This window comes from Emydura macquarii, unplaced genomic scaffold (assembly GCF_026122565.2).
Source record: "Emydura macquarii macquarii isolate MOO-44397 ecotype Brisbane River unplaced genomic scaffold, CSIRO-AGI_Emac_v2 contig_1483, whole genome shotgun sequence".
NCBI classification, from domain to species: Eukaryota; Metazoa; Chordata; order Testudines; family Chelidae; genus Emydura; species Emydura macquarii.
Window position 1 is genome coordinate 21,167,616 of NW_027131620.1, and position 214,659 is coordinate 21,382,274.

Here is a 214,659-nt window from a genome sequence, read left to right on the forward strand (position 1 = left end):
ATGGTCCTACTGTACTAACCATACCAGAAACTACCATAATAAACAGATCTAGATAGACATTAAGTAACTATTTCATCTCCGTAGTATCCAAACACCTATTTTACCACATGTATATCGAGACACACGGCTGTATCACTCTTTTGGGATCAACATATTCGTGTCTCTTTGAGAAGTGGGATCTCTGCATCGTTCTACGCTTTACTAGCGCCAGTGTGCCTGGTTGTTTCCTTGCCCACCATTCTGAATTGCCTGCACGCTGTCTGTGTTTGTGTGTGAAGCCCTGAGATCCACAAGGTAATGGGATTGTGCAGCGCACTATTTATGTCACGGGAGGCAGAACACATTTTTGTTTTATCTCTTTCCAGACAGTTGGCTTGGTTTAATGGACTGTCTTTCAGCCTGTGCATAATTCTTCTCCAAATTAAATTCTCTTAGAAGCCCAACATAATGCACACAGGATTGTCAGCTCATTACTTTTACATCCTTTCTTGTTCTGTTTATGTGAGCAGAGGTTTAATTAACTATAATCTACTGTGTAGGCAACAGGAAAAAAACCTACCTGCAGGTGTGTACTTATGTCCTGTTATAATTTGGAGCTCTTTTTGGGGGAGGTATTTTTTTTCCTGTAGCCAGGCCAGTGTTCATGTGTTTCTATCCAAACAGAGCCAAGGAAGCCTCAGGTGACTTCTTTCTAAGAGTACTCTGTGGGTTAATGTGCTAAAGTCTTAACTCTGCAGGTGATCTGGGTTTAAATCTCCCAGGAGCGAAATGAGTGGATTGACCTCAATCTATGCTTAGGTTGCCTCACCACGCTGCCCTGAAATTTGTCATAATTGATTGGTGCATAAAGTCCTAAAACTGGGGCCCCATGGGCAGAGACAAAGAACAGACTGCTTAGTTAACAAAATGATTTCAGAATAAGCCTTTTGAATATCTCATTCATCAAACTACGGAACAAAAATGTTAAAGATGTCTCACCAATATATACTTGCAAAATCCATACTGTTGCATTTACCCAAGACAAGTCACATGCACAAATGGGCACATATATGCACAAAATAGATAACTGGAGGTGTAAGTGCTCATATATGCCAAATACCAGTTTATATGCATAAATGTGGGAGGCTTCATGTGCAAATGGATGCACAAAGATAGTGGGTGCAAGTGGCCCGGAGTTCTTTTTAAAAGGGACAAAAGCAATTGGACAGTGGTTCACTCCAGTGGCAGCGATCTGCTTGATGAAAAGGGAAACTTGATATAGGCTAACGTGATTAATCGGCTTACACTGGCTGCCATTACACCTTCAGCGATATGTCAGTACAGCTCTGTTGATTTCAAGGGATCTATTGAGTGCTAATTTATACCTGCTGAGGCGGTGGCCCACTGATCCCTTGCACATTCTGCAGTTACTTCCTATGGCAAGTTGAGGATAATGACTGCATGCTTTCAGACACCACTATGTAGTAACTGGGATAAACATTCGCTTTTTATTGCTTACCACTGTTGTTTTCCATCTGGTAAAAAGATTCTGAGTTGGGATCTGGCTCCTTTGCGTCCACATGGTGGCACAAAGGGGCTGGTCAACTCTGGTCTCTTCCACACTGGGGATTCTGCTGCAGCCGAGCAGCCCCCCAGTTGTCATAAATCCGATATAGAGCTGTAAGAAATGGCTCCTTCACCATCCCCCACAAAAAGTGCTTAGTGTTTGGGTTCTCATTTTTGCAGATTGATTCAACCAGCAAAACAGCTTCAATATTGAATAACTAGTTGTGACTAGTCACATGGTACTGGTTTCTGGTCCCTGATTGGGGGAGAGTAATTGTAGTGGGCATTTCCAAGGCAACTATTCACCCATGGAGGTTTCAAGTTTGTTTCAGTGTTCGCACAATCCAGTTTGAAATGTGCTTTCTGTGAACATTTTACTAGAAAACATGATTGCTTTCCAACTCACCAGGCCCATTCCTACTCCCTCTGAAGTGCAAACACCCACTGATGTCAGTGGGTGCACAACTGGAACCAAAAGGAGCAGGAGAGAGTTTGGCTGTCACCAAGTTATTTTTAATAGTCATGCAAATTTGTTTGTGGCATTCCCTCCACTCTACCATTAATAAAGGACTCATCCTTTCAAAGCTTACTTTCTATTTCAGTTTGTTTCTGCAGAGCATCAAGATAGCTAGGCTTGATTCTTCACTCACTCTCACCCATGTAAACTCTGACTTCAGTGGACTTATTCCTGATTTACACCCAGTAAGCCAGAGAGGACTCAGACCCATTGTGTTTGTGGTTAAAACAGGAACATGGCAGTGTGATAGTGTCCACTCACCATTTGGGGCACCTCCTCCTAGCAGCTCTCGGGAGTAGCTCTTTCCAGATGCTGTGGTCTCCTCTGGTTGTTTCTCCACCCATCACCCTCTCTCACGCAGTGGCCCCTTTTCCTCCAGGGGCTGTGGTTTTCTCTTTGTGACTTAGCCCCCCAGCCCAGTCACCATAGTCCTCCCCTTCCAACATATCCAAGTCTTTTGAAGGAAACTGTCCTAGACAGTCCACTCGCCACTCTGTGCCATTTCCCCAGTGGCTGGTAGGGGAACCCCCAACCCACCCTCTAACCTGGGTCCCAGCTCAGGTACCCTCTGATCAGCTACCAAGGGCTGTTTCCTGCTGGACCCTACTGCCTTTTTCCTGAGCCCCTTCCTTACCTTCTGGCTCTCCTCCCCTTTTTGGGTTTGCCAGTCTTACAGCTCCCTCCTCCCAGGAGTAATTGTAGGCTACTCAAGCTCTGTAGCTTCCAAAAAACACCCTCTGTTCTCCCAGAGAGCAACTGCAACCAACTTCCCCACAGCCTTCCTCTGCTCTCAGCTCCCTGGCTTTATAGAAGCCCCATCTGTTCTGGCACAGCTTCCCCTAATTAAGGCTTTCCTCTCAGCCTCCCCATTTGCAGCCTAATAGATTAATTGGCCCATCTGGCCACCATTAACCCCTTTGGGGCAAGTGTGGGTGAATACCCCATCACAGGCAGCCAGAAGCTGAATTCTATTTCCCACTCTGCACCAGCCATCCTGTGTGACCTTGGGTAAGTCACATAATCTCTCTGTTTTCAGTTTCTCCACCTATAAAAGGTTAGAAGAGCATTCCCTTGCGTCACAAAAGGTTTGTATGGTTTAATACATTAATGTTTGTAAAGCAGCTAGGCTGAGATTTCCTAAGAGAGTTAAGTGCCCAAATCCCAATGGGGGAACCTAACTTCCTGAGTAGCTTTGAAAATCCCAGTTTTAGAGATTATTAGGAAGTGGCTGCAGAATCAGAATCAAGCCAAAATGGCCTCTGCAGTTAATGAGAGCAGCACAGAAAAAATCATAGGGAATGTAAATTGCTTTTTGTTAGTATAGGAGGTTTTCAAATTTCCCCTCAAGAGTCCCTATTAAAGGCTTCCCATATCTGTGCACAGCTAGGATTTATTTTCTCGGCACTGAAAGACAAGGTTTAATGTAAAATGCATCAGCATCTGTAGGCAGAACCTGTTCCTGGCTAGCCCCTGAGAGGGTTAGCCGTGTTGCCTCAGTCAGATTTTCAAGGACAATATGACTTACCAGCAACAGACATGCCACAAGTGAAAGTGTCAGGCATTGCCTCCTCTGTACGTCACTACTGCATTACACAAATACAGGGAAAATACCTTCATCTGGCATTAAAAATTAACTGAAGAGGAAATATTCATTTTTCTTTTGTGCCCTTTATTTCCCTGTTACAATATATAAATACAGCATGATGTTGGCAAGCCAGATGCCAGCTCCTGCCCAGGCTTCAGGCATTAGCTAAGAACTGACTGACTCATAGTGGGAGAGCAGACCAGTTCAGCTGTATGTTAAGCTTTGCTCAAAATGGGTATTTGTCTTAAAAGAATGTATTTAGTATTCAGCCTCTATGAAATACTCATAAGTTGCTGCATACATTAATCTCATTTGTAATGGTGGTATTCCATGCTATAAGAAAATATGTAAGTTTTGTTTTATGACGAAAATGTTTGCTCTGAACTTGTGAATCCAGGCATGGGAATCATCTCTCCCATTCCCCTGCCCATCCAGAAGGACTATCAAAGTCAGCTGGGCCATCAAGGAACATTGCAATACAAATGATTGGTTAACAGCCCTATTGCACCTTGGGAATGCTACATGCAAGGAAGCTCATCCTGTGACCTTGGAATCTGAATAAAGGAAATAAAACAAAGTCACAGGAAAATTTTCTGTCTCTTTTGCTGTTTGAACCCTGACAGGGCCAGAGAAATCAAACAAACCAGAGATCCCCTGGGGTTATTTCCTGGGTCTGCCCTGAAAGACACTTGGAATTGATGGATCACTACAACTCTGTCACTCTTAGGATCTAGAATAACTCATTTGTGTGTATATGTTTGCTTGCTTTAACCCATAAATAACATTTTTTTCCTAGTTAATAAACCTTTAGATAGCTTCTTACAGGATTGGCTACAGGTGTTGTCTCCGGTGTAAGATCTAGGGTATCAATTGATCTGGGGTAAGTGACTGGTCTCTTGAGACTGGAAGCAACCTGAATATTGTGTGATTTTTGGTGTATGACCATTTATCACAAAGCCCAGAGTGACTGGGTGGCAAGATAGACTGGAGAACCTGAGGGAATCTGTGATGCCATGATAAGACTGTTACAGTGATCCAGGAGTTCACATTTGTGAAGTCTATTCACACCACCAGGCTGGGGTGTCAGCCCTGAGGCAGGCATTCATAGTCATGAGCCACTCCAGACAGTGTGACAACAGCATCTCTAAGTTTGTCTGGGGCATTAATAAAGTCCTTTGTCTGATTGATTTTACCTTAGAACATTGGAAATGCGAAGCCTTGTCTCATCTTGATGGAGGACCCACTGGTAAACTGGGGCAGGTAAGTAAGAAAGGGTAAGGGGTGGGATTTTTCACAGAGAGAGAACTTGTCTCCCACGTTTGTCAGGAGCAAGAGTTAAATAGGAGTTGAGAGAAACTCAGAAAGCAGAGAGATGAACCCCTGCTTACCCTCTCAACTGTTCAGGTTTTGGTGTCTCATCTCTAACGATGGTAATCCTGCTAGTTCTTGAGCCTTCCAGAGGATCTTTGTGCCAAAATCTTGCAAGAACAGCAATTTTCATGAGATTTCCATTATTTTGGGGGATACAATTTCATGAGACAACACTGTGAGTTTTGGGTGCAATTGAATCCAAATCCCTACCTAAACACAAGAATCAGTAGATCCCAAAGTGCTTTACAAAGGTGGTCAGTATCACTTTCCCCATTATACAGATGGGGAAACTGAGGCACAGAGCGGGGAGGGGACTTGTCCAAAGTCACCCAGCAGGCCAACGGCAGAGCTGAGAATAGAACCCAGCTCTCACGTTTCACTCCAGTGCTCTATCCCCTAGGCAATCCTGCCTCCTTTAATCTGGATCTGAACACTCTTTCCTCAACCTATCTCTAGTTATGATGGGTATTGATGTTTCATATATACCTTGAGTGAAGTCAGAACTTAATTCTTGGATGGCTACCATACGTAGTGTCTCCAGTGCTAATGGTTTTGTGTGCAATGGCTCTAACAATGACAGCTTCAAACTGATGTAAATCTCAGTGGAGCTCCAAATTTGTCATCTCTCCCTGGCTCCCTATAAAATCAGTTTAGAAGTAACTTTTTTTGGGGGGGCATTACCAGCGCTGACAATTTTCTTTCTGACTGGGGAGTCAGATGGGGAGCTTTCCTTTTCAATCACAGTCGCCAGTAATAAAGCTTCTGTGGGCCAATGCATATCACCAGTGACACCAAACAGCACCTTGCCATCTGTGGGTTTGCACAGGCTGACACTGACTGGAACACAGTAAACAAGTCTGTTGGTGCGACACGAGAAGGAATAGAATCCCACTGAGTCCCTTCGCTATATTGGCTCTGCAGGATTAACATCGGGCAAAGAAAAACAAACAGGTGTTTTGTCGTCAGAGTACACAGAGAGAAGCTGAATACACAGACGGAGCAGAGCTCGAGTCAGACAGCGCCATTTTTAACATGGTCACTTTTCAGAGCAGCACATTAAGATATGAAGGCTGTCAGGAGCTATATATAGTGTGAGGATGTAGGGGTAGATCCTGACACCTTTACTCCATGAATAGTCCTAGTGAAGTCAGGAGTAAGAGTGTCAGATATTAATTACGGATTGTTACTGCTGGGCTAAAATACTGCAGCCCATGCTCACAGGGAGTGGAGACTGAGCAGAGTGCAGGACCTGTCTCTTTATTGCCTCTGCAGCACCTTCAGAGCCCTGGCATGGAAAGCAGCACAAAGTGGATCATCTTTGACTGTCACCTCATGAGCCACAGTCACAGGATTTGCAAAGCACTTGTAACCTTGGACCATTTTGAGTTGTACTCTACCGTTCACAGAAATGGGCAGCAGTATTCAAGAAGGCTGTGGTCGGGTATTCAGAATCCTCACTGAAGTCACTGGAAGTTTTGTGCCCTCCCCCCCTTGCAGAAGGTGCTCAAAATCCTGCAGTATCAGGCCATAACTTCCCAGCCAAGGTGAGGGGGAGGGAGCTTATCAGCAAGACCAAATGGAACACAGATTACTGAGCCCCTTCATGAGTTATTAAGTGGAAGGCCAAAGACTGAAAGTACTCTCAACAGAACAAGGCTTGAGGAGTTAATAAACCATAATTCAGGCACTGGAGTGTCTGACTGAAACAGCATTAGGAAGTGTCATATTTAAAAAAAAAAAAAAAGTCATATGTTAATTAAATGAGGATGTTCGTCCGTTCTGAGCAGTAAATTATCTTGTGTTACATTCACTGCCTCTGGTTCTTATTAGGCAATCTGATCACTTGATTTCTCCTGCCCACCGCAGGTGTCGGCACAGCCTGGAATAGAGCACAGTGCTATGCAATTTATTTATGTATTGCACTTGCCACACAGAGCCTCAGAAAGGCTCTTGTAGAGCAAGTCAATCAAACAGAAAAAGGAAGGTTGCAAACAAAGTTTAAAGTGGGGAAGTGATTCAGGACCAGTTTTTCATCCAGCCTCAATTAACCTTCTCTGAGTTTGCTCACCTATTTTTATTCTTCCACCCCTTTTACAACCATATCTTTGTGATTCAAAGAGATAGCAACAGGAAGACACAGATTATATCTATGGTTATATAGGCAAAGAAGGCATGCAGCATACACATGGAGTTATGCAAGCTAATGATGCAATGAGCTAGTAGCACAGGCATATTAACTGTCCAAACGGCTGTGCCACAGAATCAGGCTTGCACTGATTTGCAGGCACAGCTCCCCATATTTGCATACTTAAAACTAGCAGCTGAGTGTCAAACTACCCAATTCACCAGCACAAATGGCTGTGTGCATCGCAGATGTGGTACACCCTCACTTCCTCAAGTGCAATAAACTTTGTGGGCATACACAAAATTGGAGTGCAGGGCTAACTTCTTGTTCCTTATTTTGTTACAGGCAGAGAGCCCCAGACTGATGGGCTGGCACAGGTGAGTGCCGGAGAGAGCGGGGGCAGAGAGGAGGAGGAGACCAAAACTCCAAGATCAGAAGAGCAAGGTGGAGAGAAGACAAGCATGAAGTTGGAGAAGCAGAGCTGAGTAAGTACAAGAAGTGTGTGTGTCTGCTCTTGCCAGGAGTTGTGTGATGACTCTTATTGTCACTAGCTGAGAATATACAGATGTGTAAAGGGGAGAATATACCTCAAAATATTTTCCCTTGCCCTCACTGCACTGGCAGCAAGACTGCCAAACTTGCTAACTTAATGTCGATCCTGAACAAGCACCCTAACTGTTCCTGTCACATTTTCTGCATTTAGTGTAGCTGAAATCACCCAGCCTCTTACCTCACACGATACATGCCCTGCATATTGGCCATAGCGAGAGCAGTTGTGATTTTTCCCCATCTCACCTGAGAGAGTAATCCAATATTGCTTGATATTTTGTAACCGGGATTTGCTTCTTCTTGAACCTACACAAGCATGGTTTTAATGCATTGTTGATGTTCTCGAACACTTTGAAAAGAGATTCCCCAACATGCTGAGAGTTTTAAAAAACATTCTCATTCACTGTCTGTCGCAAGGGCTTTGAAGTTTTCATGCTTATGCAGAAATCTAATTACGCAATTAGAGATAAGTTCAGATTTTCTCCAGCCTAAAGATTTTTAGGGCCCAATCCTAGGAGGGACTGAGGTTCTTCAAACTTTCACTGTCAGCAGTGGGACTTTAGGGCATACCCAGAACAGCATAGGAGTAGGCCCTAAATTGGAACAAATCAACTTTATTATCCCATGTTTTGAATGGGATCATAAATAGCAGGTACAGACTACATATATATTTGTCCTTATGTCCTGACTTACAGTGATAAATTTATATTGTCTACATCTTTTTTGTCTGGAGGTAAGTCTATGAATAAGTGATTCAGGAGCTTAAATGCCTTTGAGAATCTAGGCTTCAATCACAGATTGTGAGCTCTCTGCAGCACGGAACGTCTCTGGGTTGTTTTTGCAGTGCCGAAGCCTGATTGGGCTTCTTTAGGTGCCACTGCAAGAGAGATAATAGATTGAGTTCTTCAAAGATAGAAACCATATTTTTTCTGCACTGTAACATGCCACATGCATTTATGATATGATGTTATATACTAATATACAATAATATTATATTGTATTATATTATAGTAGATAATTATATATATAACACACGTGTTTTATGCATATATAACCACACATACACAGATATAAATAAAATGATGTGTGCAAAGCTATACTATGAAAAGAGAGAGTGCAGCAGTTCTCATGAATTCAATTATAATTCCAGGCAATTCTAAAATGAAATTAGCACAAAATAATGACAGACAAAATATGGTAATTGATGTCACTTACTCTGGTTGCTATAGAAATATGACCAAAAACAAGCAGAAGTTACAGACAAGTTCAAGGTGAATCAGAAACATAAGTGGTTGGGTTTTATTTCTCTAGCTGATTAGGAGTTTAGCCCTTCTGTCTGGCAACCAGTTATCAATAGGACTTAATCCATTTAATAATCCAGTAATCGCTTTAATCCAGTGGCTCAAAAACATCGTGCAACCGGTTGCGCTGTTTATTAACAACCGTCTTTAAGAAAAACTAGAAGTTATCTGTTCACTGCATATGCTGCAGAATTTAGGAAAGAATTGGTTTCTGCTGTAGGAAATTGAAGGTGTTACAAATCCATGTATATTACAAACGCATAACCTCAGTGCACAAACTAATGCATTCTTTTACGATCATTTTCCTTCTTCAATAGGTACCAGTATTCCTTTAACTATTGCTGAACACACCTGATTAAATGAGAAGAAATGCACATCAGATGCTACCTGTGTCTACCAGGTATGTCACTTCAAGACATTAATGTGCCCATATGATATCAGAAGGCCAGCAATACGGAAGAATGACTGATTGAGCAATAACAAGATGCTGTGTGGTCTACTGGGTAGAGCACTGTACTAGGACTCAGTAAATCTGGATTCTAGTCCCAGTTCTGCCACTGGCCTTCTGGGTGAGTTTAGGAAAGTCACTTCAAAATTCTGTGCCTCAATTTCTCATCTTTAAAATGGGGATTATGATACTAACCTGCTTTGTGAGCTGATTTGACATTTAATAATGAAAAGTGCTAGGTGCTGTTAATTATTATGTTGATGAAGAGGGTGTTGGGTTAAACCAAAAAGGGCTCTCTTATTGAAGTACAATGTCCATATGGAGACACATCTGTATAATTAGCCATATCTGTATAACTGATCAAAACTCAGAATTTCCATTTCACAGGAATTTCGACATATTGAAATTCATGTTCATTTCAAACAACAAAAAATAGTTCCATATTTCCCTCTGAAAAAGAATTGTTTGGTTTTTTTATTCAAAATTTAACTTATTTTGGGTTTTTATTATTTTTTACATTATTTCATGACTTTGGTAGCAGTGGTGCATAATGTGATATGTCTGTTTTGTCAATACAGCATTTTCTCACAGAAAACTGCTTTGATTAAAGTTTTCTCACTATCTCTAATAATAATAATACTTTATGAAATGCTTTGATATCTACTTATGAAAATCACTATCTAAGAGCTTGTGTCAAATTGTTTCATTACAATATGAACAGGAGACACTTTGATCTAGAAAATAATTTAATTTGTTTCAATCAGTACTAAGTAGCAGCTGCCCTTAATGATTTTTAAAATAAAATATTAAAATCATTTATAGAATATGAGCTGTCAGTAGTAATGCATACAGTGACTGTTATGTCATAATGACATGATTTGATATGACATATATTATGCACTACTACCAATGTCATTAAATAATATAGTATAATAAAAGCAATATGAAAATAAAAAAAACAATTTTTTACACAGAATTCATTTTGAAATGAAATTTCAACTCTTTTCTGAAACCATTTTCTGAGACAAATTATTCAGAATTTCTATTTCATGGGAAATTTCTAAAATCTTTGCTTTTATTCTGTATTGGAACAAAAATGAATTTTGAAATGTCAAAATCTCCCATGAAGTGGAAGTTCCGGATTTTTGCAAGCTCTATGGATAAAATAAGAACTGACCAAAATGTTCATCCAGAACCTGAACTACACACAAAGCAAACCGTCTTTGATGTTCAAAAAGCTTTTCCTTGTTGTATATCTGTGCTCTTCCTGGCTGCACTGGAAATGGAATTCACTGGCTCCCACAAGAATGGTTGTTTGCCTGGTATTTCCCAGCTTAATTGAAATCCATAAGTTCTGGAAGTCTTATGTGAGGGCCTATTCTGTCAAGATTTCTAGTCCACTTCCGCAGACTCACAAAGTTTGCAAAGTTTAGATGTGCTATCATCACTATGCATCCAAAGTGATGAATCATTATCCATGCTAAGCCAAACCTCTGTGCCTTATCAGGTTTACACATCACTATTTTTTCCTTTCATTAACAATACAGATCCATAAAGCTATGTTTTCCCTTATATCTGAATCAGCCCATACTAAGAGCATTTCACTGGCCATATGGTGCTCCAAACTGGATCTAAAGATGTGGTGTTAGTGGGAACTGACCTATGAATAATACACACCTAATTGAGTCCCCTTCCCAGTACTGGAAGAGCACAGGAAGAAAGAATTCACTATTGTCTTCCTTGCCTTGCTAGTGTAAATCTACTAGCCTAGTCTTTCACTTCCCATTTCTTTACTGGCACAGATTAAAGTCCAGGATAGCTGTGGGAAACCCAAACTTTTAGAAAGCTTTAAAGCAAGATCAAGTCAAGTCAGATTATTCTTTTTCTCCTCTGTGGTCTCATTAGCCACAATGCCCATATACAGTCCATCCAAAACACAATCACTAAGGTTATTTTACTAACCTGATGATCTGACCATATCCTCCCTCATTTGAATCGCTCCATTGGCTTCCCCCTTTCCATCACATCAAGTACAAACGTCTTTTCCTCCACACTCCCTTTTTATCCAATCTAAACTCTTATTCTGCCACTCTTTTGTCCCTTCAGTTCTGCAAATGAGGCTTTGGAGGCCACCCTTTGTCCATTTCTCTCATAATCATCTCCACAGGTATTATCGTACCTCCCACTATTCATGGAGCTTCCTCCCCTGCTTGGTCAAACCACCACCTCCTCTTGATTTAAATCACCCCGAAGAAACTCATCTTTCTTAATAATGCCCATAATAAGTCAGTCAAGAATATTCACTGTCTTACAATTTTATTTTCCAAATCTTGTAAACGTTTAAAAGAAAAATAACTGAATAAACGTGATGTGCACATGATTAAAGAGAGTGACCACATGGCAGTACTGCGCTAACCTTCAGCTTTCCTCTCTGTCACCCCACCTATTATGCCATGTCTAAAGTTTTGATTGTAAGCTCCTTGAGATCAGAGCCATGGGTTTTTTTTTGTTTTTTGATGGGCTTATAAAATAAGGAATAATAGTAAAGGTACAAGTGACCCATTTAAAAAATATACTCAAAGGAAAACAGTCTTAAGTTTACTGCCTTATGCTCACATTAACTCTGCTATATAAGTCCCCCTAGGTCTAGGAGAAACAAACTATTCATTCCAACTAGAACAGTGAAAAATTGGGCCCTTTTGGTTTGCAGGAGTTTATGCAAACTATAGATGGGCTTGAGCCACTGAGTTCAGATCCAGATGTAGATCCAAACTTCGCCAAAGTTCATGGAGGCTCAACTCCATCTTGTAAGGATGAACCTGGTCCATGAAACACAGGTATGGAGCTGAACTTTACCAAAAACTAAAGAGCTTTGGATCTATTTATTCCAGTTCAGGCACATCTCAAGTGTGAATAATTTTTTTTAAAAACCTGGTTTGGGGCCATTTCTTACAACCCATACAGTTACGCTTGGCCCAAACTGTCACCTTTTGCAAAGATTGAGGTGAAACCATGCAACACCTCACAGTTTTACATGGTTTCCATTTGAAACTATAAATCAGCTCTGATGTACTTCAGCTGTGGGCCAAGGATCACTTGAAACTGATGTACAGACTTGAATTTGGATTCCAGGCTCATTTGAAACTTGAACCCAAGCTTGATTCACTCAAATCATAGGCTTGACTCATCCCCAAACTCCAGCCCTACTTACTCAAAACTTAATGAAATATGAAAATTCTCACAGCTCTAAACAAGCCAGTCGTCAATTTGCTTTCTCCTTACTGATTTCTGTTTGTTCCAACCTGCGAGATCCAACATACGAAGAGGAAGTCTAGGGAAGACTCTTCTGGCAAATCACAAGGAACTGTCACAAAAGTGAAATGCCTGCAAGCTGCTTGGAAACTTTTTTTTTTTAACCCATAGAGGCTCAAGCTATATGTATTCCTCAAATAATAATATAAAAAATCAGTCAGAGGACCACAACAAAAATGGCACCGTGGCTAAACAAAGTAAAAGAGGCAACTACAGATATAAAGAAATCTTTTAAAAACTGGAAGGCAAATCTTACTGGGGAAAATAGAAAAGAACAAACTGGCAAGTCAAGTATAAAAGTATAATGAGGCAGGCAAAAAACGAATTTGAAGAGCAACTAGCTCTTCACAAAAACTAATAGCAATTGATTAAGTACATCAGAAGCAGGAAGTCTTCCAAACAGTCAGTGGGGCCACTGGGCAATCAAGGCATGAACAGAGCGCTCAAGGAAGATAAGGCCATTGTGGAGAAGCTAAATGAATTCTTTGCTTCAGTCTTCACTGAAGAGGATGTGAGGGAGATTCCCATACTTGAGCCATTCTTTTTAGGTGACAAATCTGAGGCACTGTCCCAGATTGAGGTGTCAGTAGAGGTGATTTTGGAACAAAATTATAAATTAATCAGTAATAAGTCACTGGAAACAGATGGTATCCGCCCAAGAGCTCTGAAGGAACTCAAGTATGAAATTGCAGATCTACGAACTATGGTATGTAACCAATCATCTAAATTGGCCTCTATACCACATGACTAGCTGATAGCTAATATAATGCCAATTTTTAAACTACTTTCCAGAGGTGATCCCAGCAATTACAGGCCAATGAGCATAACATCAGTACCAGGCACACTAGTTGAAACTATAGTAAAGAACAGAATTATTAGATGCATAACTGAACACAGTATGTTGGGGAAAGAGTCAACATGGCTTTTCTAAAGGGAAATCATGCCTACCAATCTATCAGAATTCTTTGAAGGGGTCAACAAACATGTGAACAAGGGTGATTCAGTGGATATAGTGTACGTGGACTTTCAGAAAGCCTTTGACAAGATCCATCACCAAAGGCTCTTAAGCAAAGTATGCAGTCATGGGCTAAGAGGGAAGGTCCTCTCATAAATCAGTACCTGATTAAAAGATATAAAACAAAGGATAGGAGTAAACAGTCATTTTTCACAGTGGAATCCCCCAAGGATCTGTACTGGGACCAGGGCTGTTCAAAATAGTCATAAATGATCTGGAAAAAGGGGTAAACAGTGAGGTGGGAAAATCTGCAGTTTATACAAAATTACTCAAGATAATTAAGTCCAAAGATGACTGTGAGGAGTTACAAAAAGATCTCACAAAGCTGGTTGGGCAAGAAAATGGCAGATGAAATTCAATGCACGTTGAAAAACATAATCCCAACTATACATACAAAATGATGGGTCCTAAATTAGCTATTACCACTCAAGAATGAGATCTTGGAGTAATCTGTTCAGTGTGTGGTTGCAGTCAAAAAAGCTAACAATGTTAGGAACCATAAGAAAAGAGATAACACAGTAAATATCATAATGCCATGATATAAATCCTTGGTATGCCTCATCCTAAATACTGCATGCAGTTCTGGTTGCCCCATCTCATAAAAGATATAGTAGAATTGGAAAAAGTACAGAGAAGGGCAACAAAATGATTAGTGGTATGAAATGCTTCCATACGAGGAGAATTTAAAAAGACTGGGACTGTTCATTTTAGAAGAAAGACAACTAAGGGTGGGGGGTGGAGATATGATAGCGGTCTATTAAATCAATAATGGTGTGGAGAAAGTAAATATGCTATTTAACCCTTCACATAACACAAGAACTACAGTCACCCAAGGAAATTACTAGGCAGCAGGCAACGTAAGTACTTCTCCAGACAATGCACAGTCAATCTGTGGAACTCATTGCCTGGGGATATTGTGAAGTCCAAAAGTATAACTGGGTTCAAAAAGGAATTAGATAAGTTTATGGAGGATAGATCCATCAATGGCTATTAGCCAAGATGGTCAGGAACAAATACCATGCTCTGGGTGTCCTTAAACCCCTGAATGCCAGAAGCTGAGAGTCAGTGGCTCACTTGATACATTGCTCTGTTCTGTTCATTCCCTCTTAAGCATCTGGCACCAGCCACTACCAGAAGAGAGGATACTAGGCTAGATGGACCATTGGTCTGCCCAGCATGCGCGTTCTTATGTTCGCAGGTGGAAATACCTTGATTCCCGAGACAAAAGACCAGAGACTCTGGAGATGTCTCTTCTGGCAAATCAAGCCAGACATCTTTCTGTGTTGCCTTTCATGCCAGACATACCAGGGCAATTCATGCAATTAGGAAAATGTCAACTCCAGTAAATATATTTGGAGTCTTTTATTTAAAAACTTTAAAAATATCATCACAAATCACCAGAGGCCAGTGTGTCCAACTCTAAGGTGCACTGCACCTGATAGATCCCAAGCGTTTCTCTGATACATAAGAATACATACATCAGCTAAAGTGGTGTTATTGAACCTGAGGTTTGCAAACCAGATCACATGGATCCTTGACCTGATGGTCCTCTCTTATTCATCATGCCCTGGGGATGAGCTATCAAATATTAATAATACAAGTAAAGTTAAGTTCTAATTTTTTTCATGGGAAACGTAATCAAACAATTAAAATTGATAAAATGTTGCTTTTTTTGTTTTTGTTTGTGTCCAATGGAAAACTATTTCAAAGAAATTTTTCTGACTTGCTCTCTTCATCTGTCCCTAGCAATCATGACATCCCTCGGAAGAAAGGATGGGCATAATTATTATCCAGTGTTTGTGTTTCTAAATTTGCTACATCATGACTTTGTGATATGATTATTCCCATACCAACTCCCCACTCTGCTTCTGCCACATAGGATTTATGCAAAGATTTGGGAGCAAAGTTTTCTAACAGAAGATGACCTGAGGTCATTCCACATGAAAGCGTGCACACGGATGCTACATTAGCCCATGAAATTATTGTGATTGCCTACACAAAATCAAGTTGTTAGGTATGCAAATGGTGTGTAACATCTAACCACTGACTTACCTTTGCAAATACTATAATTTAATTTTTCAATCAGTAACAGTGTATACAAAGATATGTAAAAATGCATATGCATATTATTGACTGACAGCCTTAGACCTCATTTTCAAATAATTTTTGGCTCATGTCTATTAAAAACTATGTGGGTACCATATCCAACTGCTTAAAAGTGAATAATGGCTCATCTAAAACCAATGATTGCTGTGAACGCCCAATCAGTGTAATGCTTCCAGATATGGTAGGAGGCTTAGACCCAATAATTAGTAATTAGCAGTAACTGTTTTATGGAGCAGAAAAGAGTTGATTACAGTTGTTCAATCAGCTGGCATAACAACATGAAAGTGCTGGTTTCACAAAGGGGAGACAGAGGGATGTTTTCGGGAGATTGGCTCTCACTTGCTAATGGTCCATCATCGGAAGAGCAGCTTCAGGGACCAGAAGTGATTGATTTCAAGAGGATTAACTCTCAGCTACAAATAGTTCAGTTCTGGGGCATCATTTTTAATGGCATCTGAAATCATAAGCGGTCCAGCACTGGCGGCCTGAACCAAAATCCATTGAAGGAAATGGCAGCTGTTGGAAGGCAATTTCAGGGAGTTCCCTTGGTTAATGAGAGTCCACCCCCCTGGACAACAGTTTCAGAGTGATTTCAATTTGCAGAGACTCTAGCACAAGCGAGATTCTCAGCTACAATCTGTCTAAGACACAAGAAAAGTGGTTTCAAGAATCACGAAAGGATTTCTCCCAAGAAAGCGAGCTATGTGGATTGCATCTAGCATATACTAATTCCATCATAGCCTTCTCCTCCTTTCAAGTTAGCAGAGAAAATGTAAATAGGTAAACAGTCTCTGCTGACACCAAATTCCACCTTCTAATATTCACAAAGTTAATTAATTTTTGCTCAGTTTGATTTGACATTCAGACCTGTGAATTTGTTTATCCTCCTAATGGGCACTTCTCCCTTTTTCTGGGTTCCTTTGAAGGTTTAGTAAATGACAGTGACTTTTTGAAGAGGCTAATGAGCCTTTAATTTTGTACTTGCTTATTTAGTCATTTAGCTTCAGTGGTATCTCAAAAACAACAAATCCAAAGGTCATGTCTGTGCTCTGAGTTTATGTTCTTTGTGAAAAAAGACCCATATTTGTGGCCAATGTGAGGTCTTAGACAAAGGTCCATAAGGTACCTCTGCATAGAACTAGGCCAGAGCTCTCATAAAAACTATATCTCACTCTGTAACCAAAACCTACATCATCAGTACCTAGATACTCAGAGAAACAGATGAGCCATACAGTTATGGACAACTCTGTGGCCAATTCCATCCTTGATCTTGTTGGTAGGACTGCCATCAAGAGTGGCCAGTAGGGCTAATTGTGATGATTACTTTTGTGATATGGACATTTGCTTGCTAGGAAGTGGACTGAGCCCTCCCTCCCCCCCCCAGCTCCTTATTTTCTATAGGCCACAAAAAGCTGCAAGATGGTGACTTGGAACGTGTGCTAAATAGAGGACCTGCAGGTTCAGGGTCCACATCTCATTACCTAACCCCATGAACCATCCAGCATTATCAGAGGTGATTTTTTAAAGGACTCCTCATGTATGTCAATAGTGCTGGTTAAAGAGATGGAAAGGAGCTGACTTGGAACATGTGAGGAGGGGAATGGAGGGAGATGATAAAAGTGACAGCACAGTAGGAAACAGACAGCGAGGCAGAAGGGCAATTGAACAGGTAGGTGGGAAAGCAAATGAGGAGGGGTAAACAAGACAGTTGAAGGAAAGAAGGAAAAACAGACAAGTGCCAGACCTATGAAGTCTTTCCCTAGCCATTGTCAAAGATGGGCTCCTGGACTCAATGGATCATAGGTCTGATCTGGGCTGGCAATTTCTTTGAAGTGAAGGCAGGCCTCTAAACACAATGGCTACCCAGGCGCTGCTAGTATAACCCCACATGCATTTGACTTTATTTCTCCAGGGGTGCGGGAGGAGGCGCGGATCTTAGCTGGATACTCTGTGTCTCTGCACACGTTCAGAGAGCAAGGTAGGGCAACTCAGCTGGAAGGATCCAGATACTTCTAGACCAGGGCGTGACTGTTTCCTGACATGCTCTGTCCCCATTCTGAAACTGTATGAGATGGTCTCATTGTAGACAACCCACCTGGCAGGTCATGCCCTAGTCATCCTCAGAGCTGAGTCAGAGTGCAAGGGGGCAGGGGAGGTTATAGATATAGGAGTTACAAGCTGATAGAGCCCTGTGGATTCAGCAACTGAGCAAAGCAGGACCAAGAGATGTGTCTGCTGTGAGGACTGGCTCCTGATCCCTGTACCACTCTGGATACAAAGTGCTGCTGTTCTAACTTCACTTACTAGGGAAGTCTTCCATTAGGATAACATGTGGTCCATTGTAGTGTGTTTTATGGACCTAGAGAGCGAGCTGAGAGAAGCATTTGTCACCTCTACAGGCTATAGAGCCTGAGGAACGTACATTGAGTTATCGGCCAACTGCTCCGAACTGGAATTCTGGCTCAGTTAAAGAAAGCGAGAATGGGGCAGCACTTTGAAAGGGGAGGGTTTGTGAATTCTTGCCTGATTTGGCTGGGCTTATAGGGAAGATGGTGCCCTGCAGAGTGAAAGCCTTATAGAGATCCAGAGAGTGGATATTTTATATACTGATTCCAGGCCCTAATCTATTTTGGATACAGTTTACGGCTTTCTGAGAAGACCAGCCAGCTATTGTCTCAAGGGCTGGAATGCTGCTCGCTGTAATGATTCCCAGACTGTTTGTTTGCTGACAGGGTTCTGAAGTGCTTGAAAGGACTGAGATGCTGCCATTTCTCAAGCTTTGAAGAGTGTAGGTGACACACACTGCATACTACAGTTGTGCCATAAAGGCTGAGACATCATCTCAGAGAAAATCAGAGGGGGTTGCGTTTTGATGTGTGTACTAAAACACAGAAAATGTTATGTTGAAACCTTATAATTGAATGTAACAGCAACAAAGGGGGTGAAGTCTGTAAAAGGAACACCAATAAATATACTGTTTAATAGCTTTGTTTAAAATTATTCCTAGTTTTCCAAATGTTATTTACAATATTTTATACTATTTACAGAGTGTTTTGTGTGCATTAAATGCTTGTTTTACTAAGAAATTGTATCCTGTTCTCTCTCTAAAAATTGACTAGGAATTTTTACCAAGGTTTTATATACGATAGCCCTGAGGCTTAAATGCTTTCTGAAAAGACTAAACTCTGGCCTGTGCTTCAGCAAACGGTTCAGCTGAAATGCAGGAGGAAAGGGAGTGTATAATACAGAACATTGCCTGAGCGTTCCCTCCTGTCAGATTATAAAGCGCAGACATCCTGCTACAAATACAGACAAGCCACGGTTCAATGAAACAGGGAGAGACATACAAAGATACCCCTTATTAGAGCTAGTTGGGAAATTAATCTGGGGTGGGGCAGTGAGAGAGCGAGAAAATATATTTAAATGAAAAGACATTTTTGAAAATTTTCATTTTCAAAAGAAAATAGAATTTGGGGGAGAAAAATTCCATTTCCACCTGTAGCTATGTAAAAAAAAAAAAAAAGTTTGGAATGTTTTTAACCAGATTTAGCCCTGAGCACTGATTATATTTCTGCTAGCCCAGAAGGCTAACAAGCTCTGTGTACTTTTCAGGAACCCTGAGGTCACAAACCCTCATTCCTATCAGATACCAAATCCTCCTGGCAATCTTTGGAAACCTACTCAGGTAACACTGCTAAGGAGTTGTGTTCTGACACCTTCTGAACAACTGGCATCTGGCCACGTCCCTGTGGCTTTGCTTTTCCTTTTGGTGGAAGAAAGTCTGCACATTTTTGTGCGCATCTTCAAATAGCTGACATAGTAGCTGCTGGTGTCAAGCACTGCAACCTGAAAAGCATGTGCTTTGATGAAGAAGCCTGCTGCCATTGGCAATTTTTTATCTCCCTCCACCAGAGATTCATTAGGTGTTTTCCACCTGCACAACTAAACAATACAATATAAGAGTGCAGGAAAAAATCAGTCACCTTTAAGGAATTTTCTCCCCGTTCCCCCCAAAATTGACTTAATAGCCTAGTGATTGTGCAGAAAACTATCACCTACAGTTGATTCCATGGGACTTCGGCTTCTAGGCCACTTAAACATTTTTTAAAATATTACCCAGTATGCTCAGCTTCTGAAGAGGCAAGGTTAGGGTTCTGGAAGAACCTTAAGCCAGAAAAGAACAAAAATTTGCAATGGGGAATACTGTGTCCAGAGTGAAAGGTAAAGTGTTGCTGATTCAAATGGCTACATAAGCCTTAGCAAACAGATGATGTCCTTCTTCGCCCTGTGTGTTGCATGTGGGTTTACATGCAGACTGATAGTCTGTATCACATGAGCCCCACTGCTCTGATACATTCAGGGGACAAACACTGGTCCTGAAAAGTAAATAGGAGCTTTTCTATTAATTAACACAGAACCAAGATGTTTTTGAAGTAATGTACTGGGGGGGTTGGAAGGTGAAGAAGGGCAAAGGAGAAGGGAGACAGCGGGGAATTACAAGGGCTAGAGTCTGATTCCTACAAAATCCTCTTTGCTCTGCTTGAGCAGCACAAAGCAGACTGAAGCGGCCAAATGAGGAGTCCACTTACCCAGGGAAATTTCCGCACCATGCCTTGTAGTCCCTGGTGTAGGAGGTCATGGCTGATTGGACGACTGTATGGCAGACGTGCTGCTGCAGTTCAGTGATACAGGGCTGCTGGAATGGCCCCGAAGGGCCATTATAACTGGAATAACTGAGTAGTTTTAATGCTATTCTAAGTAGCTCAAGGGAATGACACAAGTACCTTTAGCTCCACATCAGGTGCTGGGTTGAGCAGATCATGGTCAGAACAGAGGGTCTAGCCCCATATGTTCGGACAGTGTTGCGAAAGTACGTGAGCAGAAGGGTCTTGCACAGCAGGAAAGAATGTTCAACCAAATGGTTCTATGCTTTCCTGCGAGCACCCGCACCTGGTCATGCTCTGCAGCAGGATACGAGAAGAGTAACATTAAGGTGGTGATCTGCTGTTTATCCGGTACCCAGTGTTGTACAAAGGCCTTTAGTGATATATTATAAGACAGGCCCCGAGGAGAACGGTGCAATGTAATTTCTGACAATGAAGGTCCTAGAACAGTCCCTTGGCACTTGAGGCATTAAACTAAACCTCTGCCCTCAGAAGAACATGCCTTCAGACAACCTGACGCGAACATTACGCTGCTCCCCTTGAGAGGTGCCTGCCATCCACCAACATACTATGTCCAGTTAAAACTCATAACCTCAAAGTTTTTGCCTGAAGAGTCATGCAGGCCTCATTGCCTGACCCATTGACTGTGTGGGTAAAGGTAACCACCATCCACTCAACCAATTCCCTGCCTTGACGTCAGGCCTGTGGATGGTAGGAGAGGATGGATCACTCTGTGACTCCATCAGGGAAAGGTCAAGGATGGAGGAGTAGGTGCCCAGCCCAACTCTCTGGATGAAGTCCAAGAAGCAGCATTGGAGCCATATAAGCACACCTTCTGATCCATGCCATATCTGAGATAGGACTGACATAGGGTCAATAGGTGACCTTACCAAATGCTGCAGAGGTCCTGTAACACAAATGTGGATGTGTGGTCCTTGTCTATGGCCAGGAGGAGGCCAAGCATCAGTGCCTTCTCTGCTCTGTGTCCTAGCTGTGAAGCAACTAGGATAGCTGCAGTACTTGAGCAGAGGTGGAAGTGAATCTTTGTGAAGGTCTCAATGAGTTCGCACAGGAATGCAAGTTAGCTATTGGAAGGCAAAGGTAGAGGAGGGGTGCACTGAGCGATGGTTTCTTAAGAGCCGGATGGATTATGGTGTGCATTGTGGGGGGTGGTAGATTTCCCTCTGCAAAGGAAGTCTTGATGATCTCAATTAGCAGGGGGTCTTTTTTCACTAGCTAAAAAAAGGCCATTGATCAGAGGGGCAACTGGTGGCTCAATTTCCCTGCAGTGCTTCCTTGGGCCTGAATAGGCTGAATTCACAGAGGGAAAGTATTGTGGTATCCTCTATCCAGAGTATGGTTCCTGGCACCCCACAAGGCCATGTAGGATGGGGGTGGCTTTCTCTAAGACGCAGGCAGTAGTTCTTTGCAGCAGAACATGTTGGGTCCTGGTGGTTGAGTAGAAGCATTCAGGGTTAACAAAGCAATTGAGGACTGCACTAGTTCACTAGGATGTGGACTAACGGCTGCTAAGGTGGAGAGGAGTTGGTATTTCTTTGCTTTTCCCACAGTCAGAGGCTGCCTGGCAGGAATCCTTCATGAAAGACCCTCTGAGTGTCTACCTTTGTCTTCCGCCATTGACACGAAGCATAAACTACATGAGGCAGTGGATGAAGTTCTGTGCTTATTAGCACGCACAAGATCGTCTCACCAGTAAGTCCATTTCAGCTAACTGCTATGTTGAAAGCCATCAAATTGCTCAGGAACAATTCTGAGATTCCAGCAGGACTCTATTTTAAAACCTGAAATTGGACCATAATGGTGCTGTATCTTGCTTGAATGGAAAATAAAGCTTTGCTGAATTACAGTGTTACAAAGGGCTCAGAGGAGTGGCAGAGTGAGAAAAAGGCTTAGTAAAGGTCATTGATACAAGATTCCAACCCCTCACGCACATACACACATTCTCCATCCCTCTTTTTTGGAACTGCAATAATTCCATTAGCCTGAGTGTTATCAAGTAGCATTTGCGAGGTTTGTTCTCCCTGGGGATTGATAACAACATATGATATGTGCCCTGTTATAGTATGAACTCTAACAGACTGGATAATTGGTTCAGATGAGTGTCAGGGCTGGGCTGGTTTTCACTTTGCATTGATAATTTTGTTAGACTTGAATCTGGAGGCACAGTGGGACTTTTGAGGTGTATCTGAATATCGGGACACTCCAACCCACAGCTTAGTCACATGCCGGGGTAGCTGGGTGCCTGCTCATAACTGATTTACAGTGATGCTGAATCCTGCTCTCCATTACTCCCCATTAGACATCCTTCCTCCCCTTCCAGTCTCTTTTTATATTGCTCTCTCCAACTCTCTCTCTCTTTGGAACACATGCACACTAAAAGTGACAGGGTGCAAGGGGGGGAGTGGAGAGGTGGCAATAAGGAACATGAGGATAGGAATGAATAAAGCAGACAAGGGAATGAATGAATCAAAGGGTGGAAAGAGTGAGGGAAAGGAGCGAATAAAAGAGGGAGGGAATAGGAGTGGGAAATGTACCTGAGAGACTAGGATTTTCAGAGTCTTGAGGGAAATGGGCACCAAATCCTGTTAAAATTCAATGGAAGTGAGGTACCTAACTCCTTTAGGCATCTTTGCAAACCCCAGGAATGTGCTTGAGTTTGGGCATAGAAAAGCCAAATTAAAGGGCTGCACCATTTGCTCCCTCTCTGCTCTCCATCACCCCTTTCCGATTCTCCCACCCTTTGCTATTTTCCTCCCTTTTCTGCTTCGTTCGGCTCCATCTGAAATGTGTACTTTCCTGTTGTACAGCAAAACACTTGGGGGGTATTCAGCTCATCGACTGATACACATTCCTGATCCTAACACTATAATTTCATGGAGTGAGTGTCTCAGGCATGGCTGACAGCAATGGGAAGAAACAATGTTATGATTGCTAATTGTTTCCTGGAATGTTGCATTTTACAGTTAAATCTGGATCTGCCAGTACATTTTGTGTCTGATTTGTGTTGTCTGCTTACTAGAGCAAAAACTTAACCCATGAATTAAGGGGTTTTGCTGTTCACGAGACATCTGTGAAGCAACCCTGATTCCTCTGGCTGTATTTGTTATTTGGATCCCCCAAATAATTTATGGGATCAGCTCATTTTGAATAGTCACTTTCCGTTATACAATGTCTGACTGGTCAGTCAAGTGACATAGAATTAGTGCATCTCCCTGATTGGATGACTCAAACTTTTAAAAACAGGAGGGCAACAAATGACATAATAACTAATCAGTAGGGAATACTCTGGTTTGCAGAGAAATAGCTTGGCTGGCAAATGGCAATTAGGGGTATTCCTGCAAAGAACAGCTCTTCCCCAGACATTTGTGCAAATGTCCATGAAGAGCAAATAATAAGGGGCAAGAACACAATGTAACCAATCAGTCCTTTGGGATTTGAATAGTTTCTCACAAACACTTTGAGTCAGTCCCTGCCCCAGATTGTGCAGCTGTGCCGGCGCAAAAATGAGTTAGAACCTTCCACATCCCTGCACAGAATCCCTGAACCTCAAGTCCAAGTGCAGAGGGTTAAACAGATACTATGTGCCTGCAGATCTCTCCAGGAGCAGGTGAGCAAAGAAGAGTTGTAATCTTGATACCATCCCCCATCATCCCAGCCAGCATAGCTGAGCCAATGAGGGGATAGTAATCTGCTACATGTCAGGTCTACTGTATGGTGGCACTGTGCCTTTAAGGGCTGAGCTTCCCAGACAGAGTCTGGGCAGGCACTGTAATGCTCTGGTAGTTCTGCACAGCCAGCTGGAATCAGACATAGACTAGAGCAAAGCTCTAGCAAGCACCTTAAGCACTGAGTGATCACTGAACACCACAAATGCCAAGAGCAGATTATTACCTGCTAGGAGCAAGGGAGAAGCACATTTCTTCCTCTGGGGTGTTCCTGGGATGGCACAGCTATGCCTCCCCTTACAGAAAGCAGAGCGCAGAGACATACTCCAGCCCCGTGTTTCCAGCAGTCAACCAGCCCACTCATTATTTCCAGCCCAATCCTTCCATCCCACTCAGGCTGGGAGGTTCCTTGCTTTACGAGCAATCCCACCAACATCAACATGGGCAACAAGGTACTTCCCAGCATGAGTGGGGGGCACACAGGGTCTCTTGTAAGCACTGTGGGGCTGTGTGTGGAGCTGCCACATGAAGAATGCAAGGCTGCATCATAGAAGGAGAAGCAGAGACTGCTCAGAAGACTCGTGACATTCAGAGGTGAGTTCAAAGAAGTCTAGCGGGGTCTAAGTTGGTGTCTTACACTTGCCCCCAGTGCCCTCGGTGTGTATGTTACAGCAACTTCGAGTGGCTTAGACCTTATCCCACTTACCAAACCACTTACCAAACATGCTGTAGGCCTGGCTTGACATGAGTAATTGGATATGGGTGAGGTCTGGTTTCTTGGGAGATAGTATTAGGGAGATAAATGGATCAGCAGGCTGGAAACAGAATGTCTGTACTAGCTAAGATAAGGGGGAACACCTAGTGAGCCACTGTCAATGGACAACATAACAATGGCTCACATAAGCCTGAAACGTAGGATGAGGTCAAGAAAAAGTTGTGTATGGACAATGCATGCTGTACAGGGATTGGTTCCTGAAAAGTGACCATGCCAATCCCAAAATGTGCGATGCAATGTACAGTAAATGCAGCGTAATGTGTAAATGTACAAAGGCAGAGGTTTGCTGTGTGACTTTGGATGTGTGGTAGGCTCTATACCCACCCCCAACACCTCAGTCTGATCAACTGAGCGAAACTTTGCTGTATGCCACCCCCCCAAAAAGGAAACCTGAGTGACGAGACTGAACTTGAACTGAGTTCTTGGGGAACCCCAACACATACAAGCCCCTCCCCCACACATCACCTCCAAATTTGGCCTACTGGGCCTAACTGTGCATTAAGGAGACTAAGCTGGGGTAATGCACACTTCTGAATTTGGCTTCTAGAACCTAGAGATGGAAAACACGCAGCAGGTCCCCATTTCCCCCTCTAGTAAAGGTTAGGAATTGCTTTTCCTGTACATTTGCAAACTTTCTTTGTCCAGTCTAGACTATATCATCCCTGGTTTATGCTCAGAGTGATGTTTACAGGTTCTGAAGGGAGGCATGTCAACCTCTGTCTTATAGGGCCCCCATCACCGTAGTGTCTGAGTGCCTCATAATCAACCTATTTACCCACCAAATGCTATGAAAGGCAGAGCAGCACTGTTATCCCCACGGGATAGCTGGAGAACTGAGATATGGGGCCAACTTTTCAAATACCTGAAGGTGCAGATATGCAACGAATGGGCTTTTCACAAACACCTAAGCCCCTATATGCATCTTCAATCACCTAAATACCTTTCAAAAGCTGGCTCAGTGAGACTTGCGCAGAGTCACCTAAGAAGTCACTCTCAGTGGATCCTCCCTCCAAATTCTTCCCAAAAGTCCTGGGCTGGGATTTTCACATGAGTGCCAATTCCTACTGAAATTCGATGGGATTGTCACCGAACTCTCACAGGCTCCTTTGAGGGTCATGGCATGACTTAATTGGAAGAGGCATTTCTGTAAGTTCAAGCAGCACCAGACTGTTATTGTTGGACTACCTCAAAAAGTTACTGCTAGGAGGGAGATCTCACTAGCACCAGCCCCCTTGCATTATTTCTACCATTATGAATTTCCAGCCCATCCAGACATACCACAAGGACTAGCTTTCTTATGGGTTCTGCTCCCGGGCCTGTTTTGAACTTGGATCTGCAGAGTCATGACAAACATCAGGGCTGGGAAATTTCTCCATACTTATTTTAAGACTTAAAAAAAGACCTGGGGTGTAATCCTGGCCACCTTGAACTCAAAGGGAATTTTACCTTTGACTTCAGTGGGTCCAGGATTTCACTCTGTGTGTCTTGCACTGAGCTTCTGGCAAAGGTTTGAATCCCTTTTGTTATTATTAGAATTATTATTATTGTATCCAACCAATTCTCCCATCCTGAGTGCAATGTCACCTGAAAGCAGCACAGATTCTGCTCCCTCTTCACCCAGACCAGGTCTCATCCCACATCCCAGAAAAACTGAAGGCAAGGGAGGGAATCCCAACTTCTCCTGAGATGGCTCCCCAACAGCAGGATGTTGCCAGAACTTTCCAGCTGCATCAGAGGCCCCCTGCTGACATTACCACAGCTCTGCAACGGCTGCCTAAGAAGAGTCAGGAAAGTGTATTTGTGTTCACTCTGTGTAGCAGAGAATAATAAAGCAGGGGGTGGGAGAAGATGCAGTCTGAATATTATGCCTGAATTTTCTATTATTACTATATCACTATGTCAAAATTGAAAGCAATGTAAGATTTCTCAAGAGGGGCCATCAATAATGCATTGCAGAGCTGTGTGTAGGTGTTTTATGAAATGCTTTTTATTCAGACCAGTATATACAACACTAACGTTATTGAAAGAAATTGAAGGCCCAGTCTCCTCTCCTTAATATATTCATTATTCATGTTATAGTCCTTTAACAAAAACTAAAGCCAAATACATATTCAATTTAAATTTTTTTCTTTCAAACTTACCCACTATTCATCTCTGGTGTCCAACGAAAATGAAATGTCCTCTTATTATTCCTCTATTAGGTTCTGACAGTTCAATTTCTCTGAGTGCTGTGCCTGAGACAATCCCTAACGAATAGCCACATAGGTAATTGCTTTGATCCAAATTTCTTGCCAAATCTTTTAGATCTAATGTAGATCGCAAGAGGCAGAATGTTGACACATTCTGATTCAACCCAGGCAGCTAATGCTGTGGGGATTTTTCTTCTACTAAATATTATTGGAATAGGTCACAACACACAAACGCGCACACAAACACTCCCAGTCCCTTTGCCCAATAAGACATTGCAAAGATATTTTGCAATCTACACTTCAAAGGATTTGCTTCTACCTTTAGCCTGCAGTTATAGAAATTGAATGGCAAAGATCTATTAGAGCATCTAGACTGGTCATTCTAAACCTTAATTATTCTTCAGGCTACTTCACAGGAGAGAAAGACTCTCATGGACTCGAATCACCTTCCAAGACCTTGAACTCCTATTTGGTACTCAAAAGTTTCTGTGGATTCCTTATCTAAGTCATCTCCCTACCAATGAATGATTGTTCCCTACAGAGGACTCAGCAGTGTCTTATCCTGACTAGCTTCAAAGGACTCATTTGACAGGGTTTCCACTTAGAAATCTATTGCACATTAACTGGTCTTGCCTTTCAGGAACATTTCTGACTACATTTTCTTTTACTTATTATTAGTTACATACACAGTGGTTGCACTAGGGGAGATCAGAGGCCCAAAGAGCTAAGTGCTATGTAGCGAAAGATTGTCCATCATACCATCAGACAGGGAGCAGAATAAGGTGACAAAGAAATTTTTTTCTACTGGGAACAGCATTTAGAATTAGCCCTTATTGTAGGTCTCCAGAGGGAAGAAGCTAATGCATTAAACTATAGCACAAATGAGACTCCTTCAAAGTACTTTCTTAAAAAGTCAGTTTCATCCTTAATCTACACATGCTTATTTGCAACTAAGATCTGTTTGTAAGTATCTTACCAAGATCTATATATCCATTCCTCTGCTTCTCCCTGAGGAATTATATTGCCATGCACGCCAGCCAGAAATTTTAGTCTGTAACAAACTCGATTGGAAAAAATATTAAACTAGTATATAAAAAATAGAGCTCACTGATAGGTCGCCCAGTTCAACAAAGTGCAGATGCCTGAGAATTCAGCACTGTTTGCAGATCACCTGTTGCAGACGAAGAGCCAGATTTTCTCCCCCATTGCCCTTGAACATCAAGAAGCTTGTGGTTGCACAAAGGTATCTTTATACAACTTTTGTGGCCTCCTAATCCTAAAGCTGGTTTCAGGGCAGCTGTACTTTATGCCTGACTGCCTATGAGCTTCCATCCAGGGATCCAGGGATGGCCAGAACATACAGATGACCCAGCCATGATCCTTTTCCCTGGCCACATCTCCTATATGGCGGCCAGGAATGGGTTAGTGCAGGCATCACTATGGTAGCCCTATGATTTCTCTGCGAAAGAGGAATCATCCACTGGCCAATTAGCAGCTTCAAAGGACCAGAGAATCCAGACAAGGAATGTTGGTCCCTAGAGTGAACTTGGCGAGGTCCCTTCTTTCTCCAGAGGGGGAAAAAAATATTTTCGGGAATGAGCAGGCAGCCATACAGGAGGCCAACCCAGTGGCTCAGTGACATTCTTTCAAGCTTCACTGCCTTCCATGGGTAACTCTTATTGAGTGTGGGACCTGCTGCATAGGATTGCCCTGTGGATGGTGATTAGCACTGTGCCTAGTACATCAAATCCTATCAATCCAGCATGCTGCAGGGAAGGGCATGTATTATGGGTACACCTGCAAACAACGACAGGTAACACAAATCTCCCTCTGTCAACTCACATGCCAAATCAGATTGTTTCCATCTAATCCCATTTAAGGGTTAAAGAGAGTGTGGGTGTGCATGTGTGTCCGGAGATACACCTCCTTAAAACACTTGTGAGAGCAGAACCAAGCTTAGAAACCCAGAATGTGATCTCAATGAAAGGAAACGAAGCAGTGGTGCTTTACAAAACAGTTAGGGTTCTCTGAAAATGGGTCCTCTAGAACAGAATTTCATAACACACTTACATTAAGATCCAACAAATGACCCTCACTTGAGGCTATTACCGCAACTGAAGTAGAAGAGCAGTCACCTTTTGTGGACAGTTTTCAGAATGCGGATTCAGCAGAGACACTGCAATTCCTGCATTAAGCACAATGGCACCTGAGTGTGCCTTTTGGTATCCACAGTTCCGATGCCATATCCAGCAGGGCTGTGATTACATATCTAATGTCTTCTATGTTCACTATACGAGCTGTGTTCCATTAGCAATGCCCATTGGCAGAGTTAATCCAGTGATTCAGTGCTGAAACTTTACATGCAAACAGAATATGGTTCTGGAATTACATCTTTAATAATGACTACCTCAAATTAATCCCATTTGTTCCAATCCTGCACCACTGACTCAAGCAAAACTGTTGAAGTCATCGGGAATTTAGCCTGAATCAGACAGGTGGGACTGGGCCCATCCAACTAACTGTAGCCAGTTTTATCCATCTCTCTGTTGCTTCTCTTATCATCTATTTTAGAGAACAGAAAGACAACAATACCTGACTATACAAATAATGCCACATCAACTAAATGTGCAAACTGCGTCACATCTGGAGTAGTGCTAGCAATCCACCTGAATATACAACCCTAGGCAGTGTTACTCTGTATTTAATAACAATATTTTGTTGTTCCATCCAAGGATCTCAAAGCTTTTGTGGTGGGGACACCACAGTTTTGTTAAGTGGATCCCAAATCCCTACCCACATTCTTGAGTGAACCCTGCTAGTCTCTCAGTAGGCTGTTGGTTCCTTTCCACCACCTTTTAAGAGGCACGAATTAACCCCAGATCAGATATAAACCAACACAGGGACAGGGGGCCTATGCGGAGTCAGACATACCCCCTCCCAGCAATACCCCAGTGCCTCAATATACAGATAAACACTCTCTAACTCCATTAAGAGTCCAAGTCTCTTGGTTCCAAACAGGGCACCTTCTGCTGGTCCTTGGTGCTTGGGTGCAGTGAAAGCGCAGACGAGTGAATCCCAGTCTCTGCTGCATTGCCTGGCATCTGTCCCCATGATCACTGCACTAGTCAGCCACTGACCAGTGTTCACGAGGTGGGCTGAAACCAATCCCCTGTGCCCCACTTGGACAGGGCTGAGCTGCTGCTCTGGAGTGGCATTCCCTCTTCCAACACGGAGGCAGGTTATAGGTGTGGGCTTTCCTTAGTCCTCTAGCCAACCAGGGGCCTTGGTTCAGCTCCCCTCTCCACGCACCCCCTAATCAGAGCTCATGGGGATAAAAGTTAGTCCATTCACACTGTGGCCAGGAGCACCGGGAAGCCCACTGCCACGTTAATGGGATGGCTGTTGTGCAGCCATGCATTTACTTCACACTAGTACCAAAAGGCAGCATGCAGCTGATTAAGGTGCTGATTAAGCCCACCTTTCCTCAGATACTCCTATGCTCTGCCTGCATCCCAGCCCTCTGGGTCTGGACCTGAGCTCTTACCAATAAGAGTGAGCATACCAGTGTGTGTGCGGATCATTGGAAAACTATGCCTAGTGCTTTGTAATAAGCTTACTTGCAGTATATATATTCATCCACTAAAAGTCTCTGTGTGCTGCATTTAGAGTTCCAGGCAGGGTGTGAATTCTGGCAAACAAAAGAGACAAAGCTGGAACTCAAGCTATATTGTTCTTTAATAAACGCATTCAGTTTAGGAAAAACTGTGATTCCATATATCATGACATCCTTGACTTTCCTTCTGCCCACATACAGCCTCCACTCTTGAGCTGGAGTCTAATATCTGTGACCCAACTAAAGACTTGCAGCATCTAGGACCATATCTCTAATGCACCAACTACCTCTGTGTATACATCACATGAGCATAAGCAGTTAGAGAAAATCCCCTTTCATGCTCTCTTTGCAGTAGTTTCTTTTACTGCTGCCAACTGAGCAATTTAAAAGCAGCATCAGCCAGGTGTGTCGTGATTTCCTGATAAAAGCACTGTTCCCAATTCTCTTGTTAACTATTGTGTGGTGTTCACTGTATTTCAACCACCTGCTTTAATGTGATCTCTGCATGCAACATGAGGGTCCGAATGCTTTAGCTGTGTCAGCCTCATGCACACACGAAAGGAAATTCAAATAGACTCCTAATAAATAAAGTATAGGATAACATAGAGGCCAGTCTAATAGCTCCGCAGTAAATAGAACTGTAAATGAATGTGTCCCTTGTGGTTTCTCCACATTTCAAACAAAATGGTACAGGAAAGGGCACACACATCCTTCAACCTTATGAGACTCAACTGCTGAGCACTCATAAAATAAAGATATATCTGTTGCATCTTCCTTAAGCACCAAACAGTATGGAAACATATATAAGGACCTAAAATCACTTGCCGATTCAGCTTTAAATAAAAAAAACAAAACAAAAAATCGCAGACATTGTGGCAGCCTACTCACGGGTAATTGATGTGCTTGATTTGAGTGAATCACCAGCAGTAATCATATTATCATTTCTATTAGTTTTTTTCCCCTCTCTTCCACAGTTTTTATAACTCAAGTGATTCATCCAGTAGATAAATAGATAGAAACAGACAAATACTTCAAATTGTTTTCTGGGGGTGAGGAGCTGTTTATGTTCAATTTGCCACATAAAAAGCCTAACTCACCTAATTTTCCACAAGCTGAGGCTGTTATTAAAAACATAAAAAATGCCACAATCACAGTGGAGTATAGGAGAGAAGCGGAGTTTGGAGGGCTGGGCTTGGGGGAGAGGGAGAGGATAATGAGGAATAACGATGTACACAATAGCCATCTAGAGGAAAGGATGCACAACTGCTATCTAGTGATCTATAACAGAGAGGGAGAATCTGATGAAAAAGCATGTTCATGCATTTCACAGCCATTGAACTCACCAGGAATGATATACCACAGACAAGGTAATAATGACTGATAGCCTCATCGTATTCAAGATGGGGATTCTGAATGAACAGTGGGACACAAACCCTACCTAGACTATTAGCAGTTGAAGGTCACGCTGTATGTCATCGAAATGGTAATTTTCCCTACATTGGCAATAAAATCTGGACTTTTACTTGGGACCTTTATGTCAAAAGCTATTAATGATCTCCAGCACAGAAAAGGGAATATACAGGCAAACAAACAATTTTTTTATATTTGATAGATTTGCCAGAGTATTATTAATTTACAAGGATAAATGGTACTAGTAGAACTCAGTCATTTTTTTAAAGTGTTGCTTATTTGCAGTGAACTGAGCTTTCATTAAAAGAAAAGTATGTTTCTAGCCCTCTTAGTTATGGAGAAAAGCCTGAAAACATGACCCAACTGACCCCTAAAAGGCTCAAAAAACAAAAGGCAAATAAAAAAACACATCAAATATATTATTTTTAAAAAACCTCATGCTTCACTAAGTCAAATATATAATTTTGGGGGCCTGACTCATGAATTTTTGAACATCTGGGATTGGCAATATTATACTTCCCTGCGTGGGCATGAAGGAGGGCTCAAAATTACACTCTTTGTATGGGGGTTAGAATGGTTTATCCTCCCCCTTCCCACAATGCTTTTACAGTGGTTAATTTCTGCTTTTGGTTTTTGGGTTTTTTTTTTGGTTTATAATAATAAATAAAACCCTGTTATTTTTCAAGGTCATTATTGGCCACTGATAAATCATCAGTTGCAAGAGGCAATAGATCACTTGAAATTTGCATAATATCTTCACTAGACATTCAGTGCTATTGTATATGATATTAAGTCTTACGTGTTATGTTTTGTATTATATATTAAGCTTCATATATTATTATGAGCCTGCTGCCACCACCTGAACCCTTTCTATTTCCTGAAATAAAATTGTGTGCAAGCCTAGGTAGTTCATAAGCAGCAATAGTTATCATAGGGATACAGAGTTAATTATATTGGATCACAGAAGCATTATATACAATGGACAAGTCTTAATGCCAGTAGGTATCCCTGGAATGAGGTCAGGGGAAGAGTTCCAGGTATTGGCCAAAGAATGGCCCAACCTTAAGAGCAAAGATGATTCAGAGCTCAGTTGTGCCTTCTAGGCATTGGTCCACACTGGGAGCGATGAAGGCACGCACCACCCCAGAAGGATTTCCTCCCAGAGCTTCCCAGTGGTCAGTAGGAGTGAAACACTGCTATCCACTGCAGCATACCACCCCACGCACAGCCAACGAGCTGAGTGCTGGGGAAGGCATCAGGATTGCAGCTGTCCAGGGAAGCAAGTTGGAAGAGGCTTTGTGAGCCCTCCCCTTCTTTTGTGATCTTCTGAATCACCCAGGTGACTTAGTTAGTTGGAACGACCGCAGTTCTCTGTAGTCACTTAGGCCCAGATCCTCAGTGGGAGTTAGGCACCTAAGTACTATTGATGATCTGGGTCTCGGGGTCTGATTCAACAGCCGTTGAAGTCAGTGGAAAAGGTGGGCTTCAAATCAGACCTCTAGGTCATTTCTAGCTTAAGTTTACTTGGCAGTGTGATTTTTCCCTCCTGTAACTGTATGAACTCGGTAACAACTGCTTGACTATTATCTACCAGGTGCATTGCTTAAATTAACTTGCTCAGCTGGACTTCCAAATAAAGTCATTTTAAGAGTGCAATGTACCATAGAAAGCAATTTGTTTCCCTAAGATTTAGCACCAAATGTCTAGATCGATTTTGATTTTAAAAACGGCAGCTTCTGGCAAGGTGAGTAATTTGAAACTTAACATAGTTCGCCTCCCTAAGATCTGAACATATTAAAATTAAGTGTAAAGTGCTTCTAATTTGTCAATCATTACTTGTATAATTCTATTCCAGCATTACCCAGAAAATTGCCCAAGAGAATTTTTCTGCTTCCCTTCATCTCCTTTTCACTCCACTGTTCATTTGACTCGAACACAATTATGCAGGCAAACGACGCCCCCACACCCACCTGCATACCTTCTCCCATCATGCCAGCTGTTGCTTCCAAAGCGCATATTTCCAGTACCATCTGTAGCAGTGCTGGGTAAACTGGTCCAGATGAAAACCTTCACCCAAAACTCAAACCAAACAGAATCTGAATCAAATCTTGTGGGGTATTTCAAGCCAGAAACCTGTAAGTGCTAGAAATATCATGAGAAAATCTGTTCTTGCAAGGGGCTCAGCTGATCTCTAGATCAAAGAAAGGTTCTGAGAATGTTCTGATTTAGTGCTGTGAAAAATGTATGGCATGAATGCTGAAACCACACAAACCTTGTTGGTCTCAGATATTGTTATAAACTCCAACGTTGCATAACACTTTTTGCCACACAGAAAAAGTTCTTAGAACATTTTCCTAATGTTTATGAAACATGAGCCCAAGTTTTAGGGCTGAATTTCAAGCAAACCTGGTCAGATTTATGGATTTGTGTCAAAACCATGCAACATTCATATATTTGTTTGCAAAGTTTCAGCCTGAAACCAGGTGAAGATGAGGAGTTTGGGTTGTATTTCATTTTCAATTTGGTTTCATGCCAAAATAAAACTAAATAATGTGCGTGAACATATTCCCATATGGATCTAAAATCACAAAATACACTCACACAAACCCCTGCAAAGTAAAAATGCTGTGCTTTGCACTGGTCTGCATCTGATCCATAAGTGTGTGAAGTAATGAGTGCTTAGCTGAACCAATCCTGAATCATGGGAAGTTGGCCTGTCAATCTGTAGTGTTGAGAAAAATGATACTCCTTACTGCTGGAGAGATAGAAGGATCAGACCTTCCTTATGGGAATTAGAATGCACCTATACTATTTAGGGGCCAGGTCCTCTAGTCCAAGTATGAACTGCTTTGATACTTTGATCTCAGCTTTCTTTTGCAGAATTCAGGAACATTGGCTTTGCTGTATTGGATCAGACCATTGATCCATCAAATCCTCTGACCTTATGTTTCTTACATTATGAGAATTCAGAATCATAAGTCCCTCGATTAAGTCCTTTTAAACTCTCCACTCACCCCTGAAGCAAGGCAGAGAATACGGGTTAATAATATAGAGCTATAAAGGGGCTTGCTATGAAACAACATGCAAACATTTCATCCATGAGATGTCAAGGTTTTCCTGGGCCTGAATGTGATATTTGCTTTTCTGTATCTGGAACCCATTGTTTTCATCTTCCTCCATTTATGGGGCTGGTTGCTTCCCCCATAAACTGGCCATTTGGAATATCAATTGCAGCCTTTTGAATTTGATAAGAGAGATGCACAAGCACAACCACAGTGATTCTTCCCTTCACTAGGTTTGCCCCAGTGCTGTTGCTTTCCCATGACCATCCTTGAAAGGAAAGGCCTGCTAGCACCTATCTGGTGAGTTCAGCAGCACAATCAGGTGCTTTCTGTCAGACAAATCTGGAATGCTTGGCAGAAATCAGGATTTGTAAAGTTCCTTTGTTTATTTAAATATACTTGACTTAGGGATGCCAACCACTCCCCCAGCATTCCATTCACAATATATGCTTCTTTATCTGCTCCTTCTTTACATTGAGAAAACTTTGAAATAAAAAAAAATGGGAAAACTTTTGGCAAAACTTGTCCATGAATTATCCTCCTCGTTTTCCAATTACAGAGCTGGCTGACATTTTCAAAAATAGGTGCCTAAATTGTGGCCACAAAATATTCCCTCATGAGCTCACACGCTATTTCTTTTACAAACTAGGCAGTTGTCCAGCATAAGCAGGTGCCTGCTTGTGCAAATGTATATTGACATTAATTTTTCACATGCCACAGCCTAGTTTGAATTTATAACTACCTATCTAAATGATCACATGTATACTTGGTGTTATTATAGCTGCGTGTTTTTGGAATGCTGGCTATGTCTCCTGGGTCCTGCTGGTGAAGTCATTAAAGCAGGGGGCTGGGAGATAAAAGGATTGTAGTTATAATCTCATTCTACCACAACGTGACCTTGAACAAGTCTGAGTTGCCTATTTTCCCCATCTGTACAGCGTGGGTAATGATACAGTTACTCACCGTTGGTAAGTGCTGGAGATACTCAGATGAAAGGCGCTATCAATGGTGCAAATTACACTTGTTAATGTCACATGAAACATACCGCAATGGGCACTCTAAGCAGATTTATATCCTTTGCCAAAGGGGATGGACTAGAGGTGCTTAGATACAGAGGTAGTGAGTGCTGTAAGTACCTGACTAGACTAGAACTTGCTAGGTCTCGTCCATCTCTAATTTCTAGAATTCTTCCATGATTCTTGTCAAAAAAGAAGGTCACTCTAGGGAATGCCTAGGCCTTAGTCCCTTCCCCCTTGCAATGCACACTTAGCCTGTCAACAGAAACAAGATTTAACCACTGCCCACACTGCACAGCCAACAAAGCTGCAGAAGAATGAGCTGCATTCTATTGTGCCTCATGTACTGTCAGCAAAATCACCAGCTGAATCCAGACTCCAGTCTTTATTGATGGTGACTATGTATGAAGCAGAAAGAAGAACAGAGTTTGGTTTTCACACATCGGGGTTGAGCCTGGAGTCCTGGTGTCCACGCGCACGCATATGCACACACAAGAGAAATGGAGTTTTGATGAGTGAACTGAGCAAATTGATATGAAAGTCACAGATGGTGAATAAATATGGGGTAAGAAGATGTCATTTTGCAGTCATTTTTCCTGACCAGTTTAAGAGGAATGTGTTGTATTCTAGTTTGATTCAGTGGAAATGCATTCTGTGCAGCAGTTACTCATTTAAGAGGCCTTCATTGTTTCATGAAATATATTTGGGTTTGGCACCAACACAATGAATTCAGCCTTCTAATATTGTGTCTTACTTTCTGGTGCTTATTCTTTTATGGCATTTATTCTTTTATCATTCTTTTCTCAGGGCTTTAGTTTAAAATGCATTTCACAGCAAAGGAAGAACCTTTGAGCAACCTTAACTGATGTAAAACTCTATCATAGGACACTACTCTAAGCTCTGCCTCCAAATCATCTGACAAAGGATATATTCTGTAATAAGTCATTTGTTACCCGGTTCTTTTTATAGCACTGATCATGATAGTATCTAAGCACTGTACTGTGTTTGACACATGACTATCTTGTTACATTTTGGAAGTGTGGTGTCTTCATAAATAAAAGTAAAATAAACTAATGGGCTTGTGGGGTATCTAGTGGGTAGCAGATCTACTGGGAAGAAGGCACGGTAAGACTCTTGGGTTCTAACACCAGTTTCACCAGATGAATAACTGTAAACTTGGGAAAATCACTTAAATCGGCTGTGCTTTCTTTCTCCATTTATAAAGCACAGCAGAACATCATCCCCAGGTTGAGGAATCAAGTATGTGGTGTAACATGATCCTAGTCTAGCTATGACCATTGGCACAGCATATACTGAATGATCCTTTCCTTCCAACTGCACAGCTGGATATCCTTGGTCCTCTGACACCCTGTGTCAGGTGAAAAGAAAAGATTGGAAACTTGAGCATCAGTGGGGGAAAACAAAGGATGAGACCGATAGACTGAAACAAAATATTTCTCAAAGACTTCGCCAAAGCCATGTCACAAGCCAAGAGAACTTACCTCTTGTCTCACCCGCCACAGAATCTTGCCCGAAGGAGCTTTTCAGGGTGGTAAACAGCTTCATCAATCCAGACTGCCTGTAGTCAACAGCAATATTCAGCACCAAGCATTGTGAAGAGCAACCATCCTTCTTTGCAGAAGAGATCTCTCATATTTGGGAAAGTGTCTCGCATTACATGGATCTAGCCCCTCTTCTCCTGCTGGCCAACAAACACCCCACCTTCATTCTATGAATACAGCACATTTACACTACTGGAAGGACAAGGACTGACCCAAGATCTGCAAATCTGAGCCCTGCCTTTCCTCACTGGTAAGAGAGAGTCACGAACAACTAGTGCCCAATTTGACTATAATAGCAAATGCCCTCTTCCTTCAAACATTCCATATTCTAATCAACACTGAAGAAATCTAATCTTGATGCAATCGATCTAATTAATCATCACCTAGTGTCAAACCTTCCATTCCTGAATGAGCTCAGAGTAGCTAGCCAAAGACTGTTTCATTTAACTGAAACCAATATTTTAGACCCAGCACAATATGGTCTTAAGCCAGGACATGGGACATAAACTGAATTAGTGGCTCTGGTGGATGATCTGTTGATGGGTGGAGGGCAGATGACAAGGACATTCTCCTGGCTCTCTCTGCAGCAATTGAGACAGTAGATCATGGGATAATGCTCTCCCTCCTGAAGGTCATTGCAGAGATCCAAGAGAATGCACTGAAATGGTTTGAATCCTTCCTGGAAGGATGCAACCAAAGAGTTGTGATGAGAAACTTCCACTTCCAGACCCCTTACTTGTGAAATCCTACAAGACTCATTTCTCTCTCAAGTCCTACTCAGCATTTACATGCAACCACAAAATGAACAGATAAGACAGCAGGCATTCAAGTGCCAGCAATATGAAGCTGACGCACAACACTGCTTATCTTTCACCACATACAACTGTCTCATTACCACTAAAATGGTAGTTGGTGATTGGACGAGATTAGTTCATGGGATTAAGAACAATTCGCAGAAGCCAAAAGTGGGCATGATGGCAGTTATGCTTGCTGGCAGAGAACAGCACTTGGAGGAATTTGCAGTCATGGTGCTGTCTCCTTTGGTTGAAGGCACACACTATTATTAGCTCAATTTAGTCCAAAGTTTAGAAATCCCAGATTCCTTGCTGACATTAAGCACCCATGAAAAATGCTTTCTGCTACCTCCACTTGGTTAGGAGAATCTGTCCCAACCCGATGGATGATGAGTTGGACTTGTTTATACACACCTTCATCATCTGCTGGCTGGACTACAGTAATGCAATCTACTTGGGCATGAAGTCATTGGCCCATAGGAAATTCCAGTAGTACATACACTGCAAGGGCTTCTCCTCAGCAACATGGGCTACTGAAAGCACATCAAAGCTGTACTCCACTTTCTACAGAGAGTCAAATTCAATATCTGTCTTTATCTTCAAGGTGCTCAATGGCCCAGGCCCAGGATATCTAATCTATCCCCTAAAGTTCTGAAATAAGGAAGGATTGACCCCTGCACTTCACAGAACAATGGAATTATCAAGTACCGAGGAAAGCTCATTTGTGAGGGAAGCATATCGTTCTTGGGGACCTGTCCAAAGCTGTAGAACCAACTCCCACAGGCACTAAGAACCATCAAAAACCTTACCACCATCTGCTACAAGTGCAAGGTGCACTTTTTCACCTTGCCTTTCCCAATATAAAGTACAGCAGATAGACTATAAATGATTTTAAAATCCTCATATAATTTCCCCTTAGAGAGAAAAAGGATGGAAAGGAGAAAGACAACCATATGTGATAAATGCACTTCTGGAAGGTGCTTTGATGCAATGCTGATGAGGGTTGCAGAAGAACCTGCAAAACAAGTATAGTACTGGCCTGCTGAAAGGTCTCACTGGGCTGAAGGAACACTTTATGAAAGGTTAACATCACTGATCCTCAACTCAATGTTTCCCTAAATTCCAATCACTGAAAGCAGAAGCTAAAAATTCAGACTCGAAATAAGGCACAAATTTTAATGGTGAGGAACCATTGGAAACAATTTACATATAAAAATGGTGGATTCTTTAAATTAAGACTGGATATCTAACAATTAATCTGTAGCTCAAACAAAGTTACAGGCTTGATGCAGAAATTACTCGGTGATTTTGGCCTGTGTTATTCAGAAGTTAGATTGGATGATCATAAAGGTCCCGTAAGCCCTTACAATCTATGAAACGGAATAAAATTTTAGTGGCATCACCCCCTTCTCAGCAAAGGGTTAACAGCTGAATGCTGTAGTGAAATAAATACCTTTGTAACATGCAGCACACTAAACTATGCTTGATAGTGCACGTGGCAGATCTAGGCCAAAACTTTAGGTGGAACAATGTAAAATTGCTTAGCAGCTCCTTAACTGCGTATGTGCGCTCATTAAAGCGCCTAGCCTGCAAATGTGGAAGTTCTGCCCACGCACACTCCCTTTGAAGTCAATAGAATTCTGTGTGAGTGGATATTTTTGCAGGATAGGGACACAATTAAGGGCATTTTTTTAAACAGTCATCCCTTGTGACTATTGGGTCGTTAAAATATTCCTCCCTGCAGCTCTGCTAATATTTTGGAGCAGTCTCTATCAGAACATGCACTACAGTTTGGGGCCCTGGAGCAGCTGCCCCCAGATGTATCCTCCAGATAAAGGATGACAGTGCTGTGCTCTTCAATAAACAGCTGTGAAAAGCATATGGATTCGGGGTAACAGCCAGTTCTTTAGTCTTTGCTTCCATGTTTCTGAATGGGGCAGGGCCCAATGATAGATACAGGATTATCACTAATCACTGAAACTAAAGACAGGTCAGAGCTGCAAAATTAAGATCCAGATGTGGAGTTCAAATCCCCCCTCATACCTTCCAAAGTTTGGGGTATTTAGAAACTGAGTAATTTACGTGGGTTTTGACCATTATAGAGATAGAAGTTACACAAATAATTCAAGTCTGGGGTTCAACCAACCTTAGAGTTTGGGGATATTTGGATTTTTAGTCTTGTGTCAGATCCATCTCTATAGTAAAGCTGAACTAGACTTGTCAAAACAAATGGATAAAGTACAGTTTGCCATACAATATCCTTGATTTATTTCCAAATCACAATTGTTCACTTAGTGCTAATTAGCAAGCTTCTCCTTGTAATTAATGGTCGCACAGCACTTTGAGATCCTCAGATTAAAAGAGCTATACAAGCTTAGAGGATCATTACTGTATGCTTTGGTTACAGAGTGTGAAGAGGATATTCTTTTAACAGCTCTGTTTTCTCTTAACAGGTAGTTCAATAAATTAACTCCACTGCAGACCCTCTCCTAGAAACACAAGAAGGTACCAAAGGAGCTTGTTTGAAGTTCCTCTACAATTATTTCCCATTATGATTAAACCTGATGGGAAGGGGAAATGTACAGTGAACAAATTTCAAAATATAAATATGAACTGGAGTGATTAGAGCTTTCAGAGAAGTCATCCAATCAGAATCTTTGCAAAGCCTGACATACATATCTACATGGAAGGCTTATTAGTTCTCAGAGATGAAAGCAACATGTGATGATATCTTTTAGTCACGGCATTATCATATCACTGATTTTAAAAAAGCCATCCGAATTTTGTGACTTAGTAACTCATAATACAATAATTAGCATTTTTCCCTTTTCTTTTGCTGGTGTCTGTATGAAGGAAGGGGAGAGAGAGAGAGAGAGAGAGAGAGAGAGAGAGAGAGAGTGTGTGTGTGTGTGTGTGTGGTGGGGGGGGGGGGGGAGAGAATTCCTGGAATGTTAGTGTACAGCCATTCTGCTTTATTTGTATCAATGTAACTGTTGTAAACTGAGACTTAAAAAACCTTGCTGAGAAAAAGAGGCTTCTGGTCTTCAGATTATCCAAATACCAAGCTGTGGTTAAGGAAGACATGCAATGATCAGTGCTGGTAGTATGCTTCACGTAACACACTCTAGTTACCAAGAGGAAACCAAAAGATAGTGAATGGTACAGTACCTCATACAAAGAGATGCTTAGCCCCAAAAAGCAGGGCACAGAATGTCCTATGAGGCTGCACTGACTGTCACTGGCAAGGTATGTTTCTATCTTATCCCATTAACAGACCTTCTGAAGTTTCTCTCATTTACAAAGTTCCTCGGGAAGCCATATCAGGGAACTACTATCATGTAAGGTTTTGTCAATCTCCTTTGCATGATGTGGAGAAGCAGGAATATCTGATACCAATGCACATGACCAGGTTCCCTCTGTTTAGCTCTTTGACCTTCATTCCTGTTCCTGTTTTTTCATTTGTTGTCCCCTGTAATCTGTTGAGTCCCAGTCTCAGTAGTTCCTCCCCTTTGGCTGGAGGAGGGGCTTTTAGCCATGGGCGGACATTCCAGAACCCAAATAGTACCAATGCACATGATACCAGCAGCTGCATAGCATGAGGCTTCAACAATACAAGGTATGAAAAGTGCCTTCTACAGTAATAGTAGGAATAATTAATGATTTCCATCTTGGGATCACACAGAGCCACACTCACTAAGAAACTTAGGTGTTGTGTGTGTGTGGCCTAATCCCATGGGTGTGCCTTGAGCACGCCTACAGACCCCGTTGGCAAGATAGGTAGAGCTGAAACATCTAGTTTGAGGAGCTCACTTTGGGGCTGCAAGGACATTGGTTTGTGCTAGGGCTTCAAACAGCTCATTACAAAATGAGAAACGACTGCCTAGGAAGGAGTACAGTAGAACAAGGTCTGGGGGCTATAGTGGACCACAAACTAAACTCAACTATGGAACACTGTTGCAAAAGATCAGGGATGTATTAGCAGGAGTGTTTAAGCAAGACACAAAAAGTTATTCTTCCACTCTACTCAGCACTGATAAGGCCTCAACTGGAGTACAGTATCCAGTTCTGGTTAGAAAAAAAAAAAGATGTACCTAATTTAGTGGAAAGGCTATATTTAGTAGCTGCAAATCAGCATGTTTTAATGATTGTACCAACCAATGAGAATATATCTTTCTTTAGGAAAATAACAAAGGTCCAAATGCAAAAAATTGACAATTTAAATCAAGATTTCCTGCTTGCTAACTTATATCTTGAGTAAAATTGGTGATTTCAATCACTTCGAATCACTCTGCCACATTCTGAGTCTATGGAAGAGATAAGAATAAAGCCAAGCCTCCTGACGTCCAGTCCAAGCTCCGATCACACGCGAGTAAGATGACAACGAGACCCATGATATAACACCCCAATAGCTAGAGCATGTTGTCACATGCCATTACCTAATCACTTGCATGTGACTGGCATATTAGGCTGATGGGCCAGTTGAGAAATCTGGAATGGAGTTATGAGCAGTGTAGATAAAACTGGGGAATCCATGAGAGTAGAAATAAGGGCTAAACTGGCTGACTTTTAATGGTCGCATAGCACCAGATTCAGGAGAGCACTGGAGTGTAAAGATTTCCTTCAGATTCAAATATTCTAAATCCACAATACTATTATTAGACTACACTGTAAGATCAGGGCCCCACTGTGCTGGACACTGTTCAAATACATAGTGAGGAACAGCCCCAGCCCCTAGGAACTTACAATCTAAGTAGACATGGCAGACAAAGCATGGGAGAGGGGAAGAATTATTATTCCCATTTTACAGATGCGGACCTGAGGCACACAGAGGGGAATTGACTTTGCCCAAGGTCAGAATTAAATCCAGATCTCCTTGAAATCACTGGAACAATGCTATTTACTGATCCACAGTTTTTAACTGACCGGTCCGATTTACTGCAGTTTTACGGTAACCAGAAGGCTACACAGAAAAAGCATTGATCCCAGGTTTTATTTATTTATTTTTTTAAAAAGGGCCAGATTCCAATATACTGACTCAAGTTGTGTAGTTCCTGTGAAAATGACACACACACACGCCCTTACCTCACTCCACAAGCAGCCCATCTGAGTTCGCTGGGACTATTTGTGGAGCTAGGTAGGATTTACCATGAATAAGTGTCTATGAATCTGGCCCAAAATGGAGGTTGCGTAAGCAGGCATCTTCCCATTTTCTAGCAAACTTCTCTAGGAGATCAGCATTAGGGAAGAAGAGGACACAGATGACAGCTAAGTTAGCCCTCTGTAGCCCTGCATTTTGATGACATTCATGAGTACTGCAGTGGAACACTTCTTGGTTTATAATGAAACAAAAGAGGCCTAACATGCCACATCACTGCTTGTGCATGATACTGGCAATAAAAAATAAAATGCTGAGGTCAGCAACATTTAGTGAGTGTTAAAAAGGTTTTGATGCAAACATAAGCATCCTCTCTCAGCTGAAAAATGTTGTGTTGGTTGCTGCCCCTAGAGAAAGCATGAAAAACTTCAGGTGCAACACAATTAAGTGCAGGCAAAGACACTGAAGTGGCACATCTGAGAGGGAACAGATTTGAATCTCTGATTTTTCATAGAAATAACTGCTCCTTAACAAGGATTTTAATTCCACTTAGGGGATTCTATTGCTTAGGTCTTTTGTGTATTTCTCTCTCTCACTGGTTTTGTTTCTTCCTCCTAAGAAGCTTCTTAGCTGTGATATATTCAAAAATTGTTATTATTACATATGTTTAAAGGCACCCATCATTATGTCACCAGGCTGCATTTCACATGACTTAAACAGAGAAGCAAGACCTGCCCAGGTGGCTGACTGCTCAAGATACCATAGCTCACAATGGGCGAAAACTTGAACACAGAAATGCATCTTGCAACTCTTTAAATGTGAGCAGGTTTGTGCTTAAAAGTGTTTCCACTGGGACTGAGTGGCAGAAGAGTCAACCCACTAATAAGAGTGCCTTGCCCCAGCTTCTATTAGATTCCCCTTTGGACAGTCAGTTCCAGCATTCCAGCTGAGAGTAGACCATATGGTGAGCCAGAGATGGAGAGGCAGGTACTTGATGTAAGCTGTCTTTCCATTGGCTTCAACAAGCTTTGAAGCAGGCCCTAAATGATTTGCTCCCATTGAGGCCAATGGGAATCACTTATATCCTGAGGTGTGGGGAGTGTGATCCAGGACTTGGGAACCTAGGAGCAATGATGGGTCTAATGAGATCCCAAGACTATTAACTGTAGAGTGGTTATAGATTTTGCAAGTCCTTACAGGGCTTCCTCATACTGATCAGCATCACCTGTCTCTTCTGGGGTGAGCTTCATCTAACTGGCTGTCTTTTAGGGCCCATTTTTGTGCCAGACATTCAGAGAGTCCATTAATACCTTTAGGTGGCTAAGGAAGAACAAAAGTAAAGTCTCCATGAGATTGCACACAGTGTGTGTGTGTGTGTGTGTGTGTGCACGCATCTTCTCTGACAGGCCACAGTGGACTGGTAACAAAATGGCTTTCAATCTCTGGAGACAGCAGAGTCATTAGAGATTTAAAGGTACAGCATCAGTAAAGGGAGAAGATGGCAAAGAACATTTAAGAGAGGATGGAGGCCAGAGTGCAAGGTGTGTGTCAAAGAAAACAAGACCTGAGCTATACAGATAGGACCTTTGAAGATGGGGACAAGGAGTTTGAAAGAGACAAGAAGCCAGTGGAAGGATCTGAAGCTAGGGATGATGTGTTTGGAGCCACAGGATTCTTTTAATTGAATTTCTATATGGTATTACTTTCTATGTATACATTAATTTGTATGTGCTCTATAGTTTCCTGATTTAGTGTTATTAAAACGGGCTCATATGCCGCCTTTGTCAAAGAAATATTACAAATTAGTCCGGAAAGTAATAGAACTAAAGACCTTTAAAACTAATTGGCCATTGCACAATCTCCTTAATGTCATTTCTTATATAACAAAAAATGGGAAGGCAATTAAGGGCAAGTACCAGTAGTGTAGTCAAGAGTAAACGGAGTTCACTTCTCATTTGGGAAATATGGAGTTTACCACTGCCCAACCTGGAACATCAAAAAGGTTAGTTTACCCACTTCATTTTTTACCACTATACCACTGGTAACTGCCAAAAACAAACAAAAAATCAGTAGCCGGCCTGTTGCATGATTAATATGCCCTTGGCCTTTCTTCTCAAGAAAGCAATGATAAAAGATATTCAGAGCCAATATGGCTAAGAAAAAACTCAACCACTGAATTAAGCTTCAGCTTGTGAATGATGGTGAAGAAACATCTTTAAGAATAATTCTTTCAGAGTCCCTGTTAGGGAAATCAGGTGTTTTTATGGATGTCTCTTTACTGACTAGAGAAAGCCTAAATTTACTTAAGTTTTAATAAACCAGTGCTGCAGCTCCTGTTGGGGAAGGGTTCTTGCCGACAGTTCAGAGAATCATAGAAATATAGGATTGGAAGGCACCTTGATAGGTCATCTAGTCCAGTGCCCTGCACTGAGACAGAACTAAGTATTGTCTAGACCATCCCTGGAGAGTGTTTGCCTATCCTGCTCTTAAAAACCTCCAATGACAGAGATTCCACAGTCTCTTTAGGTAGTTTGTTCCATAGCTTAACTATCCTTACAGTTAGAAATTCTTCCTAACATCTTACCTACATCTCTCTTGATAAAGTTTAAGCCCATTATTTTTTGTGCTTTCCTCAGTGGATGAGAACAATTTATCAACCTCCTTTTAACAACAACCATTTACATACTTGAAGACTGTCACCATGTCTCCCATCAGTCTTCTCTTCTCTTCTCTTCTCTACACAAACCCATTTTTTCCATCTTTCTTTGTAGGTCGTGTTTTCCAGACCTTTAATCATTTTTGTTGCTCTCCTCTGAACTTTCTCCAATTTGTCCACATCTTTCCCAAAAGTCTGGTACTCAGAACTGGATGCAGTACTCAGCTGAGGCCTTACCAGTGCTGAGTAGAGTGGAAGAATTACTTCTTGTGTCTTGCTTACCACATTCCTGCTAATGCATCCTTGAATGATGCCCAAAATGACTCGGTAATCCAGTGAGGCCTCCCTAGTGACTAACAGGGAGGAACGTGGGCTAGGATCAGGGAGAAATCAATTCCACAAGCCCACAGCAGTCAGGCTACAATTGCTTAGAACAGGATGAGAAGGGAGAAGTCAGGTGCAAGAAGATACAAACTTGGAAAAGTGCTCTTTACCAACTCTCACTTGCTCTTAAATCAGCAGTATTCTAGCTACAGCTCAATAATAAGAATAAATAATATCATCAGGATTTGTGTAATATCACTACATACAACCTTTCACTAGCTTTAAATGACATTAACATTAAAAAAAAACAACAAAAAAATAAACCCCAACAATAACAAACCCCCCAGAAAATAGCTACTACATAGGAGAATCTTCAAGCAGTGTGGAGCTCCCATAGCAGCTGTTACCATGGCAAGAGGAAGGGCTGTGGAGACTGCTTCTAAGTGAGTTGAGGTTAGACGTAAAAGATGGAAAACATGGCTTATAGACTCATAGACTTTAAGGGCAGAAGGGACCATCATGATCATCTAATCTGACCTCCCGCACATTGCAGGCCACAGAACCTCACACACCCACTCCTGTAATAAACCCTTAATCTCCGGCTGAGTTCCTGAAGTCCTCAAATCATGATTTAAGTTACAGAAAAATCCACATTTACGCTAGTTTAAACCTGCACGTGACCCATGCTCCATGCTGCAGAGGAAGGCTTGAGATTACTGAGTAAAATCTTAGGGCCAGATCCTCAACTTGTGTACACTTTGTAGCTCTATTGAAGTCAATGAAGTTATTGACACCAGCTCGGAATCTGGCCTGTAGAGGCAAATCCTGAAGTTTTCAGTTTTTACTCAGTCCTTTCTCAAGCAAAATTACCAGTGGAGTCACCAGAAATCAGCTCTGTTTCATACTCAAGGCAGAGTATTGCTTCATCAATCCACTCTAAAATAATAACACTGGCTCTGCCTGTACGATAAAACACACCCCTCATTTGCTTCTGTATCTCTGTCTCATCGGTAACTCTGTGCAGTTTAATTAGGTATTCAGCCATGATAACTTTTAACATCATTATAAGGGCAAACAAACACACTGTACATTATGGAAGTCTTGCCGCTGTTCAGAAGCCCAGGTGGCCATTTACCTCTAAAGATGTACTTTTTCATTAATGAGTTATTGCTTTTTATCAGGCTGCACTTTCCGTATGAGAAAGAATCTTTCCACCCCAGGTAAAAGGGATCTTGGGAAATCTCATTTAAATTTCAAGGACCTCTTAGGGATAGTTGCTAATGGTTATGCTAATTGGCAGAGGGTCTGAGTGACAGTTATGTCCGGGAATGATTTGCAAATCACATTTTCTTGGAGCTTATTAGCAGACTCATTAACTGTACAACAGTACATTACTTTCAGAAATTCAGATCTAAGCAGAAAATTAAAATTATTTGCTAAATGACCTAATAATATTGAATAAAATGTGCTGAGAAAATGAAAACTAAAGTGAATCAAGACTTCAGAATTTGGCAGAAAATGATTTCCATTTACAGTTGATGTTCACCTCCACGTGGGAGACCTTGCAGACTATATACTGTACATTAAAGGTCCATTTGGAGCCCACATCAACAGGGACAACAAAACCAGCATCTCTCACCCACAGCCATTGTTAAGATACAGTGTGCATGTGTCTGTCGGGGGATGGGGGGTTAGGACTAAGAGGTTGTTCTTGCAATGCATCTCTCATCACCCTCTCTATTCCTGCAGGTCCTTTACATCCTTCTTCTCCCCTCCCTGCCTCCACATCAACTGATGAATGCAAGAAACAGTAGACTGCATGATTCCATGTTCTTCATTGGAATCGACCTGTAAAGCCCACTGGAGTCAAAGGAATTCTGTGCAGGTGAAGGGTCCCAATGGGCAGGTCCCTTTGCAGGTCAGGGCCTCACATTTTGGACTGTTCCAAATACTCACTCCTTTCCTCACTCAACCATGGATTTTGAGGACCTTACAAGCCCTTTCTGGTCACACTATATTAGCAGATCTCCTTGGCGGGGATGAAATGTGCTTTGGAATCTCCCACAGAGACATCAAATATCATGGTTTCCAAAAGGTGCAGCAGCAAATTTGTCTGCAATTCAGTTTATTTGCCCATATGTTTAAAATGTTACAAAACTGGCAGGATTTCTTGCTATTCAAAACACATGCTGCAGCTCGATGTATGTTCCCCATATATTTAGAATGTATTGCGTTATACCAAACTACTTGGTGCCAAGTTGTCAAAGGGGGAATCTAAGGGGTGAACCAGAAAAGAAATGGATGCAAGCATGACTTGTTCAAAAACCAGCATTCAGACATGCTAACAAACATTGCCTTACACTTGCCAGGTAACTGCACACCTACTGTTGACACCCAGCTCCGTAGTTTTGCCTCACAGATGCTGATGTAGAGATTTCCCTTCATCTTGGTCCAGAAAGCCTCAATTTTGTTTGGGTTTCAGGTTCCAAATCTCTAATTAAGGGCTTGTTTACACAGCCACATAGTTCAGACTACGGGGGTGAGAATTGCAGCGCACTTTGGTGTGCTGTAACTCCCCCGGGGGCATGCTGCGGGTATGAACTCTAGTTTCTCAGTCTCAGTCTCTAGTTCATGATAATTTAGACCTATTTAGAGAGGGCTATGTTAATACAAACTAGAATCTTTTAGTTCATGCCCACAGCATGCACATGGGGAGTTCCAGTGTAGCACTTTAGGGTGCACTGCTATTCATAGCTCCATAATCCAGACCGCAAAGCTATGTAGACAAAGCCAAAATTCAGTCACATCCACTTGATTTCGTCCTAGACCAGGGTGAAACAATGAATTTCACATGATTTGAATGCAAAACCATATGGTGAGCCAGGATCACGCAGAACCCAGGTCCAGTGACTCTGGTCTGAGTTTTACATTTACGTAATTTCCTTTGGCTTCAGGTTTCATTTGGCCCATTTTGCACATCTCTACCTTATGACGCACACAAGCAACTGTTGGTTTCAACAGGAGCAACACATGAGTGTGCAACATTGCTGATGTGCCCACGGCACTTGCTTCTACTCACACTTACACATTTTACACTCATGCGTTCCACTGACTTCAAGGGAGCTGTTCCTGATTTACAACAGTGTAAGTCAAAGCTGAATCAGGATCTTGAGTCCAGATCCTCAATGGGATTTAGGTGCCTAACTCCCATTGACTTCACTGGGAGTTAGATGCCTCAGTGCCTTTACGTGTCTTGGACATTGTGCCTTGTTTTGGCGATCCGGCTCTAAATGATATTAAAGGGCTTCAGTTTTAAATCTGCTCCATGCTCCAAGTTTCCCAGCATGCTAAGTATACCATTAATCTACTTGGCACACCGGCAATCTGTTTTATGAAACAAAGAAGAAATGCACTGCAGGGGTTATTTATTTCCCATTATGGGCAAACAGCCATGTTGAACATTTAAGGGGACAAGAGGGAGACCCGCTGACATATTTTGTCTTGGAGAAAAAGGAATCCCTTGAGAAATGTTCAGTTTCCCAAACAGTTCTCCATGCTATTCTACAATATGCAAGTTTGTTACTTAAACAAATGCCCTGATTTCCCGTTCTATTCTGTTTCTGGCTCGGCTGGCTGTATCTTAAATATCACACAAAAACACCTCAAGAGGACTGGGGAAAATAATGCTGCTCCTAGGTGCAGTGGCTGTCAGAAGTTCAGATGAGAGTCTTGCACTGGCACTGCAAGAAAACAGCCAGTGTTCCAGGCTGCCAAGTGCTCTATATGGAATCAATGTGTTACCAGATCAAGTCATGCTGTTGGGCATGTCTTGCTTTTAAAACATATTTTAATATATATGAATGTAGTGCTGGTGAATGGTGCTGGATTGGAAGCCCTAGAAACCATGATCCTCTCTTTAACTGGAGAATAACAGTGAACAAGCAAAGTGGAAATGCAATCTTTCTCACACCGCCCCCACCGATATGACTCAGTCCAGACCTGGGCCCCTCCCCCCGAGGATGAGAGGTTAAATCACTCAGTCCTTGTTTCTCAGAATAGGGTCATAATTTGGTACTATGGTTCCCTGTCACCTAGGAACTGGGAAGATGCCACCAAATCTGTTCAAAGAGGACACTGAGATGGGACTGGCTTTTGGCCATTGCTAGCAAGCCTGATCCAAACTCAAATAGCAGGCCTGCAGGTGATGGGCTCTGCAGCAATCCTGTGTGTCATTCAGCTACCTTCGCAATCTCACCCCAACTTTGAAGTTGGAGGGTTGACCTTCACTGCTGTTGGGAATCAGGCCTTGACATCTTCCACTGCATAGTGATTTTAGTTTCCCCCAGCTTACACAGTCAGAAGAGTCAGTCTTACTGGGACGGACGCAAACAAGACACTGCTGAGGTGATTGAACTGAATGTGTGTCTTTTCCTTCTTCAAACACCTCGTGCAGATTATAGTTCTGTCCCTTTACACCAAGTCAGTTCCCTGAATGTTTGATTCAGTGTAAGGAAAGGTTAACCAGGCCCTGTAGGAAGCTCATGGTTGGGCTGGGCATATATACTGATATATGGACTGCAGGCTACAGCACCACTATTAGGGTCATTCTGAATGACCGCTGAGTATTTTAAAGAGGTAGCTTTACCTTCAATGAGCCACACAGCGCAGTTGAACCCACTCCTCATTCTAAATTTCCAACTAATACCTTAAAAATATTCTTTGTCTTCCTCTTTCAGCAACAGAAATAGCTCTATAGCTCATGTCACTGACTGGACAAGGGAAAAAAGGAGAATTATCAGGGCAAACGTGTCCCTCTCCTATAGAAAGCACGTATTTTCCCAACACGGGACAGTGCTTAATAGGCATAATTGAGCTCCAAGTATGGAAAAAAAGGGTAGATTTGTTATTTTCATCTCAATGGTTTCTCTGGAAGCGTTCTCCCTCTGAGTATAATAATGTTATTTTAATGTATACATTGCTTTTCACTTTAATATCATCCAAATTTATGCTGCTCATAAGCTGGTAAATAACTCCCCAAGTGAGAGTAAGATACCAGTTTCTTCAAAGGCACTGGTGACAAGGGGAGGAAAAATCTGTTTCAAGGGAGTTTTGCTAGCTAAAAAAAGGTGCTTCATGTTCTATAATCTAAGTTTCTTATCCCTTCCTATTAGTGAAAGGTAGGAGGAAAGCATCTGTAGCGCAGACCATGAGGAGATTACTGTCACTGCAACATAACATATGGTGCCGCAGAATATCAATAGAATCTGCATCACAATACATAGTCTTCAAGCAGTATACTGCAAAACATTGCACTGTTATTAATAATTATTTGATTACAGTACCACCTAGAATTTTCACCCAAGATTGGGAGCCCACGGAGTTCTGCAGACACAGAGACAAGCCCTGACTGGAGTGTTTACAGTCTCAGAAGAAAAAGTCTTGGGAGATAGGACTTATTATCCCCATTTTACAGATGGGGAACTGGTGAACAAAGATTAAATTATTTCAGCTGGAGTTTCTGGGTTTTCGCCCTATCCAAAAATTTAGCCATGTATTTGAGCCTAAATATGAATTTTGGGGTCTAATTTCAGGCTCCAAGTTTTGAAAATCATGGCCCAAAGTTCTAATCTTGGTTCTGACACTGACAATGTATAACCTTAGTCAATTAATTAACCTTTCCATAAGATGAGGATATTGATACCTATTTAATAGGGACTTTTTGAGGCCTAATTAAATAAAGATTGTACAGTGCTAGGTAAGTGCAAAGTATTAAGGCCAGTGAGTTGCCAGCACCAGCCACATGCCCATTACTTCAGACCATGCAGCCATGGGACCACATCGGCATATGTTTAAGGAACAATTGCTTTGTTTTCACAGACGTTGTGGGTACTTGAAAAGAGGCAAATTTTGATGGAAGTGCCCTTCAAGATCATTATATCAGCCAGCTCCCATCAGCCTACACTACTCCCCTACGACAAGGTGGAGCTTTTCCAATGCTCTAAGAGAGCTTATCTGGTTTCCAGGGTTTCACTTAAACTGGCTGTTTTGGAATTCTTGGGCAGATCCGTGGCTGATGTAAATCAGTGTCACTCCCAGCCAATGGAACTGAATCAGTTTACAGCAGCTGAGGATCTGAAATCTTTTATTGATCTACCTATGGCACTGTTTGGTATTGGCACCTGTCACTCACTACCAGAGCACCGCCCAGGTTGATTCTATTGGCATGGTGAAATCAGTAAGGCATGTTATCATCATGAATTCATTTCTCTCCTCACTACCCCTTTTTTTGGGAAGCTCTGCTTGGGGTGGGGTTTCTTTTTCTCTCCTCCACCCCCCCCCCCTTTCCATCTCTGCGCCCCATCCCCTTAGGGTTAGTGTTGTAAACGTAATTCTGGTTATGGTGGAAAGGGTTTGTAAGTGGGAGGAGTCTTGAAGTTCTGTATTAAACAAATTCCATCCTCAAAGAATGAGGGAGAGAGATGTACAAGACAGCATCACTCCCTCCTTTTTTAGGCGTTCCACCTCCCCCCCACCTTTTTTGTTTTTTCTCCCGAAGTGGGTGTGGGAAAGCATAGGGACATCTGGAATTTCTAACGTACTATAAATGCTAAGGTATCTCCCATGCCCATGGGCTTGAGACTTAAACATTCACCATGTTTTAGACAAGGCACTCAGAGCATCATGATCACAGAATCAGAAAAAAAAGGGAAAACCAAGGGAATGAGCATGATCAGTAACATTTAATTGTCTCTAACATCCACTATGTACTTGTCTTTTAAATTTCTTTATACCTTTTAGATTTTCAGAAGTGAAAAATGGTGATGTCTGGATAGCACTCCATATGGTGGACACAGGAGGTAGATGAAATTTAGGCCTGGTGTGCACAAGGCATGAGGTGAATGAGGTTACAAAGACCCTCTGCACAGAGGCCAGGCACAATCTCAGTTCACATGCTCCCATCCCTAAGCACCAGGAGACATTAGTGCTGACCCCAATGCTAACTCCATAGGTAACAGATCAGGCAAAGGGCCTGCTCCCCCATTTACATTGGCCAAGGAAGTTCAGTCAGCATGGCAGGAAAGAAAGTGCATACTGCACATAATAAAATGATGGGACAATGGCCATCTAAGTGTGCACTCCCCAGAATTACCACAGTGATGGCTCCATAACGAGGTTTACATTGAGATTTTCACTTACGCCAGACTAAAATCCCTGTCTCACCATTTAACTATTGTGTTTTGCTCCAAATATAGCTCAACAGCTCTTCAAATGGTTCCTCATAGCTTAGCGGCTCTCTTCTCTACTTCTTCTCCCCTAAAATCTCTACCCACTCAAGTCCTACTTTCCTTCCTCACCACATAGCCCCACTCTCCCAACATGCTCCTCAATGGCACATGTCCCTCCGTAGTGTTATGTTTGGATACTTGGAAGTTACTTGCATCAGAGAGAAACCAGCAGACAGGAACACAGGGAGATGTAAACACACACACACACAGAGTTTATTCTCCTACTCAAAGACCAGACAGAACTGGCTGAGCTATCCCATAATAGTCTAGCTCTGTTAGCTATGGCAAGCTAGGCAGGATACAGAACACATAGCCTCTACTGCTCCCTGACACCCCACAGGTTTTCTCCTAACCCTCCTCCCACAATCCTGTTTTCTCTAGGTCACCCACCCAGATCCCTCCTGGGCCCCCAAAGCTCCCATGCCTCTCACTCATTGCCTACAGGTGCTCTACTCACTGCCCTTGTCCCCACTGTAGTCCCTACTCCTATTCCACATTCAGTTTGGAAACTTCGCTATTCATCAACATTTAGAATCATCAGCATTGCAACATACAATACTGATACAGCTCAACACTGTTCCAGGTTGAGCATGGTAGGAACTAGAGGATAGGAAGCATGGATAATGATGTAGAGTGGGGACTATAGAGGACTGTGGGGGTCAGGGGGCAATCCAGGAAGGTGGTGAAAGGGAGGTAGTGGAGGATGAGAAGGGGAACTGATGAGTGTCGCATACATGGGTTAACTGCTTATTTCCTTGCTTTGCACAGTTCAGTTGGTGGGCTATACTGTCGGGCAACCTTAACTCAAAGTTGACCGAGTGTTGCATGGGAACGTATGAGTAGGACTTAAAAAAACCTTACTCTATCCCCTGCAAGCTGCTTAATGGTGCCAAACTTGCACTCAGCCTCAATTCAAATATGCACCAGGTCGCATTGGACACAATGCCCAAGTTAGAGATCAGGCCGTACCCATCTGGACTTCAGATCAGATTCCTAACTTCCCCCAAATATACGTCTGGGACATTAGAGCCAATCCTCTCATTTGACCCGTTTCACAGACAGGCTCATGTCACAACATTTGGATTCAGGTCTGAAATTCCCCAAAGTTCCAATGGGTTGGATTTGCTGTGGGTCCATCTCTACTCCAGCCAAGAAAGAATGAGTCAGTAAGTGTTAAGGAAACATGCAACCAAGTGTAATCACAATTCAAATTGAGAGATTTCATGAACAGCCATCTGTTTCCCTTTCCTCTCTCTCTCTTTTTGACAGCCAGCAGTGCCCCTCATTTAATATTGTTCCAGGCCTTGGCCCACCTGGCTCACCAGTAAATTCAGAGCTGCATTCTTGGAGCTGTTGGAGGGGGGCACTGATAGACATCTTTCTTTATTACAGAGGACGTGTATTTCCACTATTTAAAGTATTGATGGGCAAAGGACTTTGCTTTCTTCTAAAGTAAACATACCAGATATTTGTGATGTGTAAGGTTCAAAAGATCCGGCAGGTCTGCCTCAATAAACACCTAAAAATTAAGCTGCTTCTCTGAACTGTCCAGACAAGGTGGCCGCATGACAATTTTTATGCAGCACCCTTCAACCTGAGCCATTTTCCACAATCCTTGATCAGCCATGTCCTGCAGACATTACTCCAGGTAAATTTCCATTTGACTGCAAGGAGACACTGTTAGGTTCTCAGCACCTTTAAAAAAAAAATCAAGCTACTAGTAGCTGTAAAGTGCTTTGAGATCTTCAGATGGAAGATCTCTGAACAGGGAAATTACTATGTCCATAAAATGGTCATCTTTGTAGCAAGTCCATCCTGGAATCTTACTTATCTCCCACTCAACACTAGCTTTCCAGCTCCTCACCGAGGAACCAGATAACTGCTACCAATATGCTGTGCTGGTCCCAATTTTGCATCATTTCAAATCTACTCCATATGCTGTCACGGATGTTTTATAATGTACTTTGCCTGCATACAGGCTGTGCTACACTGGCAATTTTAGGAGCGGCAGTATCTTGGACTGCACCCCTAATTCCCAGTGCATTGCTTTTAAAAACATACCCTGAGTACTAGCAACCCATCATTTGGGCTCTTAATTCTCTGCCGCGGCATCGTTCCTATGGATTTCTGTGTCTGTAGCTATAAAAACAAGGCAATAATTTTATTCCCATGATTGTGGTACTGAAGCTTGTTTTTATCCGAGGCTCTTATCTTCTCCATTCAGAGCCAATGTATCTTATTACTTTGCAGCAAACATGGTCAGAGAGATGAAAGATTCTGTCATATTTTCTCCTTCATATTAAACCACAAGGCTTTATCCCTCTCTTTCATTTTTCAATCTTAGAACTTCATTGTTTCCAACTATCTCTTCCATATTTGAATCTTGACGTGATTTCTGCTTTTTGCCTTTTGTGTAAATGCAAGTATGTGCTTTTCACAATTTATCCACTTTATCCAAACAAAACGAAATTGGTAACACTTGAAAATAACAGACCCACTGAATGCTGGTTCCCTGGTTATTCACTGCAATAGCCTTAGCCTGGAAGACTCAGCAGTATGCAGATACCATAATCACATATTTTGATGTACACTTCTTACCTGTTTCATTCACTGTAAATCATAGCAAAGAAAAGGGACCCAATCCTGGTGACATTAAACACCCAGTGGGCCAGATCCTTCCCATTCCAACATAGCTAGGGAGAAACCCAGGAATTTGTGCACTTTCATTGCCGTGTTGTAGTTGCAGGCTGCCCTAAATTGGGCCATCTTTCCTTCCTCTCTCTCCCCCTTCTTCAAGAGAGGAGGATTAAACTCCTCAATTATTACACTAATACAGTTTAATTATTACCCCCCCCCCCCGTTCTTCTCTCTTCAGGTCTCACAGGCTTTTTTTTTTTTTTTTTTTAAATATAGGTTTTGCCCAAACACAGTGTGAGCTAGCTGTGTCCTGCTAGGGCAGAAACAGGGACCAGCAAATATGGAGTTTTGCAAGCTCAGATTAGATAATAATAATACTCTGAATTTGTACCTCCCAGAGGAAAAAAAGCTGGACACCTCAAACCCCCAGCAGCCTAAAAGAGAGGTGCCTAATTGTGGCTCAATGTCACTAGTCACATTTGTTGTGGGGTGAGCAGTGGGATCCAGTGCAATTCTGGCTGACATTCAAGGAATGAATGCTGGAACAGGGGATCCACCATCCTTTGAGAGGTCAGTGTGGAGGGAGGGGCTGTTCCCCACATGCTTGCCCTCCCCACTGCAACCAGGGAGGGGCAGAAGCTCCATTCCAGACCTCCAGGTCCCATTCCCTGCTCCCTGTCTCCAGCCCAAGCCTATGCCCAGGCCCTGCAGCCAGCCACTGCAGCCATTTTGGATCCAGCTTTCATTCTCCTCCCTTCTGCTCCCACTGCTTTGTGAGTTTACACAGGGGCAGCGCACCTCCCATATTTCCAGTGCAGAGTTGGTAGCCCTCCATTATTCCCCCAGTTCTGCTACCCCAGCTGCAACAGGAGCTGCTGGCCTCTGCAAAGAAAGGCAAGGGGGAAGCTCCTTCTGTTCTTTCAATGCACCCACACAAAGCCAGTCTAGCCTGTTCCTTATGGGATTCTCCTAGTAACCAAGGGATCTTGAGTTCTGTGTCTAGCACAATCCTGGGGCCCAATCAATCAACTCTATTGACTTCAGTGGACTATGGATCAGGCCTCAAGGGCCAGATTTTTTTTAGACACTTAAATATCTTTAAAAATCTCACTTGAAGTTCACAGGAGGCAGCTACCTTCTTGCTACAGATGCACTATAAGCAAGTCACACTGGGGGCCACTTTGGCCCAGATCCTTAAGGTTTTAGGCAACTGACTCCCATTTATTTCTGTGGGAGTTAGATGCCCAAATGCTTTTTATGATCTGGGCCTTCGTGCCAGCATTGGTGGTCCAAAGCGGCCACAGGGCAACCATGAATTGCGCCCACTGAGAAAAAACGCCCTGGTGCGCATTGACTACAGTCATTGCTATCATAGAAACATAGAAGGTTAGGGCTGGAAGGGACCCCAGGAGGTCATCTAGTCCAACCCCCTGCTCAAAGCAGGACCAACCCCATCTAAATCATCCCAGCCAGGGTTTTGTCAAGCTGGGCCTTACTATCTATGACTCTGTTCACCCCACAATCTAGAGAAGTTTTGAGCCTCTATATCTAGCTGAAATGTGGACTAAGAATGGAACTGAACCAGTTTAGAACATTCTGGCACAGTGGCTACTCTTCAGATCTTCACCTAATTAATGTTAGCATGGTAATAAATACTGCAGTAGCATTGTTTGCTAACAGCACATGCTACATTTTTAATAAAAAATACATCATATTATACTAAAATGTAATACCTTATAAATACCAGTGAACAACAGATACATTGCAAAAATTGAAATAATTTGGAATTGTAATAATTTTTGCAGTAAAGTGTTTACTAATGTAATGATAAATAATGGGGTAATAAAATGTAATACTTGCCATATAAACATTGTGAATAGCATGGTAATGTTAATGGGATACATTGCTAATTGGGACCACCTACCATCTGGTCTTTGCTGTAAGTTTAACGTGCTGATCCTGCGTGTGAGTAACTTACTGGTTTCAGAAAGTCACGCTAAATTTAGTGGGATTACTCCCTTCAGTAGGATTGGTCATGGGGCGGGGGTAAAGTTACATATGGGTGAAAGTGCTGGCAGGATCAGGTCAAAGGCTTGCATTTGCCTGAGTTTCCAACTGCAAGAGGTGGGCATATACCCTGCTTGTTGGATCATCGGATATCAAGAAAAACAAGTTCCAAGCTTTTTAAAAAACTTGCCACAGATTTCATTCTGCCCCAAATGCTCTCACAGATGTTTTGTTTATGTCCCCCTGTCCCTCCCCCCGTGCCAAAGCATTTTCTTGCTCTATTAGAATTCTTGATGCACCTGTGCAGAAGTGCATTATTTCTAATATGCTAGAGTGACAACAAGCAAAAGCAGGTTGGTGTCTCAATGGTTAAATCCATAGGAGACCTATAGTGTTTAATGAATCCCCTATGGAGAACTCCACATTAGCCATAGTTTAATGCTCCATAATGGCTGTGAGTAATTTATCCATGAGCAATAGCAACTCCTAGTTCTCTGTGCATTAAGAGTTATTTATGAGGTAATTTTAACAGTTTCACACTGGCTGGTCATTATGTTAGTGGATGTTTACTGACGGTAGTTGTAGCAGAGGAGGAAAAATACTTTCCTTGTCACAGGCTTAGTAGTAAACAATGCTACAGTGGCACTTTGTGTGTTGGTATGGCTGTTTAGAAAGAGGGCAGAAGCAACAGCTGTCTGAAACAGACTAAGAATCCTCTGACCTCGTGGCAAAGAGCATAGTTCTTTTGATGCTTACAATAGTTCTACATCAGTACGGCTCCACGGACAGCATTGGAGGTACTCAATAATGCCTGTATTACATGAGAATCTGGCCCATAGCATCTGAGCTTGAGTCCCTTGCTGGGAAGTGATCCTGCCTTCGCGTGAAAGTGGTGCTGGATAAATGCCACAATCCTACCTTACTTCCATGTTTTCAAACGAATCTGCTTCTCCCGTGCTTGCACCCCTGTTGCATTTGCTTCTCAAAGTGTTAGCAAACAGGTTTACAGGCAGGAAAAAAGAAACCCACAACAAATTTATTAACTCAAATATTGTGGGAAGCGACTGTTTGAATTCCTGATTCTGAGCATTCCCCCTGGAAACAGGAGTCTAAGGCTGTGGCTGCACTGGAGCTAGACGGTGTAATTTCCTGCTTCAGTCGATGTACCTGTGCTAGGTCTGGCTGAACTAGCACTCTAAAAATAGAGGCATAGCCACAGCAGCGTGAGTGGCTGGAGAGGCTAGCGGCTTGAGTACATACCTATAGTTTCAGACAATCATACTGAGGGTGTCAGATAGGCCGCAGCTGTGTGCTGACAGGGCCACAAGCAGCTTGCTGGCTGCAGGTTGAGAACCTCTGCCCTAACCTATCCAATACATCAGATACTGAGCCAGATTCACTGCAACTAGAACAGGGCGTTGTAAGTTACTCCTTTCTCTCCACGTCTGGCCCTCTGTAACCCCAAAGGGATAGGCTGTGAGAAAGAGCAGTCAGTTACCACTAGCACCCTCCTGAGGGTCTACCACGGAGAGAGGAGTTATAGAGCCAATGGGGACTGTCAGTGAGATGTGCTGGATCTTCCTGGGCATACTCCCATGCCAGCCAGCCTTACCGGCTCTTTTGTGGTGGTTGGCTCCTTGCAGCTCCCAGCCCTCCAGCAGCTGCAACTGCTTCCTCTGCCTAACTTTCTATTTTTAGGCCCAGCACCTAGGCTTATACCAGCAGAAGCCAGATCTGGTCTGGTCTTTGTAAAGCAGTAAGTGCCAAAGGATTAAGTGACCTACATTGTCTAGCTGGCAGCCTAGTGAAGGGAGCAGCTCTGCACTGGTGAAAAGGGATGCTTGCTCTGACCTGTGCTCATGGCATAGTCCTCAGCCTTATGATCTCCTAGTCCGCCCCTGTACTGTGAGGCTGGTCTAATGGCAGAGAGAGGCAGACTATCCTACCAGCTAGTGTGGAGGGCAAAATAAAGCTTACTCCCCACACATGCCTGGTAAGATATGCCAGAGAACTGGCCCTCGAGAAAGGCAGAGGAAAGGGAAAGCATTCAAAAGGAAAGAATCCCGCAGGGGTGAAAACCAATGTGTGGGAGAAAATGGCCAGTGGAGATGAGAGGTTTATTTTTAGTTTTCCAGTTGAACTGAATCCAGATAGCCAGAATCATCCTTCTGATGGGCCAGATTTGCATCAGATTTCAGTAAATCCATGTGGATGGCCAAGGAGTTTATATATGGAAGCAGAGATGGGATGGCATTAAACACCTTCTGGTGTAATTCTCCTCTGAAACGTGCAGATGTGTCACAAGACCACCTACTCCGCAGGTCTGTTTCCTAACTGCATTCAGAGCTGGATCAGCTTGAAGTTGGCAGAGCCACCGGGAAAACAAGTGGATTCTTTTCTGGTTTGCACGTCACCAGAAACACAGCTGGTGGGAATAAAAGCCCTGTTCGTGTTCACTTCCAGTTTGCCCCAGCATTCAGTGCCGTAGCATGTAGGGAATTGACTGCAGAGTACACAGAACCTTGCCCAGGGCTCAGCGTACTGTGTATGCCACAGTCACCAGGCACAGGGGAGTCAGCCGTTCTCTGAAGCCAGCAGCTCTGTTGAATGAGGTAAAGAGAAAATGACACTCAGACCTGTGCCAAGGCAGGCGTCTCAGCCAGGGGCCTCCCTTACAAACATTACAAGCCACATTCTGAGATCCTTACTAAGGTTTTATGCAGGCAAGACTCCCCCTGGATCTGCCTCAGTGAGAACAGGACAGACACAGCAGGTGCTAGTGTGCCATTTTGGCACCACCCTGTAATGGGATGATGCAGAGCCAGTTGGCCGGGGGGAAGCACTGAGAGCCACAACGCCTCCAGGAATAGGCAGGTGCAGAGCAGCTGTGCACTGCTAATACCTTTTTTAGGGAGCGCAGCCTGATCCCCCTAGCAGCGGCTTAGCCATCTGTTGTCAGACATGGCCAGTGCCTCAGACGGCCTCCCACGCGTCCTCCAGCTGAACCAAAAAAAACTCTCCCCCTTCCAGGTTAGTGACACTTCATATGGAACAAAGTCCCATGATCTGAGCTGCGGGCTGCCTCTCCTGGGGCCTCCCCTCGCTCGGGGGGAGTGCAGAGCAGCTTCCTCCGACCGTTTTGATGGAATCTGGAAAAGGACAGGAGAACCTAGTCCAGTTCTTCACACCCCTCACCCAAGGCCTCTTCCTCTGCTCACTCCCAGGGTTCTTCCCTCTCCATGAGCCCTCCACGCAGCAGTGACAAAATAGAGAAATTTCTCTTTCCAGGCGGTTCTGCACCTGGCTCCCTCTGCAGCCTTTTCATGCTCCTGGGTAGGGGGCTTGGTGACTGTTGGAAAGACCCACAAACTAGCTCCTCTTAAACTTGCTCTGTAACAGGGGAAGGGAGAGTGTTTATAGCTATCCCCTTTCCCAGCATGCCTCTGTTCCTCAGAATCCCCCTGTATGGGCAGAGCTGGGAGCCAGCTGGAGCTGGATCTGGAACTTACTTTAAAGGGTCAACATCCTGGATAACTGGCTAGCTCTGCTGGCCAGCACATTGGGTGGGTGGGGGGAGCCAGGGCTGGCAGTAGGAAGTGGCTCCTGCATGCCTTCAATCACAGGGTTGCAGTTCTGCCTGGCCTGCCACAGGCTGCACAAGGCAAGGAGTGAAATCTCCTTACGCCCTCCCGCAACACTGCTCGCTGATGTAAGGGCCCAGCCCCATCTGCTCTTAAGTGAGGATTTTATGGTGCGGTCACGTGTTATGATTGACACACCTGACAGGACAGGTGTAACTCTTAGGATATGTCTGCCCTGCTGCCATGGGTTACAATTGCAGCTGGAGTAGACAGACTAGAGCTAGTTCTGATCTATCTAGCTTGGATACAGAAGCTGTGAACATGCAGCAGCACCACAAGCTTCACCACAAGCTAACCCTGCAGGCAATTACCCAGGGTTCTGGGTGGGCTTATTCTGCTTGCACTGATGCTTGTGCTGCTGCAGCTTCCCTGGTCCGGTACCTGAGCTAGCTAGATCAAAGCGAGCTCAGTTACATCTACTTGAGCTGCAGTTGCACCCTGCAACTGCAGCCTACTTGAGCTGGAAGGTGTGATTTGCACTAGTGCCGATCAAGCTACCATGCTAAAAATAGCAGTGTGGCTGCAGCAGGCCAAGGGGAGCATATGTATTGTTTGGATGCAGCCCACAGAACGCAGAGAGCTGTATACATGGCTCGCAACAATAAATAGGTTGAGAACCACTTGGTTAGGGTGATACTAGTCCCCCAAGCACTCTGGACAAGCCTTCCCCAGACAGTGCAATCTGTGACTATCTTTTGAAACTTGATCCAACTTCTCCAGCTCTACTTGTACTTCAGAGGTGGGATGCACCTTGTTGGTTTATTGAGTGGGTAAGAAACTAACTGATCTCTGAGAAGAAACTGCTGAGCCCTGTCACCCATCTCTCTGGAAAATCTCATGGCAGAGGTTTTGTACGTTACAGCTATGGGTGCTCAGCCCTTTGGCAGATCAGACCCCAAGGTCTCACACTGGGCACCCAGAAAAATGAGCAACACAATTAGTGACCAGTTCCTCAACCTTGAGTTCATGTCCCAATCCCCAACCTTCTCATCAGAGTGCCAGTCTCTTTCCAGCCCCACCTAGAAACTAGTTCCTGTTTCCCCATCTTCACTCCAGTCAGCTTCGTCCTCCTTGCTGCCTGGGCCCAGCGGGGGACTCACTGACCGCACCAGAGAGTGCCCTGCTTTCTTAGCTCCTGTGCCCAGTGGCATGCAGAATCTGGGAGGAGCAATTACAAGGAAAGTCCTGCTTGGCCCCTGCAGCCCTGGGACGGCTTGTAACTTGGCCAACGATGGGTGGATTTTTCACAGGGGTGGCAAAAAGCTCATCCCTGACACCAGGGTGATCCCTTTACCAAATTTCCAGTCCTTGCTCCAAAGCATTAGAGCGTCTCAAAAGGATTTTAACAGTTAAAACAATGCATTCCCCTCCGCCCCCATCTTGTTCTTGGAAAAGGCTAAATGATTGGTTCAGACTACAGCCACACACAAAAATAACTCTCAGACTGAGGCAAGAATCCCCGCTTGGAAAATTTCAGCCTAAACAGTTAAAGTTTGGCAGAGTTTTAAGCAACTAAAACCAGGGTCTTATAATGAAAGTGTTAGGCAACCTTAACTATAGGCATTGATACCTAGGCCACCTATATATTCAATCGGAACTTGACTCACGGCCCATTGAAGTCAATGGACACGCTCCCACAAACTTGAAGGGGCTTTGGATCAGTACATGTGTGTTATGAAGCATATATAAGTGTAGGGAGAAATTTTATACTGCAGGATGAACACTAACTCCCATGACTGGATCTCTGTGAAACTCAGTGGCTTTGAAATTCACTGTGTGGATCCATATATCCTTAGAAAAACCCTGGAAAGTCAAAGAGAATTGTAGCTGAAACCAGCGAGTGTCACCATGTTTGGCTATGAAGTCACAAGCTAGTCTAGAATTCCAGATAGGTGCTATATGAAAAGAAGGTCACTGACACCTGAAGGCACCTATCCAGCCTGACAAAGATTTTGGAAAAACTAAAACTCCCAAATCACTTCAACAATAGTGCAGCCTGAATAAGGACTGTCAGGGCTGGACTCCAACACTGTAAAATAATTTAAATTAATAGAGCAGAGAAAGGCAAAAGGGGGGATTTTTTCTCATTTGCTCTGCTTGTTCAATCACAATGATCCCTTGATTGCGCTAAATCAATGATAAGCATGAACATATTAATTCTATTACTCCATTCAGCTGCCTTCCCCACCAATTCCATCTAAAAACACTAGCATGATCTACTACACTAATGGTCATTAACACTGCAGTTTACAATAATGATAATATAAAATGCTTTTGATCAAGTTGTTTTTTCCCTGAGTAGTAATGGATGTATCATTCTAGCCATTTTCATACGTCCCCTGCAGAACTAATAAATACTCCTTTTATTGATTCTATCCAGTCTTTCTGCTCAAATTCAAGATGACCATCAAGCACATGAGCGAGCAAGTGGGCCAAACCTTGGCAGCATGATAATAGAGGAGAGAGATGATGAATGGCATGCACACTCAGAACTATACCTGTCAGCTGGATACCTGGAACGGACTTACTGGGAAGAACAGCAATTTGATGGCATTGTCTAGTCAAATTCATTCAGAAGCAATCCAAGAACAATTAGATATTGCAAGGCATTAGTAACCTTGGAATAGCTTCAATAAACCATTTTCTTCATTTTATTGTGACAGCCCAAATATAAATTTGCTATTTCATGTTTTAAATTTATAAGTAGCCCAAGATACAGAGACTAACTCTTCAGTCTTTAGTAAGGGCCCCAGTAAGTACATTGAATTATTTCTGTGCCCCAAACCTTGCATTTATGCCTGTAGGTGAGGTAGCTTATGAAAGATTAATAAATGATCAACAGATGTTGGGTAAAATTTTCAAAGTTGCATGAGGGTTTTAGGTGCTTAAGTCTCATTTTCAAAAGTGACTTGGACACCTAACTCCCAGAGTGCCTAACCTGCTTAAATGCTTTTGAAAATCCTACCAAGCATCTATTCGCATCTTCAGACACCTAAATACCTTTGAAAAATCTTGCCTTAAGTCACTTGGGTAAAGTTTTCAAAAGCACCTCTCATAAGCATGAGACAAACATGAGCAATATTTGTTATACACATACAGTAGACAGTATTATAAATTATTATAAGACATAATTATAGACAGCCTGTTGTATTTGTTTGATGTTATAACAATTGCCTAATCATCTATTAATATATTAAGCACTTATATTATATACTATATGTAAGTGGAATCTTAATGTAAGGATTCACACTGAATGTTTTCTCCACTCTTATGACTATAATAATATTGTAGTAACAGAAGGTGTAAACTAATTCCATCTGCATATACAACATAGCATCTCTGCACCATTCATTACAAGCATTTGCAATTTAACCTCGCTGCTTCATCTGACACAAAGTTCCAGCCTTATGATAAGGTGCAGAATAATGAAAGACTGCAATTGTTTAGACAGTGCTCAGGGGCTTTGTAATGGGATACAAAGTTTTTCATCTCTGGGTCACCAGTTTGGATCCAGCACAAGCTGCTAGTTATTTAAAGTTAATGATATGTCATTGGATGGTCTTCTACTCATTTCACATAATGGTTCTCAGAACAGTTCTTTATGGACAGGCAGCCACATAATTAAAAACACCTCCACAAATACACTATTTGGTACCTCTATCGGCAATCTGAATAGCGGTAACTGTTGAATGGCACATTGGTACTGATGGATCGCTGACTCCCAGATGAGGTCCATTCAGATCAAAGCTGGGCATCCCAGCTGGTGGAAGCATGTATGTGGAAAACTAAAATGACATTATCTGTGCTCTACCTCTTCCATGGATAGATAGAGCTTTTGTTTCCAGGGCTGTCTCTGTGTTAGCATGACACTTAAAAAACCCCAAACCATCTTTGATTTTGCTTTGACCTTCACAATAGGAGGCAGAACACCACAAGCAGCAAACAGCTATGTAAGCTCCCTTTAAACTGGTGACTCTTTTGCCCTGTGGAATGGATCCAGGTTATGCACAACCCATCTCCAGCTGATAGACACGGGGTCAGAAACCATTGAGAGGAAGCAGGGAACAGTTCTAGCATATATTTATTTGATCTTACCTCTCTAACTGCAGTGAAGACCACTGGAAAGGTTTCTTGTGGCTGAATCTCAGCAATTTGAAATTTCTCAGCAAGATGCCATACAGTGCACACTAAAACAAAAGCAAATACATACATCAGAGGGTATTTGCTATGGCACACCTGGTGCAGATAACTAGGTGCACAGGGGAACAGGAACGGTATATGAAACTTTTCACTCCTAGTTTGAATTAACCCAGCTCAATAGTTACAGTTGTTAATCATCTTTTGCACAGTACTGGAAAAGTACACAGCTCTTTGCCAGGCATTCCTATCCTGATGAACTTACAGCTAAAGGTAGAGGAAATAAAGACCGGACAAGAGCAAGTCTACTCTGTGGAGTATGGTCATTTGAATGCAAACATGTGAGGCAAAGTTTATTAATGGAGGGCTTATGGGAAATGTGCTGGTTATTTCCTTGCTGGGTGAGAAGGGGTGGAAATGCCAGCAATACATGGTAGTGTGTCCGAGGCGAAGGCCTTTAAAATACATACACTTTTAAAAAGTAATTGAAAGTTTATAACTCACAGACATAAAAGACCATTGCCAGTATTGCAATGAACACTCCAATAACTGGGCTTGCAAGTTTGGCATTCATTCACGTTTGCATTTTTGAATGCAATCATTCATTTAGCATGTTGAAAACCAGGCCTTTTGTGTTTAATCAACCTTCAGCTCTTCAACAGGATTCCTCTCTATAGTTCTTACCCTACCATTCCAATATCACTATTACCTGCTACTCTTATGCCGCCGCTGCCCACCATCTCCTTCACTTAATTAGAGCAATTGTTTTTACTTCTATTACTTTATTTCACACTCAGCAACGTGATTCAGTAATTCTCTTCCCATGTCAGCCAGCAAAATACGGCTGCCCTGAGAAGAAGAAAATGAACGGTCGTCGGCAATTGAATCTCACGGGAGATGCTCACCCCATTGCTCATGGCTGCTCCTCAGTCTAGAAAGCTGTACAATTCTTGCCTGTCTTTTTGTTTTGTCCATTAACAGTTCTAGTCTCAGAGAAAAATATTTATGTTTGCAGCTCTACTCATTCCACTTGATTATGCCTCCACCTCCCCCACACACATAGGGTGATCAGACAATGCGATATTAGGGGCTTTGTCTTATATATTCAACATTCCCGCTCCCACCCCTCAAAAGTCCTGATTTTTCACACTTACTATCTGGTCACTCTACCTGCATCTCCATTGCACCACCACCTTCTTCCCCCACATTTTTCTGACTCCTCATAGCTTCCTGCCCCGCTTCCTAACTCATTTCCCCTCTACCTCATATCCTGTACCTCCATATTTTCCTGTTCCTTGCCTGGGCCTTCCAATGGGAAAACCTTCTGAAGGGCAGCCCGGGTTCAGCTCCATTTGAAAGGATGGCAGAGAGGGATCATCTTTGCCAGGGGCCACTTCACTCTCAACTGCGGAGATTGTAGGAGAATGGCAGCCCTCTCGCTGAGATCAGCCTATGGCTCCAGGCCTATTTGCAGCAATGGGAAAGTAGGGCCATTTTGGACAAGGGCACAGCTTGGCAAGTTTTAAGATACAAATCAGAAAATCACAAGCACCTTTTAACAAAAAGGCAAATGTGAGCCAATAGCAACACTGGGAAAACGACAGTTAATTTGTTTAAAATCAGGAAGAGTACAGCTTCCTAAGTGAGGGCTGGGCAACTTTCAGAGACATCCCTTCTGCTATCGTTTATTGATAGCACATGGTTCTCTCGGTTTCTGCAGACAATGGAACCCAGCCCTGTCCCTTCCTCACATACCCTCACTTAGGCACTCAGACACCACCCACTCCCATCTTGTCCTTCTTCCTAACATTTAGCTCACTCCTCAGCCAGCCTCCCAGTCATTGCCCAAGTTCAAAGTATAAATCCAAACCATTTCCCCAGCATTCTTTTACTAGAAAGAACTATCTGTGAGGATTTCTCAGTGACTTCAGCCTCAGGCACAGGCAGACCCCTGCACGCCCTACAGCCTTTAGTGGGAGCCCTGTACAGGCAGGGAGCCCATCTACACAGCTCCCCATTCTGGCCTTTAGAGTTTGGTGGCCAGAGAACTCAAGCTGTTAATAGCGAGGGCTAGAAAAGGGAAGACCCTGAATGAGATTTCTGCATCACCCCGATACTAAGTAATGACTCCCCTTAAGAAGCTTATATGTAGGGAAAACAGCACCCACATGGCTCTAGTTAGTCAGGACAAGGCCTGGGGTTTTTTTTCAGAGAAACAGGAATGCAGAGCTTCCTCTGCTGGGTTGAGATGGGGGAAACAAGAGAGGAGAGGCTGCATTTTGTAATAGTACCCTCTCCCCACCAGTTACAAATGGACTTTTGGAGAGACAAGATAGGTGAGGTAATATCTTTTATCGGACCAAATTCTGATGGTGAGAGACAAGTTTACACATATCTAATAGCATGGGACCAAAACAGCTACAACAACATTGCGTACAACTGGACTATCTGTAATTGCACCCATCTGCACATGCAAAAATCCCACATTGGAGTGCATTATCAGATAGGTGAATGTGCAGTTGCCGATTTTGTTCACACTCATGCCCCTCTGTATGCACAAATGTAACCCCACACAATGTCATTCACCTGTAAGCATTGCCATCATATTTTCAAAGGCTGTATAAAAATTTAGCCCATGATGCATTGCAAAAGCAATCTGCATTCCTCCCTGTGCCACAATACGATAGTTTCTTAGGAGTACAAGAGGGACCCTGACATTCCCACCTCACCCCACCCCAGTAACAAAGGGGCTAAGGAACTTGTGTCACCTTGCTTTAATAATGCTTTAATTTTCAAAGAAGCTTAAGGGAGTTAGGCATCCAACTCTTACTGAGAGTTTTATTGAGAATTTCAATGGGATTTGGGTGCCTATAGTGCTGGGTGCAGAGAACTAAAGACAGAGAAGTTTAGCTCTTCTTCTCCCTACAACTCTTTTACTCCCACCTGAACTGGTTCTTTCTAAGCAAAAACTACACCCTTTTCCAACAGTCATCATATTTAGGGAGAGGAAGAATGGAAGAGTCCAACCCTAACAGAAAAGGTTTTACATCACACTTATGATAAAATATGTACCTGTGTCACCAGCTAGTGGGCCAGGATGACATGACCATCACAGAAAGGGGGGGAGGGAGGAGTAAGAGAATGTAGCAGTTTTTATAAAAGATGCATTAGTATTTATCATCTTCTACACCCATTTATTTCAGTACCAATTCCCTACGACTCCTCTATGCCCAAAGCATTTATAGGAAGGGAGGCCCAGCCTGTACCCAAACTCTCCCAAATTCAATACCTACTTTTCTAAGGTGTTGCTTCTCCTCATACACTGACCTAGCACCACCCCCCTTCCTTCAGTCACACCACTCACCCCTTAGAAGGGGCTTGGATTGATTTATATAGGCCCCACACCCCTCCCACTCTCAGCAGCTCTGAAAGGACTAGTTATTAATTGGAGCCAGCTGGGCAACATGCTAGATCTTGTCTTCAGGGATAGTCCATTGCCTACAACTGCTTGTTTCCCCTCCCTCCATCCCTATGACAGTTCACTATGTCCCAGCCTCTCTTTTCCACAGCCTGGGCTTCACTTATGCAAATGATGGGAAGATCCACAGGGAGCTCTCTGGAGGGGAAATCAATCACATCCAGAGTAAATAAAAGGCTGCCATTTGTATGTTAGAGAAGATCAGCTCAAGCCTGTTGCATTAATGACCCATAAAACCAAAATCACACAGGCACAGGATTTTATTGGCACTGGGATTTATACCTTAATGGCTAGACCGCTGTTGATTTGTAAATAATGGGGACTCGTGCTGTTTTCCCTCTATGCATGAAAACTACTGTTAGCTGTTCAGGGTTTGGAAAAAATAGGTGTTTGTTAGGATTCTGGTGTTGTGCCTCTGCAACTCAAAGAAATAATATCTCCATCTTAAAAAACATTACCGAAGAACTGGGAGTGCCATTAAAAAGGAAACACTGCTAAAAGTTGCCACCTCACAGTGGTATATGATGTACCATTGTAACTCTCTGTGCTTTGCATAATATCAGAAGGATGCGAACATCTCTTCTGGCTGGAGTACAACATTGCTGCTGCTTGGAATTCAGTAGTCATGATCGCCCTGTGCCACAACTCTTCATCAGAGCCCTGTGGAAGACCCAGCTTCAGGGAAGCTCCTCAGATTGGAGATGGATAGGAGACACCATACGTATATTTCTATGACCAGGATAGCGCTCTATTGGATGTCATTTCTAGAAGTTCAGGAGAGGTAGCCACATTAGCCTGTTTTTAGCAAAACAGCAAGAATCCTGGGGCACCTTAAAGACTAACACATTTATTTGGGCATAAGCTTTGTGGGAAGAAACCCAGTTCATCGGATTCTAGAAGTGCAACTGCTAGAATTCAGTGGTGCTTCCATGCAAGGCATCTTAACTCTAGCAGATGTGTGTGCTTGGTGTTGTAATGTAACTGCTGCTGTTTATTGGGAAAGCAAATTAAAGGAACAACAAAAACAACTACATCATTTGTTGTGAATTATTTGCATAGCAATGGATGACCTATATCTCAGTGCACTGGGAGCCCTAAAGGGTCCCTGAAACCTAGGAATCCTACTTCCCAGAAGATAAAGCAGAATTCTGGCTTCTGAGGTAGAAAGGTCCTCAATAAAATGTTCTCTAGGTTGCATTTAAATTATTGCCAGCTTCCCGTCAAAAATAGAGATTGCCTCAATTTCATCCCACTGGAGGTGGGGGGGGGGAGATACTCACAATAAGATGGTGTCAAGATGACAGTGCTACCTGATCCACTGCCCCTTTTCTGGTCTCTCTGGGTGTTAGGCTCATGCCTTTACCTAGGATGGAATTTTGCAGTCCTTCCACTCCTAGACCAGGACCTGGACTATGATGCCCTGTGGATTGACCATTCTTACTCTGAAGGTACAGCTAAATTCTGTGGTTCTTCCCTTCAGGAGTCGATGACCAGTGACATGCAGTGATCAGGCAACCTTCTTAAAAGAAAAGTTGTGTTTGTTTTAGCAGTATGAACAAAGCATTAGAGAAAAAAGTGTTTTAAAATGACAGTCCACGGGCATGTCTATCTTCCCTAGAGCCCTACCATTCTGTGATGGTGACCTAGGCAGGTCTAACTTCTTCAGACACCCTGGCAGGGTCCTATGTCTCAGTCTGATCTCCCCGCAAAATGACACTTTCTTGCTTGACATAGCGTCTCTTTTAAACCTGCCAGAATTCTTTTGTTCTTCTGTGTTTGCCGGCCTTTTCTTGTCCTGGTCAAAAAGAGTTTTGGAGGATGGCTGGAGAAAGAGACAAAAACCATCAAAGCCAACAGTTCCGGCCTTGTCCCATAACAACTTTGAAGTGTTTGCTGAGATGGCTTATCTTTCAGCCATTTCTTTTCTTTAGATAAACCAATTTAGTCAGACAGAAATCACCCCAGTCACCAGGTCAATATACAGTATTCATAAATTATTACAAAGCAGCTCCAAATCCATCACAGATGGGTTCAAGTTGCTGGCTCTCTCAAAATAATGTCCTCTATTGTTACTGTTCCACACAGTTTACGATAAGAGTGTGGCTGGGAAATAGACATGGATAGAAGACAGAACTCACCCACTACTACTCTTACCCCAGCAAAAAAAATCACAGAAAGAACTCACACGCTATTGTTTCCATCCCAACTAAAGCAGAGAGCACTTGTATACTGAAATCTACCTTTGTGCTCTAATGCAAGACCTGAACAGTGATCTCAGCGGTGTTAAGGCAGAATCACTTCTGAAACACATGCAATGCATGATAGTGTGAAGTGCTGATCAGTTGATATAAAGGCATATCAGATCACTGTTCAGGCTTTGTGTTGGAATACCCGTTTGAAGAAGTTGGAGTACATACTGTTTTTTGGTATCTGTTAGAGATGGAAGTATAAGTCTTATGGAGTGTTAGACTGTGCTCCTGAGAGCATTGTAGGCAGTATGGAAGTGGAAAAGAATATTCTAGTCTTTCCCTTTTATTTCTTATTTTCATTTTGGGGGATGGATGGAGTAAGTCATGCTACCACCTTAGCTGCCACGAAATATAGTTTTTGCTAAAATAATAGCAATAGTTCTACAGTTAAAATAACATCTTAGCTGGGGTAAGAGACTGATTCTGATCTGTTACACTGTCTTAAATCAATGGAAGACAATAGAGCTACTTTGAAAATACACCAGAGTCAGTGAGAGCAGCTATAGCACTTGTGGAAACAGTGGATAGGAGATAAACGCCATGGAAATATTTCCTGAAGACTTTTAATAAGCAACCAAAGAGCAAACGACATTATAAACCTGGAACAAATAAATGCCCATGAGTCATTTTTATTTTTACCTTGTGTGCATAAAAATACATAGCAAAGCTTGATAAGATGGACTGTAATTTTTTCCTCCAGACATTCCTAATGTGTAACATGGTTAATTTGAATTGGAAAACAGAACAACCTTGGAATCATTCTAGACACAATCTTGGGGATCTTCCAGTGAATTCAATTTATTTTGGCCTTTGCATATAGGACTGAATAAACATTGGAACTTCTGGAGGCATTTTGGAATCTGTGGACCAGACAATGCTCTCAGTCACACTAGTGTAAGTCTGGAGCAATTGCATTTAAATCAATAGAGGTCCTCTGGATTTATACCAGTTTGAGATCTGATTCTGGCTCCATCCCCAACTTTTGCTTTCTGAATGTAGATGAGAGGGCGCACTAGAGCCCAACGTGTCTATTTTAGAATCACATTTATGTTCATAAAAGGAGCAGCTATTTCCTCTTCTATTTAATTGAACAATAATTGCTAGTTTCAGATTTTCAAACACTCCAAAAACCACTTGACATCATTACATTGTCTGGCATTTTTTGCAACAGTAGGGACATTATATTCCAATGTCCTGGCCAAATTCTAATTTTAATAGTTACATTCTGCCTCCTACCTCCTAAATCCCCCCATTTCAAATGAATTCTTCACTTCCTATTCTAACTGCTGCGTAGTGTTCCCCTGTGAACATTAAACAGCTGTGACTTTCCATCCCAGAGGTGGCTGAACGTCAACAGTATATGACAATTTTTCTGTCTATGTACATATATATAGGTGATGTGTGCATATGTAGGATATACACCACACACTCAGTCAGAGTAAGGCAGGAAGGATTGGACATTTTAAAAGTGCTTTAGGATCCAATGGAATGAAAGTGGCTATAAAAATGTTAACTGTTAACGTGGATTAAGATTGTTTCACTAAAGATCGTGTTTTTTAAGGTTTCAGTTGCGACATTGAGAGCATGAGGCCAAGTCATGGCTCAGGCCTGATCTACACTGGTCGCGGATTTTGGTGGCTGTCGATGGGAGATACGCAAGCTACATACAGTAACTTGTGTATCTCCCATCGACTTCCTAACGTCTACTTACTACAGCGTCTCCACTGCATTGCGCTGATGGGAAATGTCCTTCCATCAACTCAGTGCTACGTTACTTGCCGAGATGGAGTTATGGAGTCGACTTCCAGGTTCAATTGAGCGAGTCTTTACTGCCACTCAATTGAACCCGCAAAATTGATCTTGCACTGCCAGCTGTGCCACCAGCAGTGGCACATGACCGTCAGACATCCAGGAAGGGCACAATGGAAAATGCCTGGGACTGGGAGAACTAATGAAATCTGATTGATTAAGAGAATTGGGCTGGGATTTTCAAAGGCTACCAAGAGAACTAAGGGCCCAACTTTTATTGAAAGCCAGATGGACAACGCATCCAGTCAACGGCTGCTATTTCTTGGGTTACTTGCTACAGCTCCATTGGGCAGGTTTTGCCTCAATTACACAGGAGGCAGAGAATTTCGTCTCTGAAGCTTTGACAGTGAACTGATCTATTGCCATAAAATGAGAGTATGTCTTAGCGTCTCTCTCATCCTGGAGAGAGTTACAGTTCATTCACTTTGTTGGATTTATTTTTATTTTGGTCATTTGATTTTTATTTTGGTTGAAAGTTTTGATTGGCTGCCCTATTTTCTGTAATTATCCTAAAAGCCCCTGAGTTCCCTCTAGACTGGTAGTTTTGTGGCACCTTTAAACTCTCCCCTGGGTGCCTTTTGACAAATGTAATTGCTTTACCAGCAGGGAGACTGCCAAAGAGGTAGGACTGACTGTCAGGTGTCTGAAAATCTGAATACATTGCCAAGCCTAAAAACTGATGTGATTATGCAAATTAACCTCTCTCTCTGCGAACTGAACACAATAGCTTTCTCTGAACTTTGGCTGTTGTTTTTAAGATAGTAAAAGATGTGTCTTGTCAAATAAATGCTTTCAGACCAAGAAAGGAAAGTGTTGGGAGGCATCTGAGCAGAAATTAAGGTTCAGCAGGATTGCACAGGTCAGATCGTTAGCTGGTGTAAAACGGAGACTATAATGACACTATGATGATGTCTAATCTAGTCTATTCAGGTTCTTGCACTGTGCCAATGGTGTGGCATCTGAGCTAATTTTCCCAACAGAGGACCTTAGGGATTTAGGAGCTTCAATCCCATCAACTGTCAATGGGATATTGGCTCCTAAGTGCCTAAATTCCTTTTGAAAATGAAATTTAGGCTCCTAAATCAATTAGGCTTTGCAATACTGAGCTGAGCAATGCCTAAATCCCTTTAAAAATCTGGGCCATAACGTTTTCCATTCAAAGGCCTAGAGTCAGCACAAGTTGAGGGTGCCTACCACCTTCCAGCAGAGCCTCAGCATCTCTCACAACTGAAAATTAGCAGGGGCAGATTTCAAATGAAGTGTGACTAGCCTCTCTTCTCCCCCGCCCCCTCTATGAAATAAAGACAGTGCTATAGACTCAGGAAATAAATAGCATCAGAACATTCATAATAATTAGAGAAGAAGAGATGGTTAGAGTCAGAACAACATGTAAGGAGGAAGTGAGCCCATAGAGAGAGCAGGCTATAGCAGAGCTCCTCTCAGTAGTGGAGCTTTGAATAAGCAGCTGTCAAAAACCTCTCCATCCCGGAACATCCATATTTCAGGTTAGTAGACGTGACAGCCCATGAAAATGAAAGGGGGAAGTGAGAGGAGCTGTGAGATGAGGAACAGCAGCAGTTTAACAGGTGTAAAGTGAACAAGCGGGGGAAAAGCAGTTGAGATGTACTGGAACATTTTATTATTCAAACATTCACATCCCATTACAACCACACACTGGTGCAGGGACAATTATAGAACCCAGCAATTTTAAAAAAAAAAAAAAAAGGATATGTGAGGGGAAAAAAACGAGCCAGAGTGGAAATAGGACCATGTCACTGATACATGTCAGCTACACTCCCTGGGCAGCTGGTGTGACATGAATGGGAAGATGGCTCAGAGACACAGGCAATATTTCACTCCAGCAGAGATTCGTGTCACTAACAGCGTAACACTTCATGGAAGCGACGAAAACAAGGGAAATGAAAACAATATGTCAAGGATGGATGGGAATGAGAAAGCATCCACATAACCAGCATCTCCTTCTCAAGAAGAAGGGGTAGCAATGCTGTGCAATGTAGGGTATATGTCTACACTGCCATCAGAGATGTGACAGCAGCACATGTAGAAGTACTCAGGCAAGCTTTGACCTAGCTACCTCAAACAATAATAGCAGAGAAGCTGTGGCCCTACGGGCTAGCCACTTGAGTATACACCCTGGGTCCCACTCAGGGTTGCCCAAGCCATGCTGCCCTGGCTTCACTACTGTAATTGGAGCTGGTTAGATCAAAGCTAGCTTGGGTAGGTCTAAACATTCTGCAGTCACACCTCTGAGCCAGCGCCATGTAGAATGCATCTTCGACGCGCGCCAGCATACCCATGCTTGAGATGTCATTCAACTAAGGGGCTGCTGTCTAGTCAAATTAGACTCAACATTAAGGTTTTATAAAAATGGGTATTTGAAAACAAAAACAAAACCCCCAAAACTTAAGGACCGTGATTTTTAAAAATGAGGGCCTGAGTTAGACTCCAAAGTCCATCTTCAGACACCTTAATCAGTGGCCGGAGGGTCAAAAGTCCCGAGCCTCAGGAGCTCCCATGGTTGATACTGGGAGTTACGAGGCACTCAGCACATTTGAGTATCTGGCCACTGACTCAGAAGCCTAACTTTAAGCATCCAATTTTGGAAATTTTGGCCAAGGTCAACAGAAAAAAAATTAAATGAAAACATTTTGGGTGAAATCCTGGCCCTGAAGTTAATGGGAGCCTTGCCTTTGACTTCAATGGAGCCAAGAATTCATCCTTCATTTTTATGGCTGAAAATAGGTTTTAATCCAAACATTGTGGCATTGGGCTAATGCACGACAAGCAGAAAATGAAGCTTACTAGAAAGTGACTATAAATAAAAGTGAAGCTAACAAGCCTGTTTTCATTAGTTCTGAGTAAATGATTCATAGCATTTCACTAAACTGAGCCTCTTTTCTGCTCACAAAGGATCAGCATCACATTCATTTATTTAATTAAAATTATTCCTTTTTGTGCAAATTTTGTTTATTCTGCAGTTTGCAACTGAAAACTCGAGATGTGTCACTTTGCTGTGGTTGATCACCTAATATTGTACTGTTCCTCTCCTGACCGAATGAGTTTGATTCTTATACAGAGATTTTTGGTATGAATATACATAGAAAGAGAATTTAAAATTCACTTTCCACTAGTATGTAACTGTGGGAGCTTAAAATTTACTTTTCTTGAGCATCTATGCAATTGTTCAAACGTTTGCAGCATGGAAAGCAAACATGGAAGGAGGTCAAACCTGAGAGAAGTGAATGCCTTTAAAAATTCAAACAAATATTTACACTCTTTTGCTCTCCCTTATAAATATACAACCTTACTGACTTCAGCATTTGACAGCTAGAATGCTAAAAGATATTTTAAAAGCACATGTTCTTATACTTTGTTCTTATTCAACACCTTTCATCAAAGGATCTCAAAGCACTTTACATACATTAATTAATTTATGCTTCATAACACCCCTGTGAGGTAGGTATTATCATCATATCTATTTTATGGAGGGTTACACTGAGGCATAAATGGTTAAACAATACTCCTAAACTCAGAGATTCAGTCAGTGGCAGATAATCCAGAACTCCTAGATTCAAGTCCCTAGTGATGTATTAGCTGCAAAATTAAACTTTATCATTGTGTATCCAAGTATCAGACCTTTGCTAAAGGTACTGTATAAGCTAGCAGATAAAAAATGTACATCAGTCTATTGGCCAAATGCTCTGCTGGTATAAACTGAAGCAGCTCAAGTAACTTTAATTTACACCTGCAGAGAATTTGGCCCTATGCTTCTAAAATGAGCACAATTAAAGGAGGAATTTAATTAGCTGACAAAAGCTCAGGCTGTTCTCCTTTTGATATAGGTCAAGACTCAACCAGTTTAGTTATTAGATACTTTATATATGAAACTACTAAGCTTCAAGACAATAACATAGAGGGGCTGCAAAGGAAGAAGAAGAGAGATAATAGAAAACATTGATAGATACAGACAAGCAATTAATAGTCTGAAGATTTCTTTTTAAACCTGCTATCTCATAAACAATTAAATGTACTCCTGTACATTTTTAAATTAGATCCACCATTGTGCCTTAAAGTTTCATAGATTCCAAGACCAGAAGGGACCATTGTGATCATCTAGTCTGACCTCCTGCATAAAACAGGCTATAGAACCGCCTTGAAATATTTCTTTTTGAACTAGATCATATCTTCAACAAAAAATCCAATCTTGATTTAAAAATTGCCAGTGATGGAAAATCCATCATGACCCCTGGAAAATTGTTCCAAGGGTTAATGACCCTCACTGTTAAATTCAAGGATGCACTTAAAAGTCCATCCCTCTTCAGGAAATCACTTAAGTACACATGAAGTTAAGTGCTTTCCTGAATCAGGGCCCTGTCTTTTAACCACTTACTGATTCATGAAAGGATCTAGGCTGAAGTAAGAAATTTCTGTATTGATTCAAAGGTCTGAAGAGGGGGAAATGACACCATTATTCATATAGGTACCTCCTCAGAATAAAACACATGGCAACATACCTGTGTAAAGGATTGCTCTGTGAAGTACATAGGGAATCACCCAAAGAACAGTTATAACATCCTCCAATACTGCATAAAGAGCACACTTCTCTCATCTAACAATGTGGTCCCTTGGAGTCAATATGGCTACTTATAAAGTGAGGTACTACTCAAGGTAAGTGAGATGGAATTTGGCCTTTACATCCAGACTTTCAAAGAGATTTAGGCACCAAAGGATACAGATGGACCCTTAGATGCTCAAAAGACATTTAGGTACCTAACTCACATTGAACTTAATGGGAGTTAGATGCTCAAATATCTTTGAGGGTCTGGGCCTTCACCATTACTATTTAATAAGGTAATAACACATCCAAGGGAGCTAAATCCAGGATTGCAAGAAGGCTGGGAAGAAAAAACAAGATGCACATGGATATTCAGATTTTAAAAACTGTTAAGTGCACAACTGATGCTCCTGTGCATGAAAATAAGTAATTAAGCACACACGTGATCTAAAGGTTTGGAAAATCCGATCTGCTATGTAACTATACATGACAATGGCATTCCATTGCAGGGGTCAGGGATAGCTATTAGGAATAAAACACCACCAAAACTTTGTCGCTTATGTAGTACTTTTTATCCAGATATCCCAAAGTGCTTTATCAAGATAGATACATGCCATTATATCCAATTTAGAGATGGAGAAACTGAGGGAGATAATTCAGTGTCCAATTCACTAGCTTTAGTAGACTCACAAACCAGTGTTCACATCCAAATTCTAAATACCATAAAGATTGTGATTGCAGCCCATCCAGTGGAATATTTCATATTTTGCATTTCAGCGAATAATGAGCATTCCTATTTGTCATTTATCTTCCTTCTAATTTTGGTGAATGGGTCCAGTGGTGATTATCATCAATTTACATTATTTATAGAAAACTAGTGCATATGGAGACAACAGCAATGTTACTATTTCTGACATACCCTTTTCCTATAAATATAGAAACTGTAGTTATCACAGGACTGATTAGAAGTACATAAGGGATAGGATGATGACAGGTTTGTTAAAATTTAAAAACTAAACTATGTCCAGCCTTCATAAGTTTGAGGTTGAAGCAAGTCGGGGATCCTGGCTAGGGCTAGGATTGGGGCCAGCTGGGCACCCTGGGATAGGGCTAGGGTTGGGGCTTTCTAGGGGTTCCAGGCTAGGAATAGGACTGTAGCTGATAGGGGGCCTTGGGCTATGTTTAAGGTTGAAGTCAATAAGGGCAGTCAGGCTAGTGTTAGGGTTGGAGTTGGTGGGGGTTTCTGGGCTACGTTTGGGAGTGGTGTCAGTAGGGGACCCTGGGCAAGGGTTAGAGTTGTAGCCCATAGCCAGCTCCTGTTTAGAGTTAGGTCTGCAGTTGCTTCGGAGCCCTGGGCTAGGGCTGAGGCCAGTTGGGAGTCACAGGCTGGTGTTATGGCTGAGTCCTGTGGGTGCCATCATGTTAGGGTTAGGGGACCCAGGGCACATTTGGTGTTCAAGTTGGTTGGGGACGTTGGGCTAAGTTTTGTGTTGGAACCAATAGGTGACTCTGGGTGAGGGGTAGGGTTGGCATCCTTAGAAAGCTCCACGCTATGGATAGGGTTTGAGTTGATATTGTGCATCAGGCTAGGGTTAGGGTTGCCATCATTAAGGGGCTGTGGACCAGAGTTAGTTTTGGGGCTGGTAGGGGGCTCCAGGCTGAGTTTACATGGCATTCAGTAGGGTTTGGGTTAGGGTTGAGGCTGGCCAGGGGCCTGGGCTAGCGTTAGTGTTGAGGCCAATAGGGCCCTGGGCTAGGTTAGGATTGCAGGAGGTAGGGGGCCCCCAGTTAGGATTAGTGCTGTGACAAACAGGGGGTGTTGGGCTAGGGGTTAGGCTTGGAGCTGGTAGGGAACCCAGCACTAAATTTGGGGTGGAGTCAGTACTGGCCCCCTGGGCTAACGTTAGGGTTGCGGCTGGTAAGGAACCCAGGTTAGGGTCTGGTTTAGGACTGGTTTGTGGCCCTGGACTAGGGACAGGTTTGCAGCCAGTAAGGGGCCCTGGCTATGATTAGGGTTGTACCTGATAGTCCCATGCTGCCTAGAGCTAGTGTTGGATTTGGTAGGGGACCTGGGGCAAGTTTGGGGCTTGAGTCAGTAGAGGACCTACGACTGAGGTTAGAGTTGGAACCAATAGGGGACACCATGCTAGAGTTAGGGATGTGGCTGGTAGGGGATGTTGGTCATGGATTAGGGGGTCTCCGGGCTGGATTTGGTCCCCATGTAAATGATCAATCCCCAAAGGGAGCCATCGCATTATTGTAGGGCAAGGATATAACAGTGATCCCAGTACACACCTTGTCTCCATTGCTAGGTGCCCTGTTGTATTCAGGGAACCCATGTGTGTGCCCAGATGTTGATTAAGCAACTGGAAGCCATGGTGGTATAATACAAAAATCACTACATTCAATTTAAATAAAATTAAAGGCTACAATCTAATAAACTGGAAGTGTCTCCCCATCTTCTGAGGGAAAGACCAGAAGGAAAAAAAAAAAAAGGCACAGAGATCAGTTAATTCCAGGGCTCAACAAACAAAGAAACAGGAACCGGAGTGAGGTTCATAGGTCTATATTCAGGGTTCTAGATGGGGACACTGAGTAGAGAAGCCCGGACAGTGCCCATTGCTCCCTGAAAGAGTGCATCGCCCAGAGGAACTCTTCCAGGAGGTTTGAATGGACAGGAGCATAAACCTGAGCACCACAGTCAGAGTCACAAGGAACTCCCGTCCCTTTGATTGATATTTGGCCAAATTGGCCAACCGCCAGGAGGAAGTTGAGGAAGAGGTCCTGCAACTTCATGGGGCCATGAATAGGAAGTGCATAAATAAAAGGGTGCAGGAAAAAGTGCATCCAGAATCTCAACAAGAGGTTCCGGAGGAGGCTGAAAAGGGGATGGAACCTGGAGCACTGTAAATGTGCATGCACCAGGGTCTCCCACTCACTGCAAGAAGAACAAGTGTCAGGAGTCCTAAAACCATATCAGCAACATGCCCATGCTCATGGTTTTATCCAGGAGTCACCAATTTATATCCCTTGCAGGCCATGGAACCAAGGTAGAATAGAGGCTGACTCACCAGGACTCCTCACTCTCTACAGCTAGCAATAGGTCCCACTGTTTTGTATCAGGGTGGGACACAAGGGCAAAGAAATGGAGAGAGTGGAGCACCCGTGATGTGGCTTGGAAGCAGACCAGTTGGATCTTACTATGTCAGCTCCTATAGGTCCCAGAGGACTTCCACTACCTGTGCCACAAGACGTGGATTGTGGAACAGGGGTTCAGCAAGGAGGTCTACATCCTCAGCAGCTGCAACAGACCTGGCTGCAGAGTCCAACTTCCAGGTATGGAGGAGCTCCTGGAAAAAAGACCAACAGCTCAGAGAGATCTCAAGGGAGGCCTCTCAGATGGAGATAAAAGAGCTGCTGGTCATATCAGAGTCCGCAGAAGTGGCAGAGGAAGAGGTGCCCTAATTGGCTCCATGCAACGATAAAGGAGCTTCTGGAGGTCCTGAAGATGAGAAATATGGAGCTGGCTACGAATGCATTCCAGGACCTGCACTCAGAACACCTGCAGAGACTCAGTGCTTCTATGTCCAAAAGAACTGCAGGATTCTCTCTCTGGAGGTCTGCAAGGAATCTAGGGGACGGCTCAGGTGTTAAACCAGCACCAGAACTTGGACAGGACCAACTAGTTAACAAACCTAATCCTAAATGTAAATGTAGCCACAGCTCCATAGCAGTTCCAACACTAACCCTAGCAAGTGGTGCCCTATTGGTTCCAACCCTAACCATAGCCTGTGGCACACTACTGAATCCAGCACTACTGGCCAGAACTTTAACCCTAGCCCAGGGCACCCAACTGGTTGCACCCCTAACTCTAAACATAGCCTGGGATGCCCTGTTAATTCCATTGCTAACTGAGTTTGGGTCCCTTAATTCCTCCAACCCCAAACTTAGCCCAGGACCACTACCAAACCCAACCCTAACCCTAGCCTCACGGCTCATACCGGCCACAAAGCTAATCCTAGCCCAGGGATGCCATCAGCCACAACTATAACCCTGGCCCACGGCCCCCCACCAGCTGCAATCCTAGTTCTAACCTGGATTCTCTACAGGATCCAACCCTAACCCAGGCCCAGAGACCCCTATTGATTCCAACCCAAATCCTACCCTGGGGTTCCTTTACTACTTTCAACCTTAAATGTAGCCTCGGGTGCCCTACTGACCTCACCCGTAACCCTAGCCCTGGGCTCCATACCTGTCATAGCCCTAACCCTATTCCAGGGTCCCCTATTGGTTCCATCTCTAATCCTAGCCCAGGCACCCTATGAACTCCAGCCCTAACCCTTGCTTGGGGCACCTACCAGCCACAGGCCTAACCCAAAACCTAGCCTAGGATGTCCTATTGGTTCTATCCCTAGCCTCTAGATTCATATATGGAACCCTACCCCTCCAAGCAATCTCATCAAGTCCCCCAAACTAAGCATGGCTGGACCTCATCAGTGCTTGGATGGGAGATCTCTAAAGAAAAGCCAAAATGAAGCTGGAAGCAGTGTGGGTGACCCATTAGCTTATCCGTTTCCCCTATGTATCAGCATTGATTTCACAACCCAAAACTGCCCCCATAAACATTTTTTTTTTTTGCAACACTACTGAAGGCTGTGATTTTCCCAAGGGTTAAGGGTGTTATTCACTCAGCTCCCAATAAAATTCAGTGTAATTAACCAAGGTGAAGACAGTCTTGCCTCACACCTGGGCTGGGATCCACATGCCAGGGACGCTAGTCAGTGAGGAATGGCTAGAGACAGGTTCAATAAGCAAGAGTCTGGATCAAAGTCAGAATGGGGCCAGAAGCCAAAGATCAGAGGTAATACAAGGCTAGAGTCAGGAGGCAGGGATCAGGGCCAGGGTCAGGAGACAACATGAGGGCTGGAGTGACAGCAGGCCCAAAATCTGGTTGCCCAGACAACTTCCTGGGCCACCCTCCAGTGTTAAATAGGATGCTTGGCCAATCAGAGGGCTGCAGGGCACTGTCACTCTCGGTTTCTTGGGCAGTACTTCCTGGAGCACTTACTCTCCACTGTGAGTCTGAATGGCCTTCGCTGGTACTGTGGGAACATCAGCTGTCCCAGGCTCTGCAGACCCAGTTCCTCATCCCTAGATCCTTACAGTTAATGGGTTGATGACTTTCTGGGCCCTTTGAAAATCCCAGCTGAAAAACCCAAATGTATTGATGTCACTTTTCTCAAGGAATATTTTACACAGCAGAACTATCTACAGTGCTCCTGGGGCAGGGTAGTCCATCCCTCAAAAGGCCGTAGAGACTAGCAGTTTGAAAGGTCCAATATAAGGACTTAAAGGGGATGTGGAAAAAGAGTAAGCAGTTCCAGGAATGAATGGTGCTTGGGAGGAAATCCTGTCACTGTATTTTAAAGGAGCTAGGTCCGTGAGTCTTACAGGGAAGGCGGAGCAAAGCTCCCCTCCTCCCCCAACCAACTGGGGATAAGTTGGGAGAAGGGGACCAGCATAAATACAGCCTCTTCCCTCATTGCAGGACAGGTGCCTGCAGATACTAGGGAAACTCCTGCAGGGCCCTGTGTTAGCAGGGAGAAGACAACAGCAGGAGAAGTCTGCCAGCTGAAACCTCTCAGCCTGAGGACGGAATGACTGATTGGGAAGAGGGCTGGCTGGGGGAGAAGCTGCCTGAGGCTGGCGTAAAGTATAACTCCAGCTCCAAGACCGAGAGCTAGGGGGGCTCCTGCCTTAAGAAGTGAGACAGAGGGATTGTCCAAAGCACAATCCAGCTCGAAGAGGAGAGTTGGGGCCTCCTGAACATGTTGTCGTGGAAAAGATCAGGCAGCTTCTCTTTTAGGGTTGGATCGAGCAGAACTTTAATTGTGACATACACACAGGCAGCTATAGGGAAGCCCAGACAGCACGTCCCTGTGCTGATCTCTGGAACTTCACCTTGGTACAAAATACAGATAGCTTATATAGGTTTTTTAAGATTCCTTTTTACATATCGATTGTATAGTGGAGTTTCTGATACTTAACAGGTCATTTACCGCACCTGGGGTACTTATAACACACAGTGGGGGTCTCACGGTGCCAGCATGTCCTGGTGATTCTTTGGTGCCAGTGAGTCCCGAGTCACGTGAAGTCACTTGCTATCTATTTGACAGGGTATGGCTGGGTGCAGTTACAAAGGTAGTTAACGTCTTACAACATAGACCAACGATTTTTGCATTTCTATTGTAGTTCTAAGACATCCTGCCTGAATTTAGCATTTCTATCACAGTTTCAGTTTAAGGCATCTTGTTTACTATCAGTTTCCAGTCTAAGCCATCCTGTGTGAATTTTTGATTCCACAATGTGAAGGTAACTGACCAAGACTCTTACAGAGGGGATGTGAACTTGAGTGGCTAAATAAGTGAATTACCTCTGTAGAATAAGTAAATAAAACCAGACTCTTCAAAGGGGTGTCTTTGTTTAATTTTGTTTTGTTTGTTTTTAATTAATCTGGTCTGGGTAACTGTCTGCTAAAACTGGAGCAGGGTGTTGAGTGTGATGCATCTACAGGGCCATAAGGGCCACAAGAGAGCATGTTGGAGAGGCTGACCCCTTGAAAGCCCCCATCTGACTGACTACTTACCTTTCTTCCCACAGCACCCATCCCCTTGTATCTATGCATTTTGCTGTCTGATGACAAATGCAGCCAGATTCTTAAACAAATGGAATAACTGCATATTCAGCTTCCCACTTCACACACACAACCATGGTAACTTCACATGCAAAATAGACTTGAAATTGCATGTGTTTTTTTGCACACTCAGTTGTGTGGCTATCTTGTTTGAAAATCTGGCCAATCCACTCTGGATGCAAAGTAGCGGTTGCCAGCCATTCCATCAGCAAGGGACAAAGCAGAACGTTGATTTGAAATAAGAAAAAAATAAATAATACACTGGAGGTGAGAAAGGGAGGCCACAAAGTCCGAAGAACTGCCTCTGACTAGAAATGCCAGCATCTTAAATTTGAGGATTGCATCATAATCACACATAAATAATGTTTCCCATCTTTCTGGAAACTGACAAATTATTATTAGCTCATCTTTTTGTTTCCAGGAGATGAAGTGAAGCATTAGGAAATTATTTACAATTATGCTGTTGAGAGCAGTTGGCTAATTCCATCTGCTAATTAGCACCACTTCTATAAGTATAGGTAGAGTGCTATAAATAACATTAATGTGTGCCATACTGGTGCCAGGGTATTGGAACCTGCATTGAGTGTTAAACAACCTCTCTGGCAACCTCTTCATGGGTCTTTAGTCTCTCTTTGTAGTCTTCAGAGCACAAAGACAACTCCAAATGAATTATTCTGTTCTCTCTTGGGAGAGGCAGATCAAGAGACTTGCAAAGGCAATTATTTCTAGCATGCATTTGTCGGCAGCCTGACACCCAAGAGGACTTAACCTACAAGTGGAATTCCCATTTCTGGGGATCTCTCACCTCTGTACCTGGGGTTCTAATAAGGAGCTAAAGGAAAAACCTTCCATTTTTATCTGGGTATTGGTCTTGTATACATTGTAAATAGGAGATCTTCAGGCACCTAGTTCTCATGTGTTTGTGTTGCTGGTTACTGAGGGCTGCTTCAATCAGGGCACTGAAACTCAGGGGTTAAGTGCATAGCTATAAGAGTTTTACATGTCATATCTGAAGATGCAGACAGGTGCAGACAAGTGCATTGAAATAAATGGAAGTTAGGCATTTTGGCAAAATCCCAGTCTGTGCTTAAATACCTAGGACCCAGATCCTCAAAAGGTATTTAGGTGCCTAACTCCCATAGATTTCAATGAGAGTTAGGCACCTAAATTCATTTGAGGATTTGAGCTTAAGTCATTCTGAAAAACAAGACTTCGGTGCTTCTGAAAATTTTACCTTTTGACCTTCTCCAGTTCTTATTTTCCTTGTAGTTTGTTTTATACATGGCTTCAGGGACACCAGCATCATGGGATGTGTTTGCATGGAGTGGCATTACAAATTCATATACTGAAGTAGAGTGCCCCAGAGTGATACCCACAGCAATGCGTGGCAGGTGCAATGTTCCCAAGGAAGCTGGAGTATGAGAAGATTAACAACTGCCACTCTAATGTACTTTAAATATTACTGAGGCAATAAAACAGTTATTTTCATTGCTTCATATGCTTTTGCTATCTGTACACTCAATCACAGCCTGTGTTTCCTGCCTAAATGTAGGGAATTGGCCAGTAAACTCAGCCAAACAGTCTCAGATGTTAGAGTCCTTAATAAAATGTTCTTAGTACCAACTGCCTGGAACCTTTTTATTACGATGGAATTGCAAATTGAAGGACACATACAATCAAAATTCTCATTTATTTGGGGGGAAAGTAGCTTATCTCCAAAATAAAGCAGGGCAAGGTGCTTGAGGCAGGATTTCCATGTTCCAGTATCAACATAGATTCAATTAGAAATATAGGCATTGCCTTAATGGATCAGGTTTTAATATGGGGTAAGAAAGAAGGCACAAGAAAAGTTACTGAATGGCGGGAGGGAGAGCCGGGGGAAGGACACCTTGGTTATTATCAAAGAATCATAGAGATCAGAGATGGAAATGTGTTTTATAATGTGCACTTGTGAATGCCACTAAAAGCATTTACCACATATGCTGGAACATTTTCAGATGCCCTTTGCAAACTTACTCCCATTAGGTTCATTTTGTCTATTTTCTGCCAGTGTTGGAGTGTTCCCTACATCTTATTCCCAGTGATTTACCCAGTCTGGTTTTCAGTGACTCATACAGACCATTGCAATATTTCCTGAGTGACTTTTACATCACTTCAGTCTATACAATGAGATCATATAACATCCATTTGCAAAAAAGTAAAAATAATCTTCAGTACACTGCCTTCCAGAATTAAAAGGAAAAATAGCACCAAAAAGATACGTTTGTTTTTCTTGACATTTTTAAATAAATAGCATCTATTGTTTCCAACTCAGTGCTCCCTAATCTCCTCCTCTTCCTCTTCAAATGTCATTCTTCTAGAAGAGTAAGTTTCTTTCTTATCCCTTAGCCAGTCTGAGATTCTCAGGGGTTTCTTACCCTTGGCTGCCTGCCCACTCTTTTATTCTGCCTCACTTTTGATCAAGAATCAGATTCAGCATTTAGCACATACTATCATAAGAACCCTCACAGCCCCCTGGACTATTACTCCAATGGGATATCTGAGATGTGGAGGGGTTATATGATTTTTTTTCCCTTTAGAAAGTCATCAGCAGAACTTACACTAGAACTTCCTGGCTGTGAGTCCTGAACCCACTCGATCATGCTGACTCATGCTAGACTGCACTGCCAACTGCACTTCTTTTCTCTGCTCTAGCACACAAGCTCCCTGGGAGCATCCTCTTTCCCAGACTTTCTAAAACGGCATCCTGGAAAGGTGCCTGAAATAGCCCAAATTTTTCCTCAGGCTATCTCCCCCCACCTCCTTCTCTCCATCCCTCCTTTTGGGCAGGCCCCACTTACCTGTCCTCTTTACTCAGTGTATTTCAGTAAGACCACATTTTCTGGAGTCTCCCCCCTCCTTCATTGTCTGTCCATTCCCATATGGCCCCGGAAGTATTCGGCATTTGCAGTCACAAGGAGCCTCATTCCTGCTGCTGAGGAATTCACATGGCCTGAAAGTGAATACAACCAACAATGAGCTAAATCTGTATTATGAGGATTATCTCTGGAGCCTTACAAAAGACATTCAAGTCAGCACCAGACACCCTAAATCAGTAAGTTTGAGTCTCAACAGAGGCTGGCATTTCACCCCAGGAGTTACAGATGCAGGACAACAAACTGTCTGCTAAGCATCCTCAGGGAAGGGCATCCAGACACTAAAAAGCGTCTGTGCATGTGTGTGTGTGTATGCACGAGCACGCACGTGTGTTTATATTCTGTCTTGGTAAGTCAAAGGCAGAAATGACTCTGATATGATCCTACTTGCAGCATCTCCTCTGGGCTGGTGGATACCAGGAATATGCGATGTAAACATCATGAAGGGGGAAAATCTGGACTCTGAAAGTTACCTTTTCTTTATATTTTTAACTGGAGTATTTTCCATGCGAACTTTAAAGTCATCACAACGGTTTTTATGTTCCTGATTTAAAGGGCCAAAGTTAGCTAGTGTTTTATTTTTATTCTCTTTTATTTAATTTTATATTTTCAACGCGTTGTAAGAGGATAGATCAGCAAATCACAGGCTTGCAACAGGACACAAGCTATAAAGCCTTGCCTCATTACACACACAAGTGTTTGGGATTAAAATTATAGGCCAGTAGCACATATGAGACAGGGTTATAATTAGGATCTAGACTCATGAGTGATGAATCACAACACAGCATTAACTATGCCAGCATCCTCACACTGTGGAGTGGGTCAAAAGCCAATGATTTAAGAACAGCAATTCAGCAGAGAGCAGCTACAGGAATCATAGGCATGTTTTCACATCTCAGTGCTAACGGGTGACTTCCCTCTCAGGCTACACTTTCTTAAAGTGAAGCTAGTGCTCTTAGAAAGGTGCTCGATTGACAGCCCTAGAGCATAAAGGCATGTGTCTAAGAGATCTTGATCTGTGGAGACCTGGTTTGGAGTGTTGTATCTTTAAGAGAACAGATGAGCAGGATAGAAACCGAGGAGAATCTGAACCTGAACCTGTATTAATGGGAGTGCTTCTACACAGCCACCAGGTTACTCATGCCCAGGAGCAAGAGTGAAACCAGAATTGGGCGTGTTTCATTAAGCATTTCATTAGCATGACAAGCATCATGCATAAGCCCTTCTTCAGACATGCCAGTTCTCTAATAGATATATTTTTACCCTGAGCATTTAAGAATAAAGAAACAAAGGGAATTAAGACTTTCTGCCACCCAGAGTAGAGCACACTTCATGTTTTTGTAATTGAAAGGTGCAGTTGTGTGTGTGTCCGCTGATGGTCGACTCTTAGCTGTAGGTATGGTGGTGGTGGCCATATCGTGCTCTGTTTGGACAAGTGCAGGATGGTCATGAAAACATTCGCACCTCCTCAAAATATCAGGAATCTTAGTACAAATGATCATTTGTCCAAAAATTGGTAGCGGAGAATGAATTTTCATTATCACTATTTGTGATTCATTATTCTCCAGTTGAGAAGTTTCAGTCATCCAACTAGAAAGTAGAAACTGTATCATGAGATTTAGGAGACCAATCACACCTCATGAATATAAATAGTTCACTACAGATGACTAGGTATACAGACAGACTCATCAGTTTTCCAATAATCCCAACAAGGAAAGTCAACTTTAAAAATAAAGAAGTATAGTGACAACAATTAACCTTTAATTGCCTGCATCCTCTGTATCTGTCATACAACTGATCGAGTTTACATAAGAACATTAGCTCTCTCCCTTGTATAGAGCTAGAACAATAAGTTAGTACTAGTGTGATCCCAGGTGCTAGCAGTCTAGATCACTGTTTTTACAAAAAAAAAATATTTCTTCGAAACTTCAAGTCACATTATCATTCAATGTGTGCAAAGCTGACTAAACTTTTATGCACATTCAAATATGCAAATTCTAGTTGAGCGCACACAGTTCCGTATTCAGGATACAGGACTTACTCTCCCCTTTTATTACATTACACACACACACAACTGCACCTTTCAATTACAAAAACACCCTGCATTTTAACATTAGGTAATTCTGCTGTCCATGCAGAGGTAAGTGCTGACACTGAGACAGCTTGGAGAGTGATTGCACTTTGAAATGTATTGTTCCTCTGTTCAATAGCGCTGATTGGCTGTGATGATTACGTGAATCAGGTGAGGGGGAAGTGGTATTCATGGGCTGACCGGGGGATCATGGATGCAATCAGTTTAAGCATCTGAGAATAAATGCTCATTTAGTTCTTCAACAGCACTACACTTCAGCAGGAGGACTATTTGTTTGAGTTTCTGAGGAACTGGGAGAAGAAGTTCTATACTGTGTGTTCAGGACAGTAACATGTAACTTCCAATTTTTGACCTCCTGATTGCCATACTGGGTGGTATGAGCAGATCTGCTCCTGACTGCAGCAAAGCCCAAAAGGAAATAACTCTCTAAAAGGAAGAGCAAATAGTGACTTATGGCCAAAGTTCTCCACTCAAGCCTGGGACTTGGGCAGAGGACTGGGACTCCGCATTCCTGGATTCTATTCTCAGCTGAATCACAGCTTCATGCTTGCTTTTTCTTTTTCTTTTTCCCCATCTAAAGTGCCAGATTTGTATAGAAACAACAGTGATACCAATACAGTTGAAGTTTAGGAATGTCCACATGAGCAGTATAATGTCTGGGGACCAGATGCACATGTTGTGCAAAACAGCATACTGCCATTGACTTCAGAGGAGCTATGCTGATTTACACCTGCTGAGTGCTTGTCCCCCATGTATTGGTTTGGACTATAAACCATGGTTTGAGAAAGATGAGGTTAGGTGATGGTTATCATGACACCATGCAATATTTCGTATAAAGTATACAAAGGTTATGCTGTACTGTGCTATACAAAACAGCCATTCTATTGCATCATCTATACAGCTAGTGATCTGACATGGCTAGAGGAATATGGCCCAAATCCTACATTTTTTACTCAGTATCATGGTTCAGAGCTCAATGCACCCTTGACCTTTCCTTGGTCTCTCCGTGTGCACCTCCTGCAGGTTTTATATCCTGACCCTTTCTCTCTCTGCTGTGGAATCTCACACTTCTCCCCAGGTTGCAGTACCCTGTGCACCAACTACACTTACCCAACAAGTTTGATTAGACTGGGTACTTGTGATTCTTCCTTTGGGAGGCCAGCAGTGACTACAGTGTGCCAAAATGGCTTCTTAAAACAAAGTATTGTTTAATTTTAACAGTAGCAACAGCAAAGCAGAAGAGAAGGTTTTCAAAACAACAAAACCGACTTGCATGCTTTTCTCACCTAGAGTCTAAGCATCCTGAAAGGGAAACTCAGGCAGTTTAAGCTTCTTTGAGACACCCCTAGCTGCTGGAGAGGGTCTATTCCTCTCCCTTAACCATCTAAGTGAATTGCTCTGCATTGTCCTGTATCCTTTGAAGTGCTTGGTCAGGAGATGTGAATATCAGGAACTACCGTCCCCCAGTCACCTTCCAGGGTACATTTCATACCAAACCCATAAGTGAATCAACACACTGTCTGCACTCAGTAAACAGCACAATGATCTGGTCAAAATGCATTCATCATAAATTATTACAGACAGCTCCAAAGCAGTCACAGCCAAAAATCCCATCAAGGTCAGTAGGAGAGTCACCAGGGTAAGGATGGCAGGATTAGACCCTGTATGCAGAGCTGTGCTAGTGTGACATGGAATTGCTAGTAGGGTGAAGCATCCTTTATAAACCAAAGCCCTTTCTCAAATGAAGCTGCTGTTTCCCATGTCAACCCCTACTCCTGTCAATCAAATCTAATCAAACCAACCATGGGAGGCCTAGCCAACCTGCCTTCAGGCCCACTTTTTTCTTTTGATTGCTGCTCTCCCACATGCAGGCGTGCTTGCCACATACAGCGAGGTCACATAGATGCCTCTCCTTAAACATCTCAATTAACAGAATGTGCTACACTCCCACCAGGCCTGCCTCCTCCATGGGGACCTTGCTTTGCCAGTCACTGCACTCAAGGTCTCAGTGTTCTGTGTTTTGCTGGTGACAGCCACTGCCATATCTCTTTAGCAAACCTGGCTCTTGTACATCAATGTGTATGACAGGCAACCCTGTGGGTCACCTTCTGCAGCACTGTCCATCAAACGCCTCTGCCAGGCTCTTCCCAACTATAGAGTGACACAAGACTTCTTAGGTTTGCTAGTGAATCCTAGAAAACACAGCAAGAAACCAGAGGGCCCAAATGAGGAGAGGTGAAGGGGCAGCATGATGGCTGATGAAATTCAGCATTCACAAAAGTGAAGCACACTGGAAAGAATCATTTGAGCTGCTGAGAAACACTGCTCAGCAGAACCGGTTGAAAGAAAAGGGGGAGTAACACAATGAAAATGTGATTTCCCTCTATTAAAAAAATGTTGAAGGGTCAAAACACTTATCTAAACTAGGAAAAAATTATCTGAGCATACTTTCCTAATATTTTTTTTCCAAGTTTGATAAAAAATTTGACCAGCTCCATGGCTGCACTTAAAACTAACTGTAACAATTCAGGGAGAAGACTAGTGTGTCACTATGGGCAGCTCAGTGAAAATCTCTGCTCAGTGGGAATCAAAAAAGCAAAGAAAATGTAAGGATGCATAAAGAATGTGAATGAAAAGAATACAAAAAATATTGTACTGTCATTGTATAAACTGATCATATGTCCTCACTGGGAATACTCAGTTTATTGATTGATGATCACCCTATCTCAAAATACATTATGCTCTGATGCATCCCAGAACAGCAATCCCAAAACATACAAAGAAACAAGGCAAGACATGCAGGTAGGTTGTCAATCAAAATAGGCAATGATCAGGAACTGATTAAATCAGCAGCAGTCTGAACAAAAGATCATAACAGTTCAAACAGATATATAGGCTCTGAATAGCTACACACACACACACACACACTCTGAATCCAGAAAACAGGTAGGCAACACACACACCAGTCATCATAAACGGATACAAGAAAACTAAATGTTGTTTCAAGGATGGGAGAGAGATTAGCGATACTGAAAAACTTCTATATCAAGAGCTAATGAAAGGATTGGGACAGTGTGGCCTAGTAGATAGAGCACCGTCCCTGGACTGAGGAGACAACCTGGATTCTATTCCTTGCTCTGCCTCTGGTCTGTGTGGTAACTTTGGGCAAGTCATTTTGCCTCTGTGCCTTAGTTTCCCTTTCCATAAATAATGACCTTGACCTCCTTTGTGAAGTGCTTTAAGCTCTATGGATGAAAAGCACTGTATGAAAAGCTAGGTATAGTGGTGTACAGGCATATCTGTTTAGTATGGGGAGGACAGAATCAAGACAGGGTGTGACAGAGGTACATAAAATAACAAATAGCGCAACATAACACAAGCACAAGGGGAATAAGGCAATGATATTGAAAGGCAGTTGAATTTAAAACCAGTACAAGGAAATACCAGTTTACAGAATGCATAATTGTCTTCTGTAGGACTCCCTTCCGCTAGATATTATTGAGGACAAGAAAGTAGCAGAATTATTAACCAAAAGAAAGGGTTTAGACATTTATATGGACAAAGGGAACATTTAGAGCTACATTAAATAGGGTTTAAAACACATAAGAAGGGATCTCAGACCATCATGCTTCTGAATATAACAACTAGTGATATATAGCGCTGCTCATCAGTGGATCTCTAAGAACTAAGCTCAGTAGCATTATCCCCCATTTTACAGACAGGGAAAGGCATAGAGTGGTGAATTGACTTGCCCAAGTCACCAGATGTTAATGGCAGAGCTGGGAATAGAACCCAGCTCTCCTGAGCCCCAGTCCAATGCTCTGGAAACTAGGCAACACTGTCTTCCCAATCTGAAGTTGATGGGGATTAGATAGAAACTGCCCACTAAGGGTGTTTCTTGCACCTTCTTATGAAGCATGTGGTAGTGGTCACCATCCTATATGGCATATTGCCCTAGACCGACCAATGATCTGATCCACTATGGCAATTCCTATGTTCCCACTGGGCATAAACCACTGATTCAGATAGGATACTGGACCACAGGAGCCATTGCTCTGCTGTTGCATAGGAAATCTGAGATCATAAAAGAGCTGAAAGCTTGATACCTCAAGGAACATTCAGCAAAACAGAGTTTTAATTTAGGAATCATTATAAAATGGCTGGTAAAGCGACCACACCGTGCATCTGATTTCCCTGCTCTGGGTTTTGATGCGTTATTCCCCAAAAGGTATGAAGCAGATACAGAATTTTAAAAATTAAGTATAATTAGATCATCATAATATTTTCAACAGCACTCTCAACTTCTCCCGAGGCCATGGGACTCCTATCCAAGATAATTATCTGAGTACAAAAGTGACCTGGGGAAGGGTACCAGCTGCACTGCCTTGTATAGCAGCCGTGTATTCACCTTTCTCATGAGAGAAGTTTAGGTAGAGAGCACAGTCTGGAGAGGTTACAGGGAAGGGCTTATCAACACAATCAGATATTCCGGAGTGAATTTCAGTGTTTCAGGGAAATTATTTCTCTTTCTGTTCCCTAAACCCTGTGATAACAGGTGACATCATCATCATCATCATTAATTATTTGTATTCTGCTAGCACATAGCAGCCCCAGCCATAAACTACTTCCCCATTGTGCTAGGCACTCTACAAACACAGAACAAGAAGACAGTCTCTGCCTCAAACAGCTTACAACCCAAGTGTAACACAAGAGACAACAGGTGGATACAGGTAGAGAGAGATGGGGAACACATGGAGACAATGAGTAAGGCTGTGAGTCTGTCATAGAATCATAGAAGATGAGGGTTGGAAGGGACCTCAGGAGGTCATCTAGTCCAACCCCTGCTCAAAGAAGGACCAAACCCAACTAATTCATCCCAGCTACAGCATTGTCAAGCCAGGCCTTAAAAACCTCTAAAGATGGAGTTTCCACCGCCTCCCTAGGTAACTCATTCCAGTGCTTCACCACCCTCCTAGTGAAAAAGTTTTTCCTAATATCCAGCCTAGACCTCCCACACTGCAACTTGAGACCATAGCTCCTTGTTCTGTCATGGAGGTTGCAGAAGTCACAGATTCCATGACTTTCTGCTACCTCTGTGACTTCTGCAGCTACAGTGGCTGGTGCGGCTGACCCCAGGGACGAGGGCAGCAGCAGTCCTGGGAGTGGCCCGAACAGCGGTTCCAGGGCAGCCCCGTAGACCATCAGAAAGCAGTCCATGGGGGCCTCGGAGCAGTGGGAGGCCGGGGTAGTCAGTCCCTGCCACCAGAGAAGGGGCCAGCCATCAGCCGCTGGGACCCCCTCAGAGCAGCAGCTCACCTGGATCCCCCCAAAGCAGTGGTGCCCCAGGAGCAGTTAAGATTTAGTCGGGTATTTATAGTAAAAGTTATGGACAGGTCATGGGCCATGAATTTTTGTTTATTGTCCGTGGCCTGTCCATGACTTTTACTAAAAATACCCCTGACTAAATCTTAGCCTGAACAACGAGACAATGGACAGCATGGCAGTAAGTGGTCTCAACACACTAGCTGCCTAACCATTGCCAAGTTTTTTGCAGGCATAATGACACAGTGGAGTTTCAAGCAGAGACAATGAGATGGCTAGTATCTGCTTCAAAGGAAGATCCTTCCATGTCTTTCCAGCAGGAGTTAAAATCTCCACCCATCACAGGGAAATAGTAAGACCCAAAATAATGAGCTTGCTAGACTTTTTTGCCAAAAAGATCCATTATGTGGTAACACATTGTGCTTTGAGTTTGGAACTCAGATCCCTCACATGCTGGTGCTTTGCTCCAGAAAGCCACAAATAAGTTCCCTTGCATGAGGTTACTGTATATCGTACCCCCCAGGTCTCAAAGTCAGATCGCTGTGCTATGATAGCACATTGCATAGCCAGTCCTCATGCTCAAGTTCATCTGACTGATCCCTGACTCTTGGACTAAGACCTACAGCGCTGTGTCACAGCATCTCCCATACAGTTTCCTTCTAGGGTGGCCTATTGCACAGCTGGTTCTCGCAAGCAGATTCACCTTATTGAACTACTGATCCTTGAACTCAGATCTCTCACAGCTGCTTAGAGCTAGACAGAAAAATTTCATCAAGACAGTTTTCTGCCAGAAAATGCCATTTCAAAGAAACCTTTTTTTCCTCCCATGACATTGTATTATTTTGACAAAATTTCATTTGTGCCTTGGGTCTCTGTTACACCATCCTAGCTGGACTGCAATTGTACAGGCATCGCTCTTTGGTTCTAGAGAATTTTACCCATGAGACTTCACTTTCCCCAGCAGCCAACAAATTAATCAATTCTTCCTTGGCATTGAAATAGATCTCTCTTTCTGCTAGGTGGGTCAAAGCCGCACAATCTATTTCAGCTGTTCTGTTCCCATGAATTCTATTACAATATGTTGCAAAGGGGAAGATAACAGGGAAGGCAGAGTGAGTGGCATGCACTACTTTATGAGGGGGAGAAAAAAAAACACACAATTTATTTTTCATTGCTTTATGATGAATATGAATTCAATTACATGCAGAGGAGAACCGTAGCAGTCAGTCAGAATTACACTCAGCTAGTAGCAACTATAATGGCTTTTAACAAGGAGAGCTTATCATCACGGTTCAGACAAGCCTGAATCTGTGTTGTACCTGATGAACCTGCACAAGGAGACGATGACAATCAAGGCACAGAATTACTCTTGTGTTCCTGCAGCTTGTGGAGGGAGAGGACAGAGAGATGCTAAGGGGGGCCCTGGACTTTGCACATCCACAATACCAAGCATACAGCAGGAGAGTGGAGATTTAGCATCAGACACAGAGGGCCAGCCATCATAATATATGCCAAAAATGCATCCACGTCCCTTTCATCATTTCACCAATCAAAACCCCCCTCTCATTGTGCATTTGGAGAACATTTGCAAACAGGCTGTTCAAACTGGACCCACAAAGCCTGCAAACTCAACCGCCACGTATGCACAACAGAGCCCAGAGCTGCCTATGCATATACACATTTGCCCAGGCGGATGATACATAAAATGTGCAAAGCAGGTGACTACCACTAAGCAGCCATGTGAACAACACTGCACGTATGTCTGTCTAACTGTCTAGATATTTTATAACACTCCTGATTGCCATAAGATCCAAGAGCAAACTGTCGACAGTGCACTTTCAGCACAGTGCTAAGAAAGGGGTGCTGCATAGACACATGGCTTCAGGGGGAGCTCTGGGAAGCATCGTGCCTCTGGGACGTCCCTGAGAAGCATAATTCCTCTTGGAGTCTCCCTGCAGTGCTGAGGGGACCCTGCTTGCCCACCCCTCTTCTTCCCTCTCCACTTGCACCCATTGGGAACAGTCCATTAATAATAGTTTCAGGCTTTTACAGTACTTTTCATCAAAGACTTTGAAAGCACTTCAGACATCAGTGGTTAAACTTTACAACATCCCCCATGTGTTGTTATCCCCATTTTACAGAAAGGGAAACTGAGGCACAGGTCAGTCAAATGACTTACCCCAGGTTTATGGATCAAGTCAGAGTCAGAGGTTGAATCAAACGCAAAGGTCCTGACCCCTACATCCTCCTATTCTAGCTTCTAGACCACACTCCCACCCAGTGACCTAGGTGCAAGCAGTGTAGTGTCTGTGAGTCCCTGACTGGCGTACTCAGCCGGAGTGGACAAGCGGCTTAGGAATCTGTTTAACAGGAGCACGAATGTTGGTCAAACCCTTGAGGTCAACTCCTCTTTTTGAAAAAGCCCACTTGGGATTCTTAACTGACTTCTGGATGGCGAGCTCAGAGAACCTAAGGGTAAGGGCTCATTCTAAGTGCTCCAACAGCCTACTGCCAGCTCTGCCTCTTAACTCCTGTGCCAGTGAAGGGCTTGAAGACAAGAATCTCTGATCTTCATGTGAGTGTGCTACCAGCTGAACTATACTGCCCTGTGCTGCTACCAGAAAAACTACAGCATACCCCTGGGTATTTCCAACGCGTCCTCTACCCACTCAGAAACATTCTCATACTTGGGGAGGTGGCACCAGCACATCAGCTGAGAGCTAGGTATCAGTTCAACACAGACGCATCTGCTCGGGTGAGTCGGACAGTCACAGCTGTTTAATTCCCTATAGAAAATCTTAGACAATTTAGAGAGAAAATGTAATTTTTGGACTGCCTTATGGAATTTAATAGACAATTTTGTCCTTATTATACAATGATTAAAAAATAGAAAAGAGCTTGCAATGTTGTTGTGGTCATGTTGGTCCCAGGATATTACAGAGACAAGGTGGGTAAGGTAATATCTTTTATTGGACCAACTTCTGTTGGTGAAAGAGACAAGCTTTTGAACTATCCTCTGCATAGAAAGAGGATCATTTAAATCAGCTTCTGTACCAGATGATTAGAGGATAGCTAATATGATGCCAATTTTTAAAAAAAGTCTCCAGAGGCAATCCCAGTAATTACAGGCCAGTAAGCCTAACTTCAGTACCAGGCAATTTGGTTGGAACTGTAGTAAAGAATAGAATTATCAGACACATAGATGAACACAATTTGTTGGGGAAGAGTCAATATTGTTTTTGTAAAGGGAAATCATGCCCCACCAGTCTATTAGAATTCTTTGAAAGGGTCCACAAGCATGTGGACAAGGGTGATCCAGTGGATATAGTGTACTTAGGTTTTCAGAAAGCCTTTGACAAGGTCCCTCACCAAAGGCTCCTAGGCAAAGTAAGCAGTCATGGGATAAGAAGGAAGGTCCTCTCCTGGATCAGTAACTGATTAAAAGATAGGAAACAAAGGGTAAGAATAAATGGCCAGTTTTCAGAATGAAGAGAGGTTAATACTGGTGTCCCGCAGGCGTCCATACTGGGACCAGTTCTGTTCAACATATTCATAAATGACCTAGAAAAATGAGTATACAGTGAGGTGGTAAAATTTGGGAATTTGGTAAAATTTGGGAAAAAAGTGTTGGGAATCATTAGGAAAGGGACACATAAGACAGAAAATATCATATTGTCTCTTTATAAATCCATGGTACACCCACATCTTGAATACTGTGTGCAGATCTGGTCACCCCATCTCAAAAAAGATATATTGAAATTGGAAAAGGTACAGAAAAGGGTAATAAAAATGATTAGGGGTATGAAAAAGCTTCCATATGAGGAGAGATTAATAAGACGGGAACTTTTCATCTCGGAAAAGAGACGACGGGGAGGGGGGCGGAGGGGAGTATGTTAGAGGTCTATAAAATCATGACTGGTGTGGAGAAAGTAAATAAGGAAGTGTTATTTACTCCTCATAAAACAAGAACGAGGGGTCACCAAATGAAATTAATAGGCAGCATGTTTAAAATGAACAAAAGGAAGTATTTCTTCACACAATGCACAGTCAAACCATAGAACTCTTTGCTAGAGGATGTTGTGAAGGCCAAGACTATAATGGGGTTCAAAAAAGAACTAGATAAGTCCATGAAGGTGAAGGATAGGTCCATCAATGGCTATTAACTAGGATGGGCAGGGATGCAAAACCATGCTCTGAAGTGTCCCTAGCCTCTATTTGCCAGAATCTGGGAATGTGCAATGGGATGAATCGCTTGATTGTCTGTTCTGTTCAATCCCTCTGACACACCTGGCATTGGCCACTGTCAAAAGGCAGGATACTGGGCTAGATGGATCATTGGTCTGACCCAGCCTGGCTGTTCTGATGGGATCATTGTGGATCAAATTCAATAGGTAGAATTTCCATAGCAGCTTATTGGTTTCATCCCTACTCAGTTCTGCAGGGCTCTTTTTGGCAAAGTCATCTTTTAAGAAAGCTGTAAGACTCATGTTCTCTCATCTGGGCTCTGCTGCCCCACAACTATTTTAATTTGGTCACATGTATGAACCTGAACCTGAACCTGAGAATACTATGGCAACATGAGGGTAGGAGTGAGATCTGGAATCAGGCTGCATCATTAGACAAAACCTACAGGCTTGAATTCTGCCATCTGCTCACCAGGCTTGATTGAAAGTGTAGGAATTACACTAAATTACCTGATTATGGAAAGGCTGCAAATGATAGCAGCTATTAGAGCCACGTCTGAACAAGAGCATGACCATCTCTCTCTGTACAGGGGGGTGGGAGCTTTGCTGTAACAATAAAAAAAAAAACCCACTGCAACTTTCTTCTCTTTATAGATTTTTTACTGAAGAGAGACAAGAAAACATACAACTTACAGTTAAAGGAAACAAATGGATAAAATGCCAGAAGTACACTGAAAATGAAGGAGCAACAATACAACCAGGTGCTTGTCTATTTTCTCTTCCCACAACCTAAGCCACAGTAACACACATATGACTAGATAGTGCAAACCAATTACCATTATATAGCAGTCATACTACTAAGTCCTTTGCAATACCCCTTTAGCTACGTCTTATCAGGCAAAACAACCATTGGTCTCAGGACCAACATCCATACTTTTAACTCAAGAAATCAATGGGTGTTTTGTTTGTGTATGTTTTGAATAGAGCTGGCCAAATTATCCATAGCAAATGATTTATACAATGAATATAGACCTTTCTTCTCTTTGCACATTATCTGGGAACAGAGTTTAATTTTTACTTTTTTTTTCTTCCATTTTTCATATTTGTTCAAAGCATGCACTGGATCTGATTCACCCACTGTGCTACTCCAGTTTTATGTTGCTATAATTCCAGTGAGATGCACTGAGCTACACTCGCATAAAATTGGCATAATGCAGTGATGAATCTAACCCTATTAGCCTCTGAGATAATCATAAACTATTTGCTATTCTTTATTTGTGGTGTCTGAGTGATGAATCTAGGTTTAAGAGGTGCATAGCTGTTGTGCTGGCCTTCTCCACAGGCCGGCATTCCAGCCTTTCCCCAAACATTAATGCAGACAAGACCCTGTCCCTGTGACTGCAAACAATAAAAGGAGTGCACATGTGGCTGACTTTGAAAGTGATTAATAATTTACATTAATTCTCTCTGTAAATGTTCCCTGCATATTGGTTCAGTGCTAGTCTTGAGTAAGAGACTGCTGGATTTGGCACAATGATCATTCTGACTGAGTGAGAAGTGTTAAATAGGGACATAGGGAATTATTATTAGAGCTGCTTGAAAAAAAATCAGAATTTCTGTCTCCAAGAAGATTCCAATATTTCAAAATTTTTGTCCCAAATTTTGTTTGGAGACATTTCAATATTCCTGAAAACTTTCCTTTTTGCTTGCTGAATGTCATTTTGGCTTAGTTTGACAAAAATCTGCGTCCCTGCCTGAACTGCCAAGGTGCTTCATGGGAGTCGTAGTTCAAGTGCCTCTCTCCTCTATTCTTCTCTACAACTGGGGCTCCTCAGCAGGCCTGCATCTCCCCGAACACACTGTCGTTGTCATGGCTCCTCATAGAAGCTGTAGTCCAGCCAGGGAGTCAAGCCCATTGAGAAGAATGGGGGCATGAGGCACTCCAACTACAACTCCCAAGAGGCACTGTAGCAGCTCAGGTGGACACAGATTAACGTTGAACTAAACTGAAATGAAACAATCGACAAACCAATATGTATCAATTCCGGTCGACCCAACCCCACAGTGAAATATTTCAATTTGATTTTCCTGACAGAAAATAAGAAAAACTTCATTTGCAGAAACTGCATTTTCTGTTTAAAACAAAACAGAACAAAAGCAAAACAAAAACATTATGGAAAATTCCCAACCAGTTCTAATTACTATGTACCCTGAAGCTTGGTAACCAACTTTTATATGAGATACAGGGCCTGATTTTCATTCACGGCTAAGACCACTTTACACCACTCTGGCAGTATGCAGGGTGGCTATAAAGTGGCTATAAATGACCAATACTGAATAATATAAAGGGGTCTGAGTGTAAATGAGAACTGGCACAGGGAATGGGTTTAAAAGTAAGAGCCTAGGCATTGATAACTGTGCAGTTAGGACCCAGTCCTGCTCCCACTAACTTTAACATGAGAAGCACTGGTCAGTGTAATACAGCACATTAACCTTGTGAATGATCACATCAAACAAATAGCTGCATCATATTGTTCTTAAAATATTTCTTAGTGTCTGTGAATTCCTTCAAATCTTGTTTGTTTGCTTCCTAACTTCCTTCTTTTGTTTGTTTTCCATGAAGGTATCAACACAAAAGTTCAGAAGAAATACACAAACTGAGAAAAAAGATAAGTATGTCTTGGGATGTATAAGTAAATTTTTCCAGTCCCATGATGTACCATATACTTGTCAACCTGTCTTTATGGGAAGATGGTAAAGAAGATTTCCAACAATGACATATTTTACAACAAGGAAGAACATTTTAACCAGTTTTTTTTAACTTTAACATTATTGATAGAGAGGATTATCAGAGTCCAACCTAACCGTATGTGGAAGAAAATTGATTTCTGGCTTGTGAATAATTTATTTTACAATCTTTATAATCATATTCCAAAAAGCACATATTCTACAACAGTAAACATGCATCAAAAGCTCTTCTTGTTTACATTCCCTACAACATTATTTGAACTTTGTTACTTTCATAGCCTAAGGCTGCTTTGGGGTATAGTATAATTTTATATTGTACCTACATATGACTACAGGCTATCAGATAGTTTCTATTATACCCATATACAGTACAGGATGTTCTTCCAACCCTTGGCTTCCAGCTCTATATTGAAAGCTCTTTCCCATTCTAAAGAACATGTGTAAACATTATAATTTGGGCTGAATTCAGAGAATTCAGGCATTTATATATATCCAGCCTGTCATTTCCTTCTAGTTTGGAATAAAATTATTTCTAATCGTAATAAGTCTCAAACATTTTTGATTCCCCAATTCATCTCTATGGTAGCAAAGCCATGTAACTGAAAGTATAAGGACAATGAATGTTTCAGAAGGACTGTTGCATCATTAATATGGCTAGGATTAGAGAGAAAATAAACAGCAGTGCTGTGAACTGACATGGGGTGAAATCTAGTCTTCAAAATAAGGTTTACATGATGCATAGGCTTTGCGTTGGCTCTTTGTACAACACCCATAGTGCTATAAATATCTATAAATATCAATGCACTCTACAAAGCTGGGTGAGCAGTATTACTCTATATTTACAGATGGGGAAACTGAGGCATACAGTGGGTAAGACGTAGCTCATGCCAAAGTCCTGAAGATCTCAAAGCAGGATATTCAAAGTAGGCAGGGGAACCCCTATTTTGCCAGTGGGACCTGATCCTGAGAGCATGCTATTAGCATGTCAGACCTGATACCTGTCAGATCCCACAACAGAAGGGCTGGAGGCAAGCCACCAACAGGGGGGGAGCACCACACATACACGAAAGTCAGCTGGGGACATATGGAAATAGAGGGTGAGTATGAGAGAGGCATCAAGTGCAAGTGGGAGGGAGGGGGGAGAAAGAGATGGTTTTGGCTCCTAGGACATGGGCTACCTGAGTAGCTGACCTGGCCTAACTCCAGGAATGGGTCTGTGGTTGAGGATCCTGAACAGAGGAAGGCACCTATCTCTGTCCCATCAGCCAGATGCACCAAGTCAGCTTCTTAGCCACTTAAGCCTCTCTACTCTCCCTGTCCCCTCTTTTTAGTATTGAATTCCTAGCTAGCTTAATTAGCTACCCACTCAGCATCCCTTTCTGAGCCAACTAGCTCAGGGCTGAAGATTCCATTAGTCTGCAGACTGCAAGAAGCTAGGGAGGAATTGCAATGCTACATGGAGCAACACCTGCACGCCTCCGAGACTCTGGGAATCTGGAGAGAGTGGGATATTTATGTAAAATTTCTTGTTAACCATATTCCAAAGGACAGGCAAAGATACTAGTTCACATCAGCACTAATGACATTGCACCACAGTAGAACTTGGAGATAGTAGATGACTTCAGGCAACTCGGAAGCTTACTGAACAAGAAGAATGTCCAAGCGATGTTCTCTGATATCCTTCCTGTCCCACAAGAGAAGGAAGACAGAAGATTTGGGAAGTGAACTGCTCACTAAGTAAGTGGTGTAGAGTTTTGGTTTTGTGGAACATTGGTCCACCTTCTATAGGAAGTGGAAGCTGTATAGTTTGGATGGCCTTTATCTCAGTGGAAGGAGAACCAATCTCCTCAGGGACAGGCTGGCTAGACAAGCTGTGGTGTCGGGGGGTGGGGAGTAGGGGAGAGAAGATAAATTAATAGCAAGAGGGGAAGGTGAGGAGAGGGAAGACATGAACACTCAATACAAAATTGACATGTTGAGAACAGAATTAATCAAGGAACCAAAGGAAATGAAGAGAAGCAATTCTTGAATCGCCTATACACCAATGTTAGGAGCTTTGGTAACAAACAAGAGGAACTGGAATTGCTCATTTAGGAGCATAAATTTGATCCAATTGGTATTACTGAAACCTGGTGGGATGAGTCATACGATTGGAACATTAAAATCAATGTCATTATTGGTTTCCGAGACACTGATAACTCAGAAGAAAATTATGTTGAATGTTTATGGATCAATGTCCTAATGGATAAAGCTCAAGATGGGGTATTAGTTGGCATATATTACAGACCACCAAATCACCCCAGAGAACAGGATGACTAGCTTCTTACACCCCTATCCATAATGTGTAGGAAAAAAACCCTGTGTGATCACGAGGGGCTTCAACTGGAGTGACTTATGCTGGAGGTCTCATGCTGTCAGTACTCAGACATCTTTGGAATTTCTAAACATTATAGATGACAATTTCCTAACTCAAAAAGTGTTGCAGCCAAAATGGGGAAAATCTATATTAGAACTTGTCCTACCAGATAAAGAGGGAACCAACTACAAAACTAAAAATTAATGGTACGTTAGGTACAAGTGACCATGACTTGATCACATTTGTAATGTTCAAGCAGAATAAAATCCAGACTAGTAATATATGGTGCTTTAATAGGGCCAGTTTCACAAAGCTGAAAACAATTATGAACCAAATCAGCTGGGAGCAAGAATTTAATCAGAAAATTTTGATTAATAATTGAGAACTACCAGAACACTTTACTGGATGCCCAAAAATCCACACCCAAGGAAGAAGGCCATATTGGTTTTTAAAATGACCAGGTTTAGAAGAGAAGCAAAGGCAGCTATAAAAAAAGAAGAAGAAGAAGAATATATACCAAAAGGAAGAAAGGAGAACATGATAGCAATGAATATAAATCAGAAGTTAGGAACTGTAGAAAATTGATAAGGGAAGCCAAGGGTTCAAGCAAACTCTATGGATTTTAATATGGCTAAATGTAAATGTATACATCTAACAACAAAGAATGTAGGCCATATTTACAGGCTGGGGAACTCTACCCTGTGAAGCAGTCACTCTGAAGAAGATTTGGGGGTCATGGTGAATAATCAACATGAGCTCCCAGTGTGATGTTGTGTCCAAAACAATTAATGTGATCCTGGGACACAAACAAAGAAATCACAAGTAGAAGTAGAGAGGTTATTTGACCTTTGTATTTGGCACCACTGTGACCGCTGCTGGAATACTATATCCAGTTTTGGTGCCCCAATTCAAGAAGGATGTTGATAAATTGGTTCAGAGAAGAGTCATGGGAATGATTAAACGATTAGAAAACATGCCTTATAGTGATAGACTCAAGGAGCTCGAGCTATTTAGCTTAACAAAGAGAAGGTTAAGCAGAGATCTGATTACAGACAAATGTCTACATGGGTAACAAATATTTAATAATGGGCTCCTGAATCTAACAGAGAAAGGTATAATGTGATCCAATGGCTGGAAGTTGAAACTAGACATATCCAGACCAGAAATAAAGGCATACTTTTTTAAATTGTGAGAGTGATTAACCATTGGAACAGTTTACCAAGGGTTGTGGTAGATTCTCCATCACTTACAATTTTAAGATTGGATTTTTTTCTAAAAGATGTGGTCTAGGAATGATTTTGGAGAGTTCTCTGGCCTGTGTTAGATTGCCCACATCCCAGTCCTGATACCTTATCAGTAATAGCTGGCAGCTATTCTCCTGTGCTGCCTCTGACCAGCAGGGCTTTGATTCCTACAGATTACTTCAGGCATGATGGAGGGGGTGTCCCCTATTTTCTAAGCGACTCCATCTACACTACACTGGCTGGAGTCTGGACAGCTGAGAATAAGAAGCAGAGTTCCAGATGACTTTCATGGATGTTGAAGGCATTCGTCACCTTTCATGATCAGGCCTACAGATGAACAGAGAGTAGGCCTGTGGGCACTGAGGTCCAATCCAGGAAAACACTTAAGATTGCACTTAACTTTAAGCATGGGCTAAAGTCCCATTGAAGTCATTGCATGTGCAAAAATGATTTCCCTGAATTGAGGCCTAAATAAGATCTTGCCATCATTAGAGTTATTTTTCTTAAATTAAGCTGCTGAATCGCTTTGCTTTCTTTTCTAGGGGATCTGCAGCCTATGTGTTCTAAGTACAGCCAGGACCGGCACAGAAATGGGGAAAGGGGGGAGGGGGAGAGAGATAGGAAAGATGACATGACCAATAGCCAGACGAAACCGGATGACAAGTTGAGAGAGATGTTTTCAAGCTGGCAAACACTGCAGGTTGAGGACTAGCCCAAAATAGAATCAAAGCTGCTAATAAGCCTTTCAATTCACCTGAGATGAGGCTAAATCAGTGGTGAATTCATTACTCACAAACCTTTATGCTTAACTCCAGATACCTTAAGTAATTCATAGCCAATATTGAGCTACAATGCCAGAAGTCCCATTATGAGGCATGCTGGATTGTTTTTGTTCGTTAGGGTGAGTCACACAAAGGCACGTTGTTATATAAAGAATAATGTCTCATTAATTTCACCAGTCTAAGGTTATAATGAAGCAGTGCCTAAAAACATCTCCGGGAGGCTCATCATCTTCATCAATCCATAAAGTCCCACGGTAGCTCTAGGCAGAAATTCACTGATCATTCATAGTGTTAATTGTGGCTCAGGGCTTGCTTCTCAAGCGCATTCGGACGTCCCTGCTATTATCCTGCCCATTAGCGTTACCATAAATTACTATCACAATGTCACCTTTCATGCAACCTGCAGCTGGAGGGCATGATTCACCTCTCACTTATGCCAGCATGAATGGGTACCGCTCCACTGAATTCACAAGAGTTGCATTGGTGGAAAACCTCTGGGAGTGGAGAAGCAATATCCAGAGTGGGATTCTTGCCTCCATAACAATCATCTAGTCAGGAGACTAAATTAGCAGATATCAATCTTTTGTTCAGAATAATTAGGCAGCATCTCATTGCTGCTTTCAGGGATATGGTAAGTGAAGCATTATAATACCAAATGCCAGTGTTTCCCCATCCAGGCCAGTGTTCTCTTGTGTCTGCCAACTGGAGGCAAGATCCTTGGGCCCAGATTTTCAAATCTGGACAGTTTGTGCATAGACAGCATTACATGCAGACACTTACATAAGCAAGCCCCATTTGCTTGCATACCTGGAGTGCAAATGGGTTTTGTCCACTTCAATTCTATTGATTGCCAGGCAAGAGGACACCAAATTGCACAAGCAGAAATAGAGATGCCCTTGGATTCTCTCTGAAAATATGGACCTAGAGAGTGGCCCTAGATCATTAACAGAATCCTCTAACTGATGGCTGCACTGATGGGCCAGATTCATCCTTGCAATTGCAGAGGAGATCTCTATCCTGTGGGCCCACCAAAGACAGCTGGGGCACTGTGATAGGATGCCTGAGAGAGTTGCTAAATTGGCACCAGCCTGAGCTGAAGTGGCTCTGCCCACATTGGCGGCTGAGCTACACAGCTCTAACCCACCTCCCCCCAGCAGAGCCGTGGTTGCCGGTGGCTTTAGGTGGACATGAGGCCTGTAATCTGGGTTGCACCAGGTTCTCGCAGGGTGTGAATTTGCCATGGTGCATGTGTGTGCTCTGCAAAGTATCAAAGCCACTGGAAGTTGCTCTTTCCTTTATAGTATGGGAATCATGTTAATGAGCCAGTGTACGTGACCTGCTGAACAGTGCTTGTCTCCTAAAGTTATATCCAGAATCCACATCATAAACATTATCAAAATGCAGCTTTCAGGGCTTAGCTTTACTGACCTGCACAGAGACTACCCAGAGACTACCCAGATATCTGGGGAGACATGGAACATCCTTACTTCTCCTGCACCCGAACACATGATCCCAAGGAATCTTGCAATGTGTAGTAGCAGTGACAGGGACAGATAATTCAGAACTGCCTGGCTTTGATAATATGTATTGCAAGATGTGGTGGCTGTTGTTAAAAGCATCTGTTTGTATGTTAATACATGAAGCTCTAACTCTCAATATGTTGGCTATCAAGGATACTTTAACCTGTTCTACTAGCCTTTTAATGGCCCCTTAATGCTGATCAGAGGAAGCCAAGACTGAAGAGGAGGAAAATTTGTTTGGACTAATTTCAACTGCTTTTAACGCTGAAGGTTTGGAAAGTCCAATGGGATTGTTGAGAACAGAGCAGAGAGAGAGAGAGAAATCCAAAACAGAGTCAAATATAGGGGGGAGGAGGGGAAGGAACAAAGAAAGAAAAGCTTGAAAATTTAAACAAAATAAGATCTCAAAGCACTGTAGTCATAGTAAGGAACTGAACCTCATCACACACCCCACTTGTGAGGTAGGCCAGTGTTATTCCCAATATTCAGATGAAAGACAGGAAGAGTAAGGACTAGACTGAGATTTAGCTCAAAGACCAAAGAAAGGAGAGCGTGCAGCTGTGCCACCCCAGGACAAGCCCAGGAAAGGAATTATGAAGAATCAGGGTCACAATTCCTCCTCTGGTTCCCACTTGCTCCTGGAGGGAAGGAACTTCTTGCAGCCTTGAAAAGGGGGCAGATAGCTTCCTGCACTTGCGCACTCTCAGTTTCCTCACTTTTCTTCTCTCTGCCCAGGTTCCAACAACTCCCTAGCCCTCCACATGCCCTCTCAAGATATCTGCTCAAAGAGGACTATCAGAAATGCAGCCTGCCCACCTTCATGCCTCAGCTGTGATGCTGAGTGCCCTGGTGCAGCTGTACAGGGAGGTGAAACATGGTATCTTAATCATTCTTACACCCCTGTGTAGACACATTAGAGCTAATCAAAATTCTGTCCCCAAGTGGCTTCCCTGAGGTCACACACCGCACCTGTGGCACAGCTGGAAATAGACCCCTGTTTTCTTGATTCTCATTCCTGTGCTTTACCAGACCTGGCTTCATGTTAGATAGAAAAAACATGGATTGAGATTCTTCCCTTTGCACCTTCAGCAGAGATGCATGCAGGGAGGCGGGAAGAGAGAGATGCACAATAGGGAACGTGGGGGAGGAAGGGGTCTTGCACCGCTTTACATCCCTGAATAGCCACGTTATGCCAGGTCATGACATCAACCTAACTCTCTATGTATGAAAATATCGAAGTATGGGTATTATACTCCAAAATAACCAGACATGAAAATACTTTCTCTCAAGCTTCTTAACCTGGGGCAGCTGGGCAGTGTGTTTAAAACATGCTTTTAATGCTTGCAAAATGCATGCATGCAGGAGTCTGGTTTGTGCAGGGTTTCTTCCTTTAGGCTGAAATAGAATCATATGGTCTTTAGTTTGCCATTGCTGTGTAGGCACATTAGGCATGGATTTTTTTAAAGCCAAAGCATCATGAGCTACTCAAACAACCTTGTCATTGCAATTTTTCACCACTTCCCTTGTTTGTGCATCTGAGAGCTATAATTGCAGCGATGTTTTATCTCCCCAGCCCACTGCCATCTGGAGCAAGGTTCAGTCTCAATCACAAACCTAATGGAAACGTGGGTGTGCAGGGGGTGGAACACACAAGGGAAGGTTAATGATGAGTTTGTTAAAAATCACTATTTTCTCTGGATCTCACTATTAGCTCTGAGAGTTCTTCTGGTCTCCATTAAGTGAGCTGAGCGAGCAGTTGTGCAGATAACAAAAGGGCGGTGGGGGCTTGGGTCGATACGACTTCAGCCAATACAGCAGGAAGACTATCTCCAAAGGAGTTTCAGGTGGGATGATTCCAGTTCAAATGGGACATTGGAGATGACCCTGTAACTCTTGTGGAGAATGTTAGACAGTGAAAGCAAATGCCCAGCTCTCAAGAGGGGTATTGGAAGGCACAGAAAAAATCAGATGAGATAATTTTGGGGACACGATTAGATCTCACATGGAACATCAAAGGGAATCACTGTAGAGAGAACTTAAATAGCACATTATCTTAAATAGCACATTAGGGGCACTCAATAATCTCCTTCTACCCAGAACCCAAGTGAAACACCAAAGGCCAATTTTCCCCTGAAGTTGAGTCCTCTCTAGATACAGATTGTATCACTTTCCACTGGCATCAGCAACACATTTGACCTCTGTAAACCACTCAAAACATCAGTTCTCCAACTATCTCCTTTAAACATTTTACTGCTCAATAAATACTCTTTCTGCTGCATCTGTGTGCTATAGGTTTATGCTCTTTAATTCCCGATATATTGCACAGGACACAGCTACAGAAAGGGAGAGGTAAGAGCAATGATATTGCCTTTAACTAGTCTGTATTGAAACCCATATTAGGTGGCCTATTCACTTCTGCTTGACTTAGTTGGAGGTATCTGTCTGTTTTTATAGGACTTGACATCGGCCCCTCAAAGAACAAATCGTGCATCCCGAAAAAAGGCCAAAGACCTGACATATTATTCTCTGATGTTATTTCTAGCATCGTCCAGCAGACACCACAGGGGAGGAGAAAGAACAGCTGCAACTCAGGCACTGCTGCAAGTTGTTCCAGGCCTGACACTTCCAGGCAATGGCTGTCAGGTTTGAGTGAGTCGGACTCCAGTAATCAGGCAAAGCTGTTGTTTGTTAGCCCCTTGGAGTCCGTTGACTTTTCATCTTGATTAAAGATTACAGTGAATGATAGAATTAGCAAGGCAGCAATCCTAATCCTTTCACCGCTCCCGAAATCAAGTCGCCTTCTCACCGCGGACGTGCTCTTCCTCAGGGCTACCAATTAGTGGCACCAGCTGCTAGCCTGGATTCCATGGCCAGGAGCTACTACTACACACACCATTAGCTATAGAAGGCATTTGGAACTTCTGAATATATTACAGATCATGTGACTGACATACGATATAGCCATATGTGACTCGACTGTCCTTCCTCTCAACCAGTTTTTGTCCAACAATTTGTTACAGAGATATAAGGTACAGTGCTTGTAAAAGCTGACTGGGCACCTTGCTCTGGAGACATTCAGTTGTTCTTATTCAATAGTTATCCAGTTTTATTATAACCTTAATGGCCCTTTTTTTCCCTGCAAAGGGGGCAGCTGCGGGCAGAGTCAGAGACCTGGGTTCTATTCCTAGCTTTGCCTCTGGCTCACTTTGTGACCTTAGGGAAGTCACGCCACCTTAAGAGTGTAAACTACTCGACAGCACTCCTCTTAAATGATGTTGGAAATGAAATGGCATGATAAACACTCTGACCCCTCTTCTTCTTTTCTGATCAGAGAACATAGCCACTAACTGGTTGTTCAGAGTCAAGGTCTGACAGCTAGCTTGACTGATTTCTGTTTGGTAGGGTTACCATGACACCCTTAAATGGGTCATGGTGTTTCCATGTGTACCTTTAAAAGGTTCTGCTTTCCTATAAACTGTTGTAATGAAGCCATGAGTCTTTTGGCTTGTAGTCCTGATATTTGCACTTACTTTAAATAACATCAGTGGTATTGCCCAGGCAAAGTGCACCGCACCTCATCTCTGAGGGTGGACTGTAGCTACTGTTTAGCTTTACACATGCAGTGAGATCCTCTGTGTGGAAGGTCCCTTTTGTGGGGAATTCCTCCCAGCCTCCTGAATGTTTAAGTAGGACTCCTGGCCAGCTAGAAGGTACATGTGAGATGGGATCTGGAAGACAGTGGGATGTCAGAGGTGACTTCTCCTCATTGCTCCCCTATGGAACACAGCTAGAATTCAGAGAAACTCCTTTGTCTCATGTTTAAAAGTGACCAATTGGTGAGATGAATTTGGCAGATCCAGGCCAGATACTACCCACACAACAGAGTGTACAAAAAGCCATGAAGCTACCCATCCTGCTATTTATAACACTAATACTTTGCAATTATACAGTGCTTTTTATAGCTATAGATCTCAAAGTGCTGTACAAAGATGGATCATTCTCATTCTGTCTATCCTACAGACAGGATAACTGAGGCATAGAAATGGCAGGTTTCTTTAAAGGTCTTAATGTCTTTTCCTTTGGATCTTTAAAATTGGTTTTCCGGGTGAGATTTCTAGTACCTCCTGTTTCTGACTAGGCTGGAAATGCTAAGAAGACAGCTTCTCTCACAACATTTTGGCCATTCAGCTTCTTGTCCTAGTTGGAACCCTGAAATGCCAAGGCATGTGAAATTCAAATAGATTTAATTCTAAAGGTTAATCAATTTTGCTGAGCCTCCAAAAAGATTCAACTGGAAGGTTCAGATCAAATTTGGATTGCAGATTTGGGTCGGTTCTTATTACCTCTGAACTGGCTTATCCCTCTTCCACACCCTCCTCTTCCTAGCCTCTTTTTCTAAGTTACAGTATTCTAGTTTATCTAATGGTTTCCCATGAGTCAGGCTTCCTATACTCTCAACTCTAAAATATACTAGCCATAGCAATGCAACCTACAATATTATAATTCTTCAGTGAAGTCAAGTTCACCATTTGAGCCACAGATAACTTTGTAATGAAGAAAGAAGGGAAGTTAAATTGCACTGTGTCATACTGCAGTACTGGAGCAGATTCATATCAATATAACCCAAGGGAAGCTGGGTTAGTGCACAGGTCCCTGGAGACAGAGGTTCAACTTTATACTAATTTCAAAGGTTCATTGTCAGTGGAATGGAAGGGTAATATAACATCATATGGTCATCCACTCCAAATTCCTGATCAGGACCTTGGAATAACCCAAAGAGACTGCCCCCACAGTGTGTCTCCCATGTTATACACAGAGCTACGTGAATGCTAAGACAGGAACCTTATTGAGATACTATAGTAATGACTATCAGAGCTAGAGCCATAAATAAAAAACAAATTCTCTCAGTTTGGACACCAGGAGAGAAATGCACAGCTTTGTTTCCCAGTCCTATCACCAGAGGGCTGAACTGCTTAGGGGACAATTGGTGGGTTTTCAAAAGCCCCTAAGTATTTTAGGCACACAGGCACTACTGACTGTCAATGCGAATTGTGCTCCTAAGTCTCTGGGGCACTCTAAAAAATTGCACCCAGTGGCTTCTAATTGATAGAAGTCACATTTGGAACAGATATACTTTCATTAAAAACATTTTAAATAATGCTAACATTCAAGAAGGAGATGGGTATTGCTGATGCTCCAGGGATGGATCAAGTGAATCAGCCAAAAGCCGGATAATAGAGGGGGTGGGGGCAGGATAGGATCCAAAACTGCTCATAGGTAGCATAGTTACAGAATAGGGGGCCTGGTCAGAATGCAGAGCATGGATAATATTATGACCACCTAGCTCGTACACAGCACTTTTTGTCAGTAGATCTCAAAGCACTTTACAAAGGAGATCAGTATCATTATCCCTATTTTAATGATGGGGAAGCTGAGGCACAGAACGGCAAAGTGAGTTGTCCAAGGTCACCCAGCAGACCAGAGGCAGAGCTGGGACTAGAACTCAGGTTCCTGTGGTCTAATCCAATGCTCTATCCATTGTACAACACTTTCTCCCTAATTGATTAAATCCTTCTATAATCTGCCACTGGTTGTGTCCAATGATCATGGAACTCTTAGGGTATTTCAAATCTTTAGCTCACCAGCTCACTCCCCGTGAAGGAGGTGGCACTTACAAATCTTTAAATATACAAGATGCAAGCAAATGACTGGCTTCATAAAGAAGCACAGCAGTGATGAACAAAGCCTTGATCGAGTGACAGAATGTGATCTATGGCAGCCAGTGCTGGTCTGTTCAAGCCATCTTTATAAATGACTGCAAATCAAGAAGGTCTGGAAATGGAAATCCAAATACAGAAGATCTGCTACAATGATCTAGACCTTAAAGAAATAAAATCCCTTCCTGTAACACACAAAACTAATATATATTAAAAAAAAACTGGTTAAGGTCAAACAGGCAAGTGCTTAATTACAAGGTAAATTAACTGCCAACCATCAACAGGATCAGACAAGACAGGTTATAAATATTAACTCTAGCTCAGCTCGTTCCCAGACTTTTAAAGCAATAAAATTTTGAGAAAATTCACATTTATTATCCCTGAGCTTAGGCAGGGAACCAAATGGAACCGAAGAGGAGCACAGCACCTCCAGTGAGACATCAGCCCCACCAACGGTCATAGCTACTGGAACTGCAAAGCTGAAAGCTCCTGGCTCCATACACAAGAGGAAACTCCACAGGACGAATACAGCACCACAAGACACGGAAGCTCTTCAGGACAGGTTCTGAGGCTTCCCAGGTGTCTGTACAGAGTCTAGTACATTGGGCTCCCAGTCCTGACAGTAAAATAAATAATACCTGCCAACAATGGAGAGATTATAGAGGGGGCTCAGGTGGTTTTAAACTGCCTTTGCACCCTCTTAATTCTGAGGTGCTTTGAGGGCTGAAGAGGTCTCTGGTATAATTTAGAGACTCTGGGTACCCAGCTAAGTTACAGCAGGCTCTCAGGCCACAATGCTGCCTGGAATCTCTGCAACAAAACCCATCCCTGCCCTCCCCCCCGGTCCTACCCCCTTCATGCCCCCCATGCCAGCAATGTGTGAAGAGGGTCCTCAAAGGGCAGCCATATGGCTGTTTCCTGTGCCAGGGGAGGAGGGTAGGAGCCAAGGGATAGTGGACAGACACAGAGGGGGAGAAGAGGATGGATGGATACAGAGGGGAAGGGGGCAAGGTTAGAGGAGGAGGTGGGCAGGAGCCAGGTGATGGAGGGTGGATAGGTACAGAGGGGAACAAAGACAGACTAGGGGCACAGGGACAGAATGGCCTATACCCTGTGGAGAACACACCCCTACAAAACCAAGGGTCTTCAGTCTCTACATCCCTTGCTGTCAGCAAACAGCTGTGAAAGCCACTAGCAAAACGTGTGTCTCATCTCCCACTCTGGTGACCGGTCCACGCAGAGGATAACAGCCTACTACAGCTACAAGTTACTCTGTTAGCTGAAAGTGGTAGTGACCCTGCTGTGCTGTAGAACTAGAAGCCTGAGCCCAGCAAATGAGCCAACCCAGAGGGTCAGCATGGACCCACGTGATTTTTAATATTTGTTCAGGTTTTTTTTAATAGGAAATTACATTTTAAAAACCGACACTAAAAGACAGTCAAGGTTGCAAAGTCAAACACTGAAAAGTTAGGCAATGTCAGACTATAGATTGCCTGTGCAATCTTAATGGGTCTCCTTTGTACATTTCCAGTATGATAGATACAGTCTTCAATTATATGCTCACCTACTATTTTTCTATAGGTCCCTACTGTATTCAGTGCGCAAGATTGACCTGCTCTGGGGATGAATCAGGGTTGTGTAGGGAAGGAAGCTGTTGCCATCTGTAGGCCCCTGACTCACTTGTTGCAGTAGTTAGAAAGTATGTGGTGAATGCTGGGCAAAATTTTTCAAATCAAGCTTACCCCAACCCCCAAAATATTACACCAAAATATTTAACAAATACTCTTTAGATTTACTAAATTGTTCATGTAGAAAAAAATCAAAAAGTCAAAACATTTAACGTCAATGTTTTCAAAACAAAATATTTCCATATTTCAGTTTGAAAGGACTTTTCTTTTTCAAAGCTCCTTCAAATTTATTTATAAAATTAAAACACATTTAAAACGACTTGAAATACAAATGAAACATTTTGTTTTGTGCATTTTGTTAAAATTTTCAATTTGCTGAAAAATTTCATGGTGTTTTGACCTGAAATGATTTTTATTTTTCAGAATTCCTAGCAAATCAAAAAATCCATCATTCATTCAGCTCTAGTAGTGAATGAGGTAGGAGACTGTAGGAAGAAAAAGGATGGCTAAAGCAGGCAGCCCTGGAGAATTGGATTCCCTGCTTCTGCATAGAGTTCCTATGTGATGCTGGATAAGTCACTTAAACTAACCTTTTCACATGTTCTGCATTTTCCGGTTGTTCAATATTAGTCACCTGGAGTCAGATTGGCAGAAGTTCTGAGCACTTCCTAGTGCAACTGAAGTCAGTGGGAGCTCTGTTTTAATATATAAAGTGCTATAAACATTCAAAAGTACTCTGAAAAAAATCAGGTCCTACATGTCTCAATTTGAGCAGCTAAAATTGGTGGACACTCTTAATAATTTCTCTCTGCCTCAGTTACCCATCTGTAAAATAGGAGAATAATACCATCTAATGTTACAGGGGTATTTAAAGATATAGTCATTACTGTTTCTGAAGCCTTTTGATATTAAAGAGAGGAGTGCTGTAGAAATGCACAAGAGGACTTTAGTAATTTTGTATTCAGGGCAGGGTTTGGACAGCATTCATTAAATAAGGCCTAGGACCACCGCTGAATGAAGAGGAGAAAAAATATTGAATAACTACCCATTCACTGAACAAGGCAGAGGTCCTGTGGGAAAAAAAATAGCATGAGATTATGTAATTAAAGACCACACCATAATGCATACGCACAAGGGAACCAAATTAAGATGGTATGGGTATCTTTAATTCTGGCATATCCTAAGTTTTGAGTGCTTGACTTTGCAAGCAGAACATTTTTAATGTGGAGTTATTTTTTGACATTACATACATGAATGTATATTCTATATTTTACATACAACATCTCTTTTGTAGAGCACTCTCATAATGCCAAGAGCAGGGATCGGCTCAGTTTTGGGTAAGTATGTTTTCCATGCTTTAGCATCATGATGGTGCTAGATATCCAGTTTGGACATTACAGCTGGTTGAAAAATGCAGGGGGAGACATCATTTTTTTGGTTGTTTTTGTATGGAAATTTTATTTTGATGCACATGTTCAAGCCAGCTCCACTGGGCATTTTTTATACTAACCCAGGGGAAGGTGGATGGTGTCTACTGTACTCAATGCTGCACTGGAGACTTGGTGAAACTTAGGGGGGTGGAAACACAGGAGGGTACATGGGACAGTGAATCTCTTCAATATCATATGACTCATTGTACTAGTAGGGGCTTCAAAACCACCAGGGGTTTCACCTTTCGGGAGGGCAGTGCTAAGTGGTTGCAAGTTCCTTGATTCAGAAGGGGTTGTGGACACCTTGCACTAGTACAGTTCCCTTCTAGGATGATTTTCCTATCAGTTAGGGCCCAGTGCCCTGAGTTACGACAGAATCCATAGATGAATCCAGCCCCCACTCTCAATGCACTGAGCGACACAACAAAGCCCAGCACTCTAATGGTTACATTTTCCTTCCTCTCTTATGAAAATAAAAAGAGCCTTTTTTATTAGCTGAGAGGAAATGTTCTCTGCCGTGTTCCATCAGATGCCTAAGGAACGGCACGCACAATTTTTGTCAAATGTGCCTAAGGAACATGTAAGGCTTTCAACATCAATGTGTCATTTCCCATTACAGGCCACCACTAGGGCAAATTCCACGAACAAGCCTCTATGGCCATAATGTGCATTTTAGTGCATTTTGCTGTCCCTGGGAGAGCTTGTAGGGCTGCATGCTTGGGCTAGGGGCTGCCTTCTATGGCTGTTAAAGAGCGGTGTCTCGGACCATTCTTATCAATGGAGTTACTCTGAGTGGCAGAGCTAGGACTGAGACCACTGTGTAAACAGGGCATTCTGTCCCCTTGTTACAGAGCTAGTTGCATTTGAGCTACTTCTGTGAACAGGGCTGGATCTAATAGTCGCCAGCAGAGCTGGGATTCAGCTTCCAGAATGGAGGGCGGCTGCTTTCATGATTTTGTCCTCACCTCTCAAAAGGTGTAAAGGGCCTACCTAGCGTAATTCCGACCATGCTTGCTCAGCAGTCTCATTACTGAACTGTGAGAGCAACAATTCTGGAAACCTGGCCTGTGTAAACTCCCTATCTGGAGGCCTGACCCAATGCCCTTTGCAGTTAGAGGGAGTTGATTCAGGAGTGCACTATACATGAGATATTGGTATATATGCAAACAGTTAATAGATGAAATGTCAGTACACAGCCCTCAAGATTATGCAGCATAGTTCCTGGGAACTATAAAACTTGTTATAGTACATGGCAAACAGCTTCCTTTTTTTGCAGCTCTTTACATCAGCTATTAACAAGAGCCTTTCCCTTGGCTTCAATGGATGTTGGCCCAAACCCTGGATTAGTATACACCTGAGAATTTTTAACTAGACTTTGAACAATGTGCCAAAACCAAACTACAGACCAGTATCCTGAGTAATACAGAGAGTTCCAAAGAACAGCAGCAAGAACAGCCAAAATCAGCAGAGAAGGAAGCACCAAATGCTGCATGATTTATTTCTTAGGAGGAAAAAGTTTTCTACAGGGGGATTTACTGCTTTTGTTTCTAAAGTTACAAGATTAAATTTAGCCCTAGGGCTAGATTTTGGCTCCCATTCAGGTATTTTTGCATTATTCCAGCATCAGAAAAGCTGGTTTAAACCACCAGCTGAGGATTCCTTAGGAGTCATAGGAATGTACTATGGTTAGGAGAGGATGAGACCAGAACACACTATGCTCCAGCAAGCTGCGGAGCCATTCCTTGAGGGTCACTGCATTTGGGTGCAATTTAGGGTAGCCCTGAAGCTTCTCTAAATTATATTAGGGCCTGACTAAATCCCTGGCAGCCTAGGGAGCAGAGAAATACAAAGTTGGCTTAAAGCCATACAAAACTCTGGCACAGCAAGGGAACTGGACCCTCTGTATAAGCAGGTGCGACCAAATTGATTTCACTAGAGTTGCACCTGCTTATACCCAACCTGAATTATTTATTATCAGCATAACATATCGCCCTGTGAAAGAAAGGGAAATATGTGACTTCCCCACAATGAGTTTGGCAAACAAAATAACTGCATGGCAGTCCTGGAGGTGTCACATGTCTATCTCTGCATACTGCAGGCTGAGTATAATATAGTTCTTTGAAGGGGCTGCACACCAATGAGAGACATTTCTTGCAGGCCCCTTAGCTGCACAGTCTATTTTCTAAATGGATAGGGCCTGAACAGATTTGATAGACACTGATTGTTGTTTGGAGCAGCACGTGTCCCAGCACACCCTGAAAGAATGGCTGAGCTTTAGCCAGAGCTGTAAACGCTCATCTTTCTGAAGCCACAGCATGGAGCTCCGTCAGATCACCAGCACGGCTCATAGAAATTTGTCATTTTCATGTAGCACCTTTAATCCCCAAAATTCCCCAAATTCTTTGCAACCTTAAAGTGAAATACTGCCAGGGGATCACATCACTACCCCCTACCTCTCCCACCAGCCTCTCTTTGCAGCAAGGAGTGGGGTGTGGCTGCCGCAAAAATGGGCATGTTTGCTTGAATCATGTATCATACTGCAATCAACACCTTGTAGAAAACTGACCCCAGGGGTCTTCATTAACCTTTGTGCATTAATGGATTAAGGCCTGTACAGTAGATCAAACTGGAAATGCTATTTGCACAGACAGGGAAATGTAGTCAAAAGGGCTGTGATCCTGTGGATACAATTTGTGACTCCCCTTCCCAAATGTACACCTGTGGTTTTGTGCCAAAAAATCTGTAATCCACAATCAGGTGGTTAGAGGTGCACATACCCCAGTTTTGGTCACTCATTGGAAAGTTTGGCTCACCATACTCCGTATGACTCATTTCAGTGTAGTGATACACTTTGAAAAGTCTCAGTGATTTGGTAGGGTAAGGTTAGCATTTTCCGACTTTAATTCTAGTCTCAGCTACATGCTTCCAACCCCAAATAAAGTCACAGAGGGTGATGTGCATGCTTAGGAAGGCAGCATTTCATGCCAAGCCTGGGGAAGTTTGTATTTCTGATTTGTCTGGTCTTTTCCAATTAAAACCAGGCTCTCTTTTCTTCCCAAGGTCCAGAGGTGAAATCTTAGCCCTACTGATATCAATGGGAGTTTCACCATTGACTGCAATAGGGCCAGGATTACACTCCAGATCTGCTGCTCTTTTTTTCACACCCCTAGATTGTCTACATGCATTGGCCACTGAACCTCTGCCTCCAGATGACACTGGGCAAAAACCTAATTTCAGTTACACAAGTATAAATCCAGGGTGTCTCCACTGCAATTCTGATCCCAGTTACTACCGTGTTTTAACTCCAAGAAACTTCACTGAAGTTATTCAGATTTACTCTAGTGTAACTACAATAAGAATCTGGTGCAATGACGCATCTTGTCAATTCTTGGTGTAAGAGTGAGGCTTACCTGCAAAATTCTTTTGGGTAGCTTCTATGGCTCAAAAATGCTACCATGGTCTACCCACCCCACCTTCTCCCCTGTCCAAGGATGAATAGATAAGTATATCAGCCAAAGCTTTTGAAAGCAGAGAGATTTCAAACTCCCCAGTTTTAAAAAAAGAAATCATTTAGAAAGAAAGAAACAAAACTCTGGGCTGTTGAGATGAATCTGATTTCCTCTGAACTTTCCCCAGATGGAGAACATTCTTCAAAAGTCAAACCCTGAGCCCTATTTCATGTTCTCTACACTAACCTTTAGAGTTTAAAAAGCTCATCTGTTCATCTCTCCGTGTCCCCCCTGAGTGGCGTTTCCAAATGACACAAACATTTGGCTATGATCTGTGCTCTCTCTGATGCAGCCGAGTCTGTACGCGGGCCTTGTAACAATTTTCTCCGGAGCAAGTTCAAGCACAATTTGCACATGCTGGTATCTATCTGTCATCAGATGTGTCATCTGAATCTCTTTCAGCTCTGGAGGAGAGGGAGGAGGGGAAAGGTCACCTTCTACATACGGTGTGTTCTCCAGGAGACAGGGGAGAGAGAGAAGAAAAGAAACTAAGTTTTCATCTACCTGACAAGAATCAAATGCTTTTTTTCCTTTCACATTTTATTCCTGACACTAACGGAACAGTTCACCAAGTATGATAGCAGATGGGTTTGTTCAGAACAGATAAAAAATGAACCAGACTGTTCTAAAAGTTGTGATGGTTGAAACAGTCAAAAGATAGGACTTAAGGTTGCAATGCATTTGCTTAAAGGAAGGATTGCTGATTAGTCTTTGAACTGCAAGTTTACTAATCTCATTACAGCTTTCTTATGATTGGAGCCAGATCTGATTAAGAGAGTTTACTAATAGAATAAGGGCAAATGCTTTCAGGAACCATGTAAGGCAATGAAGTATATTCATTGTCACTGGTCTGAGGATGCGACTTAATTCTTGAATGCTGCCTTCTGGAAGTGGCAACCATGCACAGACATTCTTGGCTTAGAGTGCCTGACAACAAAGATGGCTTGAAGCATGATTCTACTTTGGAAAGTGACTAATCTAAAAATGGCACCTCTCTACTCCTTGTGTGTACACAAAACCACATCTCCCTACACTGAGGACTAAAATACCAGTTTGGTTCAATTAGATGATTTTACTGCCACTTGCCCTGCAAAACCAGCACAGTTCTGAGAGCCTCAGCTGGCATTTATTCCATTTTGTCCACCAATAAAAGATTTATCTGAGTTCCAACCAATTACAACTGTACGACACCAACAAAGGCAATGGGACTGCACAAGTGTCACTGGGTGCTAAATTTGAGAACCCTCATTATCGTAATGATGCTGACGCTTACTGAGGAGAACACCCCTCTTGACTCTCAGATCCCTGATACAGTATGTCACACTGGCCAGTAGAAAACAAGTGTATCTGATTTAAAAATCAAGAGACAATAACCATGGAACCTCAAAAAGCCTGTTTTTTTTTTTTGCAGAGTAGAATCTTTGCATTGTAGAATCTCACTTTAAGTTTACAAGGGGCCCAGAACAATGTTCTCACATTTGGGAAACAGCGTCTCTCCACAATAAAGAAAAGCCACAACTGGGGGATATTTTGGTACATGGACCTCCGTTGCATCTTGCTTGTGGGTAGGTTTGGATTGCATCCAGAAATGCAGGAAAATGCTCATTTAGTGCATGCACACTGGGCATGGTGATCCCATCTGACTGATTTGCACACACAAGGACCCAACCCTGATTCCACTGAAATCAATGGCAAAACTTCCACTGACTTTAGTCTGAGACAAGAAAGTGGCTGGAGAAGAAGCCAAAGAAAATCTTTAAGCATTTTCCCTATATTGCCCTCTACCTCCCAAATTAGATACAAATAGAGTTAGAAAGATATCCCCTCTCCCCCCATGGCTTATTTTATTTGTGTTACTGTATCTGATACCAGTCAAACAAGTTCCTGGAGAGAGAGAGAAAAAAAAGCAAGTGGCAATTTTAGCACTTTAAATGCGGAGATATACAATCTCAGAGATTCATTCAGTGAGAATACAAGATTTTCAGGAGGCTAGAGATTTATTTTCTATTAGAGAGTGGGTGTCACAGGCAAACAAACAAGAATGACTTTTAATTTGGGGTCTGAGAAAAAAGTTTAGAGATGGAGAACAAAATTAGGGGTTTTCAAAAGTTTTCCACTGAAATTCGCACACACCAAGGAAAAATCAGCTTTTCAACTAAACGAACATTTTCATGGAAAGAGTCTTCTTTCCCTGAATTTTTTTAATTTTTGACTGGAAAACTAAAGAAGAAAAAAATAAGTTTTTAATCCAAAAACTACTGAAAACCAAAAACTTTTCAGCGTCAATGGAAAAAAGTCAGTTTTTGATTTTCCAACAAATATGTGAATTTTTTCACTGAAAATTTCAATGAAAATGCTATTTATTTATTCTTTCATCCAAGTTTTCCATAGGTGAAAACCTCATTTTCCAATCAGCTCTCAGCTAAATAGCTCGAATCAGAGGAAATTCTTCTAAAGGAGAAGAAAGTTGCCCAGACAGACACAGTGGATCATAAGTGTACAGAGATTGCAGGATCATCTACCATGCCATGCTACTACTATTGTATGTCTCTATCTGAGGGTACGTCTACACCGATGGCGGCGAAGTTGCCGTTGTCATATCGACCTATCTGAATCGATTGAGCAGTCAGTGAAGACCCGCTCAATCGATCCAGAAGTCACCAGAAGTCGACGCACTAAAACCACCCCCTCAAGTGGTGTAAGAGCTGCGTCGATGGGAACGCAGTTCCCATCGGCGCAGTGCAGTGAGAACGCCGCGCAGAAGGGAAGCACAGCAGTCAATGGGAATTACGCAAGCTACGCAGAGTACCTTGCATAACTCCTGTCCATTGCTGCCGAATCGCCAGGGAAGTGTAGACTGGGCCTGAGAGTGTTTGTGTGGAGCTGTCCAGCAAATTACCTCTTGAAGGACAGCATGATGTTTATGCTGAACCCCAGCCAGATAAAACAGTCATCATTAGGAAGAGCCTGAGCTGCAAAGTTCAGATCTAGATGTAAACTTCACCAAACTGTGGAGGTGTTTGGTTTGGGTTTATCTTTAGTGACATTCATAATTACCAGGAACTGCTTTCTATCCTTCCCCATCTGTTGGGACACCAGTTGGCTTGTTGGCTACCTGAACAAATCCCCAGGAAAAATCCCACCTGCTGAATGAAACTTATTTCATCTTTGACTTATCAAATCTCTGCATCTGAAATAAATGAGAGAGCCATGAAATGCCATGACATTAGGGATGAGAGAACCATTCTGATAAAGCAAGAACCAACCTGACCCTTGACTCAAAGTCCAAATGACCCTTTCTAGAGGTTTGAAAATGTGCCAGGAAACAAACAGAAAGGCTGTTTTTGCCATCTTTCCAGCCTGGTCAGAAGCAGGACGTATCAGAAATCTCCCAGGAAAGGCTGCTTTCACAAGACTTCATGACAACTTTGCAAACTCAGGAGATTTGGGGAAGATTTTGATCAGTCTTGGAATTCAGGTTCTTATCCAAATTAACCTCCTGGGAATCTCAAGGGAAGCCACAGTACAGCCTCAATTATCTCTCACTCTTCTAGGGCACCCATCAGTCTTCACATGCTGTTTTAAGACTTAATCACACACAAAAAATATGTGCTGAAGTGATGCAAAACCAGCCAGCTTTCTGCTGGGAGGACTCCTATGGTAAAGAAAAAAATATTGCACTTTCTGCAGCAAACAGCCTTCCAGAAAGATGTCAGGAGTGGCAGATCTAACCACAATTATATGACACTCCCTAGTCTGAAGTCACCAGCACCTGTTACCTTCTTTCAGATAACAGAAGGATGGGAACAAATGAGGGAAGGATACTCAAGATTGCACTATAATGGGGGAAATTGATCCTGGCTAGGCCAAGAATAGGAAAAGACAGAATGAGTTTTGCATTGTCCTAAAAAGAGACTTTCATGGAATCCCTGAGGGATATATATCACTATAACATGTCTGTTCCAGTCATCCTGTCCAGATTCCTATGATGTGCCTATCACTGTGATATCTAAGCAGCTTTTCAGTCTTCACTCCATCCCTATTATCTCCTGTTGTATCATGTCTACAAAGCACACTGGACACTTTTGGATGCCATTAAAGTACTAAATAATACTAATAAAATGAATGAAGTGATTTTATTATAATTAAGTGGGGAAGACATTCATACCAACAATGCCCAGCAAAATAGACAGTCTGCATAAATTGTGCACCTGGAAGAGTTTGTGTGAACATGGCTGGAGGCCTAGGCACTGATTCTAACATCATATTTCAGGGTCAGTAGCTGAGATAAAGGTGGTTAATAATCAGTCTTAAGCACCCAAGCAATGCACTCACAAGGCCGAATTTCATTGTGCAATCAAACAAAGTGCCTGTTGGTCCTTTATGCATGAGTCTTATAAGTGTAAACATTTCACCACAATGAGAATCTAAAATGTAAGGATGATTTTCTAAGTGAAGTGATTCAGACAGCTCCAGGCAACAAAAATTTGAGCTGATAAGGAATGACGAGGCTTGGCTGCCTTTAGAGGAATATTTTCTGCTGTTCTCCTGTGTGACATTGTTTTATACTAAGAAGGATCTGGAGGTTATTGAAAGTTCATTAGTTGGATGCTGTTCTTCTTCCAAAGGAATAGATGTCTGGGCCAGGGTGTAGGCAGCTTGACCTAAGGGTTAGTATCAGGCATGGGCCAAGTGGACAGGAGTCAATTACCAGGAATGCCAGGAGATCAGAACTGAGAAACAATTGGAGGGCAAGGATCAAGAGTCATTTACCAAGAATCAGGATACCAGAAGGTCAGGATTAGAAGGCAGGAACAGAGCAGCAGTCCATGGCAGGGCAAAGCCCAGTTGTATGGACAACTTCCTGTTTCTTCCTTTTTCTTAAATAATGGCTGCAGCCCAATCAGAAGCCTTGGAGCTCGCCCAATCAGAGCATAGGGGCAGGTCTTGTGTCTCAGCTGGGCTTCATGGCCCCTGGTCCCAGGTGCTGACTATGAACTGTTGGGTGGAGGATTGGAGTGTGATGAGTCCCAGGACCCCACCCCCTCATTGACTCAGAGTCAAGACCCACAGGACCTGGAAATAGATACAAGAACTGGAACCCTAGGTCCCAACACTCCTAAAAGAGTCTCACCCTGCCAAGTCCCCCAGTCTTGTCTTCCCCATCTCAACCAATTTTTCTGGAGCACAGTGACACAGGGCTCCAGTTCAGGGCTAATCCTGAAGTAAAGTCCAGAAGAGGACGCAAATCAGCCCCAAAGGAAACAATCTTATTATTTCCTGATCATGGGTCAAACACCCAGTTTAACAGGGAAGTTCCTCTTGCCAGTATAAATGAAAGGTTTCTTCATCAGAAACTATGGGAGGCAGCTATCCTGTTTGTATCACAGCTGCAAAGCCAGCTAGGAAAATAAAGTTGATCTACTGAAAAGCACTTTGAGATCTACAGGTGAAAAAGTGCTATATAAGAGCTGGATATAATAATTATTATTGCTGAGGTACTGACTCAACCAGGAATCTGCTTCAGTGTGCTGAAGGAGAGCGAACTCAACACCAGACTTGAAGGAAAATGTAGGGACTCTGTGAACCTATCTTTTTTATTAGCCAAACCCTGAAGTCCTTTCTCCATTTTTATGTGGCCGTTCTTCTGTCAAAGCTTTCCTTGATTTACTCTGCCTGCATAAGAGGAGAACTTCAGCTCATGGCATGAGATATCTAGCTCCTTTCTTGAGACTGGCATTGTTGGCATTGATTTGCCTGAGTGCTTGGGCAAATCTTGCAATCGGTACATTTCAGGTTGGATTTTCAGATAACACAATACTGAGTGCTTTTGAAAATTTCCCCCACCCACCCAAAGTTCTCATAGGTAAGTGGTACCTGTTATATTAATTTAGAAGAAATATATGGGCTAAAGGTGTTAATGTATCCCAGTCACTGTCCAAAATTAAGCAGTGTTAAACAATGTTCAAAGTCTGGCATACAGACACCTCAATCTGCTTAGTACCATGGCAAACATACCATCAAAAAAAGAAGGAAAAACAGTTAAAGCATTTGAAATGTAAAATATTCAGTAAGGCTTTCATTTTAATAACATCCCTTGTTCCCTTTCCTTTTAGCTGAAAAGAGTTTTAGAAGGAAACATCCCCTTGTCTGACAGTCTCTTAGATGACATTAATGACGGTAATAACTGTCTTTTGGGGGAAAAGAGAATATGTTGGTTGAAATGAGCTGGCGCTGTTGTGGCTGCTGTTGTTACAGTGTGATCCTGTTTCATCTCAGGTGGTGTTTGGGATTCAGCTGAAGCTGGTAGGGTGATGTCATCTGGGTCCCTCTCTCTGGCCTGGTCTGGTCAGGACATCTCTCAGGATTAGGATGAAAAAGGTCCAGGATCCCAGGAGATGACGCAGATGGAAGCCATGATGGTGAAGCTCGCTCCAGTAGCTAATTTTTCTCCCCAAATTCTCTTTTTCTATAAGGATCCACAAAGGGAATGGTGTGTGTAATAGCCCATCTTGTCATTATTTTGTCCACCACTTAGGGCTATTCCACTTCCCCTGGATAGAGCAGCTAGGTCAAAGGAAGCATTTTTCCATTGACTTAGCTGTGTCTACATGGGGTGTTAGGTCAAGAGAGCAAGGGCATTCAGGAGTGTGAATTTTTCACACTCCTTAGCACTATAGCTACGCTAACCTAATTTTTAAGTGTAGAGTAGGCCTAAAAATGGTACAGTGACCGAGTCTAAGAATGTTACAGTGTTTCTGACTACAGCTGATTAGGAATTTTTTGATTAAATATTTTTTCATCTGAAAATGCCAATTCGCTGAAACTGAATCATTTTTACGGGGAAAAGTCAGTTGTGATTTTTTTTTTTTTTTTTTAAAGAGTATTTTGGAAAAGCTTCAAAGTTGTCAAAAAACTTTGTTCAGACATTTTCTAAATGAAAAATTCCTGTTTTCCAGTTCAAAGTGACTTTTCATTTTGAAATTTCAGCTAATTTTAGTTTAAAAATTAAAAATGTTCAAAATCTAGACAACATATTTCAAAATTACCTAAGCCATGTTTCAGTTTGATAATTTCAAAAAGGTTTTGCTTTGATTTTGATCATTTTGAATGTTTCAACTGACCCAAACTGAAATATTTTTCAGATTTTCAATTTACAAAAATTTTTAAGGTTTCAACTTTCTGTCCCACTTTGGAATGGGAAAATTGTTTGAAATCTGGAAAGATTTTGCCAGATGGATAAACTGTTTCCCATCCAGCACTTGCCTGGGACCTGAGACACCCAGATTCGATTCCCTGCTCTGTCATAAACTTCTAGTGTGATCCTGGACAAGTCACACTCTCTCTGTATCTCAGTTCTCCACCTGTGAAATAGGGACATTACCCATACTGCACAAGGGTGTTGTGAGGATAAATATATTAAAGATTCTGAGGTGCTCAGATACTATGGTGATGGGATCATGTAAATATCTAAGATAAACACACACAGTAAAGAGGGGTTTATACAATGCAAAATACAATACATCCAAATCATTTGCAAAAAGACTTGATGAAGTCAGGGGAAAGCTATTACAATGAAGGATACTTAAATGACAGTCACCTCTTTTCATTTGTATTTTTCCCATCCTCAAATCTGTAGTCTAATTAAATTCTCTTCATACTTTATACTTTATGTTTTATTCTATTAATATTCTTGTGTTAGTCAAAAGGATTGTGTTCACTTCTTTGCAACAATGTTCTTTTAATGGGCTCTAATGTTTTGCTACCGACAATATTTTGCAGGTGTGCACGTTAGTCAGGAACTTCAAAATGCTGCGGGCTTGTCTACACATATAGTGCGGTGCTGCATCTGTAGCAATTAATGGAGGTGCTGGCTATGCCAATGGGAGAGCTTCTCCCGTCGCTGTAAATACTCCACCTCCCTGAGAGGCATGTAGCTATGTCGACGGGAGAAGCCCTCTTGTCAATGTAGCACTGTATAACTACGTTGCTCAGGTTGAAGATTTTCAACACCCCTGAGAGATGTAGTTATACCAATATAAGTCTGTAGAGTAGACCAAGCCTCAGAGACCTTCAAAATTCTTTCTCCATTTAGTTTGGATTCCAGCCCTCACTCTCTACTAGCATATCGTCATGCTCCTTCCCTGGAAAAGTGACATGTCATCCATACATACAAGGCGGCCAGCCTGGCAAGGTTGCACATGTACGATTAGGGATTCAATGCAAGTCACGCAGCACTGGCCCAGGACTTTGATGTTTGGGATCCTGTCCCACCATTTGATGAGACGCAGATAGTGCATATGAAAATGTTCTCATTGCTTCATGTGCCTGCTATAAAGTGTGTACATTTCACAGCCATGGGAAGAGTGTTCCTTCCCTAGAAAAATGGATGGCATGTGAAATAAATAACTCTTTTTATGGGGTTAAAACATACTGTACGTTTTAGCCATGTGAACTGTTTAAATATTTCTTTTTACAAGAAATTGCAGGTTTTACATTCTGTAAGTCCATTAGGGCCAAGAGAGAGTTCAGCAGAATGCTAAAAGACCTGTCTCTTACACACCACCATAGAAGGAGGGTGTCTCCTTTGAAAAGCTAACAAAGGTATTAAATGGACGTGGGAGTCAAAATAGCTGTCTGAAATAAGCCAGTGTTCACCGAAATGCTCATACAACGGGGAAGGAAATGGAAAATGCTATGGGTCTAAAACTCTCACTGGTTTCACTCTGGTGCAATTCCATTTACTTCAGTGAATTACCCCTGATTTACATTGGAGAAACTGGGAGCAGAATCATTTTGTATGTGACAGAAGAATGGCATAACTCTGCAAAACAGGACTGCAAAAGTGTAATGTCTCAACAAGCTAATGAGGAACATTAGCACATCAAAGCAAGACCTGTACGGGAGGTTACTCAGGGCTTGTCTACATTCAAAAGTTGTACTACATTAACTGTACTGGTATAGTTAAAGTGGTATAATTCTCCTAATGTGGGCATGTTTTTACCAGGAGAAGGATGCTTTATACTGGTATAGCTTATACAGGAAGGGAAATAAAGTACCTTTATATTGGTGTAACTATGTCCACACTAAGGGCTCTACTGATACAACTATATTAAGAAAGAAAGACAGAAAGAAAGAAAATCACACCCTAACCAACATAGTTATATCAGTACAACTTTTGTGTGTAGTCCAGGCATATATGAGGTGGAAGGCCACAGACACCTGTCATGAGCTAGGATGAGGTGACCAACTGTTAGTTTCAAGGCAGGGAATGGACAGATTTTGTTAGCTCTGCAGGTTGAGATAACAAGAGTCGGTTGGTACCATATCAGACACTTGTCATGCATTATGATTGCTAACATCACAGATGGGCAGGTTGAAGGGTTAAGAAATGTGCCTACAACAACATGTACATTTTGTAACTAAATTTCCTTACATGTACAAAGATTAGCCCATTACTGCAAGAGATTACATTTAAATGCTTTTTCTTTCCTTATAAGTTTATTCTTTCTGCCACTTCAATAAACAGTATCTTGTTTAACTGCAGCTACTAGTTGGATGTAACTATTAATGTAAAAGTACAGGTACTGTCTGAACAACCTGAGAGTTAATCTCTACCTGAAGGTAGCAAGATAAAAACAGGGGAGGTCAACTGGGTCTCAAAGAGAGGTCCAGAGGATGGTAGTCTCTTCCGATAGAAGAGTTACAACCAGCAAATCCATACATGAGAGTTAGTAGAGGATAGTTATTCCCATTACACACAGAGGCTAAAATACTGGTCTAACAACAAAATACCTTACCTATCTATTCTCACATTTAGAGCCAGCTGGAAATGCAGAGGGTGAAGGGAGAGGGTGGGTGAGTGAGAGAGAGAAAATTTTCATAGAAAATGTGTCTTTTTAATTTGTAAAAAAAAGTTCAAAAAAATCTGCACATTTTCAACCAGCTCCACTGATATTACATCACTGCATATTAGAGTCTGTTTTTCCAAAAATTATATTATGGAATTGCATCAGCAAAAATGTGGTCCTAGTTTATTTAGATATATTTAAGCCAGGATGAAAAGAAAAAGCCTATTCAAGGAGTTCTAGGCACCTGACAATAAATTAAATTTACAGCAAGAGAACAATGAGCACTGTTGTATTAATTTAGACAGAATAAATGGGCCAAAGGCGTTAACTTAACCCAGTTACTATCCAACATTAAACAGTGTTAAACGAGGTCCGGGGTTTGGTATACAGAGAATTCAGCCTGCTTAGTACCATGGCAAACACACCATTAAAATTCCTTTTAACCTTTTATTAAAAGATACAGAAAAAGAAAAGCATTTGAAATGTAAAGTATTCAGTAAGGCTTTCATTGTAACAGCATTTCTTGTTCCCTTTAACTGAAAAGAGTTTTAGACAGAAAAAACCTTGGTCTGACAGTCTCTTAGATGGTATCAAAGATGGTAATATCTGTCCTTTTGGGGAAGATAGAAGTTAGTTGAAATGAGCGGGAGCTGTTGTTCTTGTTATTGTTGTTAAAGTACAATCCCGCTTCATCTCAGTTGGTATTTGGGATTCAGCTGGAGCTGGTAGGTTGGTGATGTCATCTGGGTCCCTCTCTCTGGCCCGGTCTGGTCAGGACATCTCTCAGAATTAAGACGAGGAAGGTCCAGGGTCCCAGGAAACGGTGAAGGTGGCAGCCATGATGGTGAAGCTCACTCCAGTAGCTTCCATCTGTTCTTTCCTAATTTTTTTTTTCCAAAAATCTCTCTCTTTTTTATGGACACACAAAGGGAGTGATGGGTGGAAGAGACCATCCCATCATCATTTTGTCCACCAGTTAGCTCTAATATCCAACACACCAATTTTGGTTCATTGATTTCCTGTTCCATATCATCTGTTTTTACCAAGCACCATTTCAGCATAGTTCTTTAATTATATCAACGTGGCCTTTTTGTTCGGACTAATTTAGTCTCTCTGTCTGGTTCTTTCGCACCTGTTTATAACATTCATTACTGAAAGCAACTTGACCTACTTTCTATTAGCATTTGTTATATGTTATTGTAACATTTTATGAACTTTCATATACTTTCTGCAATTGATCTTAAAAGTAGCATAAATTTGTAGGCCAAGTTACCACATCAGCATCCAGCAGCATTAAACAAATCATGTTTGAACAACACATGAATTCAATTTACCAGCACTGAGTGTCAAAAGGTAATAAATTAACTCAGCCAGTCCATAAATCGAAGCAATGAAAAGACTCCTTTCCATGACCATCCCTCATTTCCTGCAGGGAACCTTTACCCCAAACCCTAATCTTCTAGCTGGTAATTTGTGTGCACAATTGCAATAAGTGTGCAGACAACTGAGTAACTGCACATACAAATGTGCCTGTGCAGTTCTGAGAATCAGTCTCCTTGCACATATTCATGACATTTCTGTGGCATATTTCACTTGCCCTGAAAATAATAATCACCAAGAAACTCTGCCCAAAATCTGAATGAAATCTAAACCAGAACTTTTTGCTGGTTCAGAGATATTCAATGGCTTCATTTTTCAGCTTTCTTTACTTCCCCCAATCCATGCCTTTCCTGGACCCAGAAGTACTGAAATGCCACAAGAAAGATTTATTCTTCTGGCATTTCAATCCCATCCAGACACAAAAATTACCAGAAATCTTGCAAGACAGAAATCTCACAAAATGAGGGTAGGCCAAGTTTCTGACTCCAGAGGTCTGGGTAGAACATATGAAGAATATGACGGAGACTCCCAAATTGTTTCCAATAATCCACTAAGCAGTCATCAGATAGTAACAAATGTTGGTCTCTGCTAATATAGTAGAGATTCAGCCCAACAGCAGAGAGGAGAGAGATCTATATCCACTTACCATCTTCAGAGCACTGTAGTCCCTACATGCTGAAACATCGGATAGAACAGTAAGCCTAAAGTCCCTAAAAATAAAAGCCAGTGTCATGAACATGCAATTTTTGCATGTGTAAAGCTTCTGCTGTGTGAAACAAGACTATATATTATAAGTCAAATTTGCTGTACTGCAGGCTCCTGCATCCATTTTTAGTGACAATGAATATTTTTCGATAAAGCACTACAGAGAGAGGCTGGCAATTTCAACTGCTTTATGCTCATTCCTGCCTTGATAGACATCAGATCACTTTATGACTGCTTTAGGTGTCCAAATATTTGCCTGAATAACTAGATCAAGAATAGTTTGCATAAGCTGGAGTTTCTCTGAGAAAGCTGCATGATTCACATTAGGAGGAAGTCGTATTTAAAGAAACCTATGAAACGTCTACAGCTAGGGAAAGGAAGACTGGGTGCTAAACAATGCAGCTGGGCAGAATAGCAAGACTGTACGAAACATGGGTCACATACTGATTCAGACACAGATTACCAAAGTCGTCTCTACCCAGCCTACATTATTAGAGGTGGCAGCAAAATACACACCCACATCTTTTGCACTTGAAATTAAATCGTAGGCATGGATGCCACCATTTAGACAGCTGATCCCCAAACGGATGTGCTCATGAAGTGAATGGATTTGTGAACACAAATTGCACCCACTAGAAAGAGAGGTGAGAGAGATTTATAAAGTGGCCTCTGTCCTGAAATATGAAAGCTCCAGGCCATGACCTGAAGCCATTGTTGTTAAGTATCATTCATTATCATGATGCTTCAATATAGCACTTAAGACTGGCTGTATTGCTGGAGATGCTGCCTTAGAATGGGATAAAACCTGGCCTATCATGATTACACAGGATCCTATGGAACCTTTTGCAAGAGTAGAGGACGTAATGCCTTGTGCAGTCCATCTGGACAATTTATAACGAGCCTATCTAAAGTCCAGAAGCCTTCTCATCTTCCTTTCCTAAACTGTCACTTACTGTTGCTGTGTACTGTTAACAGTTGCTGCCTTTCACCCTAGAGATGGCCGTATTTCAAGAGTGGGTGATATGATACTTGTAGGTTGTTTATAGAGTCCACAAAAAATGTACAACCCTTTAGGATAAATCACTATAAAAATGTAAGATAACGTATCAGAGAATCATAGATGGTTGGAGCTGTCAGGGACACCATAGGTTAACAAGTAAAAGTCCACTACACCTAATTCATCTACCCGGCACATGGTTTTCCTCAAAACATTTAGTAATCTCTTAAGCATTACTGTTGATGGTGCCTTAGAAACCTAATAGTAGGATGCTTCTTTGTTCTCCTGATCTCAGAACTGGGAAATAAAGGATCAAAATAAGCACACCATGAAAAGGGCACAAGGCGTATTTTGCATGGCATAGTACATACACAATAGGAGTCCACACATGCTTTTAAAAAATCAAATGAACTAATAAATTGTCACAATTCACAATCAAGCATAGAATTAGAAAAGCAAAAGGCACACATAAATATATGTTGCAGCCAGCAATAAAGCACACGAAAATCAGAAGCTTTTTAACTGAAGTTATTATGCGTTGCAACAGCAAAAAAATACACTACATACTAATGTGGTTCTCCTGCTTTTTTCCACCACCCCGCTCAGCAACCATTCACTCCTCTCAGCTTCCTTATCCAGATCTGCAACTGTTCCCCGTTGCAACTTCATCTGAGACTTTTACTGGCCCTCTTGCCTTTTACTCTTGTTACCAACTTTCTTGGTTCCTAGCAGAGTCAAGACACAAATTTCTCTGAAGCCAATCAAGTTCCTGGATGTCATTCCCTTTCCTTTTGCTACAGACTAAGTACAGGATACCTCTCTTTCAAAATTCAGCACCAGATTCTCAGTGCCCACAACTGGGACAAGATTTTCAAAAGACCTCAGCTTCCAGTAGGCACTTAACTATGTGGTCAGATTTATCAGTGAAATTCAGCATGAGAGGAGCCCCAAGCACCTGGAAATTTAGCTTTTAAAAATATGGCCCTAAAAGCCTCATTCTAACCCCTGGCTTATGTCCTGAAGCATGAAGATTTACCTCTCTTCTAAATTTTGGTTCAACTATCTGTCACTGTGAGGTTCTTATTATCTATGTAAATGTCTAATTCCTCCACAGCTCTCTAAGCTCGTGGACCCAACAACTTATTGTGGAAGTGAGTTCCTCAGGTTAATCATGTAAAAAAAAGATTGCTGCGAGTGAGAAAATCTGCTGCAGTGGACGGTAAGACAGATGCAGCAGGAGCTGACCTGCAACTGCCCACACAACTGCTGGCAACTCCATTGGCAATCATGACTCTCAAATCAAAGCCCCCTTCTGCCCTGAGGGCGGCTTGCCAGGGACATGTTAATTAACCATTTCTAACAAATGCCTATCTAGTCGAGATATCACCATCTACACTGATACTGGTTGCACACCAACACTTGGCAGTGTCTATTGCCTAATTGTCCTGATTGCCATGGGGCCAAAATCATCCCTGGTATAATTCCTCTACCTTCATTTACACCGGGGATGAATTTGAGGCCCAAAAGCTTGCAATGAGTCTTTTCCCTCAAGCCCATTACTTCTTGTTCCGTCCCCATTAACTAATGAGAGTGACTGATCCCTGATCTTTTCATAATATTCCCTCTGATATTGTAGGCAGTTATGTGGTCCTCACTCCATCGCCTGCATGTAGGCAAAGTATGCCCATCTCCTTTATCCTTTGCTCTCAGGTCTGATTTTCCCTGACAGTTGTTATATGTGTTGTTCCCTGAACTCTGTCCATTTCATGTGTCTTATTTTAAAACTATGATGTACAAAATAGCCCACTTCTCCAAATGGTGCTGAGTTGAGTGGAATAATTACCTCACTTTGTTTTAGGTCTCTGCTGGAGTCCAAAATTACACACTGGAAAATTATGATTGTTTTTATCATTTCCCTTTCAGTTTCCCTAGGTGCATGGAAGGAAGGTTTTTATAAAGAACATAAAAACAACCACATTAAAACCAGCACAGAAAGAAAACAACCATGAGGAAGGATATTCTTTGTGCTTGAGGCGCTGGACTAGGACTCAGGAGATGTGGGTTCAAGTCCTGGCTTGGGCACGGACTCACTGCATGACCTTAGACAAATCACTTCCTCCCCTGTGCCTCAAATACGAGTGATTCTGCCTTGTCTTATAAGAGATCAAAGTTCTCCTGAACCAATGAATATCATCTGGCTAACGCGGTTAAGGCACATCAGTTTCACAGCCAACATTACCCAAGGGAACGTATAGCCGCATCACCTCCGACCAGCTTTGACTGCCCTAACACAATGGAGCAGGTACCCATTTCTGCAACCGGGTGAAATGGAGGGGGCCTTTCAGTGTTGGATCAAGCAAGACTCAACGCAGCAACCATCAGGATTATAGTCAAGTGCCTCAACCACTCAGCCACCATACAAGAGGTGGGGTGAGGATAAATTCACTCATATTTGTGAGGCACTCAGATACTATGGTGATAATTGGAAAAACCAGAACAGCCGAGCACGTCACAACCATCTGGCTGTATCTATGTAATCACCTCTTACGGAACGACATCAGCATTCTTAGTCACAAACACAGGGGGGTACAGCATCCCCTCTCTTGAGCTGCTTGTGGACCAGGAGCAATTTTGTTTCTTTACATTACAAAGAAAAACAAATGACATTTCATGAGCCAAACTGAGGCCCGGAGTGAGCAGATGCATCTGTCATTGGCTTTGTCGTCCCTGCAAACCAGGGAGCTAGACATCTAAATACAAGCATGCCCACCTGCAGCTTACACTACCTGCCATTCTGCACACACTACAGTAGGGGCCAAGTCAAGGCCACTTTAAAAATCTGGCCAGTGGTGTCAGTTAAAATTTCTTTAGAGATAAACAAAAATCAAGACCAATTAAACCAATTCCCAACCTTCAGCCATGAGCCAAAAAACACGCCGCAAGGCGGTTCTAATAAATACTTATTCTAGGCTTTAAAATAACCACGGCACAATAGGACACCAACAGGATCAACTGCACATCCCTGGTAATTTTTTGCACCCAGAGACACGTTTTCCATATACAAAGAGCAAACTTACAGTTTCAGTGTAAAGGAATTTTTAAAATGTTTGGGTTAAGGGAAGCAACAAGACAAGAAAGCAGAAAAGTAAAGTCTCCATAAGAGAGTATAGTGTGCATCTCCCATGGCAGCTACCTTCAGGCAGCTCCTAGAAATTTAAAGGAAATTTAAATTTAATTAGAATCTGTTATTTAGTTACAAACATCACATGCATGAACAAGGAGAAACTGAAAGCCAATTTGGAATCAGGTAGGAATTTTATCCCATTGGACTGGCTGGGACCTGTTGGGTTGTTTTCAAGCTCTGCTGGTGCACAGATCAGGGTTTTGGGGTCAGGTGGGTATATCCCACTTGGTCAATTTATTCCAATTCCAGAAGGTTCCTTGGACATTGGGGGATTTCTGTTTATACACGGGCAGTGCTGGAGCATTAACATTGCTCAGATTCGACCAAGGGGTTCCTGCCCTGTAGACTCATTTCCATTGAATCACACTGAGTCCCTATAGATAAACCCAACAACTTCCTGCTTGAGGAACAAGTGGAATTTTAAGATTCCAGGCTGCAAGAGACACGGAAGGGATGTCATTACACTATCTCTAGGTGATCAGGGGATCACAGGAGCTGCCAGGGACCAATCTGGCCTCCAGAACAAGTCAGAGCCACCTCAGGACTTCTCTCACCCTATGCTGCTGCTCGTGGCCATCTTGTGGGCCAAGGATCGCTGAAGCACAGTGTGTTCTGGCCATACACCCTCCAGCCCCAGGCATGCCCCCCATGAGGGCACCAAAAACAAAGGTTGCAGGAAAGGTAACTCTTATATCTCCCTTCCCCCGCCCCCACAATGAGCTCTCCTCCTCATCCCTCTGAGCTTCCTGTACATCCTTTCTGCTTTGGAGTATGAAGTCTGCTTATGTCAACTGATTTTCTCCCCCTCCTTTTCACTGCCTTAATAAATTAAGCTGAGCAACAATAGAGATGAGAGGAAGCAGGACAATGCGGTAAATGTAGCAGAAAAGATATTTGAATTGTAATGAGGACAGCTAATCAGGGAAAGAAAGGCCTATGTAGAAAGCACTAATGAGTTTCTAAATAAATTCAAAAGGTTAATATTGTTCTAGCTAACAAATATGAGGAGAATCCTAATGTGGAATTAAAGGTCTCACTTCACTGCCCTTGTGACCATATGTTTCAGCCGTACCCACCCACCCACCCACTCTATTTATCTATGTAGCTACCACAGCTACTGAGCTGCCTACTATCAGCAATCCAAGCCTATTTGTTGCAAACTAAACCACTTGTGCACTTCTCCAGCCTGCATCTGAACTGACTACAAAATGGCAGAAGCTTCTGGGGCCTTGATGCAGCCTCCATTAAAGCTGATAAAATGACTCCCATTGATTTCAAAGGGAGGGGAACTGAGCCCACACAGCACCTTCAATCTGTGAATCATTATAGGTGAAGCCTTTTGATAGAACATAACGGTGAAGTCAAACGCAAAGGAAATTAAGATTTATTCCCAACTTTCCGTGGGTATATGAAGTACTGTGGACCTTTTCCTTTGGCATTCAGGCCTGCATTAAAACTGTCCCCCTACATAAATATTCATAGGAGCCTGGTATAATGCTACTCAACCACATGCCTGGTGTGAATAATTTTGTGTGACAGGCAGGCAAGATAACTTTAGTTTTTTAATCATCATGATTATAGTCACAGTAAAGGTGGGCACTTACTCTGCGTAGCAAGAGGCATCACAGACAGAATATTTATTAGTGACTTCAGTGGAATCAAAAGTCAGGGTGCAGAGCTTTTATGCTAAAGGTCTTGTCCCCAAGAGACAGGCAGGCAGTGTGAAATGTCTGCAGACAATGGCTTAACGCTTTAGATGTGTAAACTCTTTTTAATTAACCACTTTAGCGCTGGTGAAACAGATGTGTCCATGCATCACTTCCACACAAAGAGAACGTGCCAGACAAAGCCAGCCCAATTCAACAGGGCTGAACGGGGTAGAATTTTGGGTTGCTGCGTCTGGGCACACATGCAGCTGGATGTTTCAAGCACACTACTCTGCATATAAAAGATTAATCCAAGAATCTTCGTGAGACAAGGGATGCCAAAGTGAAATTGCTAACTGTGAATAAACAAGACAGTTGTACGGCTCATCATAACCCTAATGGTCCTCTCTAAATCATGCAGCCTCATCACCTATATCTATCGGATGCATTGGCAGACTGCTGTGTGCAGGAAATATGTAGAGAATCACTTTAAAAGTGTTTTATGCCCAGCACTCATTGCGAACCCATGTGCTGGGGTCTAAAGCAGATGGTGAAATGGGAAAATTATTCAGGTTAATTTTTTAGCAGCCTAAATAAATAAATAAATAAAAATAATCATAAACGCGCCATTCAAACGAGCATGCACAGCAGTCATAAAAACCCCAGCAGGAGGAATTCAGTGCTGTTCCATTCTGCATCCTAAATCTGCTACTGGTTAATTGGCTTCAAAGATACAGAAACCATTAATACCTTTAAAAAAATATTAGACGGTGTTGTCTATTCCTTACAGCAGCAGCTGCATTTCTCTTTGGCTGTGGTTCAACAGCCCTGAAGCCAGCAAACAAGTGTCTCTGCATATACACTGAAAAGAGTCCAGCACACTTCCCCTCTTCATCACCACCTCTTCAAAGTTTCACAGATCCTCATTAATCTATTTTCTTGAGCATTTTTCTGACATAACACCCCTGCCACCTCTCTTTCTTCTAGTGCTGTTCATCGTAAATCTCGAAGCACTTTCGAGAGGAGGTCAATATCATTATCCCCATTTTATACATGAGGGAAACAAGGCACAACGAGGGGAAGGGACTCCACAAAGTCACCCAATAAGCCGGGGGAAGAGTTGGGACTAGAAGCCAGGTCTCATAAGACCCAGTCCAGTGCTCTGTCCTCTATAGGCCATATGGCCTCAGCTCTTATAACCTCACACTGCCCTTTCTCATTCATGAGTGTGAGGCAAATAACCCTGAAAAGTCAGCCACATGGGACATGGAGACTTCACTGATGGTGGTCCTAATTCAGGAAAGTTTTGAGCACACGTGTGACTTTCAACACGTGGTTAGGCACACTGAATTCAGTGGAGTTACTCAAAGGACGGCTCACCTGTCTAACGTTAGGTGGGTGCTGCCATAGCTTCCGGCAGTGAGGCAGAAGATCTCACTTACACAGCTGTAAATCCGGAGTAACGCCACTGAATTCAGTGGAATTGCACTGGTATAGACGGAGACCAGAATCAGTGTCCCAGCACCACAGTTGTAAGAGTGCTAGTCAGGAAATAACAAGATGGTGGGTGATGGCTGTCCTGCTCACCTCTGAGACCAGCTGAGAATCTGGTTCTCCTTCTCTCTCTATGGAGCTACAAACTGAGGGGCTGAGAACCGTCCTGGGGGAAGTTTCTTTCATCCAAAGCCATGGTTGGCAGGAAGGAACTGCTCGTTAGTTAGTGTTCTCTAGATCACTTCTGACATTTGTTTCCAGGTAACTTAATGCTGGCAAAAGGAACTGGATTGACCAGCCCCTGAGATGGGGGTCCCCTCTCCACAGAACATGCTCAATACAGGCACCAGCAGTGGAAGTTTCCTCCACACTGGCCTAGCAGGCTGCCTCCCCCCTGACCTAGAGGGAGGTCTTCTAGGTGGGAGAACTGCCAGAGCTCATTCAGCCCTTGGTTTTTCTCCTGAGGCTGACCACCAATATGACAAGTCCTGCTAGGTGTGCTGCTGGATGATGATGTGTGGATCTAAGTCTACTGGGCTGGAAGCACCAACTCATTTCCTATAATCCACTGAACTTCCAACACACAGTAACGCAATACTGTTACTAGAACCAACCTGGGCTGGATTTGAATCTGCAACCTGCACTCAGACACAAAAGACTCCTGTTCTGTGATCTATTCCCTGAGCCATCCAGTCCCTCAAGATATTTCTTTATATTAATTCTGCTTCATGGACTCTGGAGTCAGCTGCCTCTCCTTTGAACCCTATCATCCCTCCATTCTTCTGTCCTCTAACCATTGCAGTGTTCACACCATATACAGAGGTCACAGTTAAAAACTTCCTTCTATTTTGAAAGTTCGGCTGGTTTGAGGGATACTCACTGATTTTCAGATGTGGAATGCAGATGTCTCTCTAAAAGGAAACAAGGTTATATGGGACCTCCAGCTCCCATTTGCCAACTCTCTCACTGCAGACATCAGTCAGTGTTTCTGAGTGCTAGAAAAAGAACAGATGGTATAAGTTATGATCTGGATGCAGCTATTTCATGGACAGAATGAAAGGGCTGAATTCATCTGATAAATTATACTCATCCAATCATTCAAATAGCTCCACTGAGTACATGTACCATGTGTCCAAGTAGCTACTCAGTTGTTACATAATGGCACATTAAGGAAGCTGTAAGTGCAAGCACTTACAGTTTGCTTGATAACAAAAGCAATTATATACATACATGCTATTTGGGGTGCACTGGAAAATAAAGCACTGTGTTTTCACTCTAAGTACTAAGTAGAATTACAATGAGAGATGCACGGACACCCGAGTATGATACGTTTCCACAGATTTGCTTTATTAGATAGTGGACTCAACCCAAAACACTAGATCTGAACACCCAAGAGTCTGGGTCCTGATTCAGCACATGTTGTGATGGATTTGGCGTTGCCTGTTCTAATTTATGAATATTATGTTTTTGACCAGGTTATTGTATTGTTTGCCATGTGCATGTTTTGCATTAATTCACTAGCAGGTTTGTCAGGAAATGCGCCCAGGAAAGGGAGGTAAAGGGGTGTGGGTCTTGATATTCCCTTTTCCTGCAAATAGTTCAGAGACAGAGCCAAGCCACTGTGCTTTGAAGTCCACCTCTGGCATCCTGCTGAGTCACCTGAACCAGTTTAATGAAGCTCAGGAAGCACAGTGGAGAACAAGGGATTTTGACTGGATTAAAAAGGCACTCCCTGCAAGATAGGAGGGGGAAGCAAAGACTTCTTGGGAACAGGCTGACATCCAGACCAGAGGTTATGAACAGAGAGCAATAGAACTGTTGCCCTGTGTGTGTGTGTGTGAGAGAGAGAGAAAGAGAAAAACAAGTTTTGGACAAATATTCAAGTTAACTCTTACTTAGGTCTGGTTAAAAGAAAATGTTTACTATCAGCAGTTAATTTTAATTTCCAAGGCATTTAGCCACACTGCTCTAAATACACATTTAAAAATATGTATTGACAACATGTCACAATTTCCCCATCTCCTCACCATGATAAACCCAAATCAAAACCCCATAACCAAATGACCCAAAACTTTGGGGAAGATCAGATCCAAAAATAGCAGCAATGGGCCAAACCAAAACTGCAGACATTTGGAAAAGTTCTGTTGGGATCTGAACTTTAATATCCAGGTCCATTTGTGGATTCTAAAGTTCTTAGTTTATGAGTTATCTGCTGTTGTGTTCCTTGTAGTAGATATGAGGGAGGACTCTGCACCAATGAATATATAGGGAATTTTCTTTTTTAAATTGAGCCTGCTGAACAAAACACTCTTGGAAGGGACTACCGATCACACTAAGTAGCTATTATTCGGTTCCTGCTAGATATTTTTTTCAGTGAGCCCAGGATAAATTAAAACCCAGAAGTGATCACAATAAAATAACCTCATTCTGTTGTGGAAGACAGAATGTTTTGTTAGATCACTATCAATAGAATTTAACAATAAGAGACCTTCCCCCCCACCCCATTTTCTTCCCCATTTCTATCTTGTAATCACCTGCAATAAAATTACTCCACTTATTACAGAATTAGGCTGGTCTACACTACAGGTTATGACAGTATAATGTATATTGCTCAGGGGTATGAATAAGCCACCCCTTTGAGTGACATAAATTTCACTGACCTAAGCTCTGGTGTGGACAGTGCCATGTCGGTGGGAAAGCTTCTCCCAGCAACAAAGCTACTGCCTCTTGGGGAGGTGGTTTTATTATGCCGACAGGAGAGCTCTCTCCTGCCGACAGAGAGCATCTTCATCAGACACGCTACACCAGCATCGGTGCAGCTGTAGCGCTTCCAGTGTAGACTAGGCCTTAGACAAATAACACAGGCTGAATTTTAACCAGCTATTCCATGTGGCTGTAGCCAATCAGGGCCTTCTTCTTCACATTACTTTCAGTTCTTTTTCTCCTAACCAGCACAAAAAAGGGCCAATAAAACCTGCATGTTATTATTAGCAAAGTATCCATCATGCATATGCATGGAATTAATGATCTGATATTTAACCTTGTTCAGTGCCATGAGTGTGTACAATGTTCACCCAACAAAGTAGCCTTATATGGTCCCCTAGATGCACATCAGACCTGTGATGGGATGATTAAACACTGCACCAGCTTGGAAAGGGCTACGGAGCTGCTCTGGGAAGAAGCAGCCTAGTCCTGCTACACCTGCAAATCCTGGCAGGAATGGAGAAGGAAGTAGTGGCCACTCAGTAGCGGGCAGCCTTCAGAAGGGAGTCAGTTGTTGAGCTTCCAGAAAGAGGCTTGATAGCTAGTAAAGCCTTTTTGCTCCCAGAATAGGAACACTTATCCTCTGTGCTAAAAAAGGAAAGAGCCTGTATGCGATAACTTGTGCTGGAGACTCAGGGACCTTGGAGGGGACTTTAGCCCATTCAGACCCTCTCTGATGAAAGAGAAAACAAAGATCTTGGCTGGAACTGTTTGCAGGCTTTGTTCCCCTTTTGTTTCATCTCTTTTACTGACTTTGGCTTGTTTGTTTGTTTCATCTGGAACTCTGAGAAGAGGAGAAATAGCTAGAAGGCCTCAGCCAGACTGTCATTGCTAGACTGACGCTGAATGCTCCTGCTAGAAGGACCGGACTTATGTGAGTGCCTCCAAAGGGGGTGCTCTGCTGGGGACAGGTCACTGATCCTCTTGCCATTTCATTCCGACTAATGGGATGCAGTGGAACTTGTCTGGTCTCATAGATTGCTCACTGTGTCCCACACTTGAGGTGTTAAATGTATTTGCAGACTGTGATGCACAGCGTTTGAAGGCACCAGCCAATGGCATGCTCTGCGGTACACAACAATTTCAAGGATTTGTTCAGAGTCTGAAAATGTTATTTACTCTTAAGCCACAGTCACTGAAATAAGACACATCTCAGCAAAGCCTTTACTGAAACTTAAGAAATACCTGACAAAATTCAGCCAGGGACTTCAGAAAATGGAGGGGAAGATTACTTACCTACCTATCCCCCAGTTTTGGGTTTTTTTTAAACTTTGTCTCTATGGCTCTGTCTTTGGCCTAATAAAAAGGTATGTTTTACATTGAGATAGCTAACCTGGATATAAAATCCTAGTAGAGACAAAACACTGTGTCTTTTCCCTTGATGAAGATATTTGAGGTAAACTTCAGGTGGGGGCATTTATTATCATTTGTATTAGGGTAGGGCCTAAGATCCCTAGTCACAGACCAGAATCCATTGTGCCCGGTGCTGTACAAACACAGAACAAAAAATGAGTCCCTGCCTCAAGGAGCTTACAATATAGGGCTGACCCCTTGACAAGTTGCATCAAGGGAAAGACTTCCTGTGCCTTGTGTCCACTAGGATTGTACATTGCAATAGCTATCTCCATGTGAAACCATGCTTATTTGTGCAATAGCTATGGCCTATATGGGAAGGTGCCATGGCTGAGGTTTATCCCAATACACAGGGCATGTACAAATGCAGCATTTAAGCCCCACAATGAATGGTGTAGAGCACCTCTGAATTCAGTGTATTAGAGCTGGTTGAAAGTCATCAATTGTTTTTCATGTGAAATATTGAGGGGTTCTGTGTTTTTTCTTATCTTCCCCCATTTCCTCCTTTCTCCAGTAGCAAAAGGGAAAAGAGATATACCAGGGAAGGGGTAGGAGAGAGAGAGGAAGGAAGGAAGAAAAAGTCCCACATCCTCCCAAACTCCTCCCAAAAAACTGCCCAGGTTTTTCGGGGCGGGGGGGAGGGGGGGAGAGAAGCAGGTGGGGATTGGATTTTCATCAAAACCCCCAGAAATTGAGTGAGGAAATGAAATTGAAAAAACAGACTATTCTAAAGTAAACATTGAGATCCTCAAAGGAAAAAATCAACAGCAAAATGGTATTTCTCTAAAAGGAGATAATAGTCAAAAATCCCCTAGTAGTAGTCCCTTACGTGCTTTCCTGCATAGACGGTGCAACCACTTACCACACCGGTCCTTACAAGATGCATGATGAGTTCATCCCTCCCCTGAAAAGCTCCACTGACACCTCTTACTCCCACGCATAAACACAAGAAAAAATCCTCATTCACGACAGCAGGCCCCTGAATTTTCACATACACAAATATACACACCTCCCCACAGCACCATTCTGCACATTCTTAGCACTGCAAGGACAAGTGTTATATTTTTATAGGGCATGGAATAAAGCAGGATATGTTGCAGCAACGGTATATCCGAAAGCTTTGATGGGTTTAATATTTAGTAGGACATGTTACGCCATGGAATGTACATGTGGGAAATAAATGATAAACTGGAAAGTTGAAACTGCTTCAGACAGCATCTTTATCCAACCACAGGAAACTCAGCTGCTCACGAATGGTCTTTGTTGGCTAGTTTATTTGTGAGAGCCGAGCAACCAGCACCCAGAAGGATTCTAATAAATATTCTATGAATAGCACTTGAAGTACTGGCTCCTTCAACACCTGCACTTTCAGTTTTACTGTAATATGGGAAGGGGTGGGCAGAAGGAAGGAGAGACAATGGGAACGAATGGAGCAACAGATTAAGAAGCAGACAGTCAAACACATAACTTATACAAACATCTGTTCTGCAGCTGAAGACAGTGGAAGTTTTTTCTGACTATACATATTTTTTAAAGTTGGGTGTAACCACCTCCACTTGTTTCATCCTGAGCTGTTGGACTATTGGTTTAATGTATCATGTTTGGACTGAGTTAGATCCATGCTTAGCACAAAACAGAGAAGGGAGTGACAAAAGTTGGATAACTTTACTGCAGATCTTAAGGAAAAGCCTTAGCATTACTCTCTATATAATCCCATTAGAAAATCTGTACCAAAAAATTCCCAGGGAATATGAATTTCCTCCAGCAAACGGACTTTCTAAAACCGGAAGAAATAAAACCCAGAAGCCTCTCCCTTAAATACAATCAGAGATCACCCACTCTCCACAAATACACCAGAAAAGAGATGGGCATAAGCCTCACGGGTGAGTAAACTCTAACTGCCAGACCACTGGAGGAGGGGAAGTCTAGTGAATTCTTGCACTGACTGAATGCCTGACCTAAAGCCCCTGACACCTAAATGTGGAGTTGTTAGTTTGAGTGCCCCGTTGATCTCAGCCATGGTGGGCTGTAGGGAGTGAGGTGGTCTCTCAGTTGGGTTCTGCAGATCAAAGTTAACACTTTGATTTACACTCGGAAATGAAAAGGAAATCAGGGCAGCTGAGGTGACAAAGAACTGGTGTAACGTGCTCTCTACAGCTAATACCACAAAGCAGGGACATGCTGCACTGTGGTTTGCGTGACACTATAGTATGCTCAAGAAACATTATTTACTGCAGTCCCCTAAGTTCCTCATGTAAGCACAGTTTGCATCTCACGAAGATACCTTAGTTCTGCTACTGCTCTGTACCAAAAGTTATTTCCTGTCATGATTAGTTAGCAATCTTACTGAAATTCACAGACAGAATGAATGGGAACATTGAGTTACATGGCACAAATATCAAGGAAGAATCCTTTTCTCATTCAGCAACTACAGAGGATTTACAGATTAACTTCCTCCTGCAACTACATATTAATTACATACACCTCGTGCCAGTATTTGTTTAGTAATTATATTGAGATGGTCTGATTACCAAAAGAAAAGGGAGTCTTGTTCATTAGTGAGGACTGTTCTCCAGCCAATCCCTTACTTTTCCCTTTTTATTATTTGGAACCCTGCCTGGACAGTGGCTCATCGGATGCTGATCAATGTATCTATGCTCTGAGGCCATGCACCAGAACAACATGCAATTCCCAGATGAGCTGCACAGGTACTTTTATACCAGTGGTCAAAGAGGTCAATATGGATAGTGCCAACTTTCCAGTAAGATGCAACTTAACCACTTAAGTATGGGTGATTCCAAAAAGAAGCAGAGGTGCCTTCAAAATTTCCAGTATGCTTTGCAATTGCAGCAACATGGGTGGAACCAGTTTCCCACAGCACATTGCACATAAAGCACTACAGATGCTCACCTTTTTGGTCCTACTAATTTGATCAAAACATAGCATGATTCAGAGCATTTGATTCATAGAAGCACAGCAGCACTGTCTTTAACACATGCAAGCTTGTAATATATATTAAATTAATTACACAGCAATCTCCATACACAAGCTCCACCTAGAGGCTATGTAATGAAGTAAGAAGGAAGAGCATTTTCACTTCACTGTGAAGAATGCTCAGGGATACCAGAGCTGGAAATAGCATCTGTCTTGAAGGAGTTTATATTCTTCAGAATCTCAGCTTTCATATGAAAAGACTGTAGCAGCTTTCTATTCTTTACCTTCTGTGTGTGTGCAGAAAGAGCCTTCAGTCTCTAAATCAATGCATTACTGTCTCACTGATTCAGCTGAGACGGACTGCAGTGATCACACCTGCGGAGAGGTGATCCTCCCTCACCATTCATTCCAGCAGAACTTGAGCTTCCAACCCCCCAGCAGTTGTAAATGCGGCCACCTAAATGTTTTCTAATACATTCAAACTTCCAATACAAACAAAAACTCCCAGCTTGAGATATCAAAATTTAATTATAAGGGACAACTGGATTTAGTTTAGATTCTGACTCTGAGGACACAGAAAAAAAATCAGACAGCAGCAAATTGTCCAGTGCTAGGAAAATGGACTCAAGATAAAGAATTTTTTTTAATGAAACTTAAGGTATTGAAAACTTAAGTAAGGCAGGCTGAGCTAGCCACTCACTACAACACCCTCTCTTTTCATGCATCCTCTAGAAATGAGCCCCAAGAAGGAACTTCTTGAACTGAGCATCCCAAAACTTTGGGAAATTGAAAGCCAGTTGCTGTAGCACAGACCAGCTCATTGTGGGCTCTGTTGTGGTATATGGGGTAGGATTTTCAGAAGAGTTCAACATCGAATGTTCACGTAACATAATGAGCTCTTCTGGGGATCTGAGGGAAGTGCAGACTCAAACCAGCCCAATGACAGCACAGAGAGAAATTGTGCTTCAGGCTTCTTGAAATTCTCTACTCTTTTGTGCATCTGCACTGCTACTAGCCCTAATTTGCTCAGTCTCTCTTTCTCATCCCCACCCCCAATACCTTTAGCCAACTTTAACTGGTAGATCCTTCAACTGATGTGCATTTAACCGGCTTATAATGAATGAATCTCTTATGCAGGTGACAGAACTCATATTTTCCACAGGAAATTAAATGCAAGATCTAACAAATGATATTTTGTTTGTTTTCCGTACAAAATTCAATTGTGCCTATCTAGCCACTGGAAAAGCCAAATATTCATCAAATTTCCATTCCAACTCTATTTCTAATGCCACAAGCTGTAATTTTTCTGATGTCTTTTCCTCATTGACTGATCCTGCTGACCTGGATATCTACGTTCCAGTAATACTTCACTTTTCAGTGTGAATAGGACATGGCACTGGGGAAAACGGAGGGTCTTTTAAAACCATTGTTTATTTATTTAAAGAGTATTTTTGCTTAAATTAGGGAAAGGGGAACCTTATAGAGATTGAAATGTTGAGATACCTCAGGTGTGACTCTTTTGCAAAAATCACTTTGAGCCTTTTCTCCCTGCTGTAAATCAAATCCATGGGTTTGTTTGTTTTTTCCTCCTAGGAGAATCAATTTATATCTATTCCTCTAGGTAAAGGGAAAGTTGTGCCATATATTAGGGAAGAACAATCCTTCCCCAAGAGCCAGGTTGAGACAAATAGATGACCTGTGTTTGGTACACACCATGTTTAAGGGTCTACTCCAGCAATTAGCTATTGGATTGACTCCTTTAGCTCAAGCTGTACTGTACATCCATCAAGCATTGAAAGTATCTGGTTCAAAACCTAGTGAGAGCTCAAGTAGGGTCACTTTAGGAAATAGGCAATGAAATGAGGTTTACACTCTGGTGAACCTTGGGATGAACTTCTCCAAAAGGGAGATGTATATAACCTACATTAACTGTGTGTGTGTCTTTCTGCCTGGTTGGTTGACATAACAGCATACTCCAGCTAATGGAGTTACTTCTTTCATTCAGGCTATAGGAACTCATGTTTTTAGGGATGAAGGTCCTGGGTTCAAACTCTGCTGTTGGCTTGAATACATATGCAAGAAAACCAGACAAGGCATTTCAAAGGGACCAGGGCTAGTTCTGTTTTCATGCAACCCCTACCACAACGGGGTGCACATTGGGACTTCTGAGGGCTACTATAATACAAGTAGTTAATAATACCGACATCAAGCAGGTAACACATGTTCTCTGGAGGACACATAGGGGAGCAGGCTAGTGACCATTTTACATCTCATGAGTGACACTCAGCTAGAGCCATTCATGCATGGAGCAACAGTCACAAGCAGTTCATGGAAGCTAATAAGTTTCACAGGTTTTTGATTGCAAATTGCAGATGGCAGTGCAATGCATTTTAAATACCAAAAAAAGGGCTTCCCCCTCCTTCCCTTTCAACCCCACCACAAACACAGAAAATTTACTCCCACTCTCATCCCCCACCCAGAAAAGACAAGAGGCTGACCATAGTCACACCTAAACTAAATCCATAGAAGACTTGCCTGAACATGCCATGCAAATTGTATCCTCACTAGTAGCCTCTCTTCTGCTACAAGATGATATCCCTATCCCCCAGTTGCCCCACTGCCAACTAAACTCATTAACTGTTTTGTGGGGAACACCTGCTAATCCACCCAGTCCCATTAGCAGAGGTCAGAGGCTGTTGGCTGTTTAAAGAGATTTTAACCCCTTCCTTTCCAGACTGTTGGTAGAATCCCTTCAACTCATCAACTGGGCCATTCTTCTACCACAGACAAAATGAGATTCCCTTGGTCTTAGCTCTCTTCTGTCTTTGAATCTTACTCTAACCCTCCCAGGTTGATTGGTTTTACTAATTTTCTGTGCTGATTTTTCCATAATTATCAGACTTGGATAAAGAACAAAAAAGGCTCTGCTTCACACACACCAAAATCATCCCTGGCATAAACAGCCACAACTCCCCTCAACTTCAATTGCAGACATCTCTGCTTATTCCAGCGCCCCAATGTGTTGAAATCACATCAGACAAACGGATTCTTTCCTCCATAGGCTGACAGGCTGCGTTTATCCATTCACTGTGTTTGAAGGGTGTGAGAGAAGAGAAAGGAGAGAGAAAAGGGATAATCACAGCTTTGGTTATTAACAAAGGGCCACATTTTTAAAGGTATTTAAAATCAATGGCAGTTAGGTGCCTAAATACCTTTAAAAATCTGGCCTCAAAATCATCATTGAACTTTGACACACACAACTCATGCACCACAGCATGTGTTTAACGTGCCACATTTGAGAAGTCCTATTGGCTTCAATAGCACTATTCACTAGAGCCAATCAAAAAAAGGTCTTTTTCTGAAAAATATTTAGATTTCTCATTGAAAAAACAAATAAATTTCATTTGGAAACCTGAAAACAAAAATATTTTTGCCCCAAAATTTGGGCTTCTTGGGGTTTTTGACAAAAAAGAATAGAAAGTTTTCAGGGAAAGCAGACACTTTATGCATCTCCGCCCCCCGCCCCCCATTCTCCTTTACAAATACATCCAGAGAAAAAGTCACAACCCTTCTTTCAATAATGCCCGAAGCAGAGATATTGATATTAATGTTATTCAAAAATATTTATTTGTGCTGTACTTATGAATTTATTAAGAACGTGCCCTATCTCTCTCTTTCTCTCCACTCTGGCTGGGGGAAATCTCTGTGCAATGGCATTCTTAAATATTTGAAACATGAGTAACTCCATATGTTGTTGTGAAGTCAAACTCAGTCCCATATCTGTGAAATTTTTAACTTTAAAACAAGCCCATTCTGGAAAGAGAGTATTCCTAATGCAAAAAGAGGTGATACATTGCCAGTTCTTGTGGTTTTTGCTGCCAAATGGCCAATTTCTGTGAAATTTTAGGGACACACATATGGGCAAGATTTGGTGCAAAATGCTTTGAAAAAATGTTCTCTAGTCCTATGCACTACTTGGAAAATCTTGAACAGAATAACAGCCACAGAGATATGTTTTTTATCTTTACCATATTTTGGGATGCAGATGTTCCCTCTGTATCAACAAGGAGAATAAAACAGTGAAGTAAAAGACCCTGAGTGAAACCGTGGCCCTATCGAAGTCAATGGGAGTCTTGCCATGGTCTTGAATGGAGCCAGGATTTCACATTTTTCCCCATAATATTTGTTGGGTTAAAACATCTTTTATAAAGCCACAGTGTACTCACTGCTCCCCTGACATTTGCATTCTGTACAGTGAGTTAAAAGTCACACGGTGAAAGGAAATTTTTGACAATTTGCATGGGACTAAACAGACTCTGTAAAATCATAACGACTTGAAGTCGGGTGCCTCAGACTCATGATTTGAGTCTTCTTTAGCTGCCTCTTCTGTGGTCTTAGCAGCTGCACCGCTGATCTTCCTTAAATATTTAAAAGCTGCTTCACCCTTTCTCACCACACCCTTTGTAAGCGGGAACAGAGCACATTTCAGTCATCTTCCCCATTTAGCTTCAGAACATATGGGCTCAGTCCTTGGCCCCCTGCTGGGAAACTGCCTTCAAGAGGACTGGAGGATTCCTCCCACACAAAGGGAACAAAGCTGGTGCAAAGCTGGCACAGCACAGTCCTCATGCTTCTAGAAGGAGCCAATGTCCAAGTCCTACTCACACAGGCGAGTGCTAACTTGTCTAAGTTGTCCTATTGGTTTCAATGGGATAACGCAGGTGAGTCAGTGATCACCAGCACAAGTAAGGGCTGCATAACTGGAACCAAGGCAGATGAAGTGCCTGGAGTTGGACTAGCCAAAATGTCTGGCCCAACAAAGTTCTTTGTCCTGTGTTATGCAGGAAGTCAAACTAGATGATCACAATGGTCCCTTCCGGCCTTAAAACCTATGAATCTATGAAACTAGTGCTTCTTTGAGCATTACTACTATGTAGTTTCCATTCTTTGAGAACCCACAAATACTTCTGGAACAGCTGCCACAAGACCAAGTAAATCTTGCCCATCCAAAGCTTCTAAACTAGCTAGCATTGCTTTGACCAGGTGAAGACTTGGAAGTCTATATTATCTCAAGGCAGTAGGGGTGTTCCCAGTCTTACCTGTTCTATAATGTCCGAACACATAAGGATGTCTGGCTGCTGCAAGGAATTGTGCATGACATACAGTATAAAGCTGTGTCTGATGGATGTCATTTATGAAGCAGTTAAGTTAGCAGCACCACTCCCCAGGATAGTTGGGAGACCCCAGTTCTCTATCCCCACTTCTGATTTTTCCCCGTATATTTATTTACGTTTGTGCCTGTTTACTTCCTGAGGTGTGGTGGCCTCTAGTGGTCCCACTCTGCATCAGTCTCCTTGGCTGATTTATCTGTCAGCTCCATTGTAAAAAGCAAAGGGAACTCCTAAAGGAGTCAACCTTTGGCATGACTGAAAAGGATGGAAAATAAATGACATTATCCTCCCCCATTTTTCCACTTACAAATTATAACAAAATTCCAGTGACAGTTTTCACTCCTCTGCATTAGCAGGGAAGTTAAAAAACCAAAAGCCCAAGTAGAGACAGCAGCATAATTCAATATTTTTGAAGTACTGGCTTTCTATAAATATAGAAAATCATAAATGGCCACTAGAACTATTAATTAAAATGTGAAAGTAGATAAATAATGGATAGCAATGCCTTGTAATTCATTAAGAGTCTACAAATGAAAAATCTCTCTCCCGGTTATTCCTTTTGATGAATCCAGCCTGCATACACTTGAACGGCAATATGAAAATTTCAGTGTGTTCATATTTCATTCTCTCTCATCCCTTCTCAGCTGACTGAGTCCAAGAGCCAGCAACTGCTGCTCTAATCCCAGCTTTGCCACTGACCCCTCTCTTTGGCCTTTGTCAAGTTTTGTAACCTCCTAGGTTCTCAAAATAGGGATCTTTATATTGACCTTGCCTCAAAGGGTTGTTGTTTAATTTAACAAAGTTACATCCAGAGATCCTACCCCAGCTGAAGCAATGAGAGGGAGTACAGCTGTTGACTGGTGCATCCGCTAAGGTGAATTTATGCAAGATCCAGGGCCCTGAGGGCAGAATACACACGGTTTGGATCCAAGGATATGCATAAGGTAGGACAGCTGCCACATTATTTAGGAGTCTGCCATGGAGGTAATCTTAGGCAGGGAGTCCAGAGTGCTGCAAGCCCTTCAATTTGTATGGCTTGACTACAGGTCCATTTTAAGCCCTGATCCTGTATCTGATAGCATGCAGGTGGCGTACTGCACCTATGTGAAACCCCATTGAAGTCGTGGGGCTCTCTGCAGGCATGACCATTCATCCTTACTCCCTCAGTTGCAGCTATAGAGACACAGAATGGAACCACCACCCCTTTTGAAGCTAATCAGCATTTTCCCATTGACTTCACTGAGGACAAGATTTCACCATCTTAATCCACCCCTGCCTCTAACAGAGGAATTGGGCTTAACTCAGGCCTCTAGTTCTCAGTTAATTTAAAATATAATGTACAATATACATTTAGTACAATGCAGCTTTAAGAGATGAGGGAATTTTGGCCCTCTTTTCACATTATATAAATATTAGGGCTGTCAATTAATCACCATTAAATCAACTCAAAACAAATGAACTCTATTAAAATAATTAACTGCAATGAATTGCAGTTTTAATCACACAGTTAAAATACCAATTTAAATTTATTATAAAGATTTTGGGATGTTTTTCTACGTTTTCAAATATACTGATTTTGATTACAACATGGAATACAAACTGTGCAGTGCTCACTTTACATTATTTTTATTGCAAATATTGGCACTGTAAAAATAAACAAAAGAAATTGTATTTTTCAGGTCACTTCATACAAACGCTGTACTGAAATCTCTTTATTGTGGAAGTGCAGCTTACAAATGTAGATTTTTTTTGTTTTTGGTACATAAGTGCACTCAAACAATGTAAATCTTTAGAGCCAACAAGTCCATTCAGTCCTACTTCTTGGTCAGCCAATTGCTAAGACAAACAAGTTTGTTTACATTTATGGGAGATAATGCTGCCTGCTTCTTATTTACAATGTTACCTGAAAGTGAGAACAGGCATTCATATGGCATGGTTGTAGCCAGCGAGGCAAGGTATTTACGTGTCAGATATGCTAAGCATTTGTATGTCCCTTCATGCTTCTGCCACCATCCAGAGGACATGCTGCCATGCTAAGTTGAACTTTCAGATTGCAATACAGCACTTGTATGAGGTGACTTAAAAAAATACTATTTCTTTTGTTTTTCTTTTTACCGTGCAAATATTTGTAATAAAAATAATATAAAGTGAGCCCTGTACACTTTCTATTCTGTGTTGTAACTGAAATCAATACATTTGAAAATGTAGAAAACATCCAAAAATATTTAAATATATGGTATTCTATTATTGTTTAACAGTGTGATTAAAAGTGCGATTAATTGTCATTTTTTTTTTAATTTTGCTATTAATTTTTGTAACCATTTGACAGCCCTAATAAATATAGTTAAAATAAATCTGGCTATCTCCTCCCTTCATTTACATCTGAAGAGTAGGGTTGCACAGATGTAACTGAGAACAGCATTAATTTTGTTCCATTTAAATATTGGCCTAGGGTAAATCTGAACCTTGTGTGATTGCCATTATTGTAGGGGCACTGTAAATATGTTACAGTGATTTATACTGGCCTAAGTCCCCTTTTCAAAAGGGGCATAGAGGCCTAGGCTTAGGCTGCCCTAACTGCTGTGTCACAGGGCCGGGCCCTTGTTGCCCTCAGCACAGGGAGGAGCTTGGTTTGGGCAGAGCTGATGATGCAGGCATGACGTGAGGCCACCAAACTTGCACTGGAGGATCTAGGACTTAAGAATTTAAGTCTCAGTGAAAATCAGTGGGACTTAAGCTCCTAAATCACTTTAGCGCTTTTGAAAATTTTACATCTAATCTACAATATTTGCAAAATTGATCTATTGCAACATATTTGCAGTGCCTCTGCCATAATGGCAATCAGACAAGGTGACAGATGGGTCATTTTTCCCCCAAGAGAATTTAAATCGAACTTTCCAATTAGGAACCTGGTAACAGAGCATAGGAACAGACAATAAAATAGCATCAATTTGTCCTGCCATGTCCAGTGGATTTCCCGATCCAATGATTCCTTTTTCTCTTGCCGAAAAGGTTTTCACTAAACATTAGAATTAGGTTCCTGAAGTGTACCAGCAGTTGTTAATAAAAGACACGCTTTCCCCTGGGGTTTGTCAGCTCAGCACTTCAAAGCTCATTTTACAAGCAGGCTGATGCTGTATTTTAAATGGGGAATGTTAACACGAGCTCTTTAGTCAGTTGAATAAAAGTATTGGGATTATTTTTTTAATTAATAAAATCCAAAGAGGAGGTTTGCATTGCTTTTGTTTTTCCAAGATATCGCTCACGAGGTATTGAATCGCTCATGAGAGCACACAGTATCATGACTCTTCCTCACGTCCCTCTCGGGGCTGGGATCAGTGGGGGTGGGTGTTTTTCAACATGTGCATACATTCCTAGGGTCCCACCAGGTATGCCATCAGCTGTTTTCATTCCCAGCTCACAGGGAGCCTTTGCTTAGCCACCCACAGATAACGAGTTCAAACGTGTTTCTCGTGCACCATCACATTTAGACATACCCAGCACAGGGCTCCCAGGATATATTTCATTCATGCTGATGACAGCTTATCTGCACTGGCAGCAAGGGGCAGGAAGCGCTTTTTCAGGCATGGGGAGGAGGGGGTTACCATTCGGGTGACGCTCCCCTCAATTAAGGGCAAGGATTAGCGCAAAACCAAGAGAGCAAACAAGTCCTCTGTCATAAAGACCCCGAGAGAGACGGAACGTGTATGTGTTGAGGGGCAAATGGGAAAAGCACACTTCTTTGGGGACTCCTAATTCTGCACATTTCTTTGTACTCCGTAATTGTGAAATAGCAAACCAAAACAACAGTCACATAAGAGATGAAGAAGTGAGAGAGTATCAATAATTCATATGTCCAACGGGATTTTTTTTAAGTTTGTTTTGTTTCTCTCTCTTTCTCTCTCTCTCTATTTATTTTTTTAAGCTAAGGTTGACACTGACAAGGGCTGTACAGGAAATAATTGATGGAGCTGGAGGCTACAGCCCGAAAGGCTGGCAGATAGGGGATGCGATTTACCTTCCGCCCCCTCCACTCCCTGCCACCCCTCTGCTTCTCAAAGATATATAAAAGAAAACTTGACCTCACCCACTAATAGACAACTGCTCTGACATGCAGGAACTTCCTACTATTTGTGTTTCTTTTCTAGGCTCAGTCTCGGGTTGTTATTTTTCACTCCTGCAACAAAGCATCTCAGCCCCGTTCAGAATGTTACCGCTTTCTCTCCCTGTGAGAGCTGAATTCAATCTTCCCATGCCTGTTCAATGATGGGCCTCTCTCGCTGTAGCCCATAAGGACCACAAAGGGTACACACTCACTTGGGGTGCAAGACTGATTTAATATCCAGCAGCATGCAGAGCAATGCTAGTTTTACCCACATTACTCCAACAGTGGCCCTCAGATATACAGGGCTTTTATATCATCCAAGGAAATGACACCTTCCGTGCAGGCCAACTCCTGCTACCACAGAGCACACCCAATCCCACTGAGCTGCTAGTAGGATTAGCACACCTAGTATGCCCGGTTGCCAGCTTCCAGCTATAATTAAATTTAGCCATATGTACAGAGCTTAGTTCTGACTTATATCAGTGTGAGCGAGAGCAGAATCAGATCCTTTATCCACAGGCTGGGATTGTAAAGACAGTCTATTGGAGCCACGGTCTATTTTATTGAAAAGCTGTGCAAGTACAAGAAAATACTTAAGACAACCCGGCATCAGAAATATATATTAGAAAGGTTAGTTTACATTTTGCATGGAATTGTTGCAGTTTTGAAGACGCTGTCCAGATCATACAAAAAGTACTTTGCTTCACTGTAATAAAGAACTGGGCCATTTGAATCTAGTTGTTAGCAAGACACCCAGGTTCCAATGTCTTCCTCAGGAACAATATGTCCTGTTTAGTACCTGGTGGTATTGGGTAACCTGGGCAACATCCAAGATGGAATCTGGCAATATTGGGTGAGAGGATTGTCTGGCACAAGTTGGCCCATGTGCTGCACAGGGTAAATTTTTTTCTCTTACTTCTTAGACAAGATGAGATGAGGCAGGCATACAAAGACAGAGGAAATGCGTAAATCAGGGCTTGAGCCCTGAGATGACCTAGTTAACTAGGCAGAAGGACTGGTGAAATTTACACAAAACTGCAGTGGCAGAAATGCCTGAAGCTGTGAGGCAGGTAAAGACTAACTGATGTGGAGTTACAAGGAAACACACTGAACTGTGAGAAAATAATCCAAAGGACAGCTAACATGAGCTAAAGGTCAGGTGGAACTACAGCACAGACACTTCCGGGAGAGAAGTCCAAGGCAACCCAAATTGCTGAAGTGAAAGGAACCAGAGCAAAGTGAAATGAGCAAAGTGAAGCGTTCAGTGTATACAATTAAAAGTGATATGGCCTGATTCTGTTTCTTATTTACAGCAGTGTAAATCAGAAGTAGCTGTACTGAAGTTGCAAAGTGTAAAAACAGATCTAAGTTAATTTAGACTCGGGGCTGATATGTACAGTTTAAAATAAGTGCCAGTACCTTTAGTCAGTCATGCAGAACACCCATTTAAAGCAAACCAAAGTATTATTTGGTTAAGAATTGTGTGCCCCAAAAGAGCGTCACCTAACAAGTGAAGAAGGGGAAAAAAAACCTGTGAAGTAATGATGAACAGCAAAAGGTTCAGAGACTAGTTACCCCAAGATTTGGATGCTTTGCTCAACTTCATCCAGACTACACAAACCTCTTGAATCTGCCAACCAGCAGCGGTAATCTCATGAGATTAAGCTCTCCCTGGAGACTATTGGTACTTCAACCAATGGGACTGAAGTATGCAACTGAACTAGAGGAAGTGAGTCATGACTGGCTGAGTTACTTCTGATGTCATAATACTATGCCTGTAGCACCAAATGGGCACTGGGGGTAGTCAGGCTTTGCCAGTGTTCTAGTTTTTGAATTGTTACCACAGGATTCCTCCCACTCGTCTGTAGCACGTTCCCTAAAAGTTTGGAAGGGATTGGACACAGTCTTCAAATGTCATCACATTTCAGACAAACAGAGCAATGCCGTTGAGCGAAGTGCTAGGCGTCACTTTGCTTGGCAAATATATCTGGAAACAAAGCTAGGTATTTAGTCTTGATTTCTACATTAAGGCTGCCATTTAGATCTCGTCTTTCCTCTTGTGTGTAATAAAAAGCTAACCGTTCTGTTAAGGAGTCCAGATGGAGGCTTTGGGATTTTTCAAATGTGACAAAATGTCAGAGGAAGTGTGAGAATGGATCATTCCAACAAACTCCAGAAATATGTATAAGAATTACCTGAACAGCAGCTGAAGACCTCACACAATTTCCAGTCAAAGAAGTGATGATTCAAGAGATTGAGATCATTCAGATAAGACTGGGATAAAGATTTGCACTAGGGATAGTGGAAGGCTGAGGGGAGATATGATTGCTCTCTATAAATATATCAGAGGGATAAATACCAGGGAGGGAGAGGAGTTATTTAAGTTAAGCACCAATACTGACACAAGAACAAATGGATATGAACTGGCTGTCAACAAGTTTATGCTGGAAATTAGATGAAAGTTTCTAACCATCAGAGGAGTGAAGTTCTAAAAAACCCTTCCTAGGGGAGCAGTGGGGACAAAAAACCTAACTGGCTTCAAGACTGAGCCTGTTACAGGAGTGGGTGGATGAAGTTCTGTGGCCTGAATGTGTAGGAGGTCTGACTAGATGATCATGATGGTCTCTTCTGGCCTTAAAGTCTATGAATCTAAATCATTTTGCCAAATAGATAATTAACTGCTGGATCCTCAAATAGTTGATTGGATTTTCCATTACTTCAAGTCTTTAAATCAAGATTGGATGTCTTTCTACAAAATAAGCAGTATTGGCATAGATACATCTCTGGGTGAAATTTTTATCTTAAATGTGATCTTAAAATCCAGGGGGGAAATTGTGAACCTATTAACATTAGTGGCAACACTTCCCTTGACTTCAATAGAGCTAGGAGCTCAGCATGTTAATCTATTTAGAACCTACTAAAAATCATAGCTTCTATATTTAGAACAGAATTCACAACCACTGAAGTTTGAGTTCCATTTGATGTTGGGCCTGTATAAATTGTGGGATGTTGCATCTTTAAAAATAAATACTTTATATATACATATACACACACATTCATATTCACCTGGTTAACACACAGTAAGAGTCAGGAATAAATTCCAAAGAAGAATCTATAAGGTTTGCAAAGCACAGATTTCCACAGAAATACACAGATTTTAAAATTGTATTTCCTTTGAAAATTGGTGCCTTCTACTGAGAGGGAAAAAAGAAAACAACAAATGCATTGCTAAACTTGAAAAGGTTTTTTGTAATCTAAAACTTAAAAGACGAGTTCTAAGGGGCCCCACAAATTCCAAATCATCACCAGGATCATCTGACTTCTCTAACTTGGTTTAGATAAGCTTCAAAAGTTCACCAAAGATTTTAAGGTTCACCCAACATAGCTAGTCGCTGTTCTATATAAAGGGAGAACAGCTACCAGCTATGTTGAGTGTTAAATACAAATAAGTAAAAAGAAATCTTGGCATACAGGCTTGAGATTTTTCAAAAGTGATGAGTGATTTTGGATGGCTCGTTTTTTGGGTGCCCAACTTGAGACACCTTAAAGGGGCTTGATTTTCAGAGAGTGAGTTTCTGAAAGTCAGGCTCCTTTAAAGTCCAAGATATTAACACCCCCCAAAAGTACAGGTCATTTTTGAAAATCTTGGTATTTCTAATGTAGTTCTCATCCTAACCCTCAAGCACAGTGCTCTTCCCTTCTCCTCCTCCCCTATCCACACACTCCTTCACAAGCACTGCTTGTTTCATTTTATGTTAGTCTGTGACCTGACATAGGGGAACGGCTGTCTCTAGTCACTGTTTATGACCTGTCTCTATGGGGTGGGGGAGGGGAGGGGGAGGAAAAGAATCACTATAGAAGACTGAACACAGGATTTACAATAGTACACTACAGTCGAGACAGTACAGGGGTCATTATTAATAATAAACAGTTTTACAGCACATAACATTTAACATATCCACAGAATATGACAGTAGGGCCATAAATATAAACATTAACTATAGGAGTGATCCATCTTTAAACAGGGATCAGGGAACAGGCTAAAAAGCTGGTGCTGAACCAAGAGACTGTCAAGATAATTGGGATAATTAGTGTACTACAGTGTCAACCCATTTGCTAGATCTTGTGAATGTTTGATTCATTAATTTATTTGCCATGTCTGCTTTGGGTCACAGACCCATTCCCCGAAACTTTAGAGAATGCCTTGTTTGACTGAATCAAACAGCAAGACCAGCATTTATAGTAGCACTCGGCACCCACAACTGGACCCAGAATTTTCAAAAGAGCTCAGTTCCCATTTAGGCACCACAATAAGTGGCCAGATTTTCAAAAGAGCTCAGTACTTTGGTTGTACATTGTGTGCAGAGCTCTTGAAACCCTGGCTCTACATGTCACACTGGGAGTTGAACATTTGTGAAAATCTGCCCCTTAGTTTGGTGCCAAAATGGGTCCCAAGCACCTGAAAAGCTGTGTAGGGGCTGTTTTGAAAATTTGGCCCCATGATAAAACAGGTAACGTGGTTCATTTGATGGGCTCTGTACCTCATTACCATTCTCCTCTAGATTATTACTGTCGTATGAATCTAACCCAGCTGAGTGATGCCCAAGAGTAATAAGCATCAGTTGGCTGTCCAGTAGACTATGGGGCATATTTCCAAGTTCCCATCACCGTGAATTAGAGCCAAATTTTCAAAAGAGCTCTGCCCATTTGGTGCACAATGAATGATAATATGGTCCCACATGCAGTTCAGCTATTGGTCTTAGCTCTGTTCCCAAGGAACAATGTCCTCATCACATAAAGCACCATCACCCTTTGTCCTCTTGTTCACAGGATCAGCAAAAAGGTCAAGGACTGAATGAGCCAAGGAGAGCAAGCTATCTTCTTGCGCTCCAGAGATGATCCCATAGCAATTCCTTTCTTGACCCATTTGTTGGATGTTGCTAGTAGAGCACATCTGTTATCATTTCTTGCTTAAAAAACAAAAACAAAGCACTAAATAAATACGCAGAGAAAATCCTCATCCTGAAAAGAGAAGAGTCTGCTGCAGTATCCCACACTGCAATCACCCCTCCTTGCTTTGCAAGAAGGTTGCTGAAAACTACTCCTCTGGTTCATAACTGCTATAAATACGGTTTCGATCCTGCCTCTCCTTGAGAGCGAAGAGTGGCGGGAGCACTCCTTAGCCAGAAAGAACGTACTGAGTGTCGTGGCCTGTAAATAGCATCCAATAGCATCATTTGTAAGGAAAATGGAGACGTGTACAAGGCCAAGCTAGCCTTACAGCATGCTGCATTTCCTCATTCAAAAGGATTCCCAAGGCTGGGAATCAGGCCAGTAATCACCTCTCCCCCTCTGATGGTCTCACCATTGGTGGAAGGGTGTCTGGTTGTGCTGTGAAAGACATGGGGCTAGGCAGGCAGTTCTATCCTTAAGTCTCCAGTTCAGCATCCCGAACGGAGCTGGGGAGGAGAGGCAGACTTTCCAGAACGATGGAGTTACTAGTGCATTTAAGGTCATTCCTGAAACCAGTGTGGTGTCTGAACGGAATGCCAGGAGCACACATGCGCCATACATAGTCCAACACAAGTAACACTGCAGGAGCATGCTGGCGTTTGTCCCATCTTCACCCAGCACTCCAGGCCAAGTTGACCGCTTCCTTATTCCAAGTGAATGGACAGAGGTAGCCCTCCTCCCCCGGTACACGTTCAATTTTTGTCATCAGCCTCAGGATCATAGGAAATTCCCAGATTTACCCCGAGTACCTCTCTGTCTTGGATTGTCATAACGCCAGAAGCATAGCTCCACCAGGAACAGAGCTGTCCTTAGTGTTTTGGGAGCAGCAGGGTGGGCAAGGTGAACTAACAGTTCTGCAACTCTCCAGTTAGGATCTCTCCATCCAGATTCTGGCCTCAGCCATCCCTTCTGATTCCACCCTTCCTGCCAGACCTTCTGCTCACTACGGTGAGGCTTCCCCACACTGCAAACAAACTTCTCTTAGGGAGATCCTGCCCGTGAGGCTCTCCATCACCCTCAGCCTGCCAGCGGTGCCCTCTGGATGTTCCCTGCAGAGAGTGAGGGGAAGCAGACCGGAAAAACAGCTCCTCTTCTCCATCAGGGGAACCAAGGACAGGGACTCTTCAACACACGCTCGCTCTCTGCACCCCGACCGTGGAAGGCAGAAGAATGCACAGCATGGGGTTAGGGAGAAGGACAGAACCCAGGCAGCACCGTGACTGCTCCTCCCTCTTCCCTGCTTGCATCAAAGAAACAGGCTTGGGTGTCCCCAGCCTCGATATGGGCAGCCCCTAAGATTAGCCCCCTTCTCCCACCCATGCCTTGTTTCTAGGAGTACCCTTCATAACACTGATTACATCTGCCTTTGGTTTAATGTGAAGGCTTCCTTTGGATTTCTGGGCTCTTAGACATATGAAGTGCTCCTTCCTAGGTGTACATTGTGCTCACTATTGCACCAGTTGCTTTAAGGTTGTATTCAATAGGTAAGTGCCATAGGACATGCCTGTTCTACAGCAACCCCTTCTGGCCACATTTGGCCTGGCAGAGCTGCCTCCAGGCCCCTTCTTGGACTCCTTAAAAACTCCACCCAGGCATTTCCCTTCCAATGATTCCTCGGTTTATTCTCAAACTGTTGCAATCAGCATAAAGTCCTCAGAGTCCAAATTTCATCCTCCCAACAGTATAGGGTTGTGCTCCTCTTCACCCTTGGAGCCTCTTCTCTGCTCCAGTCCCCAGTTCTCTTCCCTGGAGCTGGAGTTGTCATTTAAACCAACTGTAGAGCCTGAGCCAGTTTCTCCTTCAACAGGCCCTCACCACCACCACCACCACCACCTCCCTCCCCCCGCTTCCCCCGTCAGTTCTTTCCCCCTCAGGCTGAGAGGGTTCCGCAAGCAGACTTTTCCCTGCTGGTATCTCTCTTGTTCTTTTTTCTTTTTCATGGCAAATCACACTTGAGTGGATTGTCTGTAGCTGCCACCTCTACCCACTATCATTTTGACATACCTAGCTGTTTATATGCTCTCATTCTGCCCTGTGTCTTTCAGGTGTGTAACAATGCCTTTCTAATATTACCCTATTTCCCTGATATTTTTACTAAACAACAATGTAACTTGTTACCTTAAGACATTTACATTCCTCAAAACACTTCCCTTTTATTATTAAAGCCCTTTCACACCCATAAAAGGCAATCAATTGTTTCTTCTACCTTACAGCATATGCATAGTCCCTCTTTGTGTTTGTTTATTCAAAAAATGTGTGTGTTTGAATCACAATGGCTGGTTAGTATATTCAACAAAATCACTTCATTTTTCCTATCCAGCCCTGAAGTATGTCATTATCCTCAACTCTAGGGCACAATTCAAAAAAATCTTCTTCCTTTTTTTCCACGGATCCAATTCTTTTGCCATTCCTCTTTTAAAATTTTCTGCATTAAGCTTTTGAATTCCTTTTTACTCAAGGGTATTTCTATTCCATTTCTTACAGCACTTTTAACTGCTTTGTCTGCCATTTCGTTCTTTTATCCCGATATGCACGGGGATCTGGACTAATGCTATACGTATACCCATCTGTACTATCTGTTATTAGAAATATAATTTCATTGGTTAAATCACTTCTGCACACAGAAACAGTTTTTTATTGCCACAAGGCCTGATGTTGAGTTAAAAAAAATGACCTCCACTGCTGGGTATACATCGCAAATCCAGTTTAACATTAGTATTATTGCTACTAGTTTGGCTATTATGACAGCTACAAAATCGGATATTCTTTTAGATGGACGAATTCCTAATTTTGGTGTACAATATGCTGTCCTGATTCTTCTTGGGGGATTTTTTTTTTTTTTTTCTGGACCCATCTGTATGTATTTGACAAAAACAACTCCACTTTTCATCTATAGACTGGTCCACTTCATTTTTTTATACTTATCTCCTTTTTACCCTTAAGTTTATAAAATAAATTTAAATCCACACGTGGCTTTCCATCCATAACTAACTTTCCCATGACTAAAAGTTTTGACTTCATTTAGCTTTTCCTTGTCTTTCCACTCCTACATCCACATTTTAACTCAAATGGCATGTGGAGTTCTACCATTGTGTGCTAATGAATGGTGTGCCTAATGAATTCCCAAGAATTCTCAGATATTTATTTTCATATATTTTCAACATTGCGATTCCTTTTTAACTTTGGCCCAGAAAGTTAGGGCTGGTAGTTTCATTTGTAGCATACCTGGCAGTTCACTACCAGCTATCTGTAGTGCGCGTATGGTTGTTGTAATAAATGCACCACATAAAACTCATAGTACCTGTTCTTGTATTAAATCTAATTTTTAAGTACTGAGTTGGATGCTGACCTAAAAGCTTGGCAGCCGTAGTTGAGAACTGGCCTGATTCAGGCGCTCTGTATACCATCAGCAGTGTTTTCGTGTCTGCTTCCCAATTAGCACTTTTAAGCAGGTTGATCCTTCCTTTGCATCTATCTTTAGCAGAGCCTACATGATCTTTCCAGAGCAAATTAGTATAAAATATTACACCAGGAATTTAAACCTTTAGACTATATCTATTTATTCTCCATACAGATACAATTTACATTCTCTTGTACCTTTCCTTTTCCGTAAAGATCAATTCTTTGGTTTCAGAAGTGGAGAACTTGATACCCCCTGCATTTCCCCAGTCTGAAGTCTCTTATAACACTTGGCTGATTCTCTTTTCTCCCTTTGTTGTGAGGGAAATGAATGAATATATACTATCTTCTTCTCAGAGTTTGTTCCAATTGGCTAGAAAGAAGTAGGAACCCTGGCCCACCCGCACTACACGGCTCCTAGTCCCAGGCCCTTTAATAAAGAGTATCCTGGGCTTCCTTACACCTTAAGTATTCCCCTAGAATCACCTTGTCTGCCAACACTTATCTTTGCCATCCCTACATCTTCATACATCAAAAAAATCCCCAGAGGTTAAAGGGACACACCATGGAACAGCTGTTGACTGACCACTAGTCCTTACTACCTTTAAGCAGATGGTCACCCTGCTCCAGTAACGCACCTTCAGCTTAATCAGGACTGAGCCAGTGCTTAGGCATGATGTTATCTTTTAGATGAATCATAAAACCAAGGTCCCCTTACCACTCATGGCCCTTAGAATCTTACTAGACTTTTTTTTTAAGGAAGGAGGCAGGAGTGGATATGTTAACTCTTGAGTCTAAGCTAAATTTTAGCCTGGGTCATCATATTATACTTTACTTCTACAGATTTTAACTGCATTCAGTTACATTGAATCAACACTCTCTTTCCTTTCATGTCTTAAAGCATTGTGTAGCACTGTTATGCCTGGCTGAAGAAGGGTTAGGTACTATCCTGTAGATGGAAGCATTTCATTGACCACTAGTGTTCTCCAGTTTGTAAATCACTCTGGCATCCCTCGGGGGCAAAGGCATTGTAAATGGCATTTTAAACGGCAGCCTCAGGATTAGGGCTGAGAGGGGCTGCCAGATAAACTAGAGCATTGCGTTCACCTGGTGCCCTCTAAGTTCAAAACGAGGATGCAGACATTGGCCCCTGTAAACTTGCAGAGAGAATGTACTCTGGAAAAAAATAGCCATAAAATAAAAAGAATCCATTGAAGCTGCTGAATTTGCAGCATGTTTTACAACACCCAGGGCGAAAGCAGACAGATAATAAATCTGGGAGCTAGTGGCCACAGCAACAAATTGCATTTCTCCTCTGGTTGGCTTCCCCCCTGCCCCACACCAATCAACAGCAATTACCAGAAACCTTAGAGTAATATAGCAAGGTTTATGCTGCTTCTATGGCGAAGTTCTTTCACGAGACTAATTTATTCCACATTTGCGAGGTGCTGATTCATTAGAGTGCATTACATGGGGCCTCATCATGACAGCCAGCAAAAACACAATGAGAAAAGCCCTGGACAGACCTCATCCTAGTCAATTTATTTCCAGTGCCAATTAAGGGCTCAGCGCATTGGGTTTAGAAAACAGATGTCCACCACAACTTCCCTGGCACTTAGGAGCAGGGGAAGGAAAGCAGAGATAAAAGTATTTGGAAAAGACAATGGGAATAAGGGGGGGAATTTAAACTCCACATCTCCCAAGAGTAGCAAACTCAGGATGGGCTGCAATTCAGCATCCATCTGGGTGTCACACAAACACTGGTAAATTAACAGCTATGCAACCTTTCCCTAAACCTCAAGTTCTGCCTTAACTCTGCCGCAAATCCCTTTCCTGAACTGCTGCAGCAGTGCAAAAAGAACTTACAAAGGGCCCCTTGGCCTCTAAATGCTTTATCTGAAAGGCTTATATACCAAACTGAGTTCAGTCAATTCTCAGAATATCACAGGGGTGCGCTAGAGAACAAATGTCGGCACATATCTAAGGACTAGTTAGTTAATCAACATAGTGCCAGTAGATGGGGTTCAGGAATATACAGCATTGATCCCGGGTTTTATGGGCCCAATAAGACATCTGATCATGGGCACTGCAAATGGTTTCCTTTATGCAGCTCTTTACATCAGCTCTTCACACTAAAGAATAAAAGACTGAGCTGGCCTTAGAGGAAGGGAATCCCATATTTACATGGTGCATTGACCATTTGAAGGTGGTGCTTGACTATGGAGCCATCTCCACCAACAATGATTGTATTTTAACCATGTTTGCTTCTGCTACCAGTTAGCACTCTGAAACTCAGTCCCTTGGAAGAAAGCATAATTTCTGGACTAGATTTTTTGCACCCAGGGCCAACAGCACTGCAGAGGCAGCATGATTAAGGCCCTGAGTAAATTCAGATTTCAAAGACTGCATGGAAATCATGAAATTAGCCCAATACCATGATTTCTCCAAAAGCAGGAAGACCAAAGCGGGCAACCCCACATCCACCTCCTTGCGGAGGCTGCAGTTGCTTGTGAGGGGTTAGCAGGCCAGTCCCATCTCAGAGGGGAGTAGGGAGGTGGCAAGCCAGTCCTATCCTGGGAGAGGGAGGGAAGGGGGTAGCTGGAAGGAGGTGGGGACAGTGTCTCACCATATAGTGCCAGCAGGTCCAACTCAACCCAGCCTGGGGCAGGGATCGGAGTCTGGCTCACTCCACGCTCAGCTCCAACCCGGCCACTACTGCTGCTTCCTGTGCAGCCAGCTTGTAGAGGGGGACAGTGCTGACAACATGGCAATTAGGAGTCCCAGCCTGGCCCAGCCCACCTCACAGGGGCTGCCGGGAGGCACGAGGGAGACACTGTAGCACCAGCTGGAGAGGGGCTGAGATCAGGATCTATCCCCCATCCGGAGTCACTTACCGGCTCAGTGCCCTGTCACCCCCCACAATTCCCTCTCCCAGTAGGGGGCAGGACCCCCTCACACCTCTGCTCACGTGCCAAGCTGTGGCAGTGCTGGCTATGCAGGGGGGATGGATCCCAGTCTCAATTCCTGTGGTGTCTCCCCTGGGCCTGCCAGAAGCAGCTGTGAGGGGGACCGGTCTGGGGCTCCTACTCACTGCGTTGTCAGCACCACACCCCTCTCCCGCTGGCTGGACAGGAAGCAGCAGCGGTTACCTGGGTCGGAGCTGAGCATGGAGCAACCTGGGCCCCGATCCCTGCTCTGGGCCGGGCTGGGTAGGCCTGGCTGGCACCATGTGGTGAGAGACCATCCCCACTCTGACTCCCTAGGATAGGGCTGGCCTGCCACCTCCTGGCCCTCCTCTGGGATAGGATCAGCCTAATAACCCCCCACAAGGTAGGGTGCCTGCTTCTGCCTCCTTGCTGTTGGAAAAATCACAGCAGTTCAGGGGGGCTGGATGTCGACTTGGCATCTGTGCATATCCAGTGAAATTTGAACATTTACCCATGATGCTGCCGGGAATTTTTTTTTTTTTTTTTTAATTATTTTTAAATCAGTGATTTTTCTCAGGGCCTTAAGCCTGATCAATCACCTGGGTAAGGAAGTGCCTTGTGTCACTCTGCCTTGTGTCACACAAATCCTTTGGCCAGATAAGGTGCTTCATTTTATGGACACTGAAAGAAGTTCCAGCCAGGTCCCTTCACAAATGCCTTTCTGCAGGCATGACTCTTCTCACAAGTGCCATCAATGAAATGTACAAATGAGACAAGAGACAAGAGACAAGCACGACACCGTACAGCGTAGCACCTTCTGCTACTGAGAGGTGAAAGAAGATAGGGAACATACCAACATGAGAAGGATTAAGGAGCACGTTCCAAGAACTACTGGTCAGATGGGCACTGGGTTGCTTGCAGTGGATGCCATATTTTTTCCCTGTGTCAGTCCCATTCTGAAATCAATAATTCTTCTGGGCGACCTGGGCTGCCCAGAGGTGACAGCTGTAGGTCCAATGGAACAGTACAGTGGTCAGCTTGTCCCCTGGAGATGAAGGCACTTTTTTCATTACCAGTGAACACCAGAAAAAGCAGATAGGTTCCTTTCAATCCATTAATTTTCCTTCTACATCAAATTTGAGCTCCATGCCCTTGGCTTCAAGGACACCTACATTACTTAGCTTCTGCCTACTTCTCTGCTATCATCTCTTTTTTTCTCCCTTGACCTATGCCCAACCCTCAAGCCAAAAATGTGCAAGCTAACTAGCCACCCACCATGTCCTCCTTCTATTCTTACTCCTGCAACCTCTTTCATTAGGCCTCCTGGACTTAGTATCAAGATAAATGGCATAAAATTTCTTTAAAAAGAAGACAAACAAGAAAGAAAGCTACTACAGTCTATGGACAGACAGGCTTCTACTCAACTTGAGTTCCAGCTTTGTCTCTCTTGTTTAAACATGGAACACACTCTGCCTGGAACTCTGTTCCACATATAGACATGTCTAGTAGCTGAGTCACATACTGCAAGGAATGATATCATCATAACCTGATCCAGTTCACTGTGCTTCCTCCATCTCCTCCTTCAAGTCCCTTCTGAAATGTTTTAGGAGGCCAGTGAATCCAATTCCTAACCTCGACCCCACAAGAAATGTGGAACAAACAAGATGCATCATTCAATCCTCTGCTGTCTTCCATCTGCTCAGTCTATATAGATGGTAAATGCTCCACGGCCGTGACCTTGTCTCCTTGTTGACAATAAAGCATCTAGCACATTTTGGGTGGGTGCTATATATATGTAACCCTTCTTCTAGGTGGTTAATGGAAGCAATTGGGGTTGGCTTCAATGTGTCTAGCATTCCTCTTGAAGAACAACCAAACGGGCGTGAGCCCCCATCCAGAATACCGGGAAAAAATAAATAAAACCTTCCTCCATTGGGCCTCAGCAGGCAGAACTCCTCCCCCCTCACAAGCACTCTGAGTCTACATTAGGGGGGAATCTTAGTTGGGGGAAATGTGGATATAAAATCTGGAAAAACTCAGCAACAATGTAACATTCAAATAAAGATTAAAGTACTGCTTAGTATATCAACAGCAGTCCATTCAATTCCCTTCCCACCAGTCTCTGGGCACCCAACAAACAAAAGTTCCCTGGCCACATCACACCCACCACAAACCCTACTCATGGTTTGGGCCAGTAGATAGTAGTCCGAGTATTTAAGAGTGATATTCTCTACAGATCTGGCTCCGGCCCTGTTAAAGCCGCTTGCTCAGTCCCATCTTCAGGTGACACAGCTTTGTGATTCAGCTCCTCTGAGTTGCAGGGACCTCACTTGAAGCAGTCTCAGCTCTGCTACTGCTCCACTGGCCTCTGGTGAGGAATCCTCTCCATGCCATCACCTGCAAAGGAGTTTGCTCTTCACTGTATCCAACCAAGCTGTCTGCTCTGTTCTCTCTCCACTGAGGAGGCATCTGTGCACCACAGAATTCTCAGTAGAGGGAAGCTCAGAACAGAGTTCCTGTTACTTGGAGATGAGCGCCTCACTACACTGAGACAGTTTTCCCCGTCTCTCTCTCTCTCTCTCTCTCTCTCTCAGGGCTTACTCCCTGTCAAAATGTAAGTCTGCTACAGTTAGGTTGATTCCCAAGTGTAACTGGTGGAATTGTACCTGTGCTATAGCTGGTCCTGGTTAAAAAATGAGGAAGATTGGCATCAGGCTGGCAGCTGGCCGTAAAACGTATCCTAAGTAATCTAGGAAATTGTCCTTTATATGCCCTACATGACCAGAGTATTCCCTGAAAGGAAAGTGTGGCACCCTTGTCTGAGTGCTAAATGCATCATTCCAGATGGATGCAAAGTCCAGAAAATAAGAAAGTCCAGAAAATAAGAAAATAAATAAAACCAAACCAGGGTCTGGTGGCATCAGCCCTAGAAGAAGTTGTTGCAGAAGCACTGAATGACATGAAAAATAAGAAAGCTCTCAACCCCAATGGCATACCAGCAGAAGTATGGAAGTGTCTGGGGCAAGTAGGTGTGAATATATTGCATTATGAGAACTGAGAAGAAGCTGGAGAAAGACCTCATTAATACCAATATTTAAGAGAAAATGAGGCATACAAGACTGTGGTAACTACCATGGAATTAAACTCATGAGTCACACAGTGCAGATCTGAGAGAATGTTATTGATAAGAAGATTACAAAGAGAAGTAAAGGTCAGGAACAATCAGTTTGGATCCGTGCCAGGCAAGTCAATAATGCATTAAGACTTTGCATCTTTGCATTAAGACTGCTTATGGAAAAATACAGAGAAAAGAGGAAAACCTTGTACATAGTATTAATTGATCTTGAGAAGGCTAGTGGCCACATTCCAAGAGAAGTCATCTGGTGGTGTATGAGAATTACACAGATACCTTAAGATTCTATCAGACTCATCCTGTACATGAACGAGGGTGCTGTTACCACATCTGAAAGGCCATCTAGAAAAACTAAACAGTTTCTAGTAAGAGATGAATCTATGATTCTATGATTCTATGATTCTATGATCAAGGCTTGGCACTGAGCACCTTTCTGTTCACATTGTGCTTGATGCACTTACAGAAAATATCCAGAGAGTGGTGCCCTAGTGAGCAGAGTGATCTGTGATAGGAGAATGCCTATCAAATCGAACGGTATGATCTACATACAAGACAGTAATTAGGTTTGCACTTTGGTATGACTCTGAATGCTGGGTACTGAGGAAGAAACAAGAATAGATCTTGAATATAGTGGAAATGAAAATGTTTGGATATTTGGAGTTCCAAGGATGAACCATACCTGGAACGAACAAATTACGGAAAGTCTAAAAGTGGTAAAAATTATAGAAAAGCCAAGGGAATCAGGCTTAGATGGTTTGGGTATGTGAAAAGAAGTTTGGAAGAATATATAGGAACAGATGTTAAATTTACAAGTGAATGGTAAGAGAAAGATTAGAAGATGTAAAACTAGTTGGATGAATGTTATATAATAGGATTTGATTAACTCAGAGTTTCTAAGGAATTGCTTCAAGACAGACTGGAATGGAGAAGAAAGACTCAAAGAGCCGACCCCATATAGATGGGACTAAGGCTAGAAGAACGAGAAGAAGAACCAGTGGAATCATGGGTATGTAACATATGTAAAGGAAGCTCTCTATAGCCATTCTTTTCCCTTTCCACCAACAAAGGGAGCAGAGAGCTCCTTCCACTCTGAAGCTTCTGACTATAGACTACATAAATAATTAATGTGAACTTCAATTAGTTTTCAAAGATGTTTTATTCTGCCATTTCTTTTAGCCTTGGTGTCAGCGATGTGCATACGTGGGGCAGCCAGCAGTACTACCTAATTGGCAGTAGTCTCGAGTCATCATGCCTGGTGCATATAGTGCAGGGAAGTATCGTCCCCTGGCGAAAGCTCTAAGCCACCTTACAAGTGGCAGCAGTTCAGGAAGCATCGCCCCATGGGGCGGGCTCAAAGCCGCCTTTCCTAGTGGCAACAGTTCAGAAAGTATCACTCAATGGCGACAGCTCAAGGCCTCCTTGCCTAACAACTATAGCTCAGGGACCAGGGTTGGGCAGGGGAAACCAGACCCATCCTACTCCACTGGGTTCCAATGCAAGGCCCTTTAAAACAATTACCCTCTTCTGTAGCTGAGAGTCTGGTGCCCTCACACATGCTCCCTGGGTCACTTCCTACTTTTGTTCTGGTTCTGCCCTTGTTGCTGCAGGCTGGCCTGGGGATCCTGCCTGGGGTCTCCTCTGGTCCATCTCTGGAGTCCCTTCTGCTGGCAATAGCAAGCCTTCGCCCTTGGTATCCATGGTCAGAGGGTTCCCAGGGACTTGGCTAAGAGGTCTGGCCCCAGGTGTTTGGAGTCCCAATGGCTTCTCTGCAGGAGGCTGCTGCATGTGACTGCTCTCCTCCTCAATCTGCCCCAACTGAGATGAGTCGCTCCCTTTTAACTGCTTGTATCTAAAGATGCTATAGCTTTCATTGAGGGCTACATCCTCACTCATATAAAGGTCCCTTGTTCAACTGGATAGAAATTCTCATTGATTTAGACTCTACATTGAACCATTTAGCTTTTAATAATTCAAATCACAGCACAATATTTAATGAAAATAGTAATTACAGATTTACAGAGTTATGCAGGTTGCTGGAAGAAGAAACCAAATCTCAGCATATTGTTTTCAAATAAATCTAATCCTATAACAAAAAAAAAAAAATCTAGGATATCATCCATAATTTTTTCTTGCTTGCTGCAACTCCGGGGCTTGGTTGATTTTTCCCCTTCTCTTTAATGCTCAAATAACTGAGTTATAGCAGAACATTTCTCCTCACTGTGGAGCTTATTTACATACAGTAAATAAATGTGAATGGAACAAAATTGTGATACAAATAACTTGAAATAATGCCCCAATTTGTGGTTGTTTTACATCAGCATAGTTTATAGCTGTGTTTACCCTTAACTACAAAAAGAGAAAACTTTACTGTTTTCCATGCTCTGTGGCCAACTGTTATCCATTGAATGCTAATAATTATTACTTAACATTTATGTTATGATAGCACCCAAAGGCTCCAATCAAGATTGGACCCCACTGTGCTGTACAAATAGCGTTAGATAGGGTTTATGTTACAGTCTAAGAATAAGAGCGGTATGTGCTACAGCAAGTTCAGAGAGGAAGGAGGCTGTTCTCGTAATTAAGGCATACTAGATCTGGATTCTAAACTTCCGGTATGACTTTGGGCAAGTCACTTTCTCTCTGTGTGCTATAGTTCCCATCTGTAATAATACTTGGAGATAACAATGTTTCTTTCCCCCGCTCTCTGTCTTATCTATTTAGATTGGAATTTCTTCAGGGCAAGGACTGTCTCTTATTCTGTGTCTGGGCAGCAGAAGAGGGCTCTATTGTTGGTTGTGATCTTTAGCTGCTACTATAACAACAAATTCCGAAGAAGTAACTCTTGTGGCTTCCAAATGTTCATTCCCTTCCTCCAGTTTCATTGAATGAGGGGCATTGGTTGAAACAGTAGCAACACTAAGCATCAGAGAAAAGCTTTAGTCACCTGAACTACCCAGTAGAACTATTCTCTTGTTTCATTGACTGGCTTTTGCTATTTTAGCTCCATAAATTATATTGTTGCTATAGAAGCAAGGGACTGCAATATCATCCCAGCCTGATCAACCTAAGTTCTTCTATAGCAATCACAGTAATGGTATCTGAATCCTAATGTATTTCAGGTCTCATCTGCAACTCCATCCCTGGGGTTCTCTTGAGCTGAAACTGCCCTTGGTGATTAAATGGGGCTAGATTTTCAAAGAGCTCAGCTCCCATTTAGGCACCAGAATAGGTGGATCAGCTGGGTAATAAACACTTTTGAAAATCTGACCCATGATAGCTTTGGGTTGTACACAAACTAGGGCATTTTTAAAAACAAATAACCTAATCTGAACTTGGATCTCCAGCACTGAAAGGCCACGGTGACCACTGTGCCACTGGTAACCCAATGACGATATTTAGTGCTCTCTGCCTCTCTTAGGTTTTTCTCTAGCATCAGTCTCCACAGTATTCAAGTGTGGATCTGTCTTTTATGGAAGTGAATTACTACATCACAGAGATTTGGGACCATTTGGAGTTGCCTGTAGGTCCCAGCCAAGATGGGTATGGAAAAGTCTGATGAAATGGCAAATCACATAACCAACTAGATATCAGCAGTGCAAGTCACTAGAAGAATGTCAATGAAAGGCTGATGCTTCTCAAAAGAAGCAGATAGGGTCAGATGTAACTGACTTCTCAGGAAGTTTTTTTTTTTTTTTTTTTTTTTTTTTTTTTTAAAGAAAAAACATATTCCTCTTGGTATTTAATTGTTTTAGCATCAGATAACTGGAACAGGGCCTCAGAAAGATTTTTCCTTTCTTTAAGCAAGAGCTGAGATGCAAATATTCTTTTCCAAGAGCTTAAAACCCAAGGGAAGTAGATAATAAGCAATTATTCTAACCAGATAGCACTGATGTCTAAAAATTAATTTCTGTGCTAACATTCCACCCCTAAAATTTCAAATTTCAAAGCACAGCATCTTTTAAAAAGATACGCAGCTGCACAATTATGTTTCACAGACATGTCTTTGCCTATTCCTGTGGAATATTTAACCCCATCTACCCTGATGCATACAGGATGCACTATGACTATATCTCTTTCAAAGCATCATATCCTAAGTGCTTTCAACCTATTAAATGAAAGGTGCTGTGTAAGTGCAAGGCGCTACTATTGCTGAAGCAGAATGACCCTGTCATTGCAGCATTTGTAACAGGTTTATTGTGCTATAGGTCTCTCTTTATCTCTGTCAACATCTTCAAAGTAATTTCCTTGGGGAAGAATATTATTTTTAAAGCTCCACTCAGACCTTAGGCCTTCCAGCATCTTCTGCAATGGTAACACTCTTAGTTTGGGGTCAGACTGAACAATAGGATCATCTAATCAACTGAATCAAAACCATGTTTGATCAGATCTACTGTAACTTGATTCATTATAGCAGCTCCAAGCAACCTCTCATGGTCGATAATTCAGCTTAACCTGTAAGTGATACTAATGACCCTGGTTATGTTAAATGACTGACTGCCCCAAGGATGAAAATACCTATACAAGGAGACGATGTCCTTTCAACCTCATCACTTCACACCACATGGATTTCCTTTTTCTTCTCTATTTCATTTTTGCCTTAAAAACACAGTTTAATATATAAGCCACTCCTTCTACAATATACACATAGGAAAAATAATACTAAAAACATAGGGTATCATGTAATACGAAGTAAGTTTTAACTGCATTTATGCTTGAAGAGCCTTAAATCAAAGATCAATACTATAAATCAATCAATAGCTAACCTTCAACAATGTGCCTACTTTAGCATTATTTGGGTGGTACCAATAAGAATATAAACACACTACACTGTGTTTAGCAGCTAGACAGAGACTTCAGACTATGGATCAGAAGGGCTATAGACTACAGTTCAGCAAAGCACTTCAACACACGCTTAACCTCAAGCACTTCAATAGTCCAATGACTTCAGTGGAACTATCTATGGGTTTAACGTTAGCACCTTCTTTGCTGGATCAGAGCCATATTAATAAATCACAGATCATAGCCTGCAAGTATAGTCCCATACCTATAATAACTTACACAACTCTCCAACTTGAGAAAGTAGGATATAGACATTGTACAGTTCTGGTCACTTAATACCAGAAAGGTGTAAATGAATGTGGTAAGAGCTACAACAATAATTTAGGGTCTTGAAGGCTGGTTTCTAAGAAAGAAAAGATTAAGAGAAGTAAATGTATATTGGTAGGACAAACAGTGACAAATGTGGATATAATAATGGTCTGCAAGTATTCAAACAGTAGAAACACCCAGGAGATGGAGGAATGGCTCCTCGTTGATCAAAAGAGTAGGAATAGAAGTAATGGGAAGAAATTAAGCAATGCAAAATTTAGTCTGAGTCTCAGATTATTTTTTTAAACCAATCTGATGGATTGTGGAATAGTTTATCTCTAGTCTCTCTTTCTTGTTGTGAGAGTTTGGCCAAGTCATTGAAGGCCAAATTTATAAATAAAGTTTCTAAAATTAGGCATCTAATTAACCTGTTTGGGCATCTAAATAACCATCCATTTTAGACATCTTATATCACCTCTTTGCCTTCTTTCTTAAGTAAGAAGATGCCTAAAGCAGGTATTTTGGTGCCTAAATATGGGTCAGGGGGCCTACCTTTAAGGACCCTATTTCCAAAGGTAAGCAGTTAATACTCTGTGCCTCCGTTTTTCCATATTTAAAATAGGGATAGGAAAAGCTACCTACCTCACAAGGGTGCAGTGAAGATTCATTAATGAAAGTTTACAACTGCTTTGAAACTTTCTAAATAGAGGAGTTATAGCAGAACCATTACAACTAGCCCTCTTCCATTCCACTCTCTCACCCTAAAAAACCACCACCTAAATTATGCGGAAATTACCTCTGTAGTAAGTCTGAGCCCTGGGGTTTCATTTGTTATTTAATCTCATTTTCTAAACGTGCCTCTTTTGCAGCCTGAACAGTTTCTGCCCTTTGTTTCAGTTAATGATGTTGATGTCACAGACCAGTATATTTTCCCAACCAACTATTAAATTAAGTGCCTCAGTCTTTCTTCATTTCTTATTCAAGAAGGGGGGGAGGGGAAATAACACAGCAAACTGCTGCACTTAACTCTTTATGATTTCAAATAAAAAACAGAAAAATGATGGTAATGTTTTGTCAGTCCTGCGGTTTAGCTGAAAAGCACACCGTACATCTTAGTTATGTCATGCTTTATTCCTTGTTTTATGAAGATGCTGGAGAATAATGTATCCAGTGGTCAAAAAACAAATTAGGAGAAAACAGCAGCAACTTCCACTGAGAGATTTTTCTGTTGTTTAACTTTATGCATCCACAAATAATCTAATTCAATGTTCTTTTCCCTCCCTTTACAAACAAAGACAAATAAAGCACAAGGCAAATAAAAAATGCCACATGAAGCTTTTATATCCAAATCTGTGGCAATAGCCGTTTTTCATGTTTCGGTTAGTAGCAATAATCCTTATCAACCTCCCATTCTCTGCTGGTCTTGGATACCTGATTGATAGTGCTCTACCTAACCTCACGCCATGTTGAAAAGCTGCTCCAGCAATACTCAGGATCTAGAATAATGGGTTGGATTAATTTTTCCCTCCAGAACCATCAAATTAATTATTTGCAAATAAATTCTCTCATTATTCGACCATAGAGGACTGAATAATATTCACCAGAAACATGATTCATGAATGACCCCTCCGCCCGCCATATCAATTGTCAAAATCACAATTCATGTTCTTTCTTCTCGGTAACTCTACTCTCCTTTCCCCCCTTATCAAGAGAGTCCTTTCTGTGGGAGGGTTTTGCTTCAACCCCTTATTAGTGCAATTTTCTTCCCCCTACGCCTGTTCAGGATGATGCTGGAAAGGGAACTCTCACTGCACTGGCCAAGGAGGGAGAGTTAGGAGGGGAACGCTGCTATACCAGCCCAGGAAGAGGTGAGTGCTCCCACCCCAAACCAGGGACAGGAGAAAGAGCTCTGCTCCCCAGCTCATTCCCTCTTACTTTAACCCCTATTCAGCATCCATTACTCTCTTTCAACCTGCCTCTCTCCCTCCACCAAATCATTCCTCTCATCCTCTGCTATCCTCTTCCTTTCATCTTCCTCCTTGTCCCCACTTTCCTTCTATATTCTTCCTACAGACATCTTCCCTAAATCCTCCCCAGAGTTCCCCCGTACCAACACTGTCATCCATTTTCTGCCTCTTTCCTACAATTTCTCCGACACCTCTTTCTTCTTCGTCTTCCTAGTCTCTCTCTCTGCCACCTCTTGTGCAATTCACAGCCTCGTCTCTGACCCCCTCTGCCACAATTCCAACACCCCACCACTCGCAGTCTTTGGGATTTTGCTTTTTTAGAAATTTCAGTCTCCATTAAGAAAAAACGGTAATAAATATCCACCTCAAGAGCTAAACATGTCTTCTAGAAATAAAGCAAGGCAAGATATTTGCCCACACTTACAGTCACCACAGATCCACTAACAAATGGCACAATCTGTGAATGATTCTTTCTCCATGAGATTTACAGGAGATTTTAAGTCAACCAAAGTTGTGACCACTTACTCCATGGCCCAGTTTAAACATAAACATAAGAACGTCCATATAGGGTCAAACCAATGGTTCATCTAGCCCAGGATCGTGTCTTCTGATAGCAGCTAATGCCAGGTGCTTCAAAGAGAATGAACAGAACAGGCAATCATCAGATGATCCCTCCCCTGTCATCCACTCCCAGTTTCTGGCAAACAGAGGCAAGAGACACTGAGAACATGGTTTTGCATCCCTGCCCATCCTGGCTAATAGCCATTGATGGACCTATCCTCCACTAATTTATCTAACTCTTTTTGGAACGCTGTTATAGTTCTGGCCTGCACAACATCCGCTGGCAACAAGTTCCACAGCCTGACTGGGTGTTGTGTGAAAAAGTGCTTCCTTCTGTTCGTTTTAAACCTGCTGCCTGTTAATTTCATTGGGTGACCTCTAGTTTTTGTGTTATGTGACTGAGTAAATAACACTTCCTTATTCAGGTCTGTATATATTAGTAACTACTGCAGTTGCTATAAGTACATGTCCACACTACCCTGCTTGGGTTCCTGCTGCACATCCTCACCAGGTGCACTTCCACTGACTTAGGAGAGGCAGTGTGGGACGCTGAGAGCCCCCATCTCTCAGCTCTGCTGGCAGCTCCTTGATGGGAGTCCAGCTGCCCCACAGGCTCCTGGGTTCCTGGCAGGCTGCTTCCCCCTCTCCCCCGGCTCCACTCCCCATTCCCTGTGGGCACCGAGGGAAGCCTCCCAGGTCTTCTCATCACCCCGTTTTTCACCGGGAGTGGCGGGGAAGCCACCCAGGACTTCTCACCCCTGGGCAGCAGAGTCTGGCCACCCAGGCTTCTCACCCTGGCTCCCTGCCAGGAGCAGGGTCTGGCTGCCCAGGTCTCCAAGGGAGTGGGGAGCAGCTAGGCTCTAGTTGCCCAGCTTTCTTATCAATTTCATGGTTCCTGCCATGAACTTGACAAGACAGCCAACAACTGATGTAAGGGACGCCCTAACTACACCAACATACGCCCTACGCCTCTTGTGGCAGTGGAGTTACTATGCCAGTGTAGTAGGGCACTTATGTCAGTGGTAGGAAGGCTGTAGTGTAGACCTTGACACAATTAGGTCAAAGTAAGTTGCCTTATGTCTCTTTTCCAAGCTGAAAAGTTCCAGTTTTTTAAATTTCTCCTCACACAGAAGCTGTTCCATACCCCTAATGATTTTTGTTGCCCTTCAATGTACCTTTTCCAATTCCATATATCTTTTTTGAGATGGGACAACCAGATGTTGGCATACCATGGATTTATATAGTGGCATTATTATATTTTCTGTCTTATTAACTCTCTCTTTCTTAACGGTTCCCAACATTCTGTTAGTGTGGCTTAAGATTGCCATCCGTTGCTGAGAATTAGGCTGCCTCTGTTTAATGATTTCTTCCCAGAAGTCCTCAACACACACACACACACACACACACACACACACACACACACACCTCCAACTCCTCAAGGGGAGATTTCCCATTCACTCATTACAATTTTTTACCAGATGAAGACACTAAGTCATCAGACAGACAGACACACTCTCTGCTATCACTCCACAAATGCATGCACAAAATTGTACGTACACTATATACTCATGACTTCTTCCAAGCTGAACATTTAATTCACTTCTGTCAAGTTAAGCCCTTTACAGTCCCCTCTGGCTTGCTTTCCAACACAGCTCCAACTAGCAATGTGCAAGGAGCTATTAGACGTTACGATTGCAGGCAATCCTTGTACATTAATTACTGATGTGATTCAGAGAAGGTGCTTCTTGTACACTCTAAAACCAGACCTTTACAAGAAAACCTATTGCTAGGACAGTGCTGGGGTCAGGAGAGACTGGGATAGGGCTGATCAGAAGCAAAGATAAATGCTGAGGCAAGAAAAGAAACGGTCATCAATTACAAATACATTCAGATGAAGCGTGATGCTGTTACAGGATGTGCTACATTAAACAGAGGACAGTTGGGAGCTTGTCCCTCAGCCCCTAAATAATCTTAACGGGCATCAATGCAACTCTCACTCATAGCACCAAAGGGGCAGATTCTCCCCTCTGCTTCCAGGAGGTGAAGGGAGCTGAACCGGGTGTGCTGCCCTATATGGTGTGCTCCTTCCTCACTGCTAACATTCCAAGGGGACCAGGCCTCTGTGACAGGTTGGGAGCCGGAGAGAGTGAAGCCAGAGAACAATCACACTCCACGGCACGCTCCCTTCTGGATAACCAAGCATGGATTAGTGCTTCTGACAGCAGAGCAGGTTTGGGGACCCTGCAGGGAGAGGGGGAGCTGAGCTGTTGACTTCTGCTGGAAGTCTAGCTAGGTAGTGGTCCCCAACTCTACTTAGGGTATTAAAGAGCTTGTGCGCCTCCCCAAGTGCACTACTGGCCAGGGAAGGAGGCCCTAGGAGGGAGAAACCCTAGGAGCCAGTCATGCCCAGGAGAGACCATAGGCTCAGGTTCATGTTTTACTAATTAAAAGGACAGTGAAGCCAAACCTCAAGCAGGGGGCACATTTTGCCCACTTTCCCAGTGCGCACAGGCTGTTTTGAGAGAGCAGCACGTGGACTCCGCTTGCTCACATTTCTGCCCTGAACGGCACTAACTCCCACACAGCCCATTCCACAGCCAAAGGGAAAGGCCACCATCTCCACCACTGTGCTAGGATCCACAGACCTCTGAATATTGGTCGGATTGGGGGTTAACTCCCTGCCTGGGGAAGTAGAGGCAGACACTGCTGCTGACTGAGGGAGTAAACGTCATGGGTCAGATGCTCAGTGGGGGTCAGTCAGAGAAGCTCCAGTGGAGTCAATGAAGCTACACGGATTTATAGCAACTAAGGTTCTGACCCCTCCCATCCCACTGGCTCAAACTGATTGCATTTCCTGCCTCTGAGAGAGTTTTCACTGTTAAGGACTTGATTGTCCACTACTTTATACCATCTGACACCTGCATAGTGTATAAAATGCAACCACTATGACTCTGTGTTTTACAACCACTTTGCAGAGATGTACATGAGAACACTTCTAGACAGTGAGGGGAAAAAAGAGTGAGAAAAAAACCAAATATCTGATCCAAACTTCTACCTTGACTTGTTTTTCTCTATGTCAAACTCCACAAAAGGTAAAATGCTCACAACCCATCCTTAAAATGACAGCAGCTACCTGCCCAGAGTTTCTCCAGAGTTTGCTTTTTGTATGGTCCCTTCATTATCAGCGTTTCCACGTTGCAACGGCTATGACTCACAAGCTGGGTCTTTTGCAGCAGGCTGAAAAATATGCAGAAAGGGCCATGAATCACTACAGGTGCTCTGACCTATCAGAGTGATTGACTGATGGCCCAGAAGCATGAAGAGCCAGGCTTTTCAGTAGGTTGAAAATAGGAGAATTTATTGCTGGCTGGAAGTTACCAAGACTTTGGCCAGCCTCCAGGACCATTCAGCCATGGCATTAAGGAGTAGCTCTCTGGAACAAGTGCAGTAATTAATACGATTGGAGGATGAGTCCAACTGAGGATACCTGGGGCCCAACAGTCTCAATTCCAGACTGCTGAAGGAGGCATTATCTAATCACAGTCCTCAGCAGTACCACCTCCAGGAAGTGGCACTGGTGGGGAAATGATGTCACACCAGCTGTCAGTCAACAGCAACATGTTTTGTAGTGCTGTTCCCAGGACTTGCACTTTCAGGGTTTTAGTCATTTATTGATGGATTGATTGATTTTTAAATATATCCATCCTCATAATGTAACACACTGCAGGGAAATGTATGTCTTTGTCCTCCTCTTGTGGTTGGTCCACTTAATGTGGTGTTCCTATTAAGACATGGACAGCATGTAATTAATCATGACAGGACTCTAATACAACAGAAACCAGACCCTGGTGTTGACTACAGCTGACAGCTCCCGGCTTTCCAACATGTGGGTTGACCTTCAGGGTATGTCTACACTGACGGCCGCAAAGTTGCCACCATCAGATTGACCTATCTGGATCGACTGAGCGGTCAGTGAAGACCCGCTCAGTCGATCCAGAAGTCGATGCAGTTAAACCACCCCCGCAAGTGGCATAGCGCTGCATCGACAGGAACATGGTTCCCATCGGCACAGTGCAGTGAAGATGCCGCACAGAAGGGAAGCACAGCAGTCGACGGGAGTTATGCAAGCTACTCTGTGTGTAGCTTGCGTAACTCCCGTCGACTGCCACTGAATTGCCCAGTAAGTGTAGACCAGGGCTTTGTCTCTGTAGCCACATCCTTACACAACGTCAGCTGCGCCACACATCCCCACTCCCCCTTTTATAAAAATACTGAAATCTGAACTTGCATTTGTTTCTGGAGGCATAGGCTAGCAGGTCTCCAGTCTCAGTCCTAACCAGCTCTGAAATAGGCATTTTGCTTTAAACTGATACATGTGGGGTCAGAAATGCAAATCTAGTTCTGGTTGCTTTAGAGAAATCTTTAATGCTTCCTATCACTCGCCTGAAGCTCCTTCTTCTGAGAGGCTGGAGTCTTTTCCCAGTTGTCTGGTGGATGTTCTCCAGTTCCTCTGTGCCCCATTCCTCCTGGAGCCTCAGGACAGCATTCAGGATGTTTATTCTTTTTTCTGCTACCATCTGTCTCCTCTGGTGACGAGGAAAATCTCTTTCTCAGAACAAGCTTCATGCAAAGATGCTTCTAAATTTTCTTTGTTTTCTTCCAGCTGAAATTCACTTTCAGTCTCTGTTGTGAATTCAGCGGCACTCAGCACAACAGATTTTGATCAGCCACAATCCTTTTTTGGCTTAGCGAGCAGTGCTGTGATCTCCTCTTCATCCCTCAAAGCCTGTGACACTTGCTCTATGGAATCAATATACAGTGCCCCACCACTGGCGCTCTCCATGGATTCCGTCACTGCATTTGTAGTTTGCTTTTGCCTTCACTGTCTGACAAACACTCTAAGCAGACTCTGTCCAGCATTTGAACAAAAGTGCAGTCTGTAAATGCATGTTTACACACATATCTCCTACACAATAGTTTGGGCTGCCTGCTTATTGCAACTTTTTGACACTCTTTCTTGAGCTGCCCAATTTCCTAATATGTTCTCCTCTTATGCCCATTCTACTGTGTGATAATCTCATATAAATTTCTTGATTCTCCTCCTGACTTGGAGCCTGAACACTATTGCCTGTTCTACTGCTTTGCAGAGTTGTATGGATTTTTCCAACATCAGCTCACAATCCTCTCAGCCAATACTCACATATTCATCTCTGTAGCCTATCACCAGCCTCTCTCTCTAGTCAGGGAATCTCTTAAGGAACCACCATTGCAAGACCGGCTATGGACCTTCCAATTTGCACCATATTCCTGAGTGCTTTCTTGTGCCTTTTGTGTGGAAGAGGGAGAGTTCAAAGGTTTCATTCTTTCTAGGTGTACAATAAGCTTCAACTGTGGAAGGACCTGATCTAAATCAGTTCAGTTTGCCAGTGACAGATGGAGACTATTATAAATATCTAGGGCTTCTTCTACAGTTACAGTTAATAAGGCCACTTTCCTAGCACTGCTCATTGTGTCTGCATCCACTAGTCACATACAACAAAAACACTTTTTGAAAGGTGTCCACAATTCATCCACGTCGCCCGCAATCCTTAATTCTGATGGTGGTTTCAGGCCATTCATCCTTGCTGGCTCAGTCCATGGAATTCAGGCCTCTGGATTCACTGTGAAAATTCTTCCTCATGACTCTCAAATTGGTCCAATCCTGGTGCCAGGAGTAGTTGTTCTGACAGAGGCATAACGAGCTTGTATTTAGCATATTAATTATTTTTATTTAACCATTACATAAACAACACAACAGCAACCAAAGCCCGGGGTTGATGGAAGCCTGCACCTCCCCACAGTCTTGAACCTGCCCGTCCAAAATGGAGGATGACTTCTGGTCTTTGCAGCCAGCGCAGCCACAACCTTACACAATGACGACAACCACAGCGCACATGTAAGACCTCCAAAAGTCAGCTACCGCTTCCAGTGGAAGGATTTAGGCCTCAATCCTGCAGGCTGCTTTGCATGGACTGATCCTTGTGGAGCGCTACTGGAGTAAATGGAGGCCCAGCCACACAGAATAATTTACAGAGTTGGAGTCTCAGCCTTTTAGCTCCAGCAATAGAGGTTCATGGTTTAGTGCTGGAAATCCAAGGTCCAAACCATGCTGTCATCCCAAGTGGAGTCAGTTACAATCACATTTCAATAAATTACACAGGCTATACATTATGGCGGGGGACACCAAGTAATGCTGTTACGATTTTACAAGTTCATTTGACTAGCATGTAAGCACTGTGAAGTACTACAATTGTTTAATTTTGTGATATAATTTCCATTGCAGGGAGGGCTGTTGCAAACAGCATAAGAATTTGCTCTTTGCTTTAATCTCTCTAAGAATCCATTTTTGAGGCAGAGTTGCTTCCTAGGAATAAGACATTAGTGTTTGGGCTGAGATTCTTGAAAGAGGAGACTAGGGCTGTGTGCTGCTGGTGACCACATCTGTTCAAGGACTGGTGTATATAATGTAAATAAACAAGTTGCACTAAGAAAATACCCAAAGCCTACATCACTTTCTCCTGCAATGGGAAACTGACTTGGAAGGCCCCAAAATATGCTACCATTTGGCAGAAGAGCTTTTACATTATAGATATCTGAAGCATCATATTTTGTCACTTCTTTCCTCTCAGGAGTGAAAGTACCCAGCAGTTCAGAATTAGCGGGGAGAAGACAAGACACTCTATCTAGCTCTGAGCATTCAAACACCTCTTCTGTTCTCCTGCTCCAGATACAAGGGTCTATCCTACACATCAAGAAAACAGGACACGTCAGCCACTCCAAAAATCTGAGCCGAGACCAGAAAAGATAAGTCAGCAAGAGGAAGGCACTTATTTCAGTACTGAATGGCATTATTTTCAAAGAGTCGTTCTCTTTCACAAAGGCACCCCTTAGAAGAAAGTTTCCATGACACTCCATTAATCTCACTGGCACCTTCATTCCCAGAGACTCACCTTCGGCTGATTCAGCAACCTGGCGACTGTCGCAGGCATTGCACTACCAAGAGGGACTCAAAAAAAAAAAAAAGCCATAGGTTAAGTAAAGTTGGGGCAGAGTCCTCATTAGTCAGATGTCAGCAGGACTTTATTAATGGTAGTAATTAGTAGAACTGAAGTGCAGTGGCTGCAGTAGAAAACCCCACCATTTAAATATTCATTGCTATTGTCCTCTCCTCCCCCACACTTAATGGCACAAGGTGTCTTATTAACTTCTTTTGAGTCAGCACCTCAGGTCAGCTAGACCAACATCACTGAAGGTGAACGGCGGAAAACGTTAACGTTCTTTAGTAAGTCAGCAGTGTCACCACTAAGACAAATAACCTCCCTCAGCATCCATCTCAATCCTTCAGCATAGTAGGGAAATTGGAACTTGCCCGGTGAACAATAATGGACTCTTATTATGCCATTCATGGACAAGATGAAAAAGCAAGAAGGCCAATCTTCTCTCTAAGCAGAGATGCATTGCACAGTGCTGTGGTACATTCCCGTATTGCCTCAGACAACAGATTCCTTAGGACCAGTAGGGTAGTCAAGCAGGGTCTATAGAAAAGGCCTAGTTGTACATGAGGTAGTTGTTAAAGTACAGGATGGGGCCAACATTTCTGATAATTCCGGGTGCCTCTGTTTTTGGGAGTTCAGCTTGAAGACATGTAGGTCCTGATTTTCAGACGTGCTCGGTATCTGCAATTTCCACTGGTCTCAATCCTACACATGGCACAGCTGAGGAGGGAGAGGGAGAAGGTGGCTCTAAAACATCTTTCTTCTCTCCCCCACCCATGTCATGGGCTGGCTAGGGGACAAACAGCTCAAAACTTAAAGCAGCTAAAGAGTTGCTCTAATGTATACCACCTGTAGTCAGTGGCTAGGGTGGCAATGATTTGTCAGAGTGCCATGTGTGCCTCTGCCCCTGGCACAGCCAACATGCCCCCTTAGCTGCAGGGGCAAGGGTCAGAAATGGAAATGGATTCCTATGGGACAGAGGGAATTCTCTGTTGCCCTTTTAAAGAATCTTTCTGCTCAACCTCACCAGCAGAACGGGGGTGGAGCCCATTAACTGCAACAGGAGTTGTGAGCATTTGTCACCTCTGAAAATCAGGAATCAGATTATCCGCTGGTAATCATTAGTGTATCTGCATTAAAGTCAATGGAGCTATACCAAATTATAATGGCTGAGAACTCACCCAGCACCAAGACCTTTTTAAAGGTATTTAGGTGCCTAAAGGTACAGATAGGCGCCTAGAGCTATATTCACAAGGGCACCATTTAGGCACCACTGACATTCACAAAACTACTGCTCAGCTACTGTCTAACCCCATAGACACCTAAAGATTCCTGCTAATCATAGAACTCAAGTAGCAAAAGCTGTCAATGACGCCAAGAGATTTATCCTCCAGAGTACCTTGGGTTCTTCCACCCCTTGGTACATGATCACAGCCTTTTTAAAACTGATTATCAACCTGAGGTTCTTGTATGAATCAGAATTTGAACCCAGATCTCCCAGGGAGTATGCTACCCACTGGGCTATGGGGTACCAGAGTGACAGGCATCACCATCTCCTTGTCCTCCTTGGTTATTGACCTGGCTTAGGCCCCTAACTCCAAAAGAGGGCTTACAGCTGAGAATCCCAAGTAGAGGAAGCGCCTCCTTCTGGCCTGGATTTAGATGCCTAACTTGTTTTGAGGGACTGGGCTTAGGCCATGTCCCTCTCCTCTGCATTTCCTACTAGCTAGTTTGGGGACACCCCCCCGTATGCTAGCTTCTGTGAATCCCTCTCTGAGGCACCTAACTGTCTCCATGCCTTGAACAGGGAGCCTGGGCGCCTAATTCAGGGTTAGAATTCCACTTTTAGGCAGGTCACCTAGGGGTTGCAACCTCTAACTTTGAAGTACCCCTTGTACTCTGGTGCTAGTGGGATTTCAGAAGTGCATAGATGCCTCTCTCTTGGATGGACTCACCATTGCCCTTCATCATGCACAATCATTTACACTAGCATGAGTGGGATATAAAACACTCCCAAATCAGAACGGTAGCTTTGATAGTTACTTTGCATGGTGTAAATCAGAACAACATGCAGGGCAAAAAGTCAGGTCCTTGGTGTCAGTTTTCCAACCTAGAAAACGAGGATAGTTCTTATCTACATCCTTTGGGTGCTGGGAGGCTTAACTCAAGTAAAACTCAAAATCCTCCATCTGGAAGATGGTATAAAAATGCCAGGTGTTATTGTATAACATTATAGGATTAGTGTGACTACTGGTTTAAGAGCGAGACTTCATGAAGCAACTTTGAGCAGACATAACTTTTCCACAGACCCCTGAGCTGTCACCCAGAAACTCCCACCCAAACACTACTATCAGGGCAGTATTGCCAAGCTGATTGAACCTGTTCAGAATGTTATACCTGTTTATTTGCCTTTGTGTGATGATGCCATCTCCTCAGAACACACAAATGGAAAAAATACATCAGATACTGACCAGGTCAGTTAAAGAAAGATATAGTCCTGTAGTTCTCAACCTATTTACCATTGTGAACCGCATATGCAGCTCTCCATGTGCTATGTGGGCCGCATCCACACAATATATATACTACCTGTATGGCTCTGAGGATGTCACATGGGTCGCAGCTGTATGCTGATTGGGCCACAAGTCGCCCATGGACTGCGGGTTGAGAACCACTGATGTAGCCAGTTGCAAAATGGCCACTGTAGCATTGCAGCCGATTGCGCTACCATGTTTAGAACAGTAACTACAGAAAAGTATGCTGGCAGAAATATTCCCATTAGAGGGCAACCCTCCTCTGAGAGGACACAGTAGAAGCCAGAAAGCAACCAAGCTGAGTCTGCTCTGCTTCTAGGATCTACTTCTGTAAGGGCACGTCTGGATGAACAGTTAGTGCATAGCAAGCTGTGGTGTAAATCAAGCCATCCACATGGACACTGCTACGTTGCACTAAAAGCTTCCAAGTGCGTTTTAATCTATTCCCATTTCAAAGTGGAGTACATTAAAGTGCACCAAGGAACTTTTACTGCATTGTAGCAGGATCTACAGGAACAGGTAGCACACGCACGCTAGTGTGGGGTAGATTTATACCCCAGCTTGCAGCCCATTAACTGTCCACCTAGACAAGCCCTAATATTCTCCTGACAGTTGTTTTGCTTGCTACAACTTCCCCTTTCCAACCTGACACTGTATCATCTTCAGGCACTTGCACCACTGTTTTCATCACTTCTGAACTTAGCCTGGAATTGTATCTGGTTCTTGGCTGGACAGATGGTTTAAAGAAAATGCTCAATCGGGGGGAAATCAACAGGGCTGTGAAAGGGAAATAGGGGGCATCTTCCTCACTGCAACTCAGGCTGAAAAAGGAAACATTCCTACCCTGGCGTTAGACATGCAGAGCACTGGTTTCAAAGCTCAGAGTCATAAGACACCATCTGTAAGCATAATAAAAAGCTGTGGAGTTTTCATAAAAGAAATGATTGAATTCACTTTCTGCTTCCTCTGCAGCACGAATATGCCAGCTATTGAGTGCCACGATAAGAACTTGCCAAACTATGTCTGAATATAAAATCTATCTTTTCCTCTTCCACCCTTTCTGGTGATGTTGGAGCTGCTGTGCAAAGAATAGCGGTCCTTCCGTCTAGGCATTAGAGAAATTTTAAGGCAGCTGAAATAGTGTATGGTTATCAGTCAGTTTAGAGACCAACAACTAACTTGTTCCCTTCAGCTTCATGAACTTCTGACTCCTTGTTTACTCTAGCATTAGAAAGCAAACACTTAAGAAGAGAAAGGGGGACAGTTAGCTTCCAAGATCCTCAAGTTACATCTTCTACTATAGTAGCTTCCAAACAAGGGACAGCCAGAGAGAGAGAGAGAGAGAGAAAAACTGCACTTCTTTTGCACACCTCTAATACATCTTCCCTTCCCTGCAAATCTAACTTGTCTCCCACCTTCACCCCTTTGTCAGCCACTTTACAGCCCTGATTGACACAGCTTGCATTCACTTCATTATTGCAGCTCCAGAGATCTTTTAGAAAGGAAAAAAAACAGAAGACAAAAAAATAATTACAGCAGGATTTCATCGACATGAAGAAAAAAGGGAAATGTCCCTGTGGGTTTGATCAATAATGCAGCACTTGTTATCTTGATCTTATTAATAAACCACAAGCAGCCCAAATACATTTCTATCTACAAATCAATCCCTTGCAATGTTTCTGTCACAACTTTGTCAATATATGCAACCATAAAAAATAAAATAAAATGGGCTGGTTTTATTGACCATCTGAGCACTAACCCCTGTAGCTCATGTAGATTAACATAAAGGAGGCGCTACCAGCTCTGCTCTTCTTTTAATTACTCCTGGGGGGTTTTCGAGATTTGTTTCATTTTTTTTTTTTTCCTGCGGGGGCCTGCACATAGTGTCTGATTCCCAGTCCTATATGTCCTTTCTGCAACAACCTAATGTTTACTGAGGGCAATTCTTTAAATCTGATGTCAGAACTGTAGTCATATGGACTTCTCCAATGGATGGCTGCTGTTCTAGGCACTGATCCTGCTCACCTTCCCTGTGCAGAAGACAGTGCAACAGCATAACATATCGTCGATTGGTTTCTTCTCCTTCCTCTGTGCCCTCTTACTTCTTTCTTTCTCTGTCTTGTGCCCTCCATAGTTCTGCTCCTCTGGGCTTCTTCATGCATGTGTGTCCACCATTACCACAGATGGTATCATCATCAAATGGCAGCAATTTCTTTCCTAGACCAGTGTCAAACTATGGTGTCACTTCAAGCTGATCTAGTGAGTACATTTATGAAACTCTGCTAGTCTTAGCTACAAGAGAATGCTCCAGGGCCCATGAGTAGATTTTCAATTACACTACTTTTCTTCCCGATCAGCATTCTCCCGGGTAACATTGAACTGTGTCATTAGAGGAAGCAGCCTGTGGAGGGATTGACATGAATGCAGTGGTCTTTGAAATGGAACTGCTATTCAACAGCTGGAAACCAGGGGGCAGATCCAGCACCACATGACCAGGCTTCTCTCCACAGGACATCACCAGCTGCTGCACAGACCACAGTCTGGGGAAATCTCTTCTTTAGAGTATGGCTGTTCTGAGCAAGGGAGAACTTGCAGGAAGATTAGGAAGGAATTGTAGGAACTCTTTAGCTCTCATTAAGAGAGACTCCTCAATACAGTGGGGACTTGAGTCCAGGTTATCATATGAAGGGAGTTAATGACTAAGGGCTGTGATGAGAATGAAAATATCCCCCCACCTCCCATTTGTCCCCCAAGACACAGGCCTTTGCATGTGTGTTATCACCTGGATTTCTGCTAAAGAAACAATTTACCTCACATTACTCATTCCTGATGGAATCTCAAGAAGCTGTGAGTGGAAGATTCAGCAGCCAGCTCTCACATTGCGGGTGAAATCATGACTCCATTAAATCCAATGGCAAAACTCCCATTGATTTCAGACCCTTCTCGACTCTTCTCCATACCCTCTAATGCACATTTCAGAGAGGAGCACCCTATAAATGCCTGGAGACAAAGAGAGAAGTTTTCAGACCAGAGGGTTTTGGGGGGAGAAGGAGAGAAAGGGGAATATTGAGGTTTAAAAAACAGATATTCCTAGTTTTCAGGGTCTATGAGAGCTCAGGTTGAGCTGCAAACATCCCACCTCCAGCCAGGTCATTTCTTATCATAAAAATCAATTTTCAGGGTGATTAATTTATCTAAGCTGTCTATATTTTCTATCCCCTACCTAAAGTTTTACACCAGGCTCTTCATCGTAGTATCTGAGCATTTACCTCAATGACAAAGTTTCTGTCCTTCTGGGCTGAGACTTGGCACTGGGGGTGGGGTGGGGTGGACCAATGTTGTCCAGTAGATAGGGCAGCAAACTGGGAGTCAGGCGTTTTAGGTTCTGTTCCTGGCTTTGTCACTCACCTGTTGTGTGGCATTTACTTGGTGATATGTCCCTATTCTAGGCCTTCTCTCTCTTTCTTGCCAAAGGCTATGACTCAGGAATAGGCTAATACACTATTATCAATGGATCACATCCTGATGTCTTTACTCTGGGTTTACAGAGTACTTGCTTTCACAAGACTCTTGCTGAAGCCAATGAATATTCTGTCTGAGGAAAAACTGAGTGTCAGCCAAGTGAGGCTTTCAGGATTTGGTCAAGAGAGAAAACAATTGTTCCAAGTTGTCATTGCCATTCAAGAAGAATTACAAAGCTAGATTCTAATCCATACTCCTTTATGCCAAACCCAAGATCTGGTTAATTTTCCACCATGTTCTGGCCAGATCCAAGTTGTATAAAAAAAAACCTCACCCACTGGCTGGCAAACGGCTTAGCACACAGAAGGAAGCTCGTGCCTTTCCTGACTTTCTAAAATGATTTCCCTGTAGATATTAATGAGTTTTGATAAGCCTGAGCCTGAATATATGTAGATGAGTCCCACTTCACGCTGAGCCAGCGTAACATTCTTGAGGAAAATGTAATTAAATTAGACTTGTGAACTATAATGAGTTTCTATTACACCCTGCTGATAGTAGCAGCAACATCCAAAAATTGTATTTCACTGTCTATAACCAACCAACACCTCCTTTATTAAACACAGGGATGGTGCTAATAACTCAGGAGACCGCTGCAGCTTCAAACAAAGTTACTTTGTTAAAAAGAGGGAAGAGGAGATGTAATGGGTTATTGCTGCATAATGTACAATAACAATGGACTATTAATTTATTAAAATGGTGCTGGATGTCTTATAAGACAAACAATAGGCTAGACAGCATTTCACCTTTATGTCACTCATACAAATTCAGATTGGTAATGACTGAACATTGCTACTATCAGAAGCTGTTCAGTGGCCTATGTGTTATGAATAGAGGATCTCAGAGGAGATCCCGCTGGATAAAGAAATTGCCAGCTCAGTATCCTATCCCTGACAATGGTAAGTTGTGAATGTTTTAGAAGAGGCACAAAACCTCAACAGTGCACCTAATTGTATAATTCTGGGCCATACGGGGAGATTGCTTTCTGACACACAGTAGTAGTTAATGACCTGAACATAAGGATGAAAAACTCTTGTAAATTTTACCTCAGAGCTGTTCAGCAGTAGAAGATATTCTTAATCATATACCTAATCCTTTTTCTTTTCCTGCATTTTATTCATCTATTTTCCTCAATAATTTTCTGCAGCAGTGAGTTTACATTTCATAAATGAATATTTCCTCTTGTAAATGTGTTGGGTCTTCATTTCATGGAGAAGTCTCTGCTTCTTGGGCTGTGGCTGGTCTGTACCATTCATAGTACACCAAAAAAAGTCTCCAGAGCAATTGGAACAAACTGCACCCTCCTCTTAGCAGCGTTAGTAGACGGACCAGACCATATTTTTCAAATAAATAAATGGTGTTAACAGCTGCCCTCATGCAAGTATTGATCTAAATAAAATCACAGGCCCCTTAAAGCCAATGAATGCCAAGCACTCTTTCAGTCTCCACAGAAGGAACATTTAAAGCCCCATTATTAGGAAAACGAGCTGGGGGCTATGAGGCAATCACCTGAGGTACTAGGCCACAGGGCACTAGACATAAGCTGGGTGGGCCAACAGATTTCCCTCATTGCAAATGCAGGGGCTGGGATATCGGTTGCAGGCTGTGTGCTGGAGGCAGAAAGTCAGAAGGAAGAGTTGAGAGTGTTATCCTAGGAGAAAACAAAGAGGGCAGCTCCTTGGGCACAGAGCAAGGCAGACTTGGGGATTCAGAATCAGAGCACCATAGGGTTAAGTGACCGCAAGATCATCTAGTCTAGCCCCCCCCCACCACCATGATGCAGGGTTTGTTGGGTCTAAATGATCCCAGACAAATGGCTATCCAGCCTCCTTTTGAAAAACTCCAGTGAAGGAGCTTCCACAGCCTCCCGAGGCAGTCTGTTCCATTGTCCTACTCTTCTTACAGTTAGGAAGTTTCTCCTGAAATTTAATCTAAATCTGCTATGCTGTAGTGTGAACCCACTGCCTCTTGTCCTGCCCTCTATGGCAAGAGAGAACAACTTTTCTCCATCTTTTTTATGGCAGCCTTTCAAGTATTTGAAGACCACCATCATGTTCCCCCTTAATCTTTTCTTTTCCAAATTAAATACCCAGCTCCATTAGCCTCTGCTCATATGACTTGCATTGCATCCCTCTGATCATCTTTGTCACTCACCTCTAGGTCCTTTCCAGTTTCTCTACATCCTTTCTATACATTGGTGATCAAAACTGGACACAGCACTCCAGCGGAGGCCTAATCAGCACCGAGTATAGCAGTATTATCACCGCCCATGACTTGCACACTATACCTCTGTTAAGGTAACCTAAAATTGCATTTGCTTTATTTATTTATTTATTTATTGCAATAGTATCGCTTTGCTGACTCATCTTGAGGGTTGCTTACCCAATTATGTATCCACTTAATAGTAGTTCCACCAAGCCCACATTCCTCCAGCTTACTTATCAGAATGTAATGTGGGAGTGTGTCAAAAGCCTGCTAAAATCCATGTATACTATGTTCACCACATTCCCACATCCTCTGCCAAACCAGTTACTCTGTCAAAGAAGAAAATCCAAGATGGTTTGGCATGGTTTGTTCTTAGTAAATCCATGCTGGGTGCTAGTGATTACCCTTTCATCCTCCAGGTATTTGCAAATTGAACATTTATACATTGCTCTAGTAGCTTCCCTGGTATTGAGGTCAGGTTGACCAGTCTTTAGTTCCTGGCTTCTCCTTTCCTCCTTTTTTAAAGATGAGCACTACATTAGCCCTCTCCTATGATCCATGAGTATGCAAATATTATTTCCCGTAGCTCCAAAATTTCTTCAACTAATTCCTTCAGTACCTTGGGCAAATAGCATCAGGCCTCGCTGACTTGAATTTATTCAGATTGGTCAGAAGATCTCTGACATGTTCTTTACTTATCCCAATCTGCATCCCTTTCCCATTATTGTCTACGGTAACTTCACTAGTCATCTGGTCACATGTCTGTCCTGTGGCCGGTTTTGTTCAACATCTTCATTAATGATCTGGAAGATGGGGTGGATTGCACCCTCAGCAAGTTTGCAGATTACACTAAGCTAGGGGGAGTGGTAGATACCCTGGAAGGTAGGGATAGGACACAGAGTGACCTAGACAAATTGGAGGATTGGGCCAAAAGAAATCTGATGAGGTTCAACAAGGACAAGTTCAGAGTCCTCCACTTAGGATGGAAGAATCCCATGCACAGCTACAGACTGGGGACCAACAAGCTAGGCAGCAGTTCTGCAGAAAAGAACCTGGGGGTTACAGTGGATAGCTGGATGAGAGTCAGCAGTGTGCCCTGATTGCCAAGAAGGCTAATAGCATATTGGGCTGCATAAGTAGGAGCACTGCTAGCAGATCGAGGGAAGTGATTATTCCCCTCTATTCGGCATTTAGGTTCCCCATTACAACAAGGATGTGGACAAGTTGGAGAGAGTCCAGCGGAGGGCAACAAAAATGATTAGGGAGCTGGAGCACAAGACTTATGAGGAGAGGCTGAAGGAACTAGGCTTGTTTAGTCTGCAAAAGAGAAGAATGAGGGGGATTTGATTGCAGCCTTTAACTACCTGAACGGGGGTTCCTGGGATAATGGAGCTAGGCTGTTCTCAATGGTAGTTGATGACAGAACAAGGAGCAATAGTCTCAAGTTGCAGTGGGGGAGGTCTAGGTTGGACATTAGGAAAACGTTTTTCACTAGGAGGGTGGTGAAGCACTGGAATGGGTTATCTAGGGAGTTGGTGGAATCTCCAGTCTTAGAGGTTTTTAAGCTGCGGCTTGACAAAGCCCTGGCTGGGATGATTTAGCTAAGGTTAGTCCTGCTTTGAGTAGAGGCTTGGACTAGATACCTCCTGAGGTCCCTTCCAACTCTAATATTCTATGATTCTATGTTATTTTTTGTGGGAAGTCTAAAGCAAACTAGGCATTGAGCAGCTCGCCTTCCTATCACCTTGCATTACCAGCTCAACTTCTCCATTGAGCAATGAACCCACACCATCCCTGATCTTTTTTGTCTGACGTATTTGTTGAACCCCTTCTTGTTGTCTCTAACATTCCTAGCCATATGTAATTCATTCTTTGCCTTGGCTTTCCTGATTTTGTCCCTACACACTTGTGCTATTCCCATGTATATTTTCTTGGTGACATGCCCCTCCTTCCATTTCCTGTATGTAACCCTTTTGTTTTTTAGACAGCTGAAAAGCTCCTTGTGCAGCCACATTGGCCTCCTGTAGCTCTTATATTTCCTCTGCATCGCAGTAGCTTGATGTTGAGCCTCTGGTATTACATCTTTTAGGAACTGCCAGCCCCCTTTGACTCCTTTTCCTTCTAATTGGTCTTTCCATGGGACCTTTCCTTACTATGTCTCTGAGTTGGTTGAAATCTGCCTTCCTGAAGTCCAGTACCCTTGTTTTGCTTTCTCATGCCCTCCTTTCCTTAGGATCTTGAATTCTATCAGTTCCTGATCACTTCCTCCCAAATTCCCGCAATTAATTCATCCCTTTTGTTCAAAACCAGATCCAAAATGGATGACCCTCTTGTTGTTTCCTCAATTTTCTGAATCAGAATCAGAAAGTTGTCCCTTACACATGCTACGAGCTTGTAGTACATATTATGTTTTGCTGTAATAATCTTCCAACAGCTACCAGGGAAGTTAAATTCTCCCATTAATACTAGCTAGTCTTGTTACCTACTTGCTGAATGCCTCATTCACTTGGTCTTCTTGATTTGGGGGTCTAACAGACCCTGACCATAACATCACTACTCTTCTTTTTCCTTTTAATCCTCACCCAGAGACTCAGTAGGTCTGCCACTCACTTCCTCTTGGACCCTGGATATATTCTTGACATACAGTGCAATACCTCCCTCCTTTTTTCCCATACCTATCCTTCAGACTCAGGAATTTCTGACCAAGGAAACTGTCTGTTGCTGTTTGTTTCTACTGTGTTCAGGGACATATTGACATTTTTATAAATAGAAAGACTACACCAAGAATATACCTGACAAACATCACCCAGACAGAAACAATCCTGCCAGGCTCCAAACTTCAGCTAGCCACTCAGGCCTAAGCTTAGCAATAATTTAACTGAATCAAGTAACAAAACACAAAATGTATCTGCCAAACCTTAGCAGCAGAAATAAAACACACAATACAAATTATAGTATCATAAATGCATGGTCTAATAGAGATCAAGGATTTGGAGCTTGCCCTACCTTCTAAAAAAAAAAAAAAAAGTATCTGTAACAAACTACAAGAGAAACTAGATAATAAGATGTATAAGGATGAAGAGTAATGCCCTCAATTCATTAGTGGGAGCAATCAATCAATGTGGGTGTATTTTTTGCAAGTACAACCTACATCTGCCAACAGTTGCAAATTTAACCCTTAACAGTCAGCAGGGTCATCTCGTCCCTTAACTAGACCGAGTAACCAGGATTGAAACTTGGAGCCCAACTCACCATTTGACTATGGAGGTCTACAGGAATCCCTATGACTGAAAACTTAGCACACTGCTTCAAAAGCTTGGGCCAAATCCTCCACTGGTGTATATCACTGATGTGGAACTTAATGGAGCTACAGTGATTTGCTCCTGCTGAGAATATGGTCTTTTGAATGAGTGTAAGGATTCAGCTTGATGCAAGGAGATGAATCCCCACTGTCACCTAACACGTATGGCACCACTCTGAAAATACTTTTGGGTGTTTAGAGTTGCTGTTCATATAACCAGTTTTCTAACAGGGATAAGTTTCAAACACAGGTAAATCACTTCCAGCGGCTTCCTGTATAATTCCTGCTGTCACCTGACATTATTCATTTACAATGTATCACTCTAATTTTGGTGTATTTGAAATATTAATTGTGCAACAGTCTTAGTCCATTACTGAGGATGCATTTAGCAGGAAACATTCTGATATACATGTTCATCCTAAACTATCATGCGAGACAAATAGAACAATAGAGATGTAGGGCTGGAAGGGACCTCGTGGGGTCATCTAGTCCAGCCCACGGTTCTGAGGCAAGACCAAATAAAGCTTAGACCTGATAGGCATTTAATGTGTTCTTTAAAACCTCCAGTGATGGGGATTCCACAATCTCCCTGTGAAGCCTATTCGAGTACTTAACTATCCTTATAGTTAGCAAGTTTTTCCTGATATCTAACCTAAATCTCCTTTTCCGCAGCTTAAGCCAATTACTTCTTACCCTACCTTCAGTGAACATGGAGAACAATTGACCAGTTATGTTAAGGGCTGTTATAAGGAGAACAGTGAAGACTTATCTCGTCTCTCTCTCCCCCTTCTCTCTGCCCTCACTCTTCTTTTCTCAAGATTAAACATGCCAAACTTTTTAAACCTTTCCTCATAGGTCAGGTTTTCTAAACCTCTTATCATTTTTGTTGCTTTTCTCTGGACTCTCTCCACTTTATCCACATCTTTCTTAAAGTGTGGTGCCCAGAACTGGGCACAGTACTCTAGCTGAGGCCTCACCAATGCCAGTTAAAACAGGACAATTATCTCCGGTTAATACACCCTACTTTTTTTTTTATTATTATTCTTTTTATTGTATCCCTTCTTCCTATACACTTCCTATCTCATTTTATCTTCCATCCAAATCTGATGGATACAGTAAAAACCAACCTACTGCTTGGCAGTTGCGCACACTGTAAGGTTCAACTATACTGCAACTACCCCATTGCCCTGATCTAGATCCAAAAGTCTACCTCCTATATAATAATTTGTCTACTCTTCCCTCCAAATTCTGTGCTAGGAAACTACAAAGACGTTTTATATTCAGGACTAGACAACACAACAAAGTTAAGTCAATGTAAGATGCCTTGCGTCGACCTTGCTGTGCATGTCTACACTTAAATTTGTCTCCCACTGATGTAAGCACCCTGCAACCTGTAACACCATTTCCCTGAGCAGCATTGAGCCATGGTCAACATACTGACTTTTACGCAGCATGAATGTAGACACCACATTACCTATGTCATCCCTAACAGCAGCTGTCCCACAATCTCTGACACTGGCTTCTCTGGTCACAATTTTGAACTCCACTGCCCAGGGGTCACAGAGACCAGAAGGCCCCCCCTCCCACCCCAACCCTTGAAAGCCTCATAAATTCTTTTTCGTAATTGTCCAGCTTGGCAACCACACCTAGCAACTTTCCATTGTTGAGTGCAACTGCCCAGCTGACCATGCGGCTACACACTCTAGACTCACTCTGGCTTGGAGTAGACAGGAGATATTGGATCTTCTGAACCTGTGGGGATAAAAAGCTGTGCAGGCATCGCAACGGACCAGCCATAGAAATGTGGACATCTACAAGCAGATTGCATGGGGGATTCAGGAAAAGGGGTATGACAGAGATCAGCAGCAATTATGCGTAAAAGCAAAGGAATTCCATCAAACGTACCAAAAGGCCAGGGAGGCTAACAGTTGATCTGGTGCCAAACCACAAACTGACCATTTTTACAAAGAGCTGCATGCCATATTTGATGGAGACACCACCACCACCACACAAACCACTGTGGATACCTCTGAGGAGCCCATGTCACAAGCCCATGCTATGAATGGTAAGGATGAGGAGGAAGAAGTGGTAGGAGGAGGAGGTTGGAGGACATGAGAGAAGAGTCCCAGCTATGCCATAAGCCAGGACCTGTTTGAGATTCCACTGCATGGGAGAGCCCAGTGCAGGAGAAGGAACCTCAGATAAGTGCGTAAATGTATTTCCCATTACAACAATGTACTGATGGTGCCCCCAACTTAATAGGGCACAGCTATCAACTTGCCATTAATCTGCTCATACTAGATGAGGTTGCGGTACAACAAAGAGAGGTAGAGTTGTCATCTGCTTTTCATTCCCCTGTAGAGTTAGGCAAGGGGGGCAGGCAAACCAGTTTGTTTATGTATACAGGGATGTCGCTTGAGTTCTCCTGACAGATCTCAATGAAACTTTGATGGAGGTACTTGCAACCCTCTCCCAAAGGTTTCCAGGGATGGCAGCCTTATTTATTCCTCTGCGTCAGGTCAGTCTCCCCTGCCAGTCAGCAATAACTTTGGCAGACACCATTGCAGTAAACAGGCTAGAGGCACACAGACCCAGGCAGGTTCAGGACACCAGCAGCAGTTGTGCTCTGTGCCTTTGTTACTTTCAGGAATGAGAGATCAGCTAAAAGTCATCCCCTCCTGTGGAAAATGGTGCCAGTATTCAGTTCCTTTGCCCTATGCTCAGTTTCATGCAGCCGAGCAATTTCCTCCTCACTTTTCTCGCCCCTGGAGGACTGTACTCGCCATGACTGGTCCTGAGAGTGGCACTGTGCACAAGCGTTCTGAAGTAGAAGTGTCACTAAGTATGTCTTGTGTAAAACTTTAGGGGAAGCAAGGGAAGGGGGGGAGTTCTGAATCTTAACTTTTGCTTTCCGTTGTGATTATATGGACAGTGGCGCCTCCATGTGTTATCTGTAGCTGCTGCCACTGGGACCTTGGGAGGTTCTCCCTACACAACTATGGAACACCTGAGCCAGATGAGAAGAAAGAGGAGGACTTGGGATGACATGTTAAGTGAAACCATGCAAGCCAGTGCTTCACAGGGCTATGAGCAGAGGGTCTGGGAGGGTGAATGTTGCAGACTATATGGAGAAGGACAGAGCAGATGGAAGAAAGGAGAGGTAGATGCACCTAAACATAATAGGGCTTCTCTGTCAGGAAACATAGGTGCTGCACACGTTTGTGGACCTACAGATTCATCATAAGCTCATTTCCCTTTGCAGTCCATGGGGAAATCCATTAAAGCACCCTTCTCACATCCTCCTCTCAACATTGCACATGGCATCAGGGGCCACCTCCCTACCCCTAGCACGCCACACTAGGGGACAGTAAGGGACAAACACAGCTTCATATACCCTGGCCTGTGAAAGCCATGGCTGGTGTGTGTGCATAGCTAAAATGGCCATGAATGTTCTTCCCCCTTGTTAAGGGCTGTTCCATAAACTTATTACGTTTTTAAATATATTTGCTTTTACCTTGCACAGAGCTTTGTTATCCAGCATAATTCTATTATTTGGGTCATAGTTCATCATAATTAGTTCACAACATAGGCTGCAGAGAACCTAGCAGTACAGAAAGCACCCTCTTGCTATTGTGCAGTGTGACACAACTCATAGGACCCGCAACACACACAACGTAATAATCATAAATGTATAGCGAACACCACAGAATCAATAGGTGCATTGACAGTGATATGTTCGTAGTTGTATAGCAAGCAACACACAGTTCCTAACAGGCCCTAAAACAGCAGGGCCAGGTAGATCACAGTGCACTAGACCAAATTACTATGGGTCACTGTTAAAGTGCTCTTTCAAAGCCTCCCTGAGCCATATAACTCCATGGTGAGCTCTTCTAACAGTCTGTTCAAACTCACAGCAGACAGATGCTCCATCACCACCCTGGCAGCAACTTTTGCCCCCTTTGCTTCACAGATATTATGCAGGACACCATGTGCAGCTATAACCATGAGAATATTTTTTCACTGAGATCCAGTCTTGTGAGTAAATATACCAGTGTCCCATCAATCTATCAAAAGTGCATTCACCTGTCATTCTGCACCTGCTGAGCTGGTAACTGAAACTTTCCTTGGTGCTGTGAAGGTGGCTGGTGTATGGCTTCATGAGCCAGGGAGGCAAGGGTTAGGCTGGGTCCCCCAAGATCACTGTTGGCATTTCAACATCGCAATGGTAATCTGCTGGTCGGGAAAGAAATTCCCTGCTTGTAGCTTTCTGAATAGTCCCGTGGTCTTAAAGATGCGAGCGTCATACACCTTCCCTGACCAGCCCATACTGCTGTCGGTGAAGTGATCCTGGTGAGACACCAGTGCTTGCCTAACCATAGAAAAGTAGCTCTTTCTGTTGATGTGCTCTGTGGCAAAGCAGTCTGGTGCCAAAATATGGATGTGTGCGCCATCTATTGCTCCACCTTAGTTGAGGAACCCTATTGCTGCAAATCCATCAACTCTGCCCTGCACGTTGCCAAGGACCACAGTCCTGCATAGCAAGAGAAAATTAACGGCCCTTCACACTTACAGGACAATGGCCCTCACAGTGGATTTTCCAATTCCAAAACAATTTCTGACTGACCAGTAGCAAGCCAATGCTGCAAGTTTCCACAGTGCCATTACCACTCTCTTCTCCAGTGTCAGTGCAGTTCTCATTTTGGTGTCCCTGGAGGACTGGGGCAAACTCAACATGCAGATCCAGAAATGTGGCCTTGTGCATCTGAAAGTTCTGCAGCCACAGCTCGTCATCTCAAACCTGCAGTATGATGCAATCCCACCAGTCAGTGCTTGTTTCTTGGGCCCAGAAGCAGCACTCCACCATTTGCAGTTGCTCCTTGAATGCCACCAACAATCTTGAATTGCTTCTTGCTATGTCCCACAGCAATCTGCCTTCTTGAAAATCGTCATATGTTCCCCAGGGCTCTTCTTGCAGCTCTGCAAATAGCAGAGGATCGTGAGTCCTGTGCTTGCAACACTCATGGCAATAATACAGAGCAGTGCAAACTCCATGCTTCTGTCAGAGATGGGAGAGAGCGAGAAGGGTCACCAGGGGTCATGGGATTTTTTAAAAAAAGGTGAAAAAATTATGGGACAAAGATGACATTATTGGATGGAAGCAATTACATGCTGTGAAGTTGATCCCTTACTCCCAATCACCTCTGCGTGACTTCTTTCTGTCCCACCATGCATTGCCAAAACTTCCCAAAGGCTGGATGGTGGCGGGTTGCACGCTGGAATACCTAACCATGGTGCACTACACTGTGCATCGACATGCACTCCTGGTGAGTATGCATAGTGACAATGCACTATGCATGTGTACTGTGCCTCTCAGAGCAACCTGGTGCAAAGGGGATGCATTTGTACTGTGGTAGCACCAAAAGCCCAAATCAGATTCATGGACCCATGGTACAAATACATAGCAATGCAGGACTTATAACGTGCTTTGAAGTTTTTCTCCACAAGATTGCCAGTTTGATCCAGGGTCTGACAGTGGTAACACCTTCAGGTCACTTCAGCAACCTGTGTGAAATGTGGGGTCTTAATCCAGTTCTTCATGCCCAGGCACTCATACATTTGGTACTTACTGCTCACCAGCTGAGGATGGAGTCTTCCTTTTACATCTACTATGGGAGGCAGAGTCCTTCTAGGAGAAGCCTGCAGCACATCAGCACTCACAGGACTTGTCTAATGCAGGGACTTTCTACTAACTTTTCCTATCGCACCTACCACTGGCTCAGCTCCACTAGCGATTGCCAATACAGGAGGCCTAATGATGACAGGCTGCATCATTTTGGGCAGACCTGCTCCATCTCAGCAAGGTTGTATGATGCAGTGGCCACCTGGAGCCTTGTGTAGGGTTCCCACCTTTGATAGCACTGATGGAGCTGAACCAGGGACAGGAACGTGAAAAATTCTAGGAAAAAATATCCTAGTATAGACATGCCATGGTTCTTGAGAAAAGCTTGTGCTGCCGTTATCAACACTGTACCTGTTCTGTCAATAAGCAGAACTGCAGGCACCTGTGGCTGTCAATCGTCTTTTGTAAGTGTTGAATTCACTCAAAATATAATTTATTTTTTTTTAAATCTTCATTTTTGTTGGATTTTTCTTTTCATCTGGGTCGCTATGTTTTGCTCCATTTTACTTAACGCAGAAGAGTATTAATTACACGCTGTTAAGATCTTCGGTAGAAAAATTCAATATTATCTTTTACTGCGAATAAGAAATGAATCACAGCTCCATTCCAAATCCAGCAGCAGCCCCGACTTTGACGTGCTGAGGACGATAATAACTTTCATCACACACTAATTGTCTTGTTAACATGGATTATGCAGCCAGCCAAATAAATGTCATTCACACTTTTATGAGGAAGAGCATTAATCTAAAAATCGGAAGTGCATAATATTTTTTCATCTTTTCTTTTCTCCCCGTTCTACCTTCACAACCTAAAAACATTTACATTTTTAATCCAAACGAACAAAGCAACATTCTGCTGGACAGTTTTGCTGCTCCCAGGGGATCCCATCTGATTTCAAGGTGATCAGATTTTTAAAACAATGAGCCTGGTGCTCATTTGCACCACAGCATCTTTATAGCACTCTGGCAATGTAAAGGGCCTTGATGCTGCTAGAGCAGCATAAAAGTGATTTAGGATAAATGAGAATTAAACTCCTTGAGTCATCATTTGCACCAACAGAAAGTGAATGCAAAGTGCTTCTAAAGGAGGCACTATCTACCTGGGGAAGATTCCCATTGACCTCAGTGAGGTTTGATTCAGGCCTATGGTGCCAAAACATTAGGCCGTCCCAGTACGGGATTCAGGAAGCACTGTGCCTCTCAGAACAACCTGGTGGAAAGGGGGTGCATATGCATGGAACCAATCCACAGGCTGGTGCAACAGTCCTCTGCTGGCTGTTGCAGGATGGAGGAATGCTGGTGAGGGGATGAAGAGCAGGAGTGCAACTGTGCCTGGATCGCATGCAGGAAATACAAGAGAGAGAAGATTTGCTGTGCCCTCACCCCTTATGCACCCATTTGGGAGCTAGTTGGTTTGTTGATTGCAACAAGTTAACCAAAAAACCAAGGGATGTTTATATATAAAGTGGAGCATACAAGGACTCTTGGAAGCCACTGCTGACAGGGCTAGAGTGATCGGCTAGGAAGCGTGTTCTCCACCATAACAGATACATTAAAGAGAGCAGAGAAGTGCATCTGTCTGATCTTTTTGGATCCCTTATTCAAGGGATTCACCCTAGCTTTTCATCCATAGGGCAAGGCTGATGTAAGCAGCACTGGTCGTACTGCAGACTGTGGTAAGATTCTTCACTGATAAGATTGCAAAGCATGTAGCAGAAGTTATTTCCGAGCAAGAGAAATGAATCATCTGCACCAATGTTGATAATGGGAAGGACAGTGGATAAGAATTCCTAACCATGGGACTCTGTCCCCCACCACCACTGTCATCATCAAGGGATGGGCGCTCAGAAAAATGTAGGGGGAAAAAAGTCAAGGAAAGTATGATACCAGCCTCTCTCAATGTGGGGCAGCTGGAACTCTGAGCACTAGAGAGTTTCTCAGATAAGAGAGTGTTATAGGTATAGAGACAGCCCTTCACAGACAAGGACATAAGAAGTGTTGGGAGTTAGATGATTGCATCCATTCACTATAGGACAGAGGGAACTCTGAGGGCTAAAAAAATAAAGACAGCTCCATTCCAGTGGGAGGTAGAGCAGCCCCCCAGTCCTGCATGGGACACAGGGAGCCCCAAAAGTTGAGAGATTGAGGAGATAGATATGTTAGAAATTGAAATTATGAAGACAGCCCTCTTCCACTACCAGAGAGAACTCCAAAAATGAACACTGCGCAGTTCTGAAATTTTGGTCAACTTAAAAAAAAAAAAAAATTTAAAGTAAACTCCAACCTAATGCAGAAACACTTCTGATACTGTACAGTCACACAGTTCAGCAGTAGAACTATCAGAGTGGTGAAGACGGTTCCGCACAGCAATTGAAGCAAAAGCTTACAGAAAGACACAATTAAAATAAGTGCTGTAGTTTCAATTAACTGTTCTCCCTAGCAGCACAGGCCTGGAAAGTATTCTTAATAGATCTCTTCCACTGCAGTGCACAAACTCTATTGTAACCGCTTCATCAATTATTGGAAGTTAGTAGAGTGAGGCAGCTCTCTCACAACACTTTCAATTGTGATTTGAGGATCTGTCTGTCATTATCTGGCCAGTTCGCGTGTTGAGAATCTAAGCAGGGTAGAGAGTGCAACCATTTTAGAGATAGTTATCTACTTAGGCTTCCAGTTGCAGGCTTTGGGGGTGGGGTAGGGGGTGCAATTTGCTCAGCTTTCATGGTGCAATGTTCTTGGCACAGTGTTACCTTCTAACTTCAGCGGAACAGCTGGACCCTGCTGGGTCTTTCTTGATTAGTTTACAGGAGTGTAACAATTCTTCCACTGGGTCCGGTTGATTAGGAACAAGGCTCAGAATAATTCCTGCTAGGTTTTCTTTCTGAGCTGGAGAGACATCCTGATGAGTTTTAGGCTTTCATTTCCAGATTGCAAAATAGTCTCCTGGGGAATTATGTTCCATCCAGCCCCATTGCTGATTCCTTGAAGATAAGCTCATGATATTTAGTCACGTTCAGATGTGTAAGACAGCCACCAACTGACCTGGGTGTTCATGAGAAATACTGAATTTACTCTCCGTGCCCCTGATGTGCAGAAGCTTCAGAAGCCTTTGGTGGGAGAGAATAGAAGGAAGGAATGACAAGTAAAGCAGAACTGTCCCTTTAACACCACGATTCTTGAGCATCAGAATACTCTGTAAGGAATAAGTTGTACATTTTTAACAGGGAAGGAATTACTTTGGTACAACTCTCCCATCGATGTGCTGGATTCTCTGTCATTTGAAGTCTTTACATCAAGATTAGATGTCTTTCTAAAAGATACACATCTAGCTCAACCAGAAGTTATGGGCTTGAAGCAGGGATCACTTGGTGAAATTATCTGGCTGGTGCTATGCAGGAGGTCAGACTAGATAATCATAATGATACTTTCTGGTCTTAAGAATCTATGGAGTCTCAAGTTCTGGCCCTGCTGTGAAGGTTATGCCTGGAGTAAGTCCTTCCCTACAAAGAGCTCTCAACAAGTTTGCCCCTTTATCCCCCAGAAATGCACCAAGCTTTCAACAGAACTGGCTGAAAATCAATGAAAATTTTTCACAATTTTTTTGGGTCAAAGATGTTTTACAATTTTGATTAAAAATTACCAAAAAATAAATAAATTGGGCTTGTATAGTTTTCTCCATGAAATGATGTATTATCAACAGCCTCTTTATGTCTTTTTTCTCTGGTATCTTTTTCATAGCTACAAGAATGGCCATCTTGTGATTAAGGTACAGGAGATCTGGGCTCTATGAATGGCTCTGCCACAGATTTCCTGTTTCTTAGGGCTTGTCTACATGATGCGCTAAATGCACTCCGTGAGGGTGAGATTTCTAAAGCACACTGTGTTGCGTGTTAAATTGGTCCATGAAGATCTTGCTGGTGTACTTTAACATGGTGTTGTTTGAAACAGCACTACATTAAAGTGCACTAGGGAACCCTTAGTGTGCACCAGCAAGGCTTACATGGACCAATTAACACGCAACACAGAGCACTTTAGAAATCACACCCCAGTAGAGCACATTACCCCACCCCCTGTGTAGACACAAGCCTTTAGCATTTTTGTGCCTCCATTTCCCATCTGTAAAATGAGGATAACAACACTGACCTACCTCATACAAGGATATAGTGAGGCTACAGATAAAATGTTTGTAAGGTGCTTTGAAGTTCTTAAATGGAAAGGACTACGGAATTTAGAAAACATGCCTTCACCTGAGTGAGTTCCTTGAGTCTATCTAGTTAGACCAGGGGTGGTATAAGGCCCGCGAAATCATTTGTTCTGGACCTGGCGGCGGGGGGAATTCGGCGGCGGCGCGGTTTCACGGCGGCGGCAGGGTTACGGGGCGGGGGAGGGGAGGGGCAGTGCCCGCTGCCAAAACCCTGCTGCCATTTGTCCCTTTTCGGTGGTGGGGGGACTTCGGCGGCGGGCACTGCCCCCTGCCCCCCACGGAACCCCGCCGCCACCGTGAAACCGCGCTGCCGCCGAATTCTCCCCCGCCACCAGGGCCACCATCAGGCCCTTGACATAAAAAAGGTTCCCCACCCCTGAGTTAGACTAACAAAGAAAAGGTTAAGGGCTGACTTGATTGCAGTCTAAGTGCCTACATCAAGAACTAATACTTAATAATGGACTCTTCAATCTAGAAGAGAGAGGTGTAATACGATCCAATGGCTGGAAGTTGAAGCTAGACCAATTCAGACTGGAAATTAGGCATATATATTTAACAGAGTAATTAACCATTGGAACAATTCACCAAGGGTCATGGTGGATTCTCCATTGCTAACCATTTTTAAATCAAGATTGGATATTTTGGTAAAAAAAATCTGCTCTAGGAATTATTGTGGGAAAGTTCTCTGGCCTGTGTTATACAGGAGGTCAAACTAGATTACTATAGTAGTCCCTTCTTGCCATGAAATCTCTGAATTGCGAAGTGTTATGACCTCTTACTCCCTTCCTGTTTCATTTTTTCCTGTTTTCCCTAACAGAAAATAAAGGCTTTTTTTTTTATTTTTTTTTCCCCCCCCACACAGCTTTTCTCAGTTTTGGGAAGAATGTTAGACTCCCAAATACTGGCCAGGATGAACACACACCCTGAGATGACAGCATTGTAAAAAATATTTAAAAACAAGAAGAAAATCTTCTGTGTGTTAGCCAAGTTTCAAATGGAAAGCCTGGTATTTTGCTAACTAGTGAAATTAAGGGTGACAGAATTGTAAACCCAACCTGATAACCAGATATGAGTCAAGGGGGTGATGTCCTAATCTGGAGTTCAAGGTCACAGTTCAAATCGGAGGTATTGAGGTTTGGAATCAATATCACCAAAAACTCCTCTAAGTAAGATTTTGCCCACAAATGGAGGCCATCTCTTGAGATCAGCTGCTCTTGCAAGATTTCAGCTGCACTGAACCAGAACCTGAAAATAAACCACCTCTGGTTTGGTTCTGACCCAGACACAAAATTTTAGGGTGTTTTAGCTCCGTATATTCAAATCTGAGACTCCCATAAGGGTTAAGATCTGATGTCCTGGCTTTGTCCATCTGTACTGATCAACCAGCTAATGATCCAACCAGCGGAACAAATTCAGCAATGAATCTTGGTCACGTGCCATTGGTCTGCGACCCCAATGTATTGCCATCCTTTGACTTTTGAGTCGTTGGATCGGCACTTCAAATTCTTCAGCTTAATGTTGAGGGTCTGTCAGTAGCCAAGCACAGCATCCTTAATGCCTTACCCACTCATCACAGTATGATGCAATCTCTTTGCAAGAAACTCATGTTGCTATTAGTGTTGCAGGACGTTATGGTATTGATGGCTTTGACCTCACCTCACACTCCCCAGATGTTAAACATGGCTGTGCAACATACATACATGCATGCCAACATATCTGATGCTATTCCACCATCTTCCTCCAGCTTTTATGATGTGATCCAGGTTGGCAGCTTTAGGATTGCCAACCTTATATAAACCACCAAGTGTGCATGGGGACCAGCAGGTCCTCCCAATATTTGATCATCCAGCAATCTTTGTTGGAGATTTCAACGCTGATTCGGATGATGGTGATAAGCAGTTGATCGACTGTGCAATTAATGACTTTGTGTTGATTCACAGTGAAAAACAACATGGCAAATTTTTCTCAGCTAGATGGTCAAAAGAGTACTCACCCAATCTTTGCTGGCTCAGTTTGCTAGATGGCCATCCACATCCAGTGGCTCATATAATACTTGATAACTTCCTCACAGCCAACATAGACTATCACTAATCCACACTGGGCTCCAGCTACCCATCATTCAAAGTTTAATCAAGTGTCGGTGGAATTTTCATAAGGCAGATTGGGATACACTCTGCATCACTCTGGAACGCAGTGTGCTTACCATTATGTCACGTTGTATCCCAATCGATGAAGCCTTCTGCTGATTCCAAGGAGCCATTTACAAAGTCACATGTTAAACTATACCACAGGGCTGTCAACCAATTTACACTCCCTGCCTGCATGCTGATTACTATGCCTTGCTCAAGAAATTTGAATTATCTGGCAATCCCAGACATTGCAGACCATCTGATTGAGTTTCTGGACACTGCCATGCTCACTTGGAGGAAGGAATTTATGGAGAATCCTGACTTCACTTATTCCAGCCAGAAGTGCTTGAACCTAAGAACCACCAGCTGGGTGCTACCCAATGACCTCCAGTCCAAAATTGCTCACTGGTTAAGCCCAGTGAGGTTGCAAGCCATCTACTGCAGGTAGCAAAGGTTCTGCTGGAGAAGCAATTTAAATGCAAAGTATATTATGAATGGCGTTAACTTCAACATCATAATGTGCGCAGGAGTCAACTAGGGCCATTCATGGTCGATGAACTCGATAAGGCCCTTAACTCCATCAACCGGCCCAGTGGTGGGGTACGATAACATCTTGCCAGAATTCCTTAAGCATCTTGGACAAAAGGCATCACAGTGGCTCACTACTTTCTACATTTGGGTCATTAATATGAAGAAGCTAGTAAGCATTTCACACTCTCAAGCCAGGCAAGGACCCCCACAATGTGGCAAGTTACTGCCCTACATCCTTTCTATCAGTGTGTTTTAAGGTGTTTGAGTGCTTGATCCTCCAATGAATTGCCCTGGAGCTGAACGATGTCTTACAGGTTGAGCAGGCAGGGTTTAGAAAAGGACATAGCACCAGTGATCAAGTCTTGGCCTTTACCACCTTTATCGAAAATGGTCTTCAACAAAATCTAAAGACAGGAGCAGTATTCCTGGATTTGACCACCATTTATGACACAGTCTGGCACAGAGGTCTTCCATGTAACCTCTCTCAACTTGCCCCACAAAGGGTGGTCAAAGTAGTAGAGCTCTTCCTCCAAAATAGATGATTCAGAGTACACATAGGCAACCGTTGCAGTTCCTGGAAGTGTCAGATTAATGGTCTTCCTCACGGTTCAGTTATTTCGCTAATATTGTTCAATGTGTACATGGACTTGCCAGCAGCACCTCGCATAAGTTTATCTGTGTCAATGACATCTGCTGCAGCTATCAAGCTCAATCATAAGAATAGCCATACTGGGTCAGACCAATAGTCCATCTAGCTCAGTAGCCTGTCTTCTGACAGTGGTCAATGCCAGGTGCTTCAGAGGGAATGAACAGAACAGGTAATCATCAAGTGATCCATCCTCTGTCGTCTACTCCCAGTTTCTGGCAAACAGAGGCTAGGGGCACCGTAAAGCATGGTTTTGCAGCCATGCCCATCCTGGCTAATAGCCACTGATGGACCTATCCTCCATGAACTTATCTAATTCTTTTTTGAACCCTGTTATAGTCTTGGCCTTCACAACATCCTCTAGCAAAGAGCATAGCCCCATAATCTCCATCAGATCGCCTTCATCATTCTCCTGGCCAAGATCAATGAAAACAGCAACTTGCCTCTGTACTCAGACTTCTTCAGCTACTCGCCAGTTCGCCTGTCTCCTAGATGCCCTTTATGGTTACTTATGCCATCACAGGACATGATGATCGAATCTGCTTGGTGTAACAAGTGGTCAGCGATGACAGTCATTAATCACTCTCTCATCATCAACCCAACCATCTGCCCACCAGGTTTTGACCTGCCAAGGCACCTGAGGTCATCCTTGAACCTGTTTCAAAACAGGGCAAGGCAACTGTGTGGCCAATATCTTCAAATGGGGTTTTTCTAACGACCCGTGATGTAGACGCCGTCAGCTTCAGATTACGTCACATATCCTTGAGGAGTGCCCACTGACTTACTTTGACAGTAGGCTACAGGCTCTTCACCTGGCTGATGATGCTATCAAATAGATGGGCACACTGCACATACTCTGAGAGACTGATAATTGCATTGTTGATTCCAGCTTGGCACATTCTACAACACAGGGAGAGCAGGAGAGGGCTAGCTACTCACAGACAGGTTTGGTCATCTTCTTCCCATGCTGTAGGGATGAGTAGCCTTGACTTTTTATCCCCCAGGTGGCCTGGGCTCTTCTGCCACTCCCATTTGGAGACTGGATTCTCAGAGTTGCAGCTCTTCTCATCACAATGCCAAGCCAAACCCAAACTCACACTGCACTCAGGGGAGATTGAGCATGCCAAAGTAGTCAGTCCCAGGAGGCCTAGACACACCAGTGGGCAGGAAGCAATGAACATTGCACTGCTGCTGGCTAGCTGCTGCCAAAGCAGGACCCCAGGTGACTCCCTTGCTCCTCTCAGATCACATTGCAATGTGCCCAAGGGAAAGATTGAGAGGGGACAGGCATGACTATGCTCCAGATTGTCTAATGTGCACCGTGCACACTGCCAGCCATATGGAGAAGTGGGGGGGAAGGTGTTCCTGGGATGACGGGCCCCAAAGTTTTGATGCATCCAAATCCAGTAAAATCTAGGGTTGCCAATTTTGGTTGGACATATTCCTGGAGATTTCACCACATGACAATCTTTAATTAAAGATTAATCTTTAATTCCTGGTGACTCCAGGACAATCCTGAAGGGTTGGCAACACTAGTGTAGTCTTAATCCCCCCTGCCCCACACCCACCCACCCACCCACCCACACAGAGGTATCAAAATTAGTCATGCATAGTTCAAACAAGTTCATATTTTCCACAAACCATCCACCTATTCCCAATGGAAATCCCTTCATGCTGATAGGTGCTAAAAACAGAAATGGGAATTACTAGGAGAAAGGAGTATGTATCTCTTTCCTTTAGACCGTTTTCAAGAGAGGTCTTTATCTTTCCTGCACTTGGGGTGGGGGGCCTGTGTGTATGTGTGAGTGTGTCCCCATCCCCCCCGTCCCTTCCTCTTGCCTCCATCCTTTTTCAATCATACCCAGTAATGGGTGTTCTCCACCTCTGGCTCTAGGTCTATATCTCATTTTTCTCCAAGGACTTTGAATTATTGGACAATATGAAAGCAAAATTCCTATTTTTTTCTTGTTTGAAACAAATAATTTTACCTAGATGGCTGCAGCAAACGCACTGCAATAACAAGACGCTTTTCTGGAAGGGTAAATTACTTAGCTGTGGTACCAACAGGGAGAGATGCTGGTTTATCACATCAGATGTAATCTTTCGGCAACAGGAGGGGAAAAATGCTTTTAGAAAAATGCTTTTTGTCATTGGCCGCTATGATGGTGCATCCAATTATGCTTCTTTCATTTCAGCAGCCTTAGTCTATGTGTGCAATATAGAGCCAGCTGGGGTTACAGCAGGAATATAAATCAGAGTATGCCCTCTTCAGCAAAGCAGGGCATGTAACTTGGACTATTTCTCACAAAGTACTTCTGGGAATTTTGGAGAGACCTAGAGGATTATTACATTTTGAGGAGACACTCTCAGACAATGGAGATCTTAGGGGAAGAGGAGAGTTTTGCATTCCCATTCAGAAAATTAGTTCACATGGAGCACAAGCCATTCACAGTTTCCCACTCTGACATGCCCCAGTGTAGCAATTCCCATGTCAATGAGTCATCTAGACACATATCTTCTCTAGAACTGGTTGGAAACTGGGTTTCTCCCCCACCTCATGGACAATTTTGGTGAAAAATCAAAAACCAAAATATTTTGGCCAAAAATCAAAATACTTTGACTCTGAAATGCCATCGTTATGCCTCATGGGAGTTGTAGTTTGGGTGCCTCATTGCTCCCATTCTCCTCTATAGACCAGGCTCCTTGGTTGGACTACATCTCCCAGGATGCACCGCAGGCCCCTCTTAGTGGGGAGAGGCCAACCATCAGGTAGTTGCATGATTGCAGTGCATCCTAGCAGATGTCATTTGGTTGGGGATCCCAATTCACAGAAGAGAATGGTAGCATGAATTACCTGAACTATAACTCTCAGGGTGAAAATGGCAGCATTTCAGAATGCAAATATTTCATTTTTCAAAGGTTCCATTTTTCAATGGAAAAATTAGAAATTTCCATGGAAAGCAGACACTTTTCATAAAACAACTCACTTAGTCAGAACCCAAACTTCCATCAAAAAAAAACAAAAAAAACCAAAACAAGCTAATCTTGTTTCCAACCGCAGCCAGTCCTAGATACCTCAAAGTAAGAAAGCATGAAAACCCTGACACTGTGCCTTGTTTGAAATTTCACTCTGACTCCCGCTGGTGATCAGTTTATATTCTAAAGTAAATGGACTGAGGTCCCTTGTCATTTGGCTTCTAACTAATGTCGCCTCAGCTGCTGTTTTTATTCAAAAAGAAGCAGATTTTCAGAGGATCTCAGCACATTGGGTGCATACAGGGTGCTGAGCTCTTTTGAAAAATCTGTCTCCTGACTGTGTGGAGAAATTGAAAATCTGCCCCAAAATGTCTAATCCAAGTTTGGAATCTTACAAAGCAATTTGCCTTGATAATATCAAGTACCAGTGAGTTCTGTGGATTAATGACATGTTGCATTCAGAAGGTCTCTCTTTATGCCCATTTTAAACCCAGTGGGGAGAAGAAGATCCCATACATGATCGTAGAGGTGGGTCATGGCTCAGAACAGATTGGATATAGTGTGCTGTGTTGCTGTTTCCATTCTGAGCTGTCTCATGGATTAGTCCCCCTTTTCTCCATGATTTCCAACCCATTACACTGACATTTCCTACTGGCAACTTTTCGTACCATGATTTCTAGTGGGCTTGGCTACCTTTTCCAAATTTTTGTTGGTGTGTAGGCAATTGATAAGCTGCATGCATCCCATTTTCACTTTGTCCTTACACACGCAAATGGTGCAGATATTATGGTGACATGGGCCTTATAAGTTAGATGGACATATTAGGGTTTTACACTGGCCTGGCTGCATTGTTGTAGCTACATTGGATGCAAAAAAACATGATGCAGACACAGGCTATAGCAAGAAGTGACAGTTATGTGTTGGAGTGCAACACAGCCAGGCACTGGTAGAGAAATGTCCCTTTAGCCAATATGTAGCATTTGAAAAGCCTCAACTACAATGAAATTCAGTTTTACTGAATTCACCACCTGATCGTTTGGCTCTGTGAATCAAATCCCATCTTCCAAAAGCCCGTTCCTTACTGGTGGCAATTAGCTTGCCCATAGCTGAGACTGATCAGTGGGCCTTTCAACTAGCAAGCATCAGATTGAAATGGTTCCTCTGGTGATTTCAAAAGCAGGACAGAATTCTTCACCCTTTTCCAGAAGCATTCAGCTGCAGGTGAAGAACATCACAAAACTGTAGGAGATGCAGTAAGCCCTTTATAAACCTGCCATGACACTAAAAAATGTCTGGCAAAACTCACGCTGGCTAGGATGGAGATTTTGCCTTTGTGCATATGCCTGATTCAGGAAGCTCCTGCTGTCACGGAGTCATAACAGGATAACCTGCATTGGATCTGGTTGCATAAGTCTTTCTTTTCAGTCAATCACCAAAATGCATTCACACATACATTTTTCCACCATTTAGTCTGCTCTGCAGGTGACTGAATAATATAACCAAATACATCCTTTGTAGTTTTTCTTGTCAGTCACCAATTAATTTATTCAGA

At 42.8% G+C, this 214,659-nt stretch overlaps 2 long non-coding RNA genes across 3 annotated transcripts; one reads left to right on the plus strand and one right to left on the minus strand.

Moving 5' to 3' along the window:
• The first annotated feature begins 2,945 nt into the window (after positions 1–2,945).
• On the plus strand, positions 2,946–15,960 carry LOC137157178 (uncharacterized). The gene is made up of 5 exons (XR_010921019.1): positions 2,946–3,070; positions 4,846–4,907; positions 7,489–7,628; positions 9,311–9,393; positions 15,515–15,960. It is a non-coding gene; the product is annotated as an uncharacterized lncRNA (long non-coding RNA).
• LOC137157179 (uncharacterized) lies at positions 8,333–140,927 on the minus strand. Of its 2 annotated transcripts, XR_010921020.1 has the most exons (4): positions 140,819–140,927; positions 88,075–88,226; positions 66,387–66,478; positions 8,333–8,569 (listed from the first exon to the last, which is right to left on the minus strand). It is a non-coding gene; the product is annotated as an uncharacterized lncRNA (long non-coding RNA). The 2 variants fall into 2 exon arrangements; XR_010921021.1 differs by lacking the exons at positions 88,075–88,226; positions 140,819–140,927 and adding an exon at positions 69,722–69,784.
• Positions 140,928–214,659: the final 73,732 nt, after the last annotated feature.